This window comes from Mobula birostris, chromosome 6, assembly GCF_030028105.1.
Source record: "Mobula birostris isolate sMobBir1 chromosome 6, sMobBir1.hap1, whole genome shotgun sequence".
Taxonomy (NCBI): Eukaryota; Metazoa; Chordata; class Chondrichthyes; order Myliobatiformes; family Myliobatidae; genus Mobula; species Mobula birostris.
In genome coordinates, this window is record NC_092375.1 from 85,791,298 (window position 1) to 86,067,569 (window position 276,272).

Genomic DNA, 276,272 nt, shown 5'->3' on the forward strand with positions numbered 1-276,272 from the left:
CAATCTATATGGCTCAGTTTGGAATAATAGTGCACATTCCAAGATCCAGTTTCTCTATTCATGTAGAGTTACTTATGTGATAGCGGGACATGAATTAACTTACTGAAATAAGCCTTCACGAGAACGGAATTTCCTATCCTTATCACATTTGCCCTGTATGTCATTCCAAACCAATCCCACAACTTCACTCTTAAAAATAAACCACTTCATTGAGTGTTGCTCTCCACTACTTTCTCAAAGGGTAATTAGGGAAGGGTAGCAAACGCTAGCCTGACAGTAATACCCTGATCTCAAAATAAAGAACTTTGAGAGCCACCAAGGATCCAATGTATTCATGATTAGAATACTTAATCTTCCTTCATAGCTCTACTGTCCCTTTATATCTAGTATCAGCTTTTCTTATATTAAGAAATGTATACAGTTAAAGAGAACAGGTGCTTTATACAAACCAGCTGTTAATACTGTGTATCTGCAAGATGGTACCAGTGAACTACTGTGATGTTCTATGGGCCATGTTCGATACTTCTAAGTATACCACTTTTGGATTACTATCAGCATGTAGCTTCCCCTTAAGCAATGCACTTTTAAACCAACTTAATCATCTACAGATTTCAAGATTTTCTGAAGGACTAGGCGGACCAAACAGGTATGGCATCTTTAAGTGGATGAAGGTTCATTACCATGGCCAGAAGTGAGGTGGAGGTCGGAGGGTAACTCCAAGCCAGAATGAAATGTAGAGCAATGAGGCCCCCTCTACCCAGCTTCTTGTTAGCAAATTTGCAGATGCTGGAGGACAAAACTGAGGGCAAGATTGCTGTATCAGAGGGGGAATGAGAGATGGTTGTATTTGATGGCTGAACGAGATGTGGCTTTTTCCCAGCATGCCAGATACAGCGATCAGACCAGAAGGCTTCTCGATTTACCAAAGGGACAGAACTGTTGATTCTGAAAAGGCAAAAGGTGGAGCTGTGTGTTTCATGATAAACTCTTGGTGATGCTCTGATATGGTGGTTTTGTTGAACTCGTGGTCCCCCGACCTTGAACACCTAATGGTCAAATGCCATCCATTCTATTTACCTAAGGAGTTGTCCTCCATAATCCTGACCACAGTTTACATACACTAGTGGCTGACTATAATCAAGTGCTTGAGAAACTGCCTGATTCCTTTGTTCAAGGATTCATCTGTGGAGCTGAATGAATGCACCATGTTTGTCATGGACTTTAATAAAACAGTTATTAAACTGAAATGTGTTCCCCAAAAAATCAGTCTTCCCCAACCAGGAGCCCTGGATTAACCATGAGATCTACAGTCTGCTGAGGGCCAGATCAGAGGCATTCAAGTTTGGTGACCAAGAAAGTTACAAGAGGTCCAGGGACTATCTCCAAAAAGCCATCTCAAGGGTGAAGTGGCAATTCCAGACTAAACTTGAATCATTGAAGGATGCTCAACAGTTGTGGCAGGGCTTGAATACCGTCACCTCTTATAAATTCAAATCAATTGACATAGGTGACAGCAGGGCTTCATTTCCAGAATGAGCTCAATGCCTTCTATGCTTGCTTTGATTGTCAAAATGTGGAGGAACCATCATGAACTCACCTAGCCCCCAATGATCCTAAGGCCAACATGTGAGCAGCCTTCAGGAGGATGAACCCACGAAAAGCATTGGCTCAGTCGGAGTATCTAGCCAAATACTAAAAACCTCTGGCTGATCAACTAGATGGAGTATTCACAGACCTTGAACTTCTCACTTTTGCAGTTTGAGGTGCCCACCTACTTCAATCATACCAGTGCCCAAGAAGAACGTGGTAACCTGCCTCAATAACTATTGTCCAGTAGCACTTACATCTACAGTGATGAAGTGTTTTGAGAGGTTGGTGACGAAACATCAAGTCCTGCCTGAGAACCGACTTGGATCCACTCCAATTTGCCACTGATGCAAAAGGTCCACAGCAGATGCCATCTCATTGGGTCTTCTCTCAACCCTGGAACATCTGGACAGCAAAGATGCATACATCAGGATGCTTTTTATTGACTACAGCTCAGCAATCAATATGATCATCCCCTCAAAACCAACCAATAAGCTCTAAGACCTGGGTCTCAATACTTTCTGTACAATTGGACCCTCAGTTTCCTCACTTGCAGACCAGTCACGATCTCCATCAGTAAAGGCGCACCACAAGGCTGTGTGCTTAGTTCCCTGCTCCACTCGCTTTACACTTATGACTGCGTAGCTAAGCACAACTCCCAATGCCATATTCAAGTTTGCTGATGACACCACTACCATAGCTGAATCAAAGGAGGCGACTAGACAGCATATAGGAGGAAGAACAAAAATCTGGCTGAATGGTGCCATAACGACCTCTTACTCCATGTCAGCAAGATCAAGGAGCTGATTATCGACTTCAGGAGAAGGGAACCAGAGGTCAATGAGCCAGTCCACATTGGAGGATCAGAGGTGAAGAGTATCAGCAATTTAAAATTCCTCGGTGTTATTATTTCAGTGGACCCATCCTGGGCCCAGCATATAAGTGCAATTACGAAGAAAGCACAACAGCAGCTGTACTTCATTAGGAGTTTGCAAAGATTTGGCATGACATTTAAAACTTCTACAGATGTCTAGTGAAAAGCATATTGAATGGCTGCATCACAGGCTGGTACGATTAACACCAATACCTTTGAACAGAAAATCCTTCAAAAAGTACTTGATACACCCCAGTCCATCATGGGTAAAGCCCTCCCACCACTGAGCACATCTACATGAAACATGAAACAATGTCGCAAGAAAGCAGCATACATCATCAGGGACCCCCACCACCCGGCACATGCTCTCTTCTCGTTGCTGCCATCAGGAAGGTGGTACAGGAGCTTTAGGACTCACAGTTTCAGGTTCAAGAGCAGTATTACCCCTCAACCATCAGACTCTTGAACTTTATTCAACTTCACTTGCCCCATCATTGAAATGTTCCCACAACCTTTGACTCACTTTCAAGGACTCTTTATCTCATGTTCTTGATACTTATTGTTTATTTATTCATTATGATTATTTCTTTATTTGCACACTTTGTTTACTCTCTTTTGCACATTGGTTGAATGCTCAAGTCGGTGTGGTCTTTCATTGATTCTATTATGGTTATTATTGTATTATGGATTTATTGAGTATGCTGCAGAAAATTGAATCTTAGGGTTATATATGGTGACATAAAGGTACTTTGATAATAAATTTACTTTGAACTTTGAGCCCTCAGGCTATATGTCTTGTCTTGCAATTTCTACAATATTGCTTAGATTTGGAAATTTGAGGATTAGCCACTAAAAATTCCCAGATTCAGTACTTCGATTTTATTAAAAGGGTATCCATATCTAGGAATTTATTTTCTTCAATGCTAAGTAAAAGAACATAAGGGGTTAATTATTGTTCAAGCCCTCTCTTTCTAACTTAGAGGGAAGTAACAGTAGCAGTTTTGCAGTAGAGTCACTTTGAAGAGATGAAAGCTGGATTATGGATGGTATTAGCCAAGTTTATCAGTTGCTCAACCTTGCCAAAATATGGGCAACCCAAAACTAAATGGGAGCATGATAGGGCTCCAAGACTATGAGACATACTGGGTACCTGGACATTCTGTCAGCATTCTTCATTGGTGGTCACAGAATCTAGTTCTTCATTAGTAATCCAAACTTGTTTGACTTAGCATTACAACAGGAATTCTGCAGATGCTGGAAATTCAAGTAACACACATCAAAGTTGCTGGTGAATGCAGCAGGCCAGGCAGCATCTCTAGGAAGAGGTACTGTAACGTCGACTGTACCTCTTCCTAGAGATGCTGCCTGGCCTACTGTGTTCACCAGCAACTTTGATGTGTGTTGCTTGACTTAGCATTGTTTAGTTAGCAATGGATGGTTACAGTCCCTAAGTTTCCTATACCCTGCTCCGTCCTCAGAAAGGTTTGTTTCATTCCTTATATTTGTCTGAGTAAGATTGTCAACCAATTTTAAATTGGAATAAGTATTATGTTGCTTACCCCACCCCATCAGGAACTGGAAAAGCAACTTGCTGTTTGACCTGCTGAGTTCCTCCAGCAGATTGTTAGTTGCTCCAGATTCCAGCACTTGTGGTCTCTTATATTTATATCAGGAACTGGATTAGTAATATACAAATTTACTTTTTGATTCATTCACAGCATCTGGGTGTAATTCCAATGCCATTATTTGTTGGCCATGTTCTATTATATTTCATTGTTTCAAAGTGTGGTTAAAAGCTAAAGTGTGGGTTTGGTTTATCTTTGGTCAAGACAGCGTATTTCCTTTTCTAAGGGGTACTGGGTAAATAGGTCAGGTTTTCACTACATTTTCTCATTAATAAGTACTAGATCTTTATTTGAATTCTCTAGACATCGGATAATATGTGAAATCACTTTCAGTACCAGGGGCCCAAGCCACAGTTATTAATCTAATAACATAACCACATTCAATAGGACCATCACAGCAGATCTTCCTCACCATTCTGGATTGGAATTGAATCTGTTTCCTAAAATGAAAGAGCAATGTTTCCTTCACAGATGGCAACTGGGGCTTCAACATGTGCTGTTTTCCTTTTCTCTCATTAGTTATTCACTCAGATTAGAACCTGGGACTACACAACCCTTTGTCACTTTAAGGATACACCTGCAAGCACACGTAGTCGCCACAGACTGGGTTCATCAGACCTAGGGATCAAAGATTACGATTAGCACAGTGTGAAGAGGCATCAAACCAACAACAATTTTGGAGTTGTTCAGAAGTTGCTGCAAGCCATGTTACTTTCTACTCTAATAGTCTCATCTGCCTTGAAAATCTATTCAACTTGCAACAAAGCCTAAACACCTTGTATACATGCAGTAGGCAGTGCAAAGAATCATACATTATTTATTGTGCATGAATTTTGTTTTACGTATTACCTGCTGATTTACAATTTGGATTTAGATACATATTTCAGAGTCTATACATGTTATGGCAGCTTTACATCATCAGTACTAAATCAGACATAATATAAGTGATATGCTGTATATTTGGAACAGTTCCAAAGTTTCCATAGTTTTTGGAATGTACAATCAATGAGGTAACTGTGAAGCTTTGTTACATTTAAAAACCACTGCCCCTCAATACAGGAAACTGCAATGAGAGTATGGAAAGTACAATTACATTTATAAATGACTGATAATATGCAACTATCAAAAATAGGAATGGACTTGAATTTGACTGTCAAAATAAACTCTTCCAGCTTTTCAACAACAACAACAAATTTTGCAGAATGTTTTAAAATTGAGCCCACATTGTCTTGAAATAGAGCCATCAAAAATCCAACATACGTAACATTTTCTTATAGAATATAGCTGGCCAAAACATTTTGTGTATTCTTTTCAGTAAAGTTGCCAGTGCCACAATAGAAATAAGCAACCGTTGAGGGAATAGGGAAAAAATAGCCCACTCCAGGTAAATTATTTAACCAAGGTACATAAAATGTAATTAAGGCTGCAGATTTAGAAGGATATTTTAAGGGTATTTGATTTATAACTGGTTTAAAATAAAGCTAAGGGATACCTGGAAAGATAAATGATGCTTCTCCTGATCTGCTTGCAGCTTTTTTTTCTGCTGGGCAATCATGCCTGTTTCTTTAAAAAAATGCATAAAGTTGTCAGCAGCTGGTGGCCAGAGGAAAGGATCAGACATGAAACACTCAGCATTTGCAATCATCCAGCTTGAGATGCACAGTATACTTTCTTTGGGTAACACTTGCTAACATTGAAGTGCAACACTCAACTTAAAAAGCAAAAGGGAAATGTAAACGTACCTGACAATGCAGAAAGTTCACTTTGTACAGGGTTTGCGTGCATATATCAAACTTTCACATACCCCTTACCTCCTTCAAATAAAGTGACACATAAAACAAAGTGATTTGTAGCACAACATAACTGGTAGCGCACACTACTGAAAGTGTTAATAACCTAGGAATTTATGTCTATAATTAGAATAAATAAGAGACTAACCAAAAAAAATTAGAATGCATTGCACGGTATATGAATAAAACAATATTACTTTAAGGACATGTAATACTCTAGCAAATCCATATCTTTATCACAAGACTCTAATCAGAGATTATGTGCAATAATGGAGACAGCATTTAAGGTGCTAGTAAGTATAAATGAACTATTGGACCAATAACAGCCCACCATACACTGGGGCAGAGTTCCAGATGATATCTATTAGCACATAAATTGCAAAGTACTGCAAAATGGCTGACATGCGACCTTATGAAATGTATTATCTTTGCAATATGTAGTGTTGTTTTCCAGATAGTTGGTGCTATTAGTGTTCTTAGGGATTTGCAGGAACTCTCTAAGATTTTAACTTTTATCTTGAGGCTTGCACAGAATTGTTGCATTCAGTATGAATTTAAAATGAAGAATTATTAATTTTCAATTGTAAATCATTTCTTCACTAAAGAAAGCTGCTAAACTTAAAATTGTGCCTAAAATATAATCTGTGAAACAGTGAAAATGATCCATTATAACTTGTGTATGTAGGAAGATTTGTATTAATTACTCAAGTTCGAAGACATGACATTTTAAGTTTGTCTTCGTGATACAAAAGCTTTAGCACTAAAATATTCTACTGTATCGCTCACTGAGTAGCTTTTATCCACACAATCACAAGTCATTCTTGCTTACTGGCAATTTAGTCCAAGAGGTCCCTCTTCAATTGTTTTAGGCTACATTTGAGAAGAGGTAGGAATTGCACAACTACCAAAGATTCAAAGTTTCACAGTTTGGGTTCACTGTTCTTGTTGCAACTGTTATGAATTTTACCTACATACTCCTCAAGATTTAATACCGCCAATATCTGTTCCTGCAATATATTTAGCACACTGCACTGAAGTGCATCATTTTTTTTCCTTTCATCTGAACATTTTCACATGATCCCTTATAATAAAGCTTTTTAAAAAAAATCTCTGGTATAACGCTTCAACTTCAAACATAGCATGTCAACATTCAGAAGCAGCTTAAAGGGGTCCTATGCAAAATGGTACTGGACTTAACCAGATGTCACTTCTTGTATAGATTGTTGCTACTTTCAACAATCTCTGATGGAACACTATTTCTACATTGCCAGCTTTTCATTAACAAGCAAGATTAAAGGCATGACAATGGCTGAGATGTTGGCAGAGAGCCTCTATGTAAGATTGGATACCATCATCAATTTAAAAGCATAATTAACAACAATAATTCGATATTACAACACAAGTAATACATGGCAGAGAGACATAAAGATACTAATAACTTTTCACTTGATGACAAAGTATTGAACAATGAAAGCAATCAAAACAGAGACTGCGGCAAACAACGCAAGGATGAGGGCAGCACACTGCTCATCACTTAATGTCTGTGCTGCCTTTGTGACTTCTGTAGTGTCTTTGCTGCTGCTGGTTGGTGTTTCATTCCTCTGAGAATATAATGTTACAGTGGCACTGTAAGGGCCCACTAGATCATGAAACCCTTGAGTGCCTTGGCACTGGCGAATGGCACACACTCGAAAACGGTATTCACAGTTTAACTGGAGGTTTGAAACTTGGAAGGTTGTTTCTGGACCTTTATATATCTGAAAGCAAAAAAAAAAACAAATAACTGCAGAAGAAAAGAATTAAGAAAATTGGAAGCACAAAATCATACAAAGTTAACTGGTGTCTTACATTTAGTTATGGTTGTCATGATTTAAGCATTCCTTTCCCACCTGGAGTTTAAACAAACTCAGATGAGGAGAATAATACGTTTGATGTTTTTCTCTATATAATTTGCCTTTGTCAAGAGGACAAGAAACAAATACATGTCTGGATACTGAGGAACCTGAAATAAGGGTGATACCAACTGCAAGTAATTTCAGAAAGAGAAACATATTTCTTACAAAGGAGTTGATAGGCTTTGAATGTACTATTGCAGGTAGTCTTTGCAACAAAAACTATATCAACATTTAGAATCAATGAAAGAGATCGCTGAAGGAAAAGGTGGGGAAATAAAAGGTTATGACCATAATATTTCCAGAATATTGTTGCTGGGGAAAGGATAACAGCAACAGAGCTCAGTGGGCTAAATTACCTTCTGCTTATGCAGCTTTACAATGAAATTTTACATGAAGAATGAGACAGGGGATGGTATAGGAATCTAAAATTGCCAACTTGGAAAGAGGTACCAATACATGTTATGAACATTATTCTGTGATATTGAGTATGTAGCACATATTATACATTCTTTATCACATCTGTATAATTGGGGAAACTAAATTCTGCATTCAGTTTGTGGACTGAGTGGGGGGCAGCAACGGGGAATACGATCTCTACCAAATTTAGTGGTAGTACTCACATACACCACCAAAGCTGCTTTGGAGACCAGCAACACCTGCCCCAGATTGGGTAGAGGAGGGGAGCTGCTGCATTACATTTGGTGTTTAATATGTATGATATTTCATCAAAACAAAATGCATTTGATCACTGGCTTTTAACCACATTCAAATTCTTATGCTCCTATGATAATATATGAATGGACTAATCACTCCCATTCAAGATGATTATTTGCAACAAGTAGCAATATTGTAAAACACTGCAGAATAAGTACACAAGAGAAAACACTGGAAATGTTCAATAGATCAGCATGTACCTGAAGAGGGCTTACAATGAATTTAAGGGAAGAGTTGCTCACTTTCTCAATTTAACAACTTCTGATAATTAACCCTTTCAATCTTACAGTTAATTTTTTTGAAGATTCACTTCTTTGTATTATAATTTCAGATATTATCTCCTTATTTACAACTTTCTCACTATTTACACTTTAAAAGCTATCCACGCCACTACTTTTGTCATTCAGCCACCTGTCCTTCATCCTATCATAGAGCTTTGTGTTATTCTCTCCGTTCCCTCTGTTTGTCTCTCTGTGTAAATTTAAATCAGTAACCATCGCCTTCCTCACTTTGATTAAAGATCATCAACCTGAAACATTAACTGTATTTTCTAAAAATACTGCTTGATATGCTGAGTATTTGCAGAAATGTTATAATATTGCATATTGCCAGCATAACTGCAGTACGTTGAGTCTTAGAACTGTACAAAATGGCCATCTACACTAATTCAATTTATACTGAACAGAAACAGGCCCTGAGGCTCAACACATCCATTTCAACCAGGATGCTTTCCTGAGCTAGCCCCACTTGCTTACATGTTCCTCTAAGTCTTTCCTTTCAATCTATCTGTCCAAATGTTTTTTAAGCTTTGTAAATGTACCTACCTCTTCCACTTCCTCTTGCAACTAATTCCATATACCCACCAACCTCTGTGTGAAAATCTAGCCCTTTCAGATCCTTTATAAATTTTACCCTCTCATATTAAAGCTATGCCATCTAATTTTATAAACATCTATAAGGTCACCTTCAGCCTTCTATGCTTCAGGGAAAACAATCCAAACTATCCAGTCTTGCATTATAATTCAAGCTCTCCAGTCTCAGCAATTTATGAATCTTTTTTATTCTTTCTTCAGCTTAATCACATTCTTCCTGTATTTTGTTAACCACAGTTGCAGGTGCAGTCTTGTACAGCTTGTAGCATAGCATCCCAACTCTTGAATACAGTGCTCTATTTAATGAAGGCAAGCATGCCATACTCCTTCAGCAACACTTGTCTACCTGTACCACCATCTTCAGGGAATTGGACTTGTACCCTTATATCCGTCTGTCCTACAACACTCCCCATATACAGTACCTGACTCCACCATCCTCTCTGACAGCATATTCTACATATCACCCACCATGTGTTAGCTACTAGTCTCCAGAATAAGCCCACTTAAACATAAGGAATTTTTCCAGTCAGAAACATAAGACCATAAGATTTAGGAGCAGAAGTAGGCCATTCAGCCCATCGAGTCTGCTCCTCCATTAAATCATGGGCTGATCCAATTCTTCCAGTCATCCTCACTCCCCTGCTTTCACCCCATACCCTTTGATGTCCTGGCTAATCAAGAACTTATCTATCTCTGCCTTAAATACACCCAATGACTTGGCCTTCACAGCCGCTCGTGGCAACAAATTCCAGATTTAGTACCCTCTGACTAAAGTAATTTCTCCGCATCTTAGTTCTAAAAGGACGTCCTTCAATCCTGAAGTCATGCCCTCTTGTCCTAGAATCCTCTACCATGGGAAATAACTTTGCCATATCTAATCTGTTCAGGCCTTTTAACATTTGGAATGTTTCTATGAGATTCCCTTTATTTTCCTGAATGCCAGGTGTTACGTACCCCGTAACTGGGTTGCCAAACCAGCAGAAATGGATCACTCAGTTGGAGTCTGGATTACTAGAACTAAGAAAGTTTTATTAAAGAAACAAGCAACACAGTAATCAAAAGGATAATAAATGCAACAGTTCAGCAATGATAAACACACATGTGCACAGAATTAAGATAACAGGATCAATCAAGCTCTATCGTTGTCTAGGGGTAAATGACCAATTTCAAAGTGACACAAAGGTCCAGTTCAATTTAGTTCAGTTCGCAGTAATCGTTGCCATGGCGATGGACAACGTGGGGGAAGGGAGAGAGAGAACGAGAACGACTGATCATTCAGAACGGCTTCCACTCACAGACCTGCGATATTGCTCAGAAGCAGCTATCGGGCGGATCCTTTGTGATGTCACCTGAGGTCACCGACTGTGACCCCTCCTCCAGATGTGGTCGATCCTCTGCAGTGAACCCGGCACCCAAGCAAGGGCGGACACACACCGGGTTCCCGCTGATCGTACCTTTCCACCCTGTGCGTTTGAGGCTGATCCCCTGATCAGCCGTCCAAGAGCTTCCCACCAACTCGTGAGAGGCGCACCGCTTCCAGGGTCTCGTTACCTCGAGTGTCGCGTGTGTCCTGCCTTAGCAAACCTGTCCCTTTTTATCCCCCTGCTGGGGTATCGCCTGTCCATCACTTTAAACAGTTCAGGGGTCAAAGGGGGAGCCGCTCTAGACAGCTCTCTCTCCCGTCCCTTCATTACACATCTCCAGATGCTGCTTCATTATTCCTTATCTCTCCTTCCCCTGAGGACAGGTGGCAGACCAACTGCTGATGCCACTGATGCTAGCCCAGGCCAGCAAACATCTTAATTTATGTGTATTCTCGTCACACTTCCCCCCTTTAAGGATTTTTACCGGGAGGTAAAAATTACAAACATGAATACATTATTTGATACACACACAAATATACATCTTTATCAGCTATTTGGCTAACACAGCGAGTTTGAAGTTGTCAACACCTTGACAGACAGTCATCACATTTTCTGTCCCTTTTATATGTGTTATTAATAATCCCTTAGACCAGGCTCCAACTCAGCAAACTTCATAGTGGCCAAAAACATTGATGAATTGCGATCAATGTAACCTCTCATTTGGTTTTGTCCCGGACCACAATAACAAGGGTCGTCCCATTCCGACTCAGTTTTCTTTCGCAAGGGCTTAGTAGGAGGGGGAGGGGTAGTGACCGCAGAGTTACTGCAAAACTTCCTACAGTACCCCACCTGCTCCAAGAGCCTTCTGAGGGCCCTCTTGTCTGTCGGGGTTGGGAGGTCAGCGACAGCCTGCACTGTAGCTTGCATCACTGCCAGCTGCCCCTGTGTCACCACAATTCCCAGGTAAGTGACCTTCGTGTGGCCGAACTCATTTTTTTCAAGGTTCACTATCAAGCTGGCTTCAAACAGCCATATTAAATTGCCAATACACACCTCTGTGTTCATCAGCCCTTTAGTCAATGAATTACTCATTATATATGGATGTTGTTTACTAGGCTGGCCTATTGTAACAGACACCCCCCCAACGTCCCAGTTCTTTGCATCGCCTCGGGACAATCAAACACACGGGTGTGAGTCGTTTAATTACTTCTAAAGAGTTGCTTTGTTCGGGGATTAAGGGAGAGACCTTGTCAGTAGACCTGGCCAAAACAACAGCCTTCTCCCATCTGATCAATCCCATACTAATCTTTTCAAAATGGTTCTTTTCTCTTATCATGGGGCCCCTAGCTTCATTGATTTCCACGCTAACACCGACTAGGTTTGTTAGCATATCAAAAGCCTGTGACTGTCTCAGTTCGTGTCGGTCATGATCAATAACATCCTTCCCCCTGGGCAGCCGGTAAACCTCTTTCATGATTCCACCAACTGTTTCCTACAGCGCCGCAAGATGTCCACCGGGGGTACCTTGTGGGCCAGGTTAAAAATCTCATCCTCATAACTCTTTTGCACCACCCCCCATTCCTCATCTGCGGGTACTGTACTTGATTTCCCTTTCTTCCTTAGCACTTCCTCCTCCGCACAATAGCCTACTAGTTCCCTTGTTAAGGCTGTGTCAGAGAGAGCTGTCTCTGCCAAAACCATCAGCCCCTCGTCTCGCTCCCACGTCTGCACAAATTCTTTCCTGGCTACTGCTACATCTGTCCCTACTCCCTCACTACCTCTTGTCTCACCACACTCCTTCTTTTCATTTTCTACCCCCGTCTCATACAAGGTTGGCAGAAACGTTTCAGCTAAATTTACCACCGCAGCTAAATTCACTACCGCAGGGCCATGATGAACCTGTGAGTCCGTGGGCGGGGCCTCACTGCTGGCAGGCTGACCTGTCAATCTCACGACTGGGAACACGATTCCCCCGGCGATGTCATTACCGAGCAAGACTTCCACGCCTTTCATCGGTAATTCAGACCTCACCCCGATCGTGACTAGTCCAGAGACCAGGTTGCTTTGTAAGTGTATCTGGTGCAAAGGGACTGACTCTGTCCCTTCCCCAACACCTTTGACCTTGACCTCCCCAATCCGGGTCTCTGAGCTAAACTCTAATACACTCTTCAGTATTAGTGACTGACACGCTCCCGTGTCTCTCCAGATCCGCACTGGAACTGGTTTTAACCCCTCCTTCACTGACACTAATCCGGCCGAGATAAACCTCTCGCACCCTTCCTGAACTTTGGCAGACCTGTCCTTCCCTAGCGGTTTGCTTAACAGCTCGATACAGCCATTCGGAACCCCTGTTTTTCCTTTCCCCATCTCCTTCCTTGGGGCAAAGCACCTGGACGCAAAGTGTCAGACTTTCCCGCAATTATAACAGACGACCCCAGGAGACTTCCTGCCAGACTGCTCCCAGTCTACCTTATCTTTCTCACTAGTCCCCGGCTTACTTTCTGACTTTTCCGGCGGACTCTCCCCGCCGTCCTGACTACCCTTCTGGTAGCCTTTACTCGGGGCAAACTTCATTTTATGCGTCAACGCATACTCATCCGCTAACTTAGCAGTTGCGGCTAACGTGGCTGCCTCTTTCTCATCGAGGTAGGGTCTCATACCCTCAGGGACACAACCTTTAAACTGCTTAATCAGGATCAGCTGTAGCAGTCTGTCATAATCCCCCTCTACCCCCTTTGAGGCGCACCAACACTCACAGTACGTCTGCGTCTCACGGGCAAACTCCAAATACGTGCAGTCCCACTGCTTCCTCGCATTCCGGAACCTCTGCCGGTATGCCTCCGGGACCAACTCATAAATCCTGAGGATGGCGTCTTTCACCACCTCATACCTCTGGGCATCTTCCGCGGACAAAGCCGAGAAAGCTTCTTGGGCTTTCCCTTTCAGTACACTCTGAAGTAAAACAATCCACTTATCCCTCGGCCAGTCCTGACTTATAGCCACTTTTTCGAAGTGGAGTAAGTACCGATCCATGTCGGTATTGTCAAATGGGGGGACCAGTCTAACCTCCTGGGTCGCCCGGAACCCTCCACCTTGGTTCTGCACGAGCCCCTGCTCTGCCCTTAACTTCTCCAGCTCGAATTCCCTTTCCCTCTATTTCTCCAACTGCCTCTCTTCTCGCTCCAACTGCCTCTCTCTCCCTTTCTCTTCTCTCTCCAACTGTCTCTCTCTCTCGCCTTTCTACCTCTCTCTCCTTCTCTTCTCGCTGCAACTGCCTCTCCCTCTTTCCTGCTCTTCTCATTGTAACTGTCTGTCCCTCTCTTTCTCTTCTCACTCCAACTGCCGTACCCGGAACTCGTGCTCGAGAGTTTTTCAAGCTGCACCTGTACCGCGTCTCCAGCAGGTTTTTCAATAGACACCACCCCAGCTCGCCTTGGGGAAACACACCTTTAGATACATAGTGCTCTACGATAGCTCTGTGTATCTCCTCTCTCCTCATTGTCGACTTCCCCTTAGCAAGATTCAACCGTTTGGCCACAGCTACCAATTCCGATTTCCTGGCATCCTCTAATGCCTCCAAGGTCAGCGCCTTTATAAATTCCTCAGCCTCCATTTCTGCTGTTTGTCTTTTCTTTCTTTCGGGAATTTTAACCCAATCAATTTACTCCGTCCCAAATTTAGCGTTCAAAATCGCAGACGAGAACCCCACTTATGTTACGTACCCCGTAACTAGGTTGCCAAACCAGCAGAAATGGATCATTCAGTTGGAGTCTGGATTACTAGAACAAAGAAAGTTTTATTAAAGAAACAAGCAACACAGTAATCGAAAGGATAATAAATGCAACAGTTCAGCAATGATAAACACACATGTGCACAGAATTAAGATAACAGGATCAATCAAGCTCTATCGTTGTCTAGGGGTAAATGACCAATTTCAAAGTGACACAAAAGTCCAGTTCAATTTAGTTCAGTTCGCAGTAATCGTTGCCATGGCGATGGACAATGTGGGGGGAGGGAGAGAGAGAACGAGAACGACTGATCATTCAGAACGGCTTCCACTCACAGACCGGCGATATTGCTCACAAGCAGCTTTCGGGCGGGTCCTTTGTAATGTCACCTGAGGTCACTGACTGTGACCCCTCCTCCAGATGCGGTCGATCCTCTGCAGTGAACCCGGCACCCAAGCAAGGGCGGACACACACCGGGTTCCTGCTGATCGTACCTTTCCAACCTGTGCGTTTGAGGCTGATCCCCCGATCAGCCGTCCAAGAGCTTCCCACTGACTCGTGAGAGGCGCATCGCTTCCAGGGTCTCGTTACCTCGAGTGTCATGTGCGTCCTGCCTTAGCGAACCTGTCCCTTTTTATCCCCCTGCTGGGGTATCGCCTGTCCATCACTTCAAACAGTTCAGGGTTCAAAGGGGGAGCCGCTCTAGACAGCTCTCTCTCCCGTCCCTTCATTACACATCTCCAGATGCTGCTTCATTGTTCCTTATCTCTCCTTCCCCTGAGGACAGGTGGTAGACCAACTGCTGATGCCACTGATGCTAGCCCAGGCCAGCAAACATATTAATTTATGTGTATTCTCGTCACACACGGAATACAGCCCAAGAGCTGCCAGACGTTCCTCATACGGTAACCCTCTCATTCCTGGAATCATTCCCGTGAATCTTCTGTGAACCCTCTCCACTGTTACTAAAATCCATTTACACACAATTCTCACAAAATCGAAATGATCATGGTGGATGCAAGAATATAAATTTGAACAATTCATTATTAAGGTGGAATCTGATTATGGTTAATTATAATTATTGCTTATTATATTGCTATTCATTCTAATATTATTACCTATAGGAAGGAAAAAATTAATTGTGTGAAACAATGGTTAGCTCCATTTCATCTTGGATCAAACAGTCTTGCTTGATCATCTCTTTCTAGTTACAAAGACCAAAAAGGAAATATGTATCACAGAACTACTGAATAATATGATAAAATTACTCTAAATTAGATTCACAATGTTTGGGAATGATAAAAATAAATAATCTAAAGTTTCAGCACTTTAATTAAAATTACTCAAGATTGTACTTGCATCTATTAAGCCTGTAGTGTTGCAATGTAGTGGCCAAAAGAACAGATTTTTGCTTTGTTCATTTGGCTAAATAGGCCAATTTCACATTTTCAGTAGCAGCAGATCTATAGTCCCGTTGCTCTGCCCTAACTTCATACTGCTTTCGAGTTTTGCTCTGAAACCAGAAAATTTACTTTGGATTCAAATTTCAATTGGTATCAGATTATTGCTACAGGGTATATTCATGTTTTCTTAAATCACCATTATCAACATGCAATTCCAGATAAGTAGTATAGCCTATCCTTGAGGCTAAGAATACTGTAGCTTGAAAGGCTCTTCAATCTGCACGGAATTATACCAAAACAAGGAAAACGTGCTCACTCAGAAGCTTGGAATTCAACATAAAGTGAATTTCACCAGCTTTCTGGCACTTAATAGTGGGAAGGGCACACTCTCTTAAGTATCACCTGAGAAGGGGAAAAAGAAACCTGCATTTTACAGAAATAAGTGGAATGGCACAGTGGAACGATCATTTCCTGGTCTGAGAAAGGCCTATAGTATATCAAGGGACAAAAAATGAGTTAAAGTAAAATAAGAGTTTAAAAAGATTAAAAAGTATATAGGAGCAGAAGACACTACATATAGGAACAATTGAGATTATATCTGTAACAACACTGATATTTGCAATGCTAAATTTTTCTGAGTTATAATCATTACCTGCTTGAATTCAGAGTCTTTACCAATCATGGCTTGAACGCTGTAAACAATTGGATCTCCCTTCATTGCTGGCAAGGGTTCCCAAATGAGATCACAAACATTCTCCTTCAGTTGCTCTAATCTTGGAGCTAGTCAGAAGGGAATTAGGTTAGTTAATTTAGTGTATGCATACAATAAAACACACAAGCTAAAATGTACATTAACAAATGATTACAACAGATACACATCAATAAAGTGATTCAAAGCAGTTCCCAATTACAATTAACATAAGTTTCACATCAAATGAAAATCCATTTCTTCAGTCCATGCTGACTGTGATTGAATGTCAATCCAGGTTTCCAGCAGACAGCAGAAGGCATAAGATTAGAGATAACAGCCAGCCATTATAAATTAGCTACCAAGAGATATTGTCAGTTGTTAAAGAGAAGTCTCCAAATTAAATAGGAATTTTGTATTAAGGAGGGTCACTGGAAAATAGGCAGATGTAGGACTTGGGTTATGAGTAGGAAGACTGACGTAGGAGCGATTGACGTTGAAATATCAAAAATTAATGGATTGTTAAAAGTAAATCATCTGTTTAAAAGATGATATTTTAATGTCTTTAAAATGGCCTTAGTCGACATGACAAATGACAGAATACCATTAGCAGCTTCAAAATCCGAAACTAAGTATATAATTGTTGCTCACCAGTGCAGATGAGATAACAACAAATTAAAATGTCTGTACATTGATATCAATAAACACCTACCTTTAAGAGGAGATGGAGGAGATATGGTAGTCATGAAAGTGTAAACTTCAGAAAGGGGTCCTTCACCTGCTTCATTACATGCCTGAATTTTAAATCGGTAGCATGTGGACTCACTGAGCCTCTGAACTTTATATGTGTGACATGGTCCCCTGTATAACGTTGAATACCTGAAAGATATGCCAGGTTTTCAAGAGTTTTACAAAATTATAAACTTTGAGCTGATCTTTATCATTTGACAAAAAGTGGTTTATAATGCCAGCTGTAATTTTATCTGTGAATCATTGCCTTTTAAGTACTTAAAAATAGGACGCTGCAGAAAAACTTACTGTGGCTTGCAGTTTGCTCTTACATTGTCAATTATCAATTTTCTTCTTCATGAATGGTTCGATACTAATTAATAACGACTTGTTTGGATTTTACCAATACAATTTGAAGCAAATGTTTTTCCTCCAAAAGTAGTAGTTTGGGAGTGTACCTTTTACATCTCACGTTCACATGTTTGAGAAGAGGCTTTTTGTCAGCAGCTTAGGCCCCAGGAGTGGGAGTGAGTGTTGGTGTCAGAGCCCTATGAAAGGCTGGAGAGAGAGGATAAAAGGAGCAGATTCGGGGAAGGCTGGTCTCTTTGGGTTGTGAAAGTGCGGAAAGTGTCAGTGTTAGAGGCCCACGTGGAATGCAAGTATAAAAGAAGCAAACTCAGGTAAAGCTGGTCTTTATTCAGAGGCTCAAGCGTGAGGAGTACGAGTGTCGGTGTCAAAAGCCCGATGGAAGTCAGGAGACAGAAGATAAAAGGAGCAGATTCAGGCAAGGCTGGATCTTTTGGGCTGCATAGGCATGGAAAGGGTCAGTGTCAGAAGCCTAAATTCAGCTGCAAATAAAAGAAAGGTAGGCTCAAGTGGAGCAGCCATTGTTTGAGTGTGCCAGTGGTAGAGAGTGAATGTTTTGGTTTAACAGGCTTTGGTGTGACCAGGTGAAGACAGTTAAGAAGAGTCAAGTTTTTTTTTTAAATATGGAGTAGTCAGGATGGAATGCTTCTCCTGTCAGTTGTGGGAAATCAGGATACTTGACGGCTTCCCTGATGATTACACCTGTGGGAAGTGTATCCAATGTCAGCACCCGATAGATCGGGTCAAGGAGATGGAGTTGGAGGTTCTCAGGATCATTCGGGAGGCGGAAGATATTATAGACAAGACTTTTGAGGAGGTAGTCACTCCCAGAGTACAAGCTTTGGACAGTAGATAGGTGACCACCAGGAGAGGTAAGGGGATTAAGAAGTCAGTGCAAGGTTCCCCTGTGGCTATCCTCCTCAGCAACAAGTATACCTTTGGATACTGCTGGGAGTGGATGACCCAAAATATCACAGCAGCAGCAGCCAAGACGGCGGCACTGGGGCTGGCTCTGAGGCTCGACAGGGAAGGGTAAAGTTGGTCAGTGTGGTAGCTATAGGGGAGCTAATAGTTTGGGGGACAGAAAGGAGGTTCTGGGGTCGCAAAAGAGACATGAGGATGGTGTGTTGCCTCCAGGGTTCAAGGGTCCATGATGTATCAGAGTGGCTGCAGGATATTCTTAAGGGGAGGGGGGAACAGCCAGAGGTTGTGGTGCATATTGGGGATAATAACATAGGCAGAAAAGGGGAAGAGATCCTTTGCAGTAAACATCTAGAGTTAGGAAAGAGGCTGAAGAGAAGGACCTACGAGATTGTAATCTCCAGATTATTTCCTACACCACGGCTGGTGCAGGGAGGAATGGGCTGATAACATGGAAGAATAAGTGGCTGCGGAGATGGTGCAGGGGACAGAGTTTTAAGTTTTTAGATTATTGGAACCTTTTCTGGAGAAGGAGTGACCTGTAAAAGAGGGATGGGTTACACCTGAACTGGAGGGGAACCAATAACCTGGCTGGAAGGTTTGCTGATGCTACTCGGGAGAGTTTAAACTAGTTTTGCAGGGAGCTGGGAACCGGAGCTCCACGTCACTAAGGGAAGGATCAGAACGAAATGTAGATGTCAAGGAAAGTACTGAAAAGCAAAATTGAAATAACAAATGTGATGAGTTGGACAGTTTGAAGTGTGTATATTTTAATGCTAGGAGTACTAGGGGTAAAGGTGATGAACTTAAGAGCATGGATTAATACATGGAACTATGACGTTCAGGCAATGCTGAAACTAGGCTGAGAGAGGAGCAGGAATGGGTGATTAATGTACCAGGTTTTCAAAGTTTTAAAAAAAGTGGAGGAGGGTGGAAGTTGTACTACTAATCAGGGACAATATCACAGCTGCACTCAGGGAGACATAATAGAGAGATCAGACACTGAGTCCATTTGGGTGGAAATCAGGAATAAGAAGGATGCAATCACACTGATGGGATTGTACTGCAGAATCCCCCCCCCCCCCATAGCCAATGGGACACTGAGAAACAGATATGTAATCAGATTGAAGAAATGTTTAAAAATAATAGGATTGCTGTCATGGGGGATTTCAACTTCCTGAATATCAACTAGTAGAAGGGGTTTAGATGGGGCAGAATTTGTTAAGTCTATCCAGGAAGGTTTGTTAAATCAATATACGGACAGTCCACAGGTCATAGTGTACCTGGTGTTGGGTAATGAGCCTGGCCAGGTGACTGACCTTTCAGTGGGTGAACAGTTGGGAAACAGTAACCACAACTCCTTAATTTTCAGGACAGCTATAGATAGGAATAGGTAAGATCTTTGTGGGAGAGTAGGGAAAATTACAAGAGCATTAGGCAGGAACTAATAAGTGTTACTTGGGAACACCTTTTCTCTGGCAAGTCCACATCAGACATGTGGAGGATGTTTAAAAATCAATTGCACAGAGTACTGGAAAGGTATGTTCCTGTTAGAAGGAAGGACTGGGATGAAAAGATAACAGAACCTTGGATGTCCAGAGAGGTGATGAATTTAGTCAAGAAGAAAAAGGAAAAGTATGTAAAGCTTTGGAAGCTGGGATCAAATGAAGCACATGAGGAGTATAAAGAAGCCAGAAAAAAATTAAAGAAGGGAAATAGGAAATCCAGGCGGGGCCATGAAAAGTTCTTGGCAAATAGGATTAAGGTGAATCCCAAGGAATTTTACACACACATCAAGAGCAAGAGGGTAACTATGAAGAGGATACAGCCACTCAAGGATAAAGGTGGGGGGAGGGGAACATTTGCTTGGATGTAGAGGATGTGAGCGAGGAACTTAATGAGTACTTTGCTTCAGTATTTACCAAGGAAAAGGATGTGGAAGACAAGAAGATTTGTGCTGAGTGTATAAACACGTTAGGGTGTTTAGAGGAGGAAGTGTTGGACCTCCTAATGAGTATTCAGGTGGGTAAGTCCCCAGGCCTGATAGGATTTACCCCAGGTTATTAAAGGAGGCAAGAGGTGAGATTGCTGGGACCTTGACCAGTTGTCACCATGGATTTTAGTAAAGTGTTTGACAAGTCCCTCATGGGAGGCTAACCCAAAAGATTAAAACGTATGGTGTCCACAGTGAATTGACTGTTTGGATTCAGAACTGGCCTGCGCATAGAAGACAGAAGGTGATGGTTGAAGGGACTTATTCAAGCTGGAGGTCTGTAATTAGTGGAGTTCTGCAGGGATCTGTGCCAGGACCTCTGCTGTTTGTGAACCCTTTGCATTTACCTGGTTTTCTGCATTTATTACTGATAAATTGTGGTCTGATCTTCATCTAAGTCACCATAATGGACAAACACAATCTGCCTAAACTAATAACAAACAATAGTACTTCTCATATCTTATTGAACACATTGCTTAATCATTCAGAGTCCAGGCTGGAAAAAGAATGTGAACCCTTGTATTTAATATCTGGTAGGACCTCCTTTTGCAGCAACGACCTCCAACAAACACTTCTTGTAGCTGCTAATCAGACCTGCACATTGGTGAGGAGGAATTTTAGACCATTTCTCCATACAAAACTGTTTCAGTTTATCAATATTTCTGGGATACCTTAAATGAACAGCCCTCTTCAGGTCATGCCACAACATCTCAATTGGGTTAAGGTCTAGACTCTGATTTGACCATTCCAAAGCATACTTTTTTTTTTCTTTTTAATCCATTCTGTTGTTGATTTATTCTTGTGTTTCAGATCATTGTCTTGTTGTATCATCCAACTTCTATTAAGCTACAGGTGATAGATTGCTACCCTGACACTCTCCTGTAAAATGCCTTGATGCAACTTTGAATTCATTGTTCCCTCAACAATTTCCAGCTGTCCAGACCCTGAGGTAACACAGCAACCCCAAACCATGATACTCCTTCCACCATGTTTCACAGCTGGGATGAGGCTTTGGTGAGGGTGTGCAGTGCCCTTTTTCCTCCAAACACAGCGTTGGTGCATTTCTGCCAAAAAGTTCAACTTTTGTCTCATCTGTCCACAGAACATTGTCCCAGAAGCATTATGGAACATCCAGGTGGCCTTTTGCAAACTTGAGACATGTACAGATGATTTTTTCTGGAGAGTAGTGGTTTCCACTGTGGTGTCCTTCCATGAACACCATTCTTGTTCAGTGTTTTCTTATAGTGGACACATGGACCGAGATTTCCATAAGTTCTAGAGATTTGTGCAGGTTTTCTGCTGTTACTCTTGGGTTCCTTTTCACCTCCTTCAGCAATGCACGTTGTACTCTTGGTGTCATCTTTGCAGGATGCCCACTCCTAGGGAGAGTAGCAACAGTACTGAATTTCCTCATTTGTAGTCAATTTCTCTTACTGTGGACTGATGAACACTCAGGTCTTTAGAAATGCTTTTGTAGCCTTTTCCAGCTTCATGCATCTCTCTAATTCTTTTTTCCAAGGTCCTCTGAAAGTTGTTTCGATTGAGACATGGTGCACATAAACAGATCCTTCTTGAGAAGAGCAGGCTCTGTCAGTAACCCTCACCACCAATCTCATCTCATTGATTGGAACTCCTGACTCCAAATAGCTTTTGTAGAAGGTATTACCCCAGAGATTCACATACTTCTTTGAACATAGACAGTAATTGTTGAAATAGTGTACTCAGTATTGACAAGAAATACTATTGTTTGTGTGTTTAGTTTAGGCAGATTGTGTTTGTCTATTATAGGGACCTAGATAAAGATCAGACATTTTGAATAATTAATACAGAATATCAGATAATTGCAAAGGGTTCACAAACTTTTTCTTACAGGTGTTTATAAATGACCTGGATGAAAATGAAGTTGGGTGGGTTAGTAAATTTGTGTATGATACCAAAATTGGTGGAGTTGTGAATGGTATAAAAGACTGGTAAAGAATATACAATATATATTAGTTGCAGCTATGGGCTGAGAAATGGCAGATCAAGTTTAACCCAGATAAATGTGAGATGTTGTACCTCGGTAGCGCAAGTGCAAGGAGACAGTATGCTGTTAAGGGCAGAGAGGGCTGTTAACAGTGTTGCTGAGCAGAGAGATTTTGGGATCTAGTTCATAGATCCTTGAAAGTGGCTACAGAGGTTGATAATGTGGTTAAGAAGGCTTATGGAATGCTTGCTTTTATTGAGGCAATGAGTTCAAAACTCAGGAAGATATGTTGCAACTTTATAGAACTCTGGTTAGGCCACCTCTGGAGTATTGTGTACAGTTCTGGTTGCCCCACTAAAGGAAGGATATTGAGGTTTTGGAGGGTTGAAATGTCTAACACCAGAGGGCATGCATTGAAGATGAGAGGGGGTAGATTCAAGTGGAATATGAAGGGTAAAGTTTTTACTCAGAGAGTGGTGGATGCTTGGAATGCACTGCCTAGGGTATGGTGGTAGAGGCAAATATATTAGAGGCTTTTAAGAGATGTTTGGATGTAAAGAAGATGGAAGGATATGGACATGGTTTTGGACATAGAGTTTGGGTGCTTTTGATTTGCTTTTTAGCTGGTTTGGCACAACATTACAGGCCGAATGGCTTGTTCCTGTGCTGTACTATTCTAAGAGAATTTCTACAAGTAAAATCCAATGCAAGTCAGTTCCATTTGCTCATGGGAATAACACAACAGCAGTTAATTACACAATCCACATTTTAGTTTACTGAATGTAGCAAACCAAGTCTATATGAACATAATCTTGATTTAATGAGCTTGTGGTTTTCTCTTCACGTATATTGTTATATCAATCATGCAGAATCAGAGTTCACTTTATTTACTTCTCTTTGTAAATCAGCCTCTCCAAGTTTTAGCTCCTTTCACTCCAAAACAGTAATCTTGGCAGTTTTACTTGCTATGCCATTGTTTTCCAACAGGGAAAGGAGAATAAGCTGGTGCATAATATCCTTCTTATGCAAAACATTTGTACTCTATGACTTCTCCTGCTCATATTTATCCTGACTTCTCCAACATAGTGAATTTCTAGCATAGAACTACGGAGTTTTTGTCAACTGCCCTTGGTAAGATTAAAGTCAAATTGCTGTATTTCTCAAATAACAGAATATTTCATAACAGGCTGAAAAACAATTCTTAGTGAATTAATAGAATTCTTTAAAAAAACATGGCATGTTCATCACTTGTAGACTCAGTATGATCGGCATAAACCCTCCTACCCCTGCCATTTGAGGAGGGCATCTTTAAGCAGCAGTGTCTCAAGAAGATGCAACTATCACTAAAGACCCTTGCCATCCGGGACATGCTCTTTTTTCCTTTATTGCCATCAGGCTTGAAGCTCCAGACTCAATGAGTCAGAAACAGCTTCTTCCATTCTGCCATCGGATTTCTGGATATTTCATTAATCTATGAAAACTACCTTGGTATTTCTTTTATTTTGCACTGCTTATTTTTGCTTTTTATAGTAATTTAATGTCTGCTTGTACTGCGGCGTAAAAACAAAAAAAATTGCATTATATAAGTCAGTCATAAATCTAATACTGATTTCGATAGGCAATTATACTCTTCTTTTGGTCATTAGTACCAAATCTTTATCACACGGTGAATGCTTAATTACTGTAGAACCATGAGAAAGAGGTGCCCTTGGACACCAGACATAAATAGGTAGAAAGGGAGACAACTAGCATTTAGCACCTTATGCAACCTCTCTGCCTGTTACAGGGTCTCAACCTGAAATCCATTTCCCTCCATGGATGCTGAGTTCCTTCAGCATTTTGTGTATTGCAACCTCTCTGGCTACTAAAGTTTGAAAGTCTTTGAAACGACTTTCCCTTTGTTTGCCTAATCAATGAATTTAAATTTATGTTAAAGTATTCTAACCATAACAGAAAGTTGTCCAATTTACCTTCCATTCTTATCTTCCATCTGCAAGACATATTGTGTAGCCTCTGATGCCAAGGTTTTTGCAGTGCCTTCTCCCCATTTAAGCTTCAGAGTTTGATGACTAGAAGCCACACATTCTATCCGAGGTGGTTCTGGAGGCAGTGGTTTTGTTTTTGCTTTAATAGTGTGGCTAAAAGGACCAGGTCCAATGCTGTTTATAGCCTGAACTCGCAGCCTGAAAGTACAAAAGGATGTTTTTGATGGTTAAATACAGTAGCAGCAGCAAGGTAGCTTTATAATTATTTTGATTTTGAAATGGGACTGCAGTTTCTGTAAGCAAATGCTATTTATATATTGACAAGTGATATTGGACAAGTGTTTCATATTGTAAATGCTATGTTTAATTGATAGCCTTCATCATATTGCTTCAGTTACTTGTTGAATACTTGTGGGTAGTACTTTATGGTTGATCCCTGTGCTGGTCTGGAAGGAGGTAGAGACAATCACAGACAGCTTTCAGAGGAGCGTAAGAAATAGGCGTAGGCCACCTGTCCCCAGTTCTTTTTCCACCAATCAAATCACAGGTGGTTTTTACCATTAGGGTCTTTATTCTCTTTATCTTAAAATCTATTAATGAATTAAGGTGTATAAAACTTTGATTTGACTATCGCTGGAGTATCATATGCAATTCTGGTCACCATATTACAGGAGAAACATGGAGGCTTTGGAGGGATGCAAAAGAGGTTCATCAGAATGTTACCAGAAATAGATAGTATTATCTAGAGCAAAAAGTTGAATAAACCTGGAAATTCTTTATCTGGAGCACTGGATATTGAGGAGTGACTTTACAAATGTTTATAAAATTATACAGATTCCTTGAGGTTGCTATAGCCACTACCTATTAAATGCTCCCAATGGCATACGCCTCAAATAGCCTCTGACAATCAAGTCCAGCTCCTGGCCTCCATGTGTGGCTTAGCTACCAAGCCCATCAGAACTGTTTCTATTGATAGGAAAAGGGGCAAAGTGAGATACTGGCACTTTCAAACCAGTCGCTTCGGGCAGATAGGGCTCATCAGCCGTAGTTGGCAGCTCATCTAGAAGGAAAATTCTGGTTACAAACCTCTGCTGCCTTGTGGCTATACCCGGTCATGGGGAAGGGTTCAGGAGGAAACCCTAAGGAAAAATCCGGAGCTGGAGTTCCAAAGGCAGTCCTCCTTTGAATTCAATGCTGACTGGCAACTCCTGCGACACTGCTGGTACCGAACTGTATCGGTCTTTGCCGTTCCTACTACATGGGCAACAGCCTGCTCTCCATAATCGTACTGCCCAGGCTTGAATAGACAGCTTGAACATAGCATCCATGTTCGACCCTGACTGATGGAGGCCTCATGATAAAATTACAAGTGGCACAGATAGGGTAGATAGTACCCCCCCCCCCCACCACTTAGGATGTCTAGTATGGTTTCAATGTAAAAGGAGGGAATTTGAAAGAGCTTTGCAAGGCAAGCTTTGATTTAAACAAAGAGAGTGTAAGTTCCTGGAATATACTGCAAAAGGAAGCAGTGGAAGCAGATATGATAGCAGCATTTAAGGGCAAAACAAACAGGCACGGGACGATGTGATATTGACCATGTGCAAGTAAATGAGGTTAGTTTAAATTGGCATCATGGTTGATATGGAGATTGTGCACCGAAGAGCTGTTCCTATGCTATACTCTTCTGTGTATCCTCATTGACTAAGCCTGCACAGCACTCAGGGATAGAGAGGTCCAAGTTTCATTGCCCTTTGGGTGAAATTTTTAAAAAAAAAATCTCAGTTTGAATTACCAACCCCATTTTGAAACTGTGATCCCAGCTTCTAAATATCACAGCAAGAGAAAATATTATTCCTGCATAAATTATTGTAACCTTTGTATGTTTAAATGAGATCATTGCTCATTCTTCTAAACCGCAGAGTATAAATCCAGTGTACTTTAACTCTTTTCTTGGACAAGCTACTCCACTGCAGAAATCAAATGCAGTGAAATGATGCATTTCTCCACTGCAGGTAAATCCTTCTTTAGATAGGGAGACCAGATTTGCACACAAACTTCCAGTATCACCAGGGGCACTTTTAATTTCAGTTACTTGTTATTGTTTTTGTACTCAAATTCTCTTGGAATAAAGCAAATTGTTTGTCACCTTAATTGCTTGGTGTATCAGCAAAGGATAAAGATGTTGAAACTTTCTGGACTGTAGTATACAGAGTAAATTCTCGATTGCTATCAGTTATGTGTTCCACATCCATATGAGAAGTCCAAACTGAGTGGTTACTAATTTTCTCTTCAAACCTCTGATGAAAGGCTTCAGACCAAATGTTGATCCTCATTCCACACGTACTGTTTAACCGTTTCAGTATTTTCTGTTATTATTTAAGTGTTCCCATATGCTCCTTATAACTGGTCTTATAACTAACCATGTAAGACCATAAGACATAGGAGCAGAATTATGCCATTTGGCCAATTGAGTCTGCTCCGCCATTCCATTATGGCTGATTTATTATCTCCTACAACACAATTCTCCTACCTTCTCTCTAGGACCTTTGACGCCCTGCCTAATCAAGCACCTATCAACCTCTGTTTTAAATATACCCAATGACTTGGCTTCACAGCATCCATAACAATGAATTCCACAGATTCACCACTCTCCATCTAAAGGAATTCTTCCTCATATTTTTTCCAAATGGACATCCCGCTATTCTAAGACTGTGCCCTCTGGTTCCTAGACTCACCCACTATGGGAAATATTCTCTCCACATCCATTCCACCTAGGCCTTTCAATATTTGATAGGTTTCATTGTGATCCCCCTTCATTCTTCTAAACTACAACGAATACAGGATCAGAGCCATCAAACAATCCTCATACATTAACCCATTCCCGTGAACCTCCTTTGGACCTTCTCCAATGCCAGCATATCTTTTATTAGATAAGGGGTCCAAAACTGCCCACAGTACTCCAAGTATGGTCTAACCAATATCTTATAAAGCCTCATCATCACATCCTTGCTCCTATATTCTAGTCTTCTCAAAATAAATGCTAACATTGCACTTGCATTCCTTACTATCAACTCAATCTGTGAGCTAACCTTTAGGGAAACCTGCAGGACTCCCAAGTCACTTTCCACCTCTAATTTTTGAATTTTCTCCCCGTTTAGAAAACAGTCTATTCCTTACATTATAGTCAGCTTTTTGCTGAAACACCAGGCATAAAATACTCTTCCTTATTGTTGTAGTTCTTTAGAAAAATTACTTTTTGAAACATTTAAATTCCACCAATTAAAACATTGCTCTAAGTACACCATAAAACTGAAAATTAAAAGGCTAAACAGAGTGGACTTCTTTTAAGGGCTGCAATACGTATTGCTTTGCTCTGGTCAGTTCCAGTCAGGCTAAAAGAGTACACACAGTAATTTCCTTCCAAAGTACAAAATTCACTGTGCTTAACTTAAGGCTATTCTAATCAAATGATGTTTCACACATTTTATAATTGAGCATAAAAGTTGTTCATACCTGGCCATAATAAAAGATTTTCTGGCTATCAAAAGTTTGCTTTAACTCTTAAAGTGGTCAATCTAAACTCATGTGGGGCATGAAAATTCTTGTAACCTAGCATACCTGTAAGTGGTATCTGGCTGCAGATTTTCAATGACATGGCTAGTGGTTCTGTCCACGATTACTGGCTGTCTTTCACCGAAGTCAATACTGTAGTTTGTGATTTCAGAACCATGATCACAAGGCTCTTCCCACTGTATCGCAAGACAAGTTGACTGGAAATCAAGCGGCACATCAAGCTGATCCTCATCCATAACTTGTACAAAACCTACGGCAGCTGGAACAGATGCTGGTGTCATACATAAAACTACATCACTGAAAGGACCAGCACCAGCGGTGTTCAATGCCTGGAAATAAATAAGATATTTAATAATGTGTGACACCTGATAACTTTACAAGCTTTCTGATCTTTGAAACCATGTTTCATGGTTTCCATTTTCTCTGTCATCTAATATAGTGACAGTAATTTACAGGATTTTGTCCTTTTAGTAATTACATGTTCAATTAGTGTTTTCAGAAATAATTTTAATTTACTGAAGAGATACAAAAACTATTATTTACATTCATGGCTATAGGGATTCAACACACAACACTGGGAATGCATAGGATACACTCTAAGGACAATGTTATACAATTAACCAAAATATGGAAGAGATCTGGTGGTACTAATGCAATTAGTGACAAATACATCCAACTATACAGAGTAGTTTTCCACAAGGCTGTTATAAATCAGACAGAAAAACAGGGTTAGAGGACTGTGATTAAACTATACACCCTCTGAAGGATTTTGTCTTTCTAGCTGAGAGAAATAATCGGATCTCTTAGATACCAAAATGAATGAAAAAGAAAAAATTAGAGCAAGGATGATTGCAGTAAAAAAGTTCATAGAAATTTTATTTTTCTGGCTTTCGCCGATATTGATCTGTGACATTCAGGACTGGTGATTGAGAACCCTACAAAAAGTTCAGGTATGAAACACAGAAGGCCATCATGAGAGCAAAGAAGCAATCCCTTTTGAAATTAAGAGGCATAATCAAATGCATGACAGCTGTGGTAATGCTTACAGTCTCTCACTTCCTATAGGTGAAATCTAACAGCACAAATGACAGCAAAGCTTCACTCCTCAATGAGCTCAATGCCTTTTATGCACACTTTGAAAAGGATAGGAACACTACTTGTGTGTGAATTCCCTTAGCATCTGGTGACCCTGCAATCTCTTCTCAGAGGCAGATGTCAGAACATCCTTCAAGAAGGTGAACCTTGCAAGGTGTCAGGCCTCAAGACAGGTTTTCAAGTTACCGAAAATCTGTGCTGACCAGCTGGTTGGAGTACTCAAGAACACTTCCAATCTCTGGCAATCAGTTATACCGGTGCCCAAGAAAGGGCGAGCTACCTCAATGACTAGCACTCACACATAATTTCAGAGGTTGGTCATAGCTATAATGAACTCCTGCTTGAGCAAGGACTTGAACCCACTATAATTTGTCTACCAGCAAAACAGACTTACAGCTGACACAATCTCACCGGCTCGTCACCCAGCCTCGGACCACCTGGACAGCATAAAACATGTGTCATGCTGCTGTTTATCGATTACAGCTTGGCGTTCAACACCATTATCCTCTCATTACTAATCAACAAGCTTCAAAACCTGGGCCTCTGCAACTGGATCATTGATTTCTTTATTGGGAGATCAGTCAGTGCAGATCGGTAATAACATCTCCTTGCTGACAACAGCTAAAGGATGCGTGCTTAGCCCACTGCTCTACTTTTCTCTATACTCATCACTGTGGCTAGACACAACTACACTGATATCTATAAATTCAAAGAGGATACAACTGAGGTTGGCAATATCTCATCCGGTGACGAAGAGGTATGTAGGAGTGAGGTAGATCAGCTGGTTGAGTAGTGCTGTAACAACAACCTTGCATTGTGGTCTTCAGGAAGAAGTAGTCAGGAGAACATACACCAGTCCGAACTGAAGGGTCAGAGGAAGAAAGGGTGAGGAGCTTCTAGTTCCTGGTTATCAGCATCTCAAGAGGATCTATTCTAGGCCCAACACATTGACAGACTCATGAAGGAGCCACTCAGTAGCTCTATCTCATTTGAAGTTTGAAGATATTTGACAAAAGAGCAAAGACACTCAAATTTCTGCAGATGTACAGTGGATCCAAAGAACAGGATTACAAGAGGCTGCAGACCCAGCCAGTTCCAACACCGTCACAACCCTCTCCACTATCGAGGGCAGCTTCAAGAGGTGGTACATTAAGAAGGCAACATTCTTCATTAAAGACCCTCACTATCCAGAATGTGCCCACTTCACGTTATTACTATTGTAGGATTTTGTGAATAAAACATGCAAGAGTTGTTTTACATGGTTAGCAAAAGCCACAACCCTTTACTTCCATTACTGTTGTTGCGGGAATGAAGTCACCAGAGAAAAGTACTTGGACATATGATGCAGCCTCTTTAATCACAAAACAAGATACAGCAGGCATTATATTGAGATGCTTTTGGTGGAAAGGTTTGGTTGGCCCTACGCTACCTAACATTTTATGTGCTAAGCATCAAATGACAATTCCATATTTACAATGCATCCACAATGCTTCTTTTGAAACTAAGCACAAACATCACACCTCCCGATTTACACCCACACCACATACATCTAAGTTAATTTTAATCAGCGCTGTCTGGTCTGTGATTCAAGGCTTTTAAGAACATATTGTTCAAAGCTGCATTTTAAATTTAATCTACAATCTATATTCAAATTTGAAGATTGGTAGCTGCAGTTATTTGCTATATGTGCCAAATCCAATAATTAATAATTACCAACAAACCAAAAGCAGTCGCCTTACACTGATGCCATTACGTCAGACACCTTCTATTAAAGTGAACACAAAACTCAGTAATAATGTTTATGAATTACATAGAACAGTTTCTATTATGAACAATAGATGTCATCTGTCACCCATTTCATTTCCCTTCTCAGCCCCCACACCCCCGCCCACCCCAGAATTCACTAAAACTGGCATCGTGAGTCTGTCTGGAGCTTGTATGAACTGCCCAGTTCAGGTCCTATATGTCTTGGTTGGAGTAACAGCAGGTGCCTCTGGTTCATCTAGCAGTGTGCTGACATGCACCTGGTTATGTTGTGATGCAGGGGATATGGTAATAGAGCCATCTAGGTCTTTGTGGGCTGGTTAAAGACAATCTACAGAATTTGAGTCTAACTTCGTGTTTACTTTAAGTGAGGCACACATGTATCACGTGGTAGTGTAATGATGTTTGCAAATTACATATTTATACATATAACCCATAATGAATTATTTAAATAATTCATAAATCAACCAACATATATACAAGATTACTCAAATATTACTGAAATATTAAATGCTCAACACTTCCTATCTACAATAAGGGCCTTTTCCCAGGACATGCCATTGCAAAGGGGCTCAAGGGGGTATTGATGTGCATCATGGCGGACAAAAACAAACAAGTTACAACATGGGTCAACTGGAACCCAAGAGTGCTGTATGCCATGATGAGGTAAGAATAGGTGTAAAAGAATTGAATTTACTGAGGAGGGCGGAACACCACTGAGATGCTGAACAGGTGGTTGTGGCGTCAGGAATAAATTACCCGGCACCCGTAGTAGCTGCCCGCACACCAGCTCAGCTGCGAAGGAGTGTAAGTCCTCTTTTGGAGCCATCTGAACGCCAGAAAGAGACGATCATGCAAACACTCATCGCTAGGGAGGCCCTCACAGTGGCATTTAAGGAATGGTGATACTGCTTGCACAGGCCATTGACTGCAGGTGGCATGCTGTGGTATGATGCAATTTAACACCACGGTTCTGGGCCATTCAGCCCAGAGGTCTGATGTGAATTGGGGACTGCATTCAGAATAAATAATGGAGTGCCAAACCAAGCAACCCAGGTATTGTTCATTGCCTGAACCACGTCTGCAGCCGTTCTTAACACTAGAGGGACAACCTCTGGCCACCTGGTGGTACGGTCTACTGCGGTAAGGAGATGTGTGAAACTGTGCGGGGGGAGGACAGGACCATTGATGTGATCAAACCGTCACGCAGGGACCTCAAAAGGGGCCAATGATATCCGAACGTGACGGATAATTTTTGCTCATTGACACACAACATAGGCTCGCATAACCTTCCCAAGGTCGTGCCACACAAACTTTAAAGCAACCAGCTTTTGTGAAACCTTCCTAACCGGATGCGAGAGGCTGTAAATAGAGTTAAAAACAGTATGTCTCCAATTTCCAGGCACTATGGGGTGAAAGCAATTGGTTGAAAAATTGCACAGGAGGGAAACTTCTGCAGCCCTGAATTCGACATCAGCCAATCGCAGGTCTGTGACAGCCTGGACCTCTGAGTAGGTAGCTTGGACAGCTGCCATGCCGTCATAGTCAACCTCGATGTGCCTGGCATTGATGGCGGGCCATAAGAAGTATTCAGCTACAGCATTATTTTTCCCTTAGATGTGCTACATGTCAGTTGTGGCGCTGATGCTGTGCAGACCAAGGGTCTGACGCTTTGGCCATTGCGTGCGCAAGGGATCTGTGGCCAACTGTGAACCAGATGTGGAAATGTGGTAATGTGGTAATCGACCCCATGATTTGTGACTGTAGTGGAAAATGTGGGCTTGGAGAATTATGGGAATTTGCCCAGCAGGCGAGTGAATTCACATGTGGTGGTGCATACGCTAGACAGAGTCATCATGGGGAATGTACTGGGGGTACAGGGTAACAGCCCAAAGCTCTTTGCATCCACAAGCTGGCAGTTCTTAAGATCCACTAAGAGCCCTTTGTTACAAGCAGAGGTCCAGCAGCTCTAGCCAAGACAAAGTCCCATGTATAGCATCGTCCACTGAAGCAGAGCATCACGCGTTGTGTCCCATAAATCTGGATCCTGCTGCTGCTGACAGCCTCCAGCACACTCACTTGGGTGCCCGTGTCACATGGGAAGTGTCACCCTGAAAAGAATGTCCATAATGAACAACAGATGACCCTGAAATGTGTTCAAATCACGTCGGGGTCACCACTGTAGGATTTTGTGAATAAAACATGTGAGAGTCATTTTATGTATTTACCAAAAGCTGAAGCTCTTTACTTCCATTACCAACAAACCAAAAGCAGTCGCCTTAAACTCACATCAATACATCAGACACCATCTCTTAAAGTGAACACATAAACTCAATGATGGTATTTGTGAATTACATAGAACACGTTTCTATTATGAACAGTATGTGTCATCTGTCACGTATTACACTATCAGGGAGAAGGTACAGGAGCCTGAAGACCAAGACTTAATGTTTTAAGAATAGTTTCTTCCCTCCACCATCAGATTTTTGAATGGTCCATGAATATACCATTTTATTCATCTTCTGCATTACTTAATTTGTAACTAAGAGTTGAACTGTATTTCTGCAAAAAAAAAAAATCACACCATACAGTATGCCAGTAATAATAAACCTGATTCTAATTCTAATTGTGGAGGTAACAAGCTGAGGTGAGAATCCAAAACTACATAATGCAAACCCACTGAAGATCAGATTGCTCAAGTAAATATCAGGATAAAAAAGTCTTATTTAGCAGAATTATGATGAACAGTTAGAATTACACTCAGTGGCTATTTTATTAGATACAGGAGTGTACCTAATAAATTGGCCTCAGGAGTGGAACCCAGAGTGGTCTTGTGCTGCTGCAGGTCAATAGATTATCTATTTGGAGAAAACAGCTAAAATATTATAGAAGCAGCTGGATAAAATGCATAAATATATGAATATGAACATAATCAGTGTTATCTATTCTAAAGATAAAGGAGAACTGAATGACACACCTCAAGAGTAGTATCTACTCAGGGTAAAATTGAAAGAAATCTCATCAAAGAACCACAAACCACATAGCACTCTAATTAAAAAGGATTTTGAGCAAAATGCCTACTTCTCATGAGCAAATACTATACAGTCTTTTCAGTCTCAAAGGAGCAATTTTAAAATTACATCAAACTAAGGCAATAGTGTAAAATGTTACTGCATGTTCAAATACAGAAGAAAAACAAGTTCAATACAGACAGCATAAACCAATAACTACAGGGGTTTCCAGATACAATATTGAAATCCATTAACTTCATAGCAATAGAAAATGCTGGAAATACCTGACAGATGGGGCAATATTTAAGGAAACAGTCAGCTTTTCAGATGAAAGACCCCTTTATGTGTATTCATCTATAGCAGGAACTAATATTTAATAAAATGATTAATATACAGAAGTAAGACCTTAGATAAAGGAATTAAACTGAAGATGCTGTATTTTTTCAATAAACTGAATGAATAGGCTAGAGGCATAATATCCTTCCTTATTTTTGATTATTTTGTTTTGCAATGACTTCCTTATAGCACTATCATTCATTATTTCAATGAATTACTGAATATAAACCATAACAAAGTTAACCAATTTCAATTATTCTCAGAATTGTCTTCTAAAATGAAAATAATGGTTTGTTATATTGTTTTTCAATTTGAAAGTGTACACAAGTGGCTCTTAACACATCCGGTTGGATCTGGCAACCCCATTATTTGTTTACATGCCTTAGAAACACTTTTGTTTCCACTCTGACAAATCCTATATTATACCATTGAGATAACTGAAATTTTTTGATTACCTGAACTCTACAGAAGTAGGTAGTGGCAGGCAAGAGTCCTTTCATTTCATAACTTAGACCAGGCCCACAGTAACAGATTTGCATCATACCTTCCACTACTCCCCATTCCAGCCTATACTCTGTCACATCAGCACCATTGTCAGCTGGTACCTATAAGATTAAATGAAGCACAGAAATTTATTGCATATATAAATCCAGCAAAAAGTGCAGAGCAGGCATTACCTTTATCTACTTAGATTTTGTGGTATGGATACTATCCGAAAAACAGCTGCTGGATTGTCCTATTTGAGGCTTTAAAACACTTAAATTATTGTATATACAAATAAGCTTTGAGGTAACTTGCTTGGAGATGTTACTATTGGATTGCCTATTTCCTACAATTTCAACAAATAGGATAATAGACATATCCTCTATAAATGCAAAGTAATTTAATTATTCATTGGATTCTTTATGTTAGTATTAAAAGAGAAAGAGAAGAGATGTTGCTTACCGTCCAGCTGACATGCACACATGTGGCTGTCTTACACGTAACCTGTGGAGCTTTGCATTGATCAGGACATGCTGCTGCCGTACAAATCTCACATTTTTCTGAGAATGGTCCATACTGGGGAAACAAAATTCTGCATCAATTAAACTCAAGGTGTTAAAATGTTCCAAAATATTTAGAAATAAAATGTCAATTCTAAATTGAAAGTTCAGCAAATCTAACTGAATGTTTTCATTGATTCCACATTCTTCTCTACTCAAATAATTTCAAAACACAAAAGTTGATAAATGAACTTTTTATAATCTATTTCAATAAGTTTCCAATAAACTTGCTCAGACGAGCTCCGGGGTGTAAAATTATTACTTCTGTACACACACCTATTTGCAAACTTATCTTCTCTACTTCAAAACTGATTAACACATATTCTTTAATGATACCAACACACTTGCGTCACTAACTTCCTTTACTACAGGAACAATGCAACAAGTCTCAATTTTATATATTCAAATTAGTAACTCTAGTATTAATTTAAACACTACATTTAATATATCCTAATAGGTGGTGGAACAATTAACTAAACCAAAATTAGTCAAAACAAGAAAAAAGGGCCTCTTCTGGTTGGCTGCCAGTGATTTGCGGTGTTCCATAGGGGCTGGTGTAGGGTCCGCTACTTGTCATTTATGTATTAATGATCTGGATGATAGAATTGATGACGTTGTGCACAAGTTTGCAGATGAAACAAAGATAGGTTGAGGGGCAGGTAATGTTGAGGAAAATGGGAGTCTCCAGAAGGACTTGATTAATAGGAGAATAGGCAGAGAAATTACAGATGGAATACAGTGTAGGGAGTGTATAGGCATGTATTTTGATGGAAAGAATAAATTTTTTATGCAGGGAGCAAATTCATAAATCAGAGGTGCAAAGGGACTTGGGGATCTTAGCACAGGATTCTCAAAAGGTTAATTTGCATGCTCAATTGGTAATAGGAAGGCAAATAGAATGTTAACATTCATTTCAAGAAGATTAGACTATAAAAGCAAGGATTTGCAGTACTGTGCATTAATCTTAGGCACATGTAAAAAATCTGTAAAGAGAAGATGCTTTCAAAAATAATGAAATTAAAAATTTCTAAATATATAACAAAAACTATAAGGAACAGTAATTAGTAAAAATCTAAATCAAGTTAGTTGGTATTTGGTGTGACTCCCCCTTGCCTTTAAAACTGCATCAATTCTCTTAAGTACACTGTCGTGTAGTTTTATAAGGGTATCGGCTGGTCGGTTGGTCCAAGCATCTAGGAGAACCTGCCACAGTTCTTCTGCAGACTTTGGCTGTCTTGCTTGCTTCTGCCTCTCCAGGTAATCCCAGACAGCCATGATGATTACTTCTGTGGAGGCCATACCATCTGTTGCAGAACTCTTAGTTCTTTTTGCTTAAGATAGTTCTTTCTGCCCTTGGCTATGTGTTTGGAGACATTGTCTTGCTGCAAAATGAAGTTGGAACTGATCAGATGCCTCCTTGATGGCACTGTGTGATAGATAAGAAACCTGTTTGTACTTATCAGCATTTAAGGATTCTATTAATTCTGACCAAATCACCAACTCCACTTGCAGAATTGCAGCCCCAGACCTGCTGGACTCTGCCATGCTTCAATGTTGGCTGCAGACTTTCATCCATGTAGTGCTATCCAGCCTTCAATGTACAAAATGACTCCTGTTTGAGTCAAAAATTTCATATTTTGACTCATCAGTTCAGTGTACTTGCTACCATTGTTCAGAACCCCAGTCCTTATGCTTTGTGTGTAGATGAGTCTCTTGGCTTTATTTCCACTTCTGAGGAATGGCTTTTTGGCTGAGGAAGCAACCCTTCCATGAAGACTGCTTCTGATAAGACCTCTCTGGACTGAGGAGGTCTGTACTTGGGTTCCAGTGGTTTCTGTGAGTACAAAGCTGATAGCAGTGCTGAACTTCTTCCAATTTATAAGGAATGTTAGTTTGATGTACCTGTCATCTGCTGCAATGTTACGTTTATTCAGTTATGTTATATAGCTCAGAATGTTGGACAATATCTAGTAACATGAGGAAACGAATTGAAGCAGTGGAGATGTGGTTTTTGAGGAGGATGCAAAGAATATCACGAATGAAACAAATATCTAATGAGGATGTCATGAACAGAGCAAACACAAAAAGAGAAATAATGTATGAGATCATGAATAGGTAATGTAACTTCATTGGACATGTGATTAGGAAAGAGGAGTTAGAATGCACGGTAATTATGGGAAAGATTGAAGGGAAGAAAGCAAGTGAAAGGCAAAGACAAATGATGATGGAGACAGCAGCCAGAGAACTGGAAATGAATACCAATGAATTGATCCACTTGACCCGAAACAGGAGTGTGTGGGCCATGGCAGTCAAAGCTCAAACTGGGCATGGCACCTGATGATGATGATGATCGTCTGCTGCACTCAGTCTCCATGGCAGATCACTGCAGTTCAGATCCTCAACCTTGCTTGTTTTTTTGTGCTTCTTCAGAAGAGCTTGGATAGCACATCTTGAACTTCCTATTTGTTATGAAATTTCTGCTTGGGAAAAAGGATGACCACCTTGTGTCTTGTTGCTATGCTCATTCTTGCCATGGTGTAATAATTGATGATTTGAAGGTTAAACTGTCACATCTGCCACACCCTCACCTTTTAGTTTGGTTTGCCCAGTTTGATTCCTTCCATATTCATTTCTGTTTCAGTTAATCAGTTTAGTTCATTCAACTCATTATGTTATTGATCATTAGCACCTGTTATCTTTGTTTAATCATGCAATGGACCATATGCCAACAAAGTAATCAAGTTTTTATTTAAAAATGATCTGTTACCTAATATGTTACTTTCTTTAATTACAACAATTTCTCTGTAATTTTTTTTGGAGAATGAATGTTCGGAAATCTAAAATTTGCTCTTTTCTACTGACACACTAATGCAGAAGACAAAAAATAAACTTCTAAAACAAAATTTATATAAAAAATATAGGGTGCCTAAGACATTGCACAGTACTGTAATGTTGAGGCTTTGGTAAGACCACATTTGAAGTACTAAGAGCAGTTTCGGGCCCCAAATCCAGGAAAGGATGTGCTGGAATTGGAGAGAACCCAGAGGAGGTTTATGGCACTGATTCTAGAAATTAAAAGGTTAATTTATGAGCAGTGTTTGATGGCTCTAGGCTTATATCCAGTGGCATTTAGAACCTAAATGAAACATGGTAAATATTGGAAAGCCTAGATAGAGTAGACATGGTGAGCATATTTCCAATACTGGAAGAATCCAGGACCAAGGTAAGGTGAAATTTCTTTAACCATTCATGGAAATCATTGCCACAGATGGTTGTGGAAGCCAAGTCATTGGGTATATTTAAAGCAAAGATTGATAGGTTCCGGATTAGAAAGGGTGTCAAAGGGTATGTGAAGAAGGTAGGAGAATGAGGTTGAGAGGAAAAATAATTAGCCATGATCAAATGACAGTGCACTCGATAAGACAAATTGTTCTCCTACGTCTCATGGTTTGACAGCAGAAGACAAACTTCTCATAAGATATACGTAAGGCATCATAATTAAGACCACAATGCAGACATTTAAAAAGACATTTGAAAACTCAAAAGAATTTTGTGCAGGGCAACAATATTTTGCTTAAATACTGCCTCACAGAACAGATTTAATCTTTAAAGCAGAAAGTGCTGGAAGTACTCAGCAGCTCAGGCAGCATCTTGAATAGAGAAACAGAGGTAACATATCAGACCAGTAACCTTCCATTACAACTTGATAACCGCAGGGTAGAAGAAGAACCCTTTATTAAAGTGTAGGGTGTAGCATAGGATTAGCTTAACATAACTATCAGGACAGCCTTGGAAAGAAGCAAATCAGTATCATCGAAGTGAGAGAACAAAAGCATCCATGTGCTGAATGGATCTCAGGAAGCAACAAGTAGTGATTTGACAACAGATCTCATCAGTATTTATGTGAAAATCAAAAAGCAAATAGTGGAATTTCAGTTCAAATTCATTAAGAAAGTGATGTGTTTGGGGAAGGGAGCTTTGTAGATACACGATCACAGACCAAAAGGGAAGAGAGCAAAGGTAAAAGAAGTAAACAGAAATCCTGCAGAGAAAAGCAGTACTACATCAGGTTGGACAATCCTGGAAGAGCTGGCAGAAAATTTAAAAACTCTTAATTCTTACCCCTGTTTTGTTTGCAGCTCGAAGTCGAAAACCATATATCCTTCCTGGAAGCAGGTTGCTGACTGTACATTCCATGTCTGGTCCTTGGTACACTTCCTTGGTATCATTCAGGTCTGATGCAAACATTTCTAGCTTATAACTTATTACTTGGGAACCACCAGTCACAGGAGGTTGGCCTGATGACAGAAACAACACACATTCTAGTTTGAACAAAAACTAAACATTTATATAGTATGTTTAATGCAGTAAAAGATTCCAGGGGCTCAGAAAGGACATTGTATACATTTTTAATGTATACTTCTATGCTATGGACTAATCCTTCAATTTGCCACCAGTGATTGCCTGGAGATTTCTGCTAATAACCTGCTGGCCCAATGATGGAATGGAAACATCCTTACTTCACGAGCAAATAGACTGAAAGTGCTGCTAAATACACAAAAAGGCAAATTTAACAAGTACTTGGAAATAGAAGCAGTGGCAAACACAACTCAAATCTGCTAATTCTAATGTATTTAACGATAGCTTTTTTAATAACATTACAATAATCATTTTGAAGTTAGCCGAGTTATCTAGCAAAACATTTTAAGATACTGTCTATGACTCTAGTATCTTAGTACCCTATGATACAATGCTTGAACTTCTGAAACAGCAACATTCACAGAAGTCCAATTCTTATTTGACATCATTTATTATGTTCTTAATCGATTAAGTAGAGTTCCTGTGCAAAGCATCTGACACACCGTGATAGAAATACAATAATCAGCAAGTTTCAGATCTCAAATACCTCTTTAAAATACTTAATCAGGTAAAACGTGAGCATGAAAATTACATAAAGGTAATATATATGTAAGATCTAATTGCACATTAAATAGATAGACACTTTGACCATTAAGGAAATCAGTGGAGTTGAGGCAGAATGATTTTTTTGACATGCATACTTACATGGATGTTGTTTACCAGGTTGCTTAACAAATTAAGAGGCAGTGGAATTACAGGAAAGATACTAGACTGTTGGCTGATTGGCAGAAGGCAACGATTGGGAATGAAGGGAGCCTTTTTTGGCTGTCTGCTGGTGACTAGTGGCGTTCCACAGGGGTCTGTGTTAAGACTGCTTCTTTTAATATTATATGTCAATGATTTGTATGACAGAATTGATGGCTTTGCAGCCAACTTTGCAGACAATACCAAGATAGGTGGAGGGGCATGTTGTGTTGAGGAAGCAGAGAGAGTACAGAAGGACTAGACAGATTAGGAGAATGGGCAAAGAAGTGGCAGATGTAATACAGTGTTGGGAAGTTAATGGTCATGCACTTTGGTAAAAGAAATAGAAGTGTAAACTATTTAGTAAATGGAGAGAAAGTTCAAAAATCTGAGGTGTAAAGGGACTTGGGTGTCCTCTTGCAGGATTCCCCAAAGGTTAACTTACAGGTTGAGTTGGTGGTGAAGAAGACAAATGCAATATTAGCACTCATTTCGAGAGAACAGATAATAGACAATAGGTGCAGGAGTAGGCCATTCAGCCCTTCGAGCCAGCACCACCATTCACTGTGATCATGGCTGATCACCCACAATCAGTACCCTTTTCCTGACTTCTCCCCATATCCCTTCACTCTGCTATCTTTAAGAGCTCTATCTAACCCTTTTTTGAAAGAATCCAGAGAATTGGTCTCTACTGCCTTCTGAGGCAGAGCATTCCACAGAACCACAACCCTCTGTGTGAAAAAGTTTTTCCTCAACTCCGTTCTAAATTGACTACCCTTATTCTTAAACTGTGGCCTCTGGTTCTGGACTCCCCCAACATCGGGAACATGTTTCCTGCCTCTAGCGGGTCCAATCCTTTAATAATCTTATATGTTTCAATCAGATCCCCTCTCATCCTTCTAAGTTCTAGTGTATACAACCCCAGTCACTCCAATCTTTCAACATATGACAGTCCCGCCATCCCGAGAATTAACCTCGTGAACCTACGCTGCACTCCCTCAATAGCTAGAATGTCCTTCCTCAAATTTGGAGACCAAAACTGTACACAATATTCCAGGTGGGGTCTCACCACGGCCCTGTACAACTGCAGAAGGACCTCTTTTCTCCTATACTCAATTCCCCTTGTTATGAAGGCCAACATGCCATTAGCTTTCTTCACTGCCTGCTTACTTTGAGTGACTGATGAACAAAGACACCTAGATCTCTTTGTACTTCCCCTTTTCCTAACTTGACACCATTCAGATAGTAATCTGCCTTCCTGTACTTGCCACCAAAGTGGATAACCTCACATTTATCCACATTAAACTGCATCTGCCCACTCACCCAACCTGTCCAAGTCACCCTGCATTCTCATAACATCCTCCTCACATTTCACACTGCCACCCAGCTTTGTGTCATCTGCACATTTGCTAATGTTACTTTTAATCCCTTCATCTAAATCATTAATGTATATTGTAAATAGCTGCGGTCCCAGCACCGAGCCTTGCGGTACCCCACTAGTCACTGCCTGCCATTCTGAAAAGGACCCATTAATCCCTATTCTTTGTTTCCTGTCTGCCAACCAATTTTCTATCCATGTCAGTACCCTACCCCCGATATCATTTGCTCTAATTTTGCACACTGACCTCCTATGTGGGACTTAGCAAAGGCTTTCTGAAAGTCCAGGTACGCTACATCCACAGGCTTTCCCATGTCCATTTTCACAGTTAAATTCTCAAAATTTCAAGATTAGAACTAGAATTTAAAAACAAGAATGTAATGCTGAGGCTTTGCAAGGCACTGTTGAGGCCTCACTTGTATTATTGTAAGGGTCCCTTATCTAAGAAAGGATGTGCTGACATTGGAGCGGGTTCAAAGGAGATTCACAAAAATGATTCTGGGATTGAAACGCTTATCATATGAGGAGCGTTTGATGGCTCTGGGCCTGTACTCACTGGAATCCAGAAATATGGTGGTGGGGGGGGGGTCCCATTGAAACTGAGAGAATTTTGGAAGGCCTTGATAGAATGGATGTGAAGAGGATGCTTCCTATGGCAGGGGAGTCTAACGGCAGCCTCAGAATTGAGGGATGTTCATTTAGGATGGTGACGAGGAGGAATTTCTTCAGTTACAGAGTGGTGAATCTGTGGAATTCGTTGCCATAGGCAGCTGTGGAGACCAAATCATGGGGTATATTTAAGACAGATTTTGGTAGATTCTTGATTAGTCAGGGGACTAAAGGATATGGGGAGAAGGCAGGCGATTGGGGCTGAGAGGGAAATGGATCAGCCATGATGAAATGGTGCAGCAGACTCAATGGGCCAAATGGCCTAATTTCTGGGCCAATATCTTATGGTCTTAAGCAGCCACATAGTCTACATTTATTACAATTGTTTATAAATGGTGAAGAAAAGTACATATTAACAAATATTCATATCTAAAGAGAAATATACTTCAGATAAATTGATCTTATTTTAAAACTTCTAATTTACCAGGAAACAGTATGTATAGGCTAAAACTTAATGTTTTAATCTCTAATTAAAACATTAGTATAATTAACTGATATAGTGTTTATAATTTAGAGTAGGTATAATGTTTTTAAATATCTTTGAGTAATGAGTGCCAGCTGTGCAAAAGGTACAAATATTCATAGAACACCATGTTATTTCTGGGAAAGCTTTCCTCAAGCACTTGTTCCTCAAGTTTAATACATATACCCATAAAAGCACATGAAAAATCTTTCATTTGCAAAGAACTACAAACCTATTGAAGATTTAGTTCAACTGTTTCAGTGCCAAGATACTTAAATGGAATCTAATGCCAGGTAAACATTTTTTTTACCATTAAAAGACAACTGCGATGATATGATAATGGGCAAATAAAAATTATAAACAAACTAATTTCAATTTTGAAATACAAATTTAGAAATCCCAATTGAAATAATGTACTTGTAAAGAATAAAACTATACATTTTCATGTATCTTAAATTATATAGTCATCACATTTTTAATGATTCAGCCAATGAACTGCTAAGAAAAATTACTGAAATTTCTATCATTTGATACCTAGCTGAATAGTTGGAACAAGACTCAAAAGGATGCCGTTTGTTGAAGAACACTGTCCTTAAGCAGTCAACTATACTCTCTAGACTACATTGAAATACTCTCATCTTCATATAACTGAATTGAATTGACTGTATTTCTTAAATCCTTCACATACATGAGGAGTAAAAATCTTCATGTTACATCTCTAAATGTGCAATGTGCAATCATGGTAATTTATAATAAATAGAACAGTCAATGTAACATAGAAATACTCTCAAATCAGCATGAGTTAATCAGTCAGATGGGCTGGTGGAAGAAGCTGTCCCAGAGCCTGTTGGTCCTGGCTTTTATGCTGCAGTACCGTTTCCCAGATGGTAGCAGTTGGGATAGATTGTGGTTGGAGTGAGTTGGGTCCCTAATAATCCTGCAGGCACTTTTTGCACACCTGTCTTTGTAAATGTCCTGAATCATGGGAAATCCACAACTATAGATGCGCTGGGCTGTCCGCACTACTCTCTGCAGAATCCTGCGATTAAGGGAGGCACAGTTCCCATACCAAGCAGTGATGTAGCCAGTCAGGATGCTCTCAATTGTGCCCCTGTAGAAAGTTCTTAGGATCTGGGGGCCCATACCAAACTTTCTCAACCATCTAAGGTGAAAGAGGCGCTGTTGTGCCTTTTTCACCAAACAGCTGGTGTGTACAGAACATGCGAGGTCCTTGGTGATGTGGGTGCTGAGGGACTTAAAGCTGTTTACTCTCTCAACCCAAGATCCACTGATGTCAATAGGGGTTAGCCCGTCTCCATTCCTCCTATAATCCACAACCAGCTCCTTTGTTTTTGTGACTTTAAGGGAGGGGTTGTTTTCTTGATGCCACTGTGTCAGAGAGATGACCTCTTCCTTGTAGGCCACCTTGTTATTGTTTGAGATTAGGCCAATCAATGTAGTGTCATCAGCAAATTTAATCAGCAGATTGGAGCTGTGGGTGGCAATACAGTCATGGGTATACAGAGAGTAAAGAAGGGGACTTCATACACAGCCCTGAGGGGCTACTGTAGTGAGAGTCAGAGGGGTGGAGATGAGGGAACCCACTCTTACCATCTGCCGGTGACCTGACAGGAAGTCCAGGATCCAGCTGCACAAGGCAGGGTCAAGGCCGAGATCTCTGAGCTTCTTATCAAGCCTTGATGGAACTATGGTGTTGAATGCTGAGCTGTAGTCCAAGAACAGCATTCTCACGTAAGCATCCTTCTTCTCCAGATGTGTAAGGACATTATGTAGAGCAGTGGCTATTGCATCGTCTGTCGATCGGTTGCGTCGGTAAGCGAATTGTAGGGGGTCCAGTGTGGGTGGTAGCAAGCTGCAGATGTAATCCTTGACCAGCCTCTCAATGCATTTGCTTATTATTGAGGTGAGTGCGACAGGACGCCAGTTGTTCGGGCATGCTACCTTCGTCTTTTTTGGTACGGGGACAATGGTGGATAATTTGAAGTGGGAGGGCACTCTACACTGGGACAGAGAGAGAGATTAAAAATGTCTGTAAACACACCTGCCAGTTGTGCTGCACACATCCTGAGTACTCATTCTGGGATGTCATCTGTGTCCATAATAGAAGAAAACAATCTTGACATATTCTAGAGATAAATAAATCTTACCCCAATGCAACTGCAATTCCCTTGCTCGAGGTTTACCCGTGAGTCTTGGTGGTTGACAAGGTCCTGGAGGTACTGCTGCTGTTTGTACTTGTAATGTTTCAGAAACCTTTAAAAGGCATACACCACAGAAAATTAGTTACTGTGCTAATATGAAATATAATCTTAAATATGTTTAAATATATGCTAATAATATTTTTATATTGTGATTTTTCAAAACTATATGCATCTTATTCGTGCTTAGTTTATATGACCTTAATTCTCTTGTGGGTTTAAGGAATCTATAATTATTTCTCTCAAGGACCCTAAAATTATTTTGTTCTTTCTATAAAAAATTAAATGCAAACTTTTCCAATCAGCAGCAGGTACAGTACAAGAAATTTCAAATTAATCAGTAGTTTATCACTGCAGATATGTAAAGTGTGAGTTTAACAGATAAAGAAGCTAATTATTGTGAAATGTGTAGTTTTCAAAATGAACTTAGCTGGTGATGAAGAAGAATTTAAAATTAAACCACTGAATTTACTGTTACAGTTACCTTAATAGAATTTTGCATAGAATTCCAGGTAGTGGTGAAGGGATTCAGCCTGATCTCAAAAATCCTGTTCCCAAGGACATAAATTTCACCAAGGACATGATTTTTTTTTTTGCCAGAAGCAAGTTAATGTCAGCAACTTTCTCTAGGGAGTATGTGACACTCAGAAGTGCTAATATCATGAAGCTAGCTTAGCAGCCGAACAGAATGACGGCAGATCAATAAATTCACTTTTTTCTATATAATATTTTAGGCAGTTTATACAAAGCAAGGAAAATAAAGAGACACATTCATGGCAGACGTTAATTAAAATATCATAGTTTTCAAAATCCATGGAATTTTACAATAATTATCCAATGAGAATGACTTTCTACAGAAAATATTTTTCAGAACTAAATAGTTTGTTCACTGTAAGTATAGATTGTATGCCTTTAAGATCCAGTTGCATCTCCTTCAATACAGTTTAGCATTTTCAGAGGTGCTTACAGTGAGAAACATTTGCAAATTTGTAATGCCCTCTTCAACGACTGGATTCATCTCAAAAGCAGAGATTTCCTTTTGCACTCACATAGGGCCCTGGTGAGGCTACATCTGTAATATTACATATACATTCAGTCTCCTGACCCAGAAAAATATCCAACAAGGATTTCTGGGATAGTGGAAGTTTGTACCCAAAGAAATCAAGCAGACCAGGCTTTTTTTGTTGCAATTTAGAAGAATGAAAGTTATATTGATTGAAATTTACTGGGATAAGAAGATATTTCTTTATCTAGTGGGTAGGGAGTCTTTGGCCTTTTGTACACAAGAGGGCCGTGGAGTATCAGTTTATGTGGTCAGTGCAATAAAATAGACATAAAATATCAGCTGTGATCTAAACGAAATGTAGGCATGAGTCAGAAGGACCTACTCCTCTTCCTATTCCTTATGCTTTTACGTTGACTGCACCAGTTAAGATTGTAACAGTACACCCTGTGAAGGAACATGATATAACACTTACGAATTTCTGAACTAATCTATGAATATGCAGAGTTCAGAGGTAACTGCCATTTTTTTTAGTATTACACATGTAGAACTTAATCTTTTTCGTCATTGCAAATTCCAGTCATTACTTAAAAGAAATGTTATACTTACTGCAACAGAGAATAGAAAATAAAATACAAAGTAATGAATATGTATAAGAAATTTAATCTAACACAAGTCCAAGCTGTTTAATTTTTCTTACAACTTTTTAAAGTTCTCTTTACTTTTCAAAATTTGGTGAACAAATTAAGCCAGATCCCTGTTTTTAAAGTTGCCACATTCATACCAGTTTTATAACAAAGAAATTGCAAAGATGGTGATTATTTGGCAAATGTAATAAGTATTAGCATTACCAGACTCTGTCCTCCTTTACTGATGCAGTAAACACGCAACTGATATGTAAAGCCAGGATTTAAGTGGTCACAGACATGTTCTCTGGCAGATCCACTGTAAATGATGTCCCATCTGTTTCCTGAAAAGTAACAAATAAATAAAACATTTTGCTTTTACATTCTAGTCCTCTTGAAATTAATACTATCATTGCATTCGCTTCCTCACCACTGATTCCACCTGCAAGTTAACCTTTAGGGAAACCTGCATGAGGACTCCTAAGTCCCTTTGCGCCTCAGAGTGAGCATGAACCACCAAAATAATTTTTCTGTCATACTACATTGTATGAAAAATCCTGAGTAAAATATTGAAAAATAGAGTTCTATAATTTTCATAAGGGTTTGAAGAAATATAGAATAAATGTGGGTCAAGAGATCTGAGGTTTAAATGATAGAATATAAGGATGAAATAGAAATAGTTCGGTGTAGAAATGGAAAGCTTCTTTAAAAAAGAGCACTCTTATGAGCTGGAAAGCATGATGATCTGTGGTCTTAAAATACTTTATGTCGAAAAGATTTGCCTTGTTTAGGAAATGTTTCAGTCTTTAGCATTAACTTTAGGGTATCAAAGGTTATGGGGAGAAGGCAGGGAGATACAGTTGAGAGGGATAATAAATCAGCCTTGAGGGAATAGTGGAGCGGACTTGATGGGCCGAGTGGCCTAATTCTGCTCCTTTGTCTTATAGTCATTTTCTGTGGAAGTATTTGGGTACTGTTCACAAGGAAAAAAACTCAGCTACATGGAAGAATTTAATCTGTCATGTTCTTATCAAAGCATCTTAATAATCACTGTACACCCATGACTGTGTAGCCAAGTTTCCATCGAACTCAATATACAAGTTTGCTGATGACACAACAATTGTAGGCTGTATCTCGGGTAATGATGAGTTTGAGTACAGAGAGGAAATTAAGAACCTGGTGGCATGGTGCAAAGACAATAACCTATCTCTCAACGTCAGCAAGACAAAGGAATTGGTTGTTGACTTCAGAAGGAGTAGCAGACCGCACAACCCAATTTACATCGGTGGTGCGCAAGTGGAACAGGTCAAAAGCTTTAAGTTCCTCGGGGTCAATATCACAAATGACCTGACTTGGACCAACCAAGCACAGTCCACCGTCAAGAAGGCCCACCAGCGCCTTTACTTCCTGAGAAAACTTAAGAAATTTGGCCTATCCCCTAAAACCCTCACTAATTTTTATAGATGCACCGTAGAAAGCATTCTTCTAGGGTGCATCACAAACTGGTATGGAAGTTGCTCTGTCCAAGACTGGAAGAAGCTGCAGAAAATCATGAACATGGCACAGCACATCACATAAACCAATCTTCTGTCCTTGGACTCACTTTACACCGCATGCTGTCAGAGCAGCGCTGCCAGGATAATCAAGGACACAACCCACCCACCCAACACACTTCTCGTCCCTCGTCCCTCCGGGAGAAGGCTCAGGAGCTTGAAGACTCGTATGGCCAGATTTGGGAACAGCTTCTTTCCAACTGTGATAAGACTGCTGAATGGATCCTGACCCGGATCTGGGCTGTACCCTCCAATTATCTTGACCTGTATCTTGGTTTTTTTGCACTACCTTACTTTCCATTTTATTTTCTATTTATGATTTATAGTTTAAATTTTTAATATTTACTATCAATTTGTAATCCAGGGAGCGGGAAGTGCAGATCAAATATCGCTATGATGATTGTACGTTCTAGTATCAATTATTTGGCGACAATAAAGTATAAAGTAATTTCTGCTTTTTATTAAGTTACAGGAATGCAAATATTTAAATCACATACAGTATACTTTGTAATTAAATATATATTTTAAGGACTAATTTAGGACAAAGCATGAATTTAATAATGGCTTACCATTTACACCCTCTGACATTTCAACAACATACTTTGTAATTGCTGATCCTCCATTGTCTTTGGGTGGATCTGGAAGATGAATACTGAATGATTGGAATGTCAAGTACTTAAATTAGAAATACAGTGCATCATAAATGTGCATTTGTTACAAGAAAATTTATATTGTATTTATTTCAAGGACATATTTTGTCACTCATTTTATACTAAGTGAAAGCTATTGCATTCAATTTGGATTATTTATGAGACATAAGAAATAGGACATCTTCACTTCACCGTTGGAACTTAGACTTTGATTTCTAATGTGATGCCAAATAATGTTCCTGAATGTAACTCTGCTCATTTACTTCCATAATTTTGATCTCAACAAAAAAGGGCAGCAGCGACTGAAATTGCTCAGATATTGCACTGAAAATTTCCCTTACGCTTCTCCGAGATCTATAAGGCATGCCGTAGAATCTTCTCTGACCATTGAAGGAACTGGGTAAGTTTAAAGAATGGGTGGGAATATAGGTCTTGGTGAGTTTCAATGGAGCTGGAGTATACCACGTCAGCCAAATGCCACAACTGGCATTTTTGAATAACTGCAAAGTAGAATATTGGAGTTTCACTGCCAGTTAAAATAGCAACTGTACTAATGAGCAGACTACTTACTGAACTTGATACGAGGTGGTGTTGTATTCTACAACTGCTCTTTTCTTGTCAACAGAAATAGAAAATGCTTGACCCCACAGTTGAAACAATGACTTTTGAGATTTACAGCATGTAAACATCGGGGGGCTAAGCAGGTGCTACACCTTGCCCAAGGATGACCTGCAGGTAGTGGAGGGTAGGAATACCTTAAACCTCCTTTGGTAGAAACATATCTCCACTTAGCCACCCAATTTACAATAGCCAAATAAACTACCAGCACATCTTTGGGATGTGGGAAGAAACCAAGTCACTGAGAAAGTCTGCAAATCCACACAAATAGCTCCTTATGTCGGGATTGAATTTTGGTCCTGGAGCTGTGTCGCACTTCAGATGAGCACCTGGCCCAAATTAGATGCTCTATTGACTGTAGTGTGTTTGTATTGTTAAATGGATATTCAAGGTTCCACTGTATCTTGTAAACAGTTTCAATTTGATAGTTAGCCTAAGTTTCATACCCCATATTATTTTAAAATTATGAGCATGAATCTTCCCCTTCACCAAAGGTTTACTTGGCATTCCAGGTTTGTCTGGAAAAGTGGTAAACTCTGTGATTTCACTCGGGTTGCTCTTCCCTTCTGAATTGTATGCAATTACCTGTAACATACAACATACAGTTCAGAACAGAAAAAAGCTGACATTCAAAATAGATTAATTTTGTTCTTTAATAACATAATATGAACATAGGAAATATGAACAGTAGCCCAAATAACCCTTCTATGTTGCTCCATCATTTCGTGAAGTCTTAACTGCTCAATTCCATTTTCCTGTCTGTTGAACATTATACTTGATTACTAAAGTTCAAAAAAGTCTATTTTAGCCTTGTGAATATTCAATGACTGCTTTCCGAGTTGTCTGGGATTCTTAGAAACACCAGACAAGTATTTTCTTCTAGTTTTAAATGGACAACTCTTATTCTGCAGCTATTACTGCTAAGTTCTACATATTCCCTTCAGCCCAGCATCTTCCTATTAGAATGAACAACTTCACATTTTCCCTACAACACATACGCCAAATTTTGACTATCTATATCCCTCCGCAAATTCTTTCTGATTTCCTGTCTTTGGATCAATAATAAATTAATTATAAGACTTTACTGACAAGTCTGCTCTTGCCTAAAGGAACATAAACCGTATCAAACACACCACCCTCACTTGTTTCTTCCTCAAACAAATTCAATTACATCAGATGTGACTTTCCCTTAACAAATCCATACTGATGGTACTACTTTATCCCATGCAATATTTCACACACATTATTTTAACTAACATCAGCATCACCCCTATCTTTTGTATATAGTCTTTTTGACAATCCCTGTAATATATCATTCCCTCTCAGAGCAGTAATTGTTTCTTTAAGTAACACTCTCTTTATATCTTCCGCTACAACTGAAAAACTCGCATTCTGATACAGCAAGCTTCCAAACCCAAACCTTTTTAATGTGATATTTCCATATTATATCATAATTACAGTGTATCAATCAGTTTATTCACCCATATAGTATTACTTCCATTTACGTATCTACAGTGGCATGTAAAAGTTTGGGCACCCCGGTCAAAATTCCTGTTACTGTGAATAGCTAAGCGAGTAAAAGATGAACTGATTTCCAAAAGACATAAAGTTAAAGATGACACATTCCTTTAATATTTTAAGCAAGAAAATTTTTTTATTTCCATCTTTTACAGTTTCAAAATAACAAAAAAGGAAAAGGACCCGAAGCAAAAGTTTGGGCACCCTGTATGGTCAGTACCTAGTAACACCCACTTTGGCAAGTATCACAGTTTGTAAACGCTTTCACGAGGAAATCTGCAGACGCTGGAAATTCAAGCAACACACATGCTGGTGAACACCTGCTGTAATGCTTGTAAACACTTTTTGTAGCCAGCTAAGAGTCTTTCAATTCTTGTTTGGGGGATTTTCACCCATTCTTCCTTGCAAAAAGCTTCTAGTTCTGTGAGATTCTTGGGCCTTCTTGCATGCACTGCTCTTCTGAGGTCTATCCACAGATTCTCGATGATGTTTAGGTCAGGGGTCTGTGAGGGTCATGGCAAAACCTTCAGCTGTGCCTCTTGAGGAAGTCCATTGTGGATTTTGAAGTGTGTTTAGGATCATTATCCTGTTATAGAAGCTATCCTCTTTTCATCTTCAGCTTTTTTATAGAAGGTGTGATGTTTGCTTCCAGAATTTGCTGGTATTTAATTGAATTCATTCTTCCCTCTACAAAGTAAATGTTCCCCTTGCCACTGGCTGCAACAGCCCAAAGCATGATAATCCACCCCCGTGCTTAACAGTTGGAAAGGGGTTCTTTTCATGAAATCCTGCACCCTTTTTTTCCTCCAAACATACCTTTGCTTATTGTGGCCAAAAAGTTCTATTTTAACTTCATCAGTCCACAGGACTTGTTTCCAAAATGCATCAGGTTTGTTTAGATGTTCCTTTGAACCTTTTGAATAGAACTATTTGGCCGCACCGAACAAAGGTATGTTTGGAGGAAAGAGGGTGCAGAATTTCATGAAAAGAACCCCTCTCCAACTGTTAAGCACGGGGGTGGATCGATTATGCTTTGGGCTTGTGTTGCAGCCAGTGGCACGGGGAACACTTACTGGTAGAGGGAAAAATGAATTCAATTAAATACCAGCAAATTCTGGAAGCAAACATCACACCTTCTGTAAAAAAGCTGAAGATGAAAAGAGGATGGCTTCTACAACAGGATGATGATCCTAAACACACCTCAAAATCCACAGTGGACTACCTCAAGAAGTGCAAGCTGAAGGTTTTGCCATGACCCTCACAGACTCCTGACCTAAACATCATCGAGAATCTGTGGATAAACCTCAAAATAGCAGTGCATGCAAGACGGCCCAAGAATCTCACAGAACTAGAAGCCTTTTGCAAGGAAGAATGGGCGAGAATCCCCCAAACAAGAATTGAAAGACTCTTGGCTGGTTACAAAAAGCGTTTACAAGCTGTGATACTTGCCATAGGGGGTGTTACTAAGTATTGCCATGCAAGGTGCCCAAACTTTTGCTTTGGGCCCCTTTCCTTTTTTGTTATTTTGAAACTGTAAAAGGTGGAAATAAAAAAGTTTTCTTGCTTAAAATATTAAAGAAATGTGTCATTTTTAACTTTATGCCTTTTGGAAATCAGTTCTTCTTTTACTCGCTTAGCTATTCACAGTAACAGAAATTTTGACCGGGGTGCCCAAACTTTTGCATGCCACTGTAGGTTAAGGAGGAACCAAGTGTAAATATATATAACTGGAGAGGTTAGAGGTTAAGTTCAGTAAGCTGAAAAGCATTTGGCTAGCTGGATTGGAACCAAAAACTGCATACACAAAACAACAATGGAAAGATAAGAATATTCCAATAAAGCAACAGTGAATAAATTCCACCCCCCCCACCCCCATTGGGGAAATAAGGGTATCAAGAACTCGAGTTCCCTGGCTGATTTTTATAACTAACTTGAATGAAGTAGTAGAAGGGTGGGTTAGTAAGTTTGCTGATAACACAAAGGTTGGGGGTGTTGTGGATAGTCTGGAGGGTTGACAGAGGTTACAGCAGGACATCGACAGGATTCAGGACTAGGCTGAGAAGTGGCAGATGGAGATCAACCCAGATAAGTGTGAAGTGGATCATTTTGGTAGATCAAATGTGAAGACAGAATATAGTATTAATGGTAAGACTCTTGGCAGTGTGAAGGATCAAAGAAGTCTTGGGGTCCGTGCCCATAGGACAAACAAAGCTGCTGCGCAGGTTGACAGTGTTGTTAAGAAGGTGTATGGTGTGTTGGCCTTCATCAGCCATGGGATTGAGTTCAAGAGGTGTGAGGTAATGTTACAGCTACATAAGACCTTGGTCAGACCCCACTTGGAGATCTGTGATCTGTTCTGGTCATCTCATTACAGGAAGGATGTGGAAACTATAGAAAGGGTGCAGAGGAGATTTACAAGGATGTTGCCTGGATTGGAGAGCATGCCTTATGAGAATACATTGAGTGAACTTGGTCTCTTCTCCTTGGAATAACGGAGGATGAAAGGTGACCTGATAGAGGTGTATAAGATGATAAGAGGCATTGATCGTGTGGATAGCCAGAGGCTTTTTCCCGGGGCTGAAATAGCTAACACCAGAGGGCATTGTTTTAAGGTGCTTGGAAGCAGGTCCAGAGGGGTTGTCAGAGGTAAGCTTTTCACACAGCAAGTGGTGGGTGCATGGAATGCACTGCCGGTGATGATGATGATGGAGGCAGATATAATAGGGTCTTTAAGACACTCTTAGATAGGTACATCGAGCTTAGAAAAATAGAGGGCTGTGCATTAGGGTAATTCTAGGCAGTTTCTAGAGTAGGTTACGTGGTCAGCATAATGTTGTTGGCTGAAGGGCCTGTAATGTGCTGTAGATTTCTATGTTCTATGTTCCAGTGCTGAGACTGAAAAAAAAAGAGAACTGAGTGACTGATGTGCGGTTCACAATACTGTTTGACCAAGCAATACTTATAGCATTGGTGAATAGATTTAAGAAGGAAAAAGGAATAGAAAAGAGTATACAAAAAGATTTAACATAACTTAACTCAAGAGTTGAAACATATACGACTCAAAGTCCAATAGGCCATATGGCCCGGTCCGCCAATCAATAAGATAATGCTAAAGCTCACATTGTTGCCCAATCACCATTACTCTCAATTTCTCTAATATCCATATTGATCTCAGCCTGAGTGTACTCAATAATGGACAAAGTTTGAGTACCTTGATTTAATTTTTTTGATGAAGCAATGACATTATTTCAGAAGGCGTTACTGTATATGGATTCAGTACCAAAACAGATAAAAGTGAACATTTATTTTCAGATAGTATAAAATGATACAACGATATTCTCAAGGATTGATGTTAGGGTGTGTGGATCAAATGTTAGCAACTAATTCTTGAGAATACTGGACAGTACCTGTGATCTGATATTCTTTAAAGAGGAAGGGAAATTAACAGCAATTTGAATAGGATGGGAATAGAAATATTCAAATTTGGCATTGCAGTGCTGGATTTAAAGGACTGCATGAAGTATGTGGGGAAACAATAATTGCCAAATGATACATTTCTAAATTTAATGCACCAATAGGGAGATGGTATAGAAACCTCTAAAGATGGAAGGACGAATTTAATACTGTTAGAAAAAAACAGAAGGAAAACCACTAAAAGAGTCACACAAAGGACAGATTAGAACTAAACACTTATAAAGTAGGAGTAATCCTCAGTTTAGTTCTGTGCATCATACATGAAAAGAATGTCAAGAACTTAGGTGATGTGCATAAGAAATTTTCTAGAATGGTACCAGGGATATGGAGGATTGGTTAGGCAGGATTGCGAAAGCTGGAGTTAACTTTCTTTAGGGCAAGATAAGTTAAGAGGAGATTTTACAGAATCAAATGAAGAATTGTTCTGACAGGGCAAATAAGGACAAATTGTTTCTGTTGGTGGATGCAACATGAGAGAATGCTTTATACTGTATTTTTGATTATCTGGAAGGCAATGTCTGCAAAGATAATGGAAACTGATTGGATATTAACTTTGAAAATTAAATTGGATCAAACTTAAGAAAGCATTTCTAAAAACAGAATGACTAACTACTCAGATTCCCAAATTACTTGTAAACAATGTTCTCGAAGTACTGTATTATTTTATGATCATTTAATTGATAAGCTGCACAACAGATACCATTGTTTTGACTATTTCAATTTTCGTACTACAGTTAACAACAAACCTAGAACACAATTTATGTCCCCCATCTGAACCAAATAGGGATGCACAATATATTGGCATATTCATGCTTTAAAGACGGATGATAGATATTTTCCAAAAGCTGAATCAGCAATTTATCCAATATATGAATGATTCTTAAGAAACTGAAAACAACTCCGACTATAAAAGGGTCACGGAGCTACTGGTATACCAAATCTGTTTAGTTCTTCACAAGAAAAGACATTCTGAAACAATAGCTTAAGCATTGCCTAATATAATTATTATATCTATCTTATTGAATTGATTAGCAGTAAACTCTTCTTACCTGTTCTACACAGAAGTATCTTAAGCCATTAAAAGATACTTCATTTTCCAAAGGTATAATTTAATATTTTTTGCAATATATATTGATAGTTTTCTCACTACTCTTTGTCAGTTAATATCAGTGCTCTATTCAAACCAGTTAATATAACATAATTCCCCAAAGCACTTACCCTAAATTTATACATACTTCCTCTTCTAAGGTTTTTAATGGTACATGCGAGATCCTCTCCATCATACTTTGGCTTAAACCCGTATCCCTAAGGCAAAAATTCACGGTCATGATAGCTTGTTTATCATAACATGCTTTGTTTAAACATTTGAATTCTTACAGTTTATTATTTAGATGGTCTTTAACCATCAGTTCTAGTCAGAAGACATCTTCTAATTGTGCTTCTAGTTCAGGTAAAATTATAGTTTGATTACTGCAGATGAAATATTCGTTAGTTTGGTATTTAGTGCTAAGCAGTATTGCACCCATATTGGACTGTCTCAGTACTTTTATATTTGTATGTTGTAGCACTTACTTTTTATTTGCAGTTATTTTGTAAATAATACTATTCTTTTGCACTTCTGGTCAGATGCTAATTGCATTTCATTGGCTTTGTATCTGTACTCGGCACAATGACAATAAAGTTGAATCTAATTTAATCTAATCTAAGATCATGATGAATGGAGCAGTTTGTCCTGAGAGATTTTTGTTAAAAAAGATGGAAGAAACAGAGTAAATGCATGTTTTACAGGGTAGGTAAAACAGAGATGCACAGTATTTGTCTCCAATATCAGCATAGGTATTCTACTGGCAAATATAACATAGCTTCCATTAATTTTGAAGCAAACATGTCTTATACAAAGTTTTTATATTAGATCTATGAGATTAATTTATACTGAGAATTAATCAGCATTTATTTTGGTTATATAGCTAATTGGACAAATGTAGTTCCTGAGGGATCTTACATCAAATTGCACTGGCAGGTACCATTACAGTTTGATACAACCAACATTTTAGTTCAAGAGTCAGTATTATAAGATCATAAAACACAGGAGCAGAATTAGGTCATTTGGCCCATCAAGCTGGCTCTGCCATTCGACTATGGCTGATTTATTTTCTCTCTTAAACCTATTCTCCTGTCTTCTCCCTACAACCCTTGATGCCCATACTAATCAACACCCTATCAACCTTCACTTCAAATATACCCAATGACTTGGCCTCCACAGCCATCTGTGACAATGAGTTACACAGATTCACCACCCTCTGGTCCTAGACTTTCCCACTATTTGAAGCATTCTCTCCATGCTCATCCTCTCTAGGCCTTTCAATATTTATTTACAGATACAGCGTGGAATAGGCCCATCCGGCCTTTTGAGCCACGCCACTCCAGGAACTTCCGACTTAATCCTAAACTAATCACGGGACAATTTACAATGACCAATTAACTTACCCGGTAGGCCTTTGTATTGTGTGAGCAAACTAGAAGTCCTGGGGAAAACCCATGCATTCCATGGGTACAGACAATTCCTACAGAGAACGTCAGAAATGAAATCCAAACTCCAACGTCCTGAACTGTAATAGCGTTTGCTACCATGGGACTCAAGATCTCCCATTTGAAATCACTTAAGCATTCCTACCATTGTCATATTTTGGCTGTAGCCAAAGTAGGGAAAATAATACTCTATCCCATTAAGTTGGGCTTTAAACCAGCCTCTGGTGGTGAAATAACTTACTGCACCATTTATTTAGTTTTAAAGATCACTCAAACATGATAAATATTTAATAGACTTACTGAGGTTTCATCTTCCATTTCTAAAATATAACCAATACCCTCATCGGACAGAGTTCCTGAAGGCTTACTCCAATGTAATGACAACCATGTGATTCCAGCTTTAAGAAGCTGAGGACCTGCTGGTGTAGGAGGAACACTGCCAGAAGTGTAGAATAGCACTTCTTCACTGAAGTCACTGTTTGGGAAAAGATTATAATTTTAAGACAGTTAATTATGCATATTTAGCTTTTAGCATCAATCTCTAAATTACAAAACATGTACAACGAATCCTTGTTGTCCATGAGGAAAAGGTGCATAAACTTTCTGTGGATAATAAACTTGCAAATACCACCAAGGCTCTATCCTTTGTATTCAACACACTCATCAAATAAAAGTAAATATGTCTCATAATGTTCTTGAAGTAGTAAACATGTTATTGCACATCTATACATTTTAGAATAGTTGAATAGCTAAAGGACAAATAGCATTAGCAAACTATTTCCACTGAATGTACCAAAACGTATAGATGATGATTGGTTTTGAAAACACAAAATGCAGTTGTGTAAACAAGGTCTACCTACCCTTATCAGAACAACAAGCAGCTGGGAGGGGGGCGGGGGGCGGGTATCACTTGGTAAATGTGCTTTGTAACTTGATCACAGTATTTAAGTGGACAATAATTATTTCCTTTATATTTACATATACAAGAATATATTTGTTCAAAATAATTCTAAGATGGGCTTAGGTCCAACCTCAACCTCGTAAGTCTATGGATAACAAATGAACTGATAGTAAGAACTGATTATAATTACTTTAAGCACATCATGTGATATTTGCTTAAGATACTATGGAGACATGAAGACATAAGCAAAGCCTGTTAATTTCAGAGTTTTCAACCCAGAAGTATGTTTGTCTATCTGCAGATGCTACCAGAAGTCTTGGGTATAAAATAAAGGGGAAGAGAAATAAGTGATGCAAGGAAAATCTTTTTCTCTCCCCAAATATGGGGGAAAATTTGCAGATAAGGAGAGATGCATGGATTTGCATGTGGCTCTGATAGCATGCTAGTATGGACACAACAGGACCATGGCCTCCTTTTAGGCTGTGACCATTCCATAATTCTTTTTGAAGTGCACTCACCTCATTCCAACATCATTTTTGGCTGCTAACTTAAATCTGTATCCCACAGATGGTGATAATTTGGTAACTTTGAATTGCTTTTGTAGCCCGGAATAACACTGTGAAAACTCACTAGTTCCTTTACCCTGCCGAATAAAGAATTTAATTAGGAGCAAGAGAAAACATGGAATAAAAAATAACATTTTCTCTAGCAAAACCAATCTTTCACAAGAAATTTGTTTGATATAAATCTCCCTTTCGTTAAAGAGTTCATATTTTTCTAACCACTTATTAGGTGTCATCCTTCCTTGACCAAACCTTCTAAATTAGAACACAGAAGAGTACAGCACTGGACAGGCCATTCAGCCCATAATACTGTGACCTTGATGCTAATTTACACTAAATGTCCTCCTCCTGTGTATCATTCATATTGTTCCAATCCCTTCATGTGTTCATCTAAAAGCCTCTTAAATTCCACCAAACTGCCTGATTTCTGTATGACACCTAGTAATCCATTCCAGGCACCTACCACTGTTTGTGTAAAAAAAACTTGGCCTCCACATTACCTTTAAACTTCTCCCTTCTAACCTTAAAAGCACGTGATCTGACATTTGACATTTCTACTCTGTAGAAAAGACTGCTAACTGTCTATCCTATCTAAGCCTCTCATAATTTAAAAGACCTCCATCAAGTTCAAGTTCAATTGTGATCCCACCAAGAATACAGCCAAATGGAAGTGTAACTCTGAGACCAAAGTGTAAGACACAGTACCAAGTCATACAGAGCACAGAACACATAGCACATACAATTATGATAGTTGAAAAACATACAGTTACAAAAAACCCCAATAATATAGCCCAAATTTCTGAGTATCATGGCTTGTAGACTGATGGTGCATGAGATTTTGTCCCAGAGCCAGGTTTCTACAAGAACAAGCATGCAGCAGTCCTCATCATGCTCATCATACAGCTGCCAACAAATGCAATGCAGCCTGTCTTTCACCAACCGAACTCTGGAGGGTAGCACCAACGGGAGGAATAAACCTCCCAACCCAGCATGGGTGCTGGAGCCTTTAACTGTTCCATTGTTTGGTCAATTTAAATACCAGCCCAGACAGGCTGAAAATACAGGGCTGTCAGGATCGAAGTGACATGTTGAATCTACACAAACTTCTAATGAAGTATAGGCACTGCCGTGCTTTCTTTGTAATGACAGTTACGAGCTGGTCCCAGGACATTTCTTCTGACACTTTTCAGAGAGAGAAACGTCAATCCTTAATGCCGAAGAATTTAAAGTTATTGACCCTCTCCACCTCAGTTCCTCTAATGAAGACTGGCTTCCAGGCGGCACCTAATTAATTAGCTTGTTTGTTTCGGCTTTTTTCTTAAAGATGTGCTGGGTGTCTCCCGGCTACCGCTGCACTGCTGCACCCCTGCATGTTTCGCGGCATGAAGGTTGGGGACCACTGTTCTAGGGCACATTGATATAAATTGATAAGGGTTGACAGGGACACAACAAATTTCTTTAGAACCCTGAAGTAGAAGAGGTATTGGTGAGTTTTCTTGACCGTTACATCTATGTGGCTGTACCTGGACAGATTATTGGTGATGTTCACTCCTCAGGACTTGAAGTTCTCAACTTCAACACCATTGATATAGACAGGAACATGTGTATTGGCCCACCTTCCTAAAGTCAATGCCCAGCATTTTTGTTTAACTGACATTGAGGGAAAGGTTGTTGTCATGACACCATGTTACTGAGCTCTCTACCTCCTTCTTGTACTCTGACTTACTGTAATTTTTATTTTTTATTACATTTCATGTTCATACAAAGTCTGAAAATCACTTCACTGGATTAGCTAATATACAATCTTCTCCCTTTTCCATTATGAAAGTAGTTCATTTAATGTAAACTTTGAAAGGCTGAATAAAACTACACTTGTGTGTATCCTCACAGCATCTGGTGACCCTATAATCTGTCTTGAAATGTCAGTTTCCTTCAAAAGGGTGAAACCTTACAAAGTGTCAAACCCCAATGGTATACTAGCAATGTATAGAAAACCTGTGCTGACCAATTGGCTGGAGTACTGAAGAACATCTTCAATCCCTCACTGCTGCAATTGGAGGTTTCTACCTGCTTCTAAATGGCATCAATCATACCAGTGTCTAAGAACAGCAGAGTGAACTGCCTCAACAATTATTGCTCAGTGCCACTTACATCTACTGTGATGATGATGTGGCTTGAGAAGCTGGCCATTAGTAGAGTTAACTCCAGTCTGAGCAAGGACCTGGACCTGCTGCAATTTGCCTACTTCCACAACAGGTCTACTGTGGACGCAATCTGATTAGCTCTGCACTTGGCTTTGGAGCACCTGGACAACAATAATACCTACATCAGGCTGCTCCTCATCAATTACAATCAAGCATTTAACACAAGCATCCTCTCAATACTACTCAACAAGCTTCAAATTTGGGCCTCCATACCTCCCTCTACAACTGGATCATTGACTTTCTCATTGGGAGACCTCCATCACTATGGATCAGTAATAACATCAATAACAAATAAAAGTCATAGTGACCAACTGATATAGTATTGGTCTCCTAAGGCAAAAATCATGGGATCAAGTCCTACTTGGGCCTGTTAGAACTTGATTCAGTTTTATGGCGCCTTGTGGGTGGCCTGGTAGTATAAAGAGCAGCACAACGCTGTTACAGTGGCAGTGACCTGGGTTCCAATCAACTGCTATCTTTAAGGAATTTTTACATTCTCCCCTTGACCAGGTGGGTTTCATCTGGGTCATCCATTCACCTCCCACATTCTAAAGACATATGGGTTAGTAGTTTAATTGGTTAATAGGTGCAACTGGGCAGTAGCAGCACGCAGCGACCTATCCGGATCTAGTGTTATGTTAACTACATTTTTAAATTCTTTTTTAACTAGGGCACCAGAGTACAATTTTTTTTAATGTAAGTATCTATATACCATCGCCAGACACTGCTACAGTACAGAAATCACTCAACAACAAACCTTCATGATGATCTGCTGGAGAAGCTACGCGATCTCGGCTTGCTGCGGGGACCAGGCCTCCAGTCCTCGGTGTCGCCTGATGCGGGGGGTGGGGACGCTGTAATCAGTGTGCAAGGAAGCGGAAGAGCGGCAAGCGGGCAGGGGTTCGTGCTAGGCTGAAAACAAACCCTGGCCGGCCAGCTCTCCCAACCATTCTGCTCTCAATGTCCGCTCTTTCGACAATAAATTGGACTACATCTGACTCTAGTGGACTACTCGGCATAAGTTTAGAATCTGCTGCATTTTTGTTTTTACGGAAACGTGGCAAAGTGACCGAGTTCTGGATGCCAGCATTCAACTAGATGGGCTCACTTTGTTTCGGGCCCACAGAGATACAGCTCTGTGCGGTAAGGCTCGCAGTGGTGGCTTGTGTGTATACATCAACACAGAATGGTGCAAGAAATCTGAGCTAGTCTCTAGTTACTGCTCATCGCTAGGGGAGTTTGTGACTGTTAGATGCAGACCATTTTATTTACCACAGGAATTCACCACTGTCTTTATTGTCGGTGTGTACATTTCCCCCCGTGCTAATGCTAAGGAGGCACTCTGTAAACTGTATGGGGCTATTAGCGAACTGCAGAACGCACACCCTGATGGACTGTTTTTTGTCGCCGGAGATTTCAACCATGCAAATCTCAAGTCAGTGCTCCCCAAATTCCATCAGCATGTGGACTTTGCAACAAGAGGGGTGAACGCGTTGGACTTTGTTTATACAAACATCCCCGATGCGTACCAGGCGGAGGAACGTTGTTTCGTTTTTACTGTGTACTGTACCAGCAGTTATGGTTGAAATGATAATTTCAAAAATAAAAAAATTGGACAGAAGGGCCTGTCACTAAGCAGGTCTCTAAATAAATAAAAAAAATCTCCTCTTTGATGATTATCAACACAGGTACACCTAAAAGATGTGTGCTTAGCCCACTGCTCTATTCTTCTACACTCATGGCTGTACCTAGGTACAGCTCAAACACCATCTAAATTGTACTGTTGCTGGCAGAATCGTCTATGACGACGAGGAGGCATAAAGGAGCAAGGTCGATCGGCTGGCTGGCTGAGTGGTGTTATACAACAATCTTGTACATAATGTCAGCAAGACCAAGGTATTTATTGTGGACTTCAGGAAGTGGAAATCAAGAGAACACACTAATTAAGGGATCAATGGTGGAATAGGTGAGCAGTTTCAAATTCAGGGGTGTCAACATCTCAGAGGGTCAATCCTAGGCCCAGCACATTGATGGCACACCAGCAGCTATTCTTCAATCAGAGTTTGAGGAGATTTTATTATTTCATCGAAGATGAACAAATTCCTACAGATTTACCGTGGAGAGCATTCCGCATTACCACCCAATATGGAGGCACCCATGAACACTATCTCACTATTTGTCTTTTCTATTATTAATTTATTTATTGTAAATTATAGTATTTTTTGTGTCAGGCACTGTACTGCTGTCACGAAACAATAGATCTCCTGACATATATCAGTGATAATAAATCAGATTCTGATTTAGGAAAAAAAATTGCATTGTAATTATTCTTTCCCATCAACATACACAACCATGCTTTAATTACCACACTATTAATGGATTCATAAAAGCTTTTATTTTAAATAAAAAAAATCTCCTGCCTTCATTGAACTCTAAATAATGTTAGCTAGAATCTTCCATGTTTACTTGAAGAGCCTCAGGTTTGCACCACACATAGACATCAGTTCTTTGAGCTCCATTTTTAAGAAAGTAAGTAACCCCTATTACCCTTATTCTCAAGCTAATGTCATTGGGAAAAATATTTGTAAAAATGAATGTGAAGAAATAACTTTAAAAAATTGCCATTTCTGATTTCACTTAGAATGGCCATGCTTTTAATTCTCTAGATGATTCATACGAGATAGTAGAACTGTTTTAAATTCTGCTTTTGAAAAGCAATTTTAGTTCTTAATATTTATCTGTTATAACTAACAAGGATTTCTTTATATGATCTGGTTTCCATAGTGGTGTAAACATGTGGATAGCAGGCATTACAGACGAATCACTGAAATTATCAATGTATTTCAAATAATGCTTAATTCTATTTCCTCATTGCTGAAAGTACAGCCATTTATGACAAAGTTAATTTAGAATTCAATATCCAAATATATTTAAAAATCAGATGTCCATCAGTTACATGTAAAGATTAAATAAATGACTTTACCTAAAATAAAATAGCAATGTAAATGTATCATCTGATGAGGCGGAATACGATTTGTTGGGACACTGAATTGGCTCTGATAAAGAGCCACACAAGCAAATACAATTCTTAATGGAACACTATCGATGGTAATTAACTTTTGCCATGTTGCATGCTGGAGGCCAAATTTGGCCAGGTTAGTTTTATACTCTTTTTTTGAAAAATGAATGACAACTGAAAGAGTGGAAGACAACTACTGAAAGGAATCCTCCCACTTAACGTATCTTTACGCCCTTCCCACCCCTAACCCGCTTTCTGCGGGGAGTCACTGCCTCTGCAATTCCCATGTCCATTTGTCCCTCCTCACTAATCTCCCTCCAGGCATTTATTTATCCCTGCAAGCAGTCTAAGTGCTACACCGCCTCCCTCACCTCCATTCAAGGCCCCAAACAGTCCTTCCAGTTGAGGCAACACTTCACCAGCGAATCTTCTGGGGCTATCTATTGTGTCTGGTGCAGCTTCCTCTACATTGGTAAGGCCCGTTGTAAATTGGGGGACTGCTTCGTCCAGCACCTCCGCGTCTTCAGGGTGGAGGAGGAACACCTTATATTCCCTCTGGATACTCTCCAACCTGATGGCACGACTATTGATGTCTCTTTCCGGTGATCAAATTCTGTCCCCACCTTTTCTCGATTCCCCACTTTGACCTTTCACTTCTTCTTACCTGCCTATTACCTCCTGCTGGGTCTCCTCCTCCTTCCCTTTCTCTTAGTGTCCACTCTCCTCTCCTATCAGAGTCTTCTCCAGCACTTGACCTCTTCCACCCACCAGGCTTCACCCATCACCTTCCAGCTAGCCCTCCTCCCCTCCTCCCACCTTTTTATTCAAGTGTTTTTCCCCTTCCTTCTCAGTCCTGAAGCAGAATCAGGACCCAAAACATTGACTTTTTTTTTTGCAGTAGTTGCCTGACCTGATGAGTTCTTCTAGCATTTTGTGTGTGCTGCTTTGGACTTCTAGCATCTGCAGACTTTCTCACGTTCCTGAAAGAGTGGATGTAGGGTGAGGGTCCAAAAATTGGCTCTGAGCAATAGAGAACCACCACATTGCTGCAAACTATTTCTTTCAGGAATGGGTGGAGGGAGAAAATGAAAAAAAAAGGTTTCAAAACCTTTCAAATTCTGAGGAATTACCATGCGAGTGAGTTATACATGAGAATGAATAATCAAAATATGATTGAAATTTTCGAGCACAGTTCACTTACCTCATCCCATTCCAGAATATAGTTGGTGACTTTGGAACCATTATCACATGAGGCCTTCAAAAGTTAAAGTAATATCATTGGTATAAATGTCCATCTTAGGAGGACAAGGTTTTAATAAAACAATCTGAACAAGACTGCAACTGCAACAATCCTCTGTCTTGCATATTAGTTAGAGTACAAAGTGCAAAATACCATTTGACATTATTGGTCAAGGTAGCTGATACAAAAACAATTAAATAGCTGGACTTAAACCAGCAACAACATTAAGCCTTTTTAAGAAATGCTACTGAGCTAATTAAAAATTGCAGGACAGAAAGAACTGATTTTTTTATCAAGATATTCTGGAAGATACAAGTTAATAAAGAGACTAACAAAAAGAGGTAAGTACAGAGCAAGAGTTAATACTGAAGGTGAGGAAAACACCAGATCAAATAATTTACCAAGGCAAATTCGCAGGAAGATTGTTGAAATTATTCAAAATATTATAGTGCTGAGCAAGAAGGCTCATCTGACTAAAACAGAAATGTAAAGATGCAGCTCACAGAGAATGAAAATATTGTTCAGAATGGAAAATGTAAAGATCTTTACATTTGACACTTTTATTCAGTTGACAAATGGACTAATTTGAAGCTACTGTGAACAATGTTAATGTACAAGTTAAACAAATGTAAGAAAAAGCCAACACGAGGAAATCTGCAGATGCTGGAAATTCAAGCAACACACATCAAAGTTGCTGGTGAACGCAGCAGGCCAGGCAGCATCTCTAGGAAGAGGTACAGTCGACGTTTTGGGCCGAGGCCCTTTCAAATCTCTTACTAGCTCTTCTTTCAGTTAGTCCTGACGAAGGGTCTCGGCCCGAAACGTCGACTGTACCTCTTCCTAGAGATGCTGCCTGGCCTGCTGCGTTCACCAGCAACTTTGATGTGTTTTGTAAGAAAAAGCCAGCAGCCTCTCGTGTTTGTAAATATCCACTTGTCAAACAAATTGTTTGCATTAAATAAACATATCAATTTATAATAAGCTTTATGCAAAACAAATAGCAATAATTTCAGTATTTGCCTCACCTTCCACTGCAGACTGAGGGAATGCTTGGTCCTGTTTATTATTCTAGGTGCCATTGGTGTATCTGGTTCACTGCACAATGTTCTAAAACTCTCTGAATCCGATGGGGCCCCTCTTATTAGGTTACACACTGCTTGCACCCTTTAGGAGACAACATGGTATCAATAAGCTAGTTAACCATACCCAGTACAAGCCACTTATTCAACTAAGTTATTTTTAAAACTGGTCAACTATAGATCAGGAACAGATTTTGCAAGGTCTCTTCAGTATCAAAAGGTGTCTTCTACTCGTCATAAAGATGCAACAACTTTGTATATAAAGTTCCTAATATAATGAAATATTCCAAAAACGGGTGATGGAAACTCAGATACCAAGCAGACAATATAAAGTCAGGAAAGGGTAGGTTAAACAGAAGTCTTGGTAAAGCATGTTGAAAGGTGAAGCAATGCAGCGTGGTTTTGGGAAAGAGCAAGGCATTGATTGTGGAAGCACACTGTACTAATGATGAAGTATAAAGAGAAACTGAACATTAACATGTTAGGTTCAAAAGACTAAAGTATACAGGTCCCAGTTTGATATGGTCCCAGAAAGTACATGGCCATGGAAATAAACAAAGGGGAGAGAGCATCATGCCAGTTTGAATAGTGATAATTGGCATCTAAAGTACAATAAGGTGTGAGCAGCAATATTCTAGATATACTTAAAGACCAGGTCTCTGAAGCAGAATCTTCAGTTTGGTGTGACCAGTAATACTAGTTCATTAAGTAATAACAAATCTTCACTACCCTTAGCTAGCAAGAAAGATTTAGGCTGAAGAGAAACCCTGTGAACAATGGAGGAAACTTGGTCTCCTAACTGCAAAACCACAGCAATGAATTGATCGTTACCTCTTCTCCTAAAGAAGCACAGTATTCGAAGAGAAAATTAGAATGTGGGCCAAATTCACACTTATTAATAATTAATAATTGAAAATCTGTTCCTATTAATTACCAACCTAGCTTGGTAGTCTGTGGCCGGCTTTAGGTCATGTAATGTGACACTCTCGTCCTTTCCTCTGTAAAAATAATGCAAATATGTAGTTATGAAATTATTTCTGGAGCCATCACATTATGCAATATTATACAAAATAAAATTAAATGAATACTTTCGAGAAGGATCAAAGATTTACTCTAGAACAAACTAACCTTGTTTAAACAGACAAATATTGAGTTGATTTTCATTATTTTTGAATAGTATAGGAGTATTTAGATTTTTGGTCCAGAGAGAAGGTAGCCCAAAAAAAGACAACCCATTGCAATGAAATGCTGAAGTGTGCTCTAGGAACACGTATGTGTTAATTATGAGACTAATAGGTTGTCTGAACTTACAAAGCAAATAGCAGATAGTCATATCTGGTAACAATGGCTATTATGAAGATATGCTTTTATTTGCAGCACTATTAATGACATCTAAAACTTGGCAACAACAGGTAACACATTCCCAGTAGTCTTGGCAAGATCCTTTCTTCCAAACATTCTTTTCTTCATAACATTGGAAGCAGAGAAAGATTACTGTTGTTTTATTAATTGGACACCATATTCAGTAGGGAATTCTCTCTGACACACTGCATTTCATAGAATGTAAGCACAAACCTTTCATTTTGCTTTCTTTTAAAAGGAGAATATAGCTCACAACTGATGGCATTAGTGCCACCTCAATCATTCATGTAAAGGAAAACATATTAGAACCAGCTGCCACTACACATCTACTTTCATCACAGAATCAAGGAACATAGGTTTCAGCAAGTAGGTGATGACCGTAATCTTATCAAGTGGAACGGCAGACTTGAAAGCCACTTAGCCTATTATTGCTTTTTTTTCCCCCAATATAAGTCTGTTGCTTAATGATAAAGTGCATTGTAGGCTCACTTTTTAAATGATTCACATGCTTTGAATCACTAAAGAATACCTGCAGTTTACATTAGTGTTAAGTGTAGGGATGGGCAAAAAAAAAAGAACCATGAAACAACTTTCAGACAAGAGCTTTGCATTGTTTTGGAGCATAGATAGATGCAAGCAAAAGAAATAACTAAACACGAGAAATTCTGCAGATGTTGGAAATCCAAAGCAATACACAGAAAATGCTAGAACCCTGTAGGTCAGGCAGCATCCATGGAAATGAATAAACAACTGACATCTCGGGCAAAGACCTCTTCTTCAGGACTGGAAAGATAGGCAAAAAATGCAAGAGTAAAAAGTTGGGGGGAGGGGAAGGAGGATAGCTGGAAGGTGATAGGTGAAGCCAGGTGGGTGGGAAATATCAAGAGCTGGAGAGGAAGGAGTCTGCGAGGAGAGGAGAGTGGACCATAGGTGATAGGCAGGTGAAAACAGGTAAGAGGCCAGAGTGGGGAATAGAAGAAGAGTAAAGGGGAATGTAAGCATTTTTTTACCGGAAGGAGAAATCAATATTCATGTCATCAGTTTGGAGGCTACCCAGACTGAATATAAGATGCTGTGGCTCCACCCTGAGGGTGGCCTCATCATGACACAAGAGGAGGCCACGGACTCACACGACAGAACAGGAATGTGAATCGAAATTAAAATGTTTGGCCACCAGGAAATTCCACTTTTGGCAGATGCAGCACAGGTGCTTGATGAAGCAGTCCACCAATTTATAATGGGTCTCACCAATGAAGAGGAGGCGGCATAGATGGCCTCAGTAGAGTCAGAGGTGAATAGGCAGGTGTAGCACTTAGGCTGCTTGCAGGGATAAGTGCCAGAGGAGGGAGATTAGTGGGAAGGGATGAATAGACAAAGAATAAATGGAAGGAGTAATCCTTGTGGAAAACGAGTTGGGGGGGAGGAGGTGAAGATGTGGTTGGAGGTAGGATTCCTTTGGAGATGGTGGAAATTGCAGAGAATAATGAGTTGGATGCAGAGACTCCTAGGATGGTAGGTAAACAGAAGAGGAACTCTACCATTGTTAAGGTGGCAAAAAGATGTGCGTGAGAACAGCACCAATGATAGAATCAATGAAATAGCTTCCTGTTAAATATTAAAGCCTAAACCTGATTGCTGGATTGGCTTTGTAGCTGACTCAATATTACTGAAACTAAGACTTTTGAGCTGTATGCACTTAGTATCCATGCCCCCTGCAGAATAACTTGTTGAAAGTAAAGGGGCTTTGTTGTCTAGTCCTGTAAGGGGAAGAGAAAATCAGTGGAGAAACAATGTAAATTGAAAAAGGATGTGAGGGGAAGCCTATTAGGCAGTGCTGAAGAAATTAACGAAGTGATAGTGAAGGAGATGCAGTAAATGAGGCAGGAAGGGGAAGAAACAAGGACCAGATAAGGGCAATGTGTGGTTAGGAGATGGAAAGTGTAAAGCATACAGAGGGTTAAAGGAAGCTCCCAATCTTCAGTTAAAAGCTCACTTCATGTAATTTTCATCCAACTAATTATTTCACACTTTGTTCACAGTAATGGTTAAAATTAATCACGAACACCTGTGGGTAAATTGCTTATTTTCTCACATTTCTGAAGCAGAATAAGAAAATGTTATTTCCTTCTTTTATTTCAATTTGATACTTCGGATTCTTAAAACAAAATTGAGGGAAATGGGCATGAAAAGAAGGTAATCAGAAGATAAAAGCTAAATGAAGGAAGAAAACTATTGAAGGTTAAAGATCACATACTTGATAGCAAGGCAAGGGGGAAGTGAATTGAAGGAAAGATTATACACTTTAAAATGGAAGACAGTGGACAAGTGATGGGCACAAATATGTAATTATAGGTGTATTGGAAAGAAAGGTGGGCAGGAAATGCAAGGGAGCACCAGAAATGAATAAATGAAAATGCAAAGCAAATAGATTTTGGATGTTATTTAAGGTCTGCTTTTTGCAGATTCCACTGCATATTCTGCTACTGAAATCCCTTTCCCTTGTCATAGCAATTACTACTAAAAGATGGAGAGCTTAAAGCAAGAAATTAACAAGAAAGTCAGACACATGCATACAATAAAAATAGCTGATAAAGTAATTGTGAATTATTAATATTCCTGTTCAGCCCATAAATTATTAATCAGTAACAGAGCAAAACTTTCATGTCTGAATACAATTCCTTTCCTGGTACATTCTTAGAGAACTTGTCTGGTGCCTGTAGTGCTCCTCAAAATACTCAAGGGACATCTTATCTCTAAACTTTCCAATCATTGCCTCAACACACCATGGAATGTTAACTAACATTTAAAAAGTTAAATTATTTGTAATGACAAAAAGATTGGCAACATTGTGAATACTGTAGAAGATAGCCAAACGATACAGTGAGATAATAGATCAATTGCACATGTGGGGGGAGAAATGAAAGATGGAGTTTAATCTGGGCAAGCGTGAGATGTTGCACTTTTGGAGATCAAATATAAATGAAATCAATACAATTAATGGCAGGACCCTTAATAGAATCGAGGTACAGAAGGATCTTAGGGTCTGAGTCCATAGCTCTCGCACAAGTTGAGATAGTGGTGAAGAAGAAATATAGCATGTTTAAAGCAACAAACAATCTGCTGGAGGAACTCAGCAAGTTAACCAGAAACTGAGAAGGCAAGGAATTGTCAATGTTTTTGGTTGAAAACTCAGTATCTTGATGCAGGGTTTCAACATGAAACATCAGTAATTCCTTTCCTTCCACAAATGCTTCCCGACCAGTTGAGCTCCTCCAGCAAAATGTTTATTACTTCAGATTTCAACAACTACAGTCTCTCAAGTCTTGTCTGGCATGCTTGCCTTTATTAGTTGATGTAAGTCAGAAAGTTATGCAATGTTAAGAAACTTTGGTAACGCCATATCTGGAGATAAGTGTTCAATTCTGGTTGCTCCAGCTTTTGGAGAGGGTGCAGAAGAGATTTACAGGATGCTGCCATGATTGAGGACAGGTGCTAGGAGAGACTGAACAAACAGGGGCTGCTTTCTTTGGAGTAGTGAAGGCTGAAGGGAGACCTGAAAGAAGCTTTTAAAGATTATGAGAGGAACAGATCTTTTTCCTAGGGTCAAAATGTGTGATTTAAATTGAAAGGGGGAAAAGTTCAAAGGAGATGTGCATGGCATTTTTTAAAAACAAAGAGCAATGGGTGCCTAGAATGCATTGTTATGGGTAGCAGTGGAGGCAAACTCAATAGGAGGCATTTAAAAGAGACATGAATATGCAGAGATTGGAGATATGGAAATACGCAGGCAAATGGGATTAGAGCAACTAGGCATCATTATCTTAATTAGTTTAGTTTAGCATTGTGGATTGAAGGACTTGTTCCTGTGCTACACTGTTCTATCATCATTGATTACTTTAAGCCCTGGCAATGATGTAACCAATATAATATCCTAATTTACTTTTAGAGGCAAAATGTAATTTTATTTCAGCAACAAGCTTCAATAATACTACCAGCAGAGATTCTACTTAGCTTTTCTGCTAATGGAAGAATAGAATTTTGTTAAGTCTGTAGTTTCTCTTTAATGAATAACATTTTCCTGTTTTGTGAAGTACTTTGTTTAGAAAATGTTAGTTATTCTTTAATCAACAGGTGAAGGACTATTAAAACTTAGAAAATCATTTAATTCAGGTAAATATGTTAAGATATATAAACGTTTACAACAATGAATTTTGATTTATACTACTGTACATTGTCCACATTTAAAAATTAGCTATTAATTACAGTGAAAGTTTACATACACATAAGCAATTTTGAACTTCTCATCTTTCCCACCATTTGAAATAGCAACTTCATAGCTGTAGGGTTCAGATAAAAAATCACTAGCAGCATCATCATTTATTGCGGCTGAAGGAGGAGCCCAAGTGAGGACAACTGTTCTTGCCTGGATGTCAGATACCTACAAAAACAATTAAACACTCAAATGAAATAATTAGAGCAGATGTGCTAAAGAAATTGTATTACAAACCCAACACCCTTCAGTGATTTGGTCAGGCCAAAACCTACAAGAAGTGACCAACTGATGATCATGGGAACAACTGGTAAATCTGTTAGAAGGACTAGAGCGTGCATGACATTGCAAAATTAATTTCAGGATATTTAGTATTCAGCATGATAGAGAAATGGACAATACTGTAAATACAAAGTGTTGCCAGTGACACCAATATCCCACGTAAAGAATTTTAACAAAGACCACTGTTTTTTTCAACCTACAGAATGACTTGAATATTCCATCCGATCAGACCACCATGTAAATGGGCAGAGAATTGTTGCAACCAAACTGCACTTCTGCTCTTGGACAGGCTTCCATGCTATGAATCAGAACGAAAATACAGGCATGGCTGCAAGCTGTTATCTTTCTGTTGGCCTAATCCTCATTGTTACCAATCAACCAAAAATGCAAGCCTCAAATGTGGATCCTGAATAAAAAAGCTCTTCAAGTATAACTTCTGGATTTTATTCATCTTTGCTGCTACACCCTTTAGGCCTTGAGGTATTGATACAATGCACAGGTACAGAATATTTACTTTTGAGAGTAGAGTGCTGGGCCTATACAGTATCTGCAGTTAGACACTTCACTCCAGTGACTTGCAACAAGAAAGAACAAACCTTGAATACTTAAAACAATGCAGTAAATTAAAAGGGTTTCCATTTGTTTTTACTTAGTACCTGAGAAATTGCTGCTAAGGTCCAGTTTGAACAATATTGGATCATATTTTTTCAATCAAAAACACAAAATGCTATTTGTCCTCCATTTAATATCTCAGAAACATAGAAAACCTAGAGCACAATACAGGCGGTTCGGCCCACAATGCTGTGCCGAACATGAATTTACTTTAGAAATTACCCAGGGTTACCCATAGCCTTCTATTTTTCTAAGCTCCATGTACCTGTCCAGGAGTCTCTTAAAGCAAGTTATCCTATCCTCCTCCACCACTGCCATCAGCAGTCCACTCCACGCACTCACCACTCTCTGCATAAAAAACTTGCCCCTGACATCTGCTCCGTACCTACTTCCAAGCACCTTAAAACTGTGCCCTCTCGTGTTAGCCATTTCAGCCCTGGGAAAAAGCCTCTGGCTATCCACACGATCAATGCCCCTCATCACCTTGTACACCTCTATCAGGTCACCTCTCATCCTCCATCGCTCCAAGGAGAAAAGGCCAAGTTCACTTAACCTATTTTCATAGGGCGTGCTCCCAAATCAAGGCAAAATCCTTGTAAATCTTCTCTGCACCCTTTCTATAGTTTCCACATCCTTCCTGTAGTGAGGTGACCAGAACTGAGCACAATACTCCAAGTGGGATCTGACCAGAGTCCTATAAAGCTGTAACATTACCTCTTGGCTCTTAAACTCAATCCCACGGTTGACTTGTGACTTGTTCAAAATCTTGGACTTGTTCAAAGAAAAATCAAGACCTATTTGTGTATGCAGGTTATTAATAGTAACTGAAGGGTTTCAATAAATCAGTCAGCTCTACTTTGTAATTAGTTCTGTTCAAAAACAAGGTGAAAAATTGCATAAGCAGAATTCCTGTGCCCCACTTACTTTCACACTGAGTTTCTTATGGCCATTGGTTGCAATGCTTAAATTACAGCCCTATAACATCAGTTAGAACCCATGCACTTTCCTGTGAGGAATAAATGTTGTAAAATTGCTCTGTTGAATTGGATTGCTTGGGGTTGACATATGCAATAATATACTGCTATCCTTGCAGAACGGACATACCTTTGGGACTTGCAGCATTTTAAGTTTCAAGGAAGATTCTTGTTATCAAAAAGGCTTCTTTATAATGTCAGCAAATAAAGATGTAACCTTAAGTAATAATAGTATAAAAATCTCAGTGAATTTAGATAGGGATAGGAAGGAATAATGTGGAAAGCTGGAGCACATCCATCAGATTGTAACAGGGTTAAAAATAGATTAAAGATCTTAAGTTTGAATTTATAAAAATGTGTTGCCAAGTAAACCTAAGATACCAAATGGTTTAGAATAAACAATTTAACATCAATTAATACAATTATAATCTATTTTAACAGATTGTAATTTAAAAGCAGATACAGTAAGTATAAACTTCCTTACAACTGATGCATATAAAGTTGAACAAAAAGCCACATCAGTGATAAACTAAATATATATTCAAGATAAGTTTATCACACTGATCCTCTTAAAGTGTGAAAAATATTTACAGATATATTCTCACAGCACTGACTGCTAAGCTTATAATTGATGGCATAAGAAACAATTACAGGTATTCCTTGATTACTAGCAAAAACAGAACTGAATTTTAGGGAACATGTTCTCTATTTACCAGAAGATTTTTTTTATTGTAACAATCGAAAGATCAATATTTACAATATGCAGCAACTGAAATCTTAGCAGCACAGATCACTCTTCACTGGACTGACAGCAACTTTGGAATATACCTGCAAATGCATACCATTAACCAAAGTAGCTGTAGGAAGAATCTTCAGCCTGTTAACATAACTGACGACTGATACTACTGGCAATTGTAAACAGATTTCTATTAGTTATAGGAGTATAATAACCGTGAAAATGCATCATGGGTTACGAAAGGCAAAAATGTTGTAATGGAAGGAAAGGGGAAAAAAAGGGTTAAGCATGTGGTTATTAGATAAGAATCAATAGCATGTGTCCTGATTTTGATAATAAAGCAGAAAAGGTGAAAAGCTTATGGCAGGAATGGGGAGGAGATGATTTTTTTGGAAGTGCTATCAGATTAGATTGTATAACTATTATTTATTTGCTTTGCAGTTTATCAATTTATGCATGCTTGTATTTTATATAACTACCTATATACAAGTAACTGTTTAACATGTTTCCCAGTGGTCACAGTACGTATATACAATAGTTCAGTGTGTCCCCTAGTGGTACAGTTCTTTACATGATACTGGAATTTTCTCTTGTATTGCATTATTTCAATAGAGGCTACTTGATTGGTTAACTCTTATCTACAAATTTTAATGAAATGTCTCTTATCTATAGAGTATAAGATGGGCTGAAAATGTTGACCCAACATCTCTATTCCTTCCTTCTCTGTTCTTCCAATTTCCAATGTCGTATTAGTGCTTAATAAAATGATTGTGAAACAACCAGCTTTGTGTTTTTTTCTTGACTTCCAAAAGAACCTTGGATCAAACACATCACACTCCGACAATTTGCCATAGTCAGCAAGCATGGTTGCGAAGTTTTAAGGACTCAGAAGAATCACAGATCAATTGGAAATCTTTAGTGTGCAAACAAAGGAGGTAAGAGCATCCTCAATTCCAAACTCTGAGAATTGACTGGTCTGGCTTCGATATACCATCTGGTGGAAGTGTAGGAATGAAGAAACTACTATACACTGCTATTTTAAAAAATTGATTTGTAAAATACTTAAATACATGCAAGCCAATGGGGTATTATATGTACAAGGCAGTGGGGGATGGAAGAAAACTGGTTGCAGGACAATCTATTGAAACTTTGGTTGCAATCTGCTGATATTTCTAGATCGCAGTCAGAGTAATAAAAATTATGTAATAATCAAATTTACATGAGATTGAATTAAAACAATGGACAAAGCTGCTGAACCAAGCTCTTACCTGAATAAAATATCTCAGTTTGATTAAATTTAATGAAAAATCCGGATAAAAAATACAATGTTAAGTTGATTAAGAAGGCATGTTATAAGATCCAGAGAATGCCTAAGGAAAATGAAAAACCTAGTGTGTGAGTTAAAAGATAAGAACACATGGTCGGTGGGATTGAAGTGCGAGTGAGTAAAAAGTCAACAGGGTGAGTAAAGAATTTTACTAATCAATTGGGAAAGAAATGTAAGATGTGTGATTAAATACAAAAACAGCATGATAGATACAGTCACAAACAAGAGAAAATCTGCAGATGCTGGAAATCCAAGCAACACACACACAATCTGATGAAGGGTCTCGGCCTGAAAGGTCGACTGTACTCCTTTCCATAGATGCTGCCTGACCTGCTGAGTTCCTCCAGAACTGTGTGTGGGATAGAGACAGTGAAAAGACTAAGAAGCAAATTTCTGCTTTAATTGAATCTCTGAAAAAAAACGTAACTGTAATCAAATCAAAATCCAGTGCACAGAGCTCGGAAGCAAACTGAAGCAATATCAAAAAGCTGAGGAGGAGCCTCAACTGGGTGATCCTGCCAGTGATGCTTCTTTTGAAGTTCCTCCATAGGAAACACGTCTCATATTGAACAGTTCTCTGAGACAGCAACACCATCTGAACTCCGAGGAGGTACAGGGTGAACAGGTCATGGGCTCTACAATGGCCTCTAATGACTCAAGTGAGGACGATAGTGACGAAACAATAAGACTGGCAGCTCGCTCCAATGAAGCCTGAGGGAGTAAAGACAGGCAGGATCGAAGAAGGAACTATAAAAGGAGCTTGACAGTGGATTACTGGGTTGCCAATCAATGCCTTGATAAGCTAAACCTTCTAGTGGCGTATCCATGAACTATTGCCCAGCCACTCAACAATCTGCTGAAAGGCTCTAAACACTCAGATGACTCTGTAAAGAACTACCAAAAGCAATTCAAACTTTAAAAGTGACATTGTGTACTGCGACTTCATTAAGAATCCTTGATCCAGGTAAACCATTTACCCTGTATGTCAATGAGCAACACAATAGCAGTCTTAACTCAAGAACATGGAGACCGACAGCATCCTGTTCGTTATTACCCTACCAGAGGCCTGTACACATATGGCTCCTCAACAATTAAGAGAGGAATTTGAATGGCTGATGGGCCATTATTTCTGAAACTGAAATGCTGGCATCAGAAAGCATGGCTCCTGATACCACTACGCAACAGGGAGAACCTAAGGCTCCAATTGAAGCCTGTAAGGTGGCAGAAGGACGATCAGCTAAGACTGATTCACAGTTGAACATACAAGACATTCAAAGGGTGCATGGCATGCTAGAAAACAAAGGAGTAGCGGAAAATCTACCACAATTAAGTGCTCCTGCCTCATCTAGTCCATTTTTACACTTACAAGTGGGCTGCATTATCTTGCCAAAGTGTCAAGGACACCCAGATGTACTGATAATGGTGGACACGTTTTCAAGATGGGTGGAAACTATTTTAGCTAAGTAAGCCACTGCCACACACACACAAAGCAAAAAACTGTGATCAAAGACTACATTCCTAAATGGGGATTGCCATGTCACATTGACTCTGACCAAGTAATACATTTCACTGGGAGAGTTTGTCAGGAATTATGTCGGCCGATGAACATTAAATGGTCTTTTTATTGTCTACAGCACACAGAGTCATCAGGGTAAGTCGAACGAATGAATGGAGCCATCAAACAATGATGAAGTATCACGAGGAAGGTGTGGGTTGACCTATGGCTCTAATGGTGCATCAGAACAACCCCAAACAAAAAATCTAAATTCAAGGTAGTAACAGGACATCCTACGTCACTACCAGGAGCCCTCGATCTCAGAGAGGCTGATATACACATTATGACAGACAGTTTAGTTGATTATTTGGTGAAATTAACCCAAGCTGTCCAGTCTGCTTCTCAACAGGTTTCTGCCACTTGGAGTGATCCAACAGAAGGAGGATATACCCTGATTACTGATGAGTGGGTTCTTATCAAGTGCTGTAATTACCAATTTGACAGTGGAAGTAGAAGGTCAAAGTAAGTGGACTTATGCCAGTCACTGCAAGTGAGCTAAAGTGGTACCCGAACAGGACAACAAGCGCTGTGGTTAATGTGCTAGTAACCTCTAACTCAGTGCCTACACTGCTGGGCTACAGAGAAAAAAATTACTACTAACCAGCCAGAAGACTTCAGGGTTGACAGCAATTGGACATTATGAAATTTGTTCTAATACCATTTGTTGTTATAATTTTGCCAAATTTCCCTATGTATGATGACTACTAATATTTGTACTGATATGTTTTATCATTGTTTGTTTTATTTGTACAAGGATGATGATTAATAGAATAATTCATACTCATATAAGCGTGCCTACTAATCTACCTATCCATGATCTAATCCTATTAATACTTCTTGATATTTTGTATTTTATGATAATTTTATACAACATAGATACGTTACTCTGCCTCTGAAATTTCAGATGTAATGATTGTAAATGTGTGATTTAGTGTCAAAGGAGGAATGTTGGATTAGACTGTATAATTGTTATTTTCTTTACAGTTTAACCACTTTTTTTTTCAACAGTTTATGCCTCTTTCTTGACTTCTGATCAAAAACATCAGAATCTGACTGTGCTAACACATTCAACTCCAGTTATGGCTGGTTTAAACTTGACAGGAAAGACAAAAAGTGCTGATTCCATGATAACAGAAAATTTCCAAAGGAGCTGAAGTTATTTACTGTGATGGTGGCTACTCTTCTAAACAAGTTTAGTGAGAATGAAACAGGGCTGCTTTAGAAGAAAAAAATACCTTTACGCACATTCATCTCAAGACAGGTGAAGTTTGCCATATCCATTTAGGGGACAATGTCAAGGTTGATTGCAAGGTTAAGCCTTTTTGAGCTAGTAGATAATCCAAGAGTTCTAAAACGATACTCAAAAGCCTACTTTTCTGTTGGTTGGTGATTTAATTTTTAAAAACTCAGATTATTATTCCAATGCTAGAATGATCTTCCTTGAGCATTTTGTTTCTTTCCTCCTTCATCAAATGATATTGAGGAAGAATATGGACAACAAAGGTATTACTCTTCATCAACATTTGGTTAATGTCAAGGATATGACTGACAAAATGTAAGTAGCATTTTTGTCCCCCAGTGCCAAGCCTTTGATGATGGTGTTATTACTACATTTAAGCTTTACTACCTGCATTGTGTAATGAGGCATATCATTTTAGACTTGGCTGACAATGACAAATCTGGAAGAGGTATGATATCAGGATATTCAAACTATACCAAGTGGCCTGCAGAATGATGTAATCTCTACAACAATAAGCACTGTTTGGATATCACTGCCTGAATGGGCTCACTATTCCCACAGAGTCAAATTAGCAAATGAGGCTAGGATTGTTAAAGTTGACTAAGGAAGAACAATAGAACCACGTGGCAGAGAGCTTGCAAATGATGATTTGCTGGAACTTGAACAAGACAAGTGAGATGGAGCAAGAAGCGAACATCGTATTACCTCTGTTGGCAACAAGCTTTCACCTCCTTGCTTATCAAAAATCTGCCTCAAATATGAGAGTTTCCAAATAGTCTAATGTAATAAAACAGGATCTTTCTTAAATAGTGTGAAATTAATACATGTTGTGTACAGAGGTATCTAAACGGACTAGAACACAAAATGCTAGAAGCTATCATACTGGTACAGCAAACCATCAGAAAGGCAAATGGAAATGCAATCCTTATTGCATGCATTTAAGTACAAGGGTGAAAAGTATCTCTTCATCTATACAGGATTTTGATAATTCACATTTGAAGCATTTGAAAGAGCACTGCCTCTGTATATTTTCCTTATAAGCAGCTGGATTAATTACTTGGGCTGAAAGGGAGAGATTAAATAGGATGGGCCTATGCAGGACAAATTTATTGAAAGTGGTAAGATTCCAAGTAGTTCTGACATGGTTCCAAGAACCAAATTACATAGTCTCATGACTACAGAGCCTAAGAGAAGGCAAAAAGTTCTTCAGGCAGAGGGTTGAGTGTCTTTGGAATTTGACAAATAGTACTACAGATGTTCATTTGTTGAACATATTCAAGGCTGAAATTGCTGAAGTTTTTGACACAAGGGGGATCAAGGCTTAAAGGATCATGTAGGAAAATGGCAGCACCAGTGGAAAAACCATGATACTAATTGGCAGATCAAATCTGAGATGTATGACCTATTTTTTCTGAAATTATAATGTATCTATGCTCAGATGTCTAAAGTGTTTTGATTACATTGAACTAACCAAATATCTAACAGAAGAGAATTTAGAAAAGTTAAAAGAAACTGGACAAAAGATCTAATTTTGATATCAGTAATTGTGTTAATGGAATTTCTTTGAATTTGCTTTGGTGTAAACACTGAAGCATCCAAAAATAAAGAATGACTAATTACAAGTCTCATAAACAAATTTTTAAAAATGGGAAGAGTATAAACTATGTGACAGCCGCACATAAAAGACAAGGTGGTAAGGAGAACTCAGATAGAAAATGTGTGAGAGATAGGCAAAGACACTCTATATAATTCACAATAATTGCATAGAATATTAGTTAGCATTCATTTTTAAATCACATTTATGAAGTTCAGCTACTGCTGTTTGGACTGAATAAATGACAAGCTTGTTGTGGCTTTTCAGTTCATAAAAACATCTTTAATTAACCATCCATTTCAGATGAAAGCCTTCAAAACAAGATTCACTGTGCAGGGAACAAAGACTGATGGTTGCAAATTTTGTTTTTAAAAAAAACAACTACTAAATACAAAAAAATCAACGAACCACAAAATCTCTGAAATTTTGATTTCTCTTTAGAACTTAGTACCCTCCAAATGCCACATACCATCGGTTTGCTAACACTTAGCAAAGCTTCAAGAGCTTTTTTGTTTGCATCTTCATCTGCTAAACAAAAAAAAAAGGTATATTAGTTTGGTAAGTTTCATATCATTTTGACATTGTGAAAACAGTACAATACTAATGTAATAGCTCAAGTTCACCATTACACAATAAAATAACAAGTGGCTTTGTTTAACAATGAGCATTTTGGTTATATTCCTGAGTAACCCAATATCTGTTCCAACATAGAATATGATCTTCTATTTAAATGCAAGTAAGTTAATGAAGATTTGAATAAACAACAGATGCTTTCCACTTTTGTTTGCTCTTCCCTTCCTGACCTTCATTGAATCAAGCTTTAATACTTTCTCTTGTAGGTCATCCAAGTAGGTGTATTCCACATGGAGGGAATTAAACAAAATTAGCAGAGCCATATCTGATTGTACAAGGCTACATTTCTAGGCTGAGTTGCATGAAATTGTTCTGTATTTCCTTGAAGTTTGAATGTTCAGAGACAATCTGATGAGCTTCAAATCAAAGGATTCCAACAAAATTGCAAATTATTGCTCTAATATTAATAAACCTGCTTCTAAATTAGCTTTTGAAAGATCTAAGTTCTGCAAGTCTTCACTATTTTAAATAAAATTCAGGTGAAACATGCCTACCCATAACTTGAAGATGTACCTTTTAAAAAAATAAGATTTTGAAGATGTTCAGACAATACTTCTCAACAGAATTTTACATTCTATTTTCAAATATGGTGAGGTACATGTGTATTGGATATAAACAAAAACATTTAAATATGCTGAGGTAGAAATAAACATGATAAGTCTTCATGGGTATTAATTCATGTAAGAAAAGCTTCTACCATTTTTAGATGAAAAACACAAGGGTGCAAGACTTGCAATGTGGTGAACAGTAAGCACAGGATAATAATAACTGCACAAGACACAAACTGGCTAGCAGAAAGTGAGATGAAATTTAATACTATTAAGGAAGATGTGGTGGAACATTTATCAGAAAGAACGACATAATACACTTCTTAAGTCATAAGGGAGCAAAGGGAACATGTGCATAAATCTCTGAAGGTAATAAGGCAGATTGAGAGTGTTGCTGCCATGGGTTCACCAGCTTTATAAATATTGTATAAGACAGGAAAGCACTAAAGTTATGCTGAAACCCTCTGCAACACTGGTTAGGCATGAAATAGAGTAGAGTGTCCAAATTTGATCACAGTCTAGGAAGGATACAATAGAGTCCGAGTCACAGAGAGATAAACATAGAAACAGTTCCTTCAGCTGACCAAGTCATGATCTGTCTGATTAGCATGAAGACCAAAGCATTCCACTGTATCTTGGCACATGACAACAATAAATCTATATCAATACTAAGTTTGTGCCAACCATCAAGCCTCCATTTTTACACTAGTGCTTTACCCTACTAATAATTTTCCTATTAATTCCACTCCAGGTTTTGCTACCCATCTACACATTACAAGCAATTTACAATGGCCAATCACCTACCAATGTCCAAAATTTTATGATGTGGGGGGAAACTGCAACACCCAGAGGAAGCCCATGCAGTCACCAGGAAAATATGTAAACTCTGAAGGCAGCACCAGAGATTAGGATTAAATCCAAGTCATAAACTGGGACACACTGAAACTTTGAGGTTTTGCCAGGATAGCTCCAGGATTGAGGATTTCAGTGGCAAGGTTTAACTTCAGAAATTGGGAGGATTGTTCTGTCTGAAGTAAAAATGGTGGAAGGGAGATCAGTTGGATCATTATGGAGAGGGGATGTGTAAGGATTTTTTAAAAAACTGCAGTGTGTGGTTATGGTCTGGAACAATCTGCCTCTAAGGCTGGTGGAAAATGAATCAAAAGTAAGGCACTGGAAGAGCAAGGACAGAGGAATAGGACTGAATGGTTGCTCTGCAAAGATCTGGCGAGGACACAATGAACCAGGCTGTCTCCTTCTGTATCATATTTCAATTACAGCAACTTATCCAAATAGTTGGGAAGTGATATACAAAGAACATCCTGGGAATCATCTGCTCCTATTTGAGAATATTTAGAAACTGGTCACATTTATACACAAGGACAAAATTTTCATCAAAACCTTTATATAATATGAATGTCAGAAAATGGCTAAAAATGCTTACAAAAAGTACCAGAAAGTTATGGAAACATAGACTATTAAGTTTCATCTGCCTTAAGACTCTAGAGATACATTTTCACTACCAAGATTATTCATTTTAATATTTTAAGGGAATTCTCAAGAAAATCACTTAATTTCCATTGGAAAGTTAGTTCCATGGTACTTAGGAACATAATTGGCTTTAAATTCATTAAGCACTTTTATAACTTGAAAAAGAGTGTAACAAAATATACATAAAACATACCAGACATATCTGTATCTTTTTCAGATGTGCCTTCCTTCTTCTGATCTTGTTTACTCTTCTCATTTCCTACACATGTTTCTAGGGTATCTTGTTCATTCTGTTCACTGGTGAGAGACTCAAAATGGCACTTATGGGGAGATGATGATGGGCTGCTGATTTTGTCTTTTGACCCATTAGCTTGTCTATCTTTCAGTTTCTTTTGTAAGCGATCATATGCTTTGCTAGTCCTTTCATCTCTATGGATATAGTTGGACCTGCCGTGAGTGGGATGAGATTCTGCAATGCAACAATAAAAGATAATTTTCATGTTAAGAAAAAAATCCAATAAATACTTCGGGGAAAGAACATTACTTGGACATATAACTAACCCTCCACAACATCATTCAAAGTGATTGGGAGGACAAGGACCTTAATGTTGTGACAGGTAATCTCCACGACATGGAGGGATTGCATTGCTGGAAAACTATCCATATTGTAATTTTTCATAATATGAAACTCTATTATAAAAAGAGATGTGTTTGTTCCGTTAGGGTGTTTTCTCTAAAATGTAATAACGACTGTCATTTAACACATTTGCTTTGGAAGCTGACAAGGCAGTAGCCTGCTGCTACATTTAGAGACACAAGCAGCTAGAGATGTTCATCACTTTTCAGCCCAGTTTGAATGGAGCCATACACTTTTAAATGTGTATTAAACAGAAGTAAGATAGTTTAATGATATAACACAACAACATTAGTTGCTTAAGTTACAGCTTGCATATAAACATACTGACCCAGTTTCAGACATCAAGAAGATAATTAATATGGAAATCCCTGGGGGGTGGGAGGGGGGAGAAATGAGCTAACTAAACCTACTACACAAGAAAATTTATTGCATTATCTGTGCATGTGTCAAGAAAAGAGTTTTAATAAAGACAAAACTTGTTTAGCTCACACATTGTATTTACTTATTTAATTGCCACACACACAGTTCTATAAAAATGAATTTTATTCATAGAACACAGAACAGTACAGCACAGTACAGGCACTTCAGCCCAAAACGTGCAAACCTTTTAACCTACTCCAAGATCATTCTAACATTTCCCTCCCACGTGGCCTTTTAGTTTTCTTTCAACTATGTGCCTTTCTAAGAGTCTCAGGTGTCCCTAATGCACCTGCCTCTACCATCACCCCGGCATTCTGTATCTCGGATTTTGTGTAGTAATTCCTGAATTTCTGTAACCAGAATGGTTGTTACACAGGGTTTGTCTGTACTGATTTACAGTGACTGAATAAAACAAATTATATTTTTCCAGGACAACACAAATGCAGTGATTTTTAATAAATCAGATATCATCTTTCATTTCATGATGGACAGTCCTCAACTATGTACTCCCCTCCAAGGTGCTGTCTGATCTACAGAACATTTCCAAGATTTCAGTTTATATAGTGATATTTAATCACAGACAGTATACGTAGAAACTAAGTAGCATTTAGAACAATATTAAATATTTCAGTAATTAATTTTACCTATTACCAATGTATTAATAGTGGTGATTAGCAAATACTGAAGGAGTGGTCCTATGTGACAGAAGTATGATTTGGAGGATAGAATAACATCTGAGAAATTGTAGGGACTTGAAGTAAAATTGAACTACTGGGAGAGGGTCTTGATGTTCTAGAGAACCTGGGGACTGGTGGAGTGTTGAGTTATACCACTGAACTGTCCTGAAGTATGTGGGAGATAGACTTTGTGAAAATATTGTGATTTCTGGGTGTCCAAAAAATGATTCAAGATTGTTTCCTGTACACAAGTGTAAAGAATGAAATAATTGTTACTCTGGATCCGCAGCGCAAAAAAAAATATAAATCTATAAGATAGCTTATATACATAGATTGACTGTATATCCATAAAGTGACACAAGGCGCCAGAGTGTCCACTCAAGGTTACTCTGACAGGAAATGATAAAGTAGTGGTCAGTAGGTGAAGGTGTTGATCAGCCACACTGCTTGGAGAAAGTACTGTAAATTCCAGTGTATAAGCTGACTCTCCCCCCCCCCCATTTTCAAGGTTAAAAAAGTGACTTTTTCATGTTACCTTTGTATAAGCTGACCCCTTTTGTAGAGGTTTTTGATTTAACCAGAAAAGATCACAAGATCTCATATGCCGAAACAAGTGAGAGAGTGGAGAAAGGCAGAGGACACGCTGAGGGAAATGCCAAAGATGAAATGTGCAAACCACGGGAAAACATGCCAGTGGCCACAACTGAAAGAAGAAGTTTTAGAGTGGGTGAATCACCAGCGATTGTCTGGATACATTGGTTACCAGAGAAATGATTCGAGTTTAAGCGTTGAAATGGGCCGAAAAACACCGTTGAGGTCAGCGAAAATTTCAAAGCTGCATGAAGTTGGTGCACCCGATTTATAAATAGATGTGATCTTGTGTTGAGACAAAAAACAAAGATTGCTCAGAAGTTGCTGAGCGACCTTGAGAATAAGATTACGGCCTTCCAATCGTTTGTAATCAAGCATCGAAAGGCACATTCTTACCCGCTCTCACTGACTGGTAACATGGACAAGACACCAATGTTCTTTAATTTTGCTGGCAACCGCACTATCAATCAGAAGGGGGAGAAAACAGTCCTGTCAAAACAACTGGACACGAGAAGAAACATTTTACTGTCGTGTTAACGTGTATGGCTGATGGGACCAAACTACCACCGACGGTGATTTTTAAGAGGAAAACATTCCCAAAGGAAGAAAAATGCCCGCGGGATGTTGTTGTTTACATCCAAGAACGTGGCTGGATGGACGAAGCAGGTTGCTTGAAGTGGGTTAAAGAGGTGTGGCGTCGACGTCCCAAAGGTTTCAGGAAGGAAAAGTCGCTACTTGTCTGGGACGTGTTCAAAGCGCACTTGTCAGGTGAGACAAAAGCAGCATTGAAAGCTGAAAATACGGACATTGCAGTCATTCCCGGTGGTTTGACGTCCGCGCACCAGCCACTACAGATGTGTTTAAACAAACCATTCAAAGAATTCATGCGTCAACAGTGGAGTGTGAGAGTTTCAAGCTCTGAACATTTGACAACAACAGTGTATACAAGTAAGTTGAGAAACAGAATTTGTTTTGTAGATCTTTTTCGTGTAGATTTCATAAGCGTTTGCATTTGACTCAAAAATAGCCAATAAATACGACCTGTCTTCCATGTATTCGTTTTTCCAAAGTTGGCACCCTCTGTATAAGCCAACCCCATAATTTTAGGACCAAAATTTAGGGCCAAATTCTCAGCTTATACACTGGAATTTACGGTAGTTGTCTTTGAGTCTGGTGGTCCAGTCATGGTTGCTATGTAGCCTCCTTCATGATGCTGCTGACGTTTCCCCGGCATGTTTCTGTATAAATGTCTTTGATGGCAGGCAGGCTAGTGCCAGTGATGCATTGGGCAGTTCTAACTACCTGTGTGGAGCCTTCCTGCTGCCACAGTGCAGTTACTGTACCAAGCAGAGATGCAGTATGTTAGGATGCTCTCTACTGTGCATCTATAGAAGGACGTGAGTATTAATGTGCACAGTCCAGCTCTCTTCAGTTTCCTCAGAAAGTAGAGGCATTGGTAAGCTTTCTTGATTGTGTTATATGTGCTCTGGGACCATGAGAGGTTGTCTCAGAGTTTACTTCCAGGAGTTTCCAAACTGCTTGCAGTTTCCACTGTTGAGCCACTGATGTAAAGAGGGTTGTGAATGGTGACAGTTTTCCTGAATTCGATAACCGTCTCCTTTGTCTTGTTGGCATTGAGTAAGAGGGTGTTTTCTTGTCATCAGGCCTCAAATTCTTCCACCTCTTCTCTGTAGGCCACCTCACTGTTGTCAGTGATGAGCCCCATTGGCGAAGTTGACAATGTGATTACTCAGGAGTTTGGCCGTGCAGACATGTTGAGCAGAATGTACAGCAGTGGGCTCAGCACACAGCCCTGGGGGGGGCACCTGTGTTGAGAATGATGGGGAGGGTGGAGTGGCTGTGTATCTTAACTTTCTGAGGTCTATTAGTTAGGAAGTCTAGCATTCAGTTGCACAGTAGCGTATTTAGACCGAGGAAGTAGCAGTTTGTTTACCGAGGTCTAAGGAACAATTGTGATGAGTGCCAAAATGAAATCCCAGTATAGCATTCTGATGTAAGTGTGCGTGTTTTCTAGGTGCATGACAGATGATAAGGCATCTGTCAAAGAGCAGTTCTGTCGGTAAGTATATTGGTGAGCGTCCAGTGTGGTAGGAATGGAGTTTTTCATGTGTGGCATTACCAGCCATCCAAAGCACTTCAGAATGATTAGTAGCAGTGCCACTGGGTGATAGTCGTTTAGTTTAGTGTAGAGTTCTTTGGTACAAGGATGATGGTGGCTGATTTGAAGCATGTGGAGACAGCAGCCTGGATGACCGAAATGTTGAAGGTGTCTGTGTATATGTCAGTGAGTTGGTGTCCTACTCCAGAGGACTTGGCCTGGGATATTGTCTGGCTTGGCCGCCTTACGGGGAGTGACTCTCTGCAGAGTCCTTCTGACAACTGCTGCTGACAGTGGTTGCTCACCTGGCAGGATCTCCCAGTGGCCACACATTTTAATTCCATATCCCATTCCCATTCTGATATGTCTATCCACGGCCTCCTCTACTGTCAAGATGAAGCCACACTCAGGTTGGAGGAACAACACCTTATATTCTGTCTGGGTAGCCTCCAACCTGATGGCATGAACATTGATTTCTCTGACTTCCATTAATGCCCCACCTCCCCTTTGTACCCCATCCGTTATTTATTTATTTTTTTCTTCTCTCTCTCCTTTTTCTCCCTCTGTCCCTTTCACTATACTCCTTGCCCATTCTCTGGGCTCCCCCCCCCCCTTTCTTTCTCCCTAGGCCTCCCGTCCCATGATCCTCTCCCTTCTCCAGCCTCATATCCCTTTTGCCAATCAACTTTCCAACTCTTAGCTCCATCCCTCCCCCTCCTGTCTTCTCCAATCATTTCAGATCTCTCCCCTCCCCCTCCCACTTTCAAATCTCTTACTATCTCTTCTTTCAGTTAGTCCTGACGAAGGGTCTTGGCCCGAAACGTCAACTGTACCTCTTCCTATAGATGCTGCCTGGCCTGCTGTGTTCACCAGCATTTTTTGTGTGTGTTGCTTGAAATTCTAGCATCTGCAGATTTCCTCGTGTTTACAGATAATTTTGGGCAATTCCACATCTGACATAAATAGTTTTTAAGGGCCAACTGTACAGAATACAGGACATGTATGTTCCAATCAGAAAGAGGGATAAGAATGGCAAGATAAAAGAACCTTGAATGTCAATAGAAGTGATGAATTTAGTCAAGAAGAAGAAGTATGTTAGGAAACTAGAATCAAACAGAGCCCTTGAGCATTATAAAGAAACCAGAAAAGAACTCAAGAAGGAATTAGGAAAGCCAAAAGGAGCCATTAAAAGTTCTTGCCAAGTAGGATTAAAGAGAATTTCAAGGCATTCTATATAGACACCAAGAGCAATGGGATAAACTACGGAGAGGATAGGACCACTCAATGATAAAGGTGGAGGGGTAGGGGGTAGGGCGGCCTATTTGCTTAGACGTGGAGCATGTAGGCAACGTCCTTAATGAGTACTTAACATCAGTATTTACCAAGGAGAAGGATGAGGAGGATAGAGCATTACGGTTGATAATTCCCAAGGGTCTGATGGGATATACCCCAAGTTATTGAGAGAGGCAAGAGAAGAGATTCCTAGATCTTTGTGTCTTCTCTAACCAAAGGGGAGGTTCTGAGGGTCTGGCAAATAGCTAATTTTGTTCCATTATTCAAGAAGGGAACCAGGTATAATCCTGGAAACTATAGACCGGTGAGTTTCACTTCAGTGATTGGGAAACAGAAGGAGAGAATTCTTTGGATAAGGATTTATAAGCATTTGGAAAACCATGGACTAATTAGGGAGAACATGGCTTTGGGTGGGGCAAGTCGTAAATTACTAACTTGATTGACTTTTTTGATGAGGTTGACGAGGATGACTGATGAAGGTACAGCTGTAGATGTACATAGATTTTATATTGATAAGGTTCCTCATGGAAGCCTCATCCAGAAGATTAAGATGCATGGGATCTATGATGAGTTGGCCATTTGGATTCAGAACCGGTTTGCCAATAGACGAGAGAGGGTAATGTTCAAAGAGAGTTATTCTAACCTGAGGTCTGTGATTAGTGATGTTCTATAAGGAACTGTACTGAAAACTCTGCTATTTGTGATGTACAGTATATAAATGACCTGGATGAAAATGTTGATGGGTGGATTAGTAAATTTGCAGATTATATGAAAATTGGTAGGGGTGTGGATAGCGCAGAAGACTGGTAAAGAATACAGCAGGATACAGATCAGTTGCAGATATGGGTGGAGAAATGGCATATGCAGTTCAACCTTGAGAGGTGAGAGAGGAGATGAATGGATAAGGGTTGTAGCGTTTCTCTTGCTTGCAGGAATATGTACCAGGAAGGGATTAGTGGGGTAGGGATGATTGGACTAGGGAATCACACAAGGAGTAATCCTAATGGAAAGTGGAGAGCAGGCAGGGAAGTGAAGATGTATTTGTTGGAGATGGCAGAAGTTGCTGAGAAAGATGTGTTGGATGTGAAGGCTCATGGGGTGGTAGGTGAGGACAAGAGGAACCCTATCCCTGTTAAGACAATGGGAAGATGGGGTAAGATGGGGTCTGGGAAATGGTGGAGAGGCAGGTGAGGGCAGCATCAATGGTGGAGAAAGGGAAACCCTGTTCTTTGGAGGAGGAGGACGTGTCTGATGTCCTGGAAAGGAAAGCCTAATCTTGGGAACAGATGCAGTGGAGATGAACGAATTGAGAAAAGGGAACAGCATTTTCATAAGAGACAGGGTGGGAAGATGTACAGTACTGTGTAAAAAAAAATGTTTTTGTATGGTTTCAGATGGTATAGCTTCCACAGAGCCCTGATCTCAATATCATCAAGGCTGTCTAGGATTACCTGAAGAGACGAAAGCAAGCGAAGCAGCCAATGTCTACAGAAGAACTGTGGCAAGCTCTCCAAGATGCTTGGAACAACCTATCAGCTGATTTTCTTATAAAATTGTATGGCAGTGTACCTAAGAGAATCGATGCATTTTTAAAAGCAAAGGGTGGCCCTATTAAATATTGCTTTGTTTTTTTTTCCACTGTTTACTGCTCTTTATAGCATTTTTGATATTTATAAACCTTTTCATCTCATTATTATATGAAAGCATCTTCACTTTACAAAACCATTTTTTTTTTACATGTGCCCAAAGCTTTTGCACAGTACTGTATGTAACGATCCGTTAAATTGACTCGTATACGTCTAGGGGAAATCCCGCCCAGCGCCTGCTTCAACACTCCCCTCAGGGTCAGTCGCAGCCCGAATCAATCCCAAACATCAATCATCAGCCAGCACACCTAGTAAATTTTAACAAATACACTTTATAGATATTACTAATTCTATGACATTAATAGGAATTTTGATACAGAGAGGAAAGTAATGAAAAAAAAGGCGCCAACACTTATCAAAGTCCAAGTTCTTTGCGCGCTATCGTTGGAGCTCAATCGATTCCTGACGACCACCCGAATCCTGTTGACTCACGGCTCGGGACCACCCGGAGTGATCAACCGGAGCCTCTCCGCACGTCCACCCTCCTCCTCGTCTGTCCTCCGACTCCCCGCCAAAAACCCTGTCCACCGTCCTCCCCGTCTCTCCTCCGACTCCCCGTCAAAAACCCTGTCCACCATCCTCCCCGTCTCTCCTCCGACTCCCCGTCACAAACCCTGTCCATTGTCCTCCTCGTCTCTCCTCCGACTCCCCGTCAAAACTCAATCCACAGTCATATCATACAGCATGGTATCCAAAAATAAAACGATACGTAACCACCCACTGGCTAATAGAACGCTGCTATCTACTTTAAAGTAAAACAAACTGCTAGCGCAAACTCTCTTCAGCGTTTAACACAACATAGCCGCATCCCCCAGATTAACATAACAAAGTCGCCATTTTAACTCTAACAAAAAGAAAGACTCTATACATGTATAGTTATCTGTGGGGATCCAGTAGGAATATAAAAGATGGTGGGTAGACATTTTGTCTCCAGAGATGGAGAAAGAGAGATCAAGAAAGGAGAGACAGCTTCTTGGTATGCAAGAGGTGGAAGATTACTACAGTTAGATGGGCGAGTTTGACTTGCCTCCAAGAATCACAATCATCCTCCTTTGTGCACACTCTCCTCTCACTTTCCCCTTGTTATACAACTATTTGAAATTCCTCTTTAAGATTACACCCATGAACTCCTACCTCTTTTGTAAACATTTTTCTTCTACACAAATGCAGGCATGATAAAATCAACTAATTTTAATGGGTGGTGTATCACAACTAAGACTGTTTCAAAGATATTACAAGTTATAGTTCAGAAATGATAAAGCCTGTTAAGAGTCATGCAGTTATACAAGTCATGTGGATAGCAACAATTCACCATGTATTTCTCAATATATCCATCTTATCTATCAATTTATGAGTTTCTTTTGAATCAAACAGCTTGAATTAAACATCATGCGAGAATTAAACCCCTCCCTGATTTTTTTTTAACTAGATTGAATAGGACAACATGTAGCACAGCAGTTAGTGGCCAGAGCTTCACAGCACAAGGAATTCTGATCTTGTTCTAACTGTGTGGAATATACACAGACTCCATGTGGCTTTCCTGAATGCTCCACTGTCCTCTTACTTCTGAAGATGGATTTATCGCTTAGACTAAATAAGTTACAAAATGAATCAAAAAGTACTTGTTGGACCCTCATAGAGAATGGTCTACAGGGAAAGTTGGTGGGGGGTGGCTAGGAATGAGAATGAGAATGAGATGGCTCTGCTGGGGTTGGTACAATAGTCCAAATGGCCTTCTCACCACAGCATCGGCAGCTCAAGGGTATAAGAATAGCATGTGCAAAAGATTCTCTCTTTTTCGCTAGTGGCTCATTTAAGGCTGATTTCGCAACCAGTGCTGTAGAACCATTGGAAAAATGTGTTGCAGTCAGGGAGCCCCATGCACAAACTTAGCTAAGTACCATAAGATATAAAAGCAGAATTAGGTCATTTGGCCCATTGTGCCTGCACCACCATTTCATCATGGCTGATCCATTTTGCCTCTTAGCTCCTGCCTTCCCTCCATGTCCATTCATGCCTTGACAAGTCAAGTATTTAGAACCTCTGTCTTAAATAAACATGAAGACTTGGTCTCTACAGCTGCCCATAGCAATGAATTCCAGATTCACTACACTCTGGCTAAAGAAATTCCTCCTTATCTCTGTTCTAAAAGGACATCCCTTTGATTGGAGTACTGCACAGATGCAGTAGAAGTGTCACCGTGCAAGTCCAGTGAAGAGCTTTAAAAACCCAGTCTCTGTAAAACAGGTGTACCGTCCAGCGGAATGGTCATCGAAGTGGTCTTAGTTAGAGTGGCAAGGCCTTGGTTCAACAAGGCTTTAGTGAGATCAGGTGGAGGCAAGTTAAGTAGGTAAGTTCATTCTTTATTTCTTATCTAACTCTTGAGGGAATGTCTACAGAGCCAGTGCTCTGTTCTGGGCGTCAGACGTGGGATTTCCAGGAGACTAGTGGCCTCCCCGTTGGTCACATCTGCACCAGGATCATTGAAGTGCAGCTCCTTAGAGACCATGTTAAGGATCTGGAGCTGCAGTTCAATAACCTTTGGTTTATTAGGGAAAGTGAGGAGGTGATAGACAGGAGCAACAGGGATTTAATCACTCCAAGGCCACAGGAGACAGATAAGTGGGCGTGTTTCAGGAGAGGGAAGGAAGATTGTCAGATAGTGGAAAGCACTATTGTCCACCTGAACAATAAGTACTCCACTTTGAGTACTGTTGGGTGGGGGTGGGGGTGGGGGAAACGATGACCTACCTAGGGAAAGCAACAGCGGCTGTGCCTTTGGGACTGAGTATGGCCCTGTGACTCAGAAGCATAGGGAACTGAAGAGGATGGCAGCAGTAATAGGGGACTCTATAGGTAAGGGGACAGATAGGCTTATCTGTGGACACGAAAAAGAAACATGGATGGTCATTTACCTACCAGGTGCCAGGGTCTGCAATGTTCCTGAATGCGTCCACAATATCCTGAAAAGGGAGGGTGTGCAGCCAGAAGCTGTGGTAATACTGGGTGGTGTCGGATCACAAGAGAGGGAATTTGTTGAATACCTATGAGATGGCCTTTTAGAGAAGCTTGTGCTTGAGCCTGAGCCTACTAGGGGAAAGGCTAGCTTAGACTGGGTATTGTGTAATAACCCAGATGTTATTAGTGAGCTTAACGTAAAGGAGCCTTTAGGAGGCAGTGATTGAATTCATACTGCAATTTGAGAGGGAGAAGCACAAGTCACATGTATCAGTATCGTAATGGAATAAAGGGAATTACAGGGGCACGAGAGAGGAGCTTGCCCAGGTGGATTGGAGGAGGATACTGGCAGGGAAGACAGCAGAGCAGAGGTGGCTGAAGTTTTTGGGAATAGTTCACAAGGTGCATGATAGATATATCCCACAGAAGAAGTAGGGGTAGGCAACCGTGACTGACAGGGAAGTTAAGGACTGCATAAAAGGCCAAGGAATGTGCATAAAAGCCAAGGATAGGGTATACGAGGTAGCAAAAGTGAGTGGGAAGTTGGATGATTGAGAAGCTCTTAAAATTCAACAAAAGGCACTAAAAAAGCTATAAGAAGGGAAAAGATGAAATATGAGGCCAAACTAGCCAATAATATAAAGCAGGATGCTAGAAGTGTTTTTTTTCAGTTATATAGAGGTGAAAGTTGATATTAGACCACTGGAAAATGATGCTGGTGAGGTAGTAAAGGGGAAAAAAAAAAATGGCAGATGAACTTAATGAGTACTTTGCCTCAGTCATCACTGCGGAAGACATTAGTAGTGTGCCAGAGGTCCATGAGTGTCAGGGATCAGGATGAAATGCCATTGCTATTACAAAGGGAAAAGTGCTAAGCAAACTCAAAGGTCTTAACCTGGGACCAGATGGTCTACATCCCAGAGTCCTGAGAGAGGTTGCTGAAGAGATAAAGGATGCATTGGTCATGATCTTTCAAGAATCACTTGATTCTGGCGTGGTCCCAGAGGACTGGAAGATTACAAATGTAACTCCACTCTTTAAGAGGGGAGGAAGGCAAAAGAAAGGAAATTATAGGCCAGTTAGCCTAACCTCAGTGGCTGGTAAAGTCTATTAGTAAGGATGAGGCTTTGGGGTACTTGGAGACTAATGATAAAAAGTCAGCGTGGTTTCTGTAAAGGGGAATCTTGCCTGACAAATCAATTAAGAGTTCTTAATCTCATTGAAACCTACTGAATGTTGAAAGAACTAGAATATTGAATGTGGAGAGGATGCTTCCTATGGTGGGGGTGCCCAGAACTAGAGGGCACAGTCTCAAAATTGAAGGGTGACCTTTTAGAACAGAGGTGGAGGAGGATTTTTTTTTAAGCCAGAGAGTAGTGAACTGTGGAAAGCTCTGCCACAAACTGTGGTAGAGGCCAAGTCATGGGTATATTTAAAGCGGAAGTTGATCATTTCCTGATTGGTCAGGGCATCAAAGGATATGGCGAGAAGGCAGGTGTATGGGGTTGAGTGGGATCCGGGATCAGCCATAATGGAATGGCAGAGCAGACTCAATGGGTTGAATGGGTTAATTCTTCTCCTATGTCTTATGATCTCTCAGCTTCTCCTTCTCAAAATTCAGAATGAATTTGATTGTATTATGATCACTTACCCCCTAAGGTTTTTTTTTGCCTTACGCTCTCTAATCAAATCTGGTTCACTGCACAACACCCTATCCAGAATAGCTGATCCCTAGTGGGCTCAACCACGAGCTGCTCTAAAAAGCCATCTCGTAGGCATTCTAGAAATTCCTCCTCTTCGAATCCAGCAGCAACCTTATTTTCCCAATTTACTTGCATATTGAAATCCCCCATGCCTATTATAAATTTGTCCTTTTGGCATGCATTTTCTACCTCCCATTGTAATTTGTAGACCGCATCCTTACCTCTGTTTTGGGGTCTGTATACAACTCTTACAATTTTTACCCTTACAGTTCCTTAGCTCTGTCCACAACTACTCAACACCTTCTAACTCAATGTCACTTCTTTATAATGATTTACTTTTTACCAGCAGATCAACGCCACCCCCTCTTCCTTCCTGCCTGTCCTTTTGATACAATGCGTATCCTTGGACATTCAGCTTCCAGCTATAATCTTCTTTCAGCCATGACTAAGTGACAGCATCATAAATACCAATCTGTTACTGTGCTACAAGTTCATTTACCTTATTCCGTATACTGTGTGCATTCAGATACAACACCTTCAGTCCTATATACGCCCTTTTTGACGCTGTCTGCCTTTTGATGCTGCAATTCATACCGTTGACTGCAATTTTCCCTATCATCAGCCTCTCCTTGCTAGGAGTGTCACTACACATTGCCTGTTTGTAAACCAGCTACCTCATCTTCAGCACCATCACTCCGATTACCATCTTCCTGCCAGGTTAGTTTAAACCCACCTGAACAACTCTAGTCAACCTTCCTGCAAGGATACTGGACACCCTAGGGTTCAGGTGTAACCCATCCCTATTGTGTAGATAGTACTTCTCCAGAAGAGATCCCAGAGATGCAAAGATGTGAACCCCTGCCCCCTGCACCAGTTCCTCAGCCACACAGTCACCTGCCAGATCATCCTATTTTTACACTCACTGACAAGTGGCACAGACAGCAATCCAGAGATTACTACCATGAAGGCCCTGATTCTCAACTTTCTAACTAGCTCCCCAAAATCTCTTTTCAGGACCTCCTCACCTTGTCTACCTATGTCATTCATGCCAGTATGTACCAAGATGTCTGGCTGTTCATCTCAAGGCGCCAATGTCAGGGATGTCTTGAGAATGCCATAGACCCAATCTGAGACATCCCTGATATTGGCACCTTGAAGGCAACATAGCATATGGGTGCCTCTATTGTGCCAACAGAACCTCATCTCTGTTACTCTGACTATGAAATCTCCTATCAACAGTGCACCCCTCTTCACCTCTCTGCTCTTCTGAGCCACAGCACCAGACTGAGACCTAGTTGCTGTGGCTCCCCTCTGGTAGGTCATCCCCCTCAATAGTATTCAAAGTTGTACAAAGGATAAGAGGAACGTTTGATAGCTCTGGGTCTGTGCTCACTGTCATTTAAAATATTCAGGGGGATCTCACTGAAACCTTTCGAATGTTGGAAGGCCTAGAAACAGTAGATGAGAAAAGAATGTTTCTCATGTAGGGGAGTCTAGGACAAGAGGCATAGCCTCAGGATAAAGGGGAGTCAACTTAATACAGAGATATGGAGAAATTTCTTTAGCTGGAGGGTGGCGAATTTGTGGAATTTATTACCACGGGCAGCTGTGGAGGCTGGGTTGTTGGGAGTATAAAAGGCACAGCTTGATAGGTTCTTGATTATACATGGCATCAAAGGTTACAGGGAGAAGGCTGGGGAGTGGGGCTGAGGAAGGAAAAAGAATCAGCCATGATTGAATGGTGGAGCAGACTCAGTGGGCCAAATGGCCTAATTCTGTTCCATGTCTTATGGTCTTATAATTACAATTGAGAGGAACAGCCACAGGTGTACTTTTCTTTTCTTTTCCTGACAGTCACCAAGTTACCAGTCTCCTGCAATCTAGGGGTGACTACCTCCTTGAAGCTCCTGTCTATCACCTCCGCATTTTCCCATATGAGTCAAAAGTTATCGAGCTGTAGCTCCAATTCCTTAATACATTTTCTCAGGAACTGCAACTTGTTGCACCTGGTGCAGATGTTTTTATCTGGGAGACTGAAGGTCTCCCAGACTTCCCACATCCGTCACAGAGTACAAAACACAGCCCTGGAGCAATTCTCACTAAACTACTATGCCCTAACAGATAAGAAATTAACAAATAATAAGAGAGAGAGAGATACCTCACCCAAGTCTGATGAACCAATGCCACTCTAAACACTGGCACACTCTGAAGAATGACCGGTCTGCTTGCAATTGAGTTATCTTTATTGGCCCTTTCTAATTAATCCCTCTTGGGGATTGGTCATTCCTCAACTCAGGTAAACTGCCGCAAAACTCTGACTTTAGAATTTCGATCGCTTTCCTGATTAAAAGGTAGCTCTCTTTACACAGCCCTGCCGTTGAATGCCCAACTGACGAGTACCTGTTTGTTGAATGTCTAGTTTTGTAGTTGTGTAAATTGGGCAGACATAATGAAGTACCTTTAAATTTGAGATATTATTGATTGTTCATTGCCATCATTTTTATAACTGACAGTGGTTTACATGAATATTTGTTTGACTTGGATGTTTGGTTGAGTGTTTTACTTTTTGTCTGTAATAAATGGTTAATGCGCTTACTCGCAATCAGTGTTTTTAGTCCTACTTATCGAATTCGCAATTCTATTTCCCTATAATGCTTGGTGTCGCAAACAGCATACGGTGGGTGTAACAGAGGTTTAGAAGTACAAGTAAGAAAGAGACCTCCCCGCTACCCCCCATGTGAGGAATGCAAAGTCCTGGCATGGACCGATAACCGTGTGGGAGTCAGAATTCTCCTCAAGATGCCAGCGGGCCAAAGCATGCCAGTGGATTATTCAGACAAATTGGTCCCCTGCAGCATGAAGATGGGACACTACCTAGTGTCTGTGCTGAATGAGGTAGGGTTCTCAGTTAGAAAGGGGAGCCAGAGGAAACCTTCATGGCTGTTGGCAGCCATCATAAAGCAACAGTGTGATATGATTTCACAGAAACACCAGGAAATCAAAACTGGAATATAATATACACTATCCCATTTGGGGCACAGCAGCTATGGTAATGTGGGGATGTCATACTTTAAACTTGTTGAATGCTGTTTATTTGTGCATGATGAATAGCTTCCTTGTTTTGAAGTCTTAATATATTTCCTCAACTGACTTTATTCCTTACATCCTTCACATACATGAGAGTAAAAATCTTTGTTTCCTCTCTAAATGTGCAATTTATAGTAATTTGTAATAAATAGTATGTACAACAGGATAGTCAATATGGCATAGAAATACAATTGTATCAGCATGAATTAATTTGTCTGATGGAAAGTTAATATTTTGGAGCAAGGGATTTTCTGGTTCAAAGTGTGAATGGTTCGCACATTTAAGACGTTGTGGCCACATATATGTGTGTATGAGCGAGTGGGTACAAATCAATATTGGAAGTTTGAGATATTTCGTTACTCACTGAAGTGAATTTGCAGGAGCTCCTATCTTAAGTGGCTGTGTGAATGTGTTAACATGTCGGGGGCCCCCAACCAGTCATCTATGCTTTCCCTTTATTCTTTGGAAAATGTGTTAGAAGTTTTTCACTCAAATTAATTGTTTGTTGTAAGTTTTGCAGCTACTTGTGAAGGTTCTCAAGGAAGGAAAAAACAAACATGGATTTTTGCTTGTTTGTTTATCTGTTTACCATGAAATTAGTTTTTAGAGAGAGACTGTGATTCCACACACGGGCCATTGTTATGTCCTGTACATTTCCTGGCCTGTGTTTCCTCTTTAATCTGTGTTGCACTTTCCTGGGACATCTGCAATTACTCTTCCATAGCCAGCATCTGCTGGGGACTGCTTAAAAACAAGGCCACTCCCAATCTGCAGCCAGCACTACTACATCACCCTTTCTCCTAGCTTTAATTTAATAAATACCTTCTCTTTGTAATTCCTGTTGTGCCCTGACTCCTTTGCGTTACTTCCTGAGAGCCGAGGTTGTAACATAATGGGGGCTCGGCCACGTGAGCTGGCTAGGGAAAGAAGAAAACTTGGTATGAAAGGGAGGCTAAACAGGAGTGTTTTCTCCAGGGGACCAAGTGTTTGTCCTTTTGCCACTGCCTGGTTCTGCCTTGCAGGCTCAGTACAGTGGGCCATATGTAATCGATCACAGAGTGGGGTCAGTGTAAAGACTCCAGATCATAAGTGTAAGGCGCATCTGTGCCACGTTAACTTTTTGAAACCTTACAATGACTGGAAACACACTGTCCGCACAGGTTAAGTCTATGGATGTGCTGAAGTCTCCATCTGCAGGTGATAAGGAAAATGTTGGTGCCATTTCTAAAGAGATTCCTCACGGTAGGTTGCCTAATTCCAAAATCCTGGCTGATTTGGACACTCACCTGCCTTATCTAAACCCTCCTGAGTGCTCTGATATCATTCAGGTAATCAATCAATATTTGGCCCTTTTCTCTGATATTCCATCCTGTACTAAGTACTTCAGCATGATATTGATGTGGGTAATTTAAGTGCCAGCTTCTATGTAAGAAACTAAATTACATGTTGGATTGTGGTATAGTGGAACCCAGGTCAAGTCCCTGAAGTTCCTCATCTTTTGTTTGCTAAATCAGACAATTCAGTATGTTTTTGCACAGACTTTCCAAAGGTAAACTCTATACCTAAGCCTGACTCCTATCCTCTTCCTCGTCTAGATAATTGTATTGACCATGTTGGCTCTTCATCCCTTGTTATTAAGCTGGATCTCTTAAAGGGCTATTGGCAAGTGCCAATGACCCAGCAAGCCAGTGAGATTTCTGCTCTTGTTACTCCTGATGCATTTTGCCAGTACAAGGTCATGGCTTCTGGAATGAGGAATGCCCTAGCAACTTCTCAAAGTCTGGTTAGTAAGGCGCTAGAGGGAGTTGCAGGTTGTGATACTTACCTTGATGATTTGGTAATTTACAGCTCTACCTGGTCTCAACATAAACACAAGAAATAGGAGGAGTAGGTCATCCGGCCCACTGAGCCTGCCCCGCCATTCAATCAGATCATGGCTGATCTGTCCGCAAACTCAACTCCATCTACCTGCCTTTTCCCCATAACCCTTAATTCCCTTACTATGTAAAAACCTATCTAATTGTTTCTTGCAACACACACAAAATGCTGGTGGAATGCAGCTGCCAGGCAGCATCTATAGGAAGAAGTACAGTCGAAGTTTCGGGCCGAGACCCTTCGTCAGGATTAACTGAAAGAAGAGATAGTAAGAGATTTGGAAGTGGGAGGGGGAGATCCAAAATGATAGAAGACAGGAGGGGTAGGGAACAAGCTTAAGAGCTACAAAGTTGATTGGCAAAAGGGTTACAGAGTTGGAGAAAGGGGAAGGTCACGGGACAGGAGGCCTAGGGAGAAAGAAAGGGGGAGGGGAGCCCAGAGGAAGATGGAGAGCAGGCAAGGAGTGATTGTGAGAGGGACAGAGAGAGAAGAAAAAAAAGGGGAATAAAAATAAATAAGGGATGGGGTAAGAAGGGGAGGAGGGGCATTAACAGAAGTGAGGGGAATCAATGTTCATGCCATCAGGTTGGAGGTTACCCAGCGGAATACAAGGTGTTGTTCCTCCAACCTGAGTGTGGCTTTATCTTGACAATAGAGGAGGCTATGGATTGACATATCAGAATGGGAATGGGACGTGGACCTAAAATGTGTGGCCACTGAGAGATCCTGCTTTCTCTGGCGGACAGAGCATAGGTTTCTTAACCTGTTTCTTAAATATATTTAGTGAAGAAGCCTCAACTGCTTCCCTGGGCAGAGAATTCCACAGATTCACCACTCTCTGGGAAAAACAGCTTCTCCTCATTTCCGTCCTAAATCTCCTCCCCTGAATCTTGAGGCAATGTCCCCTAGTTCTAATCTCACCTACCAATGGAAACAACTTTCCTACTTTTATCTTATCTATCCCTTTCAAAATTTTGTATGTTTCTATAAGATCCTCTTTCATTCTTCTGAACTCCAGAGAGTATAGTTCCAGCTAGAGGAGGTGTTCAAGCAGTTAGTGGCTGCAAATTTGACCCTGAACCTCTCCAAGTGTGAATTTGGGCAAGCTACAGTTACCTAACTGGGTAAAGTTGTAGGCCATGGTCAAGTCTGCCCTATTGGAGCTAAAGTAGAAGCCCCTGCGAATTTTGCTGTGCCAGCATTCCAGACAGAGCTGAAACAGTTCCTCAGAAGGGCAGGTTACTATAGAAGTCATAGCAAAAATTTTTCCACCATTGCTGCACCGTTAACTAACCTACTTAGTCCCAACATTCCCTATGTTTGGACGGAGACATGTCAGCATGCCTTTGAGAATTTGAAGGCCTTGCTGAGTAGTGCTCCTGTCCTAGCAGATCCTGATTCAGTAAGCCTTTTAAGCTAGCTGTTGATGCTAGTGATGTTGGTGTCAGGACTGTGCTCCTCCAAGATGATTCACTGGGTGTGGAGCATCCTATGTGCTATTTCTCTAAGAAACTTAAGGTCCATCAGAAGCACTACTCCACAACAGAAGGAAGCTTTAGCCCTTATTCTTGCCCTGAATTATTTTGATGTCTATGTTTCTTCCAATTCTCCACTCACTGTGTACACAGAACATAACCCTCTGGTCTTTTACCTCAGTATGAGGAACTCTAACCAGTGTTTAATACGGAGTTTATTCCTGCAGTGGTATGACCTGAAGCTTTGCCACATCTTTAAAAGGGACAATGTGCTAGCAGATGCCCTTTCAAGGTAGTAAGTGTACCTGGCATCTGCTTACACCCTATATCCCTTAATGAACATACTGTATGCATTATTAGGGTAGCTTTAGGTTGCCCCAGAGCATCCTTTCAGGGCGAGGGTGTTATGTCCTGTACATTTCCTGGCCTGTGTTTCCTCTTTAACCTGTGTTGCAGTTCCCTGGAACGTCTGCAATTACCCTTCCATTGTCGGCACCTGGTGGGGACAGCTTAAAAACAAGGCCACTTCCACTCTCTCTCTTCCATTCTGCAGCCAACAGTACCACACCACACGTCACCATTTTTCCCTTCACCTTAACTTTAATTTAATAAATATCTTTTGTTTGTAAATCCTGTTGTGGCCTGACTCCTTTGTGTTACTTCCTGAGAGCCGAGGTTGTAACATCATGTGGAATCCAGGTTATGATGATGGAAATCTGTGCATCTTTATTTTGGATATGAGATGCCCACATTTCAGAGGGAAATTATTCATTGGTGAACAGTTAAACTGGAAATTTGGAATTCATATTTTGGTAGATTGGAAGATTTGGGGAGCAATCTTAAAAGCTGCTGTTTTGGCTAACAAGTCTGCTTTATGTCTAAATACCCAGTGAGAGAGAGGGAGTGAGCTTGTGACTCCCTACATTATAGAATGGCATAGTGGATGGTGACGACAGTGCTGATGACGCTGACCTGGGGTGGGAGGTCCTATTACAAGTTTTGTAATTTGTTTTGGATTTGTACGAGGACTCCTAACAAGGGATACCATTAATAATGATCCTCTTTGATGACAAGAAAAAAGACTGTTGTAAGAACTTGCCCAGCTTCTTGGGTTTTGGTATTCTGTTTTGGAGAAGCTGGAAGGGAGTCGTCTATTCCAACCAACCTCACCCCATAGTACGGTAACAGCCTTAAAGAACTTCAGCTTTAGCGACACCTGGTAGAGCAAATGCTTTAAGGGCTGGTATTTCCCTATGTATGATTTGTTTAATCCAAAGGTTATGACTCTGGAAGTGATTCCCCAGCCAATAGGGAAGGGAATGGAATGTTGGTGTAAGTGGTATGATAGACACAGGTCCAACCAGTCAGCGGGACACAGCAAGTGTGAACAGGAACAGTATCCTGGGATGACTGTGTATATGTCGAATGGTGGTGTGAAGGTGGGCATTCCTTAGACACTGAGTGCCACTTACTGGATATGTGGCTTCCGGGCCTACCCATGGCTCCCCATAGGGTAGTATAGCTGCTGCTATTCAGGGTACGGGGTGCTATATATATATATACCAACCTCCTCTGTTCACGTTGGTTGACATAGTAAGAAGGCTACCACAGAGGCAGAAAGGTTTTGGATGATAGCCTTTCCTCAGTATGGTATGGCCAGGCTGTCCCTGAAACAGCTACGTATGACCTCTGTGATGAAGACGGTAGGTAACGAGACAGCCATAGCTCTCAAGCACACGAACAATGCGCTGACCCAAGTACTGGCTGAAAGGATAGCCATTCGAACAGTTGCCTTGCAGAATCAGATGGCCTTATATTAACAGCTCAGAGTGAAATGTGGCACTTGAGCTGTTATCAGGTCACGAATGTTGCATCTACATTCCTGACGCGTCAGGGAACATTGCTCACTTGGCTGATCACACCTGACAGTCAGTGGATAAGATTAAGAAAGTGAGAGACCAGCTCCATAGCTATTACACCATGGGCAGGAAAGCTGGTGGAATTTTGGGACGCTAGGAGGACGGTGGACTACTGTGGTACATTGGGTAGTAACTATTGGCCTTATAGTACAAGAAATTGTACTTTTGTGTTTTATATGTAGCTTATTGGGGCACTTGCGGTGGTTACGCTAGCCTGAGGGCCAAAACTGTCATGGTGTTGTGTCTTTCAAGGGGTGGCTGGTAATGTGAAGGGTTAATTTTCTTGCCAGTTGTTGTTTGGCATGTTGAAGGATGCAACAGCTCTTTACCACCGGTTGGCTTTCATGCCACAGCACTGGCTTCTGGTACCACCTCAGGGTATAAGAATAGCACGAGTGAAAAAGTCTCTCTCTTTCAATAAAGGCTCACTTCAGGCTGAGTTCACGACCAGTGAGAAAGTGTGCTGCAGCTTGGAGGCCCTATGCTCACACTTAGCTAATTACCTGTTTGTTGAATGTTTAGTTTTATAGTTGTGTAACTCGGGAAGACTTAATGAAGTACCTTTTGGGTTTCAGGCATTACTGAATGTTTAATGTCTTATGTTTTGTAACTTAGGGTGGCTTAGATGAGTACGTTTGACTTAGACGTTTGGTCAAGTATTTTACCGTTTGTCCGTAAATAAATAGTTAACATGCTTAATCATAATCAGTGTCATTTGTCCCATTTACCGAATCCATAGATCTGTTTTCCTGTAACAAGTGACCTATCCAGTGAAGTTCTGAATCACAACAAAATAGCTTGAACTCTATCACCAGATATTGAACAGGGTATTTTGATATAGTGAGTCAGAGCTAAACCCCCATTCAACCCTGAACAAAGAACGTCTTTACCTAGAGAAAAGTACATATCTTTTGAAAGAGATCAAATCATAAATTTAATATACCCCCCAAAAATATATTTTAAGGCAAGTTATTTTTCCTACTAGTTGAAAAGAAAAGGCAAGCATCAGATACCAGATAAGTTTGTTCTTATAGAATTCAAGCAATTTAGGAATTCCACCGGTTAATCTAAGATCCAACCAACTTCAGAGATTATCTCTCTTTCCCTCTCCCACTGGAAATCCTGAAGACAGATATGAGACTCAAGGACAGCTTCTATCCTGCTGTTATCAGACTCGTAAACAATAAGATGTACTCCTGAGCTCACAAACTATCTCATTATGATGTTGAATTTACTGTTTACCTGCACTCTACTTTCTCTGTAGTTTTTACACTTTATTCTGCTTTGTTTTACATTGTTCTTCCTCAATGTACTGAGTAATAATTTGATCTGTATGAACTTTATGCAAGATAAGCTTTTCATTTGGTACATGTGACAATAATAAACCAATATGAATATAAACAGATTTTCCACCCAGGATGTTTTGAAAATATACAATGATTAGTAAATCAGGAGAAGAAGATGGTGGCGTGACGACAGTGCACGCAGCCACTTCGGTGGTGATGTCTGTTATCTGTCAAATAGGGGACCGTGCACAATTCTGATTTGATGGAGACAGACGTGAGAGTACGGAGGAACATCGGGAAAACTTCCAAAATGCCCGCTTCGCTGCCGTTGCTACTGTGTGGTAACCGGAATCTCCGGAGTAAAAGGCCCTGAAATTCTCGGCTTTGCTTGTTTCAGCGGCCGGGGCGAGGTTGAAGGCGCTGGGCAGAGGATGGTGCTCGGGAGGCTGTATTGGAGAGGCTGGTCGGAAGCTCAAAATTTTCGGATGGATGGACTCAGTGTCGGCTGTGGTCGGCTGCTTTCAAGGCATCGGCAAGTTGACGGTCCCTGGAGGTTTATGGCAGGGAGTTTCTCCCTTTTGCAGCCTGCTATCGGGGACTTGGGAGTCAATCGACTCGGGGACTTTTGAGACTTTTTTTTACCGTGCCCATGGTTTGTTCTTCACCAAATTATGGTATTGCTTTGCACTGCTGTAACTATATGTTATAATTATGTGGTTCTGTCATTGTTAGTCTTTGGTTTGTCCTGTTTTCTGTGATATCACTCCAGAGAAACATTGTATCATTTCTTAATGCATATATGCATTTCTAAATGACAATAAAAGAGGACTGAGTGTTCTCATAATCTAAAAAAAAACTGTTTACCTTGATCTGTATATGAATGTGGAGGATGATGCTGTGGAACGTACTGTGTTGAAACATCGCCTGGTCCTGTAGAGTACATTTGATGATGTGGTAGGACAGGTGGATGAAGAAACGTAGGCATATATGGATGAGGATGTATTGGTGGATGACTACCAGGGTGAAACTCTGGCTGTTGAGGTAACACCAGCACCCTTCGAACACCATTTTCTTCAATAACCTGCAACAACATCAAGTAGAATAGCCCTGCTTAAAATCTGAAGCTGACAAGGCAAGTTTTGTTTTGGTCTAACTCAACTTTCCTCATTCCATAAAGTAACCAGAACGAGAGGAACCACTATGAAATATAGGACTAATTTTTTACTCACAAGATCATTATAAGCAAAGACAATAATACATTTTACATTAGAAATAAGGCTACAGATAATTCAGATAATAAAGTAATTATGTACTGATGTCCAGTGTGCTAAATCAGATATTCCTATCTTACATATTACAAAATTATTGAAGTATTTCATATGCAAGACATACAACTGTCATCCATTTAGCAACATTTTCCAAAACACTGATAAAGACCCTTGACAATTTGTGAGATACAGTAAAACAAGCCTTGCTTTTCCCAAGAACAACAGAATCAACACAATTTCATAGAACAAATGTAAGTTTTCCCAAAATGTACAACCTTGTCCAAACTTGATTTATTCATTACAATTGTGCACAGCTTGATAGGGTAAATATACGACTTGCTACTCCTGAGAAGAAGCAATAAACTTTGCTAGTTAAAAGTCTTATTAAGCTGTAATATAATCAAAATTAACTTGGTTTATATTATTGTATGTATTTTCCCACATAATTGTTCTTTTTATTAGAAGTCACTTTCTGTTCACCTGGGATACATATCCTGGAGGCACATAAATAGGAGGCACTGAACCATTTGGGGACACCATTGGAACCTGAGCAGGACCTGCAGAGGGAGAAATGAAATTTAGAACTTACTTCAAATATTTCCAGAAAACATCCTGTAAATGCCTGAAAGCAACTTTGAAATTCAAAAAAGTATACCAAGTGTACATTTGGTAATTTGTGAAGCTACTTGTGCAGCCAAATATCATTGCTGGTTTCCAAAATCTCTTATTTTCCCACCATTCCATGCTGCCTCTATCACAGTACTGAAACAGCCTACACATAAAAATCAGGGCAGCTAAGCAGCTGAATTTTGTGTAGGAAACAGTATTGACAACTGTGGGGCTTTATTCCTCCATTAAAGACGAGTTCCAAAGTTTTCAGTCCTGTTCGCAGTGATTCTTCCTAAATCCTTAGAGCTCTTCTGTCATGTACAGAATACAAGCTGGAAATGAACAAAGCAACCCACTTGACTGGTACCTCATCCAAGATCCTGGGCATTCAGTTCCTAAACTACTAATGCATTGTGCAAGTTTTACAAAACCCACCTTCACCAGTACCTCCAAAACGAGTTGAAAAGCACATCGCCCCAAAGCATTTCTATTAATTTTTTTAAAAAATTTTAATGCATTTCTACAAGACACTACAAAGAAGAACTTAACAATAAAATGGAGATTTATACAGTGCAGAACAAACAAATCCAATATATAGTTCATAACAGTAAGAAAAAAAAGCACCCAAAAGAGAATTATGTAAAATTAATATTCACCCCAACCTCCCACTAAAAAAAGAAAAAAAACCCAGGCCAACCACTTTACATATATAAAAAAAATCAATCAGAACATTCAATCCCAGAGAACTGTAATAACATATAGGGGAAAAATAATATAATGCCAACTACCATAAGTATAATTCATAACAGAAAACCATATAACTTTCAAGAAAAAAAAGCTGAAAGTAAGGGATTGTAGCATACTAAAAAAAAAAGGATAAACTTACCCTAAAGAAGCACGATGAAAATATTCAAGAAAAGGTCCCCACACCTTATGAAACTTTATGTCCCAATTAAGGTGAATAATTAATCTTTTCGAGGTCTAAACAGGTCATAATATCATTAAGTTATTGAGCATGAGTGGGTGGGGCAACATCTTTCCACCTAAGAACCACCAAACGTCTAGCTAAGAGATAATGTTTGGTGTTTAGTCGTACTCAAGTGCATATTTACTTCACCCAAGGTGCCAAAAAGAGCAACCAGAGGGTTAGGTTCTAAATGACAGTTAAGAATATGAGATAGGGTTAAAAAAAAACTTCTCTCCAGAATTTCTCAAGACTAGGACAGGTCCAATACATATGAATAAGGGAAGCCTCAGCACCTTTACACTTATCACAAACAGGACTAATGTCAGGATAAAACCGCGGTAATTTAGTTTTAGACATATGAGCCCTGTGTACAACCTTAAACTGCAAAAGGCAGTGGCGAGCACATAAAGAGGTTGAGTTGACTGACTTAAGGATTAGATCCCGAAACTGCATCGGATAAAGAGATATTTAGATCTTGCTCCCAGGCAGATCTGATTTTATTGAAAGGGGCACGTCTCAAAATCACTAACTTATCACGAATAGCCGATATTAAACCTTACCCAATGGGTTGGTACAGGTTTCCCCCACCATCTGAAGGTAGAGCGTTCCTATGAAATGGTTTGTAAGCCGGAATGTCATAAAGCGAAGAAGCAATTACCATTTATTTATATGGGAAAAATTTGTCAGCATTCGCAGACCCAAAAATAACCTACCAAATCATGCCAAATAACACATAAAACCTAAAATAACAGTAATATATAGTAAAAGCAGGAATGATATGATAAATACACAGCCTATGTAAATTAGAAATATTTCTCTACAACGATTGCCTGCACTGTTCTCCACAGCAAAAATCTCACGCAAGCACCGTCGGCAAAAGACGACATAGAGCAAGTGGAATTGGCAATCACTTCTGATCTGGGCCAACATTTACGTGCTGGGCGGCACCTAATTAGTTAGCATGTTTATTTCAGCTTTTTTCTTAAAGATGTACTGTGTGCCTCCCAGCTACCGCTGCATTCTCCGCAGATCGGTACAGTATCTGTCCGGGGCCCGGGGGTTGCGGTGGTGGGACACTGGGGTGTCATCTCATCATTGATCAGGGCAGGCAGGTCATCTTCTCCTATGACTGCCCGCCTCGATGTCGAAGGTCGAGGTTCGTCGTCTGCTGTGGCTGATGTGGAAGGCTTGCTTGACAGCTTAGCTTTGCGCATTTTTAGATCATACAGTTCTTTGTAAGCACTCAAACCATCCTGTAAATATGCCCTAAATCGACGTACCCTTTCAAAATTAAAGTCGTACTTTATCATTGCAGTGAAAATCTCACGCAGTTGCTTCACATTCAGTTCCTGGACAACTTCACTTTCGCTATTGCATTCAGTTTTAATTGTTATCCTTTGCTCTTGCAATTGCATCAGCTCTTCATCTATCAGCTCTTGGTCATGGGATGCCAAAACCTCTTCAACATCATCTTTGACAGCTTCCACAAGCCAAACTCACTTTGTCCTTACTTCGTTCACCACGATTGAAACACTTAATTATGTCTAGTTTTATGCTAAGTATAACACCCTTACGAGCTCTTTTAGGCTGTTCCGATACCTTAGAATTCATCTTGCAAATGGCTGCTCACAGGCACGTGCTTAAGCAATGCCGGAGAGAATGCCGTTCTGAATCCGGGGGAGAAGCAGCTGCTCAGGGCACGCGCTGCCTTTTATCGTGCGCTGATTTTTTTCGTAACAGTGAAAACACCTTCTGCTAGCGAAAACAGGTAACTAATGTAGGTCTTTTGTAACAGTGAGGTTTCGTAAAGCGAACATTCGAAAAACAGGGGACACCTGTACAAAGAAACAAATCCAGAACATTTCTTTCAGGCATCTCAGGAAAGTTTGATGTCAAAGGATTAATGAAACGTTGAATTTGAAGATATCTAAAGAAATGAGTATTAGGTAGATTAAACTTTACAGACAGTTGTTGAAAAGTTGCAAAGCGATTATCTGTGAGAAGATCTTCAAAGCACCTAATACCCTTTCTATGCTAGTGTGAAATGTTGAATCCCGCATAGAAGGTAGGAAAAGATGATTGTGTGAAATAGGGCTAGAGAGAGAAAAACTATGAAGACCATTAAATTTCTAAATGACAATAAATGAGGACTGAGCGTCCTCATAATCTAAAAATTTTCTGAACTGAGCCCATATTCTTAAAGTATGTTTAATAAGAGGACTAACAATAAGTCTAGGTAAATGACAAGGAAGTGCGGAACCGAGAAGTGCAGAAATTGAAAGATCCTTAGTAGAGTTCAACTTTATGCCACCCATTTTGGGCAGTCAGATTTATTATGGAAGAAAGACTAAAAAATAAGACAACAAATATTGGCTGGCCAATAATATAAACGAAAATTAGGCAAGGCCATACCACCTTACTTTTTAGATTTTTGAAGATGAGCTTTATTAAGTCTAGGGCGTTTTCCCTGCCATAGATAAGACGAAATAATAGAATCTAATCCATGGAAAAAAGCTTTAGAAATAAAAATTGGCAGAGACTGAAATAAATACAAAAATTTAGGAAGGACATACATTTTATTAACATTAATATGACCTATAAGAGATATAGACAAGGGTGACCACTGTGTCAAACTTTAATTTGAAATGATTTGAAAATGTTGCTGATTATTACTGGGTCAAATTTCTACAACTCTTTACCAGGCACCATTGTGAAAGAATTTTCCAAAACAAATATAATGCTGTTCAAGGCACTAGTTCATCAATATCACCAGCTCTAATGCCTTTACAATGCCCTGACCTTGTCAATAACTGCTACATTCCATGTGAGAAAGAAAAGGGATTCAAAGTCAAAGTGTACTTTTAAGTAGTTGTTCACAGTTCCATTAGCCAAATTATTCAAAGCAAAATCTGATAAAGAGAAAATTAGATAAATTTCCAATTAATCTGTTTGGTGGGATTGAAAATAGAAAATAGAATTTGATTAAGAAACTCTTCTTAGTGCTATGAGATCCTATGTCCACTTAAAATGGCTGTTGAAGTTTGGTTTAAAAGCACATCTAAAATGCAGCAACCAGCAACCTTTCCAGCAAGTTGAAGTATGAGGTCAGTTGTATTCAATCAAAGAGTAAGATTTCAGTTTAAGAAGAGTGTGGAAAAATTATACTATTTTCCATTTTCTTTTCTACGGTGAGATATATCACTGCAACCTTAATACAAATAATCCAGAACTGTTGATATTTGGTCATGGTAGCAGATTTTCTTGACTACTGGATACTATTCTGATGAACTCCCACATACTTTTATTTGACATTTTTAAACATGTTACACAGTAACACGATAGATTGCTCAGTGAATCTGGTAAAAGTAGAGGGAGTGGAAAATATACAAACACTCTAGACCACATTACGTTCTAATCCATGGTGTTTCAAACTCCAATCCTGGCTCTTACAGAGCTGGCCCATGGTCTGGACCCCAGTCCTAGTCACACATGTCACATACACTCTAAGTCTCTGGCTCACATTCTGGACTAATAGGTAAATGAGATGCTGGATTACTAGAATTGTACTACATTAATTTGAACTACATTACAAAGAAGCATTAAGAAACTGCTCTGATTTAATCATATGAACAGGAATTCTAATCAAATAAATTAGCTGTGTCTTCTTTTGTTTCCCAAAAGACACTGCTTGTCCCTTTAAAAGTTAATGCTACACCAATGAACCTTTCTGACAAATGCCTAGAACCAATAGCAGCTTACTATGTTGCATAATTTTACAAACAAGAACATCAACCTTTGACTCCACAAATAATGCTTGACCCACAAAGTTCTCCCAGAACTTATTTTTTGCTCCAGATTCCAGCACCTGCAGTCTCTTACGTCTCTACACTGCAAAACTGTTTTACTTTTCTGTCAGACAAGCCAATATTTTCAAACCAGATACGTTCTGATACATCAGCTCGTAATAAAAAGAACCTCTGGGGTTGTACGTGATATTTCATCTAGAAAAACTGGTAAACTAGCTACTCCAGTACAACTTGGTAAACCACAATAAGTTGGATTCTGTGCTGTACATGCTGTTATTATTTTTGTTTAAATTCTCCACCCTATAAATAATCATAATAGGTATTTTTTATAAAGGTCTTACCATCCATTTTTGTAATTCCACTGTAAATAAACTCAGGAAGTACAGCACCAATGAGTAATGATTACATACGTAAGCAGTTCTCCATTTTAATGACTTGGCAGCATTTTATTGGACTGTCAGCTTGCTCATCTGCTGCCTTCTGTCAAACCTCCACAGGTCACCTAATTACTGCTGCACTTCCTTTTAATATAAAACTTCAGGTATATTGCTGATATCATTGTTTTTAAGAAAATAAAACCAAATAAACAAGATAGTCAATACACTAGTATTAAAATATAAATTCTGACTTATAATAAAGACAAAATGCTTGTAGTCGGACAAAGGAATCCGACATGTGAATTTGATACCTGAATCTGCAATATTTCCAGTGAATGCTGATCACCTGCCAGTGTTAGAAAGATTAATGCTGAGTATGTGAAACTTAGGAATTTCTGGTTAAATCACTAAAAATTACAGCCTGATGTTCAACACAGGTGAATAGTTTTAGCTTTGGATGATGTACATAAAATTAGAGAGAATTAGGGTGTAATGCATTTGAATCTTAATATGGAATGTATGACACACGAGGAAATCTGCAGATGCTGGAATTTCAAGCAACACACATAAAAGTTGCTGGTGAATGCAGCAGGCCAGGCAGCATCTCTAGGAAGAGGTACAGTCGATGTTTCAGGCCGAGACCCTTCATCAGGACTAACTGAAAGAAGAGCTAGTAAGAGATTTGAAAGTGGGAGGGGGAAGGGAAAATAAGAAATGATAGGAGAAAACAGGAAGGGGAGGGATGGAGCCAAGAGCTGGACAGGTGATTGGCAAAAGGGATTTGAGCGGATCATGGGACGGCAGGCCTAGGGAGAAAAAAAGGGGGGGGGAGCTCAGAGGATGGGCAAGGGGTATAGTCAGAGGGACAGAGGGAGAAAAAGGAGAGAGAGAAAAAGAGTGTGTGTATATAAATAAATAACAGATGGGGTACGAGGGGGAGGTGGGGCATTAGTGGAAGTTTGAGAAGTCAATGTTCATGCTATCAGGTTGGGGGCTACCCAGATGGAATATAAGGTGTTGTTCCTCCAACCTGAGTGTGGCTTCATCTTTACAGTAGAGGAGGCCGCCTCTTACTAGCTCTTTTTTCAGTTAGTCCTGACGAAGGGTCTTGGCCCGAAACTTCCACTGTACCTCTTCCTAGAGATGCTGCCTGGCCTGTTGCGTTCACCAGCAACTCTTATGTGTGTTGCATGGAATGTATGATCTTGTTAGTTACAAAAAAGCAGCTTTAAATTTGATTAAACTGAAATAATCCAAATATATAGATTCAGACTAAACTGTACCTAAGTCTCTAAGTGATCGGGCAGAATTTGAGCCAGTTGGTATGCAAATAGATGCACTGTGTAGTGTGACTTAAGAAGGGTTGACAGATGATACGGCAAAATTGCAGTCAGTGGGATGGGCAGAAGTGTGTCTTTAAACTACACAGAAGGTTCAACACTCTGGAAAAGTGAGGATGAAGTAAAAGGGAAGGGCAGTGCAGGAGAGGTTACAAAAGACTTCAGAATAAATTAAAAAAAAACAAATAGTTTAGAAAAAGATAAGAATTTGACTTCCGATAACATGGGGGCAAAATTGAAAAGGGTGATGAATATAGGCCTGAAAGTGTTATATTTGAATATATGCAATGTATGGAATAAGGTAGATGATATTATAGTGCAATTAGAGATTTGCAGGTATGACATGTGGGCATCACTGAGTCATCGCTGAAAGGAGGTAATAGTTTAACATCCAAGGATACACACTGTATCGAAAGAAAAGGCAGGTAGAGGGGTGGAGTGGCTCTGTCGGTAAGAAATGAAATAGGATCAGAAGGTATAGAATCTCTGTGTGAAGAGTTAAGAAACTGGAAGGTTAAAACGAAGGGATGATGGGAATAATAAGTGGGCCTCCGAAAAGTAGCCAGGATGTGGAGTACAAATTACAATGGGAGGTACAAAAGGCATTTAAAAACAACAATGCTATGATAGTATACTGGGAAACTCAGGTTAGTGCTGGATCCAAAGTAAAGGAATCTGCAGAATGCATACAAGATAGATTTTTAGAGAAGCTTGCAGTTGAGCCTACTAGGGAAAAAGCAATTCTGCATTGAGTGTTGTATAATGAACCAGATTTACTTAGGGAGCTTAGGGTGAATGAATCTTTAGGAGACAGTGATCATAATATGATAGAATTCACCCTGCAGTTTGGGAAGGAGAAGATAAAATGGGATATATTGTTATTCAACATCATTATGTGCTGTGTTGTATGACTTAGGTGATCACGGTCTTGGCAAATATTTCTTCAGAAGTGGTTTGCCATTGCTTTCTTCTGGGCAGTGTCTTTACAAGGCAGGTGACCCCAGCCATTATCAATAATCTTCACAGCCTGTCTGCCTGGAATCAACGATCGCATAACCAGCTGCTCAAACGATCATCCACCACCTGCCACCGGGATGCTATATAGGTACTAAACTTTGCCCAAGGGTGACCTGCAGGCTAGTAGAGAAAGAGGGAGTGCCTAACACCTCCTCTTGTGGAGATGTATCTCCAGCCTGCCACCCAGTCGAGTAAAGGGAACGACAGCGACATGAGAGGAACTGGACAAAGTTGACTGGAATGCAACAATGGCTGGGGTTACTGGGATCAATTCAGAAGGCGCATGATAGATACATCCCAAAGGAGAAGAAGAGGTATTCTAAAGGGAGGATGAGGCAACAAGGAAAGTCGCTGACAAGGGAAGTCAAAAACAGCACACAAACAAAAGAGAGAACATAAAATATAGCAAAAAATAGCAGGAAGCTTTCTCAGATATATAACGTAAAAGTCAGGTGAGAGTGGATATTGGGCCACTGTAAAATGCTGATCGAGAGGTAGTAATTGGAGACAAGGAAACAATTAACAAACTTAATAAGCATATTGCATCAGTCTTCACTGTAGGAGACACCAGCAGAATGCCAGAAATTCAAGGGTGTCAGGGGATAGAAGTGAGTGTAGTTGCTATTACTAAAGACAAGGTGCTTGGGAAGCTGAAAGGTCTGAAGGTAGATAAGTCATCTAGACCAGATGGAGTATACCTGAAGGTTCTGAAAGAGGTAGCAGAAGAGATTGTGGAGGCACTAGTAGTTCTTTCAAGAATCATTAGATCCTGGAATAGTTCCGGAAGACTGGTAAATTGTAAAAGTCACTCCACTCTTTAAAAAGGAAGGGAGGAAGAACAAAGGAAATTATTCTGATATGTCTGTCCACGGCCTCCTCTATTGTAAAGATGAAGCCACACTCAGGTTGGAGGAACAACACCTTATATTCCGTCTGGGTAGCCTCCAACCTGATGGCATGAACATTGACTTCTCAAACTTCCGCTAATGCCCCACCTCCCCCTCGTACCACATCTGTTATTTATTTATATACACATTCTTTTTCTCTCTCTCCTTTTTCTCCCTCTGTCCCTCTCCCTATACCCCTTCCCCATCCTCTTGGTTTTCCCCCCTCCCCCTTCTCTTTCTCCCTGGGTCTCCCGTCCCATGATCCTCTCATATTCCTTTTGCCAATCAACTGTCCAGTTCTTGGCTCCATCCCTCCCCCCCTCCTGTCTTCTCCTATCATTTTGGATCTCCCCCCCAACCCACTTTCAAATCTCTTACTAGCTCTTCTTTCAGTTAGTCCTGACGAAGGGTCTCAGCCCGAAATGTCGACTGTACCTCTTTCTAGAGATGCTGCCTGGCCTGCTGCGTTCTCCAGCAACTTTGATGTGTGTTGTATAGTCCAGTTAGCCTGACTTCAATGATTGAGAAGATGTTGGAGTCCATTATTAATGATGAGGCTTTGGGGTACTAGGAGGCATGAGATATATAGTAGGTCAAAGTCAGCATGGTTTCTTTAAGGGGAAATCTTGACAGACAAATTTTTTTGAGGAAATAACAGGCAGGATAGAAAAAGCAAAGTCAGTGGATATTGTTTACTTGGAATTTCAGAAGGCCTGTGATAAGGTGCTTTACATGAGGCTGCTAAACAAGATAACAGCCCATGGTATTACAGGAAAGATGAATAGTGGTGTTCTGCAGGGATCAATGTTGGGACCACTTCTGTTCATGTTATACACTATGTCAACAATTTGGATGACACAATTGATGGCTCTTTGGCCAAGTTTGTGGATGATACCAATATGAGTGGAGGGACAGACAGTGTTGAGGGACAGATAGTGTTGAGGAAGCAAGGAGTCTGTAAAAGGACAGATAGATTAGGAGAACTGGCAAGGAAGTGACACATGGAATATAGTGCAGAGAAGTGTATGGTCTTGCAATTTGGTAAAGTCGTAGATTTGCTAAGGGTCAACTTGCTGTTTGAGTCGGTTGTACGGAAGACAAGTGCAATGTTAACATTTCATTTCTAGTGGACCAGAATATACAAGCAAGAATGTAATACTGAAGCTTTATAAGGCATTGGTCAGGCTGCATTCAGAGTATTTTGAGCAGTTTTGGGCCCCTCATCTTGATAAATCCAGTGGAGGTTCACAAGAATGGTCCCAGGAATAAAAGGGTTAATGTTTGAAGACTGTTTGATGGCTGTGGGCCTGTATTCACTGGAATTTAGATGAATGAGGGGCAATTTATTTGAAACCTATCTAACATTGAAAGCCCTAGAGTGGATATGGAGAGGATGTTTTCTATAGTGGGGTGGGGGCCAGGACCAGAGGGCACAGTCTCAGAATAGAATGACATCCCTTTAGAAAGGACATCAGGAGGAATTTCTTTAACCAGAGGGTGGTGCATCTGTGGAATTCATTGACCAAGTCATTGGGTATCACTAACCTCAACAATCATGAAGTGCTATGATGATGATGATGTTTACTCAGGCCTGAGAGGCCAGCGTCAGGCATTTTCATGCTTTACAAGGCACGGATTGGAAGGATGTGTGGGGCGCCACTCCTTGCACTGGTAACCAATTGTATAAAATCTTAACTTCTGGGCCAGCTGGTGGCGTAACGACATCAGTGCCGGACCCGGGAGCGGAGGTTCCCAAGTTCGAAAATAGTCGGGTCCGCCCCCAAGTACACTTTCCATCCGTACCGGGTTGAGTGTCGAGTACACAACTCGACCTCATAAAACAAAGGGAAAATACTGCGAAAAAATGTCTGTGTGAGGAGTGGTGCACCACACAGTCTCTCTCTCTCGCTCCGCGCCTTGTAAAAAAGCACGGACGCACACATGGGCACGCAGATGCACACACACAGGCACACGCCCAAAAAAATTCTTAACTTCCATTGAACCCATTCCTAACCACTCACCTACCACTCAAACTGGTGCACTGATGATGTCATAGGCTCTGCTCTCCACTGCACCCTGTCCTACTTCAAAAATGATGCCTCAAATGTCAGGAAGTTGTTCATTGATAAAGGATAGATAAAGGGGATGCAGTGGATGTTGTATATTTGGACTTTCAGAAGACCTTTGACAAGGTGCCACACATGAGGCTGCTTACCAAGATAAGAGTCCATGGTATTACAGGAAAGTTACTGGCATGGTTAGAGCATTGCCTGATTAATAGGAGGCAGCAAGTGGGAATAAAAGGATCCTTTTCTGGTTGGCTGTCAGTGACAAGTGGTGTTCCTTAAGGGTTGGTGTTGGGACCACTTCTTTTTATGCTGTATATCAATGATCTAGATGATGGAATATATGGGTTTGTTGCCAAGTTTGCAATGACACAAAAATTAGTGGAGGGGCAAGTAGTGTTGAGGAAGGACTTAGACAGATTAGGAGAATGGACAAGAAAGTGGCAAATGAAATACAATGTTGGAAATGTATGGTCATGCACTTCGGTAGAAGAAATAAATATGCAGACTATTTTCTAAACTGCGAGAAAATGCAAAAATCTGAGATGCAAAGGGATTTGGGGGTCCTTGTGCCGAACACCCTAAAGGTTGATTCGGTGATGACAAAGGCAAATGCAATGTTAGCATTCATTTCAAGAGGTCTAGAATACAAGAGCAGGGATGTGATGCTGAGGCTTTATAAGGCACTGGTGAGACCTCACCTTGAGTACTGTGAACAGTTTTGGGCTCCTTATCAAAGAAAAGATGTGCAGGCATTGGAGAGGATTCAGAGGAGGTTCACAAGGATGATTCCAGGAAAGAAAGGGTTATCGTACGAGGAATGTTTGAGGACTCTGGGCTTGTACTCACCGGAATTTAGAAGGATGGGGGGGGGGGGGGGGGCATCTCATTGAAATCTTTCAAATGTGGAAAGGCCTAGATGGAGTAGATGTGGAAAGGATGTTTCCTGTGGTGGAGGAGTCTAGGACAAGAAGGCACAGCCTCAGGATAAAGGGGCTTCCATTTAAAACAGAGACACGGAGAAATTTCTTTAGCGAGAGGGAGGTGAATTGGTGGAATTTGTTACCACAGGTAGCTGTGGAGGCCAGGTTGTTGGGCATATTTAAGGCGTAGATTGATAGGTTCTTTATGGGCATCAAAGATTACGGAGAGAAGGTCAGGGAATGGGGCTGAGGAGGGGATAAAAGGATCAGCCACGATCGAATGGTGGAACAGACTCAATGAGCCAAATGCTGCTCCTATGTCTTATGGTTTTATGAATCTCAGCTTGGTGTTTAATACAATGATTTCTCGGAGGCTGGTGGGTAAACTGTCCTCATGGGACTCAACACCTATCTTGATAACTGGATCTTTGACTTGTTGATGGAATGCCCCCAGTAAGTCCAAATTGGCAACAACATCTCAAGCCTCTTCACACTGAACACCGGTGGGTTTTGTGTTCAGCCCACTGCTGATAATACTGACTGATCCAACTCAAACTGCAATATCAAGTTTGGTGCTGGTCTCATCAGCAACAATGGTGAGTTGGCATACAAAGAGAAGTTAGAGGGGCTTGTCAGACGATGTGAGAATAACAACATGAGTCTCAATATAGACAAGACAAAAGAGATGATTGTGGACTTCAGAAATGCGCAGGTTAACCACTCTCCATAGCATGTCAATGGCTCTGCTGTGGACAGAATGAAGAACACAAAGTTCCTGTACGTGCACATAACGGATGATCTAAACTGGACCTACAAAACCTCCTCAGTCCAGAAGGCACAACAGCATCTACACTTTCTGAGGAAATTAAGGCATGCAAGGCTCTCCGCTCCATTCAAACAACTTTCTCCAGGAGCGCCATCATGTGTTCTGTCTGTCTGCATCATTATCATATGGAAGCAGCAAGGCGTTGTATCACAAGACCACACAGGGGATAGTACAAACTGCCGGGAGGATCACTGGGGCCTCCTTCCCCATATTTTGACACTTATCAGAAGCGTTGCAGTCAAAGGGCCTGAAACATTGTTGAGGACCCCCACCACCCATCCTACAACCTGTTTGACCTACTACCATCAAGGAGGAGATACAGGAGCATCAGGACTAGAACTGCCAAATTAGGTAACAGCTCCTATCCCCAAATTGTAAGACTAATGAATACCCTGCCACCACCAAGATCTTGTTACTAGGACAGTGAGCTGCTTACTGTTCCGCTTACCTGTGCAGCACACTTCACATGCATTTTTAATTATATTTTATTGATTTATTTGTAGTAATATAATGCTTTATGTTCTGTGTGTAATATACGTATTGTGGGTGTACCGTGTTCCAGAGGAACAATGTTTCATTTGGTGGGATATTATCTACAGTTAGATGACAGTAAACTGCTTGAACTTGAACCTGTATATTTAAAGCAGAAGTTGATAGACTCTTGTTTAGTAAGAGCATCAAAAGTTACAGGGAGACAGCAGCTTGAGAGGAATAATAAATCAGGCATGTTGGAATAATCCAGCAGATTCAATGGGCTGAATAGCCTGAGTCAGCTCCTCTGGTCTTTTGACCTTTATATTTACTTTTTAATGCAGACTGCAATGCAGCACAGACTGATGAACATTCACAATAAGCCATTACCAACATGAAAGTCACATTGATGACGCACTGGTGACTTATTTACAATATCTTAAAGGGACTTTGTCTTGTTGATTCTCCTGTTTACCACAATGACATCGACGGTATGTACATAGAGAATACGATGACGAAGATGGAAAATGACAGAAATGGAAAATAAAACCATCTCAATGTACGATCAAAATCCTGAGTTTGCTATCCAGACCTAATTTGCCTGGTTCACGACATCCTTCAATATCACACAAACAACAGGAATTCTGCAGATGCTGGAAATTCAAGCAACACACATAAAAGTTGCTGGTGAACGCAGCAGGCCAGGCAGCAACTCTAGGAAGAGGTGCAGTCGACGTTTCAGGCCGAGACCCTTCGTCAGGACTAACTGAAGGAAGAGTAAGGGATTTGAAAGTTGGAGGGGGAGGGGGAGATCCAAAATGATAGGAGAAGACAGGAGGGGGAGAAATGGAGCCAGGAGCTGGACAGGTGATAGGCAAAAGGGATACGAGAGGATCATGGGACAGGAAGTCCGGGAAGAAAGACAGGGGGGAGGGATATCACACTGCTGCTTTTCTAACTTCCTTATAAAATTCACTCAACCCAATGGATATACACTCCGTAGCCACTTTATTAGGTACAGGAGTAGATCCTGGTGTGGTATTCTGCTGCTATAGCCCATCCACTTCAAGGTTCAACATATTGTGCATTCAGAAATTCTCTTCTGCATAACACTGTTACAACACATTGTTATTTAGTTACTATTGCCTTCCTGTCAGCTTGAACCAGTCTGACTGCTCTCCTCTGACCTCTCTTATTAACAAGGCATCTACTGCCACAGAACTGCCACACACTGTATGTTTTTTTTTGTTTTTCACACCATTCCGTAAATTCTAGAGAATATTGTGCATGAAAATCCTAGGAAATGAGCAGTTTCTGAGCTACTCAAACTATTCTGTCTGACACCAATAATCATTCCACGTCAAAGTCACTTAGATCACATTTCTTCCCCAATCTGATGTTTGGACTGAACAACAACGGAAACTCTTGACCAAATATGTATGCTTTTTTGCACTGAGTTGCTGATTGGCTGACTAGATATTTGCATTAATCAGGAAGTGTACATGCGTACCTAATAAAGTGGCCACTGAGTGCATATTCAATGTTTGCTGAACTGATCACCTTGTCCCCCTAAACAATTACAGTACATTACATATCACAATGTATTCATTTAGTCTTCCTTAAATACAATGTCTATGAAAAGTTCACCTCCCCTTGGAAGTTTTTGTGTTTTGTTTTGCAACATTGAATCACAGTGGATTTAATTTGGCTTCTTTGACACTGATCAACTGAAAAAGATTCTTTTATGTCAAAGTGAAAACAGATCTCTATGAAGTGATCTCAATTTATTACAAATATGTCTGTCTGTCTGTCTAGGTACCGTATCCGATGCCGACGTTAGTGACCATGGTTTTCCATATAGACCTATCCTTTGTTTTTTGGATGACTTCCATTTCCTCGATGCGTAGCCACCTGGCTATGCTTTTGATGTACATAAGCCGAGGTCTTCCTCTAGGTTTACTCCCCTCAATTGTTCCAGAGGGTATGAGTTTTTCTAGTTCATTTTTCCGCATGATGTGTCCTAGGAATCTGAGTTGTCTTTCTCTTATTGTTGGTATGAGTGATCGAATAGCTTGGGCTCTTCTGAGAACTTCTTCATTTGATGTGTGTGTGGTCCATGATATTTTTAACATCCTCCTGTAGAACCATAATTCAGCTGCTTCTAGCCTCTTTTCCATTGCTGGAGAAATGGTCCAGCATTCACTTCCATAAGTCAGGATAGAATAAATGTAGCACTGCAGTATTCTGTTTTTAGTGTACGTGCTCATCTTTCCGTCTGTTAATATGGTCTTCATTATTTGGAAAGCTTCTTTCGCCATTGCTATTCTGTATCTGATATGTGTCGCACCTGTCATTACTTGTTATTAGGCTGCCAAGATATTTGAATTTGTTGACTTGTTTGATGTTTGTATTTCCAATCTTGATCACACATTGTGGGATATTAGTCTTTCTGGAGATGACCATGCTTTCTGTCTTCTTGGTGTTGATTGAGAGACCTCTGCGATTACTTTCTGCTGCCACCATAGTGAGTAGCTCTTGAAGTTTTGTTTCTGAGTCAGCTATTATTACGATGTCATCAGCACATCCGATGTTATTTATATTATGGCCTCCAATTGTGAATCCTTTGATGTCTTTGATACTTCTCAAGATATTTTCACTATACAGGTTGAATAAGTCTGGCGAAAAGACACAACCTTGCCTGACTTCTCTCATGATATTCACATACTCACTCACTTCTCCTTCTATTCTGAGGGATGCTGTCTGGTCCCAGTATAAGTTTCTTAAGAAACGTATATCTTTCCCATCTATGTCAAGATCTTGAAGCATTTCCAGAAGATCTCGCTGTCTGACAGTGTCAAAAACTTTTGTATAGTCAATGAAACATAGGTAGGTGTCTTTTTGTACCTGGATGGCTCGTTCACAGATCAACCTTAGCATGAAAATTGCATTTCTGGTTCCAGTGTTTTCCACAAAGCCGCATTACAAATATAAAACACAATAATTGATTGCGTAAGTGTTCACCCCCTCCCCCCTTAATGTGACACACCAAATCATCACTGGTGCAGCCAATTGGTTTTAGAAGTCATATGATTAGTTAGATTGAGTTTTATTTTTGGAGACCTGTGTGCAGTCAAGGTATTTCAAGTGATTGTTGTAAAAATACACCTGTATCTGGAAGGTCCAACTGCTGGTGAGTCAGTATCCTGGCAAAATCTACACCATGAATACACTCCAAGGAACTCTGCAATAAGGTTATTGGAAAGCACAAGTCAGGAGATAGATACAAGAAAATTTCCAAGTCACTGAATATATCTTGTAGTAAAGTTCAGTCTATCAACAAGAAATGGAAAGAATAAGGCATGGCTGTAAATCTCCCTCGAGCAGGCTGTTCTCAAAAACTGAGTGACCGTACAAGAAGGGGACTAGTGAGAGAGGCCACCAAAAGACCTATAACATTTCTGGAGGAGTTACAAGCTTTAGTGGCTGAGATGGGAGAGAATGTGCATAGGAGAGTGGCAAAGGGAATATCACTGTTGAAAAAAACTCACATGAAATCTCAGCTAGAGTTTGCCAGAAGATATCCGGGCGACTCTGAAGGCAGCTGGAAGGAGGTTCCATGATCTGGTGAAACCAAAATTGAGCTTTTGGACATCAGAGTAAATGCTATGTTTGGCTTAAGCCAAACGGCACACATCATCAAAAACACACCATCCCTACCGTGAAGCATGGTGGTGGCTGCATTGTGCTGTGGGGATGCTTCATTGCAGCAGGCCCTAGAAGGCTTGTGAAAGTACAGGGTAAAATAAATGCAGCAAAATACAGGGAAATCCTGGAGGAAAACCTGATGCAGTCTGCAAGAGAACTGTGACTTGGGAGAAGATTTGCTTTCCAGCAAAATAATAACCCCAAGCATAAATTCAAAGCTACACACTACTACTACTACGTCGACTCAGGCCTAGCGGGCCGGCATCGGGCACAATGACGGACTCTCCACTTCTCCCTCTCCCTCATCAGTGTGTTCAGTTCATCTACATTAGCCGCGCCGCTGTCTTCTAGGAGCGTGTTGACCATAGTCTTGGGATGGCGCCCAGGGTTCATCCTCCTGCGCTTGGGCTCCCATATGATGACTAGGCTGGCAGGTAGCTCGGGGTGGCGTAGACAGTGCCCCGCTAGTTGCAGTCTTCTCACCTCGATTTTAGTGGAGAGCATCGGTAGGTTGTTATAGAGCTCAACGTTCGTCATGTGCTATTGCCAACTCACATCAAGAGCCATCTGGAGCATTTGTGTATAGAAACCATCTAGAGACTTCCGCATCGTCTTGGTGAGTGTCCACGTCTCGCATCCATACGTGAGAATGGACTCTCTGGCTGCTATGAAAATCCTCTTTTTAAGCTCTCTGGTCAGCTACATAGGAATGCCTTAAAAACAACAATGTTTATGTCCTGGATTGGCCAAGTCAGAGCCCAGACCTCAATCCAATTAAGAATTTGCGGCTGGACTTGAAAAAGGCTGTTTCTCTCAAGATCCCCATGCAATGTGACAGAGCTTGAGCATTTTTGTAAAGAAGAATGGTGAAAAATTGCAGTGTCCAGATGTGCAAAGCTGATAGAGACTTAGCCACACAGACTCAAGGCTGTAATTGCTGCCAAAGGTGCATCTGCTAAATACTGACTTGAATACTTTTCTAATCAATTACTTTGTGTTTTATATTTGTAGTTAATTTAGATCACTTGGTAGAGCTCTGTTTTTACTTTGACATGAAAGACTCTTCTTCTGTCGATCAGTGTCAAAATAAGCCAAATTAAATCCACTGTGATCCAATATTGTAAAACAATAAAACATGAAAACTTTCGGTGGGAGGGGGAAGGAATACTTTTTATAGGCACTATATGTGGAAGACTGCTGTATGAGTGTTCTTCTTCTCCCAGTTGAACAATATTAGCAAATTTTATATCAACTCCAACACCTTTTCTCCCTTAATATCAACATGCTCCAGAACATCAACCTCACTCATATTGTCCTCACTGTCATCAAGTTCCCTCTTGTTGGTGAATATCAAAGAGAAGTATTCATTGAGGACCTCGGTCACTTCCACAGCCTCCAGGCACATCTTCCCACCTTTATCTCTAATTGGTCCTACCTTCACTCCTGTCATCATTTTGTTCTTGACATAATTGAAGAATGCTTTGGGGTTTTCCTTTACCCTACTCGCCAAGGCCTTCTCATGCCACTTTCTTGCTCTCCTCAGCCCCTTCTTAAGCTCCTTTCTTGCTACCCTATATTCCTCCATAGACCTATCTGATCCTTGCTTTCTAAACCTCATGTATGCTGCCTTCTTCCACCTGACTAGATTTTCCACCTGACTAGTCACCCATGGTTCCTTCACCCTATCATTCTTTATCTTCCTCACCGGGACAAATTTATCCCTAACATCCTGCAAGAGATCCCTAAACATCGACCACATGTCCATAGTACATTTCCCTGCAAAAATATCATCCCAATTCACACCAGCAAGTTCTAGCCTTATAGCCTCATTAATTGCCCTTCCCCAATTAAAAATTTTCCTATCCTCCCTGATTCTATCCTTTTCCATGATAATGTTAAAGACCAGGGAGTGGTGGTCACTGTCCCCCAGATGCTCACCCACTGAGAGATCTGTGACCTGACCCGGTTCGTTACCTAATACTAGATCTAGCATGGCATTCCCCCTAGTCGGCCTGTCAACATATTGTGACAGGAACCCGTCCTGAACACACTTAACAAACTCTGCCCCATCTAAATCATTGGAACTAATCAAATGCCAATCAATATTAGGGAAGTTAAAGTCACCCATGATAACAACCCTGTTATTTTTGCACTTTTCCAAAAACTGCCTCCCAATCTGCTGCTCAGTATCTCTGCTACTACCAGGGGGCCTATAGAATACTCCCAATAGAGTACCTGCTCCCTTCCTGTTCTTGACTTCTACTCATACTGACTCAGAAGAGGATCCTGCTACATTATACACCCTTTCTGCAGCTGTAATAGTATCCCTGACCAGTAATGCCACCACTCCTCCCCTCCCCCCCCCCATCCTTTTTAAAGCACTGAAATCCAGGAATATTGAGAATCCATTCCTGCCCTGGTGCCAGCCAAGTCTCTGTAATGGCCACTACATCATAATTCCATGTCTGTATCCAAGCTTTCAGTTCATCACCTTTGTTCCTGATGCTTTGTACATTGAGGTACACACATTTCAGCCCTTCTACCTTACTACCTTTACACCCTTTATTCTGCTTCTCTTTCCTCAAAGCCTCTCTATATGTTAGAGCTCGCTTTACTCCATGCACTATACTTGCAGTTCTCACATGACCTTTATCCTCCTCCACCTCACTATCTGCTCTAACACTCTGGTTCCCCTCCCCCTGCAAATCTAGTTTAAACCCCCCCGAGCAGCACTAGCAAACCTTCCTGCAAGGATATTAGTCCCTCTCCAGTTCAGGTGCAACCCGTCTCATCGGAACAGGTCCCACCTTCCCTGGAACAAGGTCTAACTATCCAGAAACATGAAGCCCTCTCTCCTGCATGAATTCCTTAGCCATGTATTTAGCTGTATTATCTTCCTACTTCTAGATTCACTAGGACGTGGCACGGGTAGCAATCCTGAGATTGCAAACCTGGAGGTACTGTCCCTCAACTTTGCACCTAACTCCCTAAACTCTCTTTGCAGGACCTCCTCCTTCTTCCTATACATGTCATTGGTCCCTACATGGACCACGACATCTGGCTGCTCACCCTCCTTCCTAAGAATACCGAGAACTCGATCCGAGATATCGCGGACCCTGGCACCAGGGAGGCAACAGACCATCCAGGATTCTCGATCTCTCGCGCAGAACCTCCTATCTGTCCCCCTAACTATCGACTCCTCTATCACTACTACTCTCCTCTTTTCCCTCCTTCCTTTCTGAGCTGAGGGTCCAGTCTCAGTGCCAGACGCGACCACTGTAACTTGTCCCTGGTAGGTCGTCCCCACCAACAGTATCCAAAACGGTATACTTACTGTTGATGAGAACAGCCACAGGAGTGCTCTGCTCTATCTGCCTTTTCCCCTTCCCTCTCCTGACAGTCACCCAGCTACCTGCCTCCTGACTTTTAGGGGTTACTATTTTCCTGTAACTCCTGTTTATTTCTGCCTCTGCCTCACGAATGATCCGAAGTTCATCCAGCTTCAGCTCCAGTTACCTAACTCGGTTTGTCGGGAGCTGCAGCTGGATGCACCTTTTACAGGAGTAGTCATCAGGGACAATTGTGCTTCATCCTGACTCCCCACATACTGCAAACAGAGCACTCGACTGCCCTAACTGCTGCGCCCGTTGCCTATTCCTAAGTAATTAGAGTTATTAAACGAACCTACCCGGCCTTACCTCACTGGGAGCAAGCTCGTCCTCAGCCTCTGCTCGCTGAAGCCTCTCGAGCCAAAGCCTTCCTACTGTCTCCCACTACTCCGTCACCCGCTCCGTTAATCTGCTCGCTTTTTAAACTCTCCCGCTGTCTCATGGGCCAACTTTCATGCGCTTGCGCAGTCGTGTCCCATTCAAACTGCTGAAGAAATGACCACCCCTTCTCAATCTGCTCGCTTTTTAAACTCTCCCACTGTCTCACGGGCCGACTTTCATGCGCTTGCACAGTCATGCCACGTTCAAACTGCCGAAGAAAGTTTCCACCCTCTTGTTCCCCATCCTCCAATCCAATCCTATCCTTCCACCCTCTTGTTCCCCACCTCCTTCACACATGGTCTATGGTCCTCTCCTATGAGATTCCATTTTGTTCAGCCCTTTGTCTCTTCCACCTATCACCTCCCAGCTTTTCACATTATTTCTCCTCCCCCATCTACTTACCTTCTCCCTCATACCTGGATTCATACCTCACTCAACAGCCTGTCATCTTCTCTCTCCCTTCACACTTTTATTCTGGCCTCTGCCCTTTTCCTTTCCAGTCCAGATGAAGTGCCTCAGCTCAAGAATGTCAACTTTTCATTTTCCTCCACAGATGCTGCCTGATTTGCTGAATTCCTCCAGAATTTTGTGTGTGTTGCTCTAGATTTCCAGCATCTGCCATCTCTCATGTTGCTATATCCAATAGGATTTGTTTTATCTGATCAACATCTGATCAAGATATCCTTATGTTCATTATGAGACTACCACTCTAGATCAAACAAGAGTCAACATGTGCTATGCAAGTCCACTCTCTACTGGGAACTAAGAAGTAGCAAGAGAACAATAAAATTCAGTGCTCATTCACTGCACCCTCCGTTAAACAAAGTAGTTGATGGAATCGCCAGCTAGAAGAGATTGTTGCCTAATTTACTGAATAAACCCAATTATGTGTACTGAAGTAAAAACAGAAAATGCTGGGAATACTCAGAAGGTCAGGCTGCATCTGCAGGAATAGAAAGAGACTTGCATTACAGGTGGAAGGCAGGGTATTTCAATCATAGAGTTAGAGACATACAGCAGAGAAATAGGTCCTCAGTCCAACTGGTCCATGCTGGCCAAGATTTCCAACTAAGATAGAACCAGCTGCCTGGATTTGGCCCATATCTCTTTACCTTTCCTATCAATGTACGTGTCTACCATTTAAATGTTGCTAATCTACTTGCCTCGACCACTTGCTCTGACAGTGCATTCCATATGCTGACCACCCTCCAGGTGAGAAAGTTGCCCCCCAGGTACTTATTAAATCTCCTGTTAGTCACCAAATTATCAAGAGATCCCAACATTGGTATTTTAGTATTTTGTTTCTGTAATGTGAATAACCTTTTAGAAATTAAAAGGTTAAAAGGACAGAAGATGGCAGCGTGACGCAACCTGCAGAGGCCACTCCGGTGGTGGTGTCTGTTATTTGTCAAGTAGGGTGCCGTGCACAATCCTGATTTGATGGAGACGGACGTGAGAGGACGGGGGAACATCTGGTGAAACTTCTGAAATGCCTGCTTCACTGCTGCTGCTACTGTGTGGTCCGAAATCTCCAAAGGGGAAGGCCCTGAGTCCTCGGCTTTGCTTGTTGCTTGGTAGCCGGGGCGGGGTCGAAGCGCTCGGCAGAGGATGGTGCTCGGTGCTGAAGGGCTGGTCGGAGGCTCGAAGTTTTCGGACGGACTCAGAGTCTGCTGCGGTCGGGTGCTTCCAATGGTGCTGCATCGGCAAGTTTGCAGCACTTGGAAGTTCATGGCGGGGGGAGTTTCTCTCTTCTACCTTCTGCGTGAGATGATGAGGCTATCAGGACTTTTGAGGCTTTTTTTTACCATGCCCATGGTCTGCTCTTTATCAAATTACGGTATTGCTTCGCACTGTTGTAACTATATGTTATAATTATGTGGTTTTGTCAGTTTTAGTCTTGGTTTATCCTGTGTATCTTGTGACATCATTCTGGAGGAACATTGTATCATTTTTTTAATGCATGCATTTCTAAATGACAATAAACGAGGACTGAGTGTCCTCATAATCTAATCTAAATCTTAGAATATGTATCACAACAAACTAAATATAGTTTACCAAAAAACTATTTTTTTCAGTATTTACAGATTAGAGATTTTCTGCGATCTCAATTATATACATTTCCTAATAATCCTGATAAGAATGTATTAGACAAAATTCTTAATATGAAATCATTTTATAATGGTTCAATATCCAATATTTATGAATGTTGTTGGGCATGAGAAATGATTCTTTAGACAAAAATCAAAAATCTTTGGGAACAAGATTTAACTTGGAATGAGATTTTTAAATTGGTTAATACTTCATTGTTATGTGCTCGTCATTCTCTTCTACAATTTAAAGTGGTTCATAGGGCTTATATGACCAAGGATAAGTTATCTCGTTTTTATATGGATATATCTCCCCACTCTGATAGGTGTAACAACGGAGAAGCTGCACTTATTCATATGTTTTGGATGTGCCCAAGTCTTGGAAAATATTGGAAGGAAGTATTCCAAACTTTTTCTGTACTCCTTAAAGTAAATTTTAAGCCTAATCCTTTGACTGCCCTATTTGGTATTGTTGGAAGGAAAGATATCATCTTGAAGACATCTGATTTGCACATTCTGGCTTTTATCCCTCTTATCACTAGGAGGGCGTATTTGTTTAAATGGAAGGATGCTGTTCCGCCTAATCATGCTCAGTGGTTACGGGATGTTATGGCATGCCTAAATTTAGAAAAGATTCGTTGTTCAATTTCTGAATCTAACCAAGATTTTCAAAATTTGTGGGGGCTGCTTTTAAATTATTTCTATAATCTTTGACTTCTCGTTAAAGTACAGAAGTTGATTAATAGCATATTTTATTATCTGATAAGATTTTTTTTTCTTTTTTTTTCCCAAACAGCTTTGACTTTGGTAGTGGGTATAGATCTTTTTTTATAAAATTGTTTATATTCTAATATATGAATTAATTTAGTCTATATGAATATAGAGTAAGGAGTTCGTTAATGTGATTCAATATACTGTATCTGGTATTATATTTTTTTCTTTTGTTTTATAATATGTATCCTCTTGGACTCTGTATTCTTCTATATTGAAATCAATAAAAATATTGAAAAAGAAAGACTATGTATCACTATTTTTTTAAAACTAGTAAAACCTAAAACACTCACTCTTTGAATAATAGAACAACATAAAACTTGAAGTTTGGAGAATTACTTATTTGCAAAATTGCACTGGTTTCATTTTGTTTAGAAAAGACATACAGCATAGAACAGTTATTAGTAAGATTAGATTTACTGTAGTTATGTAAAACAGATAGTTGCATTTACAAATTATAAACAATGGGAATAGCATTGCTGCAAATGTGTTTCTTCAAAGCAAAGTGTTTCTATTTATTGCCTGGAATAGCTTATATAAAACCCAGCAGATTGAACAGGTCAAGCTTAACACACTATTTTTAACATTAGCCTAATGTGGAAATCTGTGATTCATTCTTTCCATATTATTCAGAGAAGAAAACGTTGATCAGAAATTACTGCAGTGCATTAGGTTAACTTATGTTTCTGTAAAAAAAAACACCAATTTCTGACACCATACAACAAATGATGAATACTGACATCAAAAAACAAAGGACACAAACATCTAAATAATGTAACATATACACACCACTGACATGTTCAACACAACTATCTAAAAAAGTGTTTAAAATAAATCTATAGTTTAGATGACCTGTGCCAGTAGTCTTTTGATTCACAAAATATTGCCAACACTATTTCTATTTGTGGAAATAATTTCAAAGTACACATTGACCAGGTAATATTCAGAACTCTTACGTTCTTACTCAATTTTTTTGATAAGCATTACAAAATGAAACCTTTTCTCAAGTGTTGTACTCTATTCTGAATTTGAACCGATAACGGATTTCAAACCAATCTGATCTAAATTTGACTGCAAACTGTGTCTGGCATAACAATTTTCAAAGCATTTTAACTTTTAACTGAGCAAAAGATGTATGTGAAAAATGCATAAAAATCACACCATTATCCAGTCCAGAACTCCAGTGCCTACTAATCTAGGAACAAAGTCTATTGTAGAAATGAAGTAGAGGAAGGGAAGACAATTTAACTCCAAGCACATCTTGCCAATATTGCTGATCTTTATACCTAGGTTATAGGATACAGGGAAATTAGTGTGGGAATGAGATTGCTCTATGAGGTGGTATTGATTCTGTGGGCTGAATAGCCTCTTTGTGTTGAACTTTATTACTCCATTCCTCCTGAAAACTAACAGAAATCTATCAGAGCAACAAACAATCTGTTGGGGGAGCTCAGTTGGTCAAGTTGCATCTGTAGAAGGAAAGAATTGTTAACACGGCAATGTTAAAAAGTAAAACTAGTAATAAACTATTAGGCACAGATGTTAAGTTTATTTTCTGCATAGATTTACTCAGAGCTGTATTGCATAGAAACTGCCCCTTCAGCCTCTGATGTTGATGCTGACCTCTTTTGCCCATCTACACTAATCCCAATAGCATCTGAACAATGTTGGAGTTCTATATTTGAGGTGCTAGTATCCTATGACTTTATTGAGCAATCAGGATTTAAATGTTTAAAAAAAGAAAGAGTATCAGCAACAGTAAGTTTCTATCTTAGTTATATTCGGATATTCAAATACAGCAGCAAATAATATTATGTAAATAATGACAGACATTAGATAATGTACTATGAAGTCTCTGCTTCTATTAACAAAATATCCTTGAAGCATTGTAGTTTTTTAAATTATAGTAACATAGAAATATCCATAGTATATCTGTGCATATGAACCTAAAAGCAAGTTCACAGCAAAAGTCACAAACGAATTCCTAGCTATAGTCTACCAATGAGGAACATCTCCAGAAACTATCATTAAGAACGTGATACCTTTGGCCAGTTAATCAAGGAAAAAATGGGCAATCAATTGAAGTCACATGCCCATCTTTTGCATCTCAGAAACAGTAGACAGCACTTCACTTCAAAAGGTAACACAGGCTTAGAACAGTGGTATTTGCACTGCCATGGATACCATTCTTTGGTTAATTTATTAGCTTGAGATCTGTTTGCTCTTTCCACTGACTAGAATATCATCAGAACAAAAAAATCATTCAATCCTGCTCTGTTATTTGGGAAGAATATGGATGGGTTTCTACCTCAGTGCCATTTTCTATTATCCCCAAATCCAGAAATCTATCACTCTGTTTTCTATTCAAATACTGTGATGATCAAGTCTCCACGACTCTCTGGAATAAAGAATTCCAAAGGTTAACCACCATCTAAAAGAAGGTGGTTCTCACCTCAGTCTTAAATGGCCTGCCTAATATTTTGAGACTGTGATTGATAGTTTTAAGCTCCTCATAGGAAATATCCTCCTTGTATCTTGCCTGTCAGGCCCTACAAAAATTTTGCATGTTTCAGTGAGATCTCATCTCATACTCTAAATTACAGAGAATGCAGGTTTGATCTATTTCATTCCATCTGCACGTATGGTAGAAAATCAATCTGGCGATTCTTTGCTGCACTCTTTCAATGAAAATGACTCTTTACATCCTCTATCTTACTTTAAATCCCACTTAGTTTGTATCAGCAAATAATTTACAAACATTATCATTAGGTCCCCTTGCCTAATTGTTGATATAGACCATAAATAGTAACAGCCTGTCAATCTGCAAAGAAGCTGTTTATTGCCTGTCTTTGCTTTCTGTCCAATAATGAATCCTCAATCTACATCAGTGTACTATTCCCTTCTTCTTGTGCTCTAACCTTGTTGACCAATGGTACTTTATTGAAAGTACTTTATTTGAAAGTCTAAGTTCACTCACACCAAGTCCATTGGCTCTCCTTTACCTATCCTACAAGTCACATCCTCAAATCATTCCAGTGGATTTTACATCACTCCCGATGTAATTTTATATTCATAAATCTATGCTACATTTCTTCAGTATTTTTAGACTTTTCAAAGTATTTCTGTTCATCGTATATTATGTATTTCAGCACTTTCCCTACTATTGTATACTGCGTACTCAGCCCCCTGCTGTACCCACTGTACACTCATGATTGTGTAGCCAAGTTTCCATCAAACTCAATATATAAGTTTGCTGATGGCACAACAATTGTAGGCCGTATCTCAGGTAATGATGAGTTTGAGTACAGAGAGGAAATTAAGAACCTGGTGGCATGGTGCGAAGACAATAACCTATCCCTCAATGTCAGCAAGACGAAGGAATTGGTTGTTGACTTCAGAAGGAGTAGCGGACCACACGACCCAATTTACATCGGTGGTGCGCAAGTGAACAGGTCAAAAGCTTTAAGTTCATCAAGGTCAATATCACAAATGATCTGACTTGGTGCAACCAAGCAGAGTTCACTGCCAAGAAGGCCCACCAGCGCCTTTACTTCCTGAGAAAGCTAAAGAAATTTGGTCTGTCCCCTAAAACCCTCACTAATTTTTATAGATGCACCGTAGAAAGCATTCTTCTAGGGTGCATCACAACCTGGTATGGAAGTTGTCCTGTCCAAGACCGAAAGAAGCTGCAGAAGATCGTGAACACGATACAGCACATCACACAAACCAATCTTCTGTCCGTGGACTCACTTTACACCGCATGCTGTCGGAGCAGTGCTGCCAGGATAATCAAAGTCACGACCCACTCAGCCAACACACTTTTCATCCCTCTTCCCTCCAGGAAAAGGTTCAGGAGCTTGAAGACTCGTACGGCCAGATTTGGGAACAGCTTCTTTCCAACTGTGATAAGACTGCTGAACGGATCCTGACCCAGATCTAAGCCGTACCTTCCAAATATCCGGACCCGCCTCTCGGTTTTTTTGCACTACCTTACTTTCCATTTTTCTATTTTCTATTTATGATTTATAATTTAAATTTTTAATATTTACTAATTTTAACTATTTTTAATATCTTTAATATTTAACATTTGTAATCCAGGGAGTGTGAAGCGCAGAATCAAATATCACTGTGATGATTGTATGTTCTAGTACCAATTGTTTGGCGACAATAAAGTATAAAGTAAAGTATTAATGTTAGACTACAACAGGTTACAAATTAAGGCAGAAAAAAATGATTTCATTGAATGGCATAGTAGGATGCTGGGATTGAGTGCCATTTTAGAGTTTACATACAAATGCTTGCTAACCATTCCAGAGCAACAAAGCAAAATTTCTTGGGTATACAAAACTTCTTGAATGAAATGTAAAGATTGTTAGGGTATGAAACTTCCTTTACTCAGTATCTTGTTAGCAAATATAGCTGGAGAACAAGATTGCTGATTTGGAGGGAAATGAGGAATTACTGCATTCTGTATTTCATGGTGACATGGCTCACGTCGGTAAGACTTAAGGGCTTTTTGATACACTGGATGGACCGGACTGCTGATTTGAAGAAGACAAAAGCTGGGGATCCATGTTTCATGGTGGTGCTCAGACATAGCAGTCTTGTTGCACTCTCGTTCGCCTGAGCTGGTACATCTAATGATTATGTGCCAACCATCCTACTTACCAAGGGAGTTCTCCTCTGTGACCCTAACCACAGTTTATTTTAGCGATACAGCATGGAGTAGGCCCTTCCAGCCCTTCAAGTTATGTCACCCAATCAACCTCCAACAAACCCGACTAACCCTAACTTAATCATGGGACAATTTACAGTGACCAAATAATCTACCTGGTACATCCTTGGACTGTAAGAGTAAAGTGGGGAACCAGGGGAAAAGCCATGCATTCCATGGGGAGGACGTACAGCGACTCCTTACAGAACAGCACCAGAATTGAACTCCGAACTTTGGAACACCCTGTGCTGTAAAAGTATTGAGTGCTGCAATCAGCAAACAATAAACAGTCTACCCCAACATTCTTCAATCATTGCTGGGGTCTTCAATCACATTTGATTGAAGAAATCTCTGCCCAATTATAATCAACATGTCACCTGGAGCACAAGGGTTTCCAACACATTAGACCACTGTTATACTGTGATTAGGAATGCCTACTGTCCAATCCCTGGACTTTATTTTGGGAAATCTGACCATCAAGCTGTCCTCCTCCTACTCGCATCCAGTCAGATGTAAAAACAACAGAAGTGGTTGCAGAAGGCAGAGGAGCCACTATAGGATTGCTTTGAGTTGGGGCCCTGGGCCGTGTTCAAGGACTCATCAGAGGATCTGAACAAATACACCAGGGTTGCACGGACTTTACAGAGTCATAGATGAGTGTGTTCCCAAAAAAATCATTCCATAGCCAGAAGCCCTGGATGAACTATGAGATCCACAATTTGCTGAGGACCAGATCAGTTCTGCTGACCAATTAAAACACAAGAGGTCCAGGCATGACCTCCAAAATGTCTTCTCATATGTGGTATGGCAATTCTGGACCAAACTTGAATCATTAAAGGATGCTCAACAGCTGTGGTAGGACTTAAATGCTATGACCTTCTACAAGTGAAACCAATTGACATAGGTGACAACAAGGTTTCACTCCCAGATTAACTCAGCGCCTTTTATGCTGATTTTGACCATCAAAAAAATGATAGCATAATGGTTAGTGGAATGGTATTATAGCTCGAAGCATCAGAGTTGGTGTTAAATCCTGGTGCTCTCTGCAGAGACTTTGTACGTCCTTCCTAAGAAATGCGCGGGTTTTCTCTGGGTCCTCCGGTTTCCTCCCACAGTCCAAAGATCTGTAGGTAGGTTAATCAGTCATTGTAAATTATCCCATAATTAAATCAGTGTTTCTGGGCAGTGCAGCTCGAAGGGCCAGAAGGGCCCACTCAGTGCCATATCTCTAAGTAAAATAAAATAAAAAATGTAGAACAAACTTCACAAACTTCCACAGACCCTGTGACCGTGTGATTTCAGTCTCTGAGGCCGACATGAGAGCATTCTTCAGGAGGGCGAACCCATGGAAAGCACCTGACCCAGACAGGGTAGCTGGCCGAATACTAAAGATCTGTGCTAATCAACTGGCTGCAGTGTTCACTGAACTCTTTAACTCTCACTTTAGCAGAAAGTGCTTCAAGCAGGCTGTACTTATACTAGTGCCTCAGAAAAACATGATAAACTCCCTCAATGATTATTGTCCAGTAGCACTTTACATACACTTTGATGAAGTGCTTTGAGAGGCTGGTGATGAAACCAATCAACTCCTGCCTGAGAAGTGACTTGGGTCTGCTCCAATTTGCCTACTGTCACAATAGGTCCATAGCAGATGCCAGTTCATTGGCTCTTCCCTCAACCCTGGAATATCTGGACAGTGAAAATGCATACTGTACATCAGGATGTTCTTCAATGACTACAACATGCCATTCAATTATATCATCACCTCAAAACTAATCAATAAGCCCAAATACCTCCTTGTGCAACTGGATCCTCGATTTTCTCACTTGCAGACCCCAGTCAGTCTGGATTGCCAATAACATCTCCTCCACAATCACCATCAGCACAGGTGCACCACAGGGCTGTGTGCTTAGCTCCCTGCTCTACCCGCTTTAAACTTATGACTGTGAAGCCTAAAAACAGCTCCAATGCTATATTTAAGTTTGCTAACATTGACCAAATCAAATATGGTGATGAATCAGAATATAGGGAGTAGACTGAAAATCTGTCTTGAGTGGTGCCACAACAACCACCTCTCAACTCAATGTCAGCAAGACCAAGGAGCTGATTATTGACTACAGTAGGAGGAAATAGGAGGTCCATGAGCCAGTCCTCAGGGATCAGAAGTGGAGAAGATCAGCCAACTTTAAGTTCCTCGGTGTTATCATCACAGAGGATCTACCCTTGGTGCTCCTCTACTTTCTTCGAAGTTGGCGTAGATTCAGCATGCCATCTGAAACTTTAACAAATTTCTATATATGTGTGGTGAAGAATATACTGAGTAGTTGCATCATGGTCTGGTATGGAAACACCAATGCCCTTGAATGGAAAAGCCTACAAAAAGTAGTGGATACAGCCCATTCCATCATGGGTAAAACCCTCTCCATCATTGAGCATATTTACATGGAGCATTGTCACAGGAAGGCAGCATCTATCATCAAGGACCCCAACCATCCAGGCTATGCTCTCTCCTTGCTGCTGCATCAGAGAGGAGGTACAGGAGCCTCAGGACCATTAGCTTCAAGAACTCCTCAGACATCAGGCTTTTGAAACAGAGGGGATAACTTCATTCAGCTTCACTCACTGAACGCAATCTATGGACTTGCTTTCCAGGACTCTTCATCTCATGTTCTCAATTTTTTTTCTCTTTTTGTACTTGCAGTTTGTTATCTTTTGCACATTGATTGATTGTCCATTTTCTTGTGTCTTTCATTGATTCTGCTGCATTTCTTTGCATTTACTGTGAATACCCACAAGAAAATGGATCTCTGGATTGTGTTTGATGACGTGTATGTACTTTGATAATAAATTCACTTTGAACTTTGATACAATCTCAATTAACTCTAAATTATGAACATACATTTAGATTAGCAACAAATATTTATCAGTATTAATCAGTATTTCTGTCACACCTTAAAATGTTTTCATAATATATAGATAATACAAGATATTTGAGCTGTTCTTATTTTTCAGAAGCTAATCAATATTAATAAAGATATTTATAGTACACGAAGTTAAGAATTTTAAGCAGTAAAATGTTACTCAGTAAAGGATCTCAAAAGAATCACAGGGGTGGGGTGTGATAGCTAGATTAAGAAATATTTAAGGTGCAGTTAACTATTAATGAATATTTATATTTCAAAAATCCGATGAAAAGAAGAAATGCTGAGATAATTTAATAAGCAAATCAGTGTTTCTCTATTCATTTCTCTCTGGACATTGACATTAGTCTTGAATTGCAACCAGTCTAAAGTTTTCCTTAAATAACTTACATTCAGAAAAACCTCTTAATTGTTATTAATCAAGTATTTGCACTCATTTAACCAATTTAAATAAAGATTGTTTCCATGGGAAATATCCATCCTTCCTAATTCAAAGCCCTAAATCTCCAATGCAGCACAATCCAGATCTATGACAGTGCCTTTGGTGACTCATTTGTGCTGTGTATTTACAGCATACCATGACTCACAAGTAGATATTCTAGGAACAAATGGCAACCAATCACACTCCCCAATGAAACCTGATTTTTAATAAGCTCCTCAGTGACCAGGTTCCATAAGCCTACATTCTTCACTGTCAAAAACCTCAGTATACTCAAACACAAATATTTAGTTATGCATAAAAATTTGCAAATTTAATTATACTGGAGAGATACAAGTCAAAAATGATTATGATCATCTCAGTTGGGAGACTGCCTTCAGCCACCTGCCATGCGCAGTACTGGAGGTTTTGAGACTTATTATGGAATTAAACACATATGTAATTTTAGATAAATATCCAGGATATGACAAAGTCACATCCAGGTGTCTGTTCAATTACACTCTTTATAAATTGTCCTGTGATTAGGCTAGGACTAAATATGTGGTTTCCTGGGCAGCACAGCTCATTGGGCTGTAAAGTCTGTTTCATACTAGATCTCTAAATAGATCAATAAATCCATCTCTGCTCAGTTGTCACTGAAAGATGATGCCTGATAGTTGAGTGAGAACAGCAGCTTGTTCTCAATGCAGCTATGAAGTAATAATTAGCAGGTATTAAAATATTTGTGATAATATGACATGTTTTATGTATTTAAGCTATTCACCACATGGTAAATATTTCTGGCATCTGCAGATTAATTCCACTAATAAAATGTCAATTATTACTTTGCCACAATTTTTTGTCTGCCTTAAATGTACACTTTGGATGCAAGATACCATCCTGTATTCTCTACAATGTTTTAATATCCTTCTTAAACAGTAATATACTTGAGTTAAACACAATATCCCAGTTAAATTGTTCCCTTCACACCAGTCCCTTAAAGATTCAGAACAATTTCCTTCAGTAGTTTTAGTAAGTTGCTTCAATGTTAAAATAAACGTTATCTTTCCACCTTATGTTCCCTGAGGGAATATGCCTTTAAGAATATCAGCAGTAGCTCAGTTGGTAGCATTTGATCTTCCACATGGGGTCTAAATGATAGAGATCTCGGCCCAGAATCGAAGTTAACAATTCAAAACAGTAAACCACCAATAGAAATGTGAATTTCCAAACTCCCCCCCCCCCTCCACAACTATAATTCCAAGATCTTGTTTTGCCCTGTTGGATTTATAAGATCACATGGTACAATTTGAACGTTTGTCCCTTGTGTACTGGTTAATATTTATCCCCCAATCATATCAATAAAACTTGGAGCAATGATAGGCTGGTCTGGAAAGTTAAGTCCTACAGAATTCAAGGACAGCTACTTGGGTGAATTCAAAATTGCCAAGGTAGGAAGCAGATGGTGGCTGAAGGTTGTTTTACCAAACGGAGGCCAGTGACTAGTGATGTGCCACAGGGGCTGGTGTTGGGACCCTCGTGGTTTGATATTTATAGTACACTCAGACCCTGCATAACGCTACCCCACATAGCACCGTTTCGTGACAAAAAAACCATTCTAAACAACACTGAAAACTCCTCAACAGCGGCTGCCATTACAGTAAACATTCAATCAGCCAATGAGAGCACTATGCATATGCTCTGAGCCACACACAGCCAACCACATATTAGTTTACGCTCTGCCTCCCCCGTGTGTGTGTGTAAACATTTTTGCTCCCTTGCCAATTTATTTAACGTTTTTCCCCCACCCATAATGTCTGGAAAACAGCCTGCAACTTCCAGTGAGGGTAGTACATCTAAGACATCCAGGAAAAGCAGTAGCATGGATGTGAAACTGCAAGTGATACAGTGTTTGGAAGCTAGTGAGCGTCAGATTGATTTTGGCCCCTCTTTGAAATTTGCAATGTTCATCGATAATGACCCAGACTGGGAGTGAAGCAATAAGAAAAAGAGAGGTAGGTGTTCGCCACATGATTTCCTGCTACCAAGAACTGCTTCATGAAAGGAAACTTAAGAAAAGGCAGTCAAATCTTGACGCCTACTCGAAGAAGAAGCCAAAGTTAGAGGAAGACCCACAGCCCAGTCCCTCCAACACCCCGTTTCCATCTGCTACTGCTGTGATGTGTTGCTGCACCACTGATGTACAGGTTAGGCCTATTTGTGTGTCTGTTGCTCCTTGAATTATTGTGTATGCATGAAATAATATATCATATATCTCAGGTTTGATTGTTTTTAAATCATGCACACATGTCCATTTATGTAATGTTATAATGACCCCGCATAGCGCTGATTTACATAGTGCTCCACCTATGAGGAATGTATCCTCAGCATTAAGCAGGGTCTGAGTGTACTGTGCAAAACTCTCAGGCACATGTACAGGGTGCCTAAGACTTTCGCACAATACTCCATATTATGTCTTTCTGGTTACTAAGTAACACTTACTACTGAGCTAATACACAGATAAGTACCCTTATTTGTTCCCCAGCAACCTTCCTATCTTAACCAATATACAGTACTGTGCAAAAAGTGTTAGGCACCCTAAGACTTTTCCACAGCACTGTATATAAATTATTTGGATGCGAATGCACTAGGCTTGATCAGTACGTTTGCTGATTGCACAAAATTGGGTGTTGCTGTTGACAGTGAGGAAGGAGAATTTGATCAGTTAAGACAAGTGGGTCAAGGAGCAGCAAATGGATTTCAATAGAGATAAGTGCGAGATGATCTATTTTGGAAAGTCAAACCAGTGTAGGACTTAACTATGAATGCTAGGGCACTAGGGAATGTAACGGAACGGAGGGACTTAGGAAGATCTCAATGGAGTACCTGGTAAGGCTCTGAAAACCTGTGCCAACCAGCTGGTGGGAGTATTCATGGACATTTTCAACCTCTCACTGCTATGGGCGTAAGTTCCCACTTGCTTCAAAAGGGCAACAATTAGACCAGTGCCCAAGAAGAATAATGTGAGCTGCCTTAATAACTATCGCCTGGTAGCACTCACACCTACAGTGATGAAATGCTTTGAGAGGTTGATCATGACTAGACTGGACTCCTGCCTCAGCAAGGACCTGGACCCATTACAATTTGCCTATCACCACAATAGGTCAACGGCAGATGCATTCTCCATAGCTCTACACATGGCCTTAGACCACCTGGACAATACAAACACCTATGTCAGGATGCTGTTCATCAACTATAATACCATTTACCATCATTCCCACAATCCTGATTGAGAAGTTTTAGAACCTGGGCCTCTGTACCTCCCTCTGCAATTGGATCCTCGACTTCCTAACCGGAAGACCACAATCTGTGCAGATTGGTGATAACATCTCCTCCTCGCTGATGATCAACACTGGTGCACCTCGGGGGGGTGTGCTTAGCCCACTACTCCACTCTCTCTCTATCTCTCTATGCCCAAGACTGTGTGGCTAGACATAGCTCAAATACCATCTATTAATTTGCTGATGATACTGCTATTTTTGACAGAATCTCAGATGGAGATGAGATTGCATATAGGAGCGATATATGCCAACTAGTGGAGTGGTGCCACAGCAACAACCTTGCACTCAACATCAGTAAGATGAAAGAGCTGATTGTAGACTTCAAGAAGGGTAAAACCAAGGATCAAGAGTGAGCAGTTTCAAGGTCCTGGGTGTCAAGACCTCTGAGGACCTAACCTGGTCCCAACATATTGATGCAGTTATAAAGAAGGCAAGACAGCGACTATACGTCATTAGGAGTTTGAAGAGATATGGTATGTCAACAAATACACTCAAAAACTTCTATAGATGTACTGTGGAGAGCATTCTGACAGGCTGCATCACTGTCTGCTATGGGGGTGGGGGGGGGGGGGCTACTGCTCAGGACCGAAAGAAGCTGCAGAGGGTTGTAAATTTAGTTGGCTCCATCTTGGGTACTAGCCTACAAAGTACCCAGGACATCTTCAAGGAGCGGTGTCTCAGAAAGGCAACGTCCATTATCAAGGGTCTCCAGCACCCAGGGCATGCCCTTTTCTCACTGTTACCATCAGGCAGGAAGTACAAAAGTCTGAAAGCACACACTCAGCGATTCAGGAACAGCTTCTTCCCATCCACCATCCAATTCCTAAATGGACATTGAAGCCGTGGACACTACCTCACTTTTTAATATATATTATTTCTGGTTTTTGCACGAATTTTAATCTAATTACTATTATTTTTCTTCTACAAGGGGTGATTGATAAGTTCGTGGCCTAAGGTAGAAGGAGATGAATTATACAGCTCTCATTACATGCATGTGCAGTTCAACTCTTTGAGTGATTATGCAGAAAGTTTGAAGTTAATAACTCATCTCCTTCAACCTTAGGCCACGAACTTATCAATCACCCCTGCTGTGGACCACTTTCTGGAGGTCCAAGATGCCGACTTCCACAAAGAAGGGATCCGTATGCTCCACTACCGCTGGACTGAGTGTGTAAATGTAGGAGGGGACTATGTTGAAAAATAAATGTGCTAGGCTTTCTAAAATTGACTCCTTCTACCTTAGGCTACAAACTTATCAATCATCCCTCGTATATTATGTATTGCATTGAACCGCTGCCGCTGCTACACTGACAAATTTCATGACACATGCCAGTGATAATAAACCTGATTCTGATTATAAATGCATAGTTCATTGAATGGGGTGTCATAGGTAAACAGGGTGGTGAAAAAGGCATATGGAATGTCTGTTTCATCAATCAGTACACTGTACAGGAGTTGGAACATAATATTGTAGTTGTGTAAAGTCATTAGTGAAGCCCCACTTGGAGTACTGTGCACAATTCTGGTCATCCTTTTATAGGAAAAATGAGGTTACACTGGAAAGAGTGCAGAAAAGATTTATGAGGATGTTGCCAAGATGAGAAGGCCTCAGTTATAGGGACAGGTTGACCAAGCTCTAATTTTATTCCTTGGAATGTAGGAGAATGAGACTTTACAGAAGGCCTCACAGTGCCCTTAATGAATACTCACACGTAAGAGCTGGTGTTTGGGTCAAAATAACGCCAAGCTGCAATGCCCGTCCATGTCATGGCTCAGACTTACTTGTTTTTTATACGCTCATAGGGATGGTTTTAGGAACCATGCAGGGAGCTAAGTCAGGTAGGGTTTAGGACAGGGATGAGGGAGAATGAAGGATCAGGAGCAGGAGCTTCTGTTCAGAGTCCAGATTGGATTGCTACGCAATTGAAGGTCAGTGATATTGGAGATTGGGTCAACAGGTGATCCCCAGGTCAGTGAACCCTGAGTCAGACTCTGTAAGGGCAGGATTCATGAGGGTCAGTGAACTACAAGCCACCAGGATTGGTTCAGAAGTTGAAGTCCAAAGCGCTGCATGGTCAAATGACAGCAATCCCTTAGGGTCAAACCCATGACTGGCAAGTTCAAGGTTGAGGCCCAAAGGTAAAACTCGTGATCGGTGAGTCCTGGGGCCAGTATCCAGAGGTCAACAAACTCCAGAGGACAAAGCCAAAGGTCAAAGTCCAGAACTGAGTCTGGACGTACAGTGGTGCCAGAAAGTTTGTGAACCCGGTAGAATTTTCTCTACTTCTGCATAAATATGACCTAGAATGTGATCAGATCTTCATATAAATCCTAAAACTAGATAAAGAAAACCTAATTAAATAAATTACAGAAGAAACATTATACTTGTTCATTTAGTTATTGAAAAAAATAATCTAATATTACATGTATTTCTTGGAAAAAGTGTGTGAACCTCTGGGGTAATGCCTTCTACAAAAGCTATTTGGAGTCAGATGTTCCAATCAATAAAATGAGATGTAAAGTTCTCTGGCTTATATCCCTGCTGCCTTTCTTAAAAAAAGGAACATTAACTATCCTCCAATATTCTACTACCTCACTTATGACTAACAAAGATGTAAAAATCTGTCTCGATCCCAGTAATTTCCTACTTTGCTTCCCATAGAGTCTTGGAATACATCTCATTTGGCCCTCAAGATTTATCCACCCCTTTGCTTTCAAAGATATCTGACATTTCCGCGTTCTTAAGACTGACATGCTCGAGAATATCAATGTACCCCTCTGTAAACGTAGTATCTTTCATGCCTTCCATTCGTGAACACAGATGAGAGAAGTCTTCAGTTAGAACTGTTTGTTATTGGGGGCTTATAAAATAGTCCTAATAGAATGATTGCTTCTTTGCAGGCGTGACCTGTACAAAAAGGACGGGTTACACTTGAATCCTAGGGGGACCAATATCCTGGCAGGGAGATTAGCGAGGCCTACTGAGGTGACTTTAAACTAGAATGGTTGGGGGGTGGGAATCAAATTAAAGAGGCTAGGTGTGAGGAGGTTAGTTCACAACAGGGGGATGGGAACCAGTGCAGAGAGACAGAGGGGTGTAAAGTGAGGGTAGAAGCGAAAAGTACTAAGGAGAAAAGTAAAAGTGGCAGGTCGACAAATCCAGGGCAAGCATTAAAAAGGGCCACTTTTCAACATAATTGTATAAGGGCTAAGAGAGTTGTAAAAGAGCGCCTGAAGGCTTTGTGTGTCAATGCAAGGAGCATTCGTAATAAGGTGGATGAATTGAAAGTGCAGATTGTTATTAATGATTATGATATAGTTGGGATCACAGAGACATGGCTCCAGGGTGACCAAGGATGGGAGCTCAACGTTCAGGGATATTCAATACTCAGGAGGGATAGACATGAAGGAAGAGGAGGTGGGGTGGCGTTGCTGGTTAAAGAGGAGATTAACGCAATAGAAAGGAAGGACATAAGCCGGGAAGATGTGGAATCGATATGGGTAGAGCTGCGTAACACTAAGGGGCAGAAGACGCTGGTGGGAGTTGTGTACAGGCCACCTAACAGTAGTAGTGAGGTCGGAGATGGTATTAAACAGGAAATTAGAAGTGTGTGCAATAAAGGAACAGCAGTTATAATGGGTGACTTCAATCTACATGTAGATTGGGTGAACCAAATTGGTAAAGGTGCTGAGGCAGAGGATTTCTTGGAATGTATGCAGGATGGTTTTTTGAACCAACATGTCAAGGAACCAACTAGAGAGCAGGCTATTCTGGACTGGGTTTTGAGCAATGAGGAAGGGTTAATTAGCAATCTTGTCGTGAGAGGCCCCTTGGGTAAGAGTGACCATAATATGGTGGAATTCTTCATTAAGATGGAGAGTGACATAGTTAATTCAGAAACAAAGGTTCTGAACTTAAAGAGGGGTAACTTTAAAGGTATGAGACGTGAATTAGCTAAGATGGACTGGCAAATGACAATTAAAGGATTGACGGTGGATAATGCAATGGCAAGCATTTAAAGGTTGCATGGATGAACTACAACAATTGTTCATCCCAGTTTGGCAAAAGAATAAATCAAGGAAGGTAGTGCACCCGTGGCTGACAAGAGAAATTAGGGATAGTATCAATTCCAAAGAAGAAGCATACAAATTAGCCAGAGAAAGTGGCTCACCTGAGGACTGGGAGAAATTCAGAGTTCAGCAGAGGAGGACAAAGGGCTTAATTAGGAAGGAGAAAAAAGATTATGAGAGAAAACTGGCAGGGAATATAAAAACTGACTGTAAAAGCTTTTATAGATATGTAAAAAGGAAAAGACTGGTACAGACAAATGTAGGTCCCCTACAGACAGAAACAGGTGAATTGATTATGGGGAGCAAGGACATGGCAGACCAATTGAATAATTACTTTGGTTCTGTCTTCACTAAGGAGGACATAAATAATCTTCCAGAAATAGTAGGGGACAGAGGGTCCAGTGAGATGGAGGAACTGAGCGAAATACATGTTAGTAGGGAAGTGGTGTTAGGTAAATTGAAGGCAGATAAATCCCCAGGGCCAGATGGTCTGCATCCTAGAGTGCTTAAGGAAGTAGCCCAAGAAATAGTGGATGCATTAGTGATAATTTTTCAAAACTCGTTAGATTCTGGACTAGTTCCTGAGGATTGGAGGGTGGCTAATGTAACCCCACTTTTTAAAAAAGGAGGGAGAGAGAAACTGGGGAATTATAGATCGGTTAGCCTAACGTCGGTGGTGGGGAAACTGCTGGAGTCAGTTATCAAAGATGTGATAACAGCACATTTGGAAAGCGGTGAAATCATCGGACAAAGTCAGCATGGATTTGTGAAAGGAAAATCATGTCTGACGAATCTCATAGAATTTTTTGAGGATGTAACTAGTAGAGTGGATAGGGGAGAACCAGTGGATGTGGTATGTTTGGATTTTCAAAAGGCTTTTGACAAGGTCCCACACAGGAGATTAGGGTGCAAACTTAAAGCACACGGTATTGGGGGTAAGGTATTGATATAGATGGAGAATTGGTTAGCAGACAGGAAGCAAAGAGTGGGAATAAGCGGGACCTTTTCAGAATGGCAGGCGGTGACTAGTGGGGTACCGCAAGGCTCAGTGCTAGGACCCCAGTTGTTTACAATATATATTAATGACTTGGATGAGGGAATTAAATGCAGCATCTCCAAGTTTGCGGATGACACGAAGCTGGGTGGCAGTGTTAGCTGTGAAGAAGATGCTAAGAGGATGCAGAGTGACTTGGATAGGTTGGGTGAGTGGGCAAATTCATGGCAGGTGCAATTTAATGTGGATATATGTGAAGTTATCCACTTTGGTGGCAAAAATAGGAAAACAGATTATTATCTGAATGGTGGCCGATTAGGAAAAGGGGAGGTGCAACGAGACCTGAGTGTCATTATACACCAGTCATTGAAAGTGGGCATGCAGGTACAGCAGGCGGTGAAAAAGGCGAATGGTATGCTGGCATTTATAGCGAGAGGATTCGAGTACAGGAGCAGGGAGGTACTACTGCAGTTGTACAAGGCCTTGGTGAGACCACACCTGGAGTATTGTATGCAGTTTTGGTCCCCTAATCTGAGGAAAGATATCCTTGCCATAGAGGGAGTACAAAGAAGGTTCACCAGGTTGATTCCTGGGATGGCAGGACTTTCATATGAAGAAAGACTGGATGAACTGGGCTTGTACTCATTGGAATTTAGAAGATTGAGGGGGGATCTAATTGAAACGTATAAAATCCTAAAGGGATTGGACAGGCTAGATGCAGGAAGATTGTTCCCGATGTTGGGGAAGTCCAGAACAAGGGGTCACAGTTTGAGGATAAAGGGGAAGCCTTTTAGGACCGAGATTAGGAAAAACTTCTTCACACAGAGAGTGGTGAATCTGTGGAATTCTCTGCCACAGGAAACAGTTGAGGCCAGTTCATAGGCTATATTTAAGAGGGAGTTAGATATGGCCCTTGTGGCTACGGGGATCAGGGGGTATGGAGGGAAGGCTGGGGCAGGATTCTGAGTTGGATGATCAGCCATGATCATAATAAATGGCGGTGCAGACTCGAAGGGCCGAATGGCCTACTCCTGCACCTATTTTCTATGTTTCTATGTTTCTTGTTTCTGACTTCCACCGACACTGACTCAGTACACACCTCTCTCAGGATGTCCTCCCTTTCTACAGCTGTGAAACTACGCTTCGCTCCCCTACCTCTTTTACCCCCCTCCCTGTCCCTTTTGAAACATCTAAACCCCAAATATCCAACAGCCATTCCTGCTCAACACATTCCTTCCCTACATAGCCCTTCTATAGTTCTTGCAGGTATAGTCGTCAGATACTGGAGGTCACCCTGACATCCCACATCACGCAAGAGAAGCACACCATTGCCCTGGGTTCCATTCTCATTGATCTATCTGTTCAATAATAATGAAACAAAGAAACTTACGAGGTGTTGAGCAAGGTTCCCCATGCTCATTTAGAAAGTCAAGAGGCATAAGATCCAGGCAAACTTGGCTGCATGGATTTTGAATCGGCTTGCCCACAGAAGGCAGAGAGTGGTAACAGATAGAGCATATTCTGCCTGAAGGTCAGCTATTAGTGGTATTTACTCTGTGGGGATCTATTCTTGGACCCCTGCCATTTGTGATTTTTATAAATGTCTTTGATGAGAAAGTGTGTGGTGGGGGGTTAGTAAATTTACAAATGACATGAAGATTGATGGTGTTGTGGATGACGTAGATGATTGCTGAAGGTTACAATGGGACATTGACAGGATGCAGAGCAGAGCTGAGAAGAGGCAGACGGAGTTCAATCCACAGAACTGTAAAGTGGTACACTTTGGAAGGTGAAACTTGATGGCAGAGTACAAAGTTAATGGCAAGCTTCTTAGCAGTGTGGATGAACAAAGGGATCTTGGGGGTCCTAGTCCATATATTCTTCAAAGCTGCAACACAAGTTAATAGCGTGGTTAAGCTGGTACATGGTGTGTTAGCCTTCATTAATAGGCATCCGTTAGTCTTGTGAGACCATGGATTTGCGCCTTGGACGGTTTTCAGGGCGCAGACCTGGGAAAGGTTGTATGGAAGACTGGCAGTTGCCCATGCTGCAAGTCTCCCCTCTCCACGCCACCGATGTTGTCCAAGGGAAGGGCAACATCGCAACAATGACCCGTACAGCTTGGCACCGGTGTCGTCGCAGAGAAATCTGTGGTTAAGTGCCTTCAGATCACTAGACGAACGCCTTAACCACTTGGCCACGCGTCAACACTGCAAGGGATAATGGCCTTCATTGTGCAAGGGATTAAGTTCAAGAGCTGCAAGGTAATGTTGCAGCTCTATAAAACTCTGATTAGATCACACTTGGGATTGTGCTCTGTTCTGGTCGCCTCAATATAGGAAAGATGTGGAAGATTCAGACAGCACAGAGGAGAATTACCATGATGCTGTGTGGATGTGTTCTATGAGGAAAAGCTGAACGAGCTTTGACTTTTCTCTTTGGTGCAAAGGAAGATGAAAGGGGACTTGATTGAAGTCAAGTATGTAAGATTATAAGAGGCACAAATACGAGGGGTGATTAATAAGTTCGTGGCCTAAGGTAGAAGGAGTAAATTTTAGAAAACCTAGCACATTTATTTTTCAACATAGTCCCCTCTTACATTTCCACACTTAGTCCAGCAGTTGTGGAGCATACGGATCTTGGACCTCCAGAAAGTGTCCACAGCAAGGGTAATTGATAAATTTGTGGCTTAAGGTAGAAGGAGATGAGTTATACAGCTCTCGCTACATGCACATGCAGTTCAACTCTTTGAGTGATTATGCAGAAAGTGTTAAGTTAATAACTCATCAGGGGTGATCGTTAAGTTTGTGGCCTAAGGTAGAAGGAGATGAGTTATTAACTTCAAACTGTCTGCATAATCACTCAAAGAGTTGACCTGCATGTGCATGTAATGAGAGCTGTATAACTCAACTCCTTCTACCTTAGGCCACAAATTTATCAATCACTCCTCCTGCGGACACTTTCTGGAGGTCCAAGATCCATATGCTCCACGACCGCAAGTGTGGAAATGTAGGAAGGGACTATGTTGAAAAATAAATGTGCTCGGTTTTCTAAAATTGACTCCTTCTACCTTAGGCCATGAAGTTATCAATCACCCCTCGTAGAGAGAACAGCCAGCACCCTTTTCCCCAGGGTGGCAATTGCAATATATGAGAGGACATACTTTTAAAGAGACTGGAGGAAAGTATAGGGTGAATGTCAAAGGTAGATTGCTTCATTACACGGAGAGTGATAAATGCATGCAACGCATTGCTGGGGTGGTGGTAAAGGCATTTAAGAGACTCTTAGACAGGCACACTGATGAAAAATAATGGAAGGTTAAGTTGAACAAAAGGGTTGGTTGATCTTGAGCAGGTTAAAGATTGGAACAACATCATGGGCTGAAGGGCCTGTACTGTTCCATGTTATATGTTCTAGAACCTTGCCCACATCCCCTGGGTCTACATATAGATTACCCCTTTGGTTTTTACTCTTTACTCTTGCTACCTCGCTGTAACCACAACTTCATTCAAAAATCAATTCACTTAGGGGACAATCGGACATCACATTAAGATAGACTTCTCCTCTGTAAATTGGGATTAATGCAAAATTCTCCACTAATACACAGAGAAATGGATTTTCATTTAAATGGAAATAATTGTCTTGCTTCTATCAATAACATGAAACACCTATACAACCTATTACAGTAACAATAATGAAGTGAATTGCCTAGACAGCATTACAAACACTTTTTTGATCAAGTATTTAATTTGTAACGTTTCCATTATTTCCTTGCTTAGAATGTGCAAGACCTTGTTAAATCCTATTTGTATGTCTTTTTTTTTTACCCCATTCTGTCCCTTCCCAACCCCTTTCCCTCCCTTTCTAACTCCTTAGATCATCAGAAACATCTTTATGCTCTTGTGTAATTATCAAGTTGACTAACCAGTATTCCACTCACTCTAAATATAGTCTACTAAAATCCATCTGCTAAAATGGTTGTGATCCTCATGAATGTTGCCAAATGTTCTTACAAGGTTCATACAACTTAATTTCAGTGGCAAGTTTCTATTTATTTCACTATTCAAATTAGCCAAAGACTCTGAAAGCTGATTTTTTACTTTGAGTTTTCCACAGTTAAGTTTTAATTAGTGAGTTAATTTGTCATTTATTTCATGAGCTTTAAAAGTCCCTAAAATATAGATTACAGAATAAAACCTCTTCGAATACAATGATAGTCAACTAAAACTATATTTTTAGTTATTATTTTACAATACAGACATCATTCTGATCTTTAAATTTCCTCACTTCATCATTTGAATATCAAGGGAGTACTTAATTACACTTTTGAAATTCTGCTTAACAGGGATAGAACATCAGATAACATCATCATCTTACAGAGCTCCATTGCTGGATACACTGCTCTATGCAGGTGATCTTTGGATCAATTCTTATGTTGACCGCTGGAATTGTAAAAATTCTTGTGCTCTCAACGTATTCTATGCTTGACCCACTGGTTGACACTTTGTAGAGCTTTCTTATCATGGTGGGAGGTACAATAATTGGTGCTGCTGCTTCATAGATGCAAAAACCTGATCCTGACCATTGGTGGTCTTTGTGAAGTTTACGTGTTTTCTCCAGATCCTCCAGTTTTCTCCCACATCCGTGAGACATTCTGAATGGTAGGTGGATGGCAGGATAATTGGTTTTGGATTTGGGTTGGGTGAGGCTGAGAGGAGTAGGTGAAAGCTGATGGAAATGCAAAAGGGAAAAATGGGCTTGCTGTAGATGAGCACAATATTCACTGCAGATGTGATGGGCAGAAGATCCCATTTCTTTTCTGTAGGACTCCATGACTCTAACACAAACTTAGAAAACAGATGGCTATAGTACATTGCTAGTGAGCGCTGTGACGTATATTACCATGAACTTTTAGGGGGAATGATGTAAACACCATTATAGAAGATAACTTACAAAAATTATAGAAAATCAGAGAATTACTAGAATTTTCAAAAGGTAAATTAATAACTTATTCCAATGGCAAATTGCAATAAAGTAAATTCATCTGACAGAATTCAATGCAAATATTACCAAAAATAATCATCAACCATAAACTACCACATTTTCTGGAGATTTTCACAAAACAACTCAAATGTTTATCAAATGCTTCAATACAGATGCTAAAATACGTTACCTGTAATGCACTGAAGTTGCCCATCCTCTCTTCTTATAGTAAATGTCTCACCTGGGTTGACTTGAACCAAAATAACCTGTAATTATAAATATTAACTTACTTACATAGAATTTTATGGCAAACAAAATGTTTTACCTTTAACTTTCAACAACGACTTTCATTTATTTCTAGGAATACATTTACTTAGCTCCAAAATGCAGGCGCCCCACAATTTAGAGAAGTAGGAAGATAGTATTAGTCATGATTGAAGGGTACAGTACATATTAAAGAGACATCCAAAGATGAGCTGAGATTTAGTGAAGAATATCCACAATATGGAGGAAAATGACTGAAAGATAACCAATTACAGTACCAGGAGAGTGGAAGAATGAAAGGTACAGACCAGTAAAGAGAACTCAAAATAAAAATGGAAGATGTGAAAGGAAGCATATTCATGAAGGAACTTCAAGATATTTAAGAGCACCTTCAAACTAAAGGTCTAGAAATTGTGAATTTGGGGTGGAGGGGCACTCAAGCCAAGCAAAACTATACAAAGACTTTTCACCCCTTGTTCTGGCTGAGTTGATTTAAGATATCATGTCTTGAGATTTACATGATTTCAAAGACAATTGTAAAAAGATGAAAAATTTATTTAAGTGGATGGTGGAAAGGAAGGGTAGAGGGTGAGATTTATTTAAGAAAGGATAGAACCACAAGGCCTCAAATTCTTTGCATTATCAAAACTATTCAACTAATGGAGGAATCATCTGACAACACCATAATTGCAACCCATGCATTATTTCAAAATCTGTAGTACAAATAAAATCTTTCAAATTAAGTCAGATTGTGTAATTCTTTCTTTGACACTGCACATTTTTCCAATTGTTTTGGAAAACAACAGCAGATAAGAATAACATCAACTGAAATATTACAGAAGGAAATCGTTTCATTTCCTGCTGTATGCATTTTGAGAAACTAAAGGATAGCCTATGAGCAACAGAAAGTTTCCCTTATACAGGTTTCCCCCGCCATCCAAAGGTAGAGTGTTCCTATGAAACGGTTTGTAAGCCGAAATGTCGTAATGCGAAGAAGCAATTACCGTTTATTTATATGGGAAAATTTTGTGAGCGTTCGTAGACCCAAAAATAACCTACCAAATCATGACAAATAACACATAAAACCTAACATAACAGTAACATATAGTAAAAGCAGGAATAATACGATAAATACACAGCCTACATAAAGTAGAAATACTTCTCTACAACGATTGCCTGCACAGATCTCCGTAGCGAAAATCTCACGCAAGCGCTGTTGGCATAAACGCACTCTCCAGTAACCTTTAAGCTATGAGACTGCCAAATCTACCAAATAACATGTAAAAATACACAGCCTATATAATATAGAAATAATGCATGTACAGTGTAGTATCACCTACTGGAATTGGGAAAACAGCGCTGAGCACACTGATGGTGTGTTAGACTGAGTCGTCGCAGGTTGGGTGGTGCAGTGGCCCCCACCCTCCAGGCCGCCGACCCGATACATTGCCGCAAAGAACGCAGCAGTAGCCGGGAGGCACACAGCACATCTTTAAGAAAAAAGCCGAAATAAACTTGCTAATTAATTAGGTGCCGCCGACACGTAATTGTCGGCCCAGATCAGAGGCGATGCAATCGGAAATCGGCACTGATCTGGGTGAACAATTACGTGTTGGCGGCACCTAATTAATTAGTATGCTTATTTCTGCCTTTTTCTTAAAGATGTGTTGTGTGCCTCCCGGCTACCGTTGCATTCTCCGCTAATCGGTACAGTATCTGTCCGGGGCTCAGGGGTTGGGGTGGTGGGACACCGGGGTGTCATCTCATCGTCAATCAGAGCAGGCAGCTCATCTTCTCCTATGACTGCTCACCTCGATGTCAAAGATCGAGGTTCATCGTCTGCTGCGGCTGATGTGGAAGGCTTGCTTGACTGCTGAGCCTCGCGCATTTTTCTATCATACAGTTCTTTGTAAACACTCAAACCATCCTGCAAATATCCCCTAAACCTACGTACCCTTTCAAAATTAAAGTTGTACTTTATCACTGCAGCGAAAATCTCATGCAGTTGCTTCACGTTCATTTCGCTACTGCATTCGGTTTCGATTGTCATCCTTTCCTCTTCCAATTGCATCAGCTCTTCATCTATCAGTTCTTGGTCATGGGATGCCAAAACCTCTTCAACATCATCTTCGTCAGCTTCCACAAGCCAAACTCACTTTGTCCTTGCTTCAGTCACCACGATCGAAACGCTTAATTATGTCTAGTTTTACGCTAAGTGTAACACCCTTACTCTTTCAGGCTTTTCCGACACCTTAGAACTCATCTTGCTAACAGCTGTTCAATGCAATGTGTTTAAGCAAAGCAGTTCTGAATCCGGCGCAGAGCAGCTGCTCGGGGTGCATGCTGCCTTCTATCGCGCGCTGCCTTTCTTCGTAACAGTGAAAACACCTTCTGAAAGCGAAAACAGGGTACTAATGTAGATCTTTCGTAACAGTGAGGTTTCGTAAAGCGAACGCTCGAAAAGTGGGGGACACTTGTATTGTTAAATGAGGTAAAATGACCTTACAACAAATACATTAAAACTCTAGACGTGTTTCAGACATCTGGAATTAATGACTATCTTGATTAAATTTGTTCAGTATCATCTTTGGGATTCAGATTGTGGCTTAACTAAGTAGTAAACCTCATCAAGGAATCCATTGGTGACATCACTACTTACTATGCTAGGCATTCAAGCATTGTGTATATTACACAGTAGAATCTCAAAGAACCTTGAAGATTGTACTCTTGATTACTTGGCATACAGATAATAATTTACAAGATAAAGCATAACATTTTATTTGCATAACAACAAGCATAGACAATGGTTCTGTACAGGCCCCTGTGTCTAGACTAGTCTTTTAATCCTATGAGTCCTACATAGCAGCTCTTGATCCATTCTGCTGTGAGTGTATTCCTTTCCAACATTTATCCAGTATCTTTTGAATGATATGATCTGCATCTGTTCATGTTTTCAATAATATATTCCAAATCATAACCTGATCTATATAAAAGATCTTCTGACCAACATCCTACATTACTGGATCAATGGCTTTTTAATTTATCAAAACCACTGCTCATCATTCAAGATTTCTCCTTTGCTCTCAGCAAAACAAACTTCTCCACAAAATTGACCCTCCTCACTGCTATCACGTGATTACATCTATTATGCAGCTTTTCCAAACAGCTGTGCCCAGAAACGAACACACTCCAGCCAAAGATTTACCCGTATTTCATAAAAGTTTAATTTCTTTGCACTTGTATTCTATATCTACATGTAAGATGTTTATAGCAAGAAAGGTCAGAGAAATTGTGTCTCTTAGAAAAGGCATTGACCTCTTACATATCTTTAAAATCATGAAGGGATTTTGAAAGAGCAGTTTCAGATAATATGCTTCCATTTATGAAGAAGAGCATAGCTTTGAGCATTTGTTATAGGGTTGTCACCAATATATCAATAACAAATTCATTAAAAAATAACTTTGCCCATAAATTGGTGAGAAAATCAAATTTGCCACCTTTGGAGTGGTTAAAATGCATTTAAATGGAGATCGTAAAGGCAAGTGAGAAAGAAGGCATAGAGGGTTAGAATTAGATGTCAAAAGGTGAGAATACACAACTGATGCATATTTGTTAGTTTAGAAAGTTGAAGTCAAATGGTGTTCTTCCATTTTCTCCCTTTCTTCCAGCCAATGAAGTTACAAGACCATAGGAAGATGACTGATATTATAATTCAAGGGAATGATTTAAATTAACAAAGAGTTTATATTTTGAACATAGACAAATACAGGCCCTTCAACCACTGACCTTTTATTGTACTCCAAGATCAATTTAACACTTCCTTCCCACACAGCCCTCCATTTTTCTTTCATCCATGTGCCTATCTAAGAGTCTCATAAATGTCCCTAATGTTTCTGCCTCTGCCACCGCCCCGACAAAGCATTCGAAGCACATGCCACTCTTCGTGTACATTGACATTGCCCCTATACTTTCCTCCAACCATCTTAAAATTATGCCACCTTGTATAGCCAGCCATTTCCATCCTGGGAGAAAGACACTAACCGTCACTCTGTCTATGCCTGTTTTCATCATACGCACCTCTATCGAGTTTCCTTTTCTCCTCCTTGGCCCTAAAGAACTTGCTCAACCTTTAAGACATGCTCTCTAATCCAGGCAGCATTCAGATAAATCTCCTCTACACCCTCTCTAAAGATTCCTCATCCTCCCTATAATGATGTGACCAAAACTGAACACAATACTCCATGTGTGGTCTATCCAGAGTTTTATAGAGCTGCAACATTACCTCACACCTCCTGAAGTTAATCCCCAAGTAATGAAGGCCAACACACTAAATGCCTTCTTATATACTCTGTCAGCTTGTGCGGCAACTTTGAGGGATCTCTGGATGTGGACCCCAAGCTCCTGCTTTTCCTCCACACCATTAACACTTATTCTATATTCAAATTCCTAAGGGTATTATTTCACACTTTTCTGCATTGGTCTCCATCTGCCACCTCTCAGCCCAGCTCTGCATCCTGTCGATGTCCCTTCTACACTATCCACCACTCCACCAGTCTTCATGTCATTTGCAAACTTACTAACCCACCCTTCCACTTCCTCATACGAGTCATTTATGAAAATCACAAAGAGTAGGGGTCCCAAAACAGCTGCGGAACACCACTGCCACTAATCTCCAGGCAGAATAAACTGTATCTACTACCAAAACTAAATTTGCTACAACTATAATTAACAGTAATCTAACAAATTAAAAACAAATAAAACTATTGAAGCTTAGGAGATAATGGTGACTCCTTTGCTTGCATCTTTGGAAATAGCTCTATTTCTATCTTTAATATCTCTATTTTTCCCTTTCAGGGTTCTTTTGAAGAACCTGACCTGGGAGTTACATGCTGACTTCGGTTCTTTGCAGGAATGGGACCTGTTCTCGGGGTCTCACGACTGGCCATTATTCGATATACCAAGGACACAGCCCAGAAGATTAGTGCGCCTTTGGAGTTTCAGGATTTCGCAGCTCTAGAGGTGGGCAGGCTCAAGGTCAGTGCCTCTGCAGGAAATTGGTGTGCTGTGGGAGACGGAAGATCGAAAGCAGCAAGCTAGCTGCTAGCTATGTACCCAGAAACCCGAGTTCTTTGGGCACAGAGCGTGGAAAAAGTGATGCAACAGACTTTTAACACTGTAAATTAACGAGTTGCTTGTTATGTCTCCCCTCTCACTGTGAAACGGAGACATCTCTTTTTCCCTTATAGGGAGTAGAGAGAACCTGTGGTATGTCGAATTACCAAGTGAACGAGTAGTCTTTGGGGTACTGCAAGTCTGTGTTTTTATTGATGCTTTGCTGCACACTTGAGTGCTTGGTGGGGGACGCCGATGCTTTTTTTGCTGGTGGGGATCATTGCTTTGCTGCTGCTTACATGTGGGAGGGGGAGAGCTGGGAGGGGGATTTGGGGTTCTAACATTTAACTGTCATTCATTCCTTGGGGCACCCCTCTGCTTTCGTGGATGGTTGTGAAGAAAAAGAATTTTAGGATGTATATTGTATACATTTCTCTGACATTGTTTGTACCTTTGAAGCCTTTGAAATGGCAGGGGAATTATGTATTGCAACTAAGCATTGCTATAAAAGGCACTTCATCTGAATGTATGCTGGTTTTATAACAGGTAAATGAACGAATAATACAAATACAGATAATTCTGAAACAGTTTCAGTGGATTAAGAAACACTATTGAAGCTGGAAGAAATTACTAAGTGTAGATGTCAGTGGGGTGGAAAGTTACAGCATGCAGAACCCATATTTATTCTGATTGGGAGAAGGGTGTGGGAGCATTGAGGTGTGGGAAATAGAGGAGATGCAGTTATGAAGCCCTGTGAAATATGGAAGGGAAAACACCTCAAAGACACCAGGAATTGAAAGTCTTATCTTTAAAAGAGTCACAATACAGACAGAAACTGGATGAATACAGTCCTTATAAAAAAAAACATGAAGAGCTCTAGTATAATAAGATCTGATCAGTAATTTCAGAGTATGAGATCTTCTAGCAGGAAAGTGATCAAAGTATAATAGGCTATTCTACTTTTTGAGAATGACACATACAAGGCAGAAAACAGAAGTTTATAATTAAAAAAGCTGAATGAGTTATTCGAGAAGCCAGCTGGTTCAAGTAAATTAAGAAATATGATAATAAGTTAGCCAGTAGATAAAAAATAGTAAACAAAAGAAAATACACAATTCTCAATAAATACAGAGTCAGTTGAAAAACAACATGATCTATCCAGCCTACAGAAGAATATGGATGGAAATTGATTAGAAATGACTTTAAGTTACACCAAGAACTATAATAAACCAGAGGATTTAAAGTATTTTAGGAACAAGTCAAGGATGGCCAAAACATTCATACAGAGAAGTATCAAGTAATATAATATAATTTCTGGGAATACATCTTGCAAAAAAAAAGCACCAAATTAATCATTAATCCCTTAGAGGGAGTTGCAGGAGAAATTATAATAGGGAGTAAGAAAAAGGCTTTAAACAAGTATTTCATGGCTGTCTTCACTGTTGAAGACACAATACATGCAACAAAAAAGTGGACAGCCATAATTTAATGATGATAATGAGATTAAAGTAATTAACATAAGTACAGAGAAAACACAGGAGAAATTAAGGGAAGTTCATGCAGCACAGAATACAGCTTCAGTGGACTGCAAAGAATGGTAATGTGATGAACAAGGGAATTTGGTGAGGGAAACTGGTCTTTTAAATGCAGCTCCAGAATCCTGATACTGGAGGCCTAGTAAGCTGATTTCTGGTGTTGGGGAGCCTGTTGTGTTTATTCTTCTGTGTGTTTTCCTTATTAGGAATAAAGCTTATTTTGGAAAATATAGTATTTTTTCAGCATGTTACATCTGCTACTGGGAGTTTTAAAAAATTACTCTTATTATATAATGTTATGTACCCCTAGGATTCATATTTTCTGTGGACTGCCACTTTAAAACGTCAGGAGAATGAGACTGACTTTTGGACACTGTTTGAGGGGAGGGATGGAGAGAGAGAGAGAGAGGGGGGAGAGAGAGGGGGGAGAGAGGGAGGGGGAGAGAGGGAGGGGGAGAGGGAGGGGGGAGAGGGAGGGGGGGAGAGGGAGGGGGGGAGAGAGAGGGGGGGGAGAGAGAGGGGGGGGAGAGAGAGGGGGGAGAGAGGGGGGGGGAGAGAGGGGGGGGGAGAGAGGGGGGGGGAGAGAGGGGGGGGGAGAGGGGGGGGAGAGGGGGGGGAGAGGGGGGGGAGAGGGGGGGGAGAGGGGGGGGAGAGGGGGGGGAGAGGGGGGGAGAGAGGGGGGGAGAGAGAGGGGGGGAGAGAGAGGGGGGGAGAGAGAGGGGGGGAGAGAGAGGGGGGGAGAGAGAGGGGGGGAGAGAGAGGGGGGGAGAGAGAGGGGGGGAGAGAGAGGGGGGGAGAGAGAGGGGGGGGAGAGAGAGGGGGGGGAGAGAGAGGGGGGGGAGAGAGAGGGGGGGAGAGAGAGGGGGGGGAGAGAGAGGGGGGGAGAGAGAGGGGGGGAGAGAGAGGGGGGGAGAGAGAGGGGGGGAGAGAGAGGGGGGGAGAGAGAGGGGGGGAGAGAGAGGGGGGGAGAGAGAGGGGGGGAGAGAGAGGGGGGGAGAGAGAGGGGGGGGAGAGAGAGGGGGGGGAGAGAGAGGGGGGGAGAGAGAGGGGGGGAGAGAGAGGGGGGGGAGAGAGAGGGGGGGAGAGAGAGGGGGGGAGAGAGAGGGGGGGAGAGAGAGGGGGGGAGAGAGAGGGGGGGAGAGAGAGGGGGGGAGAGAGGGGGGGAGAGAGAGGGGGGAGAGAGAGGGGGGGAGAGAGAGGGGGGGAGAGAGAGGGGGGGGAGAGAGAGGGGGGGGGAGAGAGAGGGGGGGGAGAGAGAGGGGGGGGAGAGAGAGGGGGGGGAGAGAGAGGGGGGGGAGAGAGAGGGGGGGGAGAGAGAGGGGGGGAGAGAGAGGGGGGGGAGAGAGAGGGGGGGGAGAGAGAGGGGGGGGAGAGGGGGGGGAGAGAGAGGGGGGGGAGAGAGAGGGGGGGGAGAGAGAGGGGGGGAGAGAGAGGGGGGGGAGAGAGAGGGGGGGGAGAGAGAGGGGGGGGAGAGAGAGGGGGGGGAGAGAGAGGGGGGGAGAGAGAGGGGGGGAGAGAGAGGGGGGGGAGAGAGAGGGGGGGGAGAGAGAGGGGGGGGGAGAGAGAGGGGGGGGAGAGAGAGGGGGGGAGAGAGAGGGGGGGAGAGAGAGGGGGGAGAGAGAGGGGGGGAGAGAGAGGGGGGGGAGAGAGGGGAGAGAGAGGGGGGAGAGAGAGGGGGGGGAGAGAGAGAGAGAGATGTGGAGTTATTTGATGGACAATCGATGTTATGGTTTCTCTGCAGCTTGTTTTGAATATACAAGGACATTCAGACACACACAGTTACAGTCAAGATGGATTCGGTCAATGGAAGACACCAGTGAGTCAGTCGCTGGTTTAAACTTTCAGTAGCCCAAAAGGGGTGAGTTGAGATCAATCCTGAGTATTGATAAATGACTCTCATAAGTTTTCTGCAACTAGAACAAGTTTGCAGGAAGAGAAAAGAGGAGAGATAGGTTTGAAACAGAAGAAACCTAGTGACAAAGAGATGACTGTTTGGACTCTCTCTCTAAGTAGCCCATGAGGGTGAGTTTGTTTCCATTCGACTACAAAAGTGTGATTGTCACTTAGTTAATCCACAAGAGTGGGTTCTCTGGTGAGGGAATTCCTTTGTGATTACCATGTGTGCAATTACCCTTTGTCTGGGTGTGGTAGTTCACTGAAGAAAGGCACCCCTGTGGTAAATCACTGTTGGGGTTATTTGGTATGTCGTGGAACTGGATAAGTGGCTATCACGTTGTGTGTTTGAGGTAACCTTGAGGAATCTACCGGTGTGTCGACCTTGCCTGGGTGGTATTTCCCTTGAAGAGGGTCCCCTTTGTGATAAACTACTGTTGGTGATAATCCACACGTGGATTCTGTTGGAGTATCCTGTGGCCACCACTTTGAGATGTCCCGTAGCAGAATTCGGGTGTGGTACTACTTGTGTTGAAAGGATATTTGTTGAAGATCATTGTCGGTGATATTTTGTGTGTGGAGTGGAACAACTTCAGAGAGAAAACCTACTACTATTGTTATCTTGTATTGCTGCCGTGGAATCTGTGGAATATCGACATAATTCCTTCTCACAACATTCGCCTTTGGATTACAAACATCTCGCATTAACCAACCTGTGCATTTGAACAGAACTACTTTTTTTTTTACATACCATCGTAAGATTATCAATTACCACCTAAGCTTGAAGATGTTTGGGTTTTATATTTCCCCACCTATATATGCATAAGCTCTGCTAACCTGTTTGATTTATCTGGTTTTATGTTACTTTTATTACGTATTTACTAATAAAATGGAGTTAGTTAACAGCAAAACCAGACTCCAGGTGTGTTCCATTTCTGCTGGTTCTTTTAACCCGTTATGGGGTACGTAACAATAAGAATTTTAATAAATATGATCTATTCATTGGCCATAAAAGTCAGTATACCATTGCAATGGATACATTATATGACACTTGACTACTACAGATGAACTTTTATAAGGGAGTTTCTAATGTGATAACAAAAAAAGTATAGAGATGTTGTCTAAATTTAAGGAATGATACAATTCTGCACACAAAAATTGAAATGAGATTATCTTGTGACACAAATCAAAAACTGGATGGGTGATGGTGACAGAAGATAAGAATAAAAGGAAAACTCACTGATCACTGGGATGTAACAAGCAATCTGCACATTCACCCCCCCCCCCAACATAACAGAGGAGTACAAACGCATTTCCAAAACTGAAAGCATTACAATAGAAGACAACAGTAAACTGTGTGTATAGAAGCTGGACAGACAGTAAGTGGGCAACATTATGGTAAATGGTGCTCAATGTAGGAAAGTACCACATTCACATTTGATCCAAGAACAGAAAATCACATTATTATGATGAGCGAGACTCAAAACCTAAAGTAAACAACACTGGTGTCTTTGCACACTAATAAAAGTAATCTTTTTAATTCTTTTGCTTTTAACTCCACCATTTTGCATTGTATTCCATTCCTTAATGTTTTAAACAGCTCAACAGATCATTCCTTTATCATGTACATTCAACAGCATGCAAGACTCTTAATGACTTAAATCCTCCAAGCCCAGATCTTTACTGAAGAGATTCTTTATCCACATGTAAACAAGTAGACTACAGAAGAATAATAACAAAAGTAGAAAAAGCAAATTTTGGAGCAGCAAGTGAGGAAAATATGGCTTTTTTTAATGAAAACTGTGTGAATGTGGCTCTGGAAAGAAGACAGATTCAAGTAATTTGAAAAGAGCTTCAGAAGTTAACATGCAACTGGAGGGCATTAACTCATTCAAGAGTCCTGGAAGGAAAAATTATAAGAGAATATCATTTGTAGGTTGATAGTGACAAACTAAATTCAGGCAGTTATATTAGGATAAAGAGATGCAGTTAAATATTGTGGATAGAACCAAAGTTGAGGGATTATGATCCAAGCTTGATACAAACCATGAAAGGAACAAGTAAATTGTCAAGGTAAGGCAGCAATGAGGTTGAATGCGGAACAAGCCCAAGACCCCATATATCAATTAACGTGGATGTTGCAAATGGCTCAGACAACAGTCATTTCCAAACCAGAATGTATAACCACTTAAGCTTGATATTCACTGGCTTTAATGTGCCCTATCATCAACATCCTAGGAGTTACCACTTAGTAGGAACTCAACTACAACCACAACCACATAAACAACGTGGCTTTGATAGTAGATCAGTTGCCAGAAATGCTGTTGTCGGCGACCCATCTCCTGACATTCCAAAGCCTTATCACCATCTACAAAGCATAGGTATAGAATATCATGGAATATGCTCCACTTGTATCCAATTAACAACATTCAAGAGGCTTAACAGTATCCTGAACAAAGCAGCCTGTTTGAATGGCACTTCATCCACCATCATGTACTGTAGCTGCAGTCACACATACTGAAATTAGATTAGATTAGATTCAACTTTATTGTCATTGTGCGAGTACAGATACAAAGCTAACGAAATGCAATTAGTATCTGACCAGAAGTGCAAAAGAATATTATTTACAAAATAACTGCAAATAAAAAGTAAGTGCTACAGCATACAAATATAAAAGTGGATTCCTCTTCCGTTTGATTCCGCTTATGAAACCTAAAGCGTTCTGCAATCAACAATGTTTTCAGTTCTAAATGTTCCTGCATTACTTTTACACTATTAGCAAAGTTCATTTTGGCTGGTTTGGTTGGAGCAGTTAAACTTTGAAGCAAACTGTATGTCTTTAAACCCAACACACTCAGCAAAAGTGGTACTCGTTTATCTGTGGCTATTTTATTTGCTTCAAATACTATTCAATCAGTTCAGTGTACATAACACAGTGAGATGTGGAACAATCAAACACATCTGTCTTTCTCATGTAGCCAGTCATTTCTGACTAATTTTTTAAATTATCATCATCCAGTACTCACTGTGAACCCTGAATTCTTCCATTTTCTGCCTTTTTATTTAACTCAACTGCCTCTGCACGTGCTGTGCTTGTTTTTTTTATTGGACCTTTCCTCATCATGCTTTTCTTTTAACTTGAACATCTCACTGAGCCTCAACAGGTCAGTAGCTGTCTCGGATTCATTTTAAAACAACTCATCAGCAACATTGTTTTCTAACTTCAAAACATTACAATAATTGCAAAAAGATGACGGAGCCTGGAATGAGAGTCTAATTTTGTTTTTTTTCTTTAAGCGAGGTGTGCACATATCATGTGGTAGCATCATGATATATGCAATTCACATATTTTGTACATATAACCATGATGAATTATTTAAACAAAAAAGAATGCTTAATCTAACAATATATTTACAATATTACTCATATATTAAATACACAACTTAACTTCACTGGAAGACCAGAGTCTGTGCAGATCGGAAATAACATCTCCACCTCGCTGAAAAGCAGCACTGATGCACCTCATGGATGTGTACTCAGCCCACTGCTCTACTCTCTCTACACCTATGACACTGTGGCTCGGCACAGCTCAAACATCATCTATAAATTTGCTGACAACACAGCTATTCTTGCAACACACATCAAAGTTGCTGGTGAATGCAGCAGGCCAGGAAGCATCTCTAGGAAGAGGTACAGTCGACGTTTCAGGTCTCGGCCTGAAACGTCAACTGTACCTCTTCCTAGAGATGCTGCCTGGCCTGCTGCGTTCACCAGCAACTTTGATGTGCGTTGCTTGAATTTCCAGCATCTGCAGAATTCCTGTTGTTTAACTATTCTTGGCAGAATTTCGGATGGGACAAGAAAGCATACAACAGCAAGATATATCAGCTAGTTGAGTGGTGTCACAGCAATAACCTTGCACTCAACATCAGTAAGACCAAAGATGGTGGACTTCAGAAAGGTTAAGATGAGGGAACACACATCAGTCCTCGTAGAGGGATCAGAAATGGAAAGAGTGAGTAATTTCAAGTTCCTGGGTGTCAACATCTCTGAAGATCTATCCTGGGCCCAACATAACAATGCAGTTACAAAGAAGACACAACAGTGACTGTATTTCATTAGGAGTTTGAGGAGATTTGGTATGTGGACTTAATTTTGCTTTTTTCAACACTGAACAGCACAAAAAAATGACACTTCTGTGTTAAGGTGAAAACAGATCTCTACAAAGTGATCTAAATTAATTACAAATATAAAACACAAAATAATTGACTGCGTAAGTGTTTAAACCCTTTAATATGATTCACCAAATCATCACTGGTGCAGCCAATTGGTTTTAGAAGTCGCATAATTAGTTAAATTGAGATCTGTACAATGGATCTGAACATCACACAAACAATTCAGCAAAACTTCAGGAGAAATAATTCTCATTATATTTTTAACAAACCTTAAATTCTTACATAATCATGTAATGTCAAAAATGTAACTACATTTAGTTACTCTTCTTGATTGAAAATATTAAAATGAAAATAGATGTTTCCTAAATAATTACAGTTCTTTCAGTGTCCACAAAGACAGAAACAATGGAGGGAGGAAACCTTTGAAATTTCAATCCCATATTATTATGGTGGGAAAGAACAATAAATAGAAGTGAAGTCTGCATAATACTGCAAATGTTATAAAATTACATTAACCAGGAAGATTTTTGCTTCAGATCATTCAGAAATATTAAACATAGATTTTAATGCATAGTCTTTTTAAAAGCAAAAATGTTGGAAATGTAAATCAGATCCATTCAACATCATTCTATGAGTCACCATGCCTGCAGCAAAGACTGGGCATCAGGGTAAAGTACAGCACTTCATTAGAAACTTGAAAAGGATTCAATTTTCTTTCTAGTAATGTGCAGTTGGTTACCCTAATTCCCTGTACATGTTTTGTCACCTTCATAGATTTAGATATCATGATAGCTACGCACCGGACTTCTGTATGACAGCTTTTCCTAATGATTTATTAATTAAATGTATTTTCCCCAGATTCTTTTAATGCATGGGTGCAATCATGGTTCTTTTGTTGATTTACTTCTTTTTCCCATTTTAAGCATACATCACATTATTCATCTCCTCTTCCAATGCAAGGTCTGTATGTTTTACCTCCAAGTAAATATCAGTGCAAAATAATGATATTATGTTTCTACCCTCTCCCTATCACATTGTCATCTTTTTCATAAGATGGCCAAATTATGATGATGTGAACTTTCAAGAAGATGGTTTAATAGCTAACCTTTTACTCTTCTGTTGTTTAAATGTATTTTGGATTTGTAGATCTAATACAAACAGTTTGGGTACCACCACACTTAATGCACACCCTTTGAGAAACAATTAAGTGGCAACCAGTCCCAAGCTTTAGGATACTACTTGGCACAAACAACATTTGTACTTGTCATAAAATGAATACTTAGTAAAAATTTTCATCAATTTTAATTGATTTTAAGAGCCTATAGAACATTCACATCATAATGACTATGGGAATCATAGCTGCCTCAAAATTCAAAGGTATTTTGCTATATTTTTTCCAGTGCAACATATCTGAAATTATTTCTCTCCAAAATACAACTAAGGTGCTTCCAGATCAAATACTATAGTGCCACACTGCAAATTCAACCTGACACTTCTAGTCTCAAAGTATACTTGTGCTAATGTTGCAATTTTTGTGTCAGAATGCATATAATGACAGCACTGCTTGTATGACAGACGTTCAGAGTGCTGGCAGAAGAAATTAGATTGAAAATACATCTGTACTTGGGCACTTAGCCAACTGGTACAGGAGCAGCAAAACAACTTAAACGTGGCCAACCATGTGCTGGTTGCAGCTTACTCATCTTCAGGCCCATTATCTATCACATTACCTCTGCCAAAATCCCACAACCTCTATGCAGTATCAAAATCTTCCCCGAGTTTGAAACTCTAGTCCATCTCCCTCCTTGAGCTTGTAAACCCTGCCAAACTCACCTTACCTACAAATCTCAAATGCAGTAAGTTCTGATCTGAACGTCTAGATCCGAACATCAAATTACTGATCTCTATTTGAATCTGCAATCAGCTACACAAGCAACAATCCCATGACCTCCCACAATCAACCAAGCTTGGCTTTTATAGCAGTTATCTTTGCAGAAATCAATTTAAACAGGGTTTTACTAAGCTGATTCCAACTTGTTTTTCATCGAACACCTCAACATTCCACCTGCTACACCTCACCCATGGTACAAATATCTATCCACCTACGAGTCCCTTCCCTGAATTCATGACCACTGTCCAAATAACCTGTCTAATAATTTCTGCATCCTCACACTGTGATCCTATAGTGTTACAGAGTCAACAGAGCAGGAAGCATTTTCCTTGGATTATTATGTCTACACCAACCATCACTACCTACTCACATCCCAAGTCTAAGATATCTGCCCAACAGCCAAATAACCATCTTTTAGCTGACTGTGTGTTCAATGGCTGACTAAGCAATCTACTATCTCATGGACTCAATTCAATTTAGTTTTTATAACACTACCATCTGTGCAGGTGGGAGAACTAGTTCGTTCTCCTTTGGGTCCGCCACCCTTCTTCCTCACGCTTATGACCATCATCCTGAATTCCTCGACCAAATTCACCAACTTCCAAAGGATTTGGTCATTGATGCCTCTCCCATGTAATTTAACTACTCTATTCTTCCAAAATAATCTACTTCCTCCAAGCTCAATGCCCAATGATCCACGGTGCAATTCCCAGACTTCCTCTGATTTACTGGCCTTTTACACTATTTATTTGAACACCAGCAATATATCAAAAACTAATTTTCTGCACAGCATTTACAAAAAACTGCTTTTGGAATATGCTTTTCATGTCCTCCTTTAATATTTAGAAAAAACAGAACAGAAGTTGGTAGAAATATACAAATCCACAACTTTTCTAGAAGTTTTTACTCTTATTTCTACTTTGATTAAATTTATCTGTCTATAAAATTGTAGTTCAAAAATGCTTTACACCAGGCTGTAATTATGGTCAAAATACAAAAGACAAATCGCTTTAAGTAATTTCCCCTAGATTGTTTATCCAAAAATACAGCACTTTTAAACACAACTAAAAAATGTGAAAGAGTACATCATTAAAAATATAATCAAGTCTGGTTTACTGAACATTAAATGAGAATAAAGCAGTCACTTCTGAAGTACGGGTTTTTAAAAAGGTTAACTTACTTAAGAGAATGGTGATTGGCAGCATTAACTGAAATAGAGTTCAAGAGAACCATTTAGAAATGATAGAATTTTGCAGAACGAAACATTACGGCATTTGGAACAAGTTCACAGGAAATGTCAATTAGCACATTTATATGTAAAACAATTAAAAATAAACATTTCCATTATTTGTTCATATCACTAAGTTCACCAACAGCACAGTGGGCAAAATATTAACAGACACCAACATGTGATAAAGTATTCACAGCAAAACGCTGCTCTGTGACTTCAAACCGGAATTAAGTTTCTACTGTGACGAGTTTTGATAAGCCTCACTTACTGTTGTCTGCATCTTTTTCATTCAGCTGGTATTGAACAGTCATTCAGATTACTGGAAGATTCAACAAGCAGTTCACAGGATGCTTCAATCTGCTCCATACACTAAACAGCTGACATTAGAGCATCTTGCTTGTGTACCACAATTGGAAAATTCCAATCTAAAATCACTTAGTAAATTGCATCTGATTTTCTTCATCAGTACCACAGTTATACCTTTATATTATATGCCGTCAGGATGCTTACAGTGGAATCAATTATCACTGCGTTTATCAATATCTACCTCAAGCCTCGCTTCCGATCAAATCTGTTCATGTATAAACAGCTTCCTGCTGCATATGAATATATTACATCACCATAACAACCAAATCAACAAATGGTAGTAGCATCTGCTGCTAGATTGCACAATGTTCATTACACTGAACAGAAGAGTAGCAGACAAACATATTTGTAAGGTGATTAAACCTGAAAGTGCAATATCAAAAGTGAATTAGCTGTGTCTGTAGTGTGCTGGATGTAATGTATAATTTGACTTTTCAAATTCTTATTTCACAATTTTACAGTAGATTTAACAAACTCCTTAAGTCACCCAGATACTACTATTTAGGTCTGATTTTATCTTAATAAATAAGTATCAGATGATCCCAATAATTTCTGTAAAAAACCCACCTGCATCTCTCCTATTTATAATTCAACCTATTATTTTCCTTGCAAGGAAATTTCTCCTGACTCCAGTCTCAAAGACTTTTTCCCTTGCTCTAGGATTATGTCACCTGGCTCTGGATTTTCCACAGACAGGAAACAGGTTCAGCATTTAACCTATCAATACTTTTCAGTATTTTAAACTTCCAGAGGTATAGATAAAGTCTCCACAACTGTTTTCACAAAACGAACTTTCATTCAAGGGATCATGCAAATCAGCATTGTATGAATTACAAGGCAAATACATCCCTGCTAAGGTAATGAAACCTAAATTGCACATGGCATTCTGAATTTGGGCTCACCAAAACCTCTAGGTTCTTATTTCTTTTTCATTTTTCTTTAAACATAAGAGGCCGTTCTCTCACCATTTCCCTGTAAACTTTCCTTTCACACATACCTAATAACACCTCACTGATTCTTGCTCCAACCATCTATACCAAGGCTAATTGGATACAGTAAATTAACCAAACAACAAGCTATTTTTTTTGGAATGTGGGAAGAAACCCACAGGAAGAACTGGTATTTTAAAATGTTGAGCAGGACTGTGTGGATGATGTGTATTGTGTATTTAGTATTTCAGCAATATTTGAGCATTATTCTAAATATACCGTTTGGTTAAGCATTGTTTGTTGTTTACATAGTGCATTGCGGATTACCTGTAAAAGTACATAAATGGCATAGGTCATCAACCACTACGTCAAACGTACGCACCTTACTAAAAGTAAAAACAAATGTATATGACTAATCTCTGGGCTCCCATCTTTTCCTTTCATTTAGTTTAATGCTTTAAAGTTACAAAACATAACAGTGGCGACAAGCTACTTTTAAAATGAATCCAAGATGTTAACCTACCTATTGAAGCACAGTGAAATGTTTGAGTTTTTACAAAGCGCAGCAAGAAACGGTCGAGTAACACTTGTAGCACTTTTAAAAATGTAACACTTTTTTTCTTCAGAGCAGCACATCTTTGCAAGAGAAAGGACGACTGAGTTTTTTAAAAAAGTCAGAAAATGGAAGTACTCATAGGTTCATAAACAGTGAGTAAAGGTTAATAATAATCATAAAAAAAGAGCCTAAATGGCTGGCTACACAAGAAAGATTGACACATTTGATAACACAAAAGACAACTGGAATATGTATACTGAATGGATTGAGTAGTATTTTAAACCCAATGGAATAACCAATGAGAAGGAAGTGCCAGTTTTGCTGAGTGCATTGGATTTAAAGGCATACATTTTTTTTTAGGAAGTTTAACTACTCCAAGCAAATCTGCCAAAATTAGCTTTGCTGATATCATGAAAGTAATACAGGAACATCAGAATCAGATTTAACATCATTGGCATGTGCAGTGAAATTTGTCTTTGCAGCAACAGTATGATACATAATAACAAAGTAAAAAAATTGTCCATTACTGTAAATTTTATTTATATATTTAAATTAAATAAGGATTGAAAAAATAAAAAAGTAGTGAGGTAGTTCGTGTACATCGGTTCAATGACCATTCAGAAATCAGGTGGCAGGGGGGAAAAAGCTGTGTCTGAATATGTATGTATATCCGTATATTGTACAGATATATTTACTGTAATTCATTTTGTATACTTATTTATCCTGTATTCCAGTGTACAGATACTGTGAAGTTAACAAATTTCACAACATATGCTAGTGATATTAAACCTGATTCTGAATCGTTGAGTGTGTGCCTTCAGGGTCCTGTACCTCCTTCCATCTAGAACCAAAACCATTGTTGATTACAGAACACTTTAGGATTCATAAACAGAATCTAAAGGAAAGGGAGTCCATTTCAGCATACATGAGTGAATGAGTGAATTAAAGAAGTTGCCTAAACACTGTCAGTTCAGTAATGGGCTTAATGATGCACTGAGAGGATGGTTTTGTTTGTTGGATCTTACAAAAAAGCATTCAAAACAGCTTCTAACTAAAGCACAAGTTATATATAAAAAGCAAATAAAATAGCTGTATCAATGGAACCAGCAGACAGGGATATAATTGAGTTGCAGTCAAGAATGAAAGTGAATGTGAACAAATTTGCAGTGTCTAAACAGAAGCGTGTCTGGCCAAACAAGTTGTGTTACTGTTGCAGCAGGGCCTGACCGAACAAATCGTGTTACTGTTCTGGCAGACCGATCAGTTTTAAAGGTGAAACTTGCAGAAAATGCAACAAAGTAGAACACATACAAACAGCATGTCAGGCAGACAAAAATAAATGAACTGCATAGGGAAGAGAAAGAGATAAAGCGACAAACTGCAGCTTCAATAATTTACATACTATTGATGAAAAATCTGATTATGATAAGGATGTCAAAGGACTGAGTAGCCTTGAGATTTACAATGTGAAAACTAACAGTAGACAAGCAATATGACTTACACTCCTCAGGTCCCAATGGAGCCGGATTAGTGAAGGTCAACCTGTACTGAATTGAAGCCTGCAGATATCCAACTAAGAACATATACTAGAGAAAAGGTAACTCCTGTGGGAATGACATTCGCAACAATGAAGTACAACAATCAACAAGGTACACTGGGCTTGTATGTGATAAAAACAGGAAGGCCAGCATTGTGGGGACGTGATTCATGGTGCATGCCACATCCCCTGTAATAACGTCAACTTAATGTGAATTAAGAAAGATACGGAAGTATTCAAGGATGGCACTGGAAAACTCAAACATATTAAGGGTAAAATAGTGTTGAACAAAAATGCCACGTCCAAGTTTTTCAGCAAAGTCTGTCTGGTTCTTTCCACAATCCATGATAAAGTATCTTGTGAGCTAGATTGCATGGGCAATGCCAGTGGTCTCAGTAGCCAAGAAGAATAGGTCTGTCAGGATCTGTGGTGATTTTCAGGTCACCATTAATATACACATACATACACACACACACAGAGTTGGATTTCATAGCTAAGCAGGGAAGATAGTGTATTTAATATTTCAGCAATATTTAAGTAATATTGTAAATATATTGTTTTACTATTTTTTGTTACATAATGCATTGCAGATTATCTATAAAAGTACGCAGATGGCAAATGTTATCACACCACATCACTTAAAATAAAAACAAATGTACACGAGTTATCTCCAGGCTCTTTTTTTTCCTTCCAATTAGTTTAATATTTTGGAGTTACAAAACATAACAATACATTTTACATGGTGTAGCTTGAAAACAAACCAAAACCACTGAGAGACAAAGCCAGGGTAACCGACATTGTATGACATGCTTCCAAATAAAGAAGTTCGATCCCTAATTACAAAATCAGCAAAGAAGAATGACTTATAGCAACAAAAAAAGCAACAAAACTAAATTAGTAATTTAGTTCATCACTAATGTGGCGATTTAAACGACGATTTAGTATGGCTCACCTCTCTTCACTACACTAAACTAACTACAACAAAGCATGAATACATAACTATACTTGTTTGCTTCTACCACACCTCAACCAACGTGACAGATTACCAAAATAAATGTACCACAAAATACAATACAGACGAAAGCTAGATACATGGCTCCTACACATGGATTTAAGTAAGGCCTTTGAAAAGGTCCCACGTGGAACCTGGTCCAAAAGGTTAAAGCCCATGGGATCCAAGAAAGTTGGCAAACTGGATGCAAACTTGGCTTGGTATTAGGATACAGAGGGTGATGCTTTGTGATTGGAAACCTGTGACCAGTGGTCTACCACTTTTATCAGTAAGGGGCCTTGTGCGTGACTGGGATGTGAATACAAAAGTGTTTAGCAAGTTTGCAAATAAAATTGGTGATGTTGTTGATTCCTGCATATTTATTCCTCCACTGCTATATTATTCAGTTTGCTGACTACACCACTGTTGTTGGTCAAATCAAAGATGGTGATGAATTGTCCTTCTGTTAACAGAGGGATTGAAAATCCGGTTGAGTGGTACCAAAACAACAGCCTCTCACTCAATATCTGCAAGACCAAAAAAACTACAAGAGGAAGATGCTAGAGGTCCATGAGCCAATCCTCATTAGGGGTACAGAGGTGGAGAGGGTCAGAAGCTTTAAATTCCTTGGTGTCAACAAATCAGATGATTTGTCCTTAGACCAAAACGTAATCCCATCACAAAAAAGGCATGACACCGCCTCTACTTTCTTAGAAGTTTGTATAAATTCAGGATTTCAGAAAAACTTTGACAAACCTCTAAAGATGTGTAGTGCAGACTATCTTAACTAGTTGCAGTACAGCCTGGTATGGAAACACCATGCACAGAAACAGGAAAAGCTACAGAAAGTGGTGGATACAGCCCAGTCCATCACCGGTGAAGGCCTCCCCACCCCACATGTATGTAGATTTACATGAAGCGCAGCAATAAGAAAGCAGCAGCATCATCAATAAAGACACCCATCATTGAGGCTATGCCTTCTTTTCGCCACGACCATTGGGTAAGAGGCACAGAAGCCTTAGGTCCCACACCACCAGGCTTCTGAACCAGCTTGGATAATTTCATTCAGCACTACTCTGAACTGATTCTACGATCTACAGATTCACTTCCAGGAACTTTACAACTCATGTTTTCAGTATTTTTTTTATTTGCCCAGTTTGTCTTCTTTTGCACAATGCCACTTTCAGTCTTTGATTTTCTTAAAATTCTACTGTATTTCTTTTTTTCCTGTTAATGCTTGCAAGTAAATGAATCTCGAGGAACATATACAAGCTGTATAGGTGTCCCCCGCTTTTCGAACATTTGCTTTACAAAACCTCACTGTTACAAAAAAAGGCAGTGAGCGCCCCAAGCAGCCGCTCCTTCCCCGGATTTGTAACGGCATTCACGCCGGCATTGCTTAAACACGTGCCTGTGAGCAGCTGTTTGCAAGATTGAGTTCTAAGGTATCGGAAAAGCCTGAAAGAGCTCCTAAGGGTGTTACACTTAGCGTAAAACTAGACATAATTAAGCGTTTCGATCGTGGTGAACGGAGTAAGGACAAAGTGAGTTTGGCTTGTGGAAGTTGATGAAGATGATGTTGAAGAGGTTTTGGCATCCCATGACCAAGAACTGATAGATGAAGAGCTAATGCAATTGGAAGAGGAAAGGATAACAATTGAAACCGAATGCAGTAGCGAAAGTGAAGTCATCCAGGAACTGAATTTGCAGCAACCGCGTGAGATTTTCGCTGCAATGATAAAGTACGACTTCAATTTTGTAAGGGTACGTCGGTTTGGGGCATATTTGCAGGATGGTTTGAGTGTTTACAAAGAACTGTATGATAGAAAAATGCGCGAGGCTCAGCAGTCAAGCAAGCCTTCCACATCAGCCACAGCAGACGACCAACCTCGACCTTCGACATCGAGGCAGGCAATCATAGGAGAAAATGAGCTGCCTGCCCTAATGGAAACAGATGACAATGAGATGACACCCCAATGTCCCACCACCCCAACCCCTGGGCTGCGGACAGATACCAATTCGCGGAGAATGCAGCGGTAGCCGGGAGGCACACAGCACATCTTTAAGAAAAAAGCCGAAATAAACATGCTAATTAATTAGGTGCCACCCGGCATGTAATTGTCAGCCCTGATCAGAGGCGACTCAATCGTCAATCGGCTCTGATCTGGGCTGACAATTACGTGCCGGGCGGCACCTAATTAATTAGCATGTTTATTTCGGCTTTTTTCTTAAAGATGCACTGGGTGCATCCCGGCTACCGCTGTACCCTGCATGCTTCACAGATCGGTATTGCGTCACTGCCCGGAGGGTGTGGGCCACTGCACCACCCCAACCTCCGACAACTCAGCCTAACACACCATGATCACTGTGCTCGCTGTCCTCCCGATTCCCGTAAGTGATACTACACTGTACATACATTATCCCCACTTTATATCAGCAGTGCATTTTTACATGTTATTTGGTATGATTTGGCTGGCTGGCTTCCTAGCTTAAAGGTTACTGGAGAGAGTGTTTTTACCAACAGCGTTTGCGTGAGATTTTCGCTACGGAGAACAGTTCAGGCAATGATTGTGGAAAAGTATTTCTACTTTATATAGGCTGTGTATTTATCATATCATTCCTGCTTTTGCTATATGTTACTGTAATTTTAGGTTTTATGTGTTATTTGGCATGATTTGGTAGGTTATTTTTGGGTTTGCGAATGCTCACAAATTTTTCCCATATAAATAAATGATAATTGCTTCTTCGCGTTACGACATTCCGGCTTACGAACCGTTTCATAGGAACACTCTACCTTCGAATGGTGGGGGAAAACCTGTATTTTGATAATTAAATTTACTTTAAAATTTACTTTGAATTTAATTTTCCTCATGTCCTGAGGGCATACCCATCTATTTCATCTACCCATGCACAATGGGATATTTTCTAACTGCTTGCTCACTCACTTATGCTTCTTGCTGTTTTTATGTTCTCTTCATACTCATTTTCCAACTTAATTCCACACTAGCAACAAATCTGAAACTGTATTTCTATCATTTTATCCAAGTAAAAATGTCAATTGACAACAAAATACATTCAACACACACAAAATGCTGGTGAACGCAGCAGGCCAGGCAGCATCTATAGGAAGCAGCATCTATAGGAAGAAGTACAGTCAGCGTTTCGGGCCGAGACCCATCATCAGGACTAACTGAAAGAAGAGATAGTAAGAGCTTTGGAAGTGGGAGGGGGAGGGGGAGGAATGAAGCTAAGAGCTGGAATGTTGATTGGCAAAAGGAAAACAGTTGGAGAAGGGGGAGGATCATGGGACGAGAGGCCTAGGGAGAAAGAAAGGGGAAGGGGAGCCTAGAGGAAGATGGAGAGCAGGCAAGGAGTGATTGTGAGAGGGACAGAGAGAGAAAAAGAGAGGGAAAAAAGGGAGGGGAATAATAAATAAATAAGGGTTGGGGTAAGAAGGGGAAGAGGGGCATTAACAGAAGTTAGAGAAATCAATATTCATGCCATCAGGTTGGAGGCTACCCAAACAGAATATAAGCTGTTGTTCCTCCAACCTGGGTGGCTTCATCTTGACAGTAGAGGAGGCCATGGATTGACATATCAGAATGGGAATGGGACATGGAATTAAAATGTGTGGCCACCGGAAGATCCTGCTTTCTCTGGTGGACAGAGCGTAGGTTTTCAGCGAAACAGTCTCCTCATCTGTGTCGGGCCTCACCAATATATAGAAGGCGACACCAGGAGCACTGGACGCAGTATATCACACCAACTGACTCACAGGTGAAGTGTTGTCTCATCTGGAAGGACTGTCTGGGGCCCTGAATGGTGGTGAGGGAGGAAGTGTAAGGGCAGGTGTAGCACTTGTTCCGCTTACAACGATAAGTGCCGGGAGGGAGATCAGTGGGAAGGGATGGGAGGTACGAATGGACTAGGGAGTTGCGTAGGGAGAGATCCCTGCGGAAAGCAGAAGGGGGGGGGGGGAGCGAATCTATTACTATCTCTTTCAGTTAGGCCTGCCGAAGGATCTCGGCCCGAAATGTCGACTGCACTTCTTCCTATAGATGCTGCCTGGCCTGCTGCATTCCATCAGCATTTTGTGTGTGTTGCTTGAATTTCCAGCATCTGCAGATTTTCTCATGTTTGCGCTTACAAAATACATCCTATGACTTTAAATACTCATGTAGCTACTTTCAAGAACTTTTAAGTCTGCATTTCCTCAGTCTTTTACGATTTTCATTGGCCTAACATTTGTTGTGTATTCTCTGACCATGCATTTCCTCCTTGGTTTAGTTTTCCTACATAATCTCAAACATCCTCCAACTGAATTCAAATTCTACATTTTTATTACACTAATCAATCCACTTATAATTTCTGGTAATCTAGTTTTCTTCTTCACTATCAAGTACGCATTTTTTTTTAAAACTTCAGAGAGTGTAGTCTGTAAACATCTTAATCATGCCTCCCAAACTACAGTCTAAATCCTTGACACTGTACCATTAAAAAGTAAGAAGCAAGTTCTGATCCCTGCAACACCGCTAGAACCAGCCTTCCAGTCACAAATATACCCAATTGCAACTCTGTTTGCATATCTTAGCCAAGTTAAAAATCACAAGAGATTTTGTTTTGCTGATCGTGTTGATAGTTTAAGATAATTAAAATTACTAATAGTAATTACTATTTAGTTAATATTTAATTATTTATGGTGCAACTGTAGCGAAAACCAATTTCCCCCAGAATCAATAAAGTATGACTAAAAGTCTTGCTAAAATCCGAGTAGACTACATCAGGTGTTTTCTAATCTTAGTAGGTATTTATTTTTAATTGCATTCCAATTTTTTTTTAAATAGACTGGAGTAAAATACAATGGATGCTAGAAATCTGAAATAAGAACAGAAAGTACTAGAAATATTTAGCACATCACACAGTATCTGTGGAAAAAGTCAAATCACTAACTTTTCACTAGAGACTGCAGATACTATAATTGAAAGCAAAAACCAAACCAAATTACATATTGCCCTGTTGCAGGACCTCAACCAGAAAAGTTGACCATCCTTCTGCCTCCACAGATGCATCTTTTCAATAAAATTATATTTTTAAAGTCAGTTTACAAGATGCTAAAATATTTAGCTGATCTTTTGTAAAATGAAATCGGAAATCTGATTTGATCCTCTTCTCTGATCAAACATTCGAAACTGAAAATCAAGTCTATCTTTCACCAACATTGTTTTCACCACAGATTTCTAATATTCCTTTCTGCCCCCCAAGGAAATTTGATTCAGTTAATATTGATCAAAATTAATTAGATCTTTAGGGAGCTTAGAAGAATGAGCAAAAAGTAACTAACCAAAGGAAAAGGCAGGCTGGTGTAAACTTGCAAAAAACATTAGCCCCATGTGCAGACATAAGACATTAAAGATATTTTTACATTTTTTTATATGTACCAAAAGTAACTAGCTGAGTTAATAAGGTAATTATTGAAGTATTGGCGAATGAGACTAAGATTCTGTAAAGGGGAAAAAAGAAATGACAGAGAATTTGAACTTTTTATCTGTCTTCACAGTAAAGGTATCCCAATGATTACAGAAACTCCAGCAGCAACTAGGGAGGGATGTAGGCAGAATGTTAAATGATCAATATTGCTGGATTGAAGGTATTAGGTTGATTTTGACTGAAGAAGAAGTAGGAAATTTTGCTACCTGAAATAATGCATACTGTATAGCCTTGGTCTCCTCAGTTAAAGAGGGATATACTTGTATTGTTCTACACCCAAGTTCGAAACAAGAGTGATGGCAGAGGTAATGGATGTATTGATGTACTCTTCCAAAATTCTCTAACTTCTGGGAAGGTCCCAGAGAACTGGAAAATCATAAATGTAATTTCTTTAATCAAGGAGGTAGAAAGTTGATGAAAAATCAGTTTCCTGACATCTCTTATGGTGAAATTTGTTGTAATCTTTATCAAGCAAAGAGCAGCAGCCCATTTAGCAGCATGGAAATAGGCCCTCCAGGCCATCCAACCCATGCTTACCAAGATGTCCACTTAATCTTAGTCCCATTTGTCCACATTTGGCCTATATCCCTCTAAACCTTTCCTATCCTATCAACTTTTGTTCTCTTTTTGCATCACAGATAGAGTTTTTAAATGGTGAAGCACAGGCCTTTCTACTTTATAAAGGGAGTTCGCTACCATTCTGAATGTTGCCGTTTACATTCCCCGCACCCCTGTACTAGTGTTGGGTAAAGAGCTGCAGGAGCTCTATGGTGCCATCTGTGACCTCAAAAACACTGAGCCTGATGTTTTCTCCATTGTTACTAGTGACTTCAATTATACGAACTCAAAAACAATCCTGCTGTAGTTCTACCAGCATGTCAACTTTTCAACCAGAGGAGAGAACCTATCAGATTGGTCTATACCAATATTTGTGGAGCCTGCAAAACTAAACCCCACCCTCCCCCAGACACTCAAACCACATATCCATTTTGCTAAATCCCTGCATACAAACCACAGGTTAAATGAGTCAATCTAGTTGACAGGGAGATCAAGACCTGGGCAGAAGATGCCACCTCAGTGCTGCAAGACTGTTTGAAAGCATGTTGAGAGAGTGGCAACCTACAATCATCACATCAAGATTAATGAACATGCAGGAACGGTAACTGGTTACATAGGATAATGCACTGACGACATTACCACGATTAAATACTACACTGCCAAGGCAAACCAGAAACCATCACAAAGGCTATATTTCATTAGGAGTTTGAAGAGACTTGCAGAAGAGACTCACAAATTTCTACAGATATACAGCAAAGAGCATTCTAACTGGTTATATCACCACCAAGAATGGAGGAGCCACTGCAGAGGGTCACAGGATCGGAAAAAAACTGCAGAAAGTTGCACACTCAGCCAGCTCCATCATGAGCACTAGCCTCCCTGGTATCAAAGACACCTTCAAAAGGTGATGTCTCAAAAAAGTTGACATTCATCAGTAAGGAACCACAAACCCAGGACATGCCCTCTTCTCATTGCTACTATCAAGGAGGTGGTACAAGAGCCTGAAGGGACACACTCAACATTTTAGAAACCGCTTCCTCCCCATCATCAAGATTTCTGTAGGCCAATGAACCCCTGTACACTACCCCACTATTTTTTTCTTGTTGTGCTCTTTTTGCACTACTTATTTTATAGGAAGGCACAGCAACACCTCCCTTCCTGAAAGACTGAATGCATTCTATATACAATTTCACACAATGAATGATGTGACTGAGGAAAGCCTCTCTCCCCTGAGGAGCAGGCAACTTGTCTGGTCGCAGCCAAGGTGAGGAGGATCTTAGCCAATGCAAACCCACGCAAAGCTGCGGGGCTGGATAACATACACCATATAGGAGCAGAATTAAGCCATTCAGCCCATCGAGTTTGCTCCACCATTCCATCATGGCTGATCTAGGATCCCACTCAACCCCATACACCCGCCATATCCTTTGATGCCCCGACCAATCAGAAAACTATCAACTTCAGCCTTAAATATATGCATGGACTTGGCCTCCAACAGTCTGTGGCAAAGCATTCCATTGATTTACTACCCTCTGGCTAAAAATATTCCTCCATACCTCTGTTTTAGAGAGTTGCCCCTCATTCTGAGGCTGTGCCCTCTAGTTCTGGATAGCCCAGCACAGGAAATACCCTCTCCACATCCACCCTATCTAGCACTTTCAACATTCGGTAGGTTTCAATGAGATTCACCCAACTCCCCCCCACCCCCCCCGGCATTCTTCTAAATTCCAGTGAGTACAGCCCCAAAGCTGCCAAACACTCTTCATACATAAACCTCTTCAATCCCAGAATCATCCTCGTGAACCTCCTCCAGACTCTCTCCAATGACAATACATCCCTTCTAAGATATGGAGCCCAAAACTGTTGACAATACTCTAGTAAACAACAGGAATTCTGCAGATGCTGGAAATTCAAGCAACACACATAAAAGTTGCTGGTACAATACTCTAGTGCCTCTCTAGTGTCTTATAAAGGCTTAGCATTATCTCCTTGCTTTTATATTCTACTCCCCTTGAAATAAATGCCAACATTGCGTTTGTCATCTTTACCACAGACTCAACCTATAAATTAACCTTCTGGGAGTCTTGCGCGAGGACTCCTATGTCCCTCTGCACCTCTGATGTTTGAACCATCTCCCCATTTAGATAATACTTCGCACTATTGTTCCTTCTACTAAAATACATTCTCATACATTTCCCAACACAGTATTCCATCTGCCAGGTTTTTACCCGCTCTTCCAATACGTCTTAGTCCTGTGGAATCTCATTGCTTCCCCAGCACTACCTACCCCTCCACCTATCTTCATATCATCATCGTAACTTTGTCACAAAGCCATGAGTTCCATTATTTAATTAATTGACAAACAATGTGAAAAGTAGCAGTCCCCTGAGGAACATCACTATTCACCAGCAACGGTCCTTTTTATTCCCACTCGCTGCCTCCTACCTGTCAGCCATTCTGCTATCCATGCCAGTAACTTTCCTGTAACGCCGTAAGATTCATGCATGGCACCTTACAAATACCTTCTGAAAATCCAAATAAAAGACATCCACAGCCTCTCCTTTGTCCACCCTGCTTGTTACTTCCTTGAAGAAATCTAACAGATCTGTCAGGCAATTTTTCCCAACATACTCAGTCACTGCTGAGGGACCATGCAGCCCAGCTAACAGAGTTCTTAAGGGACATCTTTAATTTCTATTTGCAACAGTCCACTGTCCCTGTTGGCTTCAAGGCAGCCACTATCATTCCAGTGCCCAAGAGAGCGATGGTAACTGGCCAAAATGGTTACCACCCAGTGGCAATGACATCAACAATTATGAAGTGCTTTGAGAGGCTGGTAAGGATTGCATAAAATCCCACCTTCCAGCTACATTGGAACCTTTCCAGTTCACCTGCTGCTCAAATCGCTCTACTGATGATGCCACAGCCTTGGCCCTCTACTCCATTCTGTCCCAACTGTAAAACGATGCCTCATATGCCAGTTTCCTGCTCAACGACCTGACTTTGTGTGTCTTTTCCTACAGGGCAAGGCACCTCCACAACCCACATCCCCAATCTCATCTTATTGACTGGAATACCTGACTCCAAATAGCTTTTGTAGAAGGCATTAACCCAGAGGTTCACATACTTTTTTGAACCTTGACTGTATTGTTTAAATGGTGTACTCAGTATTGATGAGAAGTACAATTGTTTGTGTGTTGTTAGTTTAAGCAGATTGTGTTTGTCTTTTAATGGGACTTAAATGAAGATCAGACCACATTTTAGGCATAATTAATGCAGAAAAACAGGTAATTGCAAATGGTTCACAATTTTTTTTCTTGCAGCAGAAGGTGCATCAATTGAGAAGGAACTAAAGGAAAAGGAAATAAAATTAGGGAAATCTTGACTACAAGTGTTGTTCTTACAAGTTTGACACTAGTATACTGAGGGTAATTAACAGTGGTGCACTAGCCAAGGAGGCAAAGCAGTTACTGTTTTGACAGATTGCTGTTCATCGACTATAGCTTAGCATTTAATACCATCATTCCCACAATCCTGATTGAGAAGTTGCGGAACCTGAGCCTCTGTACCTCCCTCTGCAATTGGATCCTCGACTTACTAACCGGAAGACCACAGTCTGTGCGGATTGGTGATAACATATCCTCCTCGCTGACGATCGATACTGGCGCACCTCAGGGGTGTGCGCTTAGTCCACTGTTCTACTCTCTGTATGTACATGACTGTGTGGCTAAGCATAGCTCAAGTACCATCTACAATTTTGCTGACTATACAACTGTTGGTAGAATCTCAGGTGGTGATGAGAGGGTGTACAGAAGTGAGATATGCCAACTAGTGGAATGGTGGCACAGCAACAACTTGGCACTCAACGTCAGTAAGATGAAAGAGCTGATTATGGACCTCAGGAAGGGTAAGACGAAGGAGCACGTATCAATCCTCAGAGGTCAGAAGTAGAGAGAGTGAGCAGCTTCAAGTTCCTCGGTGTCAAGATCTCTGAGGATCTAACCTAGTCCCAACACATTGATGTAGTCATAAGGAAGGTAAGACAGCGGCTATATTTTATTAGGAGTTTGAAGAGATTTGGCATGTCAACAAATACACTCAAAAACTTCTATAGTTGTACGATGGAGAGCATGCTGACAGGCTGCATTACTGTCTGGTATGGAAGGGCTACTGCACAGGACCGAAAGAAGCTGCAGAAGGTTGTAAATCTAGTCAGCTCCATCTTGGGCACTAGCCTACAAAGTACCCAGGACATCTTTAGGGAGCGGTGTCTCAGAAAGGCAGTGTACATTATTAAGGACCTCCAGCACCCAGGGCATTCCCTTTTCTCACTGCTATCATCAGGTAAGGGATACAGAAGCCTGAAAGCACACACTCAGCGATTCAGGAACAGCTTCTTCCCCTCTGCCATCATTCCTAAATTGACATTGAACCCTTGGACACTACCTCACTTTTTTTTAAATATACATAATTGATTTACTTGTCTATTTATTATGTTTTATTTTATTTATTTATTTTTTTCCACTCTCTGCCAGATTATGTATTGCAGTGAACTGCTACTGCTAAATTAATAAATTTCACGTCACATGCCAGTGATAATAAACTTGATTCTGATTCTGATTTGTGTGTAGGTAGGGAGAACACTGCAAAAGTGGCTTTGGTGAAATATTTTTCGTACTATTAGGTACCCACTGCACATATACTAAGCCTCAGAAAGCACAAAGGAATGTCACGATTACTGCTATCTGGTAGTCCATTAGTTTTGTGCCCAATTCAGATCTTGACCTCCAAAAACACTTCGCAGCTGTCTTGCAGAAATTAATCTTCATCTTAGATTTGTTTTGTAATGCCATTTAAAGCATGTTCCTAAATGATGCATCACATTTCTAACAAACTTCCCACAAGCCAGAGAGGCAGAAATAGGCCATTCGGCATTCTGCTCTACCAATCAATCATGGTGGATTTATTTTCCCTCTCAATCCCATTTTTCTGCCATTTCCCCATCACTTGTGATGTCCTTACTAATCATGAACCCACCATCTCTGCTTTAAATACCCAATGATTTGGCCTCCAAAGTCACCCACGGCAACAAAGTCTACATTTTCACCTCTCTCTATCTACAGAAATTTCTCTTCATCTCTATTCTAAATGATGGTCCTTCTATTTTGAGGCTATGTCCCCTGGCCCTAGACTCTCAGAATCAGAATTAATATGTTGTGAAATTTGTTGCTTTGTGGCAATATGCCTGAAGACTCCTGACTTCAGGCATGCCAGGAGTCACATTCACATCCCCATCTACATCAACGGAACTGTAGTGGAGCATGTATCAAGCTTCAAATTCCTTGGTGTCCAGATTTCCCTGGATCTCACCTGGTCTCTGAACTCCTCCATCCTGATCAAAAAGGCGCAACAGCGCCTTTATTTCCTGCGGAGCATGAAGAAAGCTCACCTCTGTCCCAGGATACTGACGGACTTATACTGCTGTACCATTCAGAGCATACTCACCAACCGCATCTCAGGCTATGTCCACAATACGCCGGATAATTTTGAAAACGAAGCTTTTTCTCTTCGTTTTGATCCTCTGTCCACACTGAACCGGCGTTTTTAGCCCCCGAAAACGGAGATTTTCAGAAATGGTCTCCAGTGAATAAATCTGAAAATGCCTAATATCCGTTGCAGTGTGTACGGGGTAACCAGAGCTTTTTAAAACCGCTGTCATGACGTGCCGCAACAGACGGCGGCAGCGCATTTCATTGTTTTCTTCTTATTATTCTTATCCTTATTATTACTACTTTATTGTTTAGAGCGTACAATCATCACAGCGATATTTGATTCTGCGTTTCGCAAAACCTCACAATTTCAGAACAGATGGCAACGAGACTGAAGTCAGAAGAGTTAGAAATGTACTCAACAAATACTTCGACCCATAGCTTACTGAATAAATAAGTATACTCACTTTGCCCTGTTTTCTGTCCTTGCTTGTATGAAGGTAAGGACAGAAAACACCCTCTGCCACCTCCAGTTTAAATTCCATGCGGAATGTTTCGGAGGATCAAGAACCAAGAACCAAGGTGGTTTACTTATTTATGCAAGTACTTCTCTGACAATAGATGTGTAACAGCCTAATGTAACATTGACACTGACGCAGTCATGTTTTATACATTTAACAAGGTGTTTTATTTAATGCAACAGAGTTAGTCAGTTTTTCAATGTTTGTCGTCAGCCGAGTCATACTGTCCATGAACTCCCTGTCGGTTGCCTCCATACGCTCCAGTATTTGTTTTTTTTTTAGTTTTAAGTCCTCCTGCGTGAGAGCCAAGAGCAATTCCTTTTAAGTTTTTCTACTCTGTAACTGGACGAACGCGCACCAAGTATATCATTTCCTCTTCGCTTGTTTTCTGTGTGTTCTGCGCATGCCCAGTAGGAGATTCGCCCAAATATCCGTCTAATGTGGACAGAGATATTTTGAAAAACGCTTAGTGTGGACGCCTGTCATTTTTACTCGAAACCGGCGTTTTCAAAATTACCCGGTGTAGTGTGGACGTAGCCTCAGTGTGGTATGGCAATTGTCCTGTATCGGACCGTAAAGCACGCCAGCGTGTGGTGAAAACTGCCCAGCGGATTATCGGCAACCAATTGCTCACTATCTACCATAAACGCTGCCTGGGTAGGGCGAAAAGCATTATCAGGGATGCATCTCACCCTAACCATGGACTTTTTACTCTCCTCCCATCCGGTAGGTGCTACAGGAGCCTCCGCTCCTGCACCAGCAGGCACAGGAAGAGCTTCTTCCCTGAGGCTGTGACACTGCTGAACCTCTCATCACAGTGGTAAGCAGTATTGCATCTGTATTGTACTGTCTCAGTACTATTATATTTGTGTGCTGTAGCACTTTTTTTATTCGCAGTTATTTTGTAAATAACACTATTCTTAGCATTTCTGGTCAGATGCTAAATGCATTCCGTTGGCTTTGTATCTGTACTCAGCACAATGACAATAAAGTTGAATCTAATCTAATGCAATACACAATAATAAAAACTATAAATTACAATTAGTATTCATATAAAAAACTTAAATTCATTAGGTAGTGCAGAAAGAGAGAAAAAAGTACTGAGGTAGTGTTGATGGGTTCATTGCCCATTCAGAAATCTAATGACAAAGGAGAAGCTGTTCCAGAAGCGTTCAGTATATGCCTTCAGGCTCCTGCACCTCCTCCTTGTTGGTAGCATTAACAGGGCATGTCCTGGGTGATGAAGGTCCTTAATGATGGAGGCTGCCTTTTTGAGGAATCACCTTTTGAAGGTCTCCTCTATGCTGGGGAGGCTAGAGACCATGATGGAGCTGGCAGAGTTTACAACTCTCTGCAGCTTATCCCAATCTTGTGCAGTGGTCCCTCCATACTAGAGAGCGACGCAACCCCCAGTTGTAATGTTCTCCATGGTGCATCTGTAGAAATTTGTGAAAGTCTTTGGTGACATACTAATTCTCCTCAAACTCCAAAAATATAGTCATTGTCATGCCTTCTTTGTAATTGCACCAATATGTTGACCACCGGATAGATCCTCAGAGATGTTGACACCAAGGAACTTGAAAATGCTCACCCTTTCCACTTCTGATCCCTCAATGAGGATTGGTGTGTGTTCCCTCAACTTCTTTCTAAAGTCCACAACTCTGACTATTGGAAACACCCTCGCCACGTCCGCTCCATCAAGGCCTTTCACTATTCGATAGTTTTCAATGAGATCCCCCTCATTTGTCTAAACTCCAGCGAGATAAGACAAAAGCCATCAAAAATGCTCCTCAATCCTGGAATCATTCTTGTAAACATCCTCTGGACCCCCGCCATTACAAGCTGATCACTTCTGATACAAGGAGCCCAAAACTGCTCACAATATTCCAAATGTGGTCTGAACAATGCCTTGTAAGACATCTTGCAAAAATGCCATCCCCTTCTCGCAATTCCTCCGTCTCCACCGCATCTGCTCTCAGGATGAGGCTTCTCATTCCAGGACGAGGGAGATGTCCTCCTTTTTTAAAGAAAGGGGCTTCTCTTCCTCCACCATCAACTCTGCTCTCAAACGTATCTCCCCCATTTCACACACATCTGCTCTCACTCCATCCTCCCGCCACCCCACTAGGAATAGGGTTCCCCTGGTCCTCACTTACCACCCCACCAGCCTCCGGGTCCAACATATTATTCTCCGTAACTTCCGCCACCTCCAACGGGATCCCACCACTAAGCACATCTTTCCCTCCCCGCCTCTATCTGTTTTCCACAGGGATCGCTCCCTATGCGACTCCCTTGTCCATTTGTCCCCCCCATCCCTCCCCACTGATCTCCCTCCTGGCACTTATCCTTGTAAGCGGAACAAGTGCTACACATGCCCTTACACTTCCTCCCTTACCACCAATCAGGGCCCCAGACAGTCCTTCTAGGTGAGGCAACACTTCACCTGTGAGTCAGCTGGGGTGATATACTGCGTCCGGTGCTCCCGATGTGGCCGTCTATATATTGGCGAGACCCGACGCAGACTGGGAGACTGTTTTGCTAAACACCTACGCTCTGTCTGCCAGAGAAAGCAGGATCTCCCAGTGGCCACACATTTTAATTCCACATCCCATTCCCATTCTGACATGTCTATCCACGGCCTCCTCCACTGTAAAGATGAAGCCACACTCAGGTTGGAGGAACAAGACCTTATATTCCGTCTGGGTAGCCTCCATGAACATTGACTCCTCTAACTTACATTAATGCCCCACGTGCCCCTCATACCCCATCCGTTATTTATTTTTATAAACACATTCTTTCTCTCACTCTCCTTTTTCTCCCTCTGTCCCTCTGACTATACCCCTTGCCCATCCTCTAGGTTCCCCCCCCTTTTCCTTCTCCCTGGGCCTCCTGTCCCATGATCCTCTCATATGCCCTTTGCCAATCACCTGTCCAGCTCTTGGCTCCATCCCTCCCCCTCCTGTCTTCTCCTATCATTTTGGATCTCCCCCTCCCCCCTCACTTTCAAATCTCTTACTAACTCTTCCTTCAGTTAGTCCTGACGAAGGGTCTCGGCCTGAAACGTCCACTGTACCTCTTCCTAGAGATGCTACCTGGCCTGCTGCGTTCACCAGCAACTTTGATGTGTGTTGCCTGATCATCATAACATCCTTGCTTTTATGTTCTAGGCCTCTTGAAATGAAAGCCTTCCCTATTACGGACTCGATCTGCAAGTTAGCCTTTAGTGAATCCTGCACTAGGACTGATTTGCATTCTTCTGAATTCACTCTCTGTTCAGAGAACAGTGTATGCCTTTCTTCCTTCTACCAAAGCATATGTCCATACCCTACCCTGCACTGTATTCAATCTGCCATTTCTTTACCCACTATCCTAATCTGTCCAAGTCCATCTGCAATCTCCCTGCTCAACACCACTGGCCCCCCCCCCCCCACCTTTGTACCTGCTATATTTGTATCACCTGTAAACTTGGCCACAAAACTATCAATTCCATTATAAAAATCATTGACATATTATGTGAAAAAGAGGGACACAACAGGAAGCCGAACAGAAAAGGCCTACTTTATTCCCACTTTTTGCCTTCTGCCAGCCAGCCAATCTTTGATCCATGTTAGTTTCTTTCCTGTAATACCATGGGTTTTCATCTTGTTTACCAACCTCATGTGTGGCACCTTGTCAATGGCCTTCTGTTACTTCCTCAAAGAATTCTAACAGATTTGCTGGACAAAATTTCCCCTGAAGGAAACCATGCTGACTTCGGCCTATTTATCATGTGCCTCTAAGTACACCAAAATCTCATCCTTATTAATGGATTCTTAACATCTTGCCAACCACTAAAGTCAGGCTAACTGGTCAATAATTCCCTGTCTTTTGCCTCTCTCCCTTCTTCAGTGGAGTAATATTTGCAATTTTCCAGTCCTCCACAATCTAGTGATTCTTAAAAGATTACAACAAATGCCTCCACAATCCCTTTATCTACTTCTTCCAGAACACTGAGATGTAGTCCATCTGGTCCAAGTGACTTGGCTGCCTTTAGATCTTTCACTTCCCAAGCATCTTCTCCTCAGTAATAGTGACCACACTCATTTCTGCCTCGCGGCACTCCACAGTAAAGACACCAGTAGCATGCTTCCACATCTCCTGCACAATCACCATCAGCACAGGTGCACCACTAGGCCGTGTGGTTGGCCCCCACTCTACTTGCTTTATACTTACGAATGTGAGGCTAAGCACAGCTCCAATGCCATATTTAAGTTTGCTGACAACACCACTGTCATTGGCCAAAATCAAAGATGGTGACGAATCAGAATATAGGAGGGAGACTGAAAATCTGGCTGAATGGTGCCAAAACAACAACCTCTCACTCAATATCAGCAGGACCTAGGAGCTGATCACTGACTTCAGGAGAAGAAAACCACAGGCCCATAAGCCAGTCCTCATTTAGGGAATCAGAAAAGGTCAGCAATTTTAAATTTCTCAGTGTTATTATTTCAGCCAATCTGTTCCAAGTCCATCATGGAAGCTCTATTACAAAGGTAGTACAGCAGTGCCTCTACTTCCTTAGAAGTTTGCAAAGATTTGGCATGGCATCTAAAACTTTAACAAACTTCTACAGATGTGCAAAGGAGAGTATATTGACCAGTTGCATCACAGTTTGGTATGGAAATATCAATGCCCTTGGACAGAAAATCCTACAAAAAATACTGGATATGGCCCAGACCATCATAGGAGAAGCCGCCCCCACCACTGAGCACACCTACACGGAGCACTGTTGCAGGAAAGAAGCATCCATCATCAAGGACCCCCACCACCGAAGTCATACTCTTTTTTTGCTGCTGCCATCAGGGAGGTGGTACAGGAGCCTCAGGACCCACACCACCAAGTTCAGGAACAGTTTACAACCACCAGGCTCTTGAACCAGAGGGGACAACTTCCCTCGCCCCATCACTGAACTGTTTCCATAACCTATGGACTCAAGGAGTAAAGGACTTTTCACCTCATCTTCTCAATAGTTATTGTTTGTTTATTTATTTAATATCTTCTGTGTTTGCAGTTTATTGTCTTTTGATCATTGCTTGTAGGCCAGTCCTGTTGGGTGTAATCTTTTATTGATTCCATTGTGTTTCTTGGATTTACTGTGCATACTCACAAAATTAATCTCAGGGCTGTATGTGGTGACATACTCTATATGTACTTTGGTAATAAATTTACTTTGAACTTTGAAGAGTGACACAAAATATTTATTTAATCTGCCATTTCTTTGTCCCCCATTACTACCTCTTCAGAGCCATTTTCCAGTGGTCTAATGTCCACCCTTGTCTCTCTTTTACTCTTTATATATATGAAAAGTCTTTTGGCATTTTCTCTTTATACCATTGGCTAGCTTACTTTCATATTTCATCTTTTCTCCCTTTATTGCTTTTTTAGTTGCCATTGGTTGATTTCTTAAAGCTTCCCACTAATTTCTGCTATATTATATGCCCTCTCTTTTATGCTGTCATTGTTTTCCCTTGTCAGACATTGTTCCCTGTTACTCCCAAAAACCCCAGCTATTGCTGCCCTACCATCATCCTTGCTAATGACCCCTTCAAATCAACTTTGGTCAGCTCCTCTCTCATGCTGCTGTAGTTTTCTTTATTTAGGAGAGGCATGGGACAGGTGGAAGAGATGAATGGCCTGGGGTGGGGGTGGCACGGATGCAGACACACCCAGCAGCCCAGAAACACCAGGCAAGGTCATTTGATTACAAACAACTGATTTATTAATCACTGCAGAATGCCCCTCTGGTGCTTCCCACTCCCTCCTCTCTCTCTTCCCCTTCCCACTCCCAGTCCCATTACAGAATCGGGTTTATCATCACTCTCCCAAGTCAAGAAATTTGTTGTTCTGCAGCAACAATACAGCGCAATGTGTAATATAACTACAGTAACATGCAAAAACCTTAGGCACCCTATATATATATATATATATATATGTGCTTAAGACATTTGCGCAGTACTGTATTTAGCCAAAGGCCCACAAAATGTCATGGTATTACAGGAAAGATTCTAGCATAGTAGCTAATTGGCAGGAAGCAAAGAGTGGGAATAAAGGGAGGACTTTTTTGGTTGGCTGCCGGTGCCTAGTGGTGTTCCACAGGAGCCTGTGTTGGGACCAATTCTTTTTACATTATATGTCAATGATTTTGATGATGGAATTGATGGCCTTGTTGCAAAGTTTGTAAATGATATGAAGCTAGGTGGAGGAGCAAGTAGTTTTGAGGAAGTAGAGGCTACAATAGGACTAAGATAGATTAGGCCAGCGGTCCCCAACCACCGGGCCACAAAGCATGTGCTATCGGGCCGTGAGGAAACGATATGAGTCAGCTGCACCTTTCCTCATTCCCTGTCAAGCACTGTTGAACTTGAACACAGGGTTGCCAACTATCCCGTATTTGCCAGGACATACCATATATTGGGCTAAATTAGTTTGTCCCAAATGGGACCGCCCTTGTCCCGTATTTCCCCCGCTAAAGTAGAGCGTTCCTATGAAACCTTTCATGCCGAGATGGTGTGAAGTGAAGAAGCAATTACCATTAATTTATATGGGAAAAATTTTTGAGCGTTCCCACCCAGACCCAAAAAAATAACCTAACAAATCATACCAAATAACACATAAAACCTAAAATAAATAACACTAACATATATGATAAATATACAGCCTATATAAAGTAGAAATAATGTATGTACAGTATAGTTGGGAAATTGAAGGCAAAACCGATTTGTAGGGAAAAAAAAAAATCGGTATATATGTGCATGCGCACACCTAGGCTTCATGGTCATGGTAGTCTTTCCTGGGGTAAAGTGTCCCAGGATGTGACTGCTACTTTTGTCCCTTATTTAGGAGTGAGAAAGTTGGCACCCCTAATTGTAAAAGACATGTTGAGGTGAGTTTAACCCTATTAACCCTACTTGAACAACCTCCCCCCGTCCCCCGGTCGGCCGGTCCGCAAGAATATTGTCAATATTAAACCGGTCTGTGGTGCAAAGAAGGTTGGGAACCCCTGGATTAGGAGAAAGGGCAAAAAAGTGGCAGATAGAATACAGTGTCGGGAAGCATATGGTCATGCATTTTGGTAGAAGTATAAGGGCAGACTATTTTCTAAATGGAGAGAAAATACAAAAAAAAAACAGACGCAAAAGTACTTGGGAATCCTTGTGCAGGATTCCCTAAAGGTTAATTTGCAGGTTGTGTCTGTGGTGAGGAAGGCAAAGGCATTGCCAGAATTCATTTTAAGAGGACTAGAATATAAAACCAAGGATGTAATGTTGAGATTTTATAAAGCACTGGTGAAGCACTTAATGAGTATTGTGACAACACACATCAAAGTTGCGGGTGAACGCAGCAGGCCAGGTAGCATCTCTAGGAGGAGGTACACTCGATGTTTCAGCCCGAGACCCTTTGTCAGGACTAACTGAAGAAAGAGCTAGTAAGAGATTTAAAAGTGGGAGGGGGAGGGGGAGATCCAAAATGATAGGAGAAGACAGGAGGGGGAGGGATGGAGCCAAGAGCTGGACAGGTGATTGGCAAAAGGAGTATGAGAGGATCATGGGACAGGAGACCCAGGGAGAAGGAAAAGGGAGGGGAGGGGAGCCCAGAGGATGGGCAAGGGGTATAGTCAGAGGGACAGAGGGAGAAAAAGGAGAGAGAGAGAGAGAGAAAGAATTTTGTATATAAATAACGGATGGGGTACGAGGGGGAGGTGGGGCATTAGCGGAAGTTAGAGAAATCAATATTCATGCCATCAGGTTGGAGGCTACCCAGACGGAATATAAGGTGTTGTTCCTCCAACCTGAGTGTGGCTTCATCTTTACAGTAGAGGAGGCCGTGGATAGATATGGCAGAATGGGAATGGGATGTGGAATTAAAATGTGTGGCCACTGGGAGATCCTGCTTTCTCTGGCGGACAGAGCATAGGTATTCAGCAAAACGATCTCCCAGTCTGCGTCGGGTCTCGCCAATACATAAAAGGCCACATCGGGAGCACCGGACGCAGTATATCACCCCAGCCGACTCACAGGTGAAGTGTCGCCTCACCTGGAAGGACTGTCTGGGGCCCTGAATGGTGGTAAGGGAGGAAGTGTAAGGGCATGTGTAGCACTTGTTCCGCTTACAAGGATAAGTGCCAGGAGGAGGATGAGTGGGGAGGGATTGGGGGGACGAATGGACAAGGGAGTACTGTGAGCAGTTTTTGGGGTCTTTATCTTAGAAAGAACTTTCTGAAACTGGAGAAGGTTCAAAGAAGGTTCACAAAAACGTTTCCAGAATTAAAGAGCTTGTCATATGAAAATCATTTGATGCCTCTGCGCCTGTATTCACTAGAATTCAGAAGAATGGGGGAGGGAGATGACCTAATTGAAACCTATTAAATGGTTAAAGGCCTTGAGACAGTGGATGTGGAGAGGATGTCTCCTATTGTGGGAGAGTCTAAAACCAGAGGACACAGCCTCAGAATGGAGGGACGTCCTTTCAGAACAGAGATGAGGAGGGTGAATCTGTGAAATTTGTTGCCACAGGCAGATGTGAGACCAAGTCTTTATGTATATTTAAAGCAGATGTCGATACATTCTTGATTGGTCAGGGCATAAATCGATAAAGAGAGAAGGCAGGATATCGGGGTTGAGAGGAAAAATGGATCAGCCATATGGGCAGGCTCGATGGGCCAAATGGCCTAAATCTGTTACTATATCTTATGGACTTATAATACCAATACATCCAGTTTTAGCTTCTCCCTCTCAAACTGCAGGGTGATCTCTATTTAATTCTTCCCCTTGGAGTAGTTACTCTACAAAACTTTATCGAAAACTGTTCAAACTACTGCACCCACACTCTAGAACCTAGACCGAAAGAAGCTGCAGAAGATCATGAACAGGGAGCAGCACATCACACAAACCAATCTTCCGTCCGTGGACTCACTTTACACCGTACGCTGTCGGAGCAGTGCTGCCAGGATAAACAAGGACACGACCCACCCAGCCAACACATTTTTCGTCCCTCTTCCCTCCGGGAGAAGGCTCAGGAGCTTGAAGACTCGTATGGTCAGATTTGGGAACAACTACTTTCCAACTGTGATAAGACTGCTGAACGGATCCTGACCTGGATCTGGGTCGTACCCTCCAAATATCCAGACCTGCATCTCGGTTTTTTTGCACTACCTTACTTTCCATTTTTCTGTTTTCTATTTATGATTTATAATTTATATTTTTAATATTTACTAATTTTAACTATTTTTATATTTAATATTTGTAATCCAGGGAATGGGAAGTGCAGAATCAAATATCGCTGTGATGATTGTACGTTCTAGTACCAATTGTTTGGCAACAATAAAGTATAAAAGTATTTGATTGATTGATTTTAGTATAGCCATACAGGGTATGAGTGAAATCACTTTTATTTAAGATATACTGGCAATGGAAGCACCCTAAATGAGATTTAGTACGTTAGCTGCTTGAATGATAGGGTTGTCCTATCACTAGCAGCTAACAAAATTGGATCTATATTCTTTAGAGATCATAAGGATGAGAGGTGATCTTATTGAGGCATAGAAGATACTGATATGATATAGTAAGTTTTGCAATGTTTCCACTTCTGTGTGAATCTCAAACAGGGGACAATATTACAAGTTAAGAGGGCAATTATTAAAAGCTGAAGTGCATAAAGACAATTTCTTGCAGAGGGTAGGAAAACTCTAGAAATCTATATCCTGGATTGTTGGCGGGTGGATCACTGGAAGTTTTTAAAAGAAAAAGTTTAAAAATTAGAGCAACTAATGGTTAAGGGAAACTGGCACAGAAGAGAGGTCTGGGGCAAATCATTTCTCATACTGAGTAGTGGGGCAGGCTTCAGGGCTGAATAGTCTATTTCCTTCTCTATTTTCTTAAGGAACTACACATGGGTTTTTTTTAATGCTGCTATCCATTCAAACTATCATGATTCTGGTTCAAGATCTCCAATATGCTGCCTTGATTCAGCATATTTTGCAATTCCTGCTTTTGATCAGTACCAGTGATATCTGCTAGAAAGTGAAGTGTAATAAACAGGCAAGACAAGAGTGAACTCAGCCATAATGTCACCTTTAAGGCCCTCCATTGATCAGGGTCGACCATGGATGGTGCATCTGAGCTGTCTACAATGATATGCCAAGCTTTAGATGTTTCAGAAAGGACAGGGAGGGGAGGTGGGGGCGTGGCACTGTTGATCAGAGATAGTGTCACGGCCATAGAAAAGGAGGAAGTCACGGAGGAATTGTCTACGGAGTCTCTATGGGTGGAAGGTAGGAACAGGAAGGGGTCAATAACTCTACTGGATGTTTTTTATTGACCACCCAATGGTAACAAGGACATCCAGGAACAGATAGGGAGACGGATTCTGGAAAGGTGTAATAATAACAATAGGGTTATCGTGGTGGGAGATTTTAATTTCCCAAATATCGAATGGCATGTCCCTGAAGCGAGGGATTGAGATGGGATGGAGTTTGTTAGGTGTGTTCAAGAAGGTTTCTTGACACAATATGTAGATAAGCCTACAAGAGGAGAGGCTGTACTTGAACCTAGTCAGGTGTCAAATCTCTCAGTGGAAGAGCATTTTGAAGACAGTGAGCACACCTCTATCTCCTTTACCATAGAGAGGGATAGGAACAGACAAGTTAGAAAAGCATTTAATTGGAGTAAGGGGAAATATGAGGCTATCAGGCAGGAACTTGGAAGCATAAATTGGGAACAAATGTTCTCAGGGAAATGTACGGACGAAATATGGCAAATGTTCAGGGGATATTCACATGGAGTTCTGCATAGGTACGTTCCAATGAGACAGGGAAACAATGGTAGGGTACAGGAACCATGGTGTACAAAGGGCTGTTGTAATTATAGTCAAAAAGAAAAGAAGAGGCTACGAAAGGCTCAAAAAGCTAGGTAATGATAGAGAGCTAGAAGATTATAAGGCTAGCAGGAAGGAGCTCAAGAAAGAAATTAGGAGAGCCAGAGGGGCCATGAGAAGGCCTTGGCGGACAGGATTAAGGAAAACCCCAAGGCATTCTATGAGTATGTTAAGAGCAAGAGGATAAGATGTGACAGAATAGGACCAATCAAATGTGACAGTGGAAAAGTGTGTACGGAACCGGAGGAGATAGCAGAGGTACTTAATGAGTACTTTGCCTCAGTATTCACTACGGAAAAGGATCTTGGCGATTGTAGGGATGACTTACAGCGGACTGAAAAGTTTGAGCATGTAGACATTAAGAAAGAAGATGTGCAGGAGCTTTTGGAAAGTATCAAGTTGGATAAGTCACCGGGACCAGACAAGATGTACCCCAGGCTACTGTGGGAGGCAAGGGAAGAGATTGCTGAGCCTCTGGCGATGATCTTTGCATCATCAATGGAGAGGTTCTGGAGGATTGGAGGGTTGTGGATGTTGTTCCAGTGTTCGGGAAAGGGAGTAGAGACAGCCCAGGAAATTACAGACCAGTGAGTCTTACTTCAGTGGTTGGTAAGTTGATGGAGAAGATCCCTGAGAGGCAGGATTTATGAACTTTTGGAAAGGTATAATATGACCGAGGAAGGTCGGTGACGCTGGAGAGACAGCTGACCTCCAGGAAAGACTGGCACGGGCTCACTAGGCTAGCAACCTTGTGGGCAGCACTCGCAAGAGGGCACCACTCAAGCTACGACTGAACATGACGAGCAATACCCCCCCCCCCCCGAGTCTCCCAAGAGTGGGGGAGGATGAGAGACTCAACAGGACGGTCATACCGGCAACAGCCAGGACAGGAAACATGACTACAAGGAAGCTGAAGCAATCAGCACTGACTGGAGAGGAATTCACAGTAAGGTGTCATTGTGGGAAAGTCTGCAAAAACATCAGAGGGCTCAAGATACACCAGAGCAAGTCTAGATGTGGATCAATGGTGACCCAAGTGCAGCGCACAGACTTAGTGGCCGGTGAGACGAAGGAGAAATCCAGCCAGGAAGCACCCCACAGAGCTGAAGATCTCTCCGCACTTGAGTCGCCTCAGCACCAAACAACAGACCTAGTGAGTTTCTCTTCGGCTACCCCAATCCATTCATCAAGGGAAAACAGGATCAAATGGCCTAGATCATCAGACAATGTCGCCTGGATGCAGTTCGATGATGATCTAGACGGCATCCTGGAAGTTGCCTTAGCAGGTCCAATACACAGAAAGATCGACTCACTCACAGCCATAGCGTACAATCTAGCTAAGGAATGATTTGGCCCAATGGAGCGGAAAGGCCAGCCGGAGTTACCGCGGCAACCAAATAGGAGGGAAACGGAGATTCGTCGCTTGAGAGGTGAATTAAAGGCGCTCAACAAGAGGTTTAAAACCAGCTTACCAGCCGAAAAAGAAGGTATCAAGGACTTAACCAGTATGCTGCGGGAAAAGCTGTGCAAACATAGAAACATAGAAAATAGGTGCAGGAGTAGGCCATTCGGCCCTTCGAGTCTGCACCGCCATTTATTATGATCATGGCTGATCATCCAACTCAGAACTCTGCCCCAGCCTTCCCTCCATACCCCCTGATCCCCGTAGCCACAAGGGCCATATCTAACTCCCTCTTAAATATAGCCAATGAACTGGCCTCAACTGTTTCCTGTGGCAGAGAATTCCACAGATTCACCACTCTCTGTGTGAAGAAGTTTTTCCTAATCTCGGTCCTAAAACGCTTCCCCTTTATCCTCAAACTGTGACCCCTTGTTCTGGACTTCCCCAACATCGGGAACAATCTTCCTGCATCTAGCCTGCCCAATCCCTTTAGGATTTTATACGTTTCAATTAGATCCCCCCTCAATCTTCTAAATTCCAACGAGTACAAGCCCAGTTCATCCAGTCTTTCTTCATATGAAAGTCCTGCCATCCCAGGAATCAACCTGGTGAACTTTCTTTGTACTCCTTCTATGGCAAGGATGTCTTTCCTCAGATTAGGGGACCAAAACTGCACACAATACTCCAGGTGTGGTCTCACCAAGGCCTTGTACAACTGCAGTAGTACCTCCCTGCTCCTGTACTCGAATCCTCTCGCTATAAATGCCAGCATACCATTCGCCTTTTTCACCGCCTGCTGTACCTGCATGCCCACTTTCAATGACTGGTGTATAATGACACCCAGGTCTCGTTGCGCCTCCCCTTTTCCTAATCGGCCACCATTCAGATAATAATCTGTTTTCCTATTTTTGCCACCAAAGTGGATAACTTCACATTTATCCACATTAAATTGCATCTGCCATGAATTTGCCCCACCCAACCTATCCAAGTCACCCTGCATCCTCTTAGCATCCTCCTCACAGCTAACACTGTCACCCAGCTTCGTGTCATCCACAAACTTGGAGATGCTGCATTTAATTCCCTCATCCAAGTCATTAATATATATTGTAAACAACTGGGGTCCCAGCACTGAGCCTTGCGGTACCCCACTAGTCACCGCCTGCCATTCTGAAAAGGTCCCGTTTATTCCCACTCTTTGCTTCCTGTCTGCTAACCAATTCTCCATCCACATCAATACCTTACCCCCAATACTTTAAGTTTGCACACTAATCTCCTGTGTGGGACCTTGTCAAAAGCCTTTTGAAAATCCAAATATACCACATCCACTGGTTCTCCCCTATCCACTTTACTAGTTACATCCTCAAAAAATTCAAAAACTCCGGAGGGTGGAACATCTGCGACAGCAAAGAAGGAAGAAAGAGAAAAGGCGAGCGCAGTTTGTGAGAGATCCATTCAGCTTCACCAGGACACTTCTCGGCCAACAAAGATCTGGTATACTATTCAGCTCGAAGCCAGAGGTAGAGGAGCTCCTGCGGGAGGCACACAGCGACCCATGGAGGGGTCAGGGACTAGGGACCAATCGGGTTATTTGTAGACCGGAAAATCCATCAATTGAGCTGAATGTGAAGGAGCCTATGTGGCAGGAAATCCAGGACATTATCTGGAAAGCTAAAGCATCAGCTGCCCTAGGCCCAAGTGGCATACCTCATAAGGTGTAAAAGAAATGCCCAAAGCTTCTTCAGAGGCTGTGGAAGGTCATGAGAAAGATCTGGGCCAAAGGTACCATTCCATTGAGTTGGAAATTGGCAGAGGGATGCTTTATTCCAAAGGGAGAGGTTTCCTCCACAATTGCCCAGTTTAGAACAATTTCTCCCCTGGATGTGGAATGTAAGATTTTCTTTTCTGTGCTCGCAAGAAGGTTGACTTCTTACATGACACAGAACCGCCATATCAACACATCCATCCAGAAAGGTGGTATTCCAGGTTTTTCGGGGTGTCTGGAGCACACCTCAACGATTAGCCATTTGATCCATGAGGCCAAGCAGGAAAAAGGCGACCTAACAGTTGTCTGGTTAGACCTCGTGAACGCCTATGGGTCTATTCCACATGACCTCATCCTAGAAGGACTTGACCACTACTACATCCCACTGACTATTCGAGACATGATCACCAGCTACCTAGGAGGAGTCAAACTCAGATTTACATCAGCCCATTTCACAACTAGTTGGCAGGACCTCCAGAAAGGGATTCCAACAGGGTGCACCATCTCCCCCATCCTATTTATTATGGGAACGAACCTCCTATTATCAGCAGCAGAAGATGTAACCCGCGGCCCGATGCTGGAGTCAGGCATTGTTCAGCCGGCTCTACGAGGGTTCATGGACAACATCACTATAACAACTGTGTCACATGTCCAAGCAAGATGGGCATTGGAAACTCTGGGTAATGTAGCCACTTGGGCGAAGATGTCCTTCAAGGCTAAGAAGTCCAAGTGCATGGAGGAGAGAAAAGGCAAAGTTACTAGCAAGTTTAGCCTCCAGGTTCAGGGTGAGGTCATCTCTTCCATCGAAGATAACCCGATAAAATGCTTGGGGAAGTGGTTTAATGTGTCACTAACAGATGGGGCCAATGTCACCATTGCTGTGAAGCAGGCAGACGAATGGCTGAAGAAGATCGACAAATCCGGACCTCCAGGTAAATTCAAGACCTGGCTGTACCAATATGGCATTCTGCCCAGGCTTCTCTGGCTCTTCACACTTTATGAGTTTCCCATGACTGTCGTAGAGGGCATCAAGAGGAAAACCAACAAGCACCTGCAGAGATGGTGGGGAGTTCCCCCAAGCTTCCCTTCAGTGGACCTCTACATTCGTTCTGGGCAACTGCAGCTTCCCGTCATCTGTTGTGGTGGAATTCAAGGTGGCAAAATGCACAGCTTTATTAAGCTTGAGAGATTCCAATGACGTCCTGGTAAAGCAAGCAGGCGTTACAACCAGATCTGAGCGCAAGTGGGCAGCCAATGCAGCTGTGGAGGAGGCAGTGTGTCGCCTGAAGCTGCGAGATATCATCGGCAACCCCTGCGTTGGGCGGCAAGGCCTCGGCTCAGTTCACTTCCAGAAGTGGGGAAACGCAAGCATAAGGAACAGGCGACACATGATACAGGCAGCAGTACGGATCCGTGAGGAAGAGAAGCAGATTTCAAAGGCAGTGGAACAAGGATCCCAGGGTGCCTGGACAAAATGCGCAAGATCTCATGGGCAGAGTTATGGAGACTGGAGCCCTTCCGTATTTCCTTCCTCCTGCGATCCGTGTATGACACCCTTCCTTCCCCATTACATCTGTACACATGGGGGATGAGAGAGGACTCGAACTGTAAGCTCTGTGGTCAAAAGGGAACACTGGCTCATACACTGTCCAGGTGTAAAACAGCTCTATCTCAAGGACGGTATAGGTGGCGCCATGATAAGATGCTTCTGGCTCTTGCTGACATACTAGAGCTCGAGAGATGCAAGAAGAGGACGGCTGGCACAGATTTGAGGAAGGCCATCACCTTCATCAAAGAGGGAGCTAGGCCTTTCGTAACCAAACAACCAAAGCCCAATCTGCTGCTAACGACCAGGTCCTGAGAGAGGAGGGTCGATGTGGGAAGGAGGTTGCAGTTCCCGGATGTGGTGCACACAACCCTACACCTGGACATCGTACTGTAGTCAACCAAAGACAAGAAAATAATTCTGGTTGAGTTGACTGTGCCGTGGGAAGAGGGACGGGAAGAGGCCCACGAGAGAAAGGCCTTGAAGTACCAGCCCTTACTGCAGGAGTGTAAAGACAAGGGATGGCAGGCATGGTTGTTCCCTGTGGAGATCGGCTGCAGAGGTTTCCCAGCCAAATCAGCATGGCGGCTGTTGTCAGATCTGGGCCTGGACAAAAGGAGCAAAAAACAAGCAGCTCGTAGGATGGGGGAAGAGGCAGAACGAGCTTCTTGTTGGATTTGGAGTAGGCGAGAGGAGGGGAGCTGGAAGCCAGGAGCTGATGGGCAGTGATTTGGCCACCACTGCCGGCCCACCAACTGGAGAGTGTCGTGGTTAAGGGTCGAAACACTCGTTGAAGGTTGGGAACCACCTGACAACATCTGCTCCTGGCTGAAGGCTACGGTTACCTTATGAGGTAACTGGAGAATGGCCCCTAACAGGTATATGTAACAAGTGATTAGGAATGGTCAGCATGGCTTTGTGAAAGGCAGGTAATGCCTTACGAGCCTGATTGAATTTTTTGAGGACGTCACTAAATACATTGATGATGGTAAAGCAGTAGATGTAGTGTATATAGATTTCAGCAAAGCATTTGACAATGTACCCCATGGCAAGGCTTATTGAGAAAGCAAGGAGGCATGGGATCCAAGGGGAACTTGCTTTGTGGATCCAGAAATGGCTTGCCTACAGAAGTCAAAGAGTGGTTGTAGACAGGTCATATTCTGCATGGAAGTCAATCACCAATGGTGCGCCTCAGGGATCTGTTCTGGGACCGCTGCTCTTCGTGATTTTTATAAATGACCTGAATAAAGAAGTGGAGGGATGGGTTAGTAAATTTGTTGACAACACAAAGGTTGGGGGTATTGTGGATAGTGTGGAGGGTTGTCAGAGGTTACAACGGGGCATCATTATGATGCAAAAATGGACTGAGAAGTGGCAGATGGAGTTCAACCCAGATAAGTGTGAGGTGGTTCATTTTGGTACATCAAATATGATGGCAGAATATAGTATTAATGGTAAGACTCTTGGCAGTGTGGAGGATCAGAGGGATCTTGGGATCCGAGTCCACAGGACACTCAAGGCTGCTGTGCAGGTTGACTCTGTGGTTAAGAAAGCATACGGCGCATTGGCCTTCATCAATCGTGGGATTGTGTTTAGGAGCCGAGAGGTAATGTTGCAGCTATATAGGACCCTGGTCAGACCGTACTTGGAGTACTGTGCTCAATTCTGGTCACCTTACTATAGGAAGGATGAGAAAACCATAGAAAGGGTGCAGAGGAGATTTACAAGAATGTTGCTTGGATTGGGGAGCATCCTTATGAGAATAGGTTGAGTGAACTCGGCCTTTTTTCCTTGGAGCGATGGAGGATGAGAGGTGACCTGATAGAGGTGTATAAGATGATGAGAGGCATTGATCGTGTGGATAGTCAAAGGCGTTTTCCCAGGGCTGAAATGGCTTTCACAAGAGGGCACAATTTTAAGGTGCTTGGAAGTAGCTCCGGAGGAGATGTCAGGGGTAAGTTTTTTTTTAATGCAGAGAGCGGTGAGTGCGTGGGATGGGCTGCCAGTGACGGTGGTGGATGCGGATATGATCGGGTCTTTTAAGAGACTCCTGGACAGCTCTATGGAGCTCAGAAAAATGGAGGGCTAAGTGTAACCCTAGGTAATTTTTCAGGTAAGGACAGGTTCGGCACAGCTTTGTGGGCCGAAGGGCCTGTACTGTGCTGTAGGTTTTCTATGTTTCTATGTAAGCCAGGGCAGTACAATATAGAGAGCAAGTTGTTGCCCATGTAGCAGGCTCCCCCTCTTGACACAGTCAATGAATCCAAAGGAATGGCAGAGACCATTTGTCACCAGCAGTGTCAAAGGAATTGCCAGTCACCGTTTAATTCAACTTGGCACTGCCTTAGGACTCCAGCTACGGATTTTTCCTCGGTGCTTACTTTCGAAGCCCTCCAAACATAGCGGTGTGTAGCCACAAAGCAGCTGCCAACTATGGATGATGAGCCTCATCTGCCCAAAGTGATTGCTTTAAGACACCAGTAACCTTTCCTTTGCCCCTTCTCCTGGCAGTAAAAATGATTCTGCTGGGCTTAATAATGTCTGATCAATATGCACAGTTCATGAAGAATAACCACATTAGAGAAGTCAACGGGCCTTTAAGAAAAAGTGAAAGTTACTCCCATATAGAAAGCTGAGCAGAAATGTTTGTGGAATAAGAGGGTTTGGGTTTTAAGAGCTTCCAAAATGAATGGAGATTAATCAGATAAAGAGTACTGTTTCCAACATTATGCTGCTGAGATTCAAAGGGTGCCTCAGCAGTTTCATCAATAATCAGCCAAAAGCATTCTAATGTCAAATAATCTTTTGTATTTCTTTTCAGAATCATAGCACATCAGAAAAACAAACTTCAGATCCAATTACTGAAACAGCCTGGTATTACTGTTTTCAGTGATTTGTGATTCACCCTGACATATCTCAAAGTTATGAAATTCTGCAATGCTCTAAACAGCGGCAATTCTCATAGCTGGGTGGCACAGCTAGAAACACCATCTGTCAGTTCTTTATGCAATGGCTGTAGCTGGACTCCAGTTCCCCTTGCTAATATACTGCCCTGGTATGGAATATCATGTCCTTTGACAAAAACTGGGATACACATCTCTCTCCCCGTGACCCCCCCCCCCCGTCTCTCCCCAACCCAGGACAATCATGATGTGAATTCCTTAAGCAACACACATAAAAGTTGCTGGTGAACGCAGCAGGCCAGGCAGCATCTCTAAGAAGAGGTACAGTCGACGTTTCAGGCTGAGACCCTTCGTCAGGACTGAGTCTCGGCCTGAAACGTCAACTGTACCTCTTCCTAGAGATGCTGCCTGGCCTGCTGCGTTCACCAGCAACTTTTATGTGTGTTGCTTGAATTTCCAGCATCTGCAGAATTCCTGTTGTTTGTGAATTTCTTAAGTCTAGCTACACCTTTTAGAGCTTATGCAATTTTCAAATGAGTGTGCAATATTAAAAGAACACTCAATTCAATTAAATTCAATTGAACCTTTGGGAATGGCACAAGTCTCTTTTCGTACATCTCTGAGTGCAAGCCAGTCTAGTAACTATAACCACTATATTTTCAGGAAATGCATTAATTGCTCCATGCAATGCAAGTTTTGTGCAGCAAACAAAGGGTTAAAATTAGTTTCATGGCCTGTTTTCTTTTCAAAACTTTATCAATAGTAGTTAAAAAGTAAAAGAATTTCAAGCAAACAAAACCCAATGTTTACTGTAAGATAATTTAAGCTAATTAAAAAGTTGTGAAGTAGTTTACAAAACCTTGAGGATGTTTTACGGCATTGCTCACCTGTGTCCCGTCTCCATTCACTAGAGGAGGTAGAAGAGACAAATCAACATTGAGAAGCGAGGTTGCGTCAAGTGGTGGTGGATTTTCTGCCATTATCAGAAGTATAGCCACAGACTGGTTTCTTCTTCCTACTCCTGGTTTAAAAGAAAGACAGTATTTTAAATCTGATTTGATTACTTTCAAGATTCAAAAATGGTTCATGCTATTTATCAATTTAAGAAATTGGAGACTGTTCTCTCATATCAGCCCCTTTCCATGGTTCAAATCCTGATATCATTGAGACCTTTTGAATTTACTGCAGACGTACCTCGTCCAAATCTTGAAAAAGCCCTCCACATTACTCTTTGCTCATTACAGGTAGAATTCTATCTTATAAAACTGCTCCCATGCTGCAAAACCTGACTAGGCCCCTCCCCTAAAAGTTGCCAGGAGCAGCATGGCAGCTGAGAGATTACCAACATCGCCTATTTCCAAAGCTAACATGCCTACGTTCTATCTTTAGTAAGTAAAAGCTAAAAATTAAACAAAGCAGGAAACTTCATCTCCACATCAATATCTCTTCAACAATGTTAGTTTAGTTTATACCTATTGGACAAAAAAAATTCCCCCTAATTTCAGGACACAAATTTTTGAAGTTTGAAGTTCCTGGGTACCTATTTATCTTCTGCTGAAAGATTACTGACCTGAAACTTTTCTCCCTACACCAATGCTGCCTGACTGGATGAGCATTTTCTGCAGCTGCAGTATTCTGCTTTAGAATTACTGCTTGATATGTCTTCCTCTTGGACCTTTCTCTTATTCTAATATTCTTTTTAAAGCATTACTCTGGTGTTTCTTTGATCAAAATTAACTGCTTTCCCATGGTTGAAATGTCTAATTCTAGGGCAAGTGTTTAAGATGAGAAAGAGTAAATTCAAAGGAGATGTGTGAGGTTGGTTTGTTTTACACAGAAGAGTGGTGGGTGTCTGGAATGCACTGCCTTGGGTGCTGGTGGAAGCAATGTGATAGAGGCATTCAAGTGGCTCTTAGATAAGTGCATAAATGTGCAGGAAAGGGAACAACATGGACATTGTGTAGGCAGAAGGGACTACTTTAGTGGGACATCTAATTACTAATTTAGTTAGTCTAGCACAACATTGTTCTTGTGCTGTACTGGTCAATATTCTAAGTTCAATCAGCGACAAAAAACAGCTCATCTGTCAAGATTCCCATTTCAACAAAATGCATGGTAAATATGATACTAAGCTTTTCAGCTATTGCTGTTTTCATTTCCATTACTCCCCCTTTGGTTTTGGGGGAAATCCCACAATCCTGCATATTTAATACTTCAGTCTCCTGCCTTCACCAAACCTCTGGACTTCTATGTGACACATCATTCTCTTTTTTCCTCAAAGTTCAGAAAGTGATCATTATAATTTTTCAACTCAATGCATAGGCTTCTCTCTAAAAATGTGGTTCTTGGCTTCCTCAGTTCTAATTCCAGGCTTTTCAAGTGTATTAAAACTACAGGTGTTACCTTAACGATACCTGCATGTTCTTGACAAACGCCTGAACCATGTTTGCAATACAAAAGATTAAGCCAATACCTCCCAGAAACTCATCTCTTTTGAAGATTTAGTACTTCCAAACCTACTGGAAGTCCCCTGCAAAGAACACAAATAGGAAGCTCTATTATACCTAATAAGGTTTCAACTCCTGTTCCCCTAATATTTCATTTTAATGCTCTCTTCCCATTTTGCCCACTCGATTTACTTTAATCCATGATTTTTCCACTGCAATATTGCTATTTCAGGTGATTTCAGATTTTTGGTCCACATGAAATCCTTTCCATCCTAAACAGTTCTATCCATCATCACTTCTACTTCAGCAAAGATTCAACCAAGCTCCATTTAGCGACAACCTCCCATGTCAGTTGGAACTGTTCTCATCTTTAATAGATTTTGTTAATTCATCAGCTGACATCAGATCTAAAGATGTAACAAGAGAACTAATCTACAGTTACATATAGAAATAATTCATATACAGTTGCAAGAAAAAATTTGTGAACCCTTTGCAATTACCTGGTTTTCTGCATTAATTACTCATAAAATGTGTCTGAACTTCACCTAAGTCACAATAATAGACAAACACAATCTGCCTAAACTAATTGCACACAAACAGTTGTACTTCTCATCAATACTGAGTACACCATTTAAACAATCAGAGTCTAGGTTCAAAAAAGTATGTGAACCTCTAGAGTAATGCCTTCTACAAAAGCTATTTGGAGTCAGGTGTTTCAATCAATGAGATGAGATTGGAGGTGTGGGTTGTCGAGGTGCCCTAACCTATAAAAAAGACATAATCTCCTCTTCAATAGAAAGATGTTTATGTGCACCATGCCTCGATCAAAAAGTTTTCAGAGGATCTTAGAAGAAGAATTGTAGAGATACATTAAATTGGAAAAGGCTACAAAAGCATTTTTAAAGACCTTCATGTTCATCAGTCTACAGAAAGACAAATTGTCTACAAATGGAGGAAATGCAGTACTGTTGCTACTCTTCCTAGGGGTGGGTGTCCTGCAAAGAGCTCAATGTGCAATGCTAAAGGAGGTGAAAAAGAGCCCAAGGGTAACAGCAAAAGACCTGCAGAAGTCTCCAGAACTTACTGAAGTCTCCAGAACTTGCTAAAGTCCCTGTTCGTATGTCCACTATAAGAGAAACACTGAACAAAACTGGTGTTCGTGGAGACACCACGAAGGAAACCACTGCTCATCTCAAAAGACCACCAGGATGTTCCACAATGCTTCTGGGACAATGTTCTGCCACAGATAAGCCAAAAGTTGAACTTTTTGGCAGAAATGCACACCGCTATGTTTGGAGGAAAAAGGGCACTGCAAAACCTCATCCCAACTGTGAAACACGGTGGCAAGAAGCATCATGCTTTGGGACTACTTTGCTGCCTCAGGGTCTGGACAGCTTGCAATTGTTGGGGGAACAATGAATTCAAAATTGTATCAAGACACTTTACAGAAGATGTCAGGGTAGCAGTCTGTCACCTGAAGCTTAACTGAAGTTGGATGATGCAACAAGTCAATGTTCCGAAACACAAAAGTAAATCAACAACAGAATAGTTTAAAGGAGAAAATTCATGTTTTGTAATGGCCAAGGCAGAGCCCAGATCACAACTCAGTTGAGGTGCTATGCCATGACCTGAAGAGGGCAGTTCATGCAAGGTATCCCAGAATTACCCATGAACTGAAACAGTTTTGTACAGAAGAATGGTCTAAAATTCCTCATCGTTGTGCAAGTCTGATCAGCAGGTACAGGAAACGTTAGGTGTAGGTTATTGCTGTTAATGGAGGTTTTACCAGTTATTAAATACAAAGGTTCACATACTTTTTCCAGCCTGGACTCTGAATGATTAAACAATGTGTTCAATAAAGACATGAAACGTACAATTGTTTGTGTGTTATTAGTTTAGGCAGATTGTGTTTGTCTATTGTTGTGACTTAGATGAAGTTCAGACCACATTTTATGAGCAATTAATGCAGAAAACCAGGTAGTCACAAAGGGTTCACAAAATTTTTCTTGCAACTGTAGTTGTAATTGTGGAACTTAATTACAACTATATGAATTATTTCCGGTATTACAAAGGACTATCAAAGAAAAAACATAATTCTGCAAAAATGAGATTGTAGTTGAAATTAAAGATGAAATAGTCTGCTCCTAAGAGGTCACCTCTAAGAAGTATTTATTAGAGGGGATTATTAGGAATGTCGCATGATAATTTACAACCAAATTTATCCTTGTGGTAACTACAGTTTCATTTTGCTTTATGATGCCATACATTAATCTGTGATGCAACCAATATACCGATAAAATCGACAAGGGGTAGACTTCCTTTTACTGCTTCTGTATATAGCAGATGAAAAAACTATATAAAAAAATACCACGGAAGTAGGTTGACTGTCTGTAATGTTAACAACCTTTTTTATCCAATAAACCAAGATAATGACAATAAACCATCATAAGTGCGCATGCGCCAGTCGTGCATGCAGCCTATTATAGCCGTTCCGATCAGTATTCTTACTTTTTTCTTCTCACTTTTTAAACTTAAGTTATTTTTTGTATTTTTTTTCCACGGTAACACGTCAAAGCTGCACCCTCTCTAACATGCTGGTAGAGAGAGTTTTATTTGGGTTTTTAGCGCTGGAAATAAGTTACATCCCGACACGTCTCATTAGCGGGACAGAAGCGTGGTCGCATTGTTCATTCCAGGGACCAGCCGCTTGCGCTTATGCCAGCCAGTTTAGTGAGCAGAGCGGTGGACACCCCTGCTGAAATCTGGAGGAAAACACACAGAGGATGCAGAGAGGGATCACAAAGTCGAGGAAAGAGGACCGGGTCAAGACAACAGAGACTTATGGAGAAGAAGAGTTCGGTGGGTAACAAAGTGGACGAGTTCACGGCGCTAGCCAGGTGTCAGAGAGCATTTCGGGAGTGCAGTGTTATGTGTTTCACTGGAACGGGGCTGCACGAGGACATACCCGATCAAAACTTTTCCATGGACGGCTTCCAGACCGTTCGGGCTGACCGGAAGTGCACTGAGAACGGTAAGCGTAAAGGAGTTGGGTGCTTACTGTTCTGGTTAACAACAAGTGGTGCAATCCAGGTCATATTACGATCGAGGAACATGTTTGTAGACCGGATATTGCACTTTTTACTGTTGGACTTCAGCCATATTCCACCGAGATACAACACTGGGCGGCACAGGAGGTCATTCCTGCTTGTGGCCATCGAACTTGCAGCTCCTCCCGTGGAGGGTCAGACACCCTGAGCCAATCGACTGGTCCTGGACTTATTTTCCATCTGGCATAGTTTGCATTTTGTTGCCTGATTGTTTGCGGTTTTTGTATTGCTATATTTATGTTCTATTCTTGGTTGGTGCGGCTGTAACGAAAACCAATTTCCCTCGGGATCAATAAAGTATATCTATCTATCTACTTAATGTACTTTTTTTTAACCACAGCAATGCCAACACAAAACATTACAAAAAAAATCATTTTGCTTAGATGTCATTTGCAAACAAAAATGGCCCATCTGATCATAACTGGATAGAAAAGGGATAATGAAGTATTTTTTCATACATAAACCAAGAAAAGTTAATTGATTTCTACAGACAAAAGCCAATACTGCAGGCCAATTTTCCTTGTGATATACCATGCATCACTGGCTTGGCTTTCCAGCTTTGTTTAGCAAGCATCTCTGAGATATATATTAAAATACCATAAAACACTGGAAGAAGTTGAACTACATAACCAATTTCTACTGAAGTAATTTACTTAGGACAAGTATTGTCTCTCCAATCAATGTGGTTGAATGCAGCAGGCATCCCAAACTGATAATAAATTTACCCAGGAGCAGTGGTGTTTTTGGAATTCTTTACCCATAGGAGATGGAGGGCTCTGTCACTCAGTATATTCAAGAAAGAGATTGATATTCAAGGGATATGTGAACATGAGATCCCTCAATAGATTTCTCAAAGCTGTTAGACAAGTTGATAGGGTATTAGGAAGGCATGTGGTGTTGGCATTCATTAGTTGGGGGATTTTGTTCAAGAGCCGCGAGGCAATGTTGCAGCTCTATAAAACTCTGATTAGACCATACTTAGAATATTGTGTTCAGTCTGGTCACCTCATTATAGGAAGGATGTGGAAGCTTTAGAGAGGCTACAGAGGAGATTTATCAAGATGCTGCCTAGATTAGAGAGCATGTCTTATGAAGAAAGGTTAAGTGAGCAATAGTTTTTCTCCTTGAAGCAAAGGAGGATGACAGGTGACTTGATAGCGGTATACAAGATAATGAGATACACTGGACTACCGGCATCATTTTCCAGGATGGAAACGGCTAATACAAGAGAGTGTAATTTTAAAGTGATTGAAGGAATGCATGGGAGGGGCAGGGGAAATCAAAGGTAGGTGTTTTTTTTTAAACAGAGAGTTATGGTTGCATGGAATGCACTGCCAGGGGTGGTAGTAGAGGCAAACATATTAAAGGTGTTTAAGAGATTCTTTGAAAGGCACATGGAAAAAGAAAGAATGGAGGGCTATGTGGGAGGGAAGCATCAGTTTGAGCTTGAAGTAGGCTAAAAGATCAACACAACTTTGGTGGGTTGAAGGGCCTGTACTGTGCTGCACTGTTCTATGTTCTATGACAGAAGTTGTGTCACTTTTTACTGAACAGCACAGCAGGCACAAGGGGCCAAGCCTTGCTTCGAATTCTTACATTCATATGCAAATACAGCAGGAAACTGACACAACCAATTTCTAGATACTAAATGTATAATTATTTGAGGATATACACAGTACGTCGTGCTTAAGTCATTTTAAACATAGGTGCAAAACTGCTATAGCCAGTAGAGCTGATGCCTCAAGTTTCCACTACTGTCTGTTTTTGTTCAAATTCTCCCTCTGCTTCCATGGGTGCTTGTTTCCTCCCACAGCCCTATCATGTACAGATTCATTGGTCAACCGGTTACTATTAATTATTCCTAATTCAGATATGAATAGTAACTCTGGAGACAGGTGATGAGAATATGGGGAAAATAAGAATGGGATTATGGAGGATTAGTTCAATGGTTGGCATAAACTGGTATGAAGAGTCCATTTCCATGCTGTCGCTCTTTGAAGCAAACCACAAAATGTGCAAATTGAAGTATATTAAAAAGTATTGACAACAAATTAATAAAGCAGGACTGTCCATTTGTAAACTCTAAAACTCAAGTGCAATTCTAGTTTGTAATAATCACTAACTAGAAAACTGCCTACTTTAAATAAGTTCTAGAATGATCCCAGACAAAGATAAGCCTACTTCAAGTTACAGAGGCCTTCCCAATATCAAAATGTGCAGAGTAAGTAAATGCACTTTAGAATTTAGGAACACGAAAAATATTCATTACGTATGAATCACTTCTCTATTAATTGAAAGCAGGAAAAAATAAACTATGGGTCAACAGTTTTATGTCTTAGGCAATTAATATTTTTATTAGTCTGATTTTTTTTTGATTGAACTTTGCCCATTAGTTGACAATGGAAGATCTTGGCCTTAGCTATCTTCTAGGCAAACAAAGTTCCACTCTCTGGCTAAAAAGATTCCTCCTCTCCTCCTTATCTCTGTTCTAAAAGGATGGTCCTCTTTTCTGAGGCTGTGTCCTCTGGTCTTAGACTCTCGCACCATAGGAAGATTCCTCTCCACATCCATTCTATCAAGGCCTTTCAGAATTCGATAGGTTTCAATGAGGTTACAACTTAATTCTTCTGAATCCTGGAGAATACAGGCCCAGAGTAATAAAATGCTCATCATATGACAAGCCATTCAATCCTGGAATCATTTTCCTGAGCCTCCTTTGAACCCTATCCAGTTTCAGCAGATTCTTTCAAAGATAAGGGGCGCAAACCTGCTCACAATATTCCAAGTGAGGCCTCACCATGCTTTATAAAGTTTCGACATTACACCTTTGCTTTTATATTCTAGTCCTCTTCAAATGAATGCTAATCACATTTGCCTTCCTCACCACATACTCAACCTGCAAATTACCGTTTACTGAATCCTACACAAGAACTCCCAAGTCCCTTTGTACCTCAGTTTTTGTATTTTCTCTCCACTTAGAAAATGGTCTACCCTTTCATTTCTTCTACCTAAGTGCATGACCATACCCTTCCCAACACTGTATTCCATCTGCTATTTCTTTGCCTATTCTCTTAATCTGCCTAAATCCTTCTGTATCCTCTCTACTTCCTCAAAACTACCTGCCCCTCTACCTATCTTTGTATCATCCGCAAACTTGGCCACAATGCCATAAATTCCATCAACCAAATCACTGACATAGAACGTAAAAAAAAAATCGGTCCCACCACTAGTCACCAGCAGCCAGCCAGAAAAGGCTCCCTTTATTCCCACTCTTTGTCTCCTGCCAATCAGCCACTGCTTGATCCATGCTAGAATCTTTCCTGTAATGCCATGGGCTCATAGCTTGTTAAGCAGCCTCATATGTGGCACTTTGTCAAAAGCCTTCTGAAAATCCAAATAGACAACATCAACCAATTCTCCTTTGTTTAGCCTGTTTGCTACTTCTTCAAAGAATTCCAATAGCTCTGTCAGGCAAGATTTTCCCTTGAGGAAACCATGCTGACTACAGCTTACTTTATCTGCTTCCAAATGCCCTGAGACCACTTCGTAATAATCGACTCCAACATCTCTCCAAACACTGATGTCAGACTAACTGGCCTATAGTTTTCTTTCTTCTGCCTCTCACCCTTCTTGAAGAGTGGAGTGACATATGCAATTTTCCAGTCTTCCAGAACCATTCTAAAATCTAGTGATTCTTGAAAGATCATTACTAATGCCTCCATTAACTCTTTAGCCTTCTCCTTCAGAATTCTGGGGTGTATGTCATCTGGTCAGGTGACATCTACCGTCAGATCTTTCAGTTTCCCAAGAACCTTCTCTCTAGCCATGGTAACTTTACACACTTCATGCCCCCGACACCTAGAACTTCCACCATACTGATCGTGTCTTCCACAGTGAAGAATTATGCAAAATACTTATTCAGTTCACCCACTATTTCATTGTCCCCCATTACCACCTCTCCAGTATCATTTTCCAGTGGTCCGATATCCGCTCTCACCTCTCTTTGACACTTTATGTATCTGAACAAACTTTTAGTATTCTCTTTAATATTACTGGCTAGCTTACTTTCGAAATTCCATCTTTACCTCCTTAATGACTTTTTAGTTGCCTTCTGTTGGTTTTTAAAAGCTTCCGAATCCTCTAACTTCCCACTAATTTTTGCTCTGTTACCTGCCCCCTCTGGCTTTGATGTGGCTTTCACTTCTCTTGTTAGCCACAGTTGTGTCATTTTGCCTTTAGGATACATCTTCCTCTTTGGGATATATATATATATATATCCCATACTTCCAGAAATTCTAGCCTTGCTGAATTTGCTTCCAGAAACTCTAGCCATTACTGCTCTGCTGTCATAGAAACATAGAAAATAGGTGCAGGAGTAGGCCATTCAGCCCTTCGAGCCTGCAACACCATTCAGTACAATCATGGCTGATCATCCAACTCAGAACCCTGCACCTGCCTTCTCTCCATACCCCCAATCCCTTTAGCCACAAGGGCCATATCTAACTCCCTCTTAAATATAGCCAATGAACTGGCCTTAACTGTTTCCTGTGGCAGAGAATTCCACAGATTCACCACTCTCTGTGTGAAGAAGTTTTTCCTTATCTCAGTCCTAAAAGGCTTCGCCTTTATCCTCAAACTGTGACCCCTCGTTCTGGACTTCCCCAACATCAGGAACAATCTTCCTGCATCTAGCCTGTCCAATCCCTTTAGGATTTTATACGTTTCAATCAGGTCCCTCCTCAATCTTCTAAATTCCAGAGAGTATAAGCCTAGCCGATCCAGTCTCTCATCATATGAAAGTCCTGCCATCCCAGGAATCAATCTGGTGAACCTTCTTTGTACTCCCTCTATGGCAAGAATGTCTTTCCTCAGATTAGGGGACCAAAACTGCACACAATACTCCAGGTGTGGTCTCACCAAGGCCTTGTACAACTGCAGTAGTACCTCCCTGCTCCTGTACTCGAATCCTCTCGCTATGAATGCCAGTATACCATTCGCCTTTTTCACCGCCTGCTGTACCTACATGCCCACTTTCAATGACTGGTGTATAATGACACCCAGGTCTCATTGCACCTCCCCTTTTCCTAATCGGCCACCATTCAGATAATAATCTGTTTTCCTGTTCTTGCCACCAAAGTGGATAACCTCACATTTATCCACATTAAATTGCATCTGCCATGAATTTGCCCACTCACCTAACCTATCCAAGTCACCCTGCATCCTCTTAGCATCCTCCTCACAGCTAACACTGTCGCCCAGCTTCGTGTCATCCACAAATTTGGAGATGCTTCATTTAATTCCCTCATCTAAGTCATTAATATATATTGTAAACAACTGGGGTCCCAGCACTGAGCCTTGCGGTACCCCACTCGTCACTGCCTGCCATTCTGAAAAGGTCCCGTTTATTCCCACTCTTTGCTTCCTGTCTGCCAACCAATTCTCTATCCACATCAATACCATACCCCCAATACCATGTGCTTTAAGTTTGCACACTAATTCCCTGTGTGGGACCTTGTCAAAACCCTTGTCATCCCTGCCAGTGTTCTTCTCCAATCAATTCTGGCCAACTCTTCTCTCATGCCTCTGTAATTCCCTTTACTCCACGCTAATACTGATACATCTGACTTTAGCTTCTCCTCAAACTTCAGAGTGAATTCAATAATATTACGATCACTTTTCCCTATGGGGTCTTTTACCTTTAGCTCTCTAATCAATTCTGGTTCATTGCACAACATCCAATCCAGAATAGCTGATCCCCCAGTGGGCTCAACCACCAGCTGCTCTAAAAAGCCATCTTGTAGATACTTTTGAAATTCCTCCTCTGTAATCCAGCACCAACCTGATTTTCCCAATCTACCTGCATATTGAAGTCCCCTATGACTATTGTAATATTGTCCTTTTGGCATATATTTTCTATCTCCTGTTGTAATTTGTGGGCCACATCCTTTCTACTGTTTGGGGGTCTGTATACAACTCTCATCAGGGTCTTTTTACCCTTGCAGTTCCTGAGCTCTATCTACAATGATTCAACACATTCTAACCATATGTCACCTCTTTCTGGTTATTTGATTTTTTTTACCAACAGAGCAACCTCTGCCTTCCTGCCTATCCTTTTGATACAATGTGTATCCTTGGATATTAAGCTCCCAGCTATAATCTTTCAGCCACATTCAGTGATGCCTACAACATCATATCTCTGCCAATCTGCAACTGAGCTGCAAGTCCATCTACCTTTTTCTGCGTACTGTGTGCATTCAGATATAACACCTTCAGTCCTGTAATCACACTTTTCGAATTTGTCCACCTTTTACGATGTAACCCATCCTACACGTCGTATCTGATTGTAAACCAGCTACCTCATCTTCAGCACTATTAATTCGTCTTTCTTATGATACTTTTTTGCATTTAAATATAGGCAGCGCAGGACACTAGTCACAGTGTGCTCAACACTCTGATTCCTAACTTTATCTGAAGTCTTACCAACATTTGCCTCCATAACCTCACCACTAACTGTTCTGGCACTCTGGCTCCCATCCCCCTACAATTCTAGCTTAAACCATGCTGTGCAGCATTAACAGTTCTTCCCACAAGGATATTAGTCCCCCTCCAGTTCAGGTGCAAACCGTCTGTGCAGGTTTCACCTTCCCTGGAAGAAAGCCCAATGATCCAAAATCTTATGCCTTCCCTCCTACACCAGATCCTTAGCCACATATTAAACTGTATAATCTTCCTAGTTCTGGCCTCACAAGCATCCTGAAATTAATTTCAACAGGTACTGCCTCATACGAAATCCAAAAGCAGAAGGATCACAGATTAACTACCGAATCCATTACACTATTCTAAAAGGTACCATCTTTTTAGTATTTCAAGATTCAATGTCATGCATTACAATATATAGTAATAAGAAAAACAATATAAAATGAAAGCAACATCCTTACAGATACAAATAACATGAATCCAGGGTAGCTTGCTGGGACAATAACATAATCTAATTTATACCAATACTTGAAATGAGCATTGTCATGAGCTCAATTGTGTGGGGGGAAAAGGATGTTATTATGAGATTGTGCTGCAAGCATTGTCAGGAGGAGAACTCTGTGAGAGTCAGTTTCGTTTACTCCCACTTCACCAATCACGCCTTAACAAAGAATTATGCCATTTTCTACCTGGCACTGAAGTCACACAGGAAATCAGTTTATCTCGCTCTTGGATGAAGACTGGGGATTTTTTTCTCCATTGGGATCACAAAGCTCTCCTAGGGCTCAACAGCAGCTTCCAGGGTTGGGACATATTCACTGATGACTGACGTGTTAGAGTCAGTAGGAGGGTCCTGCAAGTTCCTCACTGTGACGTTATTAAAAGACAAGCCCAACTCATGAAATTCCTCGCAAAATACACAAAATGCTGGAGAAAAGAGTACAGGAGGAGGGACTGGGGGGGCTGATACTCCTGTTGCGTTTTTGTTTGTTTTTTTTCTGCTGGGGAGGGGATTTTGGGGATTGATAATCATGCTGCCTTTCTTTTCTTTCTTGGTTTCATGGCCTTTCCTAGATGCTGCCTGGCCTGCTGAGTTCCTCCAAAATTTTGAGTGTGTTGCTCAGATTTCCAGCATCTACAGATTTTCTGTTGTTTGTCAGGAAATTCCTCTTCCAGTTTGACTTTCCAGATAGTGTTTTATCTAGTATCTTTGTTCTTGAGCTGGTCATTTACCAGCTATTACGGCCCACTCAGGGCAGCAATTTCAAAGTCAAAGAATCTAAACTCCCAGGGAATCAATGCATGTGGCCACCTACATGGGTGTTAATGTAGAGTCTAGTCTCCAGTCAACTCCCTTGCTGTTGAACTAATACATCACTCTTCAGGTTACTTTGATACTCAGATATCTGTATCAGGTTTCTTATCTCTGACTTAAATTACATAAAATGTGTTGTTTTGCACTTGTCGTACAGTGCAGAGACATAAAAATTACTATAATTTACAAAATAAACACAGTGGGCTCAAGTTAATTGGGACACATCAGGACCAGTACATTTTGGCCCAATTAAGTGGCTGTCCCAGTTACCTGAAGTTTCATAGAAATGCTGTGGATTCCAGTTAATTGTGCCATAGGTTAGCTGATTATTTGGGACAGCTCTTAAAGAACAAAACCTAACTGAGAAAATTGCCGGGATTCGCTCTGTTTATTTGGGACACTATAATGCTTAATTCAACAAGAGACTGTTGCCAAACAGTTTGTAACTGGTGTCAGTCAAAATGCACTTGTGTGACCATTGGACACTACACCATAGTTAAGAGTGAACAATTTTTAAATAGCGTCAGGTGTGTGCTTGTGTTCAAAAAACTGATTTTTGTCACGGACAGTTGTCAAGAAATAGCAATAAGATAATTCAGAATTGCTTTGCTCACTGCAGTTTCAAGCATTCAGGCTTGGAGATGCGAGAAAAAGCCAGGAATGAAAATTAAACTATTTCATTACTTCAACTAGTTAAGAACTTTTAAGAATTTGAAGGTATCAGCAATCATCTCGAATGTTACAATGAAATCGAAGATGCAATCGTCAATAGCATTGTATGAAGGCAGTCCATTATCGTTTGGGTATTCCAGTGTTCTGCAGTCTCTGAGAGGAATCCAGGAGGGAGAGGCAACGTACAAGAACCTCACAGTGGGCAGGCTGCGAGCTGATGTTCGACTTCATTTCACCAATTAAATCTTCAATTGTTCGTGGATTAAAGTGGCGAGGGAGATTGAAACATTGAGGCAAAGGCGGAAGCTTGGAAATCATTTTGGTGCTTCAGAGCTCTGCAGTCTCTGAAAGGATTCCAGGAGACAGAGAAGACGTGTGGGAACCTCGTTGTGAGAAGCCTGCGGGGCAGGGTGCAAGCCATAGCTTAACTCCATTTTCTTGATTAAAGCTTCCATTGTTCGCTGATTAAAGCCACAATGGCGAAGCATTGAGGCAAGTGCGGAGGGCGAGTGCCAGCTGCCTGTCTTTTGATGGCTCTGCTACAGAGTGGGAAAGGTCTGCCTGCCACTGGGCCCAGAGAATGTTCCCGAAGTTTTCTGTGTTTTGGAAGTGGACTTGGACTATATACTTTTTTCCCAGTCTTGCTTTCTATTATATATTATGTGTTTTTTTTACTCTATTTTTCTTGTTTTATTGTGCAGGGAGAGGCATTTCAAGGTTGATGTACCTGTTCTGCTTTGTTTTTTTGTGCAGGAGGAGGGATTTGGAGATTGAGGTGCCTGTTTTGTTTCGTTTGTTTTTTTTTGTGCAGGAGGGATTTGGGAGTTGATGAGCCTGTTCCATTTTTGTACATTGTTTTCTGCAGGGAGGGGGGGATTTTGGGGATTGATGATTGTGCTGCCTTCTTTTCTTTCTTGGTTTCATAGCTACCTGGAGAAGAAGAATTTCAAATTGAATACTTTGATAATAAAATGAACCACTGAACCTCTATCTGCACTATGTGAATGCATTGATTCTGTTCATTACATACACTGGATGAATTCCTCCATCAATAACTATTAGGAAGTAATACACAGTTTTATAGTATTGTAGTACTATTAGTAGTGTTCTAATATAATCAGTATTTCATTTATATAAATAATTTGTTACTCAGTTTGTCTTTTTTTAAACACAGCATTTTAGCTTTAATATCCATGAAACTTCAGTTAATTGGGACAGTTGTTTAATTGGGCCAAAATGCAATAGTCCCAATGTGTCCTAATTAACTGGAATTCACTGTAGTTAAAAATGTATAAAAAAGACAAACTACCATTTCACTGAGAAACAAATTATGTATTTAAGTAAAATATAGAACAAATTAGAACATTACTAATACTACTTCAGTACTATAAAACTCTGGTTCCTAATTGTTACCAACGGAAGAATTCATCGAGTATACGCTGCACCTTCTTTTGATTGACTGTACATGAACAAAATCAGTAGACACCTAGTGCAGATAATGAACTGCCTTAATAAGACTCTACTGACGACTACATCCTCCAAATATTCAATTTCACTGTAACATTCAGGATGATTATCGATACCTTTAAATTCTTTGTAGTTTCTAACATGTTGAAATAGTGAAATCATTTCATTTTCACTCCCAGCCACTTCAGGCATTTTGAAGCCTGAATGCTTGAAACTACAGTCAGCAAAACAGCTCCAATTTGTCTTCCTGCTTATTTCTTGAGATAGGGGATATCTGAATTTTAATGCAGAAGTTTATAGTTCAGTTACGAGGAAGTTGGGCTTGCCTATCAAAACTAATGACTTTTGTAGGGGGAATTTAATGAGTTAAATTAGGAAATTCTTTGGTTATCTTGCTGTATTGTTAAATAATTAATGTTTACCTAACTAAAAAGAGTATCAATTTAAAACACACTCTCACTAACAGTCAGTACACTGCATCATCGCATTAGTTCCTTTTTTAACAAGTTATTTTAAAAGGCACAACTGTAACACACAACTAGCTCTAGCATTACCTAACCATACAGTGATTAGTTATTTCACAGACTCAGCTCTCACAGATTTATTCCTTATCTTTTACTAACTGTCTACAACACATGACCTCCACTTCTCATCCACATCATTCCCAGCTTATCTGATTATGGCCCAAATGCCTGTGGCCTTTCACATTTATAAGCTTCAATGATAGTCCTGATGAAGAATCTCAACCTAAAGCGTCAACTGTCCATTTCTCCTCACCATAGATGCTGCCTGACCTGCTGAGTTCCTGCAGCATTTGCGTGCATTGGACAAGACTTCCAGCATCTGCAGAATCTCGTCTCCAATGACATGGGCTTTTTTTTTATTTACATTATGCTTAATTGCACACTAATATTTGTGGAAGCTACTTATGTCCAAGGTCCCTGTCGTAATGTTTGAAATGGTATAGACTAGATTTTCCTAATAGGAACAATTAATAAATTCTTGCAGAATAATATGAACAAACTAAATGTCATGGTTCTCCTGCAAGAGATCAAGAAATTATATATTAGTAGACTATCCTGCTTGAATACCTTGCTAATCCTCCAAATATCATATGAAATATGAAGCAGTTAATTAAAACGTATAAAATGTCTTAATCATGTGGAAAAATTAACCTCAGTACTCTGTGAACATTTTTCTGATGCAATGAACTCTAAAATGATGACTAAACAAGACTGAGAAAACTTCAAAGAATTCCCAATGACTTCAAATAAATGATTAATTTTGTTGAATAACACAAGACTAAAGGTCAATCCAATAATATAGAAAAATAACAAAAATGTTACCTTTTTCAGCTTGCTAAAACGTGGTTTCTTTTTTTTAATCACACTTCTTTACAAAAATCTGCCTTGATAGGCAAGCCCAAACTTTGCAAAAACTTAACTATAAATTTCTGCACTAAAATTCTGGCATTATAGACTGCAGGGTGAATAATGAAGCCTTTATTAAGCTATTCCCTACAAACAGTAGGCTTGTTATTTGATATAAAATTACACTTTGCAAAGGACATATGAATTTTATGAAGCCAGAATGACTGATAAAAATAAAACTTCAACAGATTACATGACTTACTGTTGCTTCTTGACCTTTTCAAAATATTGCCAAGCTACATAGTATTCCCTGTGGTACTTGAAACAATTTGAGCATATTGTTCATGGAAAATATGGACCTTTCACAAAAGCAGTTTTGTAAATTTAAGATTCAAGAAGCTTTAGCCCTGAAGATAGAGAAAAGGAAAGTGAAAAGCAAGTGAAAATCTAAAAGATTCAGAAGCTGAATGTGTGAAATAACCACCATCTTAACACCCATTTCTCAGGCCAAGTATCTTCATCTAATACTGTAACCTCTTCCTACTGTCTTCAGAATTCCAATCCACCTGAAACCTTCTCTCTGGCCACTACCCTCTCAGGAAATGTTTGTTGATAATTCCGAGTCTGAGTCTGTGTCCTCCGTCGGTCAGAGTTGACCGTGGATATTTCATCCTAGCTGACTAGATGAGCAAGTCTGGACAGTACGATAAGGGGAGCAAGCTGTTGCCCATGTAGCACACTCCCCTTCTCCACACACCTAATGAGCCCAAAGGAACAGCAGAGACTGATGTAGTTTGGTACTAGCAGTGTCGCAGGAGCTGCCAGTCAACATTGAGCTCAATGCAAGACTACCTTAGGGACTCCAGCTCCGGATTTTTCCCTCAGGGTTTACTCCTGAAGCTGTCCCCATTAGTGGGTATGGCTACAAGGCAGCGGAGGTTTGAGATCAGAGTTTTCCTTCTCCCAGATGAGCTACCAACCACAACTGATGAGCCCCATCTGAATTAAGCAACTGGTTTTAAGGTGCCAGTAACCCGCCTTTGCCCCTTCTTCTGTCAATAGAAACAGTGCTGCTGAGCTTAGTAGCTAAGTCACACATGAAGGCCAGGGTCTGAACTTAGTTGTCAAAGGCTATTTCAGGTGCATGTCATTGGGAGCATTTAATAGGTAGTGGGAGCTTCCCCCATTACCACCTCCAGCTATAACAATATTGAATGCCTTGATTTTTCCTTCTCTCACTGGAACCTACCCCCTTCTTGTAGCAATTCACTCACTGAGAGGCCATCCTGACTTTGTCCTGTAAACAACGGTGGCATATTGTCTCTGATGAGGATAAATATCAACTTGCAAAAAAACCTTACTCTGGACCATGATGCTGCCATTGTCTCCCACCCTGTTCTGGACCTTACTTCCTTGCAGGATCTTACCTCCACAGCTTCCAATCTCATAGTGCCACAGCCATATGTTGCCTGCTTCTACCTTTTGCCCAACACCAACAAGCAGAACAGTCAGATAGAAAGATTTGCTTTAGCTTGCTCTTGCCTAGCCAAACCCATTTCTTACTGCTTTAATCCCAACTTTTCTACATTGATTTAATTCCTTTCATTTACATTCAGAACACTTTCAATGCTTACCACCACTCCAATAGTTTCTAATCTTTTGCTCCCAACTATTCCTTCTTCATCACAAATGTACTATCATTCTACACCTCTATCCAACACCTGAACAAATTGAGGACCTTTACTACTTCTTTGCACAATGTCGTCTAACAGTTTACCTCCACCAACATATCCATTCACCTGGCTGAACCCATTGTTACACTGAACAACTTTAATTCCATTTGTTTTTTCCATATCAATGGTATAGCTGTGGGCAGTCTTTATTCAACTTTCCAGGACATCAACAATTGCATTGGTGCTGCTTCCTGCAGTCAAAGATTTCAAAAGGTGTCACTCTTGCTTCCAATTTTCACATGGCCTTACATTCACACAAAGCATTTCTATCTCTTCCCTTTCTTTTGTGGATCTCACTGTGGGCATATCGATGGATAGGCAAAACACAAACATCTATTTGAAGCTCACAGATTCCTACAGTTATCTATTATACGCTTCCAACCCAGCCTCCTGTAAGGCTTTCACTACACTCTACAAATCCCTCTATTTCCATCTCATTTATTCTGATGAAGGGGCATATCTAAAATATCTATTTTAAATTTCATTTACATACATAATTTATTACTCAGTAAAATGGTAGTTTGTCTGTTTTAATACCTTCTTAACTATTTCCATGAAACTTTGGATAATTGGAGCAGCCAGTTAATTGGGCCAAAATATACTGATCCCAATGTATCCCAATTAACCGGAATCCACTGTAATGTGAAAGGCAGCTGACCCAACACAGACCCCTGATGAACATCACTAGTGACTGGCAGCCAACCAGAAAAGGTCCCCTCTATTCCAGTTGGACAATCTTCAGTCCATGATGGTATCTTTCCTGTATTATCATAAGCTCTTATCTTGTTTACCAGTCTCGTGTGCGGCACCTTGTCAAACACCTTCTGAAAATCCAAATAAATTACATCCATTGATCTCCTTTGTCTGTTATTTCTGCAAAGAATTCCAACAGATTTGTCAGGCAAGATTTCCCCTTCGAGAAAGCATGCTGACTTCAGCCTGTTTCAGGTACCTCCAAGTACCCTGAAACCTCATCCTTAATAATGTCTTCAGCATCTTCCCAACTACTGAAGTCAGGCTAACTGGTTCAAAATTTCTTAAAAAGAATGGAGTGACATTTGCAACTTTTCATTTCTCTGGAACTATTCCAGATCTAGAGATTCTTGAAAGCTCTCTATCCATACTTCCACAATCTCTTCAGCCAGCTCTTTCGGAACCCTGGGGTGCAGTCCATCTGGTCCAGGTGACTTACCTTTCAGCTTCCCAAGTATCTTCTCCCTAGTTATAGCAACTGCATTCATCCTTTCCCCAACATTCTCGAACTTCTGCCATGCTGCTGGTATCTTCCAGTGATGAATGACACAAAATATTTATTCATTTTGTCCACCGTTTCTTTGTCCCCCATTACTACCTCTCCAACATCATTTTCCAGTGATCCAATATCCACTTTCGCCTCTCTTTCACTCTTTATACAGTATGTCTGACAAACCTTTTGGTATTCTCTTCTTTTCATATTATTGGCTAGCTTACCTTCATATTTCATCTTCCTTCTCCTTATTGTTTTAATTGCCTACCATTGGTTTTTAAAAACTTCCCAATGCTCTGGTATATCACTAATTTTTACTATATTGTATACTCTCTCTTTTGCTTTTATGCTGACTTTGTCAGCAACCATTGCTTAAACATCTCTTTAGAATGCTTCTTCTTCTTCTGAGGGGTGAATCAATCCTGTCTTCTGAATTACTCCCAGAAACTCCAGCCATTACTACTCTACCATCTCAGCTAGTCCCCTACCAACCAATTCTGGCCAGCTCCTCTCTCATGCCTTTGTAGTTTCCATTCCTCTGATACATCCAATTTTAGCTTTTTCCTCTCTACTGCAGGGTGAAATCTATCATATTATGATCACTGTCTACAGAGGGTTTGTATCAAATCTGGTTCATTACACAAAATTCAATCCAGATTTGCCTTTTCCCTAGTGGGCTTGACCACAAGTTGCTCTAAAAAGCCATCTCATGGGCTTTCTACAAATTCCGTCTCTTAGGATTCAGCATCAAGTTCAAGTTTAATTGTCATTCAGCCATACCCAAACACCCATGAATACAGCCCAATGAAAGAGCATTTCTCCATGGCCAAGATGCAAAACACAGCACAAGGCACATATAAAATAGCAGTAAACATACAGTCACTCAAAAAAGTACAATATAGCCCAAATCCCTGAGTCCATGGATGTTGTCAGCGACAAGCCCTCAGCAGTCTGCAGACAAACACAGTTCAACTTTTCTTCCGCTGAGTGAACACTGGGGAAGAGCATCGATGCCAGCATGGGCGCTGTGCCACAGCACCTCAGCATTACCTCTCCTGCGCAGCTGCAACAGAAGACATCACCACATGAGGCCTAGTCTGTGGTATAACGGTGGTCATGCTGCTCCCTGCTGTTGGTCCTGCAAATAAACCAGTAAACCGGACTTGCAGCATTCCACATTACCAATGTCCAACAACAGGGTGTTGCGATTAGAAAACAACTTGGACAACCACTCGCTATTAGACTGTGCACTGCCTTCACTCACTGACTCCAACGTGCCTCTGTAGCAGGCAGCAACACGGTCCGCACCAAGTGCAGCTTCTTCACTAAAGAGCATCTCCCTGAAGTGGTACACCTGAGTACTCGAAGTTCTTAATGCCCAGCAATGTCTCACGATCATAAAAAAGACACTTAAGAAAAAACAGTGGATTGGCCCCGTAGAGGCCGCTACGTCACTGATTTTCCCAATCTACCTGCATGTTGAAATCCCCCATGACCATCATAACATTGCCCTTTTCACATGCCTTTTCTATTTTCCATTGTAACTTGAACTCTCCCTCCACATCCTGGCTACTGTTTGGAGGCCTGTATATAACTTCCATCAGGGTCCCATTGTTACAAGCAACAACTCAGTGGGAAGAATATATTACAATTATTCAATAAAGCCAACACTATTCAAGACAAAACAATTTGCTGCCTGGCACCAATTCTCCACACTACACATTTATTCCATCAAAATAGCACAGCAGCAGTAATACAGTACCTATAATATCGGATCAAGAGTTCTTTGGCATCATCTCCCAGACCCACAACTTTTACCACCAAAAAAATAAACAAAGGCAGGACAAGCATAGGAATATTATCAGTTAATTTCCAAGCATCATCTAAACCAAACTTTGAAACTGTTTCCTTTATTCTTAGATGTAAATGTATGAACTCAGAAGCATTTTCACAGCTGCAGTAGTTCCTGTAATTCATCATCCATTCATCAAAAGCAACAAAAGCTGCTTTTGTCAGTGACTCCCATTTTCATTATCAGCCTAAGACATGGTAACACAGAAATTAACTGAGAACATGAAGAAATATAAAAGCTTGAAAAATAGCCAATGAGAATTATCAGCTAAACCAGTAATCTAGATATGACCTACATGGAACTTTGTAGAACTGTGCCATAACTTACAAACCTCTCTATCAACATAAATTACATATTCTTTTCTGGTACATTACACAAATTTGACATGATTTACAATTAACCAAAGTGGAGCTACTTAAAAGATTGCGCAGTGACTGATCTGTTTTATAAAGCACAGGTCAACCTCTGGGTTTCACTCCCGTTAACTCTTTGTGACCCCATCAGTTAGAAAGTCAGAAATAAAGCTGCAAAAGGAGTTCCCAGGTGGCAGAAGATCCATGAACCCTTTCAGCAGCCAGCAAATTCAGACCACAACTCCCTGCGATGACTGCTACAAATTTTTATAGATGCACTATACAATGCCTGCTATCCAAAAGCATTATAGCTTGGTACGGCAGTTGCTCTGTACAAGACTGTAAGAAATTACAAAGCGTTGTGAACATAACTTAGTCCATCACACAAACCAGCCTCCCCTCAGTCTACACTTGGGAAAGCAGCTAACTTAATCATGAGTCCCTCACACCCTAGTCATTTCCTCTTCTCCCCTCTCCCATTGGGTAGAAAATTCAAAAGCTTGAGAGCACGCACTATCAGACTGGAGAACAACTTCTATCCCACTATGATTAGACTCTTGAATGAGCCTCTCATATGCTAAAAGACGAATTCTTGATCTCCTGATCTATCATGTTATGCCTTTGCACTTTATTTGTCTACTTGCACTGTCCTTTCTCTGTTACTTCAATGCCATACCTGGATGGCATGCAAATCAAAGCTTTTTCATTGCATCTCTGTACATACGGCAATAACAAAATGCTCAGTCATGTGTACCGACTGAACAGAATTGGGCATTTGTCAGCTGGGTAAGACCAGAAACTTGGAAAGACAACCAGAAACTAAGCAAGCAATTCCCACCTTCGGAATTCAGTCAAAATGTAAAAGCCAAGGTCACATTGTCTTCAGTGAAATAATATAAGAAGCATGATCTAATGCTACCTAAAAAAATGCTACTTTACTTTGGCTCACTAATGAAAATGGCAGTCACTAACAAAAGCAGTTAACACAGCAAGCCATTTCAGAAAATCAAAAGGCATTGGACCAATAAAAAAATCCTTAAGATATGGCTTGCAAAGTAATCCTGTGATAATGAACATTACAGGCTAGAATTATTAAATTAAATACATGGATTCAACTCACTGTTATTGTAATTACCCCCCAAATATATGCATATTGTACTTGAGTGTAGTACCATTCACATTAAAGAGTGTGTATTTGCATCTGTGTGCGCACCTGCCCTGCAAATATATGCAGGGCAACATTTGAGTGTTGAGTTGTCAATGGAAAAAGAATTTTGTGAGTCAGATTACATCAGCAGCTTGCAGCCTCTTTAAAACAATAATAATGATTCAGATTTCAAATGCTCAGACCCTGGCCAAATTCCAGAAGTACCTTACTTCACCTACTTCCTTTTCCAGTGCATTTGGTAGAAAAACTGTGACCAGTTAGAAAATAAAAGGTTGGTTACTAGATTGCTGACATTGCACTGGTGCTTCCCTACCTGGCGGTAGAGAAGGCATCATCTACAGCTAATACTTAAATGTGGTCATTGACTTGTCACTAAAATCAACAAAACTATTTATATGAGGAGGAAGCAAAGAAGTACGTATATTGTTTTAAGAACAATATAACAAAGTGCCTCATCATGCTTAAAAATTACTTGATTTGAAAACAAGAGTAGGTGAAAATAAAATCTGCCAGAGATCTCATTCTTAAAGTCAGGGCAGCATCAATATGTTGTTCTACATACAAATTCATAAGTAGCAGATTACGTAACACATTTCCAAATTATTTTAATATATTTTAGTTTATTGTAATAAAACTAGTTTGAAACATGATCATTCCCAATGTATTACAATTACTATTACTTGCAATACTCATTCACGCTGACAACTAGATCGGGGGAATCATGATTTCAGTGCCAAGATAGCTGTGGCAGTAATTGGAGGTTCATGCAGGGGTGCAGCGGTAGCCGGAACGCACCCAGCACATCTTTCGCGGCCCGGAGGTTGGGGACCACTGGACTAGGGTATAAAACAATTTGTCAAAAAAGGAGTTTCAATTATTAAGACCATTCAATAACTACTAATCCCAGCACAGTTGATATGAATAAGGTGAACCTCAGCTATAAGTAACTTCAATCAAACAATTTTACAGAATGGAGGGAGTTTGTGTCAAGAACAATGAAAGTGCAACCCAATAGGGGGTCCAAGAAAAGGAGAGAATTCAGCAAATCCTCTGATTTGCATGTCAGACATAATTGAAACACATTCACTGATGCCTTGTCATTAAAGGAAGTCAAAGTGTCATGTTGATTGAGGTAAGAATTTGAACAGACTGCTTTAGTTGGTGGTAAACAATCTTTAACATTTAAATCCAGATACTCCAACTGGCGCCATTTCACTTACTTTAAATCAGTACCATCAAAAAATAACAGCCATTGGAAAATCTAGAATACAAAGCTTGATGAGCAGATTGCTCACTTGTCAAACTTACATGCATGCTCAGCCCACAGAAATCTACACACAAGAAAGGCAGAAACTATTCTTCCGAAAACTGTACTTGTAACTAGAAGCAAGCATGCATGGTTAGAGCAAATAGAATATTTAAAGTAAGGAGCTGTAATTTTGAACATGTATACAGTTGAGGAAAATTTATGTTTCAAATGGGAAATAATTGATTTGAATGACTTTTAGTAAAACCCATTAAACTAGGACAAACCTGTACATTCCCACGGCTGTTGAATAGAAAGTTAAATCAGCAAAATCAATTGCTTAAAAAGCCAGTGCTATTTTTACAGGGGAAGTACCAGTGTCTAAATAGTATGAATAAAGTTAGGCTCCCAAGCTTACTGGAAGTCCAATTTAATGTCCAGTGTCATTTTGAAAGTTTTGTAGGAAATTCTTGGCTGGAGCTACCAATTAGAGAAGGTCATTGGACTTCTACAAGTAGGTATAGAGGAGATGTCCAGGGCAAGTTTTTTTTCTTACGCGGAGAGTGGTGAGTGCATGGAATGAGCTGCTGGCGACAGTGGTGGAGGCGGATATAATAGGGTCTTTTAATAGACTCCTGGATAGGTACAGGAGCTTAGAAAAATAGAGGGCCATGGGTAACCCTAGGTAATTTCTAGAGTAAGTACAGGTTCAGCACAGCATTGTGAGCCAAAGGGCCTATATTGTGTTGTAGGTTTTCTGTTTCTGTTTCTATGTTTTCCTTGGTAGTTCTCTTCACCATCATTGCATTTTTCCTATCATCCCAGATGCCACCAAAGCTGTTATTTTCTGTTGGTAATCTCCTTCAACATTTCATCCCTCAGTTATAGTTAAAGATGCATAGCTGCAACTTATTGTTTCCAGTATTCCAGACTGCTTGCCAGTCAGTCTGTCTAACTGGCTACCCAAGAACACATTAATGAGGCGTTGTTGTGTAGTGGTGGGGTTTGCCCTCAACTGCACCATTAAGCTCATGGTCAAGATCTAAATCAAGCAGATTGATTTGCTGTGGACTTGCTGGTACAACCATTGGCAGTTGTCAGAGATTGTGATTTGCTCGAGGAGCCACAGATTTATGTAGTTAATCAAATTGGGAATCTGACCAATCCTGAAAGTGGGTTTTACTGCATGCCATGTGCACCATGTGAGAAGCTTGAAAACCTACCCAGGGCTGCATTCAATGCTTGTCAAATGATTATTTTATAGGATGATTTGAAGATGCAATACTGTAGTCTCCTTTGAAATTGACAGTGTGTGTAAGGTGCTCTGGTAAAGATTTACAAACAAATCAGTCACTTATAAATGTAGACACTTCATTATTTAATCTTAGTTTAATAATTTTAAGAATCTTCTTGTGCTCTTGATTATGTTAAGGAGACTAGTAATTGTGATCATATTGAATGTCGTGAGGAGCTGATCGAGCACTCATTTCTTAAAGATTGTCATTGCCTGACATTAACTGAAGATATTGCCCAGATCTTGCAGCAAATGTACACAAACTGTTTTATTATTCAAGGATTTACAACTGGAGATGAACACTGCAACAATCAGCAAACAGAACCATTTCTGATGTTGTTATGATGGAGGAAAGGTTGTTGATGAAGTAGCTAACAGTTAAACCTGCGCAACTGAGGAATTCTCCCAGCAATGCTCTTGTTATCAGACTATTTACTAATAAGTTTGAGATAAACTGTAGCAAATTCTAAAAAGGAATGACTCTTAGCTATTGAATGCATCTTATACTACCTCTAAATCAGTGATTCCTGAAGTTGCCAGTATCACCCCCTGGGAGCAGTGGGAGATTCTAAAGTGGCAATGAAAATAAAGGGGGTGGTGGGGCAGGGCTCTTGGTAGCAAGGGGGGAGCAGCTGAAGGATTACAGCCTTAATTTAAGAAATGAATTACTTATTATAAACATTTGATTCTCAGTGTCTCATAACTAATTACAATGATTGAGTAATCACCTCACCTCTTGCTAATCCACCGTTCTCTTAAATTTTACTTGAAGTCTTCCTGAACCAGAAACCCTGGATCAATAGTTCCGTGCGAGCAGCACTTACTGCACAACATAGAGCTTACATTGCTGGCAATCAGCAGGAGCTCAAGAAAAGCAGCTATGATCAGCGCAAAGCTATCAAGGCTGCGAAACAACAATAAAAGGACAAGATTGAGTCAAGATTCACAACGAATAGCACATGTGGCTTGTGGCGAGGGTGGCATACCATCCCAGACTTCAAAGCCAAATGCTGTAGTACTGCCAACATTGCAGCCTCTCTCCCAGATGAGCTCAATCGCTTTTACGCTAACTCTGAGCCTCCGAGGAAAGCCGCCACTACAACCTGCAACCTGGTCATCTATGAAGCTGAAGTACAGAGGTGTTTCCAATGAGTGGACAGTCGCAAGGCTGTGGGACCGGACAGCATCCCAGTATGAGTGCAGCACAACTGGCAGGTGTGTTTACAGACATTTTTAATCTCTCCCTCTCCCAGTGTAATGCTGTTCTTGGACTGCAGTTCAGCATTCAACACCACAACACCATCCAGGCTCGACAGGAAGCTCAGAGATCTCGGCCTCGTGCAGCTGGACCCTGGACTTCCAGATCGCTGGCAGGTGGTAAGAGTGGGCTCCCTCAGCTCAACCCCTCTGACTCTCAACACAGGAGACCCTCAGGGCCGTGTACTAAGATCCCTTCTTTACACCCTATATACCCATGACTGTATCGCCACCCATAGCTCTAATCTGCTAATTAAATTTGCTGACGACACTACATTGATTGGCCTAATCTTGAACAATAACGAGGTGGCCTACAGGGAAGAAGTCACCTCTCTGACACAGTGGTGTCAAAAAAAAAACCTCTCCCTCAATGTCGCAAAAACAAAGGAGCTGGTTGTGGATTACAGAAGGAATGGAGATGGGCTAACCCCTATTGACATCAATGGATCTGGGATTGAGAGGGTAAACAGCTTTAAGTTCCTCAGCATTCACATCACCGAGGACCTCATGTGGTCTGTACACACCAGCTGTGTGGTGAAAAAGGCACAACAGCACCTCTTTTACCTTAGACGGTTGAGGAAGTTTAGTATGGGCTCCCAAATCCTAAGAACTTTCTACAGGGGTACAATTGAGAGCATCCTGACTGGCTGCATCACTGCTTGGTATGGGAACTGTACCTCCCTTAATCACAGGATTCTGCAGAGGGTGGTGTGGACAGCCCAGCGCATCTGTAGTTGCGAACTTCCAATGATTCACAACATTTACAAAGACAGGTGTGAGAAAAGGGCCTGAAGGATCACTGGGGACCCGAGACACCCCAACCACAAACTATTCCAGCTGCTACTATCCTGGAAATGGTACTGCAGAATAAAAGCCAGGAGCAACAGGCTCTGGGACAGCTTCTTCCACCAGGCCATCAGACTGATTAACTTACGCTGATGAGTGTATTTCTATGTTACATTGACTGTTTTATTTGTTATAAATTACTATGATTGCACATTTAGATGGAGACAACGTAAAGATTTTTACTCCTCATGTATGTGAAAGATGTAAGAAATAAAGTCAATTCAATTCAATGAAGTGTGTTTTAATTGTTGAAAAGCAATGAGACACTTCTGTATCTGGCATATCATGAGAAATCTGGGCTGATGAAATCACATTATTTCCGGGCCTAGAAAAAGATGATTAAATACCATTATCACAGCAGTAAATAAAATCAAGTCCTCTACTCTCATTATCAATTACTTTGTATGGAGAACAATGAACAGTTTGAACGCTTGGCTGTTGTACACAGAAGTCAGGTGGCTGTCAAAAGGAAACTACCTGAGACACTTCAATACACATTTAGAAACTGAAAAAATTCTTTGAAGACTCGAATGCTTCATTCAAAATTCAAGTACATTGATAATCATAGAATATATAAACAATACAACCTTGACATTTGCTTGCTTGCATTCAGTAATCAACTCAAGAATATTAAGAATGACATTGATTATTTGCCAATTATTTGCAAAGTTTAATGAAATCAATCTTCAATTGCAAAATTAAGAAAATCTTATCAAAGTCAAATCAATTGTCTCCACATTTCTGTCCAAGTTAACCACATTTAAGTGTAACATTAGCCACCATAACCTTTTTCAATTTCCAAGCATCTCTGAGTTGGAAGAGAAAGAAAAAATACCAGATGTTGATCTTCAATTATTCTGGGCCCACCTGGGTGAGCTGCAGAACAACATGTCAGAAAGGTTTCAGGATCTTATCTTGCTCAAAACTTCAGACTGGGTATTAAATCCATTCCTAAACACTGAGAATGAGGAACTGACAGAAAGGATGGAGTTAGAACTGATTGCGCTACAATATGACCTTTGAGCTGAAGCTGAGATTTCTTCTAGTTGCAGAACAAAATCTCTAAATGCTATCCTGCATTGCGGAAAAAGGTCCTGATGTTCTTTATTGCCTTTTCAGCATCATATTTAGTGGAGTTTGGTTTCAGTGCAGTCACCCAACTTCTTTCAAAGCAACAAAATAGACTGCAAATTACTGAATGTGGGGATCTGAGACTACTCCCGAATGACATTCTGCCTGATGTTGAGAAGCTGATAGCACTACACCAAGCCCATCCAACTAATTGAAAGGTGGAAAAAGCAATGAAGTAGTGAATGGTTGAACTAACAAGTATGCTCTAAAATTGCTGATGAAAATAGCTTTTACTGTAATTAAATAATTTTATTTCTAACTTTAAATAGATTTGAATAATTTTTGCAATTATTTGTCACTGCTTTGAATTTGCAGTTCCTATTTTCTTTCACTGTGCATTGTAATTCAAAACTCTTTATAGTTTTTATGTAATGGCCAGAAAAGGAGAGGGGGACACTGGGGATATGGTCTGGGACCCAAGAGTAGCACAAGAAAGTTTGAGAACCACTGCTCTAAATGGTTTTTCCACCTATGAGCACCAAGAAAATTTTTAATTAATATTAAATAAGTGCATAAATTTACAAACGACTGATTTGATAGTGAAATTTTGTCAACTTTCTATTTGCAAGAAATCCACTCTAAAGATAGATTCTAAATCAATGCGAGATAATGCCCTTCCTGTTCAGTTCTGGACATCATGCCTGATATTTACCTTGAAAATAATGCACAGTAAATTTACTGGAATAATAGCAGAGCTCAAAGAGTTAAAATTAAATAGGCTGATTACATAAAACAAGGTTATAATCCTTGGATTTTTAGAAGAGCATTGTTCATTAATATTTTAAAGGAATCTGATATTGTCCAGAGAAACTATTTCCATTGGTTGGAGAAATCTATAACAATTATATTGTGATAATTATTGCTTAGTTGTTTCAGCCATATACCTGTTATGGTTCATTCCTTGAAAGCAAATCTAATTATAGTTTTTCCTTGCTGTGTTTTTAGGGTACAGTTTAACAAATGTTATCAAAACTCATTATCTGTCATATCTACCTCTTCTGATCAGTTAGTTTTGGAATAGTAGTTGAAATCCTTAATGACTGTTCGAAGTGTATTTCTAAGTATATTTCCTCCTTCTGCCATCATTCACTTTGTGTGATCTGATGTTGCTTTTTAAAGAATCTCTATCATAATAATACTGTTTTCAATGTACTAAATTTAAAAAAAATTCCTGTCATTTTGTAAACTCTAATGAGTAAACTACAGCCCTTCCCTCCTTTCCGAGTCTATTCTAGTTCCTATTTTATCATGAGCACTTTATTTGTGCACGCTAGCACATTTTTTTTAAAGAAAATAAGTGTTTCTCCAGCATTATTACCATATTTTTATATCTGTGACGTATAGCCAGTTATTCCCTGAACACTTTTGTCCACCCTTACAAATGTTCCAGCATGTTTCCATTTCCTGGTTATCTACAGGCCCTCTCAACCTACCCCAGCTTCATACTAGTTTAGATTCTCGCCACCTCTGTAATTAAACAGTCTGCAAGAGATGGTTCTTGTTCAGTCCACCCCACATATTTGCTTTTCCCTATTCTGGTGTTCATGGCTCAGGAAAAGGAATGCCCTCTTCTTATATATTTAACCACATTTGAAATGAAGTTTTTAATTAATATTTTTCATACAAAAGAATGCACACTAGACATGCTCCAGTTCATTGGTATTCATGATTAAATAGTGCACTTCAATCTGCAGCAGGAATTCAATCCACAGCCTTGTGGTAAGAGGTGAGCCTTAAAATCATTAGCCTAGCTTATTTTGTTTAAGCCCTTATGCTGGAAAAGAATGAAAGGATAGACAAAAAGAGCATTCCCCTAGTTAACATGCAGAGTATTGAAAATGGAACCAAATTTCAAAAATACATATGTTACTATATACAACCTTAACAATTATTTTTTTGCAGGCAAACTCAATAAATTCATAGAATAACAACCATAAGAGAATCAATAAAAGATCGCATGAACTTGGGCTTTCAACGAGTGTGCAAAAGACAACAGTACAAATAAAAAAAAATAATCATATATAAATAAGCAATAAATATCATGAACATGAGATGAAGAGTCCTTGAAAGGGAGTCCATAGGTTGTGGGAACATTTCAATGATAAAGCAAGTGCAGTTGAGTGAAGTTATCTATCCCCTTTGGTTCAAGAGCCTGATGGTTGAGGGGTTATAACTGTTCCTGAACCTGGTGGTGTGAGTCCTGAGGTTCCTATACCTTCTTCCTGATGGCAGCAGTGAGAACGGAGCATTTCCTGGGTGGTGGAGATCCTTGATAATCTGCTTGTAGATGTGTTCAATAGTGAGAAGGGTTTACCCATAATGGACTAGGCTGTATCCACTACTTTTAGGAGGATTTTCTGTTCAAAGGCATTGGTGTTTCCATACCAGGCTGTGATGCAGCCAGTCAATATACTCGCTACTACATATCTGTGTGAGTTTGCCAAAGTCATGCCAAATCTTTGCAAACTCCTGAGGAACCAGCCCTGTTTCAATAGAAGTGGTTTCATAATTTCATGCAATTTAGCAATTTACTATCTGGATCCTGACAAACCAATGGTGGGCTTTGACACCAAGCTGAATATTTAATGCAAAAACAGGCAATGTATATATAAAATAAGACTACAACTTCAAAGCAAACAAAAATATGATTTAAAAGGTGGTATGCCAAACTGTTCACTCAGTGTATTTGCATTTAGTTTGAGATGAAAACTGCCATCCAATTTGGCACAGATCAATAACAAGTTTCAAGATAATAATAGCTTATTTATAATTATAAATGAAAGTACTACATATTCAGAGCAAAAGGTTTTGAAATCAAAAAAGAATAAAATTAAAGGTTATACACCTGGATGGCTGTGTTTGTAACTACAACCTCGATTTCCCATTATATCTGGCCTTCAAGAGGCTTACACCATCAAGAGTCACTAAGCCTCAACTTACTCCCCACTTGGGCAAAGTATTTACTTAAAGATGAAATCTAGTAATGCTATTACTTCTGCTCAGTGAAAATAAAAGCAAGTAAGTGCTTCCAGGATGAACACAAGGGTAACTTTTATAGGATAGGCAAAACTACATTAAAACAGGAAGATTTATGAACTTTGTGGGACGATTAATAATCACTATTTTCAACCTCCTTTCAAAGTGCTATTTGAGGGTCTTGCAATTTATCCAAATGATACCTCATCACTAATGCTTTAGAGGGAAGATCATATGTAGTAGCATTGTGCTATATTAACTTGTGCTTAAATTCCTAGCCCATCCCTAACGTGATTCATTCTCTTCTGCCCAACTGAGCTCTCTTACACTATAACCATTCCTCCTTTGAAACATACACTCCCCTATCCACCATCAATCTTCCCCCAATTAATCTCCCACCTCACCCAAACTTCAAATGAAGCTTTCATCTTGCCCCATTTCCCCCTCTTCAAGCTCCTAATTTCTATACCATCTCATTTTCCTTTTCCGTTTCTTTCCTGCCTCCCTCAATTCCCAACCCTTCATCACCCCTTTCTTGCACTAAGCGAAGACTCCAATATTCTCTTAGCTTCTTACACACCTTTCACAACCCTCCCTTCAGATTCTTGATCCCTGTATCGATCTTCTTCTTCCACGCCACTCCCGTCATACTCCACTTCCCAGTGTTTTTTCTCATCGGTCACTAGAAGTACCTAAAACATGCATCCTCTCCTCCACCCACTCCATCACTTGTCTCCAGCTTCCCTGTTCCAATTCCCCACCACCCTCCCTTACCATCACAACTCCCAAACCTACTACAACCCTTTCCCATGCTTTATTTCTAATCTTCAGCCTAATTAAACCTCACTCAAGAACCACTTTCCATGATGTAGAAAAAAATTTCCTCTTTGTTCATTATTCTCCCCCATTTCCTTACATATAACCAGTAGCTCAGTTGCCACTTCCCCATGTTGTGATCACTTTCTCTGCATACCCGTGATGATTTCCTCACTAGTCTGACACCCCAGCAACGTCCCTCTACTATTCATCAATTTCAACTTGCATAATCCAATTTCCTGACTTTCCAAGCATCTGCTATTGTTCACTCTATATCTTCCTTCCCATCCTCCACCTTATCTCCTCCTTCCAGAATCAGGGTCACAGCCTTCCTTCTACCCTATCAATCTCCATCTTCCTTCCTTCTCCCCCTTCCCCTCCATCCACTCCCATATGCTCTTTGCTTTTCACTTATATGCATCCTTCCCTCTGTTTGCCCAACCCAATGTGTGCTAGCTCCTCTCCAGTTAGTACCCAACCCTTCCCAGCTCCAGCCAAAGCTCCCCAACTTCCAACAGTCTTCCCCATTCCCATATGTCTGCCCCTTCCTCCATCTTCTTTCTCACCATAACAGCATTCACAGTATCTCAAGCACTTCACCACCAAATGGCTCAACCTCCTCTCTTACCTCCATCACATCCTCCCCTGCCTCTATCCTTTTTGGTCTGACTGGTATACAATCCACCACACAAGCACTGTCCACCTGCTCCCAGCCACAATGTCCCTTCTGTTCCCCCATTCACACCTGCACCCTCTTGTCTCTCCTCTTCCCTCCTTCTCGACAGTGCCTACAGATCCCCCCTGAACCTTGTCTTCTGATCCCTACACCCTCCACCCCCTCAGTCCCTTTAGGCCCTTCCCTTTATTCCCACCTCTGCTTACACCTTTTGCTCCCTTCGCCTTCAGGCACTCCATCGCCAACTCCCCCACACACATCTGTTTACATCATCCATCCCCTACTCCCTGCCACCTGTTCCCTCCATGACCCCCATCTCCCCATTCTTTTCTTCTTCCATCTGCCCCCTCCATCATTCTGCCTCTTCTCGCTCCCATTTCCTTCTCCCCACTCCACTGCCACATCCCCCTTCCTTCCCACAAATCCATTCCTCCTGCCCTCATATCCTCCGTCCTTCCTGCCTTTGTCTCCCCATCCCTCTCTCCCTCCCTTTGTTCCCATCCATACTCCATGCCCACTTTGTCTCCCCTGACCCCTTTGTACTCTCCTATCACTTCTGTTTCTTACCTTTGCTCATTCCCTAATCCTACCTCCCTTCATTTTCCCTTCACCCCCAATTCATCACTGCCCTCAACCCTTTCACTGCCAAGTCATCCTGTTCCTGCATAGCTCCCATTTCACCATCTACCAGTCACTCTTTTCCCACATCCCACCCCTTTCCTTGTCACTCCTCGTCCCTCACTTAACAAACCCCCCGACACTCCATCTGTCCATCCCCTGCCCCTTTCTCTCCCACTTCCCCTGACCCTTCCCCTTCCCCCATCCTAGCCATATCCCTCCTCACTCTCAACCCCAGATTCATTCCTCCATCTCTTCTTCATAGAAAATAGAACAGTGCAGGTCCTTTGGCCCATGAAGTTTAGTTGACCTTTTAACCTACTCCAAGATCAATCTAACCTTTCTCTCCTACATACCCCTCCATTTTTATTTCATCCATATGCTAATCTAATCTAAGAGTTTCTTAAAACTCCCTATGTGCCTGCCTCTCCCATTAACACCAGCAGTGCATTCTATACACTTACTTTTACTTTTCTCCAATCATCTTAAAAGTTTGCCCTCTAATATTAACTACTGCCACCCTGTCAAAAAGATGCTGGCTGACCACTCATTGATGCCTCTTTTCATCTTACACACTTCCATCAATTCACCTTTTACTCCTTCCCTCCAAAGAGAAAAGCCATAGCTCACTCAACCTTTCCTTCTAAGACATGTTCTCTAATTCAGGCAGCATTCTGGTAAACCACCTCTGCACCCTCTCTAAAGCTTCCACATCATGAGGCAACCAGAATTGAATGTGATACTCCGTGTGGTTTAAGCAAAGTTTTATAGAGCTGCAAAATTACCTTGCAGCTCTTGAATTCAATCTTTGACTAATGAAGGCCAACATACTATATACCGTCTTAACTTGCATAGCAACTTTGATGGATCTATGGACATGGATCCCAAGATCCCCGTGTTCTTCCACACTGCTAAGAATCCTGCCATTAACCATTGTTTGATCTTCCAAAGTATAACTCTTCAAATTTCTCCAGAATGAGCTCCATCTGCCACTTCTCAGCTGAGCTCTGCATCCTGTCAATATCCTGTTGTAATTTGACAACTTTCTACACTCTCCATAACTCCATCAACCTTTGTGTTATCTGCAAACTTACTAACTCACCTTTCCACTTCCTCATCCAAGTCATGTATAAAAATCACAAACAGGAGTTCCTGAACAGATCTCATGGAACATCAGTAGTCACCGACATCTAGCAGAGTATGCTCCATCCACTACCAGCCTCTGCCTTAAGTGGGCAAGCCAATTCCAAATAAACAGACCCACTTTTCCCTGGATCTGCCACTCACTTGAAAAAGTGAATCAGGCTCATGAGAAATGACCTGCCCCGACAAAGCCAATGCTGACTATTCCTAACCAGACGATGCTTCTTCAAATGCTCGTAAATTCTTTCTCTAAAGATCCTCTCCAATAGTTTTCCCACCACTGAGGTAAAACTTCCTTTTTTTTTTATAATTCCCAGGATTATTCCTACTACCTTTCTTGAACAAAGGAATAACATTTGCCATATTCTAATCTTCTGGTACTACTACTACGAGCAGTGAGGATACAAAGGTTATCACCAAAGGCATAGGAATCTCTTCCCTTGCTTCCCATAGTAACCTTGGATATATCCTGTCTGGTCCCGGGGACTTATCTATTCTAATGTGTTTCAAAAGTTCCAGCACATCCTCTTTCTTATCCTTGACATGTTCCAGCACATTGGACTGTTCTATGCTGTCCTCACATTCATCAAGGTTCCACTCACAGGTGAATAATAACACAAAGTATTCACAAAGGACCTCCAACTCCAGGCAAATTTACCACTTTTATTTGTGATCAGTACTATCCTGACTCCAGTAATTCTCCCGTTCTTCATTACGTAGAATGTCTTTAAATTTTCCTTAGTCTTACTCGTCAAGGCCTTCTCAGTCCCCATCTAGCTCTCCTGAGGTCCTTATTAAGCTCCTTCCTAGTTACCTCACAACTCTCATGAGCCCTCTGATCATTGCTTCCTAAATTTTAAGTATGCTTTTGTCTTCCTCTTAACGAAATATTCCACCTCTTATCAACCATAGTTCCTTCACCCCACCATCCTTTCCCTGTCTCAGTGGAACAAACGTATCCAGAACTCCGTGTAATTACTCGCTAAACAACCTCCATATTTCCACTGTACATTTCCCATATTGTTTGCTCCTATCCCTGTACAAGCCTATGCTGAAGTTCAGGGAGTTGAGATCACTGTCTTCGAAATGCTCACACGCTGAGAGATCTGTCACCTGATCAGGTTCATTACCTCATACTACATCGTGTATGCCTCTCCTCTAGTCAGCCTGTCCACATATTATGCTGGGAATCCTTCCTGACCATACCTAACAAATTCTGCCCCATACAAACCTCGTGCACTAAGGTGGTGCCAATAATTATTAAGGCATTTGGAGTCACCCATGAAAACGACCCTGTCATTTTAAACATTTCCAAAAGCTGCCTATCAATCTACTCCTCAGTGTCCCTTTTGCTATTGAGAGGGGGTGCTATAAATGCTCCCAATAGTGATTGCTCCCTTCCTGTTTCTGACTTCCCCCGATACTGATTGCTTCATGATGTTCTCCCTTTCTGCAGCTGCAATACTATCCCTGATCAGCAATGCCGCTCCTCCCCGCCTCTCCCTTGTCAAATAACCAAACCCTGGAACATCCATTCCTGCCTTTGTGACAGCAAAGTCTCTGTACTGGCCACAACATCATAGCTCCATGTACTGATCCATGTTCTTAAGTTCATCACCCCTGTTCCTGATACTCCCTGCATTAAAGTAAACATATTTCAACCCATCCAACTAACTGCATTTATGCATGATTCACTGCCTATCCTTCTTAACAGTCTCTCTACTCATTACATCTACCACTACACCAACTGCTCCATCCTCTGGCCTATCACTCTGGTTCCCATCCCTTTGCCAACCTAGTTTAAACATCCTTAATAACTCTAGCAAATCTGCCCACAAGGACATTGGTCCTTCTTGAGTTCAGGGGTAACCTATCCCTTTTGTACAAGTCATATCTTGCCAGCAGGGAGTCCAATGATTCATAAATCTGAAACCCTGCTCCCTGCACCAATTCCTCAGCCAAGCATTCATCTGCCTATTCTTACTCTCACTGGCATGTGGCGCAGGCAGTAATTCAGATTTTACTACCCGAGGTCCTGCTTTTTAGCTTCCTTCCTAACTCCTTATATTCACTCATTAAACCATCGCTTTTCCTAGTTATGTCATTGGTGCCAATTTGTATAACTTCTGGCTGCTCATCCTACTCTTCAGAATGTTGTGGAGCTGATCAGTGATGTCCCTGACACACTGGGACCAGTGCATTTTGGCCAACTAACCAGCTGCAGCAAATAGTTTCATGGAAATAGTTAAATAAGTAGCAATCTACCATTTAATTGCATAACAAATTACTATTTAGATGAATCACAGAACAAATCAGAACACTATCCATACTACCTCAGTACTATCAAACTGCAGCATTCTTTTGATTGACTGTAAAGTAACAAAATCAGCAGAGGCACCTCATGCAGATATTGGGCTGCCTTCATACAGTGCTTTCAACAATTCCATTCTCCAAATCTTCATTTTAATTGTAACATTCAAGATGATTGATACCTTCAAATTCTTTGAAGTTCCTAACCTTAATTAGTGAACTCTCAGCTGTTTCCAGCATCTCCAAGCTTGAAAGCTAGAACCCACAGTGAGCAGATCAGTTCTGAATTGTCTTAATGTTTATTACTTGCCAACTTCAGTGACAAAAATCATTGCTTTCTAACACAAGCCTACAACTGATGCTATTTTAAAACTGCTCATTCTAAGCACACAAATTGCATGTGACTGCCACTAGTTGAAAAATGTTCAGCAAGTCTCCTGTCTCAATTAAGCAGCATATTTTTCCAAGTAAATGAAGGGCACTTGCAAGTGGAACAAGTGCTACACCTGCCCTTACACCTCCTCCCTTATTACTACTCAGGGCCCCAAACAATCCTTCCAAGTGAGACGACACTTCACCTGAGTCTTTTGGGGTCATCTGCTGTATCTGGTGCTCCCAAAGTGGCCTCCTGCATATCGGTGAGGCCCGAAATAGATTGGAGTCCGCTTTGCCAAGCACCTGGGCTCCGTCCGCCAGAAAAAGCAGGATCTCCCAGTGGCCACCTATTTTAATTCCACTTCCCATTCCGGCATGTCAGTCTATGGCCTCCTCGACTGTCGCGATGAGGCCACACTCAGGTTGGAGGCTACCCAGACGGTGTACAAGGTGTTGCTCCTCCAACCTGAGTGTGGCCTCATCGCGACAGTCGAGGAGGCCATAGACTGACGTGCCGGAATGGGAAGTGGAATTAAAATAGGTGGCCACTGGGAAATCCTGTTTTTTCTGGCAGACGGAGCCCAGGCGCTTGGCAAAGCGGACTCCAATCTATATCGGGCCTCATCAACTTCTTGAGCTTCCTGCCCCCACCCCCCTTCACCATTCCCCATTCCTAGTTCCCTCTCTCACCTTACAGTCTACCTGTCCATCACCTCCCTCTGGTGCTCTTCCCTCTTTTCTTTCTTCCACTGCCTTCTACCCTCTATCAGACTCCCCCTTCTCCAGCCCTGTATCTCTTCCACCAATCAATTTCCCAGCTCTTTACTTCACCACTCCCCCTCCAGTTACACCTATCACCTTGTGTTTCTCTCTCCCTCCCCCCACCTTCTTACTCTGACTCATCTTTTTTTCTAGTCCTGATGAAGGGTCTCAGCCTGAAATATTGACTCTACTCTTTTCCATAGATACTGCCTGGCCTGCTGAGTTCCTCCAGCATTTTGTGTGTGTTGGTTAAACAAAGGGAATCCCAAATTATTTTCTTCTTTTTCTATATTATGTATTGCATTGAACTGCTGCTGCTAAATTAACAAATTCCACAACACATGCCAGTGATAATAAACCTGATTCTGAATTATTTTCTCGATTTGTTTCTGTTCTTTAAGAATTGTCCCAAATATGCGGCTGCCCCAATTAACTGGAATCCACTATCACCACCACTCTCTTCGCTTCTTCCCTTCTGAGCCACAGAGCCAAAGACATGGTCACTTCGGCTTTCCCCGGCTGGATATTCCTCACTTGTCTCCCCCCCCCCCGCATCCATAGTGTCCTCTACCCTCCATCATCCCTCCGTCTCACCTTCAACCCCAACACCGCTTCATCCCTCCGTTCCTCCTTCATCCTACCCCCTCCCCGCACTCCATCCCTCTGAGCCGCCTCAGTTTTCGCCCCCTATCTATACCCGCGGCCTCTGACCTGCCCTCCTTACAGTAACTGCTCCTCCCCTTCCCACTGTCCATCTCTCCCTCAGTCCCTCCCTCCCCTCCGCCCCCGATTTCTCCTCAATCCCGCCCCTGATCTCTCCCCCTCCTCTTCACTTTCCTCCATGTCTCCCTAATCTTTCCTTTCTTCCGCTCCTCCGTCCTTTCGGGCCCCAGGCCGTCTGCCCACTCACCCCCAGAGGCCCGGCCGCGTTGTGTTTACAATCCCGCTCTCGGTGCCGGCGCTTCATCTCCGGGGCGGCAGCGCTCGCGCTCTCCGAGCGGACCCAACCGTCACCGCAGCCGCCGCCATCTTCAGTTGTCTGCAACGCGCATGCGCCGTCCGTCAGTGACCCTCCAGCCTTCGCGAACCCCGCTGCAGGCTGGAGCCGGACGAGCAGTCAAACCATGGAAGTGCCGTTATGTGGCGCCTGCCACTTTTTAACTAGATGCTTTACTGTGAACCTCTTCAGCGGAAGCAACGTGATAAACGTACACCACTTTGAGGACAAGGAACTCTTAGAAACTAATTAAATAACTGAGACTATCATGAGATACAGTTAGTAGTTGGACATGGGTTGGCAAGGTTCAAAGAATGCTCTTTCTTGCTCATTGTTGCTGTGCTTAACTACCTTTAAAATCCACGCTTGGATCTGTAACCTTATGCACCCAAAACACAGCACCCTATGAGAATGTCGCTCTCTCTCTTAGCACTGCACTGAAGTGTCAGGCTAGATTATATGTTGAAATTAAAGGTGCAGGACCTGTTTTCCTAAAACTACCTACGATATACTTAAAGACTAGCACCCCAATGGCAGGTGGATAATGAGTAGATTTGGCTCCATTGCTCGAATTTCTAGTTTTAATGAAAACAAATTTAGTCTCAAGTTGCTGAAGGAAGTGAATATCATTCATGTAGTCTAATGTTTCAGAGACAATGAAGGGATCAAGAAAGGTGACAGAATAGTAGAACTAGGTATCAATATACATCCAGAAACTCACACTGTGTTTTCAGATATTAATGAAGCATGATACAATGAGAAGAAGCTGGAGGCCAAGGATAGGTCCCTGAAGAATACAAGAGATTGTTTGGAGCAGGAAGAGAAGACATTGCAAAATATTGTAACCCTTGACTGGATATAAAGAAGAGGGGAACTAGATGAGTATAAGTCCTCATATCTAGGTGGTGGAGGGGAAATCAAGGGGGACCAGGTGCACAAGATGTCGGGGGGGGGGGAGGGAGTCATTAATTTTCTCTCAGTAGTTTGGTGTGGTTGTGGATGTGTTCGAACATAGTTGAACATAAACATATGCATCCTTCCAAATCTCTGCCAATTAGAAGGCTTGTGCATGGCCATGTGTTCCAAGACTATACACAGGTGTAGGTGAGCAATGATGGATGGTTTAACATGTTACAGTCGCATAGAATGCAATTAGAATTTTTGATTAGAATCACCAACACTGAGGTAGGACAGAATCCTGGTGAGGATCCAAACAAGAAAGTTTGGAAAAGATGAGAAAGTAATTGAAAGTTCAGAGGGTACGTGAGGAGAAAGGTGGTCATGACAGGTGGTGATGAGTAGGAGGTGGACTTAAATGAAATGATTAAAGAAAAGGGGATGGAGGTGAAATTTGGCCCACCTAGGGAAGGAAAGGAAACTATGTCTAACATTTCCTGTTTTTAAAATCTGAGGATTTACAGTTTCTGAAATAGATGCACCTCAACAGATGGTTCTGCTCTTAGAAGCAAAGAAGCCATATCTTTTTCCACACAATGAAGGTGAACGTGCTTAGGTAAAAAGTGAAATGTTTATGGTTGATATATAGTGGTAAGGATAAGCATGATAAAGATGAGCATTTAAATTCCAGGATGATTCTGAAATAACAAGTAGTTTAGCAGAAGAGCACAAAACACAACGGTGCTTCACATAGTTCATCCTGACCTGGCAATGAATGGCGAAGCCAGCTGTCCATCACAGATGTTCAAATCTCAAAAATGTTAATAACCTCATTTTAAGTTGATGCTAACATAGCTTCAAACTTAACTTGAATAGTACAGTTTCACCTGCTTAGCAAACCGATCAGAGAAATAACAATAACACATACAAAATGCTGGAGGAACTCAGCAGGTCAGGCAGCATCAATGGAAAAGAGTAAACAAACAGTTGATGTTTTGGTCCGAAACCCTTCATCGGTACTGGAAAGAAACAGGTCTGATGAAGGGTCTTGAGCTGAAGCATTGACTGTTTACTCTTTCCCATCGATGCTGCCTGACCTGCTGAGTTCCTCCAGCATTTTGTATGAATTGCTTTGCATTTCCAGCAGATTTTCTTTTGTTTATTATCTGATGGGATTATGCTACAGAACCACCCCCTCTCCCCGTAGCTACTGGGACATTGCCCCCGTCCACCCATAGCAACAGGGACATTGAGAAATAGATCTGCAGGCAGATTAGGGAAATACAGTTGTTGTAGTAGGTTGTTCAATTTCTTTAATAGAGACTGGGACCTTCTTTGTGCAAGAGGTTTAGAGGGGGCAGAATTTATTAGGTGCATCCAGGAGGGCTCCTTAGATCAAAATGTAGATAGTCCAACAAGAAGAATAGCCCTACTGGACATGGTGTTGGGTGATGAGGCTGACCAGTTGACTGACATTTCAGTGGGAGAACAGTTAGGAGATAATGATTACAACTTAAGTTTTAAGACTTATAAAGTTAAGGATCTTGCAGGAGAATATTAAATTGAAGCAGGGCAAATTACAAGAGTATTAAGGATGAACTATGGAAAAGTAATTGGAAAAAGCTGTTTTTTTCCACAAGTGCTCATCCAACATGGGAGGGTGTTTAAAGATGAACTGCACAGAGTACCAGGCAGGAATATTCTGTTCAGAAGGAAGGACAAGGATGGCAAGGTAAAGGAACCTTAGGTGTGGAGAGAGGTGGTGAATTTAGTCAAGAAGAAAAAGGAAACATACATGAGGTTTTGAAAGCTAAAATGAAACAGAGCCCTTGAGTAGCCAGAAAAGAACAAAAGAAGGGAATTGGGAAAAACAAGTGGGGCCATGAAAAGTCCTTGGCAAGAAGGATAAAAGAGAATTCCAAGGCATTATATGTATGTATCAAGATCAAGTAGGTAACTAGGGACTGTGTAGAATTACTCAAGGGTAAAGGAGATGTGCTTGGTGGTGGAAGATGTGCTGAGGTCCTAAGTGAATACTTTGCATCAGTATTTACTATATTGTGGAGGATGGGAAGATAAGTGGAGCATATTAATTTGCCAAGGCGTATTGAGATAAAGAAGGAGGCAATGTTGGGTCTGTTAACAAATATTAAGGTGGATAAGTATCCAGGGCCTGATGAAATATACCACAAGTCATTGAGAGAGGCAAGAGATGACATAGCTGTGGTCTCAACCAATATTTTCATGTCCTCTCTTGCTACGGGCAATATTGTTCCATTAAACAAAAAGAGAAATAGGGATTATCATGGAAAATATAGACTGTTGAGTCTTGTGTCAGTGGTAGGGAAGTTACTGGAGAGGATTCTTAGGGATAGGATTTACGTGCATTTGGAAAAGCATGGCCTCTTTGGGACAGTCAGCATGGATTTGTTCACGGAGGTAGCAAAGGCAATAGATTAAAGCTGTCGATGTGCGTATGGATTTACTAAGGTGTTCAACAAGGTCCCTTATGGGAGGCTCATCCAGAAGATGAAAATACATGGGATCTATGGTGAATTGGCCATTTGACTTCCGAGTTGGCTGCCCCATAGAAGAAAGGGGGCTGTGGTCGATATGACTTATTCTGGCTGGAGACTAGCTGGGACGTGTGCTGTGCTACAGGAATATATACTTGAACCTTTACTGTTTGTGATATATATAAATGACCTAGAAGAAAACATACATAGGTGGGTTAGTATATCTGCTGATGTTACAAAATTGGTGGTTTTGTGGATGGTGTAGAAGACTGGCAAAGAATACTGCAGGGTATAGATCAATTGTAGATATGGATGGTGAAATGACAGATGGAGTGTTGCACTTTAGGAGATCAAATATGAAGAGAAAGTAAACTTAATGGCAAGAGCCTCAGCAGCATTGATGTGCAGAGGGATCTTGGGGTCCACATCCATAGCTTCCTGAAGTGGCTACACAGTTTGATAGGGTAAACAGAAGGCATATTTGCCTCTAATAGCCAAGGAACTGAGTTTAAGAGTTGGGAAAATATGCTACAGCTTTATAAAGCTCCAGTCAGCCTGCATCTGGAGTTTTGTATTCAGTTCAGCTTAGCCCATAATAGGAAGGATGTTGAAGATTTGGAGAGGGTGTAGAACAGGATTATCAGGATGCTGCCTGGATTAGAGGCTTGTGCTATAAGGAACAGTTGGACACACTTGGCTTGTTTTCTATTGAGCAGCAGGGAGATTTGATAGGGATCTATAAAATTATGAGAGGCATAGATAAAGTAGACAGCCAATGTTTCTTCCCGGGGTTGAAATATCTAATACCAGATGGCATATACTTAAGGTGAGAGAAGGTAAATTCAAAGAATAAGTGCGGGGCATGATTTGTTTACACAGATTCCTGAAGGGTGCTGTTGTGGAAGCAGATGCAATAGAGGTTTTCAACAGATAGGAACATGAATGCACAGAAGATGGAAAGATGCAAACATTGTGTAGACAGAAGGGGTTAGATTAGTTGGGCATTTGATTACTAGTTAGTTTGGCACAAGATTGTGGGCTGAAGAGACTGTTTCTGTACTGTACTGTTCTTTGTTCTAAACGAAACTAATGAAACATCATCCACCTAAAATGTTGACTGTTTCTTTCCACACATGCTGCCTGAGGTCGTTATGAAATGTGGTGATGCACCTCTGCAGCTGTCTACAGTCCAACCAATCTCTGCCCAATAGGTGTGTATTGTTGATGATGGATACTGTTTTCCTCTGACAGCGCTCTGCGCAGATGTGCTCAATGGTGGGGAGGACTTACCAGTGATGCACTGGGCTATATCCAAGATTTTTTGTAGGTTCTTCCATTCAAAGGCATTGGCATTCCCATACCAGGCCATGATGCAACCAGTCAATATATTCTCCACCACACATCTGGGGAAGCTTGTCAAAGTTTTAGATGACATGCCTAATCCGCACAAACTTCTAAGAAAGTAGAGGAACTGCTGTTTTTTCTTCCTAATGGTACTTATGTGCTAGACAGATCCTCAGAAATAATAACTCAGGGGAATTTAAAGTTGCTGACCCTCTCCACCTCTGATCTCCTGTTGAGAACTGGCTCATAGACCAACAGTTTCCTCCACCTGAACTCAATAATCAGCTCTTTAGTCTTGCTGACATTGAGTGAGAGATTGTTGTTATGGCAACATTCAGCCAGATTTTCAATCTCCTATATGCTGATTTGTCACAGCTTTGATTTGGCCAACAACAGTCGGCAAATTTAAATAAGGTGTTGGAGACTTTCTTCATAGTTTTTATTCATTTTAAGTGTATTTGGAGTACCACTCCATGATTACTCACTAGACTTCTGTCAAGATATCTGTGAAATTGCTATCGACAATCATTATACTTTGTCTGGCTTTGTAAACTGATGCCATGTTGCCAAATTATTGCAGTTAAAGCATCAAGAAATGCTAAAATAACAAAATTTAGCTGACTAGTATCAAAATTTCCTAAGGAATCCTTATACTTTCCAGTATAGGGTACACTGTTACAACTGAGGGAATGAAATGTAAAGTTTACAAGTACTGTGCACTATTAGCCTCCTTGTCTGAAGGAGAAAGGCATTGGGGTGCTCAAGGCATCGTGAGAATTCACTAGGTTGCCTTCTAGAAAAGAAGGGTCTTCTTGTTAGGAGACATTGGGCACTTTGGGTCTGTGTTCCTTGGAGTCTGGTGAAAGAGAAGTGACCTTTTTTAAACACATGTGATCAGTAGGGGGTGGGGGGGGTAGGGATTGACAGGATGAGTATTGGGGCATTTCCACGATGGAAGAGTGACAAACACGGTGGGGGGGGGGCGGTGTTGGCAGATGGTCTGTAAATGCAGGATAGGTCATTTGGAACTGAGGTAAGTGAAATTTTCTTCTCTGAAAGTGGTGAGTCTCTAGGGTTATCGGGCCCTGGGGATGGTGGGGGCCATTTCATTGGATGAATTTGGTGGAAATGGATGAATATTTCAAGAATGAGTGGCATTTTCCCAGGGCTGAAATGGCTAGCATGAGAGGGCATAGTTTTAAGGTGCTTGGAAATAAAAACCCCATTTCCAGAAAAGTTGGGATATTTTCCAAAATGCAATAAAAACAAAATTCTGTGATATGTAAATTCATGTGAACCTTTATTTAACTGACAAAAGTACAAAGAAAAGATTTTCAATAGTTTTACTAACCAACTTAATTGTATTTTGTAAATATACACAAATTTAGAATTTGATGGCTGCAACACACTCAACAAAAGTTGGTTCAGAGTTAAAATAAGATTGAAAAGTGCACAGAATACTCAAGTAACACCGGTTTGGAAGACTCCACATTAAGCAGGCTAATTGGTAGCAGGTGAGGTATGATGACTGAGTATAAAAGTAGCGTCCATCAAAGGCTCAGTCTTTGCAAGCAAGGATGGGTCGTGGCTCACCCCTTTGTGCCAAAATTTGTGAGAGAATTGTTCGTCAGTTCAAAAGGAACATTTCTCAACGCAAGATTGCAGAGAATTTAGGTCTTTCAATATCTACAGTACATAATTTTGTGAAAAGATTCTGAGAATTCAGAGACATCTCAGTGCGTAAAGGGCAAGGTTGGAAACCACTGTTGAATGGGCGTGATCTTTGAGCCCTCAGGCGGCACTGCCTAAGAAACCGTCATGCTACTGTGACAATTATAGCCACCTGGGCTAGGGAGTACTTTGGAAAACCATTATCACTCAACACAGTCCGTCGCTGCATCCAGAAATGCGACTTGAAACTGTATTACGCAAGGAGGAAGCCATACATCAACTCTATGCAGAAACGCCGGCGAGTTCTCTGGGCCCGAGCTCATCTCAGATGGACCGAAAGACTGTGGAACCGTGTGCTATGGTCAGATGAGTCTACATTTCAGCTAGTTTTCGGAAAAAACGGGCGTCAAGTTCTCAGTGCCAAAGATGAAAACGACCATCCAGATTGTTATCAGCGAAAGGTGCAAAAGCCAGCATCTGTGATGGTATAGGGGTGCATCAGTGCCCACGGCATGGGTGAGTTGCATGTATATGAAGGTACCATTGACTCTGAGGCGTATATTAGGATTTTAGAGAGATATATGTTGCCATCAAGGCGACGTTTTTTCCCGGGACGTCCATGCAGGACGATGCCAGACCACATTCTGCACGGGCTACAACAGCGTGGCTTTGTAGACACAGAGTGCGTGTGCTTGACTGGCCTGCTGCCAGTCCAGATCTATCTCCTATTGAAAATGTATGGCGCATCATGAAGAGGAGAATCAGACAATGGAGACCACGGACTGTTGAGCAGCTGAAGTCTTATATCAAGCAAGAATGGACAAAATTTCCAATTGCAAATTTACTACAATTAGTATCCTCAGTTCCAAAACGATTAAAAAGTGTTAAAGGAAAGTTGATGAAACACAATGGTAAACATGCCTCTGTCCCAACTTTTGTTGAGTGTGTTGCAGCCATCAAATTCTAAATTTGTGTATGTTTACAAAATACAATTAAGTTGGTCAGTAAAACTATCGAAAATCTTTTCTTTGTACTTTTGTCAGTTAAATAAAGGCTCATGTGAATTGACATATCGCAGATTTTTGTTTTTATTGCATTTTGGAAAATATCCCAACTTTTCTGGAAATGGGGTTTGTAGGTACAGAGGAGATGTCAGGGGCAAGTTTTTTACGCAGAGAATGGTGAGTGCTTGGAATGGGCTGCTGGTGGCGGCGGTGGAGGTGGAAATGATAGGATCTTTTAAGAGACTCCTGGATGGCTACATGGAGCTTAGAAAAATAGAGGGCTTTGGGTAAAGCGTAGGTAGTTCTAAGGTAGGGACATGTTCAGCACAGCTTTGTGGGCCGAAAGACCTGTATTGTGCTGTAGGTTTTCTATGTTTCTAATTCAGGAACTACAGGTTGTCAGGAGCCATGTAGCATACCCCTGCTCCAATTTTCTTGTGTATATACTGCATGTGCAGTCACATCCTGTGCCAACCAAAACCCTTTTGCTTTTGTTATTGCCATTGCCATGAAAGTAGCAATTATATCAGCATGTCAATAGCAAAATCCTGTGATTTGAAGAGTTTTGTTTTATTTGCAAGCCCACACATGAATTGATATCTCAAGACATATTCTGGAAACATCTCAAAATAACAACATGGTACCAAATTCTGTAACTTAACTACAGTTCATTTTTCATTCTTTGGCTGATACAGTCCAATTTATCCACCCCAAATTTCTGATAGTACCTGGTTCAAATAACTCCAGTCTTTCAGTAGCATTTTTCAATGGGATACAAATCATCCCATGAGAAGGTATCAAGTTCGCTGAAGTAAGTTTACTGACACTACTCCACCAGTAATTTTTTTTCTTTTTTTTATTCTTGGTTGTTAATGAAAACAACGCATTTTGCAGTATGTTTTGATATATGCATGACAAATAAACTTTAATCTTGAATACCCTCATTATGGGTACCATCACTTTCACCTGCAACTCTGTTGTTGAGGGAAAATACTTCTATTCATTCCAATTAAGTATTAAATACTCTATTTTTACCAGAATTTTATAATTTCCTGATAGGACCAGCCTTGAAGTGGCCTTTATTTTTCTTATTCTATTTGTACCAGCCCCCCTGAACTCAGCAAGTACAGAAAGCTGGTGCTGTTGAGGCAACCGCTTGAATCTCTCCCTTTGTGTTGGAGGAAAGTGACTATGCCCCTGGATTTCAATGAGTGAGGTTGACCAAAGGCACTGTATTACCGAGGCATTTCTCTGACTAGAGGGTAGATCTTTGCTGGAGGTAACTTGCTAGCATCTTACATAACAATTGTTGTCCTAATGAAGAGGACTACTAAAAACACTTCAGAGCTGAACCATTAGAAATTTATCCCAAATCCCCGAGTGGCATTTGATCAGAGTGCTTCACAATTGATATGATCGTCTTTAGTTCAGCATTTCCAAAATAAGTACCGTGAACAAAGAACTCTGTTATAAACTGCTTTCCTCGTTCTCAACAAGGCATTCAATTATGTGAGCAGGAGCAGTTTATGCAAGTTCCTGAAGAAAATTGGCTGCCTACCAAACGTGCTCAATGTGATCTATTTTATAGAAACATGAGGTTCAGCTATGACAAGGCAACATAGGAACCTTTCAGAACCTGCAGTGAGGCCGAACAGAGTTGAGTTCTGGTACCAACACCGTTAACTCATTCTTTTCTCTGCTGCTATTATATGACTTCAGTTCATCCATAGAGTGTGTAAACTTACATACCTGAACTGATGGATAGCGGTTCGGCTTTGCCTGCCTGACATCGAAGGCAAGTGAGCACCATAAGGCATTTGCTTTACGCTGATGCAATCCCAGAATCTTCTGTATATTTTTTTTAAAAAATGGATTACCTTCAGTAGCTCATAGACTGACTCTGTAAGTAGTTTGGATTAACCATCAGCCAATGAATATCGTGGCCCACCATCAACCAGCAGTGATCATACAGCAATGGAAATTGTTAACAGTTTCACATATTTAAGAGACACAAGAGTCTACAGATGCTGGAAGTCTGGAGCAACACACAAAAGACTGGAGGAACTCAGCAGGTCTATGGTGTTGAAATGGACAGCTGACATTTTGGGTTGAGAATCCCATATCAGGACTGAAAAAAAATAGGGGAGATAGGAGGACATAAATAATCTTCCAGAAATAGTAGGGGACAGAGGGTCCAGTGAGATGGAGGAACTGAGCGAAATACATGTTAGTAGGGAAGTGGTGTTAGGTAAATTGAAGGGATTGAAGGCAGATAAATCCCCAGGGCCAGATGGTCTGCATCCCAGGGTGCTTAAGGAAGTAGCCCAAGAAATAGTGGATGCATTAGTGATAATTTTTCAAAACTCGTTAGATTCTGGACTAGTTCCTGAGGATTGGAGGGTGGCTAATGTAACTCCACTTTTTAAAGAAGGAGGGAGAGAGAAACCGGGGAATTATAGACCGGTTAGCCTAACGTCGGTGGTGGGGAAACTGCTGGAGTCAGTTATCAAGGATGTGATAACAGCACATTTGGAAAGCGGTGAAATGATCGGACAAAGTCAGCATGGATTTGTGAAAGGAAAATCATGTCTGACGAATCTCATAGAATTTTTTGGGGATGTAACTAGTAGAGTGGATAGGGGAGAACCAGTGGATGTGGTATATTTGGATTTTCAAAAGGCTTTTGACAAGGTCCCACACAGGAGATTAGTGTGCAAACTTAAAGCACACGGTATTGGGGGTAAGGTATTGGTGTGGGAGAATTGGTTAGCAGACAGGAAGCAAAGAGTGGGAATAAACGGGACCTTTTCAGAATGGCAGGCGGTGACTAGTGAGGTACCGCAAGGCTCAGTGCTGGGACCCCAGTTGTTTACAATATATATTAATGACTTGGATGAGGGAATTAAATGCAGCATCTCCAAGTTTGTGGATGACACGAAGCTGGGTGGCAGTCTTAGCTGTGAGGAGGATGCTAAGAGGATGCAGGGTGACTTGGATAGGTTGGGTGAGTGGGAAAATTCATGGCAGATGCAATTTAATGTGGATAAATGTGAAGTTATCCACTTTGGTGGCAAAAATAGGAAAACAGATTATTATCTGAATGGTGGCCGATTAGGAAAAGGGGAGGTGCAACGAGACCTGGGTGTCATTATACACCAGTCATTGAAAGTGGGCATGCAGGTACAGCAGGCGGTGAAAAAGGCGAATGGTATGCTGGCATTTATAGCGAGAGGATTCGAGTACAGGAGCAGGGAGGTACTACTGCAGTTGTACAAGGCCTTGGTGAGACCACACCTGGAGTATTGTGTGCAGTTTTGGTCCCCTAATCTGAGGAAAGACATCCTTGCCATAGAAGGAATACAAAGAAGGTTCACCAGATTGATTCCTGGGATGGCAGGACTTTCATATGAAGAAAGACTGGATGAACTGGGCTTGTACTCGTTGGAATTTAGAAGATTGAGGGGGGATCTGATTGAAACGTATAAGATCCTAAAGGGATTGGGCAGGCTAGATGCAGGAAGATTGTTCCCGATGTTGGGGAAGTCCAGAACGAGGGGTCACAGTTTGAGGATAGAGGGGAAGCCTTTTAGGACCGAGATTAGGAAAAACTTCTTCACACAGAGAGTGGTGAATCTGTGGAATTCTCTGCCACAGGAAACAGTTGAGGCCAGTTCATTGGCTATATTTAAGAGGGAGTTAGATATGGCCCTTGTGGCTACGGGGGTCAGGGGGTATGGAGGGAAGGCTGGGGCGGGGTTCTGAGTTGGATGATCAGCCATGATCATAATAAATGGCGGTGCAGGCTCGAAGGGCCGAATGGCCTACTCCTGCACCTATTTTCTATGTTTCTATAGCAAGTATAAAATGTGGAGAGGGGGTGGAGCAAGAGCCAGCAGGTGATATCACCCTACAGGGAACCTCAGCTGGTTGAGATGAGGACCCAAAGAAAACAACATACCTTCTACATTTGCAGCAAGTGCAGCTGCCAACCACAAATGGGCTTCTGAGCCATATGAGATGATGTCAGCAGTGTTACGTACCCCGTAACTGGGTTGCCAAACCAGCAGAAATGGATCACTCAGTTGGTGTCTGGATTACTAGAACTAAGAAAGATTTATTAAAGAAACAAGCAACACAGTACTCTAATCAAAAGGATAATAAATGCAACAGTTCAGCAATGATAAACACACATGTACACAGAATTAGGATAACAGGATCAATCAAGCTCTATTGTCGTCTAGGGGTAAATGACCAGTTTCAAAGTGACACAAAGTTCAGTTCAATTTAGTTCAGTTCAGTTCACAGTAATCACTGCCATGGGAGATGGACAGTGGGGGGAAGGAGAGAGAGAGCAAAAGCGAATGAATATTCAAACGGCTTCCACACAGACCTTCGATATTCTTCGTAGTCAGCTTTCGGGCGAGCCCTTTGTAATGTCTTCTGAGGTCACCGACTGTGACCCCTCCGTTTCCAGATACGATCGTTTCTCTGCGGTGAACCTGGCACCCAAGCAAGGGCGGACACACACCAGGTTCCCGCCGATCGTGCCTTTCCACCCTGTGCGTCTATGGCTTGGTCCCGCGATCAGCCCTCCCAAAACTTCCCACCGACTTGTGGGAGACGCACCGCTTCCAGGGTCTCGTTACCTCGGGGTGTTGTGTGTGTCTTGCCTTCACGAACCTGTCCCTTTTTATCCCCCTGCTGGGGTATCACCTGTCCATCACTTCAAACAGTTCAGGGTTCAAAGGGGGAGCTGATCTTGACAGCTGTCCTTTCGTTAAACTCTCCCGTCCCTTCATTAACATCTCCAAATGCAGCTCCATTGTTTTCCTCATCTCGCTTTCTCCTGAAGACAGGTGGCAGACCAACTGCTGATCCCACTGGTGCCAGCACAGGACAGCTAATATCTTAATCTATGTGTATTCTCGTCACACCTCCCACCTTTAAGGATTTTTACCGGGGTAAAAATTACAAACATGAATACATTATTTGATACACACAAATATACATCTTTATCAGCTATTTGGCTAATACAGCGAATTTGAAGTTGTCAACACCTGACAGACAGTCAGCCATCACATTTTCTGTTCCTTTTATATGTGTTATTAATAATTCCTTAGACCAGGCTCCAACTTAGCAAACTTCATAGTGGCCAAAAACACTGATGAATTGCGATCAATGTAACCTCTCATTGGGTTTCGTCCCGGACCACAATAACAAGGGTCGTCCTATTCCGACTTAGTTTTCTCTCGCAAGGGCTTAGTAGGAGGGCGAAGGGGTAGTAACCGCAGAGTTATTGCAAAACTTCCTACAGTACCCCACCATCTCCAAGAGCCTTCTGAGGGCCCTCTTGTCTGTCGGGGTTGGGATGTCAGAGATAGCCCGCACTTTAGCTTGCATCGCTGCCAGCTGCCCCGTGTCACCACAATTCCCAGATAAGTGACCTTCGTGTGGCCGAACTCATTTTTTTCAAGGTTCACTATCAAGCTGGCTTCAGACAGCCGTATTACATCGCCAATACACACCTCTGTGTTCGTCAGCCCTTTCGTCACTGAATTACTCATTCTATAGGAGTGTTGCTCACTAGGCTGACCTAGCGTGACAAACACCACCCAACGTCCCAGTTCTTTGCATCGCCTCGGGACAATCAAACACACGTGTGCGAGTCGTTTAATTACCTCTCCTAAAGAGTCGCTTTGTTCGGGGATTAAGGGAGAGACCTTATCAGCAGAGCTGGCCAAAACAATAGCCTTCTCCCATCTGGTCGGTACCATATTCATCTTTTCAAAATGGTTTTCTTCTCTTATCAGGGGGACCCTAGCTTCATTGATTTCTGCGCTAACACTGACTAGGTTTGTTAACATACCAAAAGCCTGTGACCGTCTCAGTTCACGTCTGCCATAATCAATAACATCCTTCCTCCTGTGCAGCCAGTAAACCTCTTTCATGATTCCACCAACTGTTTCCTCCAGCACCACAAAATGTCCACCGGGGGGGTACCTTGTGGGCCAGGTTAAAAATCTCATCCCCATAACTCTTTTGCACCACCCCCCATTCCTCATCTGCAGGTACGGTACTTGGTCTCCCTTTCTTCCTTAGCACTTCCTCCTCCACACAATAGCCTACTGGTTCCCTTTTAAATTCTGTGTCAGAGAGAGCTGTCTCCGCCAAAACCATCAGCCCCTCGTCTCACTCCTGCGCCTGCACAAATTCTTTCCTGGCTAACGCTAAGTCTGTCTCAGCTCCCTCACTACCTCTTGTTTCACTATACTCCTTCTTTTCACTTTCTACCCCCTTCTCGTACAAGGCTGGCAGAAACGTCTCAGCTAAATTTACTTCGGCAGTCCTGGGATGAACCTGTGAGTCCATGGGCGGGGTCTCAATGCTGGCAGGCTGACCTGTCAATCTCACGGCTGGGAACACGATTCCCCTGACGAGGTCATTACCGAGCAAGATCTCCATGCCTTTCATCCGTAATTCGGGCCTCACCCCATTCGTGACTAGTCCAGAGACCAGGTTGCTTTGTAGGTGTATCTAGTGCAAAGGGACTGCCTCTGTCCCTTCCCCAACACCTTTGACCTTTACCTCCCCAGTCTGGGTCTCTGAGCTAAACTCTAATACACTCTTCAGTATTAGTGACTGACACGCTCCCGTGTCTCTCCAGATCCACACTGGAACTGGTTTTAACCCCTCCTTCACTGACACCAATCCGGCCGAGATAAACCTCTCGCGCCCTTCCTGAACTTTGGCAGACCTGTCCTCTCCTAGCGGTTCATTTACCAGCTTGATACAGCCAGTCAAAATTGCCGTTTTTCCTTTTCCTGTCTCCTTCTTTGGGGCAAAGCACCTGGACGCAAAGTGTCCGACTTTCCCGCAATTATAACAGACGACCCCAGGAGACTTCCTACCAGACTGCTCCCGGTCTACCTTATCCTTTTCACTAGTCCCCAGCTTACTTTCTGACTTTTCTGGCGGACTCTCCCCTCCGTCCTGACTACCCTTCTGGTAGCCTTTACTTGGGGCAAACTTCATTTTATGCGTCAACGCATACTCATCCGCTAACTTAGCAGTTGCGGCTAACGTGGCTGCCTCTTTCTTATCCAGGTAGGGTCTCATACCCTCAGGGACACAACCTTTAAACTGCTCAATCAGGATCGGCTGTAGCAGTCTGTCATAATCCCCATCTACCCCCTTCGAGGCGCAACAATGCTCACAATATGTCTGCATCTCACGGGCAAACTCTAAATACGTGCGGTCCCACTGCTTCCTCACATTCCGGAACCTCTGCCGGTATGCCTCCGGGACCAACTCATAAATCCTGAGGATGGCCTCTTTCACCACCTCATACCTCTGGGCATCTTCCGCGGACAAAGCTGAGTAAGCTTGTTGGGCTTTCCCTTTCAGTACACTCTGAAGCAAAACAGCCCACTTATCCCTCGGCCAGTCCTGACTTGTAGCAACTTTTTCGAAATGGAGAAAGTACCGATCCACGTCAGTATCGTCAAATGGGGGAACCAGCCTAACCTCCTGGGTCACCCAGAACCCTCCACCTTGGTTCGGCACGGGCCCCTGCTCTGACCTTATCTTTAACTTCTCCAGCTCAAATTTCCTTTCCCTCTGCCTCTCTCTCTCTTCTCGCTCCCATTGCCTCTTTTTCTCTTCTCTCTCCAACTATTTGTCCCTCTCTTTCTCTTCTCGCTCCAACTATCTCTCTTTATCTTCTCTCTCCAACTGTCTCTCTCTCTCCTGCCTTTCTAACTGTTTCTCTTTCTCCCGCCTTTCTAACTGCTTCTCTTCGTGTTCTAACTGCCGTACCTGAAATTCGTGCTCGAGTCTCAGTTTTTCAAGCTGCACCTGTATCGCGTCTCCGGCAGGTTTTTCAATAGACACCACCTCCAGCTCCCCTTGGGGAAACACACCTTTAGATACATAGTGCTCTACGATAGCTCTGTGTATCTCCTATCTCCTCATTGTCGACTTCCCCTTAACAAGATTCAACCGTTTGGCCACAGCTGCCAATTCTGCTTTCCTGGCATCCTCTAATGCCTCCAAGGTCAGCACCTTTATAAATTCCTCAACCTCCATTTCTGCTGTTTGTCTTTTCTTTCTTTCTGGAATTTTAACCCAATCAATTTACTCCGTCCCAAATTTAGTATTCAAAATCCCGGACGAGCCCCCACTTATGTTACATACCCCGTAACTGGGTTGCCAAACCAACAGAAATGGATCACTCAGTTGGAGTCTTTTGATTAGAGTACTGTGTTGCTTGTTTCTTTAAGAAGTTTTATTAAAGAAACAAGCAACACAGTACTCTAATCAAAAGGATAATAAATGGAATAGTTCAGCAATGATAAACACACATGTACACAGAATTAGGATAACAGGATCAATCAAGCTCTATTGTCATCTAGGGGTAAATGCCCAGTTTCAAAGTGATGCAAAGTTCAGTTCAATTGAATTCAGTTCAGTTCGCAGTAATCACTGCCGTGGGAGATGGACAGTGGGGGGAAGGAGAGAGAGAGCAAAAACGAATGAATAATCAAACGGCTTCCACACAGACCTTCGATATTCTTCGCAGTCAGCTTTCGGGCGAGCCCTTTGTGATGTCTTCTGAGGTCACTGACCGTGACCCCTCCGTTTCCAGATACGGTCGTTTCTCTGCGGTGAACCTGGCACCCAGGCAAGGGTGGACACACACCAGGTTCCCGCCGATCGTGCCTTTCCACCCTGTGCGTCTATGACTTGGTCCCGCGATCAGCCCTCCCAAAACTTCCCACCGACTTGTGGGAGGCGCACCGCTTCCAGGGTCTCGTTACCTTGGGGTGTTGTGTGTGTCTTGCCTTCGCGAACCTGTCCCTTTTTATCCCCCTGCTGTCCCTTTTTATCCCCCCACTTCAAACAGTTCAGGGTTCAAAGGGGGAGCTGATCTTGACAGCTGTCCTTCCGTTAAACTCTCCCGTCCCTTCATTAACATCTCCAAATGCTGCTCCATTGTTTTCCTTATCTCGCTTTCTCCTGAAGGCAGGTGGCAGACCAACTGCTGATCCCACTGGTGCCAGCACAGGACAGCTAACATCTTAATCTATGTGTATTCTCGTCACAACAGGGAGAGGATATCTGGTGCAAACCGTTATCCTATTAGATAGAAGGGTGTCAGGATTTTGTGTGTTATACCTTACAACATCTTGAAACATAATCAATCCTTTAAATCTCATTTTGTAAGTTACCATTCAAGCAGTTGTTATGACTTTTCCACCAGGGTTATTTTAGTTCGTACAGTTTGCATTCAGCAGGATCTCATGCCCATCACTAGTGTTGAATCTGGTTCCTGGTGAAGCAATACTAATATGTATTCTAGAAATCAGACAACTTTAGAGCTAAACAGTATTATTAAATACTGTACTGTATCTGTCTTCAGTAGCTTGCAGATTGGTATAGGCCAAATAACAGTGGAGTCAAAAGCAGTATCATTAACACACAATATTTACATGAACTGCAGAGAACATTTCAAATATTTCTTTGCAAGTTGAAAATAATGATAACCTTGTCTTAAATTAAATAGACAGAGCTGCAGGCTATTGCTGAAAAAAAAAACGAAAGAAATGCTTGATATTCTGAAGTGAGGCATAAACATTAACATGACTAAAGTATGAGTACAGACTACACAATGTGAATGTGTTATGCTGAAAAAGTGTGCTGCTCTCTCTCTCTCAGTGATGGTAGGCTAAGTTATGCTGATTGTTAGGCTACTTCCTCTTTAGAACATTTGCTCCCACAGGTATTGATCAGCAGGTAAATGGAGTTGGGGTGATGTATTAGCACGGATAGAGAATTGGTTAACCAACAGAAAGCAGAGAGGTGGGATACATGGGTGTTTCTCTGGTTGTCAATCAGTGGTGAGCGGTGTGCTGCAGGGGTCAGTGCTGGGCCCGCAATTGTTCACGATATACATGAATGATCTGGAAGAGGGGACCATGCATAGTATATCTAAGATTGCTGATTACACTAAATTGAGTGGAAAAGCAAACGGTGCAGAGAGATATAGATAGTTTAAGTGAGTAGGCAAGGGTCTGGCAGATGGAGTACAATGTTGGTAAATGCGAGGTCATCCACTTTGGAAGGAAAAATAGTTGATCAATTATTATTTAAATAGTAAAAGATTGCAGCATGGTGCTGTGCAGAGGGACTTGGAAGTGCCTGTGCATGAATTGCAAAAGGTTGGTTGGCAGGTGCAGCAGGCTATCAAGAAGGCAAATGAGGATCTCGGCCTGAAACGTCGACTGTACCTCTTCCTAGAGATACTGCCTGGCCTGCTGCGTTCCCCCAGCAACTTTTATGTGTGTTGCTTGAAATTCCAGCATCTGCAGATTTCCTCGTGTTTGGACAAATGGAATGTTGGCTTTCTTTGCTAGAGGGTTTGAATTTAAGAGCAGGGAGGTTATAGAGTACTGGTGAGGCCTCATCTGGAGTACCGCGTGCAGTTCTGGTCTCCTTATTTGAGGAAGGATATACTGGCTTTGGAGGCTGTACAGAGGAAGTTCACCAGGTTGATATTTAGAGATGAGGGGATTAGACTATGATGACAAATTGAGCCACCTGGGACTGTACTCACTATAATTCAGAAGATTGAGGGGAGATCTTATAAGAACATGTAAAATTATGAAAGGGATAGATAAGATAGACGCAGGAAAGTTGTTTCCACTGGTAGGTGAGACGAGAGCTAGGGAAACGTAGCCTCAAGAGTAGAAGGAGTAGATTTAGGACAGAGATTAAGAGGAATTCTCTGCCCAATGAAGCAGTGGAGGCTGTTTTAAGTATATTTAAGACAAGGTTGGATAGATTTTTGCATCATAGGGGAATTAATAGTTGTGGGGAAAGGGCAGGTAGGTGGAGATGAGTCCATGGTCAGATCAGCCATGATCTTATTGAATGGTGGAGCAGGCTCAATGGGCCAGATGGCCCACTCCTGCTCCTATTTCTTATGTGAGGAAAAGGGAGGAAAGGAGAGAAAGCAAAAATTGGAGAAATAATTCTTGGCAAGGGAGTTTGTGTGACAAACTTTGATTCTACCAGTATCTAAAATTAACTCAGTAAACTTTAACAATAAACTGACGATAACCCTGGTAAGAATACTGACAAGCTTCTGGAATGATGTGATTGACTGAACTCCAACAATCATGTTCATATGAACAGAAGAAACAGGAGCAAAAGTAAGCCAATTGGCCCATAAGATCATGGCTGATCCAACCTTGGCCTCAGCACTACATGCCTGGTCTCTATCCAAATCCCTTGACTCCCGTGTAGTTTAAATTTTTGTCACTTTCCACCATAAATAAATTCAGTGACCAACAGCAGAGTTTTCTGGGTTATTGAATTCCTGATTCAACAAAACACTAAAACAGTAGAGCACAAGAACATGTCCTTCAGCCCACAATGTCCGTGCTAATCATTAGGCTAATCTAAGCAGCATATGTGCCTGCTGAGGCCCACCTATTGCTTGACAGCTCCTGCCTCAACCTTCCCCCTTCACTTCTTTATACTGACTATCTTCCCTTTTATTTTCAGTCCTAATGTAGTATCTCAACTCAAAACATTGACTGTTATTTGCCTCTACAGATGCTACCTGTATCATTAAGTTACTCCTGCAGTTTATTTTTTGCTTTATATCCCTCTATTCCCTGCCTGTTAATGAGTCTGTTTAAATACTTCTTAAACATTACTACCATATTTGCTTCCATCACCTCCTTAGCTGCACATTCTGTGCATCTTCTACTGTCTATGTAAAATAAACTCTCCTTGCATATCTCCTTTAAACTTTCCCCTACTCTCCTTAAAACTGTACCTCCCATAATTTTATATATTTCTGTCAGGTTGCCCCCTCAGCCTCCAATGCTCCACAGCAAACAATCCAAGATGGTCCAACCTATCCTTAGAGCTAATATTTTATATCCAAGCAACATCCTGGTGAACTCTTCCACATTCTCTCCAAGATCTCCATATTCTCCCTGTAATAAGGCACCAGAACTTACATGGTACTCCAAATTGTTCCAACCAAAGTTATGTAAACTGCAACCTGACTTCCTGACCTTTATACTCAGTGCCCCTACCGACGGAGGCAAGAATGCCAACCTATCTACTTGTATTGCCACTTTCAGGGAGCTATGAACTTGCATCCCAATATCCCTCTATACATCAATGCTCCTAAAGGTCTTGACATTTGCTGTGTACTGACTGCCTACATTTGACCTCCCAAAATCGAACACCTCATACTTTTCATACTAAACTTCATCTGCAACTTAATTGCCTATTTTTCCAACTGATCTATATTCCCCTGTATCTTTGACAACCTTCTTCAATATCCACAGCTCTGCTAATTTTTTTTGTATCATCTGCAAACTTACTAATTAGACTACCTTCATTTTCATCCACAAACAACAGATGACTTAATTGAAGAAAATGAGAATTTTTAACAGACTGCTGTGAATATTGATTCAGTAAGGTCACTTGTGATGAAAATATACTTAGTGGCTGCTTTATTAGGTCTAAGGGGGAAGTCATGGAAGGATCATCTAAGGAGTCTCTGTGGGTGGAAGTTAGGAACAGGAAGGGGTCAATAACTCTACTGGGTGTTTTTTATAAACCACCCAGTGGTGACAGGGACATCGAGGAGCAGATAGAGAGACAGATTCTGGAAAGGTGTACTGATAACAGGGTTGTCATGGTGGGAGATTTTAATTTCCCAAACATTGATTGGCATCTCTCTAGAGCAAGGGGTTTAGATGGGGTAGAGTTTGTTAGGTGTGTTCAGGAAGATTTCCTGACACAATATGTAGATAAGCCTACAAGAGGAGAAGCTGTACTTGATCTGGTATTGGAAAATTAACCTGGTCAGGTGTCAGGTCTCTCAGTGGGAGAGCATTTTGGAGATAGTGAGCAGAATTCTATCTCCTTTACCATAGCATTGGAGAGGGATAGGAACAGGTAAGTTACGAAAGCGTTTAATTGGAGTAAGAGGAAATACGAAGCTATCAGGCAGGAACTTGGAAGCATAAATTGGGAACAGATGTTCTTAGGGAAACATACGGCAGAAATGTGGCAAATGTACAGGGATATTTGCGTGGCGTTCTGCATAGGTATGTTCCAATGAGATGGGAAGGATGGTAGGGTACAGGAACCACAGTATAAAAAGGCTGATGACAATCTAGTCAAGAAGAAAAGAAAAGCTTACAAAAGGTTCAAAAAACTTGGTAGTGATAGGGATCTAGAAGATTAAAAGGTTAGCAGGAAGAAGCTTAAGAATGAAATTAGGAGAGCCAGAAGGGGCCATGAGAAGGCCTCGGCGAGCAGGATTAAAGAAAACCCCAAGGCATTCTACAAGTATGTGAAGAGCAAGAGGATAAGACGTGAGAGAAGAGGACCAATCAAGTGTGACAGTGGAAAAGTGCGGATGGAACCGGAGGAAATAACGGAGGTACTTAATGAATACTTTGCTTCAGTATTCACTACGGAAAAGGATCTTGGCAATTGTGGAGATGACTTACAGCAGGTTGAAAAGCTTGAGCATATGGACATTAAGAAAGAGAATTTGCTGAAGCTTTTGGAAAGCATCAAGTTGGATACGTCTCCGGGACTGGATGGGATGTATCCAGGCTACTGTGGGAGGCAAGGGAGGAGATTGCTGAGCCTCTGGCAATGATCTTTGCATCACCAATGGGGACGGGAAAGGTTCCGGAAGATTGGAAGGTTGCAGATGTTGTTACCTTATTCAAGAAACGGAGTAGGGATAGCCCAGGAAATTATAGACCAGTGAGTTTTGCTTCAGTGGTTGGTAAGTTGATGGAGAAGATCCTAAGAGGCAGGATTTATGAACATTTGGAGAGGCGTGATATGATTAGGAACAGTCAGCATGGCTTTGTCAAAGGCAGGTCGTGCCTTACAAGCCTGATTGAATTTTTTTGAGGATGTGATTAAACACATTGATGAAGGTAGAGCAGTTGATGTAGTGTATATGAATTTGATAAGGTACCCCATGCAAGGCTTACTGAGAAAGTAAGGAGACATGGGATCCAAGAGGACATTGCTTTGTGAATCCAGAAGTGGCTTGCCCACAGAAGGCAAAGAGTGGTTGTAGACAGATCATATTCTGCATGGTGGTCAGTGACCGGTGGATCTGTTTTGGGACCCCTTGTCTTCGTGATTTTTATAAATGACTTGGATGAGGAAGTGGAGGGATGGGTTAGTAAATTTGCTGATGACACAAAGGTTGGGTGTATCGTGGATAGTGTGGAGGGCTGTCAGAGGCTACAGCGGGGCATCGTTACGATGCAAAACTGGGCTGAGAAGTGGCAGATGGAGTTCAACTCAGATAAGTGTGAGCTGGTTCATTTTGGTACATCAAATATGATGGCAGAATATAGTATTAATGGTAAGACTCTTAGCAGTGTGGAAGATCAGAGAGATCTTGGGGTCCGAGTCCATAGGACACTCAAAGCTGCCACGCAGGTTGACTCTGTGGTTAAGGAGGCATACAATGCATTGGGCTTCACCAGCCATGGGATTGCTTTTAAGAACCGAGAGGTAATGTTGCAGCTACATAGAACCCTGGTCAGGCCGCACTTGGAGTACTGTGCTCAGTTCTGGTCACCTCACTACAGGAAGGGTGTGGAAACTATAGATGGGTGCAGAGGAGATTTACAAGGATGTTGCCTGGATTGGGGAGCATGCCTTATGAGAATAGGTTGAGTGAACTCAGCCTTTTCTCCTTGGAGTGACAGAGGATGAGAGGTGACCTGTAGGGGTGTATAAGATGATGAGAGGCATTGATCATGTGGATAGTCAGAGGCTTTTTTCCCAGGGCTGAAATGGCTAACACAAAAAGGGTACAGTTTTAAGGTGCTTGGAAGTAGGGATGGAGGAGACGTCAGGGGTAAGTTTTTTTACGCAGAGAGTGATGAGTGTGTGGAATGGGCTGCCGGTGACGGTGGTGGAGGCAGATATGATAAGGTCTTTTAAGAGACTCCTGAATAGGTACACGGAGCTTGGAAAAATAGAGGGCTATGGGTAACTCTAAGTAATTTCTAAGGTAAGGACATGTTCGGCACAGCATTGTGGGCCGAAGGGCCTGTATTGTGCTGTATGTTTTCTATGTTTCTATGTTAATTGCTCATTAATGCAAATATCTAATTAGCCAATAATGTAGCAGCAACTCAATTCATGAAAGCATGCAGCAATCTCGATAGGTTTAGTTGGTGTTTAGATCAAACACCAGAATGGGGAAGAAATGTGATCTATGTGATTTTGACCGTGGAATGATTCCTGGTGCCAGACAGGGTGGTTTGAGTATCTCAGAAACTGCTGACCTCTTGGGATTTTCATGCACAACCGTCTCTGGAGCAGGGGTTCCCAACCTTTATTGCACCCTGGACCAATGCTATTAAACAAGGTCTCTGAGGACCCCATGTTGGGATCCCTTGCCCTAGAGTTTACAGAGAATGGTCCTAACAACAAAAACAAAACACCTAGTGAGCGACAGTTCTGTGGGCAAAAAATACCTTTATAACGAGAGGTCAGAAGAGAATAGTTCAAGCTGTCAGGATGGCGACAGTAACTCAAATAACCATGTTACAACAGTGGTGTGCAGAAGAGCATCCCTGAATGCACAACATGTCAAACTTTGAAGTGGACGGACTACAGCAGCAGAAGACCATAAAGACACACTTAGTGGCCACTTTATTAGGTACAGGAGGTACCAAATAAAGTGAGTACATCTCATGCACATGCTTACAGTACCTAAGGTTAATCTAGCAATATTGCAGCAAAGATTTGTTTTGTCTGCATGTTCTTTGTTCTGTGAATTGAACGCAAGACATTTAAGAAATTATTTGTCAAGAAGACTGAATTTGAGGAGGAGATATGATTTTTCATAACCCTTCCCTTCATGTATCTGTGCTACATCCAACAAATACTAAATAGTACACTTATGTTTTCTTTACCAACGCTTGAAATTTAATGTTTAATGATTGGAAAGGGCCACTTCCCCTTTAAAGCAAGTAAAAAGAAATGAGAAGAACATAAGGAGCAGGAGCAGGAGCAGGCCACTTGGCTCTTTAAGCATTCTCAGCCATTCTCCAGCATGGTTGATCTTCCACCTCAGCACCACGTTCCTGCTCTTACTTCATACTTCTAGGTCCCTTGATATCCATGTTATCCATATTACAAATTGTTTACATCTCACTTGCAAAGGTCTAGAAAATCTCTACCTAGACTCATTGTCAAATATAGCAATAAATCAATTCCAACATTTAGAAACTCGCAACTTTTACATGCTCTCCTTTCAGAAGTGGAATCATACATGGAACGGGGAAATGTGGAACAAGGGATAAAGTAACATTTTTTTTAACTACACGTCCAATTCCCTTTTCTTTCTTTACAAATCTTTTTATTATTATTATCCAAAATTTACAAGAGTACATCGAAGTAGGCAACACTTACAATGTCTCATGAAAAAAAACATTGTTTTAAAGATTGAAAAAATTTTGGTAACAAAAAGAAGAAAAAGAAAACCCTACTAAAGCAAAGAAAAGTGAGAAAAAAAAATTAGGAGTTTAACCCTGGAGCCATGCGTCATACAAAAGGCTTCTAAAGATAAACATCAAACTGCCAGCAAGAAAAAAAATGTACCAAAAATTTACAATTAGATCGTGGAGGAAATCTATCAATTAATTCAAATGATAGTAACGAGCAAATGAATCCATTCTTTCTCAAAATCAAACATGGGTTCAAAGGTTCAACTTCTAATTTTCTCCAAACTAAGACATAGCATCACTTGAGAGAACCAATTCCCTTTTCAAAGTCATAATTGAATTTATTCTTTTCAAACCAGGTATTTAAGAAATTAGTTCTACTGAAAACTGTTGTAATTTATTGAGGAGACATCTTATTCTTTGTGAATATGTGCTGATTAAATGGAAGTTCATGAAAAGAAGAATTATAACACTCATTGTAATATATAGTTCTAAATAAACAGTTTCCTTTCTGAACCTTCACCCAGTCCCAGGTCTTGACATCAGTCTTCCTGAAGCTGTCAAGTTTATTTTTGGTAGCCAGTTAAACAAACTTCCACAAATTTTCCAGAGTTGCCAGGTCTTTTCTGCCAAAATAAATAACCATAAAAACAGCCACAGAATTCACCTTAGATCTTTCAAATAGATTAATTGAAAATAGATTAAAAGAGTTTGTCCCGATTTCACACAGGAAAAATGAAATCTGTTGGTTAGTATGAGGGGTGATTAATAAGAGTCAATCTTAGAAACCTAGCACATTTATTTTTCAACATAGTCCCCTCCTACATGTACACACTTAGTCCAGCGGTCGTGGAGCATATGGATCCTGTCTTTGTAGAAGTGGTCCACAGTAGGGGTGATTGATAAGTTCGTGGCCTAAGGTAGAAGGAGATGAATTATACAGCTCTCGTTACATGCACATCCAGTTCCACTCTTTGAGTGAAAATGCAGAAAGTTTGAAGTTTCTCCTCATCTCCTCTACTTTAGGCCACGAACTTGTAAATCACCCCTGCTGTGGACCACATCTGGAGGTCCAAGATGCCGACTTCTACAAAGAAGGGATCCATATGCTCCACAACTGCTGGACTAAGTGTGTAAATGTAGAAAAAATAAATGTGCTAGGTTTTCTAAAATTGACTCCTTCTACCTTAGGCCACAAACTTATCAATCACCCCTCATATATTCTCAGTCAGCAATCTTTACCACCATTTCTGCTGCTCTTAGGATGGTCTCCTATTATTCCTGACCTGACTGAGAATTCTTAGCCCCAGACTCCTACTACTCCCCATTTCATGGCTGTCCAAGCCTTATGACTATGCCTTGATACCCAATCCAGACCCCCATCTCACTGAGCATCTTAGACAAAAGTACAGAGGGAGGGTTTATTTTTCAAAGGAAGACATTATTAGCAAGGAGTGCTGCTGGAGAGCTTACAGAGCTGTCAGATCTCCTACCTCACAGCTGCCAGAATCAGAATCAAGTTTATTATTACTGATGTATATACATAAAAATACTACAAGTTACAATAAGAATATATATTAAAAATAGTGCAGAAAGAGCACAAAATAGTGAGGTAATGTTCATGGGTTTATGAACCGTTCTGAAATCCGATGACGGGTGCCATCAGAATCTGTTTTAATATCACCATCATGTTGTGAAATTTGTTAACTTTATGGTAGTACTGCAATGAAATATAAGATAAATATGGAGAAAACTGAGCTGCATTAAGTATATATGTGTGTGTCTATTAAATAGTTAAGTTAAAATAAGTCGTGCAAAAAAAACCCAGAAAATATAAAAAAGTAGTGAGGTAGTGTTCATGGGTTCAATGTCCATTTAGAAATCGGATGGCAGAGGGGAAAATATTGTTCCTGAATTGCTGAGTGTGTGCCTTCAGGCTTCTGTACCTCCTTCCCGATGGTAACAGTGTGAAGTGGGTATGTATTGGGTTGGGACGGGGGGAATCCTTAATGATAGATTACCTTCCTAAGGCACTGCTCCTTGAAGATATATTGGATACTACTGGAGGCTAGTATCTTCGTAGTAATCTCCTTCAGAATGCTCCTCTTCAGAAGAAAAGCCTTGCTAAACTGTTCCTGGCATATCAATACACCTGTCAGAATACCGAACAAAATGAGTGTAATTCCAGCTTTGAAAGATGGTATCAAGTGCTCAATCTTGAATAAATGGCCTAGTTTTCAATCTCTCTCAGAAGTCAGAGCATGATTAGAGCAGAAAGTCAGGTGATTAGAAACTGAAATCTCTATACGACTGCCCAAACAGAAAAGTATTTCCTACCTCCACCTTTAACATTTTTTTGCCATAAAATTATTTATATTCTTTGCAGTGCTTTTGTTAATTAATTAACAGGAAAAATGAAATTAAGAAACTTATAATTGAACTTTTATTTGGTTAGTCCTTCATTAATTTCAGCAACATATACCTACATATGTTACAAATAAAAAATGTAATGAAATGAAGTTTCATGTAATGAAATAAAAATCGTGAAGGGAATTAACGCATAAAAGTGGCAGTAGAGAGAACTGCCACATCACCAATTCACCAGCATGATTAATATGAATGGAGTAATTCTAAACTACAGGTGAGTCACAAAATGAGTCATGACAATGGAGAGTATCATAGTGTACTGTATGTAGACAAATTTACAGAAAAAATATAACTGTTTACAGATTTCCTGCAAAATACCATATTGACCAGAAAATATCTACGTGAACTCCTCACTGTGTAGAAATATCTACTTAACAAATTGCTGATGAATAAAGCTTGATATATAGAAGGAAATAATATGAATTCATTGTTATCATAATGAGGGGGTCAAGGGAATGTGGGAAGAAGATGACCAAGGTATAGAAATTAGAGCTTCAAGAAAATTGAGACTGAAAAGTCAACTGGTTCAGATATACTATATCATGATTGCTGTGGTATAAATATGGAAGGAGTTGAAGAGAACTGAAAAATCATAAATTTTGCAAGCACCTTTGTCCCATAAAAGAGTGGATAACCCCATAATTAAAGGCCAGTAAGCCAAATGCCAATGGGCAGAAGGAAAAAAAAGTGGTTGCTCGAAGGATTAATACCCAACGTACGATATTTAAAGGCAAATTTTGTTTGTTTGACTTCTTAGCTGATTTCTTCAATATAATACTGGACAAGGTCCACCAATGGCAACATTCAAAATACCACTCAGTAACCCATTAGCAAATAAAAAGCCTTTGGGATTTAAGCTGCAATAGCCATTTGTATAGAATATCAGTCACAGTGGAATCATCGCAGGAGGTCTCACGCAGGTCGGAGAACAAGAGATTTCAAAAAAGGAGCTTTTGTGGGGATTTAGCAGTGCAATCTAATCAACACAGGAGGCCTCAAGCATTAGCAAAGGCAAGTAAAAATAAGGCAAGGACAAGCGGAACAGCCATTGTATGAGTGGGCCAGTGTTAGGGCCGGGAGGTTTTGACACATCAGGCTTGGGTGAGAACAAGCTTGAGCAAGGTAAGTTTCTGGTAAGTTTCTTCTTCATTCTTTATTCTTTGTCTGTTAGTACAGAGAACAGCTACAGGGCCCTGAAGCCATTTCTCCATGACCACTATGTCCTGGAGAAACCTTTCACCATGCTTGTCACTGACAGTGCCAAGATTTGCAGGGAAGAAGTCTAAATGGGAATGCAGAAAATGAATCTTTAGTGATGTTGCACTTCATGGTTTTGTATGCTTGAAGCATGTTGTCAACCAGCTGCACGTAGTTTAATGCTCTGTAGTTGCCAAAAAAAAAATCCAACAACATCCTTGAGTGCGTTCAATGCTATTTTCTCTGTTCCCATGAGAAGTTCTTCAAATTGCCAGTCATTGATGACCTGTTTGATTTGTGGACCAACAAAAATGCCTTCCTTAATCTTAACATCAGTTATTCTGACTTGAATTATGAATTGAAATAACAAATATAGGTGATTTCAAAAAATGGTGCATGATAGGGAAATTTCATGGTGATTTTCATGATTAGTAGCCCAAAGTCCATTTGATACACCCAAAAGTATTCAGGAAGGAAAATCTTTATTGTCCAGTGATATTGGTCTGCTGGAAAATGATGCTGGAGAGGTATTAAAGGGGATCAAGGAAATGGCAGATGAACTGAATAAGTATTTGGCATCAGTGGAAGACATTCGCAGTATGATGGAAGTTAGAGGGCAGAAGTGCATGCAATTGCTATTACTAGGGAAAAGGTGCTTGGGAAGTGAAAGGTCTAAAGGTAGGTAGGTCATCTGGACCAGATGGACTACACCCCTGTGTTCTGAAAGAAGTAGCTGAAGAGACTGTGGAGACATTAGGAACGATTTCTAAAGAATCTCTAGATTGCGGAATGGTTCTGGAAGACTGGAAAATTGCAAATGTCACTCCAAGAAGGGAGAGAGGCAGAAGAAAATGAATTATAGGCCAATTAGCCTGAACTCAGTGGTTTGGAAGAGGTTGGAGTTGGTCATTAAGGATGCGGTTTCGGGGTACTTGGTGGCACATGGTAAAGCAAGCCAAGGTCAACATTGTTTCCTTAAGGGAAATCCTTGCCTGACAAATCTGTTAGAATTCTTTGAGGAAATAACAAGCAGGATAGTCAAGGGAGAATTGTCGGATGTTGTGTACTTCGATTTTCAGAAGGGCGTTGACAAAGTGCTGCACATCAGGCTGCCTAATAAGATAAGAGCCTTGATATTACAGGAAAAATATTACCATAGATAGAGGATTGGCTGATTGGCAGGAGGCAAATAGTGGGAATAAAAGGAGCCATTTTTTGATTGGCTGCTCGTGGCTAGTGGTGTTTCTCGGGGGACTACTTTTTATGTTGTATATCAATGATTTGGATAATGAAATTAATGGTTTTGTGACCACATTTGTAGACAATACAAAGATAGGTGGATGTGCTGCTGGTGTTAAGGAAGCGGGGATACTGCAGAAGGACCTGGTCAGATTAGGAGAATGGGCAAAGTGGCAAATGAAATACAGTGTTGGGAAACATTTGGTCATGCAGTTTGGTAGAAGGAATAAAAGCATAGAGAATTTCTAAACTTGGAAAAAATTCAAAAATCAAGGTGCAAAGGGACTTGGGAGTTCTCATACAGGATTCCCTAAAGGTTAATTTGCAGGTTGAGTTGGTAGTAGGGAAAGTGGTTTATGTTTTTGAGGGCAATGTCGCCAGCTTTTATGGGAGGGGCTGGATAAACGGGTAGTTGGGCAGTAGCTGATATAGGTCCTGTGTCTTTTTTATATTCAAGGCAATACATAGGGCTTCATATGCCTTGGCAAAGACATGCAGGATACATTTGTGCTGCAATGATGTTGTCATCCAAATATTGAAGCTCCATGATAGTGGTGGTGCTGAGTTTGTTCTTGACTTTGAACTGGTTGAAGTTAAAAAATCTGCATTCTCTCCTCAAAAGCAGTCATCAATTCAGAGATCAACCACCACCTGAGTAATGCTAGTGGAGCGTAGATTAAGGAAAGAAGTCGACGGTATAGAGGTCCAGACTAAATTTTTGGTTTATACAGCAGTCACTCTTCCTACATGGAGCTGAATCATGGACCACCTGAAAGCCCTGGAACAATGCCACCAAATATCCTTACAGAATATTTTGAGAATCAGCTGGAAGAAAAGACACACTAATACCAGTGTACTAGAAGAGTCCAACATGAACAGCATCTCCACCATGATAAAGCAATACCAACTTTACTGGGTAGGTCATATCATCTGAATGCCTAATTCACGTCTCCCCAAACAGATCCTTTTACTCCTAGTTGAAGGAAGATCGGCAAGCCCTTGGTGGGCAAAGGAAACACTTCAAAGGTAACATCAAAATCAACCTGAAGAAGTCCAACATCATATCTAAAAACCGGGAAGACATTGTACTCCATAGATACATCTGGAGAAAATCTCTTCCAGATGGAGCTGTGCTACACAGAACGAGCAGCAGGTGAAGAAGAAGAGACTGAACAACCAAAAGACCCAGCCTCTAACCACACCCACCACTTACTCTTGCACACACTGCATCAGAATATATTGATCCTAATTGGCCTTTGTAGCCACCTGAGGACCCACCAGTAGACAACCCCTTAGGAGAACATAATACTCAACTCGAGTGATTGCAATACTACGAGCCAGAGCTAAGTGGTCCTAAACTAACGGAACAGCTAGGGAAGAAGAGGTTCAAAGAACTTCTTATGCAAGAGCAGATGTCCACATCTGCACCAGATGTGTCAAGCTGCAGCTCCTTAGGGACCACGTTAGGGAACTGGAGATGCATGTCGATGTCCTCCGTCTGGTCAGGGAGAGTGAGGAGGTGATAGAGAGGAGGTAGTCACTCCAGGACCTGGGGAGACAGAGAAGTGGGTAACAGTCAGGAGAGGAAAGGGCAAGCGGCAGATGCTAGAGAGTACCCCAGTGGCTGACCCCTTAACAATAAGTACTCCTGTTTGAGTACTGTTGGGGGAGATGGCCTTCCTGGGGGAAGCAACAGTGGTCGCATCTCCAGCTGTTGCAACGAATGAGACAGACCCAAGTGCAGGACACAGGCACGGAGATCTGGTTAGGATGCAGGTGTGAATGGCAGACAGGAGGGAGAGCAGGTGGGCAGGAGACGTACAGAACTTATCTTGACTCGGAGTGTAGCGAAAGAAACGGCAGACAAAACTCTTCTTAGTATGGAGAAACAGAGTTGCACTGAAGTAAAACTTTAGAAGTCTTATCTTGGCACGGAGATGCTGGGTTTCACAGATAAACCTTTGAACTGGAATTGAGCTTAGAAAACTGATCTCAACACGAAGGGACGGAGTTTCACAGGTAATTCTCGATACCAGAGCAAAACTTAGAACACACGGTCCTAAGTGGCTGGGAAACGTTAATTATCACACTGGCAAAACCAACGATCTGGCAACTAGTGGTTGTAACGCCGGGGTTCTTATGCTGCAGGTCCTGCTGGAAACCAGGTATGCCGTCATCAAAGAGAATTAGTTGCAAATGGGAAATTAACAGTCGGCGCTGTGGCACAATCAAAGGAAATTAAGAGAAAATAGAGAATTAACGATCGGGCCTGTGACACTGGCACAGAGTTTGGCCCTGTGGCTCAGAAGGACAGGGAAAGGAAGAGGATGGCAGCAGTGAAAGGGAACTTTATAGTTAGGGGGTCAGACAGGCGATTCTGTGGACGCAGGAAAGAAACGCGGATGGTAGTTTTCATGCCAGGTGCCAGGGTCCGGGATATTTCCGATCGCGTCCATGATATCCTGAAGTGGGAAGGAGAACAGCCAGAGGTTGTGGTATATATTGGTACCAACGACAAAGGCAGGAAAAGGGAGGAGGTCCTGAAAACAGACTACAGGAAGTTAGGAAGGAAGTTGAGAAGTAGAAACTCAAGGGTAGTAATCTCGGGATTACTGCCTGTGCCACGTGACAGTGAGAATAGGAATAGAGTAGGTGGAGGATAAATGCGCAGCTAAGGGATCAAAGCAGGGGGCAGGGATTCAGATTTCTGGATCATTGGTGCATCTTTTGGGGCAGGAGTGATCTGTACAAAAAGGATGGGTTGCACTTGAATCCCGGGGGACCGATATCCTGGTGGGGAGGTTTGCTAAGGCTATTGGGGAGAGTTTAAACTAGAATTGCTGGGGGGATGGGAACTGAATTGAAGTGACGGAGGAAAGGGAGGTTGGCTCACAAATACAGAAAGCTTGGAGACAGTGCAAAAGGGAGGATAGGCAGGTGATAGAGAAGAGATGCACTCAGACCGATGGTTTGAGAAGGGTCTATGTTAATGCGAGGAGTATTATGAACAAAGCGGATGAGCTTAGAGTGTTGATCAGCACTTGGAGCTATGAATGATGTTATGGCCATTACAGAGACTTGGATGGTGCAGGGCCAGGAATGGTTACTTCAAGTGCCAGGCTTTAGATGTTTCAGAAGGGACAGGGACGGAGGCAAAAGAGGTGGGGCGTGGCACTGTTGATCAGAGATAGTGTCACGATTGCAGAAAAGGAGGAAGTCATGGAGGGGTTGTCTACAGAGTTTCTGTGGGTGGAAGTTAGGAATAGGAAGGAGTCAATAACTCCACTGGGTGTTTTTTACAGACCACCCAATAGTAACAGGGATATCGAGGAGCAGATAGGGAGACAGATTCTGCAAAGGAGTCATAATAACAGGGTTGTTGTGGTGAGGGATTTTAATTTCCTAAATATTGACTGGCTTCTCCCTAGAGTGAGGGGTTTAGATGGGATGAAGTTTGTTAGGTGTGTTTGGGAAGGTTACTTGCCACAATATGTAGATAAGCCTATAAGAGGAGAGGCTGTACTTGAACTGATATTGGGAAATGAACCTGGTCAGGTGTCAGGTCTCTCGGTGGGAGAGAATTTTGGAGATAGAGATAACAATTCTATCTCCTTTATCATAACATTGGAGAGGGATAGGAGCAGACAACTTAGGAAAGCATTTAATTGGAGTAAGGGGAAATATGAGGCTATCAGGCAGGAACTTGGAAGCATAAATTGGAAACAGATGTTCTCAGGGAAACGTATGGAAGAAATGTGGCAAATGTACGGGGGATATTTGCGTGGAGTTCTGCATAGGTACGTTCCAATGAGACAGGGAGAGGGTGGTTGGGTACAGGAACTGTGGTGTACAAAGGCTGTTGTAAATCTAGTCAAGAAGAAAAGAAGAGCTTACAAAAGGTTCAAAAAACTAGGTAATGATAGCGATCTAGGAGATTATAAGGCTAGCAGGAAGGAGCTTAAGAATGAAATTAGGAGAGGCAGAAGGGGTCATGAGAAGTCATTGGCGGACAGGATTAAGGAAAACCCCAAGGCATTCTACAAGTATGTGAAGAGCAAGAGGAGAAGACATGAGAGAATAGGACCTATCAAGTGTGACAGTGGAAAAGTGTGTATGGAACCAGTCTTTTGGAGTTATTGAAGGTGCACTTCACTGTTGCTTCGGTAGGTGAATTGCAAAGCGTCGAGGTTGACTAGTAAGCTGTGGTTGATGTGTGCCATAACCAATAGCTTGAAGCACTTCATAGCAATTGATGTCAGAGCCACAGGTTGATAGTCATTCAGGCATGCCACGTTTCTCTTCTTTGGTACTGGGATTATCGTTGTCTTCTTAAAACACAAGGGGATCTTAGACTGAAGCAAGGAGAAATTGAAGATGTCAGCAAACACTCCAGCTAGCTCGCTTGCACAGGAATAGTCAGCCTGGCTTTGTCAAAAGCAGGTCGTCCCTTACGAGCCTGATTGAATTTTTTGAAGATGTGACTAAACACATTGATGAAGGTAGAACTGTAGATGTAGTGTATATGGATTTCAGCAAGGCATTTGATAAGATACCCCATGCAAGGCTTATTGAGAAAGTAAGGAGGCATGGGATCCAAGGGGACATTGCTTTGTGGATCCAGAACTGGCTTGCCCACAGAAGGTAAAGAGTGGTTGTAGATGGGGCATATTCTGCATGGAGCTCGGTGACCAGTGGTGTGCCTCAGGGATCTGTTCTGGGACCCCTATTCTTCATGATTTTTATAAATGACCTGGATGAGGAAGTGGAGGTATGGGCTAGTAAATTTGCTGATGACACAAAGGTTGGGGGTGTTGTGGATAGTGTGGAGGGCTGTCAGAGGTTACAGCGGGACATTGATAGGATGCAAAACTGGGCTGAGAAGTGGCAGATGGAGTTCAACCGAGATAAGTGTGAGGTGGTTCATTTTGGTAGGTCAAACATAATGGCAGAATATAGCATTAATGGAAAGACTCTGGGTAGTGTGGAGGATCAGAGGGATCTTGGGGTCCGAGTCCATAGGACACTCAAAGCTGCTGTGTAGGTTGACTCTGTGGTTAAGAAGGCATATGGTGCATTGGCCTTCATCAACCATGGGATTGAGTTTAAGAGCTGTTACAGCTATATAGGACCCTGGTCAGACCCCACTTGGAGTACTGTGCTCAATCCTGGTTGCCTCACTACAGGAAGGATGTGGAAACCATAGAAAGGGTGCAGAGGAGATTTACAATTACGTTGCCTGGATTGGGGAGCATGCCTTATGAGAATAGGTTGAGTGAACTTGGCCTTTTTTCCTTGGAGCGACGGAGAATGAGAGGTGACCTGATAGAGGTGGATAAGATGATGAGAGACATTGATCGTGTGGACAGTCAGAGGCTTTTTCCCAGGGCTGTAATAGCTAGCATGAGAAGGCATAGTTTTAAGGTGCTTGGAAGTAGGTACAAAGGAAATATCAGGGATAAGATTTTTACGCAGAGAGTGGTGAGTGCATGGACTGGGCTGCCAGCGACGGTGGTGGAGGCGGAAACGATAGGGTCTTTCAAGAGACTCCTGGATAGGTACATGGAGCTTAGAAAAATAGAAGGCTATGGGTAAGCCTAGGTAGTTCTAAGGTAAGGACATGTTCGGCACAGCTTTGTGGGCCAAAGGGCCTGTATTGTGCTGTAGGTTTTCTATGTTTCTATGTTTCTAGCAGCTCATTTGTTAGTGTTAAAAGCAGTACTGGAATATTCATGATGAAGGGTCTTGGCCCAAAATGTCGACTGTTTACTCTTTTCCATAAATGATGCCTGGTCTGCTGATTTCCCCCAGCATTTTGTGTGCATTGACTGGAATTTTCATACACACATTGTCACAGAAGAACTGAGTGCTGAGTGAATGATTTATTTCAATTTCCTTCCAAGATTTCTACCATCACAGAAAACGGTCTTTAGCAAATTTCATTCATTCCACATGATATCAAGAACGGGCT

General features: G+C 41.1%; 1 protein-coding gene across 7 annotated transcripts; it reads right to left on the reverse strand.

Annotated features, from left to right (window-relative positions):
- Positions 1-1,469: 1,469 nt before the first annotated feature.
- On the reverse strand, positions 1,470-241,523 carry fndc3a (fibronectin type III domain containing 3A). 7 transcript variants are annotated; one of them, XR_011886362.1, is made up of 28 exons: positions 241,400-241,523; positions 202,720-202,853; positions 150,964-151,039; positions 106,190-106,266; positions 105,306-105,522; positions 82,949-83,224; positions 80,553-80,611; positions 71,774-71,931; positions 67,070-67,129; positions 66,078-66,216; positions 65,014-65,067; positions 58,545-58,669; positions 57,426-57,600; positions 55,815-55,901; positions 50,051-50,189; positions 48,906-48,974; positions 47,009-47,127; positions 45,104-45,209; positions 39,445-39,620; positions 35,225-35,338; positions 34,735-34,884; positions 28,119-28,402; positions 24,486-24,698; positions 17,253-17,419; positions 16,505-16,632; positions 5,579-7,633; positions 4,499-4,704; positions 1,470-1,992 (listed from the first exon to the last, which is right to left on the reverse strand). XR_011886362.1 is itself a non-coding variant. In XM_072260773.1 (26 exons), exons 2-26 carry the CDS (start codon positions 202,810-202,812, stop codon positions 7,319-7,321), a joined length of 3,573 nt encoding a protein of 1,190 aa, XP_072116874.1. In that variant the 5' UTR covers positions 202,813-202,853; positions 241,400-241,523; the 3' UTR covers positions 4,731-7,318. The 7 variants fall into 7 exon arrangements, 5 of the variants coding, with proteins under 5 accessions (XP_072116875.1, XP_072116874.1, XP_072116873.1 ...); XR_011886361.1 differs by lacking the exon at positions 1,470-1,992 and having other exon boundaries at positions 4,365-4,704; XM_072260773.1 differs by lacking the exons at positions 1,470-1,992; positions 4,499-4,704 and having other exon boundaries at positions 4,731-7,633; positions 80,553-80,608.
- Between the last annotated feature and the right edge of the window lie 34,749 nt (positions 241,524-276,272).

What these genes read in the sequence shown, in the direction of transcription:
- fndc3a (XM_072260772.1), bottom strand. Translation starts at nt 202,812, where the DNA reads ATGGCAGAAAATCCACCACCACTTGACGCAACCTCGCTTCTCAATGTT. An exon ending in GTAAAGGAGGACAGAGTCTG is followed by an intron (nt 45,210 to 47,008) that starts GTAATGCTAATA and finishes TGCCTTTTAAAG; the next exon opens with GTTTCTGAAACATTACAAGT. An exon ending in ATGGAAGATAAGAATGGAAG is followed by an intron (nt 17,420 to 24,485) that starts GTAAATTGGACA and finishes CATATCTTTCAG; the next exon opens with GTATTCAACGTTATACAGGG.